Genomic DNA, 288,358 nt, shown 5'->3' on the forward strand with positions numbered 1-288,358 from the left:
ACAGCAGATCCCATCTTAAAGCAACATGGGAATGAAGAACTGGATGCTGCTTGTTTTACTCTTTGCTGTTGTCTTGGGCAGCTAAATTGCTTGAAAACTAAAAGGTCCTTTGAAAGTCACCAGGTATGTTAGCTGTTCTGTAAAACTTAAAATAATATTACACTCTGTAATATTTTTCAGTGCATAGCCTGTTACTCCCCTCCTCCCCAGATTGTACTTGCTGAAGGGGGGTATGGTGGCAGAGATGACCCTGTTCTGGCCCTGTTGAAGTCAATGTGAATCTTCCCCTGACTCCATGAGAGTCAGCATTTTTTCACATGGGGCAAAAGAAGTTGTACTCCTCTGCCTCCTTAAATTCAGCCAAGTTCAGTGTGGATTTGGTGGGCCCTAAGTGTTACAGAAAGCTGTTTCCTTGAGCCTGCAGATACTGTCCCTGTTTTAGGTAAACCAAATTGTGTTTTAAATTCCAATTTCAGAAGCAAACACAGATGTGATAATTACCACCTATGAGCAGGAAACTATGATTGTGTAAATGGGTCAACATGCTGCCTGGGCTTGAGCCAGAGAAGTGTTTTATTTACGTTACAGAAACCATAGTTTGTTTGGAAGGGGAGTTTTAGATTAAATCTCAGTGTTCTAGGAACAGGCAGAGTCAGTGAAGCTTGTGCTATCACTAGTTCTCAATCATTCTGCAGAGATATAATCTGCTGTGTATTTTATTTGCTTTGTACATTATTTGCAATAGTGTTAATAACATTGTTTGCAATATTAATAATTTAGGATTGCTGTGAACTTGTGCTTAACTGTGTGTGGGAAAATGATTTCGGATTTCTCTTATACAGCCAGTCACATACCATCTGTGAATTTGCAGATATTATTTATTACCAAGTTTGTTTAGAAAGCCCCGCCATGTAAATATAATTGCCATTGCCCTCGATTTGAGCTTTTCCCCGGCAGCAGCATCCCACCCCGACAGGCGGGCGGTGCAGCAGGAGGGATGCTCGAGGAGCGGTGCTGGCTCTGCGGGGTCTGGAGTTGGTCTGACAACATGGAAATGGTGTGCGGGTGTCTCTGGCCTGCTTGGTAGCGGAAGAAGGAGTGAGGATGAGCTTCCAGAGAAAAGAGGACACTTTCACTGGAAAGACATTTTTGCGCTGATAAAGACTTTCCGCTGAGTACCTTCACAGCAATGAAAAGCACTTAATGAGATGCAGAGCTCCTCTTTGCCCAAGCACTCACACTGCGCTCCTTGCCAGAATCTAGCCCTTGCTAGCTGTGCTGGTGTTCATCATACAGGCTCAACCCAGACTTTCTTCGGGCTGAAAAAAAGCCATTTTGGTAAGCAAGCCCTGTGCCCCGCAGCTCAGAGGAGGAAGGCAGGAGAGGGACCGTATCCCGTGGAAACTGCAGGGGGCACAGTGTCATTACTAGAGGGCCAGGATAATTAGATGCTGTGAACTTGCCTTCCCTACTGACAAACTAAGATGGGATGTGTAGTGGCAGAAAATCAAGTCCTGGCTTTGATGACTCACCTGTATAAAGGTGCTGTGGTCTGATGCCGGGCTGGTGCTTTAGCTCATTGCCAAGCAAGAAGTGATACCTACAGGAATCTCTTCTTTGCTTGCTGTGGCAGTGAGACGCTCAAGGAGCTCGGCAGCCCAGGCAATCCTTTGGCCTCACGGTGTGTAGGTGGTGGTGTGTAGGTGGTACAACCGCAGGTGTGCCGGCAGCTCCAGCGCTGCCGTGGGCCTGGAAGCACGGGCCAGCTGGAGCAGCCAGCCGGCAGGGCTAAGTCAGCACATGCCCTCCTGTCAGCAGCCGACGCCGGTGATGAACCGAGAGGCAGCTCCATGGGCACCGATGCAAAGTGACAGGGAGGCCTGTTACGAAGCCCCATGTCACGTCAGGAACACAGCCCCTGTCAGCCTGTAACACAGCATTTGCTCCCGTCCTCATCAAAAGGGACACGCGATGCAGGGGGGTTTGCTAAACACCTAGCACTGCGTATTTGAGGGAATAGGTTCGCTTCACCTTTTCAAAACATTAAAAAGCACTGAATATAAAAGAATTATTGTTAATAGAATACTTGCTGCTGGTACCTACTTTGAAATATATTAGTTTGGAAGCTGAATATATTCAATGTTACTTTTGGAGTATTTTTCTTACTTGCAGCTGTGAGGAGCAGATCCCTCTCACCTGTTCCGGGCCAGCAGGATGAGGCATTTGCTTTCAATGTGGGGACATAGATATGACCATTTGAATGGTATCTGTTTTTTTTTTTTTTCTCTGCAGAAATGCTTTGTACAGCTGACATCACCAGTTCAGCAATCTACAGTGCTGAATAATCGTAAACATGTTTGTCCTACTTACTCCCCTGGAGGATTTTTCCACTTAAAATATTTAAAGGGATATGTACTTGCTGTGACATAGGTCTATTTTAGAAATACTGTCAGATTATAGTAATGCTAAAGTTCATAGATTTAGCAATAATTTTCCCACAATTAAAACCCAAAAGTTTGCTTGTAGATAAAGAACTCTTTAGCAGTTGAAAATGTTATAATTGTCCAAGCAAAAACATTTGTTTTATTTATAGAAAATCATCCTGTGATATTAAATGCGTATGTGTTAAGGTCTTAGAACTGATAAATTAAACCTAGAAATATTTGTTTCTCAGGTGTGTCATCTCTGTGATGCACAGCTAGGTAAATAAGGAGTTTGATACTGCTTGAGCACTTGCTTTTTCTACACAAATCTTTCACCTCTAATTAATATTTGTCTGAAGGGATCAGAACAGAAAATACAGATTTTTTTCCAAATTATTTCAATGAAAAGGAAAGTTAACAAGAGAAAATCACTAGCAATATTAAATAATAGTATAATATAAGGATTGCTTACCCTTGTGTAAGCTTAATGTTTATCCTTGGGAATAAAGAAGAAATGGTGTTTCCAGAGCTGCGGGGAAGCACTGTTAATAGTTTAATAGAATTTATTGTAGTATTTGTTAGAGTTTCAACAAAAATAATAAGACGGTGTTAATTTCCTAGTTTTGTTTTTATTTGGTACCTATGTTGTTTGTAGATTATCAGTCAAATAAAGTGTCATGATTTATTCAGATACTTTACTACAAAGGTAGTTCATTAAGGAAGTTTATTAAATATTATCTGAAAAATATTGTTTGTAACAGTACAGTGATTTGGATCATATATCCTCCTAGTAAAAAAAATGGATTTTTCCATGTATCTACACTAACAGAAGGATACATTTCATTTGGTAGAGATTTCACCTATATTTACGTGACTGCATTTTTAGGTAGTAAACGAGTCAAATGGAGAGGAATCTGCTAAGTACTTTCCTAGACAGAGTTACTTATAATCTGTTTTTCAGCTCGGCAGTTTCCTGTGACGACAGGGAGCTGATTAGAGAAGACAGAGGGTGGCGATTCCTGCAGGTGAAGTGTAGCTCAGCGTGTAGGGGAAGATGAACCCTCCCCAAGGCCCCTACCCCCTGACTTGGCAGCAACACCTCGCCCCGACCTGGCCAACCCTGTCCCCGCGAGCCCACGAGCAGCCGTGCCAGGCAGAGCCCTGAGGGGCGGCTTTCTTCTCCTCCCTCCAGTTCTGGTCTGTCAGCACCTTTCCGCAGCTGGGGCTAAGCTCTGCTGTTTCTGAGGAAAACCAAACCAAATAATTTTGTTAATCTGCCTTCACCCTTTCCAGCACTTCCTACAGAACTGTGTTTTGTGGTCGATTCTGAGCTCTGGGTGAAGCTTTGCTGTGCGTAGGATGTTCATGTGGTGTCTTGTTTAGTGCCTAGTGTCTCGAGGGCTGGCACTACCACTTTCCCTTGCTCAGGGTGCGTATGAAGTCCCCCTTTTCTACCTGAACTCCCGTACCTGTGAAAATGTGTAGGAACTTTGTAGCTCAAACCAATCTGTACTCCCCCGTCAAATTTGGTTAAAGCTGGCCAGAGGGTTTGTACGATTACTGGGTCATACATGTACAGAGACACATGGTGCCTGAGCATCTCAGTTTCCTCAGGAAACTAAGTTAGAAAATGACATCTATATCTTTTCCTAAGATCAGAAGCCAAATTATTAAATCTGCATGGGGAAATCCTTCCTTTATGACTCCCATACTTAGTGGCAAAAAGCTTAAATGCAAAACTTGAAAAAAATAATAGTTGTCTTCATGGGAAGCTACAAAACTTATGGGCCTGGCCAGTGTCTGTAAAGGAACTGGGTTGAAAACCAGTTCCAGGGTCAGAAAGGACAACGGCTGTCCAGCCCAAGCGAGCCATGCAGTCGTTCATTGGCTCACACTTTTACGACTTGTTTTCCAAATTTTTATCACTTTTGTGCAACTGTCTGTAAGGAAGATGAGAGATTTGGAGTAGTGGGCATCAGGACTGCACATAGTAGTGGTCTCAGGAGTGAATTGTACTGTAGCAAAATCGATTCCTTTCACTCAATATTTCCATTTGCACCTTATGCCACAAGCTCGTGTTCTGGTGCTTATTTGAACGGCCTCTTCGGCTTCCCTCTGAGAAACTGATTTGCAAAGTAGTCTTCTGTCCTTCAAGCATCACCTGCATTTCTGATTACCATTTGGCTGTTCTGAAACATCCTCTGGGGCTGTGACCATTTACCGGAGCTCATAAGAATAACATGTTCCCTTCATTACTTTCTGCAGCCCTCGCTTTTAGTGCCATGCATAAGCTCTACTGACAAAGACCTTATGGCATTATGTAGATCATCGATAAATAGATAAATTGATAAATAGACTGAGAACTAGTCCCAGAAGGTTCACCCAGGAAAGAGTTCCTTTCAGATACTTGCTTATCAAACTACTTCTTCTGTTTTGATATTCTTCAGTAAGGTGGTTTTTAATCTATGCATGCCTTATTATCTTCATGTAAAGCAAGTTTCGCCTGTTGTGTGGTACTGAGTCAGATGCCTGGGAGAGATCCAACTGTACTGTACCAGCGCGGCTGTCTTCTGCTTTCTACTCAGCTGTCTTCTGCTTTCTACTCAGCTGTCTACTGATGTCAGGCCAAATAGTCCACACCTTCCGAGCAATTTTTCTGTGTTTTAAATTAAGGAGTCACAACTTGGCATTTTCTGGTGTTGCCCAGGGAACTGGGGCTGTCCAGGCAGAGGTTAGGGTGAGATGCTTGAGGTGGGACCAAGGGCTGTGGGTGGGCCTGAAACACACTGTGGAGGATGGGGCAGAAAGGAGGCAAGCTTGAGGAGAAAGAGTGGACACCTGTGCTCATTAGATCACTCTCCCACTCAAAGCAGGGGTGGGATCTAGGGTTCCTAAATCTCACCTTACTTTTGCAATCACCAAATAGGTGTGAAGTTTTCTGGCGAGTCGTGCCCTGTGTTCCCTTTCAGTGCTGGTCCACGCAGGTTTAACAACCTACTCCTGCTGTCAGTTGGTTTCCTACCTCAAGTGGCAGGTGTGTTGATGGTGGATCTAAGGATGTCAGCCCCAGTGGTGAGCCTTGTAGTTCAGCATCAGTCCATGTGATACAGTTTCTGGGTTTTTTTTGTGTTTGCCTTTGGTAAAGTTTCTTCATTTGTTGTAGAGGTGGTATAACCATTGCTTAACGATTAAGGCAGCTGAATGATGCTCTGGAGAACTGGAGCCTACCCTTGCCATTGCTAAAGGGCTCTACATTTTCCTGGGCAGATTATTTAAGCCAAAGCTTCCATAGGCAATCACTGTTTTCATGTTTGTGAAATAAGACCTGTGGGAATGCTAGACACTCAAAGGTGAAGTTGATGTAATGAGAGCTGTGCTTTGACTCTATGAAGTCCTATATAATGTCAAATACTTTGAAAAAGCAGACTGTTGGCATCTGACATTACTACTTCCCCCCCCCCCCCCCCCAATTCTGTCTCCAGTTCATGGTCTGTAAAATGGGAGTAATGATGGGGTCTGCCGTCTAATCTAGGAGCAAAATAAAAAAACATTTGTGAAGTGTTCTGATACAGCGATGAATGTCCATAAGGAAATTAGCAATTCCTTTTGGATAGTAGAGTTTAAATAGCATGTAAAAATAAAGGATTATACAATGAATAACAGGAAGAAAACAAAATGCTAGGCTTCTGTTCATTAAATAAACTCTGTCTTCTCTGCATCGAATAATGTAGAGATCTTGTGGAAGAACAGTGTGCGATCATGTCATCAGAGATGATGTGTTAAAATCTGATAAACAGGTATGCATCTGGAGGCAAAGCAAAGTCACACAGATATTTAGTTCTATTCTTTTCCCAAATCCCATATCAGTAATCCACTAATGTGTTAAATATTTTGTTTCAAGAAACAGCATGAAAGATTATTTATCAGAAAAACAATATAAAGAACATGAGGAGCTGTTTCGCATGTCCATCTCCCCATACTCCCCTCCCTGCCCGTTGCCATATACATGTCGTAAATCCTCTACATTGTTGCTCTCTAAGGAACTGTGCAACTGGTTCATTGTTCCTATGTCAGTTTGCATATGCAAATGGCACGACGCCATACATTTCAGCAGCCGAAAAAGCTGTTTCTATAATCAGGAAAACTAGCAATTAATGAGGTGGGAGTAGGAGCAGATCTTGCTATAGGCAGGAACAGCAGGCTTTTGTGCTGTTTCTCCATGACTTTTTGTGTCTCTGCTTGGGTTTTAAAACTGTTATGTAGCTGAGGCGGCCCCGGGTTGTTGTCTTTCTGGTTAATTCTGCCTTCCAAGGGCTCAGCACTATGTAAACATGCAATTGAAAACTCATTGACTCTGAAAATGAATTTAAAGGTGGGGAGACTTGATTTGAAAAAAAACCTATGTAACTGAATAGCAAGCTTTCAGAAATCTCGTTTCCTCAGCAGATGTGTTGCTCTCCAGGCTGTCTTACAGCTGAAGGAGGGAAAATAGAAAACAGCAACAACCGAGGAAAACTTTCAACAGAGGTGAGCATGTGTAGGGGCTGAGGGATGCTGCCTGGAGGGACCATGAACAGGAGATGCTGCCTTTGGACATTTGCTCTGCCATGCTTTCTGTATATACTTTCACATAACCCCTGTATTCTACCACTTTTATCTAATAGCACTCTACCCTGGTATAACTAACATTTTGCAAACGCTTTTGGATCATAGCATGGTATTTAAAAGGAAACACAGATGTTAGAGAGCAATTCAGAGAGGAAATGAAAGGAGGAAGAGCATCTGGAGACTTGAATCTAGGCTGGAGCTCTGGTTATTGGTTTATTTAGTACTCCTGGGTCTTTGCAATCAGATCTGGCCTTTCTGCTTTTGAGTAGGTGCCCCAAAGTATTCCCCAGCATACCTGACTTTGCTCTGGGCACGGGATTATGCGCCGTGCGAATTCGAGGCTTTGGAGGAAGGACAGACAGCTGAATTGCTTTGACGCCAACTCCAATTGCAACATTCACAGCCACGTGTTTTAGATCCCTTTCAGTTTTTATCAACCTTCTGGTAACGTTGTTTGTCCAGAAACAGTTGTCTGTGTTTCGAAAAGTTTGGCAAAAGACAATCACCCAAAGAAAAGGGCGTCTGGGGACTCTACCTAAGGGTTTTGTGTTTCAGTCACTGCTCCGCGTTCAGGTAAAGCTGGTAAACTTGCTCCTTTTACAGATTTAATAGACAGGCTTGTAAGCATCTGCACAACAAACTGTTGCACCACCTGTGGTGATGGTAAATATTTTATACCCTGCAGAATTTGTGTCTTAACAAAACTCCTGGTTACAGTTACCTGCATGCTTCTGTTGTGCTGGTGTCTGTTTGCTGAGTTCGTGCGGATTGTATCTGTGCGTCTGAACAGGCTTGACAGAAAAATCTTGTGTTATTCAGCTTCTCTCAGGCTGAGGAATACAGAGTTTGGGAGCAGTTTTGTGTTAGAAATACAGAAGTGCAACGTTATCGTAATTCCCTGGTATTTGTTGTGGGTGTTGTTTCCTTAACACCCCCACAGCCCTATACTTGCTCTCCCTCAGCGTCTCTTTGTCCTCAGTGAAACATGAGATTTAATCAACGCTAAGGCTTACATACATAGTCAGTCTCTCTTCTGAGCTACATTTTATTATTTAAATAAACATTTTTATATTTTGCACCCTTCCGTTGACTTTGTCAATGCATAGTCCTGGAAATACCGAGTGAGTTATCTTTTACTAGCGGGGATGTAGCTTATGTCTCCTAGTAAGTAATATAGACATTATCTGTGTTTAATGTAGGTATTTCTTCCTTTCTTTGAGCTTTGATGCTGTATGTTATATACTGTCTAGATCTAGTCCAACTTAAAAGCAACATAGAAGACATTTGATGGGGATCAGCCTTAAAGCCAGTTCTTTGTTGTCTTTGGAGTTTGCTGCGAATAGTTTGAAGGAAAGGGTAGAATCAGTGAGAGGGGAAGGTGCAGAGATTTTTTTTCCAGACTATTTTTATATTTATAATTTATATTTAAAGTGATCAAAAAGCCTTATTAATGTAAATTGTAAAGACAGACATTCTTTTTTTCTTTTTTTTTTTTCTTTTTTTTTGGGGGGTAGTGCTTTCTTCCATTTTTTTCTGTTACAGGGACATTTTATTCTGCTCTGGCATATTGACTGTTTTAATCCTCCAAACACACTACTCAAACCTCCTGGAAGTTTCTGCCAATGCAGTTAATTCAGGCTCCTAGGACTGCAGTGAGAGAAAAGTATGTGAATACATGCAACACTTGTGGAGGCCAAAGGTATTAAAGGGTTCAGGGAGGGGTAGGTCCACTGAGGGCCATTAAACATAATGGTCCAGATGCAACTGTGGTGTTAGTGGAGATGTGGACTCTAAATGCAAACTGTTTGGTTAGATCAAGAGATTTTGAAGTATTATATATGTGGGTTTGGAGATGTTTTCAGTTAGTATGTGGCTGTTTTCTAGATAACAAAATCATATATGAGTGTTGCAAATGTATAGTTTTTTTTCTTTCTCGAAAGATAGAAAATAAAATGTACCCAGCTATTTATGCCCTTTATGAAGCTTCCTTTAAATAATACAACATATAGGAGAGTATTGAGGTTTAGGCAAGCAAGACAATGCTCTTTTTTTAGTGACTTGTTGTGTTCTTTTTGGAAATCCAGTAGGGTTTTACCAACATGAATAGGATTGAGCCTTAAATGCTGAAAAATTAGCAATGCTAAACACAGGCAATTTAGATAGCCACAAATTACATACAGTAACAAAAGTGAACTGAGTACCACTAGCAGAACACATAAGGGAGTGTACATATGGGTTATGGTGAGCTTCAGTATTTACAGGAAAAGTGATGAAAAGAAAGAAGAAAAGCAAGCTGCTTATGGAAATCATTTTCCAGCTATCCTGGGTCATAAATAATTTGTGCCAAAGCACGAAGCACTAAAAATATTTCTTCAGTGCAGGTTTGACTGTTCTAGTATTGGCCCAAGCAGCTAAGTTTGAATAACTGCTGTGTGCCTAGGTTGCATAATTTTTTAAAATTTTTATCCCTTCAGGTATAATGGAATATCTATCAGCTAGGGCAAAGGGACAAGTTTGCAGCCTTTAACATTTTACAGAAGAAAAAAGAAACTGCACGCATACAAAAAAAAAATCTTAATTTCTTTATAAAACCAAATGACACCATTGTTGACTCCATGTCAACAAGAACATGTGGGTTTTTTTTTACCCTGCATTCATTGTCCTTTAAAGATAATGCAAGTTTTGATGGTGCCTTTATGTGCCATCGTTCTTTTCATAATGTGAAAAATGCTTTCATGTTTCTGATAGGGAAATGATAATTTGCAGTCTTGAAGAGATTGTCACATAAAGGAGATTGCATGTACTGAACTGCATATGCTGCACAGATGAGGTAATGTCTGTGGTGCACACTTGAGATTAACCTGGTTGAAGCACAGAATACCATTTTAATGATGAATTAAAAAACAAAGGGGGGTGTGTGTGTGAACATATTACTTTGGGCAAAAAGGTGAAATCCTTCTCTAAGAAGGTTAAATGTGAGAGAAAACCGCTATGCTGCAGAAATGAGCTGGAGAATTAATGCATTGTCAGAGGGAGTTTGGAGAAAAAGAGTATCTTCCCAAGTTGACATATGACTTAATGAGGGGCTGAAGAAATGTAGTGGAGGTGTAGAGGGGAAATAGATAAAAATAATTCCAGTTTCCTCTTACCATAAGACTTCCAGGTGTTACGTGTTTTCTTTGCCTCTTGAGTCTAATAAAAGACTTGTGGGAGTCAATGAAAATATTTTTGTCTCTGTGTTCTATTTTTCCCCAATAATAGAAATTTTGAGAAAAAATGAAACACCATGGTAGTCCAAAAGGCATTTCTTTAGATAATGTAGATTGCAAATTATTTCCTTACAGGACAAGCAGCATAATCCTAGCTCATAGTTCAGCTTTTAAACCAGTTTTGATCTATTTTCACAAAACTAAGGCTTGAAGAAATTTAATTGCTAGATGGTTTCAAAATGTACTTACTATTGCATGTGATAAGCTGTGTTGAAACACACCCTTTTGAAAATAATTTAGGTATGATCAGTGCATATGCTACCTGAAATAAATTGCTTTATGTACAAAGTGGGGGAAGAACATGTTTCATAGATTACTGCACTGAAGCTTTTGAAATGTGGCACAGTATTGAATATCTATATAATTTTTAGCAATTGCTGAGACTTTGTAGCCTAATGATTGAGAGTTTTTACACTTTCCAGATGTTAGAAATTTCAGTCTCTGTTGTGCCAAGAAACTTTTTGCTTTAATTATATATATTTCTTTTAAACTGAAATCGTAAGCTGCCTCACTAGCATGCTCCATTTATCACGACGATCTTAAATGCGCACCTTCAAAAATAGATTTTGTGTAACTGCAGAAGTGGAAAGGAAAGCTGAGAGGTGGTTTTATTAACTGAAGAAGGTTAATCTTGTATGGTGAACTTCTTGCGCAGATAATCACAAGTCTGAGCAAAACCTCGATTGTCTGCTGATGTTCCATTTCCACTAGTTATGATGAAATACATTATATTAACAGGATGAAGGATTATATTAATATAAAGGTTCTTAGATAAATGTTTATAATGATAGACTATAATTCTTGATAAGCAAGTGGAAAAAACCAGCTGTAATTAAACAACTGTATACAATGTCAATAGTTTTACGCCAGCCAGTGAGAATCCTTTCCCGAGGAAGGTAGCCAGAAATACCGACAGAAGCACGATTCAGGTTGGTGGACTCCAACTCAAGGATTTCTGCTTGAAGTCAAGCTGTAACCGCCAGTGAAAAGTGATTTCAGTGAATGCACCTTCCTGCATGGCATCTAGAGAAGTAAGTGGAGGGAGGTATTATTCCTGATTTTGCTTCATATTACATTTCAGAGTATAGGTGAGTCTCCTTGTGTCTCCCAGGCCCACCACCACCAGCAGCGCAGCTGCCGTGCCGTGTTTCATTTTACCCGCCGAGGGAAGGCTACCACACCGTTTGTTGTGTGCAGGGGATTTCCCAGACAGAAATCACTCTGCTTGTATGGTGCATAGCATGTGCAATGAGCCTGAAGCTTCTGGGAAGTGTTGGATTTACTGTAAATGTGCAATAAATTTGACACTTGGGGAGTGTTTTGGGCTTACTGTGAATGTGTGAATCAGCCATGCAGTCTATTAATGGCAAATCTGAAGCTTCCAGGCAGTGTCTGATTTATGGTGTATAAATGTACAGTTAGAATCACAGGCTGGTTTGGGTTGGAAGAGACCTTTGAAGACCATCTAGTCCAAGCCCCCTGCCATGGGCAGGGACATCTTTCACTAGACCAGGTTGCTCAAAGCCCCATCTAACCTGACCTTGAACACTTCCAGGGATGGGGCATTCACAACTTCTCTGGGCAACCTGTTCCAGTGTCTCACCACCTTCATTGTAAAAAATTTCTTCCTTATATCTAATCTAAATGTACCCTTTTTTAGTTTAAAGCCATTGCCCCTTGTCCTATCACAGTTGATCTGGACAAGAACTTCAGAAATGCATTGCATTTCCAAATGACAAGTAGCTGGAAAAGGGGACATGTTTGGGGAGACCTGGGCTAGGGCAGCTCCGTGCAGATCGTTGCAGAGCAGGTCAGTGCCTTCTGGCAATCAGGGAGACTTCAGGCTTTGTCTTAGGTTTGCTGTTCCTTAAAGTGAAAATTGCAGAGTACTAAACTCCTGTAGAGAGATTAGAGGGCTGTATAAGGTCAGAAAAAAATAGGTTTTTTTCAATATGACTTTGCATTATCTTCCCATAAACTGTGTATAAGACAGGGATGGAGTGGAGAATGTGGAGCTCCTGGAGAGGCAGCATTTGGGGGGGACAGCTACGGGCGTGAGTCCAGACTGGTTCTCCTCATGAAAGCAAAGTGTGCTGCTGTCTCACTGTGCGTGTGCTTTGCCTGTTTTAATGAATCAGCTGGAGAATGTTTTTTTTCCTTTTTTATCTCATTGGGAATAATTTTGCTGCCTAGTCTCGAACCTGGAGGCTATTTTTATTTTCAAGAGGATCTCTCTCTTGATGAGGTGATAACCTAAAATGGCACAGGAGGACCTGATGCAGCATGTTTTCATTCAGGGGCTCTGTTTTACAGTCAAGCCTAGTGACAGAAAAAGGAAGCTTGAAAAGAAATTGTTAACTTTACAGATCTAAAGATGTTCACTTTTCTGCACATGTGTATTTATGGTTTTGAACATTACACTACAACTTATACACCAAAGAAATGCTTGGATCCCATGCAGTCCTCCAGTGGGTTATACATTTCCAGAATCTCATTGTCTATGTAGAAATACACATATTGCATAAAGAACATCTCAGAGAAGAAGCTAGGGAAAGCTGCCCGGCAGAGGACAGGAGCGGATTTGAGGATGGGCTCCTAACAAAACACTGAAGAAGATTGGCACTACTTACAAGGTTAAAGCCCAAACAAAAGCAAGAGGGCAGAAGGAATGTCACCACGTTAGGAAATATGCACTGACAGCTAATTCTGTTGCTGCGGATGGACGTGTCGGGCACAATAGCTGGTAGCTGTCCCAGGACCAGCACAATTGGTGCTTCTGCCCTGCAAACAGCTGGTCGTGGGTGGTGAAATTGCTGCCTATTTCTTTCTGTTTGCAGCCCCCACCTTCACCCCAAGGACATGATAGCAGGCTGTGAGCTTCTGAGTCAAGAATCTGTCCCTTAACTGCCATAAAAAGTAAAAAAAAAAATCAATCTCAGTGAACTTTGGCATATTTTTCTAATTGCTGTGAATGAGATGAAAGGGATAGCTGACTTCTGTGGCCTCTGCAGGATAATTGTGTATCATGTGTTGCGTGAATAAAGGGGTGTGCCGTAGCTGCAAAAATGGGAATTGACACCATTCTGCCCTTTAATGACATCCGTCGGTGTATGTCGTCCAAGTACATTAACAGCTGTCACCCTTCATTTCTCTTCTGCTCACCTCCCACATACTTCATTCATTTGCATGATGCAACTTGGTGAGTTAAAAAGTTTGATGCTTAGAATTGTTGAGACTCTTGTTCCAACTTATTTTCATAAATGCAAGTGTAATTATTAGTCTGCTGATACTCCTTCCATCTCTACCAGAGCAAGACAGCAGAACAGAGTCAGCAGAACACCTGGGCAGGTTCTTCCTTGTGTTCCCGTATTGGAATCTGTAGGAGGAACACATTGACATAGGTCTACATTACAGATAAAATATTTGTCAAAGGAACAGGTTCTTCAGTGGTGCAAACTGTCATGTACATTGTTAGGACCGAGGTCTGCTCTCCAATGTTTTTTTTCAATAAAAATCTTTTGAGTTGATTTTGTGGTATTTCTTTCTCAATCAAAAATGACTAGTATTGAAAAGGCTTTGAGGAAGTTTGATTTTATATTATACATTTGTGAAAGAAGTATTATTCCCATGTTTTCATTTCATTAAAGCTTTTGTGTCTGGCTGTAAACCAAGCTTCTGCCATGTCTTAATCTTCATGGAAGGTTTCAGAGCAATTCAAGCTGAAGTGCATCATCTTATTACATCGCTTCAGTCAATTCAAAGTTGAAATGATCATGCTTGTGTTTTAAATTACGTATTTAAGCCTCTTTCTTCTGGAGTGGAGAAGGTCTAACACAGACAGCAGGAGCTTGCTTTCTCTTCCCTTGGTTAGGACAGAGAGTTATCCTGTTGCATAGAGAAGCTGTTTGGTGCTAATTACGCTGTAGGAAAGCTAGCACATACTGTGTGTCTGTTCTGGAGCTCGATTTGTTCTGCTCTCACCTGGTCTGTGGGAATTTATTTGACAGTTGAAAGGATGTTTGAGCTGGCTGTGAAGTACTATGGGAGCACTGGACGAATGGGACTGAACTTGCTGTTCAGGAGAAGGTCTGTCCAAACATCTGTCTTGCTGACTAATTATACTTAATATAGTTATACTCAGTAAACCTTTTGGTGAGAAACTTGACTTTCCTTTTACAGCTGCAGTTATGCTGTAAAGCTTTTAGTACGGGTACAGTCATACTTCTTATGCTGGTACAAAGGAGAATGTACTTCAATAAGCATCCTAAATAAATACTGGAATATGGGCTATGCTTTTACCATGCTATATCCAGATCCATGGTAAGAAAGACAGGAAACAGAGGTTTATGCTGGCACTGTTAAAACAGCAACAACTTTTAGTTTCACAGGGACTAATTTCTGTGAGTCACCGATGATGAAAAGGTTATGCTTGAAGAACCTGGTTCAATAACTATTGTATTTAGATGAAGCCTTTCCTGGGCTTTGGATGAAATTTTAATTTCTAACTTAAGGTATTTGTAAGTTAGAAGATGTTTCAAATGCCTCTGGATTTCTTTTGATGTGTTGAATGTGTTCCAAAGTGAATGATGGTTCGAAGGAATGTCTTGTGCTTGACAGAGTGGACTTTAGAAATAGTAGAACTTTTACTTTTTACCACTGTAAATTTTTGCTGTAGGAAAGTCATAGTTAAAGCCAAACCTGATTGTGACTGTAGGGAGGGCGATGCAAGGGAAGTAGGTGCGACCATTTTCCACTACAGCGATTAAAAAACAGAGCAGTGCACTCTGGGCTGTGAATTAGTCTGGAAAGGTAACTTCTCAAGTTGTGGAATAACCAAGAACAGGCTAAAGTACTTATTGTGAGCAGCTTGCTTAAACACAACATTAAGCCACGTGGGAGGTCTGTTTAAAATCACTTTGTTTAGTAAAAAAGCAACAATTAGGATTCGAAAGTTTCCCTGATAACTTCTAAAACTGATTTCCTGGCTGTGACTTCATGGCAATACCCGTATCATATGAAAGACCTAAAATCAAACATTGGTCAAAAGAATCCAGAAAAAGTATGTTTGTATGTGATCCCTGGCTGGTTTCTTTGAACTATCTGAACTTTTCCACCTTTCATTTTCAGGATAAGCTGTGAAATGTAGCCCTCCAGTTATGCCTGGCTGTGAAATTATGTTTTCTAGGAGCTGACAAGTCCTGGAACTGGGCAGACTCTCTTCTTTAGTTGCCACATATAATGAGAGAACATATGGAAACATCATAACAGGTTAAGTACATGGGCTTTCCTTTCAACCACTCCTTCCTCCCAGATGTCTTAGACGCTGCTTGTAGGGTTTTGCTCTAGAGCACAGCCCCGTCTTTATTTGGGCTGTGGCTGCTTTGCAAGAGCTATGCCTGCCCTGGTGCAAGCAAGTGCAATTCTCTGTGAGCTGGGTTTCAGCGGGGTTTCTGTTTTGCTCACAGCTTGTGCGGAGTGCAGCAACTCATTTACTCCCTGACTTGAGTTACTATGATCCTATTATGCCCCAGCTGCATTCTTTACATTGGCCACTTATAAAGCACGGATTAATTTAAATTGGTAGTTTTGATTTTTAAAGTGCTTAATAGCATAAAGCTTGGCTATGTTTGAAGATCATCTTCAGCCTTCACCTTCTGGGCATCTGTGGTTGGCCACGGTTCACTGAGTGATGTTTCCTACCCTCTTGCTCTAAACTGGGATGTATACTCATCTTCACTAGGGTGCAACCTGCTTTGCTTCTCATCTTTTTGAAAAAGCTTCTTTTTATTTTTAGTGTGTAATGACATTTGATTATTAACAACAGCTCTGTACCTTCTTGCCCTCCTTCTTTGAAGCCATGTTTGACAGGAATCCAACAAATCCTGTTTTAGTAGTCTTGCAAATAAATGTACAGTTGCTCAGTGGTAATGCAGGGCACTGTGACTTTGGAGAGGATCTGGAGAGTAAGCCCTCCTCACCAGCACAGGAATGTACAGGACAGCAGCTCTTCCCTGGAGGTTTGTGAGTACAGAAACTCATTTTGGGAGAGCATTTTGTGTTTAAAACATTTGTATTCTAATCTTTCAGAATAGCCACACGCTCAAAGCATGAGCCTGCAACTGCAATATATACGTCAGACTGGGTGACTTCTAGGACATCAGCTGTGATCTGCTCTTTCACTGTGTCCTGGTTTTGGCTGGGATAGAGTTAATTTTCTTCCTAGTAGCTGATAGAGTGCTGTGTTTTGGATTTAGGATGAGAATAATGTGATGACACACTGATGTTTTAGTTGTTGCTAAGCAGTGTTTATAGTAAGTCAAGGACTTTTCAGCTTCCCATGCCTTGCCAGCGAGGAGGTGCACAAGAATCTGGGAGGGGGCACAGCCAGGACAGCTGACCCCGACTGGCCAAAGGGCTATGCCGTACCATATGGCATCATGCTTGGTATATAAACGGGGGGAGTTAGCCGGGAGGCAGCGATCGCTGTTCGGCGGCGGGCTGGGCAGCAGTTGGTGGGTGGTGAGCGGTTGCATCCCTTGTTTTTCCTGGGGTTTGTTCTCCTCCCTCTCTCTCGTTGTTTTCCTTTTCATTACAATTATTATTATTATTATTTTATTTTAATTATTAAACTGTTCTTACTTCAACCCACAAGTTTTCTTTAGCTGTTCAGATTCTCTCCCCCATCCCACTGGGGGGGTGGTGAGCGAGCGGCTGCGTGGGGCTTGGTTGCCAACTGGGGTTAAAGCACAACACACTGCAGCAGTGGTTGGATCTAATGGACTGGTGAGACAGCTGATGCACCTTCCCCAAGAAGGGCAGTTAGAGCTCTGTTTAATAACCTAAAGGTTGGACTGAGGGTCCTAACCTAACCTCCCATGCTTGAGAAGGAAGAGGCTGCTTCACAGTGGACCTTAAGAGAATGACAGTCTTTTCACATCCATCTTCTCATCTGAAAAGCTTGTTTCTTTATGGATTAGCCCTCCCTCCCCCTTGCCCAAATGTACCTGTGAAAACAATTACCTGTTTTAGGCCAGACAACTTAGTACTCTGAATGAAGCCCAAAGGTGTCTTTGTGGGGAGTGTGTCTGATGAAGAGACTGGGTTAAGAAGGTGGGAGATCAGCAGGCTACACAATGCATGGGAAATGCTTCTGGGTCTGTCAGAAGAAAACCCCGTCCAAATAAACAGTATTGCCACAGACTGCTTTGGGTCACAGAAACAGCTTATTTTTATGATGAAAATCTTCCACGTGGCCATCCTCCTACTGAGTCTTTTCTGTATTAACATACTACCATATGATGTGAGCCCAGCAGTTTAATTATATTTTGCATGGGTATCTCCTTGAAGCTTTTATTGCATTGCTTTTAAAGATTTTTTTTTTTTAATGGGGTGCTATCATTCTGCTCTCTAGGCTCATCAGTCCTCCCCTCTGCTTTGCTCTACTTCTAATCTTACACCATAGCACCTTTCACATTATTTCAGGTAAGAAGGGGACTATTATAAAATGCTTTTAAGGTGTTGTCAACATAGTATTTTATGCTTTTCCTTCTGCATCATGATCTTTATGGTCTGAGATTTTTCTCTGCTCCTTAAGAGAGATCCACATGGGATTGTCCTCCCTGACCCTAGAGCAGCTGCAGTTAATGCCAAACCCAGGAACATGCAGCAGACGCCCCTTGCTCAGGGATCTTGCAGAGTACGTTTTCAGTAGCTTATCTGTATTTTGTTTCTCATTCTCAGCTTTATTCCTCTACTGGCCTCAGTACCGTCCCTTCCTTGCTGCTTCAGAAAAGCTTAAGTTTTTTGGTTGATGCCCTCCCCTTACCCTGAACCCTTGTTACTGCTATCTGTGGTGTTTCTTTTTCTCCCTAGAAGTAAATGAATCACTTCTCTTATCAGATGAGTCCTGCTTGATTAAGTCCTCTATCAAGGAAGCTAGGTGCTCAGCACTGGTCCTCCTGGGAAGGTGAGAACTTGGAGCACAGTGGTGGGACACTGCTCAGTGGCTTGTTACGCGTCTGTCAGACGCCATCGTTTGCGGAGGGCTTGTGCAGGCAGGCAGTCGTGTAACAGTGCTGGAGCAGTCTTCTGCCTGCCCCGTGTTTGTCCCTAGCTGCCAAGTTTTGGGTGGAGCAGGCAGCATCTGTGTGTCCGCCCCCACTCAATCTTCCCTTGTGTCTTTTTTTTTCCCCCTCCTCTTTACAAATTGAGTCACTGAAGGACTAAACCAGGTGGCTTTATCCACTTTGTCCTGCAATTTGGTGGCAAACAAGCCAGCTGTATGTCCACCTGTCAAGGAAGGGGGCAGGAACAGAGGGATACGAACACAGACAATAAGCCACATGTGCATTTCCCTAAAGCATGGTTGTGGGGAGTGTGTCTGATGAGGAGACTGGTGTGGGCGATCAGCAGGCTATATAATGTATGAGAAGATGTTTAGAAAACACTAGAATAACAGAGGGAGACCATGTATTTTCTCCCACTTGCTAATGCTCTGGGAGCTGCACTTGCCAGCAGCCCCAGGAGCCTTCTCAGCCCCGTAACACGCTTCAGTTGCCTCAGAGCAAAACAGTAAGAGGGTAAGCAGGGAGCTGCATTTCAGTTTCGTCAGGCAGTGGCTGACAGGGGAAGTGCCACAAAGAGCGACACAGGATTTTTTAAGGACATTACTTAAATCCAGGATGCAATTTCAAACACTACAATTCCTCAAGTAACACTAGGTTGTACAGAAAGCATGTTTTTCTCCCTCCAGACTGGGACCTCCAAAAGCACAGCTGCGTCCAGTTTCAGGCTACAAACATACGCTCAGTTTTTCCCCTTCCAACAGACCCAGAGCCTCCTCACTCTCCTGCACCCTGGGGTGAAAGCGCAGCCCAGCGCAGAGACGCTGCAGCTTGCGGCATGTGAAACACAACTTGGGAACTTCTGCTCTAGAGCACTTTACAGCGTAACCAGATCAAACGCTACCATTTTTCCTTCCACACAGAGCTTTGCTATGACTAAAGCAGCAGAGCAGTATTAACTGCTAGCATGCTCATCATCGTGCTTAACTAAAAGCAGATTCTTTCCATTGTACCCTATAAAGAGATGATCGTAATTGCACAATACAATTTGATATTTTAACAGCCTCCCACCCCAAATACAAAGTCTTTGGTGCAGCTGATACAAATAAACTTCAGTCTAAGACTGACTACCGAACTAAGTGGAAATACTGAAGAGTAAAGCCCTCCAAGGCAGAAAATATTTCGGTTTTGTTATGCAATTACACAGCGCGAAGGGAGATAGGGCCCGGACCCAGAGTGTAAAGTTCAATTTAGCATTATGTGCCTGGTTAAAGCAGGCGCGAATTAATCAGACCTACTTGCATGGAAAGGATTCTTATGCATCACTTGAATCCGAGCTGCTGGGATAAGCAGGCACATCGCGGGAACAAGGGACTTTCTCTTAACCAGAATCAAACACGACCCTGTTATCCTCAGGTGGTGGAAGGCAAACTAGAATTGTTGTCAGCCCAGGAACTGCAGCTAGCCCTTGTTATCTGCCTTGGTATGCCAAATATGCCGTCAACATTAGAGTGATTGAGATATTCTTATAACAAAATATTTTTATGCATGCACTTGAAAATACATAAAACAGAAAAGAAAGTAGAATGTTCTGGCCTTGGGCTTCCTACACAGAAGCAAGCTGAAACAGCAGAAATGGAGAAATGTAATGAGTTAAACCACCTTCCAGGCTTGTATGCAAGTGCCAAACCTGTTCAAAACACAAGGTTCTCACAAATACCATTTATTCCAATAGGATACACATCGCTAAATAAAATGAGTCACTATGAATGAATCAGATTGAGTGGGAACAAAGCAGGAGCTCTTTATAAACTCAAAGCATATTGGACAATAACTAAAATGCCTGCAAATATTCAGAGCACTAGGTAAGAATGAATTTATGCCAGCTTGCAAAGAAGTATTTTTTGTATTTTAATACTTAAGATCAAATAAGTATTTTATGTCATATCACTGACAGAGATGAGACTAGAAGCTGTGAAAAGGGAATATCATCAGGAAAGCTAAGATCATGATATTGTTTACTTTGGGAAAAGAGAAAAGCAGTTTGTGTCTTATTGCAGTTATAGCAACAACTACAGCTAAGCAGTAGCTGCATGCTCATTTTGAAACTGCATTCTGTTCAAACAGCAATTATTACAATTTTTTTTATTAGATGGTAAATGGATGGCTAGGAAATTCTTAAAATAGAAATCTGTAAATCCATTTATAAAATGTGACTGACAATTAAGAAGCACTATTTTAACAGATTTTTTTTTTTAAATTAGGCATTACAAAGAATGCAATAGGTCATTCTGTCTGGCTTAAACCATTTTGATTATTTTGTTAAATAAGGAAAGGGAATATTCAATTTAATATGTGCAAAAGCTAATATTTACATTGTTCAGTACATAGAGGCAGAATCACATTAAGAGACACTGAAAGAAGAAGAGAATAAACTGTTCTCAGGGCCCACTGTAGATAGAACAAATACTAATGGGCTTAAATTGTAGTAATGTAGAGGCAGGTAAGGTATTAGAAAAAATCTTTCTGATGATATAGCTAGCAAGGCATGGGAAGGGATAGGACAGGGAAGCCATGGAATTACCCTCCCTGGAAAAGTTTAACCCAATTTTCGCCAGTGTTTATCTACAGTTGAACTGCTCTGGGATGGACTATAACTGTCTCTTCAAGTCCTTTCCAGCCCTGTTTTCTAACAGTTCTAACAAGGCTATTGGTAGTGATTTTAATCTCACACAATCACCTCTGCCACGTGAAGCTGCTGCTCTCAAGCTCTTCCTCAACCACTTGTTCACGTGCATTCCCTTGTTGTGGCATGAAAGTAGGTCTCTGGTCAGTCTCACGCGGGAGTAAACCAGCATCATTTTCCAGATTAAATTAGACAGCGCACTGCTCTGTCTATGCGGCCTCTGCTCTTTGCTACCACATTGCATTGTAAAGGATATGCTTATTTCCAGAAACAATACCTGCCATAGAGAAATCAGGACAGAAAGGAAGAGATGAAACAGATTTCTCTGTTAAATGCTCTCTGTTTTTATTTTTTTTTCCCGTTGAATATATGAGAGTTTGAAAGAAACCAAGTGGACAGCAGACATGGAGCAGACACTGGATAAAGGTGGGGTATGAGAGCATCAGAATGTAACGATCCTACTCGATGCAGGAACTTGCTAACTAGGATTACATTGGAAAAGAAGAGGTAAGCACAAGGGAGATGGAAATTCAGGTTATACATTTAGGTTATCTAGTTGACATAGAAAATATTGTTTCCAATAATTTTTAATTTAAACATTTCTTTTGCCACAGTCCTTGCATTAACAAGCCAGTTGGATCTCCTACCTTGAATATCATTGCTGCCTTCAGGTTTTCTTCAGGTGACAGGGAGAGAAAACATTTTATCAGAAAAGATATTATTTTCCTATGCATTGTCATATACACACTTCTACTAAAGACAAGGTCCTTCAGCTGCTTGCTGAAGTCAGCAATGCCTGTCAAACACAGCGTGCCCTGCAGCAAACTCCACAAAGAGAAATGGCAATCACCCTTATCAACGCAGAAGAGGCAGGAGGGAAACACCACCAGCTAGGCGGCTTGGGGATGCTGCGTTAAGAGACTGGGGTGAGCGGGATGGCCACAGGTAGCAGCAGGGCCTTGTAAATCTTAGCTATGCAGCTGTATGAAAACCACTCAGAGTGTCAGCTAGAGAATAGTGCAGTAGGGGACCACAGGAGTAATTCCACTAAACCACCGCTTCGAAAGACAGGGCTGGCTTAAAACTTAAATGTAGTATACTTACTGGAAAGTTAAATTTGACCATGTCCAGAAGTCTTAGGAAAAAAGAGTGGAAAGCCTAACTAACACTTCAGCTGTTGAATAGTTTGTTGGAGCAGGAGAACTGGAGCAGATTTTTAGATCTAGCACATTGTGCTGGTTTTGTATACTGGAAGTTTTCATTTTATGTTGTGAGGGATGTGGCACTGAGAAATTACCTACCAACAACCCATGTGCATCTGTATTACAAAAGCAGTGCAAGAGTTTGGCAGCCTGTTTAGAGGGCATGGTAGATGGTCTGAGCAGCGTGCACAGAGAACCAGCCAGGGAGCTTGCTGTCCACCGTGGCCACATAACTTGAGCAGCATTCCTTGAGCACCACGTTCACACTAAACCCTAAGCAGCTGGGGCAGCTGTGTGAAGTGCAGGCTTAGATTAATACTAAAAACATCATTAAATGAGTAATTGAGAAGCTGAATCTATCCCTTCCCTATCACTTCACCTACTTTTAATAGAATAGCTCCTCAACCGCCTTCCCTGTGGGGAATGTCTACTTTATCATTAATTCTGTCATGTGTATTTTACAGGTGAAAATATTGCTGAAAATATTGTCTTGCTACATCTGTGCAATAAACTGAAAGGGACTGAAAAGTGACAAATGTATTAAGAGAATTAAAAGCTAATCAGAATAAACACAAAAGACTCTTTTCTGCCATTTGCCTATGATGTGCAGCACAGGCTGTATCACGCGCTGAAAGCCCTGACAATCAAAGCCTTGAAATTCTAGAACACAAAGCCCTCCCTCCTCCCTGTGAATTATTTGGGTTTATTCCCAAGTACTTTTTAAATAACTCATTCCCAAGTACTTTTTAAATAACTCGTTTAGCATAAGATCTTACACATGTTAGCAAAGTTCTACCAATCCTTCTATCAATTAATTATTGTGGATGATCTTCCTGGTTTTGTAGTAATATTAGGATTTAGTCCATAGAATTGTTAATTACAAACCTCAGAATCTGCTCTCAGAGCACAGCCTAAGCCCAAAACCCCAACGGCTAAATGTTTCAAGCCACTGAAAGTAAGCATGGAAGAAGCAGGGTAAAATCTAATGAAAAAGTTTTAAGTTTCTTCTTATTTTTTTCCTTTGCAATATAGGCTACACGTTCATTTTAACATCCAAAATTCATCTGTAAGCATCAAAACCGTAGTTGAAACACAAGAACAAAGGATTTACCTAGTGAGTCATCAAAGTGCTTTATTTTATAAAGCCTTGCTCATGTTTGGAGCGTAATCTAAGCACTAACATATACAATAATGAGTCTTCCTTGCCCTGTCCAAATAAAACAGTTTATCAACAAGAATGAGTGACAAAACTGCTACACAGACAAAAAGAATGCTTTGCTGTAAATGTCTAAAATTGTCTAAAAACGTACAGTCGTTGGCCGCAATTAAATATGTACTCCAAGTATGTGTACCTCATTTTTACTTCAGGGTCTCTCTGTGGCCTCGTGCTTTAAGAAGCCACAGCATGCTTCAGAAAATGAACCTTGGGTGAGAATGTAGACAACTGGGGTACACAGGGAGAGGACAAAAAAAATACCAAGCCACAGTACCAACTTACTTAAATACATACAATACAAAATTTTACACATACATTACAGTGCTGCGGACATCACTAAGTCAAAGGTAACAAAAAATCCTGTAGGAAAGGTCGGGGAAAGGAGAAAAAAAATTAGTACACAGCAACAGGGATAGTATTGCCTTTGGCCGCTGAAGAGAGTGTAATGGGTTGCTATTGTATAGGCTCCTCTGAAGTAAACCACTACATACATTATGCACAGTTGCAGGCTTAACAGCACTGACATTAGTTATGGAGAAGGCATGCTGGCACTCCTGATTTGAGTTATAAACGATGATGGGGAGGGTTTGACTTCTCTTACGTTGCCTACAAAATCTAACAATTTCAATAAAGAAATTTTAAAGGCACAGCTTTAGCACAGTGTATAAGTAGATAAACTTTTAAGCATATGTAAATTTGTCTCTTTCAAGCATGGAGTCTTTCAGGGAAAAATACAAGAAGAGAACAAATACAATGTTGTTGTTTAAAAATTTTAAACACGTTAAACATGATCAGCACAGTTTTAGGCAATGTACTATACAATCAAACTTGAGTAAATGGTAGGACAGGTCATTTTGATGCTAAAAGACAACCTTGGGAAAAATCCTTCTGAAATATCCTTTCTCATTTTATTGCAAAAGAGTCTATCACGGAGGTGAGCGAGACATTCACTTTAGTACACTACTGCACATTACACCTTGGAAGATGACAAACATTACTTCATCTGTACTGCAAAATAACTTTACATGTAAACTCAAAAGTCATATATTATACACGGCTCTGAAATTCAGAAATATCCCTGCTTTCCTAATAATGTAAACAGTAAAATTCAGGGTTCATTTTTCGAGGGATAATCTATAATAAAATACCGCTGTTTCAACAGTACAACATAAGCATTTAAACTTCAAATTCCCAGTAAATTACAAGGGAATGGAATTTCTATCAGTGTGCACATCTTTCACAATGGGTGAAAGATGGAGCTACTATTGCCCAAAACTATGCGCTTCTTCAGATAAGCTTTTATTCCACTTGTAACATTATTAGTTCCTATATTGCAAGAATATAAAACAAATGAAAACTTCAGGTAACAAAGTGAAATAAGCAAAGTTTTCTCTTAACAAAAGTTTACTGCAGCAAAAATGTACACATAGCATGAATTACGTTAGCTCTGTAAGATAAGAGATGCCGGCTCTCAGACATCCGAGAGGCTGAACTTCCTGATGCAATGTGCTGAAAAGAAGACAGATATGGGAGAGGGAGGAAAAAAAGGAAAAAAACCAACTGCTAGGAACCAAATGGGAAAAGCCTCCAGCACCAAGGGCTGTTGCAGCTGCTTTTTTAAGGAGTGCCAGTGTGCAGGGTGTAAGTGTAACATTCGCAGTGATGTTTTTATTATCATCGTCATCATCATCATCATGAAGAATACTGTCATGTATCTTTTTAGTTCAAAAAATAAACTGATCCACAGTTTACAATTTGATAACAATATTGTAGATTTAACATGCATTTACTCTTCCCCAGCCCCTCCCCACACTTCTTTGCTCATTTATTCTGTTTCAGCTGGTAGCATCAGAGTATTACTGTCACAGTGCACTCTGAGTAAGCTGTTCTATTTATTTAATTTATTTTAAATTTTTTTTTTTTTTTTTGCACACACAAAAGAGTCAGAAATAGCTAGGACTATGCTGGGAATATCAGGCAGCTGTTAAAGCGAGTACTCCACCCCACTTCAGTCATCTTTGCCAGCAGATGTAAACAAAGGGGTTGCTTTCTGCAAGATGAGCGCTTCTCTGAGTTCCTTTTTTACCCTACACTTGTAGCCACTGCTGCTGTCCCCAGGTCTTGTGTCTGTCCTATGTAACATGATAGGTTACGTCAAGATGTTGGCAATAAAGTCCAAGAAGCGCTTTGAATACTGTTCAGGATTAACAGTTGAAATTTCTGCACCAGCCTATACAGAGAATTGGGAGGGGAGAGGAAAGAAGGAAGAACCAGTGTTTTAGTCAATGCTTTGTCACCGAGAGTGTTACTTACTCAATGAATTTCATGTGCAGTCTCAGAATCAGACACTAGAAACACAAACTGTAATGGCCCTCAAGCAGAATCTTACTGATGCCTTTTTAGGCTTCACACGCGTACAGTGATACTCGGTACCCACCACCGTAACTGTAGGACACCCATCTTCCATTTCTGAAACACATGCTCTTTACTTTCCTTACTTCTGTTTACTTTCATTGTACTTCTGTGTCCTATATAAATTCTACTGCATACTTAACCATGCTACCCACTGATTCGCCAACAGAGTCTGGCCTGTTGAGCAGCAGTGTCTTCATATAGAGAAGACTATCATGCTCAGATCTGGCATGTCAATACTTGTGTAATGTATATTGCTATCTGAATGCTAAATAATCTGTTTTGGAATATATAGTAACAATCAGCAACATTTTTTCAACATTAAAATGGTGACTATTTAAATCTGGACTCACTGAATAAGCTGTACACTTGCTATTTCAATGAAGTCACAATTCCATTCATATTTTTATTCAAGGTTTTCAGAGCCTTAGGCCACATTTGTATTTATGTTTTTCCCGTTTCACAAAAGGGGAAAATTGCATGTATGCAATTAATGAACAAACTTCAGTGTCAGGTGGCTCGGGATGGAGACACCAAAATAAACAAAATGGTTGTACAAAAGTAATGTTCTGGAGTAAGTTCGAATCACAGTCAGATTTAATAATCGTATTTGTTATTTACAACATGTTTCTATCCCTTATTTAAGCCAGGAGTGTGAGTTTTTAAAGTCTGCTACATTCAAAGTTCATTAATAATCGCCAGATAATGGCTGCATATGGTCTGCATCAACTTTCAGCTGCTCTGAGAGCAGAGAGGGTAATGAGAGCATTGCTTTGGAGAGACAAAAAATACCTTCTACAGGCCTGTGCAGGGCTTATTGCAGAGCATTCCACATCACTCTCTACTGTAAATTAAAAAGCCCTGAGTCCTTTGCTTAAAACCCTCCACAATGCCCTGATCCTTTAGATACTTAAACAGAGGAGGGATTTTAGCCTCATGAATGATTATGCCAAAAAAAAAAAAAGTTTATGAAATTTGAACCTTAAATCACAATAGGAGTGATAACAGTAGGTATACATCATAATTCTGGAATACTGGGCTGCTTCACCATGGTTCTTTGGTGTCTGCTGCTAAGCAGCAATTTCAGTCAAAATAAAGAAATTCAAGGCAGTCAAACAGAAGCCTTCACTTAATGGTCTCCAAGTAGTTCATATGTACATTTTATGCTTAATTTTGCAAATCATACTTTTTTTTTAAGAAGTCTTGTAAAGTGAGCCGCATTATATGCTGAAGAATTAACTTTCCACAGGCTGTACCAAATAATGAAACCATCACTAGGGCCCTGCACCTGAAGTAAGATTCACAACAGCTTTCACAGAGCTGTGTACTACTACAGGTGTCTGGTGAACAGCTTTGTTTGCAAGGGTAAGGTGCATCTCGCAAATTTATGACAAGGTCCTAAAAAGGCATATCACTAGCGTTCTTTATGGGTAAAAAAGCTATGTGTACAGCTGAAAAGGAGTTCCAGTCCCAGTATGCAATGTGTAGCAGTTACTCTGTACTTTTGTATTACCTATTAAACTAGAAAAAAACCTGAAAAAAAGCTGATCTATTTCCCCTTTCCCTAGATTTCCTGAACTGTGCTATATCAGTGCACTACAGAGCAAAAATGCAGAAGTATAAACAGAATCAGAGGAAAAAAACAACCCAGATACTTACCCCATGCTTTACTGTTTTTGCAGCATGGGCAGCTTTCTTTTTTGCATCATAATGAGTAAGAATGTCAATAATGGCCATAAAGTATATTTCCTTCCTAGGTGCATCTGCAAATGGCAAACACATGGCAGTTAAGAATGACTTTTGAAACATCTTAATCATGAGTCCTCCTTCTAACAAAGGAGATTTTATAAGGCTAAATCAGCAGCTAAGACAGGTTAATGTCAGTCAGAATCACAGATCTGTAAAGACCACAGGCTCAAGCTGTCCTTAATTGAGAGTTTAACTGCACTCATATATAATGCAAAACCCCCTAAATGAGTGTAAAATAAAACACCAGCATACAGAAATAGGAATTATTGCTTACTTAAAGTAATGTGGATTTCATCTTCCTTTGTGGAAAAACTATGAAGTTTTATATGAAAGGTAACGCTTCTGTGTCAACAAACAAGATAATATTTTCTTTATGAATAAAAACATGTATTTATCCATGTAAATGCTTATTAAAAAAAAAGATAACTTTTCTGTCTTGAACAGCCACAGATAACTAGTTATACTTAGTTTTATACACTACCATCAAACCCAGTTTCAGGCTTCTTAGACACTCCTTAAGACAACTTTCTTAGCTGGAACACAGAAATTGGGTACGAGTGCACAAATTTTCAAAAAGCAACCAAAAAAGTGAAATATAGGAATGCTGCTTTTCTCATTCTTTCTAGACTGTTTTTAACAGTGTTATCTTATCTGCCAGGAAAAGAACAATTACAGATACTAGATTTCCTGAAATGGATGAAAAAAACCCATCAATTAACTGAGAACTGCTGTATCTGAATAGCTAAGGCAGTATACAATTTAATTGTGTAGTAGGTGAATTATTTGACTCTATCACCACACATCACAATATTTAAGAAATATGTTCGTAACAATGCTGAGCATTATAGGCATCTTCTCCTTTCTGCTGCACCAAAGAGCAACTCATTTCCTCTTCTGCAGAGTGAATTCATATTTTGCAGTTTAACTTTGCCTTTACGTGGTTGTGAAGGCTTTAGGATTCTGGTATAAGAATCAAAACACCTTAACGAAAAATATTTATTACTGCTTACTTTCATGGGATTTTATTCCATAAACATCAATAGCTGGATCAAATTCCCCTGGAGCCAAAGGCAGCGAGCTGTTCAGCGTGTTTCCTGGACTGTCTGGAGGGGTTCCAATGGGATGGGTCCCATCACTTTCACCTTCCTCTTCTCCATCATTCTCTTCACACTCTACTTCTTCCTGTTCAGCTCTTTCAACATCATGAATTCCAACCAGCAAGCTGTAGTCCATGAGTTTTAACTGAGCAAGGAACTAGAAAGTGATAATAAGCAATTTATCAATATCACTGAAAAATGTAAGCTCCGCTCATAAACAGGAGAAGTTACACAAAGATATCATCAGCTGAGAAAAAACGGCACTTCTAAGAGAGAGCAAAAGGAAGGATTAAGTGATAAAGCTAGCAGAGAGATACTTGAATTTATTAAGATGTAGTAATAGCACACAGGTCACTTGCAACTTGTATTATAAAAGAGCTGTAGCCCACTCTCCCAAAATCCTCAGGAAAAATCACCTTTCCTGTAGCAAAGACCAGTGCCTGTGTGAGCCGCTGACTGTCACTCCTGGCTCGTGTTTCAATTAGGGCCATCCTGTCACCGCTCAAGGGCCAGACCAGCCTCTGTGCCATCAGGCGTGCTACGATCTGGTGCTAAATCCGCCCCCTCACTCCCGTTTAAGCCTTATTAAAGAATCATGGAAAGGTGTTTAAATATTCTTGCCGTAGAAAGTAGTGAAGTTCTACACCATGAAGACATGAAATGATGCTATATTCTCTTCACTGTGACAGGCTCACAATTTAAATCAGGTAGGCAAAATATGAATGTGAATGAAAGGGTTGTTTTGAATAAACACTGAGGATGGGAATTTTTAGAAAATTGAGAGATGAATACACTTTATGTATAGACAAAGCGTTATTTTAGTTGAGGGGAACAGGATAAGGCAGAAAGCTAAGAGCGGAGGATGGAAATAAGGAAGGTATAAAAGCAGGAAGATGGGATAAACAGTTCAAGGGGGTGAGGGGTAGGCAGGGCAGAGCTGTTCTGCAGCCTAAAAGCAATACTGCGATTTTGAACTTGTGGAGCCCTTGCTTATGGTATGCAGAGAAAGAGGCTGAAAATACGAACTGTTTAAGTTTTTAGAAACTCTAAATGGTTATAAAAAGGACATTAGAGCAGACCAGAGGAGAAAGGATTTAAGCCAGACTTTGGAATAGTGATAGTGATGAAAGAGATGAGTATAGAATACTAGGAAATTAGAAACTACAGTTTGTCAAAATCCTGACTCTGAGAAAAGAGAGGAATCGGAGATAACAAAGTGACTGTAAATTCAAGTGCTAGAAGAAATATTGTGAGATTGAGAAGAGGTTTTAAGAAGAAAGAAGAAACTGGTTTCTAATCATTTCAATATAATAAAACAAAGGCTCTTCACAAGACTAGAAGAGCTTTACGTTTGAAGAGATGATGTGCAATAATATAGAAGAAGAACAGATGAGACTGGCCAAAGGCGATGGAGTAGAAGGACTCCAGGCATATCATTAGGTACTTGATAAATACCGAGAGACAGGAGAAAAATCTACCAATAATCATACAAAAAAGCACAAAAGAGAACAGATTCTTGGGAAAAAGGGTGAACTGCAAACTACAAGAGAACGGCTCTTGGGAAAAACGGGTGCTGCTGCTGACAGCAAAAAGACTTTGGGAGACCAGCACAAGGAAAAGATCATCTGATTTAAAATGGAAAAAATACCCTTATGTGCTTTTTCTCAGGACATTTTCAATAGAATGAGGAGGCAGGAAAATAGACAAGAGGACATCAAAACGGAAGTAACAGATATTTGTCTGTTTGAACACAGGAAGGGGACATAAGATTCAATTATAAGAGAAACATAGAAACAGAACTTACTTAATGACAAACAAGAATGGATACCAAGTCATACAGTTTAGAATACTACTCCATAATATGTTTAACTATAAATACTGTGTGATAAGATAATCACATGCTAAGTGTTGTTGCATTTCTTTTCATTGTAGTGAAATGTGTTTACACATTGGGTCCAAAGGGTATACTATCAGTTACCTCATAAGGGCAGAAGAACCAATAAAAGAAAAACAAGGTTAGAGAACCGCTTGCTGTTTTTAAAATCAGGTGCCAGATCACTTCACACTAGTAGTTTACACGGATATTTAACAATGCCCTGTACAAATTTCAAAACCATAAAAAATAGCCTCTCAAAACATGATCTGGAATCTGCCATTACATTCACAATCCAGTAAATGATGTAGAAGATCGCACACAATTCACTTCCTGGGGTAATAAAGGATCTTCCACATTCCTTGCACATACTTAAGATATTGTCTGCAACCTACTTACTCTAAAATCATTAGTCAGCAACAGCAGTACATGTTAAAAGAGCACAAAACTTAAACCCAAATAAACTTATCTCTATAGCTGTGACATCAGTAGAGCACTTTTCCAGCACAATATTTTAAATATAAAATAAACACACATTGATATTTCACAAAATATTTATGTTTTCATAATTATCATCACCATAAATTTCTCATCGTTACTATGATGGGAAATTAGATTTCCTCAAAAGCAAATTATTGGCTAAATTCTAAAGTTACAGTATTTTTTCCTGTGCAACTAATAAGATACAGATCTGAAGAACTAGACAAGTCATTTCACAGACCCATTTTGATATAAATAGCTGAAAGTCTTATTAAGTCACAGACACATTTTGCTATCAGGTCTCTTCCAACAAGGAAAACAGATTTTAGGCTTTGAGTATAAGGGCTGCAAAATATTGTGTTTAGTGACAATATTTTCAATTATGGAAACGAAAGTCAAGCTGTGTGAACTAGTTAGCCCAATATTTATTTTCTTTTATTTGCTGAACTAAATCAGCTACAATAAAATATTACATTAAATTCGCACATTAACATTTTTCTGGTAAGTATTGACTATGTTCAGCCAATTACAAATTTATATGAAAGACTACATGAAGATAATGAGTCCAACTGCTGTATACAAATCACAGAAGCACTCTACTGTTGCAATACTAAGGATGATTTACAACTGGATTACTAATATGAAACAAATAGAACGTGCATGGCTGTGGGTGGGGATGCTACATCCTCTGTTATGGACTACAGTCCATGTAGCCTCAACTATGGTGTACCTCCACCTGTAAAATACAACTAACGATACTCACCTCTCTCTTGGGGGCATTTGGAAGTACTAGGATTGTAAAGAGCTTAAATACTCAGCAGTACCATCATTTTAACATCACATCATCAAGGCAGGGACAACGTATGCCAACCAGCTATAGCAGCAAGCCATTTATCACATCAGCAAAAGCAGTGATCAACTCCTGAAATTTTAAATTGTGTTTCACTTAAAACAGTCAGTGCTTACCGTCCTACAAACAAGAGTTTTCATTAATGAATTACAGGTACAGTTTCCTGGGATATCTGTAATTTGCCACACATTTTAATCACATATAACTGAACAGGCACATTCTTACCTCAACATCCTTTTTGAGTTTCTCAAGGAACATCTTTTTGTTATTCTCATCAATATGAATCTTTTGGCCATCGTTAATAAAATCATTGTCTTTGAATGTCGGCAGCTCTTTGGCCTGAAATAAACCAAAACTCCGGTAAGAGGGGGGGTCACAAAGAGGAGTGTGGTGAAGCTGCTAGCCTGGCACGGCCCCCCTGCTGGCAGCGGCACCTCTGGAGCTCCCCTGCGCCCAAGAGGGCACCGCCGAGCCACCACTCCAGGGGAAGCAGAGGCACCTCCATCGCACGCAGCTCTCCGTTACTGCACCCATGGAGCCGTTGGCTTAGTTTATCCCTCCTGTAAATGGCCTAGAAGGTATAAGTTTACTGGGCATGCAGCAAATGTAGCTAAGACAAAATCTCCGACTCAACACTTGATTTGCATTGAACCTTGATTTGCATCGAGCTTCTTCCAAGATGTCATTTGTCAAAGTGACTGGCAATAAGTGAAGTCAAAACACAATCTATAGCTCGTAACAAAGCACTTGCATCACATCTTATAGATGAAGTCAGATTGGATTGCATTTTACATAGCTACTCTGAATGTTTATAAGTGCCTAATACCAAATCATTATTTAAAAAGCACCAAGTGAACATGAATTATGTAATGCTGCTTAGAAGTGGTAAATGCCAAAGACCACTGCCTTTTAAGTAAAGTAATTAAACGTTCTTGATGTTGGAGCATTAGTTGATTATCTTCATCTTTAACTCTCCCATGAAGTGATTTACAACAGCATTAAGGAAAGTCAAAAACTTTCACATGACCAGCGCTGAGTAACCATTGGTTTCAGCACTAAGACCCCTCAAACAGATTCTGTTTTCAGAGGCCAGTAACTGGAAGTTTACTTAAAAAAACCCAGCAAGCCAACAAACAAAAAAGCAGTTGCTTCAGGGTATTTGGTCAAGCAAACTAGAAGTAACAGTAGCTTCTGCAATTAAAGCCTTTAAAAAACTGGCCCATTAAGAGCAATGAACAGCCTTTCTCCCTGCCCCCCGCCTTTAATAAATAATAGTGAAGAACAGGTTTTCTTTACAAAGAAAATGTTGCAGAACAACCGAATGCTGCAGCCCTCAATTCCCATGAACTAATGGGTACTTTGAATAAAATAATTCCCCCTTAATCTGAAAGTCCTCCCACTAGGAATAAAATGCAGCTAACATCACCCTACTGGAATGTCCTCCATAAGTTTAATTAGTCAGATATTGCTTATAACCTTACGGCAGATGGTATTTTTCATAAAGTTTATTTTCTTCCAACACAGTAAGGAAAAGAATCTCAGAGGTTCTTTTCTCTTTTCCAAAATGTACATATTGGAAAGCACAGCATTAAAATGTGAGCATCATAGCAGACCCTGAAATGCCCTTATAGATCTTCACAACGGCCAAAAGCTCTTTTTGCTGTTCGCCTGTGCACAGAAGTGACCGAAATACTCAGTTCCCCAACTGTCCAAATTTATTTTTTGGACCTGGAATTTGTGAATTACTCAAGATCCCACAATGCTGCTTTTGTTTAGAAAAGTGACTCTTCTCTTCCAATAACTGCCCAAAACCACTTAAGCAATTACTAACATTTTAATAGTTATGAATCCACATTAAATCCACTGCATCCTGACACCTATGAACTCTGGAAAAAACCAAGGTCCTAGTCCAGCTGCTCTGAATTATTACTGTAACATCTAGAACATTCTGATGTATTAAAATACTCGCTAATAGAGACCCTCTCTTTTATTTTAAAATAAAAGGAAAAAACCCCACACAGCTGAGATGGAGCTATAACCATTCATCCATCCCAGACTCCTGCCACGGAGGAGTCACCCTGCAGTGCTCTGCTGCTTTACTTAAAGATGATGTTAGACACTTCTTGAAGCTCACGACGAATTGTTTACTACAATACAACAGCACAGTGTGCATTGATTTTCTTTCTGGCCTACTCAGTAAGTGGTTTAGGATGAAAATGAGTAGGGGAAACATGAGATAAGCATTCCAGAGTAACAGCTGTAGAGATTATCATACACAATCAAGCAAACTGTCCCATGGACGAGGGCTAATTCTGCAGAGGCAGGACTGCAGATCCAGGGATGTTGCCAACACCAGAGGATGGAATTCAGTGTGTGGGATGCTTAAGAATGGAGAGGAGATTTGGATGAATTAATTTAAGATGAAACAATAATGAAAAGAATGCAGGAAACCAAGCTCCCTTCATTTCTAGCCCAAAGTTCCTAAAAAAAAAATCCTCAGATTATCTTTACACCTAGTATATGCAAGTTATTTATTAAACTAGGCAGAGGTTAAAGTGAAACAAACCCATTAACTCTGCAAAAAACCCTATTAATGCTGTTTAAAGCTGGGGGGGGGCGGTAAAGAGGAAGGATGTGCTTGTGGTTAAGACGCTGAGATGCAGGTTCATCTCTAGGTTCTGCCACAGATTTCCTGCACAGCATGGCATCAGCCAGTCAGACCTGGCGGGCAGTGGGAGGGGGAAGCGCACTTCTCCACTGAAGACAGCCCTATCTTCAGTAAAAATAAACTTACATTACAAGCGACGTCTTTTTGGAAGATGCTAGAGCTGGTAAGCCAGTCGTGCAGGTGCCATACTCCACTTTAACCTTGTCTCTAATCTATTTTTAATAAAATGAGCTAGCAAAACTGACACAGCTGCGTTTCTTGCCTGCCATCACAAGACCCAAGGGGTACTCCCAAGGACATTCACGGCATTGAATCAGCTCTCCCAAAAAGCCAGACTCTTCACTGCCTCGTGTGCAGGCTCCCCCAGTCCTCAATAATCCCTCTGAGGATTTTTATCTGACGACATTTTTCTTCACCCAAACGCCCATAGCTGTGAAGACCTGGCAAGCACAGAACTACATAAATTACAAGCCAATACCGAGGCATGCGAAGAAAAAGGAAGAAGAAAGAAAAGCAGTGGGTCCCATATAAGAAACTGATGCTAAAAAGCAATGTGCCAGTGGTTGTCCTCACCTCATTATTTATATGATATGATGCCTCCCAGCCTATTCTTTTCCCTTTTTCCAGGTGTTATTAGACAAAGCTTTTTTTTGGTGTGCTAGGCAATATCATTCTCCCTATTTATTCAAAGCTGAATAGCCCTAGGATACTGTTGCAGTCCCAAATATTACTAATGACAGCCAGCACTAGTAGTGATTCTCATAGCACTTTAACTGAAATTCATGTCTTAAAATTGATTTGTGAATTTAGAAATGAAAACCTATGAAATATGTGACTAGGAGGAGCTCTCATAGTTATTTAAAATTCATAATATATGCATTCATGTTGAAAAATCCTAATATGTACACATTTTCTTCTTACCCACTGAAATAAATAAATACAAAGAAAACCTCATTGTGGCAGTTTAAAACACTATCTGAATGAAAACACTGAGACTTTGCTTTAATGAAATAATTGATACAGTTAATTTTTAATGAAGTCTCAAATATTTCCAATGAAGCAAAATCCTTGTAGGAAAAAGATTCTCCTAGAATGTAATTCATTATAATGAACATATTACTATCATTAAAGAACTAAATATTTTAAGAGCTGCACAGGAGATGAACATCTAACTACTTCCACTAAATTAATAATAGATTTTCTTTCTGAACCATCTCCATCGTTTTTAATCCCCTACTTAAAGATGCAAGAAAGGCACAATAGATTTTACAAATATGAAGTATTTATTTATCAAAAAAGCATGCTATTTGCACACTTCAGGTTTGCATTCCAAAGTTTGCCATGGTCACAAAGAATTTTAATGGCAGGAAGATTTCACTGCCTTTGAAATGGCTGAAAAGCAATAAAGCTTTCTTTGACTAAGATGACAGAATAATCAAGCCTGATTAAAAAACTAAAATTATGGTGAAACAGCCCACTAACATTGTTTTTGAAAAAAAAAAAAATTCTTTAAAGGTAAGAACCAGGTGAAGTTTTATTTCTACATGAACATGGAAATAGTTTTGCAGATTTCTTAACACATCTCAATTCAGCATCCTATCCTAATGTGTTGAAAGGAAGATTAGCAATTTTTTTTTCCAAAGGGATTTTTGTGCATCATCACCAAAAATAATGATCATGGCTAACATTAATGCCAACATTTTGGAAGAAGCTTACTAAAACAGCTGTAGGACAGTTATGTTTCAGAATAAGTCTTGGACTGAAAAAGGAAAAATACTAATTGTCTTCACAGCCTGGCAGCATTTTCTCACCTAACAAAGCCAAAGATTAGGTTGTAGAAGAAATGTTGCATAGCAGTCTTATTGTTTGTTTGGAACTAGCCACAAGTCACATTATTCACACAGTTAATCATGGCAAAATTGGGCTTACAGTTTATAACTTTTGAAAATGGTATATAACATCTGCCAAGAGTGAAGTTCCACACCCTAGGCTTCTTTCCACAGTGAATGGCTCACATAGTTAATTAAAAAAAAAAAAAAAAAAAAGTGTAAGTTAGATTAACTGTAGACTGACTGGGCTCACCAGCATATATGGAAGGCAGTATTTTTAAAAAAGCATATTATGCTAAATATCGTTTGCAATAATCTGGCACAGGTGGTTTTGAACTGAATCAAAAGTCTGGAGTCACTAGATCTGCAAGATGGAAAAATAAGTAGAGCTTTCTTTGGAAGTCTGAAGATTGCAGCTTCTTCCCTTGAGTAGTTATGGGAGCTGGGTACAAACTTGTTGTACAATTTGCCTTGTCCTAGACAGGGGTTTCTAACCAAACAAGGGTCTGCAGCTCCACTTGCCATCACAGGACTGTAAATGGCAATGGAAATAGAGCTGTAACGCCAAAATGAGGCTTGAGAGGGATCACTGGAATGGTTTTAGCTAGTATAACAGGCATTTTTGTAAGACAAAAAATTGTGCAGAACGTCGTAGATGGATTAGGAATTCGAGCATGTACCAACATAGTAGCTATATGTCTTTTCAATGCTCAGGGAAATGCAACCAGAATTATCCTTAGGGTTAATGTCTTCCTGCTGCAAAATGAACATGCAACATATAAAATGCAAGACAAAGTTCCCCTTTTATTTTTTTCAATTCTTTTAACATATGGAAAACAGACTTTTAAACAAAAAAACCAAACAAACAAAGGCAAGCTAGTGATTTGTTTTGAAAAACAATAATGGGGTTGGTGTCATATGAAGGCTAAATACTGAAATAGGAATCTGAACTCTGAATGTCTATTCCTATCTGTGATGTATTGCAGCGTGATGTTTTGAAAGTTATAATCTCTGCATATGCAACCTTGAGATTAATTTCACAGAGAAATCTAAGACATGCTTCACATGTCTGTTGTGTGAGACTGGCATATGAAGCAGACTGAAATCACTAAAAGAAGTAAAAAAAAAGTTCTGAAATTAGTAATTTTAAAATAGCCAGGAAAATATAGCTCAAATTTTGGGTGATTTACCTTAAATGAAGTTTAACCTATTGACATCAAAAGAAAAAAAGTAATTCAAGACTGAGTAATCTTGTTGCTATGCTCCTGGACTAAAATCCTCCTTCCTTTAGGTGTAATTGTCCTCTCAGAAATCAGTTAATTACTATATGTTGTAACATATAATGTAAAAAGTAAAGCTAAGAAATGATTTGTTACATCTAGCAGCATCTTCCAATCTAATTATCAGTGCTACGTATTCTGCAGACAATTTAACTAAAATGTTACATAGCTGTCAACTATGGCAATTTTTTTCCGAAAAGGAACTTGAATAGCAAATCCTTTGTTCAAATGTACTTACTGTAATTTTTCTGCAGTTATGCTTATTTATGAAACAACACATACCACCAAGGTGGCAATGCAACCAGTTTCAGATTAATTAAAAAGCATAATAATCTATGAAATTGCTCAAGAAAGGTGAAATATGGTGAGTTTCAGTTCAGTTAGGTTTTATTTTTCTTCAAATTGCCTTCCAAGTTGCTCACTCCCAAGCAACATGCTTAAGTTCTTTACAAGTACAAGTAGACTCAGCTGTGACTGCTAATTTGAAGTCGTACTGCAAGCACAGCATAATTGTGAGCAGACAGACCACCAGGGGAGTTCTGCATTATCCTGGTTTCACTTAAGAGGGCAAAATCGTCCAAGAAATGAATAGAAAATGCCCACTATTAAACTAATAAAAAAAAATAGAGAGAACTAAAGCCTAAAAAAAAAAAAAAAGGAGCAGCTGTCAGATTTTGACAACTGTTGAAACATACTGTTCTCTTAAAAGTCAAGACATCTGTAAGTGCATGTTATGATACTTGTTGCCAAGAAGGTGATGCATTTATTATTAAAAATATCACTTATAATGCAAATGAGAGGAATTGTGTGTTAAGGTGATACCTAAGGGATGGAGCTTGTCTCTGCACTGATTATCACAAAATATTGAAATGGCAGTTTCAGAGCTTCTTGTCAATATGTTAGGATATTAAACAGTTGAATGCAGTCAAACAGGAGATAAACTGAAAACAGGACAGAAAAGTAACATTCTCAAAGTCATTCCAGCCACAGCTTTTCTTCCTAAAAACTGATTTAAATTTTTTTTTTAATACTAACACCTATTTTACACTACAAAACTAAAGTAGAAAAATACTTTTTTCGTGATTTCTTATTTTATAGTCCATTAAATCTTTCTGCATAATTGCCTCTTCTTTATTAACTGAGTAAATAACAAAAGAGTAGTTTGAAAGGAAAAAGATTCAAGAACATCATCATTTTAGCCAAGTTTGCCATTTCAAAGTAATTTATCTGAAATTTGCAGTCTACATTAGAATGTGACTGAAATACTTGCTCTTCTGTTTTCTGGCTTCTGCAGCTTTAAAAGAAGCGAACATATTATGCTCGATATTCTGAAAATCATTTGAGTACTTGAATACTGGCATTTGAAATTAAATATGAATTACTTAAAAGCCCATTTAAAAACTCCAGCATTGCCAGACATTTTAGCCATACATTTTAGCACCAAAAGCTTCCTGTCTTTTATTACTTTTCTGTTTTTCAGATGTGAATAGCTGTGGATACCTTGATAATAAGTAATTAAATAATGCTGCCATTAATTGAAACTCTATTATTATTCATGTCATTTCAGGACGATATTAATAAATTGGTGATTTAATTTGCCTCTAAAAAAATTAGCTAAAAATTAGCTAATAAGTTACTACACCAGCCAAGTACTTGAGGTTGTCTGGTATGGTTTAATCATTCAGAGCAATTTCTTCTAACATAGGAGATGCCAAAAATCTCTTCAGAGCATTTGCTACAATGCCTTTTTTTTTTTTTCTCCTTTTCAAGCTAAAATTTTCCAGGTGTTTTAACATCTTTAAGATTTGCTTGAGATTCCCACAGAAGACAGCAAACAAAAAGCTTGAAATAGTGACATCTGCTTAAGAGAAAATGGAAGTGAAAAAACATGCTACAGGGCTCTCGCTTGCCAGTTACAGACAATGGACCATTTACATACTTCTGTCAACAGAGTCCTCAAGGTCCTGAAATTAGTGCCACACATGCACTCATGATAGCAGGTCTCTAGCACTGCTCAGAGTTTCAAAAACAAACTTTCCTTGTCTCTTCTTATAAATACACAACCCCCTTTTTATTTAAGCAGAAAACCTGTGCGTTAGAAACACTTGAGTAGTTTAGACGAGTAAACCACTGCAGTTGTAGATCCTACTGCAGGAGATTCAGACCGCAGTGATGATAAATGTTCTGAACATCTACAATACAGAGACGTGGTAGTGTATTCTTCTGACTCTTTCAAATCAAGCAGCAGACTCCAAAACTTAGACAAAAAACATATAGTAAGCAAAATATTACTTTTCCCTTGCTTGAATCCCTAAGAGTGTTTCTTAAAGTGTTCGTAAAATGTTGTTCCCTCTATGAACTTAGAAGTCTACCCAATTAATTCCTTTTCTTAGAAATGTTTGTTCTGAGTGTTAGTTTGTGGCTTCCCTGCTGCACTGCATTGGCGTTTGAGGGAAACGATGAGTAACAGAAGGCTGTTCTAACAGCCTCAGACCGTCTGCTTGCAACATCAATAAGCTTAGTGTAGTTCTGTCTCCAAGAAATCACATTCCTTTGAAAAGAAAATAATGTGTGAGATCTAAAATAGCAGAAGAATAATTTGGGCGACCAGATTTTTTTGTATTTCTTTCATAGAAGTACTCAAAATAAAAGGGGAGGTTCTAGATGTGTTGAAGTTGATAGGAATTTTTGTTATTGGCCTTACTGAAGTTAGAGAATAACTGTTGTATACAGATACACAAAACTACATAACTGTTTCAACTTAGCTATAATCAAGTTCAATAGTAATTTTGCCATGGACTTACATGGGAACAAAATTAAGGCACTGGTTCTTTGAGGTTCTCACTCAACGTATTAACTACAGCATGTGTGTACTATTACTGATCTATTTATTATTATGAGACATATTCCTAAAACTGCTCAAAACCACTGCACCAAATATCGGTATAGTATCAGCTCCTGTATAGCTGAATATATGGAATTATTGTTAAATTTTACATTACTATTCCAAGCATTAATATTACAATCTGAAGTAGCCCCATCCAAATACAATTTGCCCTCCTTATTTCTATCAGATTATTTTTGTACTACCAGCAGAGGTTTTCAATGACACTAGGTATCATTTGTAAGACACTGAAGGGTTAATCCCTCTGCTTTATAAACAGAAGAGTTGTGCTACTAAACGAGAACAAAAATAGACCACAAGAAAAGAACAGAGACCATTCAAGACATGATCTTGAGGGCCTGGTACAGCAAAAGAGAGCTAATGCTGTCTATTCTAACTGCAGTCGGCATTTGGGACATAGTAGTTGCCTAATGCTGGAAGAAGAATTGTAAGTGTTCAGTCATACCTTAGGACAAAGTGGAAAAACTTTGCACAGTTTTTCATGCAGCGAGAACTGCAGGACTGACAGCTACTGCGTGTCTCTTACTCCTTAGTGCAGTTGCGTGATCTGTAGAAGACTCAGAGAGGCAGGTATGGTACAACTAATGCTTAGGAGAAAAACAAATGATCTGAATGGAATTTGGGGACAACATAAAATGAAGTCTTTTAAGTGAACTGCTGAATGATCTTATGCTAATTCAGAAGGAATGTGCTTGGAAAAATTAAGAAAATAAGGGTCATGGGTTCTTAGACTTCACCCAAATTTGGAAATCTAAGAAATCTTAGATGATGGAGACTATGTTCCACCTTCAACTATCTGTAGAATCTCTAGACAAACCTCTCCTGAAGTGCCATCAGGCTATTTCACTGAAACCTCAGAGAAACGTTGATTTTGAGAACATAAAATTTTCCAAATGAACTGAAGTTGGAGATGGAGAAAAACAAAGTGATCAATTTCCTTTTAGAGCAAAGTTTCAGCCCAGAATTTGAGGGAGACTGTCTCTCATTACAGCTACATGTACATGATCTAAGTCTGTCAGCTGTTTGCTCGCTTGTATGAGCTTTACATACCCAAAGGTTCTCACAATTCAAGGTTTGGTTCACCTTTGCATTCACTTTAGAAGTGGTGCCACGTCACATTATTCCATTAACTGACATGGAGTATCCATAAATCTCAATATTAAAGAGCAAGAGAAAGAAGATGAAGAAGCAGGAGGGAAGAGAACAAAGTCCTGATGTTTTCCTACCACAGGGCAGGCCCTGAAGAAACTGAGAAGAGAAGAGAAGAGAAGAGAAGAGAAGAGAAGAGAAGAGAAGAGAAGAGAAGAGAAGAGAAGAGAAGAGAAGAGAAGAGAAGAGAAGAGAAGAGAAGAAGAGAAGAGAAAAAAGGAAAAGGAGGAGGTAGAGGACTGGCTCACTTACCTCTGAAATCTCAACACCATTGCAAACCAATATTCAAAGGTCTGCAGAAAATAGAGGAAAGATAAAGGAGGGAATAAGGTAGAACTCAAGAGGGGAGAATATGACAGAAAACAAAGAAAAGGGGCAGAACAGCACTGGTTATGTTTGTCCTGGGACTAGCTAGCAGGTTAGATAACTGAAAAAGAAACAGAAATGCACCATACCTTTTCTTTGTCACTGGCTTCTCGAGCCACAGTAGAGCCCTGAAACAGAAAAAATGGATCTAAAAATGTGCATATGTCAGAAACTAATTTGAAAATGTTACGATAACAGGTCAAAAAGCGGATGAACTGCATCCTTCTGAACTTGAGAGCTGTTTTAAAGAAAGGTGATACAGTAGGTAGAATGCCCAGGGCCGCTGAACTGCTGCAATCACTTGAAGAAGATGTATCATGAGAGAAGAAAGATGGATTAAATCCTCAATTGCTCTACATCTATTGTCCTCCTGACTCTGCTGGAGCTTCTTCCTCATGTCTCATCCTCATTTTGAGACTATCATCCTGGAAGTTCAGTTTGCTTGGCAGACTTCTCATCTTTTTGTGCCAGTTTAGCTGTATGGTTATGGAATAGCCTACTCTATATAACTATTTGGACATATGTAATACACATTTGAAAAGGATGTCACACAATATAAACACATAAAAATATTTAAAAGATCACAAAGTACAAACAAGAACAAAGCACCTCACAGCAACATGAAGTCAAAAGAAGAGATGAGACCAACTGTGGATTTACAAGACTTATGGTGCTTGCCAAAGACATTTTGGATATTTTAATTTTTTTTAAGTTTTATTTTTTAGCTTAAAACTAGTAGGCAACATGGTGCTTTCTGAATAAGGTGGAGGTGACAAAAAAATGGCTGTATATATTTCCTTGCAAATTTCTTGGAGAAGGACCACATCTTTAAGTACTCAGCGTTTGTTTATCACACAATAGCACTGCAAGCAATAATAACTACAAACATGATAACTGGACATTGAGAGGTGGGTGAATTAACTCTATCGTTTGTTGGAAGGCATGCATTGTGTAAAGAAGTGCTGGAGTGGCATCATACTAGTCTAAAGAATGCGAGGATTCCCAACCACATCTTTTTATACCATGTTTTATTCTGTTTGCAGAGAGAAACTTAGAAAACTTAGAAAGGATGGATAAAAAAGATAAATGGGACAGCACATCTTAGTTATTATGTATGGCCCAGCAAGCAGGGATTCCATTGCATTATATCATTAACTGATAATAAAGCCTAGTAAAAGCCTGACATTTTAGTTTACTGATGATACACCTTTTATGTTGTATTCTGTGCTCCAAGAGACTATTGGGCCTGAAAAAAGATCAGCTGGAAACAAAACTGGAGGGAAAAAAGTGGATTTACAATAGTAAAAATTAGGGAGATTGCCAAATTTCACAGTGAAGTAATTTTAATAAAATGCCTCAGTGGCCAGGAAAATACCTTTGAAATCCTATGCTGATCTGTGGTCTCTTTTTCTTGGTATCTACACAGGTAGAGACTTGTAGCACAAGTGAGCTCTAGGCTGGTGTCAAAAATATTCATGTACAAAAAAGGACTCTGAACCTACAACTGCAGATGCTGTAGCATGAAAAATCAAGAAAAAGTTATTTAAAATATATGCAGTGTCACTATAAATCTGCTCAGCGAACGAGTTTGTTTTGAAAAATAACATGATATTGATGTTAAATTTAAATTGCAAGAGGAGTTTATCTTTTAAAACAATTCTGCTCAGTCGGACAAACTGAATAGAGTACCGAAGCATTCACAGAAGTAAATAATAGCAAGAGCTATGGACACTGATGCTAAGAACATACTGTATATCATTTATGTTTGTTTCTGTTGTGCTTTTGTCCCCTTTTAATGCATCTGGACATTATGATACTCCGAAACACATACAGTTCTCTCAAATGAAAAAAATATCTTTCTCCGGTAAGCTCTGCTGCCAATAACACTAAATACCAAAAAGCCAATTGTTGACAATCTGGAAATCAGTTCTTACAAATCATGTTCAGGCGACTATCTAACCAATTGCTAGGTAGATACTTGACAGTAGGAAGGGATAGTGCAGTACATAGCATTACAAATCTCTTAATACAGAATGCTAAACAAATATCTTAAAAAAAGTTTGCAGATGCACTTAGTGGTTCAACACATAAAAATTAAATGTATTAGAAAGTGGTAGGTTTCCAAGGGGAAACTTTATGGAGGAAATTAAAATACAGTCCCTTAGGTATAAAGACTAAGACTATATTTTGGGCATTTGTTGTAAGCACTGTATATTAACTATTGGCAAAATTATAATGAGCAGATAAACCTTCTGAAACAAAACTAAAACACATCTTATGATAAAAGCAACAGAAGTTTTGTTTTTCAAGTACCTTCTCTTGAATTATTTTTAAAATATAGAATGAAATATGAAGCTTTTGTAGTAGTGGTGTACTTTGTTAGCATTTTATTAGTTTAAATGATGATGATATTTAGTTATTTTATAAAAGACCTCTGCAGAATCAGCTGTGGCTTTCCATAATGTTGATAAAAACCTATAGGAAGCAGAATTATTATTGTACTTGTGTGAAGAGTTTTACCTTTAACCGTTAGTTACATTTAACAAACATAGCCAGTTCAATTGCTCCATTTAAAAAAGCACAATACAAATAAATTTGTACAATTTCTATAAAACCATCCTTCAGTTTTGCTAAACCTAGATGCAGAAGTAAACCAGTTAATGCTGACTCTTACATAACACAATTTTAAATTAATTAAAATTCTGAGCAATATTCAAGCACCAGCATAATCTAACATTTATAGTAAAGATTTTCAGCTACTTTGTCAGTTATTTAATCAGCAGTTATTTCTCACCTTTAAATCGTATTTTCTATAAACAGATAAACGATGGCTGAACACATTTCTTGTAACAATCATATATACTTCAACTCCATCAACAGTAAGCCGGTACATGCCCAAAAACTGGGGAAGAAGTGTATTCCCGTGACACTCCACAATAAACTGCAGAAGCAAAAGAAAAAAACAGAAATGAGGACGGATACATATTATAAAAATATACATTTATACATTTTTAAAGATAAAACACCTAGAAACAACATATTTATTTGTTAAATATATATTTGTGTGGAGACAAACCTTCAAAAAAATCATGCGAAAACAAACACCTTCATCAGGAGGTTATCCTGCTTTTAGGCCAGCGCGTAAAAATTAAAATCTTGAACTGCTTAACTTGTAACTCTTGACTTCTTACAGACAATCTCACAGAAAGAGCAGGTTCCATTTGACACACCTTTCCACTTTTATGGTCCAGAAAGCACACCTAGTGCAGATAACATATTCGGTACTGATGCCAAAAAACAGAAATATTTTTTCGAACATCACACTGCTGTATTTTGTACTCTGTTGTCCCAGATTATATTTAATTTGTATGTTTCTCCATTCTCAATATTTGTTTATGATGATGAACATTTATGGTGCTGTCACCAGCAAGGGGTATTATTTATTATCACCAACTTTCTGCTAGTTCCCATGTGACGGTTGCATTTCAGGGTCAATAGAGTTGAGCAGTGAAGTGCAAGATCCCTGTATTTTTTTATTTACGAATCATTGTATTTCCTTAAGGTCACCATATCCCTTTTCAAATGGGCTATTAATCTCGAAAAGAATTGCCACCCGCACCTGAAACATTTCTTTTTTTTTTTTTTTAATCACTTGCCTTACAACTAATAGTTTGAATTTCTATTGGAAATATTACTGGAGGAAGGAGAAAAAGTACAGACTATATTGACGACGAGAACTATTGAAGAATGAATATTTATTCCCAGAATAAAAATGCCCATACTGTATTAATCCTAAAGCCAACTCAAACACATCCACTGATATTTTGTGGAACCAAAGAAAAGTTAAGCCACAATGATGCAAACCAGAAAAGGACTCACCAGCTTTCCTCTTTCTGTTATTATGAAGTTTCAAACAGAGGAACTCGGAGAAAAGTTAAAAATTCAAGCCCCGAATAGGAAACGTGAAAACTAACCAACAGTCAACTTCTAAAGCAGATCAGCTTTTAACTATTCGTTGAATACTGAAGCTGCTGTTTCTTTTGTGCCAGAGCAACATGGTTATTAGAAACACATTATTCTAAAGTACAGGAGACTTCAGAACAACCTAACTGAATAAGCCATTTGAATTGTTTGACAAAGGTAGTTAACATTTGGTAACAAATAAGATAACAAGCTCTTGGAACCCTGGAGGTTTTGCAATTTTGGGCTCCTCTGCTAATTTTAAGGAATTTCTCTCACTAACTTTATACTGGAATTTGCACATATCACATACAGACTTTCCTTTTCTAAACAGCAAAATAAAAATAGGAAGATTTAAGAGTCCTAAAAACAATCCTGTCCAGCAAGAAACAAAGGGAATGAACAACAAAGATGGAAATTGTTGACTGTGAATTGAACATAATTTTGACTAACAACTCTGACACACGAGCTGTGTTGAATCTTGCTGGCACAGTTTGGGTTATAAGACTCCTTTCTGTCTGCCCTGTGGCTGTACTGGAGGTTACAATCCCCGAAGCAGAGAATACATAGTCATGATGCAGTTGTGCCACTTCACAGCGAAGCATTTTTAAACTCAAACTGCCTATGAATGGGCAAAACATCTTAAGCCACTGCAGAGGCTCAGTGAATGCAAATCAGAACCGTAGGAAGGAAATACCACTGTATGCCCCAAAATACAAAGGAGTTTGACAGTAAAAGGCCACAAGGGCAATGTCAGTCTTGAGCAGTGCACAAAGATTGATCAGTTTGCACGTGAGAAGACTTCTGTGTTTAACAGATGCAGAAGTTCTAAGTCGGAGTTCTTGAATTGGAGGATTTTCAATCATAGGGCTGTTATCAACCTCATAAAGCAGTTATAACCTGTCACAGGATACATAGCTCATTTTGACCATCAGTAGTTTCTCTTAAAGATCCGCTCATAAAGTGAAGTTAGAACTATTAACGTTGAGGGTACAGAAAACTTGTTTAAAGTACTAATCCCTATTAGTCAAACTACATTGATTATTTTGTTACAAACATCAAATACTTGGCATATATCCTAAAGATAAATACTTTTCTAATGCTTTATAGAAGGTGGGAAGGGTTGTTCTTATAAAAACATTTCCTGAGCGATTCCTTCTCTAAGGTTCTGCAAGGATGATAAAAATGAGTCTAGCTTCCAAGAAGAGTTTAGTGCCACAGAATTTCAGGCCACTCAACTCTTTAATGGATCCAGGCATTCCTAACCTTACGGCTCTTCACTACAGAACTTGAATTAAAATAAATACTATTATTCCAATTTTCCATATAGGGATCTGAGATGCAGAAACTTTACCTGAAATCATACAGAGTTTGTGCCATGTGAAGGAATGGCAGCTAGGCATCTCGAGTACCATATTAATTACACCCTGCCCTTCCTCTCAGCTGCTAGGGTCACAGTCTTGACACTTAAACCATCTTTTCAATCCTAGCTATTGCTAACTCTCCCATTTTAATCTTTCTGGTCCCGAGTGTCCCCATCTGTAAAACAGCAACGTCATTAACACAATATGTGCAACACACGCACTGTAATAACACAAAATAAATCCTTTGGTTAGCAGTATACAACCCCCTCCCAAACTGTTCTGTATTACGTAACAAGCAATTAATGAGTTGCTTAAGTCCTGTTTGTAAGTTAGGGTTAGCCATTTGCTAACACTGTTGTTTCATTTTAATATTTTGCAAACAAGCCTTCTGAAAGGGCAGTGTTACTAGCACGCAACACAGGACATGAAAAGCTCTGCTAGTACTGCTCTTTGCTTGATGAAAAGGGACTTGGCCTTGGTCTTGAAGACTTCCAAGAGACCTTCTCAAAGCAGACCGTGTACCACAACAATTGTTTCCTACTTGCTGCTAACTGTGGACACTTGTGCCATTGCAATTTAAAGAAATGGTTTCAGTGTTTCCCATGACAGCATTTCTTATCCTGATGGGGAGACAAAGGAAAGAGGGAGGAATGCCACTTGCTTTCAGCATCTACAAGGTTGCTCTAGAACTTCCTACCTTTGAAACTATCAATCCCCCATATCTGCATCACAGAGGAGGCAAAACGTGTCATCTGTTTGGGTGGGAGTCCAGCAGGACTTGCACTGGTGACTGTGGTTGGCAGATTTTCAATTTGTCCATCTTGATATAAATGAAGTAGCAATTTAGTCACCTCAAGGTGCTTTTTAGGAATGATTTCCTGAAGTTTCCCACTCACAGCTGGAATAAAAGTGAGCCTAGAAAATAAGCCGGTACATGCTTAACAGGACTGCTAAATTTCAGTGAAAGAAAAGACCTTCACTCCTTTATGTTAACTCTTTCTAAAAAGAACATTAAAACAATTTTATCAAGCAACCTTACTAAATAAAACTGTAATACTTAGCTAATACATTTACAAGTCCTTATATGCAGTAACAAAATCCATTTTTTTTTAAAGAGTGTTGTAATAAACACCCCATCATCTTTTGTTAATTCAGACAATTTTCATTTTTCTGCACAGCATGAGGACAATATTACCATTAACAAAATAAAGTATCATCAGCACGTTACACATTTCATCAGCTGTGCAGCATAAGTTTAAAATACATAATTTTCTGAGCTCTCTTGAATCCCATGCTTAGAGCTGAACATTAGCAAGAAATTCTTTATGACCCTATATTCTCATTAATTTTTGTATAAATACAGCTTCAAGATTCTTTAATAAGAACAGAACTTTTTTTATCTCATTTTAAATGAAAAAATAAGATTCTGAGCTTCTTGCTTCCCCATGGTAATGCTAGTAAGATATCAGGATGACTAAAAGATAACATAGTGCATATAATTTATTGGCAAAGAAGTTATGCCATTTTTGGCTCTTTTTGGAAAAATATGGGGTAAAATTCCCGGTTCTGCTGTTTCTCCTCCCCTTGGAGATAATGTGTGGAACAATTTGACATCAGTGAAGACTAAATCCTGAATTATATCTGTCTCGGTTCTATGTGAAAACTCAACATTCCTATTTCTCACAGGTAGCCCTATTTTGCAAACATTAATTCAGAAATACACAACATGCTCATTCTCTGCTACCCCTTTATATATTATTTTCACGATTTTCTACATCATGATTAAGGCAATCATGCTTGAATTATCAAACGCTTATGTGACAAGTCTATACATTCATTAGAATACTTTCATTAAAGAAATTGAATGGCAAGCGATGTAATTATTTAAAAACATTTTGGACATTGTGAAGGACAAGACGTTGATACTTCTTTTTTGGGCTCAACTTTCTCTTTCAAATCCTCTTGCCTGCAATCAGAAATATCCTCCACCAATGTGTTGTGTGCACATGCATTGACATGTGGAATCACTCCCCAAAAAGGAGGTTGGGAAGTTGTCCAGAGCTATGTCATGCTTCAGAATATTCTGATTATTGCCATTTTCTTGAACCCTAATAATTTCACAGAAAATTATCCATTGGATACTTATGTGACACATCAAAAGGACTAACTAGCTGAACTAGAGCACACAACAGAAATTATAGATTTTAAAGGCATATAAAGCTGTTTTCTTCTAGTAAGTCATGTAAGAAAGTAATTTCATTTAAAGAAGTGTTTGATATATATATACAGGTTTACAGATACAAGCCCTATGATTCACAGCCTTACATTTCATGGTTTCAGACTTGGGCCAGTGTTAATTTTACTTCAAAGTGCAAAGTAATCTAAACGTTATCACCACGTGCGATTATCTAGGCTGCAGATCTGCTACCAGGATCATTATACTTGGTACTGCTACAATCAAATGAGTCACTGGGCGTGCTGATTTCTTCTGAAGGTGCTGTGCACAGTATCAATAGCTTATATATATAAAATACAATAAGTATATGGAAAACATCTGCGGATGAAACCCAGGCCTCAACAAAGCCAGTGCAGCCAAGTCCATTCTGCCATTTTGTGTAGTTAAGATATTTACCTATGAAATTTCACATCTTTGAGTGAAGATTTTCAATGTGTTTTTTGGTAACAGTTCCAGCCCGTGGTTATATGGCCCTTTTGCGTACTGCCCTATCGCAATTCCACCTAAATGCCCATGCTAATGAGTTTCCTGTTTTCAGGGTCACCTCTCCTATAGGAAACAGCGGGCCCGTGGATGCAGGTGAAATGTAGACTGTTCGGATGAGAACACATATATTCTCACTTTTTCTGCTTCTCCTGGTTTTTCATATCAGAGCTGCTTTATAGGTGGATTATCTTAGCATAGAGCAGAGGCCATGTTCTGTGCAGCCTCTTGATTCGCACAAGGCACTGGCCAAAGAGCTTTTCTCAACTGCGTTTCTTTGCAAACCTCCCATAAATCTTCACCTCTTACTACATTAGGACATAGAGAGAGTCAGGGCCACCGTTACATGGTATGCATCCTTCTTCATGCACAGTTGTGTTTAAATAATAGTACATAATATTGCCTTGCTTTGCCTTTTTACCTACCCTTTCCCTTCTTTTTGTGATACATACAGATGCAACTCATGAAGAAATAGGGGAAAGCTGGGAGGAAGCAAGCCATTGATAACCTGTGCAAGTAACAACACGGAGGGAGGATGACACAAACTTAAATGTAGCTTTGCTTTAGCAACCTACCGGCTTGATGTCAGCCCATCTCAGTGCAAATTCCTAGACACCTATTTGCTATCTATTTATGATTTTAATGTTTTCCCCTACCTTCCACTCAATAACCCTGGTGCTATTCCTTGATTTCTGCGCAGCCTTGAACCCCGCCCTTAGTGCAATTATCCCTTTTTTCACCTTATTGCCTACAATTTTTTCCCTTTCATTTGCCTTTCTGTTTCTTTCATATTTTTTTCCTCTCCAGAAGCTAAGGTTATTTTTTTTTCTGCTTTTGTTTTCTCCTTTATGCTGTCGTCTCCCCTTTTTAGCTCATTCTATTCTTTCCTTTCTTCCCATTCACTTTCCCATCACTCAGCTGTTTGCTGCCTCCAGTAAATGGGCAGTCCCTCTCCTTTACCACTATTCACTATTTCTGCTGGTTGCCAGGGAGACACACAGGCAGTGCAATAGGTGTCAGTTCTGCATACAATTACCTGTGTAGGGAAGAGAACGTGCAGTCAACAGGGACAGCCACCTATTGAAAACCTAAGGGGTACCTACACTCATGAGTAGCTTTATACTGGAAGGCTTGTTTGTATGCTAACAATTCCCTCTTGTTCACCTGCTTTGAGATGGCTTCTCAATTTCTTTTCTTTACTAAAGTCAGCGCTGAGGAATAATAAATCCCTTTTGAAGTCCATTTTAATGAAAAAGAAAAAAAAAAGCTGTGCAAAAGGTGGTGTTTTTTTCTGAGACACTCAAGTTGCTTTCATTTTATTTTTAAAAATTTCCATCCTGCCTGTCGTTTATTCTTAAAGAGCAGAGGATTCCACTTCTACATCAATTTACACCCATTTAATCTTTAAAGGAAGTTTAGCTCACTAGGAAGGACAGGGTGTCTTGATTCAGACATTTCAGAAACTAGAATATCTTCCTACAGAATTTTACTTAACTATCACTGATTTCTGCCCTTGAAAAATCATATTTGTAGTTTATAAAATATCTACACATATACTAATATCTGCATTAGCATTTTCTGTATTTTACGTAAATTACTCAATAAATTTTTTGCCCAGGAAAATACATCCAAAAGAAACATATAAACATAGCTTGAATATATGCTGAAATGAAAAGTTTTCCTTTAGGAGGAAGCAGGGTATTACCTGTTCCTTAAACACAGGGTGAAATCCTGGCAACACACTTAGCACAGATGACTTTGCTGAGCTCTCCTTTAACAATGCCAAAGGGAGTGGTAGGTTTAACTCCAGTTTTCTGGTCCATGCTCTTGCGGTCAGGAGCATAGGTTTAAAACAAAACAGCACTAGATTTGGAGGTATTCCAAATGACTATCTGATTTTATCCTCAAATACTATTTAAGTATTTAACATGAACATGCTTGATTAACTTACACAATTTTAAATGGTCAAACTACATCTGAGAGTAGGTAAGCCCATACAGGAAAAACTTTTCTAATATTTCAAACTCTGGCCCATTTGAGCATAATGATGGTACTAGAGCATTTGACAAGTAAATGATGTTCAGCTGAAGTAATGCCTGAAGAATAGCGAGAAGAGTTCTACCATCTGATAGCATAATAAGTAGCTCAAACCAATTGCAAATTATCATTAAAATGTGACTAAAAAGCAGTATTTTACACTATGTATCAGAAAATATTACAGTAGTTAAAAACTGGTTAGTATGGAAATTCACAGCATAATAACCTAACACGCCATATATATTTGTATTTACCATAACATTCAGAAACCTAGCTGGTTCATGCTCTAGGCCATTTTGTCTTTAAATGTAAATAGGAAGGTGGTCCATACACGATGGACTCTATAATCTAGTCATAAGTAACAAGATGCTTTGCAACTTCAAGCATGGAGAAAGACATTATTCCTCCCTATTTGTATAGAAGTGGTGGGCTTAGTGGGTTTTTTTGGTTGTTTTTTTTTTTTGTGTTTTGGTTTTTTTTTTTTTTAAACTTTGCAAGAGAAAATAATGATCTCTAGTGTTCCTACTCAGTACTAAAAGCATCAGACTCATCTGATGAGTTGACAGAAAGCGTCAATGTTTAGACTGAAGCATTCACCATCTGTCTGAGGTTGTAGGCCTGACTGCCACTAAAAAAAAAAGGCATCACATAAGACAGGGTAAATGGATGAATGTAACTCATAATTTCGGACAGCAACTATAATTTACAATTGTCAGGACTATTATTTACAATTCAACAGTTTTAATTTGGAATTGCTATGTATACTTATATGCTGTTTCTATAGTAACTTCTCCTGACACTCCTTTGAGCCTGGTTCACTTTTAGTTATTTACACATTTCTAGTGTGTAGCCTTAGACTTGGAATTTGATCTTTTTGGTTTTACTCCTGATAATTTTTTAAATTTTAAATGGTGGTAATAATACTGTAAATTGGGATGCACCTAACTTGGTTACTTTTGCAAAATGCCACACGATGTTGCAATAGAACCCTACCCAGAAAGGAGAGAGCTAATAACTCAGCCAAACTAACTTTATTTTCACTCCTGACAAGTTACTAGCCATTCTGTTTCCTGAAAATAACCTGATTTCTCTAACGTGTACAGTCATGTCCATTGTAACTTCGGTTAATTAAAACCAGGCAATCTAGACTTGGTATTTTCAGACCTAAAAGTGTTTACAGGCTGTGCACAATTCCCGCTCCTTTTGTAAATACCTAAGTATACAGACTGTGTAGCTATAACCTCAGTTCCTCACAGCTCCAAAGAACAGACGGGCTATTGCACCTTCAGACAGATGGAGAGAGGAAGGATGGAAAGAACTGGATGAGTTTGTGGACTATACATCTCCATGATCTCCAGCTACTAGTAAAATAACCTTTATTTCTACTTTCCAGTGGCAGTTTACGTGTCTCTTTCTAACTTCTTGGTGACTTCACAAACAATCATTGGTACTTGGAGTTGGATTTTGGAGGTGTTCATGGGAAAACTGCCCTGCTACGTTTCTCTGCTGACCATACTAACTCCCAGATGCCACATCGGTAGCTTCGTAGTTCAAAAAGGTGCAAGGAGAATGACAGCGATTTTGCAAGTGCCAAGGACGAAGACTGTTTTGGTGAATGAAGAACATATCCAGTCTCTCACACTTCTGACTTGACATGGTCCCCTCCCCAGTATTCTTTAAATAAAGATAGCTATCCTCTTGTATTTATTGTTAAGCAGTTCAAGCAGTCTTGGGAAATGTTTCATAAGGCTTGTTAGGTCCCTAAGCAAGGACAGGTACTTCTGAGGTCCAGAATGATTCTATCAGCTTGGAGCTGTTAGCTCCAAGGAAGGAAACAGGTGCATAAATATTATGGTTTAAATGAAACTCATACAGAGTTTCAGCTGGTGGAAGAAACCTGGAATGAATTTGTAGAGGGGAAAAAAAAAAACAAACAAACTGAGAGAGGAAAGAGATGATCTGTCTTAAATGGCACGAATTTCACTCATCATCATGTCAGAAGTAACTGGAAGATAATTACTGCCTTCTTGGGCAGGTGAAAGAGGGTGCGTGATACCAAGGGTTCATGAGTTACTGTTCACAATGGATAGATGATCTAACTTCAGGTCCTTTGGGGGTACTAGATCTCTAACAAGGGAGAAACAGTCTTCTAAAATTCACATGAATCACCTCCCTAGTCTTCATGCACCTGAGAAAAGTTATTCTTCCCAGGATGATCCCTGCACTACATAACTGGATCTGAACGTGTCTGCATGCTCCCTTCCTTGGAAGGCTGAACCTTTCAAATACAGCTCTGCTCTACGAGCAGTCTGGCACAGGGTATGATGTAAGGGCATGCCACTAGAAGTCCCAAACTAGTCCCAAATTCAATCACACCTGGCCTGTGAAGCACACTTAGCTGAGCCAGAAATTTTCACATATGTGGTGAGTGGTGCTGGCAATCAGTGAACTGAAACTGGAGAAAAGCTAACAAGCAGACTTTTCCCTAAAAATCTCGTATTTTGTACTTTGTGTGTAATTACAATTAGCTTCTTTAACTGTAGCAATAATTACAATTAAGGAAGATACTGGGCAGTAAGGTAAGTATGTAAATCAGTACAAGGAACTTAACGTTTCCTCTATTGGCAGAAGAGAGTATGCAAAAAAAACCAAAACCCTGAACTCAAGAGAACTTGTTTTATTGACAAAGATTTCCACAGGAGTACCAGTGCAGTATCTGAAAAGCCTTATAGTACGGAAACTAATCCATCCCACAGAACCATAAAGTTACATCCATACCAGTGAATTAGATGGGTCTTGGACTGTCCTCTGGCATCAGTTCTAGTTAGAATGGAGTAACTCACATCCAAATTATTAAGTTCTCCTCTAAAACAGGATGCTCGTATTCAAACTCCTAAGTACGAATAGTAACTGGCTTGAGTTAATACCTTGAACCTTGCTCAGAATTATTTGGGAGAGCTAGCTGGCCCAACGTAAAACAACAGTAGGGACCATTAATGAGCTCAAGTGCCAGTGGATGTTATCTGGCATTGCATTGTTTGCTAGCAGAAATGTAGTCTAAGGCCAATCTGTGTGGGATTACTTGATCGAGGGAATTATTAAAACCTTTCCACCAGAACAATGGGTTCTCTAGATTTTGTCAAGCAGGCTATGATAAGCTTCACTTGTCTGAAAAATATCTAGAGAAGTGGGAGGACAAGCTGCTGTACCTAATGATTCCAAGCATTCAATTTCCAGGAGCAACACACAGGACATGGTATCAGCTGTCACCAGAGTTAGTGGGATTTAATTTAGATTTTCTTTAATTAATTCAAATGATTTTGTTCAGTACATTGCTGAAGATACTGAAATTAATTTACTTCATCAAAAAGTCCAATTATTAAACCATCTCTGTACTTGAATTCCTCTGCATTTACAACGCTTTGTAAATACGCATTCTCAAGTTCTGAGACAAAAAGAAATACAAGTCATATCTTTATGAATCTTTTGGAGGCACCAATGAGAGCCTTCTTATATGGATGTTTTTCCAGTATAAAGTGAAATTAGATGCCTGGTACAGATAACTTTCAGACCATTATTCGTTGTAACCTAGCCTATTATGAATCCTGATGTTTGAAAGCATTAATGAAAAAAGATTCCAAATGATTGAATTCATTCATGTTAGCACTGTCTTCATTGACGCTCTTGAAAGGAGATGACTGTTTTGAAAACCATTATGACTTTTCAGCCAGATTAAGTCTGAAAATCTGGATCATTAATACTAGCTTCCAACGCCAAATAAGAAACGGACTAAAACTTCAATTCTGCTGCACTGCTTCACAGATCAAAACCCTTTCAAAACAAAGCTAAAATTGTAAGTTTGAAAACTCTAATAAATAATAACCCTAAAATTACAATTAGATAATAGTTTAAACTTTCTCTTTGATAAAATTGTAATTAAAAGATAGTCTTATGAATATTCCTGATAGTGTCAATATTTACCTACATTAAAACAAACACATAGAATCATAGAATCGTTTAGATTGGAAAAAACCTTTAAGATCATCAAGTCCAACTGTTAGCCTAGCACTGCCAACTCCACCACTAAACCATGTCCCTAAGCACCATGTCTACCTCCAGGGATGGGGACTCAACCACCTCCCTGGGCAGCCTGTTCCAGTGCTGTTACGCTTTCAGTGAAGAAATTTTTCCTTATATCCAATCTAAACTTCCTCTGGCACAACTTGAGCCCATTTCCTCTTGTCCTATCACTTGTTACTTGGGAGAAGAGACCAACCCCCACCTCACTACAACCTCCTTTCAGGTAGTTGTAGAGAGCAATAAGGTCTCCCCTCAGCCTCCTCTTCTCCAGGCTAAACAACCCCAGCTCCCTCAGCCGCTCCTCATAAGACTTGTGCTCCAGACCCTTACCAGCCTCGTTGCCCTTCTTTGGACACGCTCCAGCATCTCAATGTCCTTCTTGTGGTGAGGGGCCCAAAACTGAACACAGTACTCGAGGTGCGGCCTCACCAGTGCTGAGCACAGGCGAACAATCACTTCCCTAGTCCTGCTGGCCACACTATTCCTCATGCAAGCTAGGATGCTATTGGCCCTCTTGGCCACCTGGGCACACTGCTGGCTTATATTTAGTCGACTATCGACCAACACCCCCAGGTCCTTTTCCACCAGGCAGCTCTCCAGCTGCTCTTACCCAAGCCTGTAGTGTTGCATGGGGTTGTTGTGACCCAAGTGCAAGACTTAGCCTTGCTGAACCTCATAAAATTGCCCTTGGCCCATCGATCCAGCCTTTCCAGATCCCTCTGTAGAGCCTTCCTACCCTCCAGCAGATCAACACTCCCGGCCAACTTGGTGTCCTATGTTTTATTTAAACAGATGAACAACATGCAGAGAGAGAAGAGAGTTTGTATCTAACTCACTGAAGGCTTCCCAAGCTACTCTGGACTTGAATGGCATTCAGAGATCTCCCTTCAACAGAGGAAGAGCAGAGAGACAGCCAAGCAGCACCACGAAGATGGCTGGCAATACCTTCAATCCCAAGCACCCTGAAATCACACTTTTGCCTCTCTTTCACCTCAAAATATGGCTTTAAAACTGGCTTTACAAAAGTATCAGTATTTAATAAAAAAAAAAAAAAAACAACAAGCCAGAGTACTTTATATTCACCCAGTGCTGCTTTCAAACTGAAATCTGAGATTCCTATTGTATATTGGTTGAAACTGTTAGAAAATTACTAAACATTGCAAGACAAAAAATAAATCACCAAAACCAACAAAAAAAACCCCAAACCCTGAATGTCCTGAAGATTTAACCTGAAATTCCAACCCACGGAAGTGAGCAGGAAGATGGAAGGAAGGATTAAAAACCCCCTTTTTTTGGGTATCATATTTTAGATGATTTTTAGAAAGTTTTGTGATTCATGCAGCTTTAGAGCTTATTCAAACCGATCTGAGGCTAAGAAAATTAGCACTGATTTTATTAAGGCTTCTCATATTTCCCAAGTTCTGCTGCCCCCCGTGCCATCCACACACATTATACACTGGCACAGTATGACAGATATCAAGGCTGATTTGAGGGATCTCCACTGTTCACTCTTGACTATAATGTTGTTCCTAGAAATTCACATGGCAAAAACTGTTTCTTTATTAGCAGAAATTTTACATTAATTACACCCAATTTTTTATTTCTCATACCATATAACTTCTGAATTTTTTGAAATCTGTTGTTAGTGGAACACATAAAACATTCAGCGATCGGGGCAGGAAGAAAGAGGTCACCTGCACCATTCACACACGCGTACACAGACATCACCAAGCTAGCCCAGAATAAGTGGTTTCAAGCCTGGGAGTCCACTAGCTGAAAGAAAGAGTACCTTCCTAGTAAGGCGAAGGAGCTTATGGCCTCCAAGTTAGCATGTCTGTATCATGTAGACATATCACTTTACTTAAAGCCAGCTTAGATATTTAGAAAAGTACAGGTTTGTGAATTGCAGACATACAATAAATTGCTCATGCAAAAGGGAAAAAGTCTGAAGTGACTCTTTTTCCATAATTATTCATTTAAAACTTTTAACACTCTAAAAAAGATTGGCATTATTATCTTTAAGGAGAGATCCCACACCCTGATAATATTTATTATATTACCTGATGGTATTTCTTCAGTATGTTGTGCATTTCTGCTACATCTTCACTTGTTATAGTTTTGATGATATATCTTTTGTCGTAAGATGTATGAAAGCGGGCACCACTGCGTGCTTGGGAATCATTGGCAAGGGGTGCACTTCTTGTCAACGAATTCTGTCAATTGATTTAAAACAAAAAAAAGCATCAAGTCAGACAAATATATGCAACTTTTCATTAGAAAAAATATAAACCATTTACATTTATTTTTTAATCTTTTTCAGTACATCTGCACCGAGCTGAATTCTGCAAAGCATGTAATCACAGACCACATTATCTTGACAAATCACTTCAAAAATATTCTGAGAACAAAAGAATGTTTGGGGGAAGGTTTTGCCCATGAGCGGTTCAAAAACCATTCTCAGCGCTGAATGAGAATTTATTGCACTTTGTTACATATACATTATCAGCTTTTGGGAAGAAAACATACAGTAATTAAAAATCCAAAAGGAACACTGTATTACACCACAATAACTATAAATAACGGATTCATCTGTAGTAACAGTATCACTTTAAAACTGAGAAGGATTTGCTCTTGAGCTAGTGTGATCTGGTACATAAACAAGATCATAGCTAGATTTCTGAGTTCTAGTACCAGAGCTATTCCAATGATTTCATACCTAGTGTTCAGCAAGTAATATTATCGTACGGTACCTCCTTTGGTAAAACAGACCTACCTTCCTACAGACGCAAGAGGGAAAGATTAGTTCATGACTGTATAGTAGTTAAAGAAAAACTTTCTAACATTCTAAAATGCTAGAGATTAGTGACCATTTTTAGACTGAAGCTTGAGACTACTTGTGCTTCAACAGTAGCAAAAGAAGCCTTCTGCTTTTTTCAGAAAGTAAGAAGTATCCAGATTAGTTTTCTTTATATTTAAAAACAATAAAAATAAATTAGACAAAGTATAACAACATGGTTGTTATATAGTATAACACCACGTTTAAGAAACATCTTTCTTTACCAGTAAGAGTTTATGTCAATTGTTACATACTTGAATTGCACCTTTTTTTTTTTAAATAGATAGTAACAGCAGTACCACAGCCATGAGAAAACACAATTATGTTCTTACACCCCATGTGTATTTCCATAAAAATGGACCATACTCTGAAAAGGTTAAACAATTTAATTACAGACGGCTGGAAGACTTCTATGTTTATGAAATAAGCTTGCAGTACCCATGTGGTATATCCCTACTGGTAGCAGAAAACCCCAGCTCTTGCTATCATTCCTCATTGCACCATAGTGCACAAACAGCTGTTGCTAAATTGAAATATACTTCCCCCTTTCCACACTCACACAGCACAACGTTTTCCCTGCTAGAAGAAACGCCACTTTCACAGAAAGTTTAAATAAAAATTTGTATATAAATGTAAACGTTGCAGATTCCTAAATAGCAGAAGTTCAGCTCCAGCAGCTACAGAATATGATGTGTTTGTGTGGTTTGATAAGGCACCGTGAACTAAGTCACAAAAGAGATTTACACTGGAAGAACAATGATGCTTTCAGCAAGTAATTACAAGTAGGCTCAGTCTACCACAACCAGGTACCAAACCCACAAAATTTTATTTTTATAGGAGCTATGTTTTATTTGGAAGTTTTACCGTTGTTAAATCTGTCCACAAGCTCTATGGACTTCAGCAGGAGCTGGACATGCAGATTCAACCCCAGTGACAGAAGGTCAGTAATTATTATAAAGCAATAACCTCAAGCAAGAGATGAGTGCAACCATAGCCCCAATTTAAGACGACAACTGAACACATACAATTATGTCTCCGTATTTTGGAGACCCATTGACTTCAACAGGCCTTCAGCATAGTTAAATCTTATCCCAAATGTGGGAATGTTTTCCGAAATCAGTTTAATATGAAATAAAAACATTTTCCCACAAGGTTACTTTGGTTCAACTGAAATACTCAGGAGTAGTGGGAATAACAGTAAATCACCTGAAAGCACACAGCTCTACAAGGTCTTATTAGAATGAAAACCTTAATTATGACATGTAGGAGAAATAAATCTTTGCACACTTCTCCCTGTATATTTCTAGGCTTGTGCAATGAACTAGAATCATTACTAATGTCTGTAATAAAAAATGATGTCTTTCTCCATTATCCTCTCTATTCCCTAAGGAAAGAAAGAAAGGATGTGGGTGCTTCCCTAATGTTTATAAAAACAATTTTTCCAGACTGGTCAGAACAGAGCTTTAGGGACAACCATTGCAGACTCAGTTCCTTCTCTGCACTGGCTTTTGGACAGCCAAATTTAACAGATACAAGTCCTGATACATCATGACTTCACATGGTATTGAAGATACTACAGAAGGGAATTTAAGTATTACTGTAGTTTTTTTACCTGTTTTCAGATGTTTCCTATTAAAATTCACTTCCTACCACTCCACCACTGAAATATTTTTATGTACTGGTGAAGTCTATTCAAGAGAACAGATATCATAAACACATCGAATTTTCTTAATGCTACACTTCATATCAGTACTCCATTAATTTTCAAATTGAATCATAAATAGAGTTAATCTTAGAAACCATCCTCTGAAGAAACCCTCTCTATTCTAGAGTCAGGACTTGGCTTTATTGCCAGGACGTATATTTAATAGTTTAAGATGAAGAACTGATAATAGAAGTTTTAAAAAAATTGTGCAAATTCAGTTACCTTCATCACAAACTAGAAAATATGATGTAACATAATAATTATTCTTAATTTGGAGAAAAGCTAAAGCATGGGTAATCATTAGTGTATGTAGTGAATTAAACTACTGCTAAGTTATTAGGCTGTAATTCAGTTAGCAATAATAAAGGCTACTGGGTAATTATTTGTTATTGTTCCCAGCAGAAAAAGGTGCATTATTCTGAGGCTAGCTATTGCAATAAAGCAGTAACCACAGTTTTCTGAATGTATTTTTCCCAGAGAACCCTAGTCTTCAAATTGTAAGCCATGTGGTGTAAACCTTGAAAGCAATTAACCTGGGGGGAGGCTTAAGTCGTTTTCCTACCAAAAGTTGCAAAGAAGTGTACTTGCTAGTCTGCCACTGAACCTTTGAAGGAGGAGGGAAAGACGGAAGATCGTAAGGAGGACTGAACTAGCATCGCTCTCCAAAATTTCAAATACTCTTGAGGTATATTTTACCATTTCTCACCAAAAAACTTGTCAGATTTGAGTGAAATTAAGACCTGGGAGTACTCGATATGAATGAAATATCTTGCCAGCAATGTCTTGACTGAGATACAACACATGGGAGATGATGCTTCTCTCGACTTCTGAGTTGCTGAACCTCAGTTACTAATTCTGTGGCCAGAAAGGGACAAAAATAACCACTTTTGACTTCAAACCTTCTGAATGCTATTCCTATAACAATTTGCTCTTTTGAAATCTGCCTCCTTTTGTCTTCATAAGCACTATTTGCACAGGAGAGCTCGTCTTAAGTGTTAGGCCTTAAAATAAAGTTCTTCCTGCTTCCCAGGAACCTCCTTTCATCCCATCATTAACCAGGAATATCTAGTATACAGGTATATTTATGTAACAACCCATCAAAACAAACAAATTTATTCAGATGATTTTTTTTCCCCCCATGATGGAACATTATACTTGATACATTTAAAAATATGGACAGCATAAGCAACAAGAAATTCTGACTTAAATGAAATAACAGCTGTTACACTAAAAGAATGAATAAACTAATACTCCTTTTATCATGCTTCTTTCATTATAGTTCAGGCTAGACAGAAAAAAAAAAATACCAGTCAGAAGAAACAAGTCAGATTCAAACAGAAATTAATAAATCTAGTCATATTTTAAATCAACTGAAGGAAACCTCATAAAGTCACTGACTTTTTACTGATTCTTGTTTTTTCCAGCAATAGCTTTTTTCCTAATGGAAATTAATTCTGCCTGATTGCTAACTATAATGACAAGTTAATTTGCAAATACAACTATCAAACAGAAAATGTTGCTAAGAAGAGAATATAATACATCTGTAGATAATTACTTAGTACACACTTTACTGTTTCTTAATGCTTTAATGGGCTGGAAATGGTGATGCATTTATTTTTTAGTAGATGGCTACTTTATTACTAGTTAACTATATCAAGCTTAATTAAGAATGCATATGGCTATCATTTTACCACATGCATATTAATTTGTTAGAATAAACCAACCAACTTTATGCTAAGCAGCACCTCTACATACATGCACAGGTAACCCAAATGCCCTCTCTACCATACTGACTCATTAATAAATTAGAGTTTAAGATCAGATGTTGAAACATTAAACATATTTAAGATAAAAACAACCTCTAATTAAACAACCTCTTTGACACTTTATTTTTACTAATTCTCTATTCCTGTGATAACTCTCTCAATATAATGCTGTCTTCCAATACAGAATGCAGTTTCTTTGAATTCTGAAAGAAGGTGGAACATGGAGGATATTGTTAATATTACTATTTGCTGTGCTTTATTTTGATACTTGTGTAAGTTTATTAAATAAGTACATTTTAAAAAGCTCAAAAAATCTAATTACATCATATTGTGCTGATTACTAGTAATTGCATTACCACTTTCTTGTGCTGATAAATGCATGGCTGAGTTTTGTCTGTGGACAGTTTTATTTGTAATGGTTAACTCTCACTTCTGTGAACAGAGAAAACTTCAAATTCCTTCTAAAGTAAAACTTCTAGGTATGATGCAAAGTATCTTACCTCTCAACTATACTAGTTATATTTGTTTATAGTTAGAAATCAGTCTTCAATAAAATACATATACTGTTGCCTTATCATGACAATGAATCTTGAAATAACAAGACGACAAGAACTGGCCTGCACTGGTAAGTCATCATTAGTAAGTAAGATCAAGGAACGGCTTCACTGAACGGATCAAACTAGAAGAATTTAGGGGCTTCAAAGGGGAAACAATATGGCTATTTAAAAATACTTTAAAAACTCTAAGATACTTCCCTTTTGATGTAGGTAAAGCTAACTTACCTGTTTGACCCAACACTGTTAAGTATAAATCAAAGCAATTTGCGCCTCATTCAACCCTGCCAAATACTAACAAATTAATAGTATATATATTAGAAGTGAAGAGATTCTTTGCTGGAAAATGTTTCACATAAGTTAACACACAAAATGGCCAAGCAGGTCCTGCACTTAAGCCTCTTTAAGCACAGCCACTAGTAAACCTATAACTAGTAAGAAATCTCACACAAAAATACAAGTAACGCCACATGTGATGTCCAATATGTGCCTTACGCCACAAAGACTGTAGAGTTTTCTCTTTTGAAATTAAATTTCAGACATATCTAAAAAAGTTTAACTTACTCTGGGGTTTTCTAACCCAAGTTTTTAGAGTCAATCACCTTTATCTTAATGCACACAATAGTAAGAAACATGTAGTAGTGCTCATCAGACAGACTGAAAATGTGCCTTTATTTGAATTGTATGGCTCTGTAGTTCAGACTGCTATTGGACGCACTGTACAGACTTGTCTCTTACTGCCAAATGCAGTTTTGTGAGACAGTACATGGTAAAACAGTCCTGTGATCCAGATGACTTTTGCCAGAACACAGATACAGTTCAGTGATGATTTGTACAAAAAGTGAGTAAAAAGAGTTGTACTACAGACATCCGTGTACAAGTGCCTGGGAAGAAAAGCTGATTGAACCTGGGTAAAGAGAGTAGCATAGGGCTCTTCTTCCGCTTCCTTGTTCCGTACTAAACTCAGCTAAGAGAGACCCATCACCGTCCCCAGCAACAATATCTCCTCCTTAGGTGAGGCTTCTGTAGCGTACTGGGAAGGAAATAGAGAATGAAACTCAAGCACCTCCCTTTTCCAAAAGGAAAATATAAGCGGGTTGAGGGAGGGGAAAAGGAGAGACAGAGAGAGATAGATCATGGCAAATACCAGATTGAATTCCCTCTGGCTCTGCTTCTTAATTAGGGAAAGACTAAGTGGAATATGAACAGATGGGAAACGAGCTACTCCTCACTTAACACAGATCTATGAGCCACAAAGCCAGAACACGGAGGATATCCTTCAGATATAGACAAAAAACTGCCCAACTCCCATCCTCCAAAAGATACAGGTTTGATGATCTAACAACCCTTTTACCATCACTTACTACTACTACATAGCACTTCCATATTGTGTCAGGAGGCAGTGGAGCATGTATCTAGCTGTACAACATTGGGGCATTAGTCATAAGAAGTTTAAAAATATCACCTGCGTATACTATAGCATTAGTGAGCACAAAACTCAAAGAAAAGAGGGTCACAGTCCCCTGTCCCCTTCAGGTTCTCCCAGCCTTCTCCAACTCCGCCACGGTGTGCCTCGGTCCTCTGGCACAATTAAAACATCTGTCAGCCACACATACCCTGTCCCACTTAACAGCTTCACTTAGCAACTCGCTGCAAGTCTCCTGCTCCGAGTGTGCGTGTTCTGCCAATTCCCCATTCACTTCTCATTTGTGAAGTTTTAATCTTGTGCCTGCTGGTTTTTTGGTCTCAGGAGAAAGAAAAGGTTTTGTACTTTTAAAGTGTGAATACTTTTATGAGGTCATTTAAAGACTATGCTAAATTACTTGTGTAATTACTTATATAACTGAAGACACATTTAACACGCCAAGCTCAGAGTTACCTCTACTAGATAAATTTCTCTTTCACATACCTCCCCCTCTCTCCCAAATAATTTCCCTTTGAGAAATCACTGGCTGGAAGTCTCACTGCCCTTACATAAATCAATATAAAAAATATCACCTATATTGCACTGAGTAGCAGGCAATCAGAAATACTCCTGTGGTCTTCAGTGCTGAGAGGCTACAAATCACAAAGAATTTGTCCCACATCACAGAATTAATTTCTGATAAAATAAGAAAAATATAGATTTAAACATAAATGAGTGAAAGCTACACCACTTAATAGTATTTCATTTCCCAAAGAGTTCTTGATACAAAAAGTTAATCGGCACACCTATACAACATGTCATCGTTTCACCCAAGAACAGCATATTCTTTAGCAAATTAACTGACAGGTTATTTAGTTTCACTATAGACCCACTCTCTTCCCTCAGCATCTCTTTCCCAAACTCTCAGCAATCTGCACAGAGTTTTATTTCCTACAGTAAAAATATATTAGGTAAGGAAAAAGTTTTTTTTTTTTCCACAGGTGCTCTTAGGACCTGATTCACAATTCTTTGTACGTGCCTTCAACAGAATTTCATAAACCAGAATCCAACACAACCGCTACCCATCAGAAGCCATTTTATTTCACCCAGCCATTCCTAAACTGAACTTCAGTCTCTGCTTTTGGTCAAGGTACAACTTCCAGAAAGGCATCTTGATTTTTCCAATTTCAAAAGACCAAGATTCACCACTGTAGTTTTTCTAGTATTTAATAATCTGTGTTGCTGAAAAGGGGAGTCTAATTTTGAATTTGAATTATTCCCTTTTCCATTCATTCCTATTTATTCTTTCTTAAAGTATCTAGTATTGTTTTTCTGCAAGGATACTCACATACTACTCGCATTCTAAATTTTGCAAGAGCAGCAGGTCAAACTCTGTCACTCCCACCACAACGCATTCTCTATGTCCTTAAATTCCTTTGATGCCATTCTTCTGTATTTTTTCTATATCCAGATTTTCAACATCCTTTTTTAAGATGACTAGCACCAAAACTATATATAGTATTAGCTTCAGGTATAAAATAAACAGATGTTAAAAAAATTTAGAGCTCTTTCTAGTCTTATTTTATACCTTCCAATTTATCCACCCAAGGGTGCAGTTACTCCTTCCAGTCAGAACAAGAACTTAGCACTAGTGTGAGCTCCTCTTTGACCTCTTGTTCCTTCTCAGAGCTACTACCTTCCTGAATGCAGCCTTCCCCTCTGTAGTTCTGCACTCCTTTTTATCCATATAACTATTCATCTGACTGTATTAAAAGGCATCTCATTTGGACAGGCTCAGAATGCCAGGCGATCAAAGTGGTTTTTGTACAAAATCCTTGTCTTTATCCCACTTTGCCATTTGGACAGAGTTTGCGCCTTCTGCAAGTTTTCACTACATGAAATGTCAATTGCTCATTGACAATTAGATTTTGATTGTTGTCATTTAATCATCCATTATTTACATAATTTTCATTTTTTATTATAAAGCCCCACAATAATTGGCATTTTAAAAATCAAAGTCACAAAATATCAAGCCAAATACTTTGTAAGAGGCATCCTCAAGAATCTGTAAAAGCTAGCTAAAACACCACCTAATGCTTTATCCTTTGGAAGTCTATTTTTGCCTTGCACATTGGTCAATAAAAATAACAGCCTCTTACAATTAAGTAGCACTAATGATATTATCCATAATGTGTTATACCAACACCAGATATCAAAAAAAGTAAACGGATTTCCAGAGAGACTTTGGTTGTTTCTAAGAGCAACAAGTTAAGCTGTTTGGAGCTATTTTTTCCAACTGAAACCATTTTTGTAAGAAAACACATGGAGCAGAGCCACTAAAGTACAGGAAAAGCTTGTGTGTCCGTGTCCCCCCGCCCCCTATAATTGCAAGCTATATTTATAACTGGCAAAGTATTGCCCTCCTCTTCAAAGGCGAACTGCTGGTGAGGCTCTTTCTCCTCTGCCTACTTTGCTTAAAATGTTCACAGCACAGATATTTATCTCCACAGTGGGAGGCCAAGGATTAACCACAGCCTCCAAGAGGGTGGAGAGATTTAAAGGTCAATTTAATTAGCTCATTCTAATCTCTTACACATCTAATGTAAATGTCATTGTTTTCTAACTGCTACTTTAGCAGACAAGATTATATTTTAGAAACTTTGAACATGTGAACAACGTGTTGGATGTAATACAAATACTTCATGTAACTAATCTAAAAAAGGAGCCTAATAAAAATTGTCATTGAGTCAGAGCTTTTCCTAAAAAAGAGAAAAAGGGCAATAGGAAAATTCTGGTGATAAAGCATGGAGAGCTTTAGCAGAACAGTAATCTTTCAAACTGACTGGCTTAACAGCTTCTCATTGATTTAAATCTTTCCCATTTTGTGATGTCTGGACAAAGGCAAACAACGGTTTCTGGTACTGTGATCTCATCCGAAAGTTGTGGAACGCTAAAACGAGCTTCACAAGCCTAACATACCCTAAAGACAAATTAGATCACATCCCAGGCTATTTGAGAGTGCCTCTGGGCAAACTCTGCATGAACGAATAGGCAAAAACAAGTGCACAGATGATGCTCTGTGATGACTGAAATCATAGGTCAGTAGAAAAGCCTGGCAGTGGTTCATCGCTGTTAGAGCATTACGTACACATGGTCTGGCTGTTCTTCTGTGACAGCAGTTACAGTCGTGCTGCCTGGCCCATGCACAGCTTCTCATGAAGACAAGCTTGCAGCTCCCCCCAACCTCTCTTTGTTTTTACAATACCCCAGGAATGATGGATATGGATGAATTAGACCTAGATTACTGATTAAGAAGCATATCAGAGAGACGCAGTGTCATACAACTGGTCATAGATGCTCCACGTTTTTTCGCTGTAATTTGAAACAAGCAGCCCACTTCTGGGATGGTGTTCAGGACAGTGTTTTGCCAGTGATTTCTAGAGAGAAGAAAGGCACAGTGCTAGTATTTTAATTTAACAACAGAAGCACCAAATCCAGAGATGTCTGGTTTTGTCATACGGGGAAAGGGCAGGGAAGACTTCGAGGTTTACTTTCTATGCTGGCACTGTGCACTCCACCACTGCCATTGAGCAGGTTCATGTCTGGAAAAACTGACAAGGGAACTTGATCAGGAAACACTGATCTCCAACACTGACACGCGTTTGTCTGGCTCGTAGCAAAGCATACCTGACCAGTAACATATGCTACAAGCACACTCGGTGGTATGACCTCCCCTTCCTTGCCTTTGGCAGCTGAATGGACAATACCGCATGATGATTTCTTGTCAGCTCAAAAGCAGGGCTCTCAAAAGACCTATGGTGAATGTCACGGGGTCTCCGAAAGACGAAAACAGACCACCACTGGTCCTGTGGTGCACCCGTGAGAAATATCAAGTCCCTTCTATGATCTGTTTAAGATGTGGATGTACACACTCTGAACACCTATGAACATTTATAAGCAAATTGTATTCAGGGAGTGATTACTGTGGTGAAAGACATTAAAAAAAGAAAGGCAAAAACACCAACTTTTTCTTTTTTGCACTGAGCTATCCTTCCAGGAGAAAGGCTATGGGTTCCTCAACTTGGTCAAATGAGAGTTTACCGAATAAAACACGTGATTCTTTCCTAAATCAAGTCATCCTATTGAGACTGTAGGCCTGGATTTGGAGCTGTCAGCTTAAGGCATGCACCTGCTTTGGAAATAGTTAGGGCTCTTTTTCTGGGAGCTTCCCTCCTTCAGCCCTGCAAAGCTTGGCTTGATGCCTCAATTTCAATGGCTACCTCCGTGAGAGCTCAGGGAGCACCTATCAGCTCATTGTTTTGATGTTGCCAGCACAGGATAAATTACTTCTTTTCTAGTTTGAATACTCAATTGTGAATGTCACTTAGTTTAGGCAAGGAACTGCTGAAAGCAGACTTTTTACATGCTGGAAAGACCACAAATGCCACAGTTTTTGTTACTACCGCTGGCTCAACACTTTACTACCACTACTGCCTATGCCCACATCAAACAAGACATCCGCAGCTCTGAACATCTTGGTGCCAACGTCCATTTGGAATCCACAAACTCTGTACTCTGCTACACGTACCTCATCTGACAGATGAGCTCAAGAACTTTTCATGCACTGACAGACTTACCATGCTAAAATGACTGGCACATAAATTTTCTTGCCAAGGCAGTTTTTGCTTCCAGGATTGTTTATGCATTTTATTAAACATTCAATGAAAAGATCATGTCTTAGGAAGAAGATCCAACTCCTAACATAGTTGTTGCTGAGATACTTATGGCTGACCTTGTTGTCTGTAGTTTGATGCTAGAGGTGGCTCGTTCCTTCCCAAACCAAGGGCCAACAAATGGAGACATGAATTTCAGTGCAGAAGAACCATCAGAGCGCTCTGACTAATATTTGCTTGTCTGATAAAACATACCGCCTTAGATTGTAAAATAGTTTTTAAGGTCTTAATATGATGTCTTAGGATTGGTTAAGTCACACAAAATGAGCAAAAATATTCATAGGTTGACAAGAATTTTGGTGATCTGAAGTTTAGATACTTAAAAAGAAAATTATATTAAAGGCTGACTTCTGAAAAATGAACCTAGAATTTGCATTATTTACCTGACGCTATATTAGAGTCTGGACTATAAATCCCTCTGTATGGAAAGCTGTGAGATATCGAAACAGGAGACAACCACCATATCAGGAGGTGTGAAAGATACTGAGTTCACATGGTTTGTGTATTAGGTTTGCGTGGCAAGGTTTTAGTAGGGGGGGGCTACAGGGGTGACTTCTGTGAGAAGCTGGCAGAAGCGTCCCCTATGTCCAGCAGAGCCAATGCCAGCTGGCTCCAAGACGGACCCACTGCTGGCCAAGGCCGAGCCCATCAGCGACAGTGGTAGCACCTATGGGATAACACATTTAAGAAGGGGAAAACCAGCAATTGCAGACGGAGACAGGAGTGAGAATATGTGAGAGGAACAACTCTGCAGACACCAAGGTCAGTGAAGAAGGAGGGGGAGGAGGTGCTCCAAGCATCCAAGCGGAGATTCCCCTGCAGCCCCTGGTGAAGACCGTGGTGAAGCAGGCTGTCCCCTGCAGCCCATGGAGGTCCGCAGTGGAGCAGATCTCCACCTGCAGCCCCTGCAGGACCCCACGCTGGAGCAGGTGGATGCCCAAAGGAGGTTGTGACCCTGTGGGAAGCCCATGCTGGAGCAGGCTCCTGGCAGGACTTGTGACCCCGTGGAAGGGATCCACGCTGGAGCAGTTCATGAAGAACTGCAGGCCGTGGGAAGGACTCACGTTGGAGAAGTTCATGGAGGACTGTCTCCCATGGGAAGGACCCCATGCTGGAGCAGGGGAAGAGTGTGAGGAGTCCTCCCCCTGAGGAGGAAGGAGCGGCAGAGACAACGTGTGATGAACTGACCGCAACCCCCATTCCCATCCCCCTGCGCCACCGGGGGGAAGGAGGTAGAGAAAATCGGGAGTAAAGTTAAGCCTGGGAAGAAGGGAGGGGTGGAGGGAAGGTGTTTTTAAAGATTTGATTTTATTTCTCATTATCCTGCTCTGATTTGATTGGTAATAAATTAAATTAATTTCCCCCCAAGTCTAGTCTGTTTTGCCTGTGATGGTAATTGGTGAATGATCTCTCCCTGTCCTTATCTCGACCCACGAGCCTTTCATTATATTTTCTCTCCCCTGTCCAGCTGAGGAGTGGAGTGATAGAGCAGCTTTGGTGGGCACCTGGTGTCCAGCCAGGGTCAACCCACCACATAGTTTGTTATTAGGGAAATTGCTTAAAAGCAGGAATTCTCCATTTTCATTTTAGATTTCAATCTTTTATATGGAAAAATGCACACAGAGAAATAATAAGCATCTCTAAATTAAAAAGAACTTATAGACCATCTGCTAAAATTTCTTTATGAATTCTTTGTCCTGTACAGAGAACGTCTACGAACTGCTCCCGCAGACAGGCAAAGTCAGAGTTGAGCATGTCTCCTATTGCACTAAGTACTAAAACTTTAAGGAAAATCAGTTGTGCTCTCCCCTGTCCCCAGTAGAAGGCTCATTAGGTACACTGGGACATTGGTGCCCTCTGGTAAGAGCAATTCTATTTTACTGGGCAAGAACACAGTCTCCCTTTTTTGCCTAGCAGAATCCAGATGCGGGATTCAGCAATAACTTTAAGCAAGAACAGATGTGTTGGAGCACAGTAAGTTTCCCTTTCCAGAGCAACAGCAGCATTTGTAACCATAGTAGATCCTATTTTTCTAGAGTTTGTTGGGGGGCGTTAAGTTAGCTGCTTGCCTGTTAATCTCTCAAAATTTTGCAGTTTACAGAAGCTATTCCTGTAATTCTTCTGACAGAATTGTACTCTTGGACTTTTTAAGATAAGAAATGCCAACCAAGTTGAAAAGAAACTCCAAAGTTACCAGAGCTACCCCATATCTTTTGGAAAAAAGAGGCCTTTCTGTAGAATAACCTTTGCAAAACCAGTATCTAAAGCTATGGGGGAACGCAGAAATTAAAAATTACTTTAGGACTGTAGTGAGGGATTTACTTTACTACATCTGTTTTCTAATACCTTTTTTTTTTTTTTCCCCTGCTACGAACTCTCAAGTATTTTTCTGTCAATGTTAGGAGGATCTTAAAGAGTTAGGATTCTTTTTCAATGAAATAGAATACACTAAAAAAATACAAGATCAAGATAATTTACCCTATCAAGGCAAAATTTGTCATTATTTAATGGTCTGGCTTGTGGAATTACTTTGACACTTTTAAAAATTATCTTCAATATGAGATCCATATGTACTTACTTGTAACATCCAACAGCACAAAACATAACAATAATCTCTTTCCCTTTGATAATTTCTAGTCTATATAAGTGGTTTTTCTATTATTCAAATGCAATTTTGATTCATACGGACTAATCATCACCTGTGTTCCCCTTTCTACGAAAAAACAGCCAGGCCATTTTTTAATTTGATGCAATAAATATCTTAGTAATACATGATCACCAAGAAGGAAGATCAGGGTCTAATAAAAGATTTTTTTGACATAAGAACAAAGTTTCTTAACCTAGATTGAAGACTTAAGTTGTCATAACAAGTTTCTATAGGCAACCTTTGAATAAAACTCAAAGTTTAACTAACTTCATACTATATTTTCTACACTGCTGTCCCTAATAAAGAATGAATCACTGAAAAAAACCCACTCAGTATTAGCAACCACACATATATCTCCATGAAACTTTAATCCTAGTTCGGTACTAATCAAAAAGTCTCTCAGAGATGCCCAACCAGCTATGAAAGACAGATAGATGTAGGACAGGTTACCACAGATACCTCAAAAAAAGGAGTTGGTTTTCATCATGTGAAGGGAGGGAGCCTATTATAGGAACTGTAATTGCCATTACTAGAAATGGTTTCCTGTAAGGCATGAACCATATACAGTTTAAGGAATTCCCCTGACCCTGAAGTAGGACTGCTTGTAGGAAAAAACCTGTACTTTATGAGATTTAAATCTCTCTTTAGGGATAAGAGGAGATCTCTGTAAGAGAAGATCCCCATATTAACCATTCCATATGTGAACTAAGCCTATGTGTTAAGCAGTCCACAAAATTACTGTACAAAGTGAATAACACGATGTCAAGAATTAAAATTAGTATAGCCCAGTAATTAGAGCACACACTAGCAAATTCTTTTCACAAGGTAGGGGTTTTTTAATCTTTACTTATGAGTAAGCACTATCTGCCCTCTGGAGCAACTCATCAAGGATATCTGCAGAACATTCTGAAAACAAAAACATTTAAAATGAATGTTCTTCCTGATTTAAACTGATGTGTCTCACTAATGAACAAGGTAATTGGGTTTATTTATCTAAACCAATCCTATCTTGCTCAATAATGGGAATGACATTGTTCGCAATTGATTAGGACTCCCTTCCTGAAAATCATTATATAAGAAAAGCTATCTAGAGAAAGTTATTCGCTATCTCTTCCATAAGCTTTCCTTCAGTTCAATACTGCACAGGCTTTTTCCAATTCATGTTTGCCTCCGAGTATAAGACAATAATTTTAACCAATATTCATTGGAGTAACTTCCTTGAAGACAAAGATTAGCTGGGGAAAAAGTATATACAGTGAGTCTCCCTTTGTCAAATTAGATTCCCTTTTTAAATCACAGAGAACGTAACATTAAAATGAAAGCAAGTTCTACTTTTAATAGGGATAATCCCTATCTTACACATGGGGTGACCTGAATTTTCATTTATGTGTATTTCTGTAAAAATATTTTAAAAGTGTGTTCAAAATACATTACAACTTTGAGCATTTTTTTAAAAAAAATTATCAGAACAGTCCAGAAGAAGAAGAATTCAGAGTGATAAACTGCTTGGATTGATGAAAAAAAAGAATGGTGAATGCAGACATTGCCTTCCCTTGGGTCAAAATTAATGTTAACTATCTTCTGTTTTTTGCTAAATATACCTGAAATACTAAATAGCATTGAAGAATTTTTTCTAACTACTACATAATTTTGTTCAATCAAAAACCATGATGTGGTTGCATTTTCTTCTTTTGGATTGTTGTTTGGTTACATTGTCCAAAACCCCAAAACACATAGCTACAAACAAGTATTTTTGCTTTTGATCTGAAAATACGGACATTTTATTTAGTGACAATCCTTTAGCATTGTTTTATCACCGTTCTCATTAACAAATCCAAACAGCAGTATAACGTAGTTACCACAGGAATTTCTGTTGTAGAACAATTGTGGAGATGGAAACATTTCACAATGCTGTGGAATGCAGCATTTTTGATTATGCTCAGTTTGCCAGTTTTAATTAATGACAGCATCTTGTCTTCTAATGTATTTACTGAAATATAACCTTGATTACCTAGTAATGTCATCACCCCATCTTCTAAAAGACATCAAGCATGAGCTGACACCATAATTTTAAGTTTAGGAGCAATCACATGTCCTTCCTCTTTGACACACCAATTCTTTTCCTTTGGCAAGAAAAAGGAAATCTTCATATAAAGGGATCAAATAACTTCCCAAACAATATGATCCTCTTTGGTCTATCAGGAAAATTGAACCAGGAATGCAATTTGATATAACTGTTTTAACTGTTGGCCCGAGTCTTGGAGTATTTCCTCTTCAACAGTTCTTCAGTAAACAGGATAATGAAAACATCATGCAACAGGATCATGACAGCTCTAGCAAAAGAAACCAACCCAACCCGCTCCACTTACTGGCAAAACATCTCACCAAAGTTACAGTGGCTGTATATCGAGACCCATAACCTAATCTCCATCTACACTCCTACAAGCATGTTTTAACCCATCTATGCATTTTTAACACATTGTTTGATGTTGAAAAGGGCAAAATTGGTAAAGGGGATAGTTGAAGGACTTAGATGTAGATCTCAGCTGCAGTCTTCAGTCTGCTCGACGTAGCAAGAATGGGAATGTTATGACAAACACATTTTCTACAATTTGCTTAGCTACTTGAAACCATTTATTAAACATCATCTCCTAATGTATCTTAATAACAGGTTACAAATACAATTGCAGCCCACATCAAAATAGTTTACAAGAGCAAGAGAGCGCGACAAGAAGCAGTGCTGGGTTACACAGCAAGTGCTCTTTTGGATAGGACATCCCACAGCATGAATGCAGAAGGAATTATCCCTGTGACTGAAATAGCGTGCATTAGGAACAGTTAATGGAAAAGGGAATGTCAGTGAGTATTGGCAAATCAGACTGAAGCAGAGTTCAAGAACTTTCTTTTGCAAAGACAGAAAGAAGCTTTGACTGCAAGGAACAACCCTGCCAAATCTAGAGCAATTTCTTGTTTTGCTGTATCTGCTCTACGCAAGTTATTTGTTTCCAGATCCTCTTAACAACGGGAAAAGCAGACATAATGAAGCAGTATGAAGTTGGCGGGCCAGAGGTCACTCTCTTCTAAACAAAAAGAGCATGAAGGGAAAAAAAAAAGGCTGTGGTTATTTCAGAAACCACATCTGACATAGACAGCACTGAAGCAACTGTTATCTAAGTGACCCAACTGAATATAGCATCTCTTGTCAGTAGTGTCCAGACATTATTTTTAATTCCTATTGCAAGAGGTATCACCCCTCAGTTTTAATAACATGGCTTATGACTGAGAGGTACTTTAACGGGAAACAAGGAGGACTAAAGACAGGAGAAGGTAGGAACCAGAAGACAGATAGGGCAGGCAAAGAGGTAAACCAGAAATGTTCTGCTCACAGGTGGGGGAAGGAGTAGAAAGAATGTAATCTTTTTCTCTTAGTTTTCCTCCAACTTACACAAAAATAAAAGAACTTTATTTCAGCACAGTGGCCTGTTTGTTCACAACTGCAGCACTACTAACATTTAAAATCTGTATACGTCACCAGTTTAGGTGTTTTGAAAGCGAACTTACCTGAAAGTCTTGATCATCAATTCCAAACCTCTCTCTTAGATTACGGAAAACCATTGGACAATATTCCTTAAATTTGAAATGACTTGGCATGTTTTCTCTGAAAGAATAGAAAACCAAGTCAACTTCATTCACCTCCACATGCAATAAGTAACTCTAGAGCATTCTGTCTCAATTCTGTTCGTACAAAGCAGAGGATAAGGAGATTTACAATCTCTCTTCTGATGCTTTCTTTTATTCAATGAGATTTGGTCTCTCTGTTTTCTTTTTCTTTATAATGTTTAGGAAATTTATACATATTTGTCTCTAACAAGCTACAACATAACTGGATGAAATAAACACAAACTATATTTTGATAGCTTTGGAACCTGGACTCAAAAGCAGAAACGGATGTTTTCTCACTGCCCTAAAATTACTTCAAAGGTGAAATCTTAGATCAGATTACACAAGAATTACCATACCATCTGTGACACCAGAGAGTACTGACAGTGCCAAAGCTTCAAGAAAATTGGACTCATTCAGTACAGGGCTAATTTTAATATCCTACTGTTAATTTCAGACTTGGACGTGAGAAGTTATTTTGACCCAAAGTAGCATAGTTCTTCCTAATTCTTTCCAAATCTATTCTTGAATAAAATTCAGGTTATACACAAAACAGCATTAACAGTTTTGTATGTTTGTGTGTAATCTTCATGAAACATTTTTAAGAGATGTAGATATTACATGAAATGATCTTCACTTTGGAGCTTCTAGATGATTGGTATTATTTCAAATTATGGATTATAAAAAGCTGAACATTATTCAGCTTTGATATATGCTTTAAACTCTCATTCTTGTTCAAATATTTCATTTAATAAAAAGTACATGCACATGAATTTATGTTTTTAAAAATACCCAAATAAATGCTTATTATCGGCCATAAATAATCACACCAAGAAAGGATCACCTTCAATATGTAGGATACTTACAAGGCCATAATAAACCATATGAAGGAAAAATACTACCCAGCAGCCCCTGCTGTTGTTTTTCAGAACAGCACAGATGGTTATGTTTATCGCAGGATTAACTTAATCATCAAAACTTCAGTCCCATCAACTGAAAAATAACAGAGTTCATAGTACTTCATAAAAATATCACTGCCACTATCCACTTCTACAAAGAATTGTTACTTCTACTTACTTGTTGAAAAGGTGATTGTCCACCTTTATCTTTGAGTATGCTTTGAAATCATCTGGCATCAACATAACAGGGATTTGAACATGGCTCAGTTCATTGATCTAGAAAAAACAGAATATATTTAGTTGCTGATGTCTTTGCAAAGACGCTGCAAGTATCTTAATTAGAAAAATGTTATTCAGTCTGCTATTTCTTGTATATTAAGTAAAAGAAGAATGCAAAAGCAGATTTATTCTTTCCAGATTAAATGCAATCACAAGATAGACACTTTGGAAAAGAAGAAACAGCATTCCACATTTATACTAGTTTCCGGAAAAAAAAAAGTGCTTCAAAGCACACCTGGAGTGTACTTTTTATGGAAGGTCAATGAGGATGCCAACAAAATGTGAACCATTCTGTGAAAATTATCTTTAATCTCAACACACTGTTCTTGTTTCATCAACTGAGCTACACTCTCCAAAGATAACTCAAATTCTGTATTTCAAACAACTATTTACCTTTACAGCTTATGAGCTTGTCTTATACGTCTGTGTCTTGAACTATACAGCAAAAATAAGAAATTTTGCTTACATGTGAATACACACACTTTGGGCTCAATAAGCAGAGGCTTGTTTCTTCCAATAGTGCAGACCTCAGCCGAGTTTTTGCAAGTCATAGCATTCAGGCATTTCTTTGATTGTTCAAGTCAGACAAACTACGGAAATAGCAAAATTTTTGCTTAGAAATAGGTGCAGGAGTAAGTTCTACAGTTGCCCTTATTTTTTTATATTTATGGGGACCATCTATTCTTTCTAGTTTTGAAATAAATATTGTCAGTCTTCTTAAGATTAGGATTTTTCATATATATTTGAAATCTACTTCTGGCCACATCTTTATGATAAAATGTAGACAGCTTTGCCGTTACCTAGTTTGTAGGCATGTTTTTATCATTGCATGTATTAATCTATTCTTATTTTAGTAAATTTTAGCTAAAACATCATGAACATGAGAGAGAGAATTGTGAGCTTGCAACGGTGCTTTTAAATCACGAACAAGACACCCATTACAACAACAGTCACCAAATACCCATGACATACATTTTACCTATGTTCTTATGGTGCTCTATACCTGGTCACGCATCTCAATTTACCCAGTCAAATATTTTTGCTCATGTGGAGCGCGTTTTGCTTCAGCAGTTTTCTACAGGGTTTAGGGGGAAAACCCACTCTATGCGAATACAAATGCACGCTAGGGGTGGATATAGCAATACTGCTCTTAGCACTGCTTATCCAACGTTGTTTTCCAACTAGGAAGCTGCTAGTTGCCTGTAAACGCTATCCTGCTTAAGAGAGGCTTTTGGAGAAACCTTCACTGAAGCAGCCATAGGTTGTAAATACTGGAGGAAAAAAATGCACTCTCTGCAAGTATGACCTTTTGCAGAACTGAAGTTAAACAAAATAAGAAAACAGTGAGGAGCCTTTTAGCTCTTAAACAGAGGAAAGCGACCAATGCAAGCAGGCAGGTCAGGCGGCCTCATCACCTTTCTTTTTTACTTTCAAGTCCCAGTAACGTTCCCTGCCATGTCTCATCTTTATTATTCAGATCCCTGCAGCCCACAAGAAAACTGATAAAATCTGTTGAATTTACTTTAGAGAATGCTTCTTCAGAAAGCCCTGAAAAGCTCTAGGTAGAGGCAGGGCAGTTAAATAGTAGAGCAGATATTCCAAACAAAGATGTTTGGGATGGGCTGAATGTGCTCTGCTCCTTGGAGTTGTAGGGAGAACGCTCTTTCCTCCCTCCTTCCAAAGGGAGAGAAAGGAGAAACTCCAGTAAATTTTTGAAAACACAGCTGTGCAAACCTAATAAATCATGCTGACACCTCATTAAATACGACATAAAATAACAAAACATTGATTGAAAATCACTACATCTAACATACATGCTCTTTACTACAGTTGATATCGCTGTGCATCAATCTCACCCTGAAACCAGGTTCGTGAGTCTGCAGAACTAGTCTAACTGTTGTAGAAATAAAACTAGAGACAAGCAGATATATTACGCAGAGACATGAAACTGTAGATTTGCTTATACGGAATTACCTACTCTCTTAGACTGCCAGATTCTACAACAAATTCCACGCTTGAAAGAGGGATAACAGAGACCTACATGCATTTCCATCCCAGCCAAAAGTGATCCCAAGAATATCTTCTATTGAATACTGTCAATAATGCTGAATTCACACATTTTCAAATGACCCATCTACAATTTGCAAGTTTGCTTGCAAATCTGGATTTTAGATTATCAAAATTGCATTAATCAAATTTTCACATGCATTCACTTTAAGTTACTGATGTAAAGTTTCCCTCAATAAATCTATAGATTTGCTTTCATGCTGTGGATATTTAAATTTGTGCTATATGGCACAGTTTTAATTGTGCCTGTAGGCCTTACAAATGTCATCTGCATAGCGGAATAACACAGCCAAATGTGCTTGTATTTGCATACTTTAGAGATTTTTTTATTCTAAACAACAATTCCAAAATAATTCTCCCAGGCAGTTCCCTACAAGATATGAATGCACACACACACATACACCCCCCTGCCCCATCAAATCAGGCAAAAAATGCAGGCTAACAGAAGGTTTGGGTTTGTTTTGGTTTGGTTTTTTTGTTTGTTATTTTGGGGGGGGTAGGTGTTTTTTGGGGGTGTAGATGTGGGTTTGAGATTCATTCAAGTCTGAGGTATGTAAAAGTAATTTCTCTAATATTTTAGGGAATTCCTCTCTAGCAGGAGATGGAAAAAAAAGCAGGTGATGAACACACAGCAGAAATGACCTTTGGTATAGCACACCAGCTGAGTAATGGCATGTCCCAGTGGCACAGGCCATTAATTAATTTAAACCTTTCAAGTATAAGGTCTGGCTCTTTGTGCAATAGTGCATTTTTTGGATAGATTTGATGAGGCCAGATTGGAAAGTGCACACAAGACAGAAAGGAATACCCATGTCATTAGATCTTGGTGGAAACTAGAACCACACTGCGGGGGGAAGGGAGAAGAAACAATATCTAAAACTCCCCCACAAACAGCTCTTGAAAAGTTAAAAGAAAAGGGAAAGGTCAGACGGATCAATTCTCCACTTTGCCATCACCGTGTAAAGAAACAGTCACATCTGAAAGACACTAAATATGAAACGAAGAGGATGTTTTCAGCCTTCCAACTCATCTCATGAAAATTTTGCTGCTTTTTCTCTGTGTTTGAAAGTCAAGCGTGACACAAAATTTTAAGTAAGATGCATGTGATACCTTTCCAAAATATTATGTGCATCTCTTCACATTTCCCATTAAATACAGCTAGCTTAGCAATAGCAAATGAAATGTGACTGTGAGGATGAAAGTTCAGTATTCCCAATTATAACAGAAACTGTGTTACAATAGCTGTAATAATTACGTAAGAAATAAGAAATATCCATTTTCCTCTAAGGAGTGCTTCTGAATGTAACAAAATCATAAGCAAGAAATAATTTCCCACAAGAGATAATCACGACGCATAAATGAAACAGAAAGAGCTCACTGGACAGAGGGCTGACTTGTTGCTGAGGTCTCAGGATCAAACATTCATTTAATCACAATTACTTCTAAGAGAACCCACATATATAGCATCTTTACAATAAACACCATACGCATCATATTGAGAAAGTTCTTTTAGTCCTGCAGCCTACATCCTTTAACTGCCCTGATTTGTTGTTGCCAATACAAAATTCTGCTGCAGTTTGTCTTGTTATTTGAAACAGACAATGCTTACTATATCTTTGAGGAATTTAAATCCCATATAACAGCCTTAGAGAATGGAATATTTTAAATATGAATGACTAAGATTTTAGTTGCACAGTAACTATGCATATTATGTATAAATAACTCATGTCTATTAATAACATTTGTAAACTCATGCACACAAGATTTTAATAGATGACCCAGAAACACCCCTTTAAGTAATTTTTTCAAATACCTTTCGAGATATTGGTATAAAACCAGGTGTTATGTGAGATGGAGACATCCCCCATGACTTATGAGCTTTAAGGAAGAACAATTTTAAATGCTTTAGACTGGCATCACCCCTTTAAACACATACTACAAAAAATTGTGGCTGTAGGCATCAGCTCGGAGCTGCGGCTCGGTCATGGCAGGTGGGAGGGGGCCAAAGCGAAAGGAGGCTTTCAGGCAAAAACCGACTGATTGCAACTCATTTTGCTCCTGCAGGTTTAGGATTGAATTCACACTGTCAGGAAAACAGAGGTTGTAATTAAACTGCAAATAAGGGAATAATAAAAGCCTACTGGACATTGAATAAATAGTAAGACTCAGCTGGTAATGATTCTGAAATTAGCACACAGAGAGGTGTTCCCACAAAGCCATCTTATATTGGTGACATTTCAAATAAGCTTCTCTAATTTATATGATTTGAAATCAAGCAATGAATATATCATAAATTGTTAGGCATTATTAATGGCCCTTATTTAATTCAGATACATTCACCCTAAACACCACATTACTAGGGCAATGCATAATTAAACATTAGTTTTCATTCTGTCAGAACATAAGCAGCAATAAATTGCTTGCATGCAAAGCAGACAATGAGATATTTAAGCAGCATATAATAAAGGCAATTTACAGCATATATTGCATGTTTAGCTGGAGGAGCCAGAACAATGGTCTTGTTCTCCAACAGATACAAGCCGATGCCTATCGCTACAATGCTGCAGCAAGAAAACCTGTGTAACACATTACAGCTGGTGTTATTCATTAAAAAAAACCACAACAAAACACAACAAAAAAACACGTATAAAATTGAAGAAGCCATGTACATCGATGACCAAAATTTCATCCCAAGCACATCATGAATCACATGCGGACTACTTAGCAATGCCTAGTGGTCCCTTTTGAAACTCTCCTCCTATTTAAAGCCTTCATTCTGTACATGGTTTCTTGTATTTAATATCTCTGCTTTAAGATACAGCATAGATACTATTTCCTTTTAAATTAACATATCAGCCAGCCAGACTTGCTGGCTGAACCTATAGAGGGACGAGGTGTTTTCACACTGAACAGCTTGATAAAACATCTCAGTCACAGTTATGGCTCTTGGCACTTTCACACACGGGAAAATCCCTGTTCCTGCATCCTGCGATGCTGGGATGTGGCTGAAGTTGTGGGAGTGCTACTTTCTCTTCAGTTCTGTTTATCTCCCAACTCTCTTTCTGAAGTGAAAGCCAATTCACAGCACTCTGATCTGCTGAGACAAACAAGCTACAACTGGTTTGTTACTCTGAGAGAAAGTCAAGTGCATTTTTCACAAATTTGTGTATTTTTAAACACGGATTTTGGAAGAAGTGGGAGTGGAAGAGACTTTGGAAGAAAGAAATTATTGAGATCTAAAAATAGAATTGAACTTTTAACACCACCAGCTGTTCTGACATTTTTATGTTCATGGTTTACTTTCTGCATCTCAGTTTCTTCTTTGGCAAGGAAACTTGCACAGAACTCTGAAGAAAAAAAAATATCAGACAGTACTTTTCATTCAGACATGGAGCCACCATTTTGACAGGGCCACAGACTTCTTCAAAGGCACAGTTAATTCATTTACTGGTAGGTTAATGCTTACAAAAGCAAGCCTATTGGCTTCTAATGGATTGCTCTTACAAAACAAGGCTGGAGAACAGGAATGCAACAGGAAAACTGTTTGGGGTATAAAATTTCACATTTAGGAAACCATTATCCTTCATTCTTCTAGCACCTTCTTGATAACTGAACACCCTGCAGGTCTTACCAGAGCATTTTCCTGATTGCTAGAGCACAATCATCTACGAGATAAAGTTTCTTAATCTTATTCTTTCTATTATCATGTAAAAAGCCATTTCCAACACTGTTCCTATTTTGCAAGGAGTAGCGGTTTAGGCCGAAGCACAACGGGCCGGGTGGTGACAGGCAGAGCTATAGGCAGGTGTTTACATCCTCTCCTTCCCAGATGTGGAACACGCCGCAGTATCGCTACCGGGACAGTAAACGCCTTGTGTTGAAGTATAAACTGAAAGTGAAGTGATTATTTTACAACTCTTTGAAATCTACCTTTAAGGGTCTGAAAAGGGTGGATGAGGTCAGCAGCTAATCAATTTTGTGGAAGACATTTGCCTGTTACAGGGCAAAACCATCATTTGATAAATGTCATTTGACAGTTTAAATTACACTCAAAGCCATTCTTGCAAGAGAAATAAAAGGTTAAGCTAAGTTCTGCTCTAGAGAAATAAATCAGTTCAGCAAAAAACTCCTTAATTTGTTTTAAATGAGGTTTTCATCATTTCAATCACACAAAAATTCATCTCTTCTCTTCCCCCCCCCCCCCCCCCAAAGCACAAGGTAAAGAATATCTACCCAGACTTTATTTTATTAACTACACAATGTGCTAGGAATTTAAATGGCACAGGAGACTTCTCCTATATAAGTAATTTCTGGTTACCTATTCAGAAACAAGTTCTGAAATTAAAGCAATTATATGCCTGAGAAAAACACAGGGTAAAGTATTTAATTTTCTCTGAGTCTTTAGGACCATTTTAATTTAAGGTATATGGAGAGAAAAAACCCCAAACCAACATGAAAGCCCACCTAGCTGCCAGAGTAATAGGCGTTGAAGTTTTACTAGTCTCAAAACATCTACCAGTAATTACCAGAGCAGCTTCATGTTTTTACAGTTGAGGTGATACCTGTCATTAGATTGTTGGCTTTCAATGAAATTCAATAATCTAATGCTAGAAAAGTAGGCCCAATTGAACCAAATGTTTTTCAAATTGCATTAATGCAGAAAGACATACTTTTCCCAAAGGACTAAACACAGAATATCTGAAATACTTTGCAAAAATATTACACTTCATGGATTTAGAAATTCTGAGAAATGAACACATCAATTACAGCTTATTTACTTTTTATCAAAAAAGTAGCAAGATTTTTCTGAAGTCTTATGGTCTGGCTTTGAATTAAAAAAAAAAAAATTCACAGCAAACCCCAGATGTTTTCATGAGACTTTTTAGTTGCTGTTTTCAACAGTACAAGGATATCTTTGGGGAGGGAAGGTCTGTAGTACATGCATCCATGTGGAAAACAGGATATTGTGACATACCCGAGAAAGCTCCGAACAGGATATTGTGACATACCAAATACAGTCCCAAAACAGAGGAAAAAAATGATTTTGAAGAGCATTTATTTCTTGGTGTTTATCTTTAAATTTGGAATATCAGGGCCCCTAATCCAAACGAAGGATTTCATAGCGTGGTTATCACTCCTGTTCAGAGAGTTTGGAGTGACAGTGTTTAAAGAACCTACAACAAAAACACCAAAATCACACTCCCTTTACAAATGTTTTAATGCAAGTTTTCAAGTCTTTCAAGTCTCTTGGACGTTTGCACAGTCTAGAAAATCCAGAACATCTGCTGTATACTGTCAGACAAGCATAAAGCCACGTTTCTACAGATCTGGTTAAACTTCCTGTGAATCTGCTTACACCTTTCAATGAGTGCAAAAATTAACACTTCATAATGTGCCAAATAATCAAAGACCAAATATAAATTAAGCAGCTCAGATATAATGCCTGTCATGATAATCTCTCATTCTCCTAAAAAGCTCGGACAAATGCAATAGTGTGTACAAAGATACTAGTGCACATTCATGAAATGGCAAAATAATAGAAATGTAACTTATTTGTAGCAGAGATTTTTGACATGCAAAAGAGTTTGAGTAGCAAATAGCATACAAAAATAAAGTGTAGTCTCAGTCAAAAAGGGAACTGTAAAGCAGTGAAAGTCCTTCAGATTTGCCTGAGTTGTGATGCACACAATACATATGAGCGCATCCTTGTTTGCTAATGTAATGGTTAAGAAGAAAACAAGACAAGGCATACAGCTCAGACAACTTAATAATTTGCAAGCTATTAGCTAGTGGGCTTGCCACAAAATTGATAAAAGAACATTTTATTTTTTGAGCAGAAATATCTCAAGTCATCTTTTTAAAGTTTCAATTTGTGTGCTTGGAAATTGATGCACTTTAATTCAATCTTTCATAGCAATAGGTATCTTCAGTTATTGCTTGAAATACTAATTTAAAATACACATATTTGTCACAAGGTCTGATAGCAATCTGGTCTATATTTTTCTAATTCAAGAACAAAATGCTTATCTGGCAACAGATAAACTTCAGTTCACTTGGCTTTGTCCCGAAAGTTTCACAAGAGAATACCTAAAAAGAGGAGGATGCTAGGAGGCACCAAGTATATATTTACGACATAGGGAAAGGTTTAAGGAAAATAAGTTCAATTCTATATACGAAGTAATACACAACTCATAGATAAATGTTCTGCTGATTTTCTAAATGATCTTTTGTGGATTCTGGAAGAAGAGTTCAACAAGCAGGAACAAAATGAAATAAAATTACACATATTTCATGAATCATGCTACTCAGATTTGGAAAACAACCACACTGACCAAACAACAAACAAAAAACAGACTTAAAGGAGTCTATTAAATAATGCTCATCTCTCATAACAGCTTTTAAGATCATATTTTTCAAGTATAACTTTTCTGAACAGGAAAATTGAGTCCATGTAGTTAAACATAAAACTCCAGTAAGCAGCTGAACACATATGGAGATGCTGTAGCCTTACCTGAATGCTATAACTGCAAAATGAAACTCAACAGAAAAAATTCTCTTCAACAAAGAAAGGCAAAATATAATGGGAAAAGAAACCTAAGGAACCCTTTCACATATAAGACATGCAACTCAGCTGCTTAAGAAAGAGGAAGGCTTTAAGAGCATCCTGCCTAAGAGCGACAAACTGGGATGGCCGCAGAATAAAAGCAACAATTGAAGACATCAGATGGGCTTCATTATTGTTCAGAAGCAATAACAAATGTAGAAAAGCCAAATGCTCTGGTTATTTTTACATTGACATAATGAAGGTAATGTATTTCACATTATTATTGTTAATTATTAAGAAGGAAGACCAACTTGTGAATAGGCTTTTCGGTAACACACTTTAATGTGCCGTCACACGTTCCAACCTCAAAAATATGTTATTATTTAGGAAATTGTTGACTTGTGAAAAGATGACATTAAAACATGATTCCTTCTGGCCATTTCTGACTATGGATTACGTGAAGGCTGAAGCCGTGAGGCAAATTTTCTGAAAACAGAAGCAATACCATTTGCATTATATAAATCTAATTTATGAAGTTAATTAACTGAACATGAGTGACACCAGGAGCAAGTACACGAAGGTCATACTGCAAGTATTTGACTGTTCTGGAAAGCAGTACAGCAGTTGTTCTCAGTAATATTTGGGAAAGAACGGGTGTGTTTACAATAAGCCAGGTTTTGCTTCTGCTCTGGATATCCTTTTTCCACTCAGTATCCCAATTTATTTTGGCAGTAATGCTATATACAGAATTCCTTAGATTTATTACCATTACTTATCAGATATTAACTGCCCAGATATAACAACTGCAATGTTCATTTTGTTGCAGGCCGACTAGTTAAATTACTGCCTGGTATTTCATGACCCCAGAAAGCCTTCCCGGCCTCGCAGAAGAAGAGGGGTTTGAGGGGAGAGCAGCTCATCGACTCTCAAGTCCCATCACCCTCCTAGTCTGATTAAATTGGAAGTTGAAATGATTAAACAACTCAAGGTAAACATATTTTGCATCCCTTGATGTGAAATAAAATATAATTTGTTAAAAGCAACGTAATATAATCGCACGACCTTTTTCCTCAGTTTACAGGTCAGACTTTTGTTACCAGAGGATTTCACGAGCTTAGGGGGACAATAGGACACGTTCAATAGGCAAGAGCACATAAATCCGCTTTCTATTTGTATTTGTCATAGCCCATAAATAAAAAGCAACTCCAGTGGTTTTAGTGCCGTTAATCTGAACATGCACTGGTGTCACGGTGCCTCTGAAGCGAGATCAAACAGAAATTACCAAACTTTGTCATTCAGTAAACACTGTGACAACAAAACATCAATTTTACTGTAAAGATAAACAAACTGTAAAGATAAGAAATTTTTGGTAGTAGTTTCTACTACACTATCCATGGCAACGTCATTTCAAATCCAGTCAAAAAGCGTTTTCCCGTGATTAGGTGGCTGATGCCAGTATTTGATCAGCTGCCACTCATTTCCTCTCCTGGACTCCAGAATCCCATTTCCAAGACTCAGAGAGCAGAACCAGCCCACAGAAACTCTCTCTCATCACTGACATTTGACTCGGGTTATGTATTGCTGATGAATAGTATGAGAAAGGAAAGCTATCTTTTTGATTATTTCCACATCTGAAAATCCAAATTAAAAACATTTAACAGATTTAATTTATCCCTTAAGCAAGAATTTCATATAGAGATATACCTATGTTACACATGCACACACATATAAATTAAAAATAATTTTAAAAAGCCCTGAGCTACCAATACACATTTTCAACCATTAATGCTAATATTAATACAGGAAATTCTCCAATGCAAATTAAAAAAAAAAAAAAAAAAGACATCAAGAGTTCTGAATAATGCATGCACAGTGAGCAGGACATTGCAGTTTTGAAGATCTGAAGCCACATTGTATCAAAGCAAGCAATGTTTTTGGGACCAGAGGCATGAGCAGGCTGCCTGAGCAGTACAAGGGCCAGTTAACTCCACTCGCAGCTGCTTTGCATCACCGCACCAGCACAGGCGATCTGGAATGTGCACCCTTATGCCCTCCACATTCCTCTGCACACACATACTCATTTTTCCATTTTGTCTTACTAAGAAATATTTTTTGAAAAACAATGTTAAAAAGGAAACACTGCCCTTAGTTTCAATTTGGATATAAACCTAAAGAACTGAAAAAAAAAAAAAAAAAATTTTTTTTTTTTTTTAAGAGAAACTCACAGTAAAAGCCATTGCTATTTTTCTCAAGGAGACTGAGACCAAAAGCTGTCATACCTTGTAAAATGCATCATAAAATGAGAAATAACAGTAGCCTGCACTAATGACTGGACTTCTTGCACACAAGACAGCCATTAATTTCTACTGTTAATTAATTTATACGGTGGCAGAAAGGTGGAGTGGCTGAAGGGTAAGGTGGTGGCCCTCCAAGCCACAAGAAGTCAGAGGGAAGCGCACACACAGCAAGTTAAGGAACGTGCTTGCCTTTTTTCTGCCATCGGGAAAGACACAAAACCTAGGATGGGTTAAAAGTATCATCTTCTTCGTGTTTATAAGCTCAGGCTTCTTCTCTTGCATTTGATTTTTTCCCCCAGTTACTTATGGAAGCATTTATGATTTTATACAACTTTTGACCGAAAATGCACAGTTAATACCAGAGTATTTTTCAGGAAATCTAGAAGAGACACCTCTACCTACTTATAAGAAAGGACTCAAGAGGAAAATAGGTTCAGTGAGCTACAGGTGTTTTCAGAAAAACATATAAATGCCAGTGCTTCGAACAAGTCAGCATTGCCAACATCACCTCCAGAAGTAGCACTTCTGATCTTCCCCATTTTTCCCTGCTTTAGCACTACCACTACTACTGTCAAAAAAAAAAAATCAAAGTTTTTTTTCTCCTATGTGGGTGTGTGGTTGGTTGTGTGATGAACCAAAGCTAAAACCCAACTCAAACCAGGATTTTTGTTTAATTGGATCATTTTGCCAATCCCACTCACTGTGAGGTCGCAGGAGAGCGAAGGCAGCAGAGAAATGCTTCTTTCTGCAATTCCTTAGCTTAAAAGGTTTGGACTACTACAGGTTTTTGAGCTAAAACCCCTCAATTTGGAAGCACTGCCTGCAGTCTTAAATTTGATTATTACAAGGTGAATAAAGATTAATCTGAAAATGTATTTTGAAATTTAAATGAAGTTTTAACTTCTATACCTTGTAAAACATATCATAAAATGAGAATTAACAGTAACCTGCACTAATGACTGGACATCCTACACACAAAACAATTTTGACATTTGTTTTTGCTGCCAACATTTAAGTACTTAAAAAAATCAGTTTGCTGAACTACAAATCAGCTTTGGGTAACTAAAACTTGTTTTTCAGGTGCAGGCAGAGTATTTTCTTCATTTCTGCTCATTCAGCTAACAGAATTGAACAGGTCATTCAGAGTTAAGAAACCAATTGGGAGTCAAAAAAGCAAAAGGACTTGTTTTCATTTTCTGGTCCCCTAATTAAAAAAACGTTACGGAAGATGAGATCTAGTTTTGAAATCTTAAGGCACATTCATGAGTTCAATTCATTATAGTCTTCAGATAATACTTCCTTTGTTTAAAAAAAATATTACGATGTCAAGTATAAAAATTGCTTTGATTAACTTATTTTCCACTTTGTGGATCCAGGATATTTAAGGATGTTTTATTTAACTTAGGAAAAAGAATGCCGGTTTAGTGCGTTGCTTCGCAATTTATCAGACGGAGCTTGACAAAAGTGATTTAAAAGAGAATCTCTTTGTTAAAAAACAAACTCTTGCCTGCCAGCCCACTGTCAAGAATCTCCAGAGGAGACGGGCATACAGTGTACCTTCCTACTTAGAAAGACAGCACTCATTGCATTAAATACAAATGCAAAACAGAATTAAAATTGGTTATACATTAACAAAAATCAGTTGCTCATCAATTTAAGCTTCATTCAAATTTAAACTTCTGCTTTAAACTTCTGCTTTAAAATTAAAGACTACAGTCTTCTGCCTCAGCTCTACAGGTTCACTTAAGGAGAGCCTTGTTTGACATGCTTTTGTCTCATGCTACCTTTTGGAATCTCAATGGATGAGATTTCTCTAATTCCCAAGTAAACAGAATTTTATCTATTCACAGCAAGAATACGTACAACTGCTAAGAAGTACTGAAGAAAACTAAATAATCCTGAATGCTTGGCTAAGAACTGCCATGACTAAGCCTCAGCAAGACTGAAAAAGTATACATCCTTGAAAAGAAAAGCAATTAGATTTCTTTTTAAGTCTTAAAATATTGTCATTCTCTAATTCAAGTCTGTACGACAAGTTTTCAATATTTACATATTTTTCCCAGGTAAATTTACTGTCTCAATATAAAAGACTCACACCAAGTTTTGCATTTTTTATCAAATGCAAAACAGAGGTATCCTACCTTGGACACCCAGGTATAAGAAAAAAAAATACATTTACTCCACTGACTCTTAAGTATAAAAAGAAAAACTTAAGGTTAGGTTTGTAGAACTTCAAAGTTTGAAGCAATTAATAAATTCTCGAGTGCAGTCTATCTCTGCCTAGGCTTACAGTTGTGGTTACGTATGATCTTCAGATCATCAATAAGCTCTTTATCAGCCAGCAAACTTTATATCACAAACTCTAAAATTTGAATTCAAACAGCAGTGAAACTAAAAGCTCTGCTGAACTTTCGGTTAGGAAGATTATCATTCCAATGCTCACCTCTGTTTTTCTTCCTTAGACTGAAGACTTCTTTGCAGGCTTCAAACACAGGAAGGCTGCCAGCAGTGTAATAATTTTTTCTTGTCTTCAGGCTTTCTATTGTCTCCCTCCCACTTCTACTGTCTAGTAGTAGATACGCCCAGAAGGCAAGACAGATCAACTAAAGCCAATTTTCAGAAGAGCTGCACTTGGCACAACATGAGGAATGTGTTGTTTTTCTAGGGTCATACTCCAGAGGGGAGGAAAAAAAAAAAAGAAAAAGAAAAAAAAGAGGTGAAAAGAAATCTTTTAGACCACAATGTGTAAACTCAATGGGATAAAGATGACTCATACGGCCCTGTCTGGTTCAAGTGACCTCAAATACTAACACAGATACCATCAAAGAAAACACTAAATATGTGTTCTAAAATAACATACAATCTATCTGCCAGTGCTAAGAATAGCCTCATATTAATCTCTGTTAAAATACTGAACGATGGATAAACAGATGCTGCTGTACTGTGATCATTCTAACCATAGCAGTGAATGTGCATACCAGACCCAGGACTGAAAGACCTAGAAGCAAGAACTAATATTTTATTCCATGTTTGTACACCACCTAGGAGAGGAAAGGTTCTGCATTTCCTCCAGGATAAGGGTCCCTGAGCACCACCTGCAGTGCAAATAGACTGTCATGGCATAAGCTCTAGGGGGACCAATGTACAGGTATTCACAAAGAATTCAAATAACTTAACCCCCTCTGTAGAAGTAAAGGTTTGTTCGTCAGTGACTCATTAATGAAATAACACACATCGAGAAGAATTGAATATGACTAGCTCAGATGAATCCCACATGGAAAGTAGCCAAGTTTCCTCAGCAGTAACATTAAGGACTAGTACCACCCAGAAAGACATTTCAGTTACTTCTTTTGAGGTTTTAGTACACATGAAAATTCTATACACAGAATGCAATATTCTCATAATATTTCACTTTGTTTTGCCATCTGGAAATTATTATTTTTATCCAGGTCATAATGAAGTTAGAGCTAGCTCTGCACTTGAAAAGTGTCACCAGTAAACCACCACGTAGGTCTCATTTATGCCAGCAAAAAATTGCACTTTTGCGATTTTAGCTTACTTCACCTCACATGAGCTGGAGACATTCCTACAAGCTGTTCTGGAAGGCGTATGGTTGTGCAAGCAAATTGAAAACACATAGCGGCTCCTGTCCACCAGCTATGCTTGTCAGAAACAGGTTCCCACTAGAAGGATAGCTGGTGCACCTGTGTCTTCAGCACCCAACCTTCCACTGATTTTGGGTGCCCAGTTTAGATTATTTCTGGTCTGATTTTTCAGATACGCCCAACAGAAACAGCTCCCATTGACTTTTGTTCAGTTTGGGGAAGTCTACACTCCCAAGAGCTAGCTAGATGCTGTTTCTGATTGAGGTTTGAATACAAAGGCAAACCTTACCTGTGGAGATGTATTTAGGTCAAAGTCTCCAAAATGAAGTAGCATTCATCACTACTGAGATCTCTTTCCTATGGAAACTCTGTCAGTTACAGCGAAACTAAAAATCCACAATGCACGTATTAGGCAAATAATTGTGTAAATAAGTTAGCATTAAGTGGTGACTTTACTGTTGACTAGTGGTACCCTGCAAGCCAATAATCTTGTTTATTACAGGTCAAAGAATTACAGCCTAAGGAAAGTACTAGAAAGCCAGTGACAGAAAACAGGAACAACTTGAGAAAGTATGAATTTTGACATTAAAAGAATCGCCTGATAGGACAAATGCTGAAAAGAGTGTGATAATTATATTAAAAACACTGTTGTCCAATCTCCTTTTCAGAACCTCTAACCCACAAACTGTCACCAGCTGTAAGGGTGGTTTTTGTTGGTGGTTTTTTTTTATTATTTTTCCCAAAGAAAGGAACAATTTGCTAAAACTAACATCATTGTAATAATCTCTCTTCCAGCTCCTGAGACCATCTCAGCACACCAGACATTTGAACTCTGGTTTAATGAGTGCTCTGGAGGAAGCGAAAGTCCAGACCATGAGAAGGAATTAATGCTCCACTCGGAGAGAGACAAAATGCATTTGCAGTAAAATTATTGAAATGCCTATGTGGCTTTTTAACAGCATCTATCCCATCTTTATACAATTGGTCATTTTAATTTTTTTTGTAGTAGATTCTTTGAAAGGAGAGTGCTTAAAGGAAAAATGTTTCTGCGTTCACAAATTACTGCATTTATTGTTTTATAGAAGCTAAGGAAAATTACAAGTGTAATTTATCCTTAAAACATCCACTTTGTTGTTAACACTTTAAAAGTATATTGAAAGCATTTCGTGAAATAAAGAGGCAAATAATATCTGAAACATTAAGTAAATTGTTTCAACAAAGAAATTTATATTACTTGCTTTTTACCTTACTATGACTTACAGATTGCCTTCTTTCTTTACGCTACTAATGTATCTGAATAGCAGGCTACGTTTGGCTTAAGTACCCTGCTTACATTAATGTCTCCTGGCAAGCAGTAGAACCAAAAGCAGGTCTGGCACTCAGTAGCTGAGGTGGGGGCACTTCCAAAGCAATTTACTTGTGTGTTCTTACTGAAAAAGAAACACCCCACCCCCGAAACAACCAGGAGACACTTCACTACCTTACGCTTAACTTTCAGACCGGTTGCTGTTCCAGTTCCCATTCATGAGTGTAAATAAAATCCAAGCTCCAAACTCCCAGTCTGTTACCAGGTCAGTTATACCTCGACCAAGAAGCACCTGAAGCGTTCATACCAAGTTGTCACTAGCCTCTTAACCTCCTCTCTTAGTCCACTCCAACCGAAATAACTCCCGATTTACAGGAAATATGGCAGACACCCAAGTAATTTCTCACTTGCTTCACCTTCCTTCCTCCATGCTCCTTCAGCAAACTTTGGTCTTCCCCAGACAGAAATTACATTGATTGAAGGATTTAACTTTAGGCTGCCTTAAGATTTAAGGCAATCATTAAAATTGTAAATAGTTTTTGCAACTGTTAATAAAGCATCAGAGCAGCAATAGTCACACAGAGCAGAAGTCAACTGACTATGGAAATAGCGTGAGCTGAGGCACAAGGCTCAGCTGCACTTACCATGATGGAGATCTAGTCAACAGCAAATTGAGTCCAGACTGATCTTGTCATGGTCAAGGGTTTAAAATAGGCCATAAGACAACACCCTTAAAGCACCTTTTTCTCTACATTAATTCCAAGCAGAGCCAAGGGCAACTGGTTTGGCTCTAGACACCTGCTACTGTAGAGCCAAGGTGGATTTCACTTATCATTCTTTTGCTACTCCGCTAATCAAATATTTGCAAAGCACCAATTTATTGAGAATTATTATGTACTATGAACAGTTTTTGGAGACTGAGGATAAAGATTGTTGACTCTTATGCAAAATACATTCTACCTCACAGAGAACATACAGACAGTCATGTAAGCAAATAGCAAAGAGCGCGTGCAAAGGTGGTAAGAGAAAAAACCCAAACCATCAATGCTGGAAAGACACACAACAAGCAGAAGACCTGTGAGCAGCTGCTCTTTTTGTGAGAATTAAACCTGTGCAAGCGCTTTCAACTAGCAGTAATGCTCACTGCAGGCTGAGGAGGGGGAAGAGAAGGAAGGAAGAAGAGAAAAAATACAAAGCCTCAGTTTTGGTTTCTTAAACTTAATTTGATGCAGCTTTTATATATAAGCACGTGTCTTGTCAACACACTTCAACATGAAAGATGCAGTGTTATTGACAGAAGATATTTTCCTGGCCCTAAGTCTTCATCTGAATTATCAGTCATTTACACTGTAAGTAGCTTGAGATTTGTTCTCTTTTTAAATCAGTATATTATGTTTCCAAAACATTTTCCTCATGTTTTAAAATTGTATTTTACAACCAGCCACAGACTGTTATCCAGTTTTTAATAAAAGGACAGGTAGGGAAAAGAAAAAAAAAAAAAAAGTAATTAGCCAAAATAATCCTAGACTGGAAAGAGCAACTAGGAAACACATTTATACCACCAAAAAGTATTTATTCATTTCTGAAGTCTTAAGCATCCCAGAAGACTTTTCACCTCATGTGGAGTGAGTCTAATTCTTTGATTAGTACACAATCATAACCATATATCATTTCCATGTGAAATCTTTTATATTTCATGCACTAATTCACCCCTACTTTCACTGTAATTTTAGAAAGGCTCCCAAATACTTTAAATATAAAATCCTGGGTGCACTACTTAACCTATAATCACATCAAGTTTGATTTAGTGAGTTTTTTCTGTTCGTTAGTTAGGAAACCTGAGTTACAAAAAATGAAGAATGCTGCCATTCAAGGAGAAGCCATGCTTTTCTTATCTGTCATTGTCTGAATGAAAATATTTATTCATAGCAGAGGCATTACCCATGAGAAATGGTTAATGAACTGAAGGAGCTTAACCATACCTTTAGGAAGGATTTGACAGGACTTAGATCAACTCTTACAAAAAGCAACACATGCATATCCTAAGAGCACAGAGGCAAAAACCTGCTGCCACATTTGTGAGGAGCCATTTAGCAACATGGTGATGAACAGCAACCTGGGAAGCAGGCTTGTGCTAAAAATAACCACTGTTGTCTTTTTCTGGAAAATTGAAAACACGCTCAGTTTCCACAAGCAGAAATTTATATTAACAGAAAAGAAAGTATGCAACAATGCTAAAGTCCTAAAGATAGTTTCTAAAGATAGAATGTAAACAATTTCTAAAGATAGAATATAAATAATTGATAATAGAATGTAAATAATTGATAATTCATTGATTACAGGCTGGATTTGCTCCTTGAGAAGATCAGAACAATCCCAGGAGAAGGTTCTGTTCACAATGCACGGTCACTCACCTCCCAGTGTTACAGCTCCAGTAAAGATCTCTGCCTTCGGGGAGAGCAGGATTTAAGTTCAAACACCTTGATCTCCTTCTCCCACTCCCTCCCAAACCATACTCTGCAGGAAGCCTTGGACTGGGTGTGATATCTAAATATGTGGTTGTGGACATAATCAAGATGAGTGAGCAGTATTGCGAAAAGTATGCAAAAGTCTACAGTCAGAAGACAGATTCCTCACAAATACTTTCTGGCATTCAAGAATAGGGACTTATCTTGATGGTGTCTTTTTTAAATGCATGTCAGGGTCTCCTCCAAAATAATCTCTTGGTTTTCTACCGAATCGCTAGTAATCAAGGAAAACAGAACAGATTAAACTAGTGTCACAGCAGTTTTTTCATGGGTAGCCTTGTCCTCTCTCTGAAATGCCACACCAAGACATTGGATTCAAGATAAAACAAGCCAGAGCCTTTAAAACAGAAAGAAAAGAACAAAGCAATGCTTTTATCTAGTAGGAAAAAAATGTTATTGTTTTTTGCACAGTAGAATTGATGCTGATTTCAATACTCAGTTTCAAGACAAACTAATATGGTATGAAACGTACAATGTAGGACAGATATTTTAAAGACAAGACGTTCAAGGTAAAGGTGTCTTTGACTGGAGTCTGAAGTCACGTGCTCAGGCAACCAGCAGCGATGAAGACACCCTTAGTGTTTCTGAGTTTGACAGAACTATACCCACAAGTGTCTCAACCAAAACATAGCAGACTGTGAGGTCTGCTGATACCAGACAGGACGCATAGTCATCATGTTATAAACTTCTGCTGAGGTTCACAGGCTTGACTGTCTTTTCATCCCAAACGCTGTGGATCAAAAATATCTGCACTGATGTCTGTGGAGTTGCCTCATAAACCCACTGAAATGAAAAGGTGAATCAGACTTTCAGTGTCTGTCCTCCCTACATCCAAGAGAATAAGGCCTAGGCTGCAGTATTTAAACTACAGAAACTTAATGGAAATTCCCACTGACATTGACAGGTTAACAGGAAGAAAAGCCAAGAACCGTAGAAAGAAACTAAATGAAGGAGAGAGAAACTCAGTGATAGGAAGCAAGCCAAAAAAATCCAGGCAAAACCCCAGGTAGCAGCATGACGCTCAACCTAAAACATCTATTTCTGGAGTTATGCGTTGTTCTGGGCACATCATCTACCCAACTATCTTTGTAGTTTTGCATGTTTATAAATAAATAAACCAACAGAAGAAGGTTACCTGGCCTTTCATACACCATGATTTGGAAAGGAAACGAAAGGAGACTGAGCAATAATACAGGTAAAACACCAATTCTGCATTGTAAGTAAAGCACTGCAAATTCAATAGGAGAGAGCATTATTCTTGTTCCAATCTTTTCTGACCCAAATCTCATTATTGCAAGGAAGAGCTAAGTCAGCTGCTTTCTGAATTAATTTTAACTGCTCTTCTATAAGCTGAACGACAAAAATCCTAAAGCCTCATTAAGAAGAAATGGCAAAGGGCCCTCAAAATGTCCTTTCGTTTTTCCTGAAAACCTCTTTCCATACAAGTCGTTTGTTGTACCTAACATCAAGACAATTTTTCGGTCCCGTGTTGACTAAGGGGGGGAGCTGCAACAGCCGCAGCCTACCTGGCACAGCCCCCATCTATGCCTCTCCCCAGCCAGGCCCCAGCAGGTGCTTGCCCCTGCTGAGCCACAGGAACAACTACTGTGTTTTTTCCTTCTTTGTTCAGGGAGTTAGCAGGCTGAAATGGCTCATCACCACCGTGCCACATCAGCGCTGAAGCCAGCACGAGAGCGCAGGACAGGTTGATACACGGAGTAACGGCAAGCAGTGAATGAAGCAGAGCATTACACTGTTGTACAGCACTTCATCCTAAGCAGTCCATAGCATAACCCTGCGGTAATCCTTCTGTCCATATCAAGGCTTTTCATCCATTTATTTCTGGTGCCAAGTCAACGACTGGATCTAAACAAGCAGTGTCTTGCCTCAAATTGAAGGGGACTTCCTCAGGAGACTAACGGGACAGGACTGTGACAGTCTAATTTGTTGGACCACAGTTATAAATAAGCAAATGATATAGCATATGCCACATAATTTTCTGAAGCCCCAGAAGCTTGCAGAGATCTACTTTTAGGTTTCAAACACTGAATTAATAAAACTAATTCTTCTTATACTATCCTGACAGTTTTAGTTGGGAAAGAATGCTAGCAATAGGTTCTAGTATCTGATCATTCTGGAGTATCTCTGGTTAAGCAGGAAACGCAGGGATGCTTTTCTTCTACATTAAAAAAACCCCAAACAAACAAACAAAAAACCCACACAAAACAACAAACCCAAACAAAACCAAATGTTTGTAGCAAATCACTCTATAACCTGCTTAACAGGGCATTTAGTGCTCTGTGTGGGGTATATTCAATTTTTTGGTTTACCTCTTTAGATAAGTTATGTTTATTTGAAAAGACATTAAGCTCATATAGTAAGTTCCATTATACTACCTACAGTATAACCATAATGCATGATTAGTACTAGCAAAATCACATTTTGTTAAACAGTTATGTCTCACGGCCTGATAGGGAGTTTGGTGTTTTAACACAGCATAATACCAAACAGTATGGAACTGCAGACCCTTGAATAGTAAGCTACCCCTATTTCCCTGAAAAATACAATGAAATCAGGGAGTCTCATGAAAAATCCCATGTTTAATTATAGCATTCATCTTTCTGAAAGTGTAAAAATGCATTTAAAAGTACCCCCCTCCTCTGCCAACTTGAAAATATAAAATGCTTTAAAAGCACCCCAGCTGGCTCAGATCCTATAAATCCATCCAAAGCAGCTCTTCAACAAGATACAGAAACACAAGACAAGTTTTTCAGGTTTACTCCAGCAGCACTTGAGAAGCAAGTTGCAAAGCTGAGAACATACATGGCAATAATTTCAACCTTATCAGACCTGAAATTTTACTTAGGTCTAGACACATCCAATAGGAGCTCACGCGGGCACATATTTAATTAGCCCATGCATGCACAGCAGTGAAATGCTGCCCACTTAGAGCCCCACCCAGGCTACAAATACCACCCCAGGAGCTATAAATCTTACACTTCTAGTAAGCACAGAAGTATGCGTTGCTCCTGCAGTTACACTATTAGCAGTAGCAACAGATGAGTCCAAGTTACTAACACACCATCAACTCAAATGCAGATGCACCACAGTCCGTAACTGTATTAGAAATCCCTATCCAAGTCTTTGGGCTGGATGTTATCTCCCACTGCTGGGGTAATCTCAAAGCAAAAAGAATTAGGACAAAAATAGAGTGATAGAGTCTGCCTTCAACTATTGATATTTCATTACTTTAGCACATTAAAAAAACAACAAAAAACCTCCACAACTCAAGAACTTGAAACTACACAACAGTTTTGTTCTCATAATAAATATTTATCACTGCATACAGATATAAGAAACTTCCAGTGGATTTTCCTGACAAGCAATTTTCTTCTCACTTAATTCAGTCTTTTTCTGTCTTTTCGATAGGGGTTTGTCTTGTATACAAATGATATACAATTTTTTTGAGATCAGTGAAAAAAATAGCGTAAATTAAAGACCAACATTTCATTTGTTGTCGTGCAAGCCTACAGGAGCATATTGGCACACACGTTGCCAACCCCTGACTTCCACGCATCCCTACTGTGGGATTCGAGAACTAAAGGGTGCAATCATCTGCAATGACTGAAGTAAAGACCTTTTCTTAAAAAGGAACAAATGCTAAGCATTACTAATTATCCCAAAGTTTTCAAAGCAACAAAGATAAGTCTAAAAATATGAATAGTAAAATCACATCAGAAAATATTCTGCCTGCGTCCCTGCCTGCAGATGGGGACCAGAGTAGATGTAGTGGAGGACTGTAAAGATTGACTATGTTTCACTCAATATACTCTTTCAAATCACTGCCTGATAAACAGGAAACAGAAGATCTAGAAAACCTGTATTTTACAGCTTTTAATACATTCATATTGAAGAACAGTTTATGAAATTCAGAGGAGGTAATATAACAAAATATTGCAGACCTGGTTTTTGTCCTGTCTTACCAAGCACCTGTTAAATAAAATTAATATAGCTTCTGAAACTCCTTCACACAATTTCTGTTTGATAAGGAAAACCAGGCACATCAAAAGTAAGAGGTTGACTGTTCATTACACATATCATTTCTTCCACATGGAGGAAATTCCTTTATTCCTTCCTGAAGCCCTGTCACCACTGCAGTTGGGTATCCCAGGCTTTTCAGAGCTCACCCCAGTCCCACTGCCCTTCGGGTGAGTTACCAGCGAGCACAACACAACACAGCAGCAGTTAGCACTGGTCTCACCATCAAAGGAAATCATGGGCTATTCAGAGTTTGATTGATCTTTTTTCTTTTAAGGGGAGAAAGCACCATTTTCCAAACCTCTAAGATTACTAGAGATGAGATTGCTATTCCTCCTACAGTATTGATGACAAGGAAAACGCAGTGGCTTGTGCAGCTCGTGTGAGGCTGCTGGATGATGGCAGTTTCAGGAGATTAACTCCCACGCCATTGAGCACTGTGAGCTGCTGGAATTTTTTTGGAACAGCCAGGACCACTGCCACTTGCTTTTCCACTCTCTTGCAGCTACTCCTGGTACAGCAAGAAAGTGAATCATGACAAGCACAATGACAATATTCAGAAATTACCTTAGAAAGATGCAGTGACTTTTTTTTTTTTAAAGCATCAGAGATGAGCGTAGGGTAACCAAAGCAGACTATGCTGCTCTGATCAGCTACTGCACGATGCCGGAATGATAAAGGGCATTTTTCTTCCCCTTGGTACGATCCTGATCTGTTGAGATCACACAATACCACAAGAATCCCTGTTCTGTTTCACACCAACTATCATCAGCTAACAGCATGGTAGAAATCAAAAAATCCATTTAATTGCTAACCACTTGTTGTCAGATCAGCCGTAGATGCTTCTCTGACAAGGATGCACATAATTTAAAAGAGAAAGATAACACAACAGGAATGACTTGATATTTCTTAGGAAGATGACTGTGCTTGTGTAGGATTTTTTCATTGGCACCACTGAATTTGCTAGTTTTGTTACATCCTTCAACCCGGAAAAACAGAGGTGTACTTTGTGTGCTCTGGTGCTTGATCAAACCAAGCACCACATTTTCCAAACACTTCTATGGAAAAAATGCAGAACACTACCATTTTAGGGAGTCTTGCCTGTTTTTCTTTAAAACTTTACAGCTCACTAGCAGGTAACAGCAGTAATCATATGCTCCAGCGTTCCACCTTTTGTGCTTGGACGCTCTGCTTAGGCTCTGCAACCAGATGACTTAAAAAATCATTTACCGGTTATTTGTATCATGTAAAGACACCAACTCTTACAGACTGTGATACAAGCGTATGGAAGTGTAGCAATGGGTGACAAGCAACCGAGAGGCTTGAAACCCCTGAGGTGTACGTGCACCGAATTATAACTCCATGTTACCACAAACTACCCCTACTCAGTGAGGTCCTTCCCAGGAAAGCAAATTCACCCCTAAAACATCTACTGCCGGTCATGGGAACGTTATCCTTTTTCATTTACATCCTCTTTCTCAGCACCCATTATTTTCTAGCAGAATGTGGACTAAATGGATCTTCGGGAGGCGGCAGTATTCACGCTGAAGTTCTGAACTGCCTTTGCTCCTTCAACACAGTTACTTCATTGCTGATAAATTCCAACTCATTTGGGCTCACAGAACTCTAAGGGTAATAAGTAACTTTTCAATATTTAAAGACAATATAAAGTAACATCTATTCCATACATATGGAAGAAAAACAACCAAAAAGCCCATTGTGTTAAGAAAATGAAAGGGGGGATGGAGGTATAAATAATGCAGGGAAGGAGAAAAAGGAGGGGAAGCACGGTCAACAAACTTGTCTCTCCCTCATTGCGTCCCATATGTTATAATCTAGCAGGAGACATATGGTGAGTAAGGAGGAAAAGGAGGAAGGGTAAGGTATTTACAGAAGGGACAAGACCCATCAGTTATGCTTTTTCTGGTACAAACTATTATATTAATACAGCAGCAAACTTCAGGCAAACAGATTAACAGATTTTTTTTTTCTGACTTCACATGAAAATAAAAACTTTTAAACCCTTCACTGATAAAGTTTCATAAGGAAGGAGAGAGCAGCACAGATAACATCATTACTGTGATATACCATTTGGTTACTTAGCATTTTTAACCTCTGAGGAAACAGTAAAAATGGGAATTGCATGCTGTTTCAAGCACAAAGAGGGAGCTACACAGAAAGCTTTTTCTCAGGTGTTCATTGCTAAGCAATCTCTATCTCCAAGATGCTTAAAAAAGGATGAGAAAACCTTATCATACATGTAATTCAGAAGTAGCCACAACCGGGTATCAGAACAATTATTAACATAATTTTTTTATTATAATAGATATTTAGGATAGAGAGCATAAATTCAATCCATTACCAGCATGAGCAAGGACTGCAAATTGACCTGCTCACTGGGGTATGTCACATGCGTAAAGACTATTTGGTTATGGAAGGTCTGGGCAGCAAGTTTCCCATCTGGCAACAGGTCGTTCTTTTCTTTCTGGAGGCGTTTAAAGGGACAGACTTAGACGGGGGGGAAGCGATGTGATGTGATCACCTGTTGCACAAATCTGAAATCTCTGACTGCATTCCCATGCATGCTGTCATAGCGGCATCAATTCCTGCTGCAAGAACCCGCGCTATTTACTACAGAAACATATTCTCTCGAAGGACAGCATCCATCAGCAGTAACTGATGTTCCATTCCAGTTCCATTAGACTTCAAGTCTCTACAAACTATTTCACTCTGAATTTAGTATTCCCTATGTTTTTAAGTTTCCACAGAAACTCATGAACAAATCACTATATTCTAAAAAACAATTAGAGTAAAGGTTATGCTACAGCTGGCTCACTGTTGTTTCCCCTGTGTCCTCAATATTTAGGGTTTAAAATGAGATTTCAATGGAAATTATTGTCAGTTTGAACTCTTTCATGAAAAGCTTCAATTGCCTCCTTACACAAGGATGTTTTTTTCATTGTAGCTGGATCCGTACTAGGCATTCCCATCTCGGGAGGAACATCATGTCATTAACTGTCACACACAGCGCTCTGAGGCTACATAAACACAGCCATACTCGTCCAGATTCTGCTTTTTCCATCACTACAGAAGCAACTGTAGGATCTAGACTAATTTACATGTTAAAATATTTAAGTGCTGTTCTGTAAACTAGGTTTTTTTTCCAGTTCTCCTGTCACAGAAGGATGTTTTTCTAAACATTCATCACTTGTACAAAGCATTTAAAAAAGAAGGCATGATAAAGTCGTTACCGCTGTTATTTATGATCCATTTAAAACTCTTGCAATATTATTTTAATCCAAATTGTCCACTGTAAGAAAAACGCGAAGATCAACTTCCTTTTAATGGCTCAAAAACATGCACTTTGAACAGTCAGTAACAAAATTAGATTAAAATGTTTTAAGGGCAACCATACAGAACTGTAATCCTCCAGTCCAAGATAGCAAATTCCAGTGTAAAGTGATTATAATCCTAAATAGAACCACGGTACAGTCTGACCCTTTTCTACTTACAGGGAAAAAAAAACCCACACTCCAAACGTTGAGTCAGATGCTGTCATAAGAACTACCCTGCCTGGACAAGAATTTTGCGGTAAAACTCAGCTGAGAAAATAAAATAGAATATGATGCTGACGTTAGGCTGTAAAATTGCTCTTCAGAAAAACCTGGTCAATGAGCACTGCCAAAATGACTTAAACCTTCTGCTTTTTAGGTTCTAGTCCATGTGGATTAAAATGTACAGCATATGGGAATTTAAGATATTAAACCCCATCACCACTAACCAGTCTCCACCAGTTCCTTCCCTCGCAATAAAGTGGCTAAACTTGGGCTTGCGCAGCAGCACACTGACCTGACCTGTGGTGGTTAGCATTAGTCCAACTTCACCTGTCGACCAAACATCTGTACTGGATAACCAATGCATGAGTGTGAATTCTCCTTCAACAGAGGTAGCAAGTCTTGAGCCTGTTGCAGGTAGTTTGATGAACCAGCCCTGTGGTCTTTCAGATTTTTCAATAAAAATGCTTTATTAATATGAGGAAATGGAAAGTAAAACTTTTCTGATCAACTTCCCCAGGGTTGTACAGAACAATGTCCAATGGTTTTGTTAGAGAATTTTGGATTTTTTTTTTCTTCTCCTTTCTCAGTCATGATGACAAACAAATAAGAATTAGCTATGTTCAACAATAGTTTTGAGTAACTGCAAATGCATAACACCTGGAGAAGATGCAAGAGCCCTCAAATGCTTTGCTGCAAACTGTTCTCAGAGTTCATAAACCATCTTTACATACTTATAATCCTGCTATAGTAATATGAGCATTTTTGGTTCCACAGAAGTATTAAATGTTGTTCAGTGCTTTAGTAGATTTGACTTAAGTCTTTGCTTTTAGCAAGGAAAAAAGGTTATTTCCTAGGAAGAGATACAGCTTACCTTTCTCCCTGTCCTTCTATTCAGCCATACAGTGTCTTGGAAATGCTAGTCCACAGTTAGTATTTACTCACTGGTCCATCAAGAACCACCCATCCTCTCCTCCCCTGCAAATTAGAGCATATATGTTTTTTGGAGGTTGAAGGTTTTGGAAGTTCCTGTACCCGCTTTAATTATTTTACAGTTTAATGTAGCAGCTTCACACGCCAGTACATCTGGCACGTCTTTATTATGCCACTTGGCGTTAATCATTGCTTTTAGTAGGCTCATGTAATGCTGCAACCACAAGGGCAGAAGTATACCACTTAGAGAAGATGCAAGAGCCCTCAAATGCTTTACTGACAATTGTTCTCTAGAGATCTTTCAGAACTAACATACTCAGGCAACGACTTAGATGCTCTTAACCTCAGTCTTATCCTCAGCTCATCATCGTAAGTGCTGCTATGACAAATTTTGAAAGTTCAACGAGATTCACCAGGAGCATTACAATAGCCTATCCCTAGATGAGGATGGCAGAGAAGGTACAACATGAAGGATGAGGATCATGAATACTTACAAGGTGGTATTGGTAGGAGTATCTTAACAAGTCCCAGAGGAAATCTTAGCTTCTCCCACAGGACACATGCTTCCTTGCAATAAGTACGATCAGCATGATAAAGAACCCAAAATGTAAGATAATAAAGCCCACAGAATTCTTAGATGTCCTCCTGTGTACCTACACCCCTGCTTGCAAGAAGTACAATTTTTAAGTAAAGATACTTGCTACTATTTGTCCCTTCACAAGGACAGAGGTCTCAACCTATTTTTAACAAACTTAAATTTCCCTGACAGCTTCAGCTGTCAACAATAAAATAGAAGCAAGTTATGTATTCTCCATCTTCCAGAAAGCTTCTGTAGGGAAATTAGTACCATACAGCTCCCTGCAAGATTTTACAGGATGGACAAGATGAAAAAAAAAAAAGGCAACTTGATTTTACACCTTCACACTCTCAGATTTCACTCACTCACTCCCACGTAATTCCAAGTACAGAGATGTTGCGTCCACCACATGCATTTGCCACAGAGGGAAACCAACTTGTCTTGTCCTCCTGAAATTTTTGGGGTCCCCGACTGGTGATAAAATGTGCATTTTAGACTGATTTTTTAATATCCTTTAGGCGTCGCTGATTGATACTGGGTGGTCCTTTGTCTCAAAATCCCTGTAACTGCAGTTTCCGTAAGCATTAGAGGTCAGGCTGCATGCCCATTATCTGGTTTTCCTCCCCACCTAAGAGGAACAGGGAAAGCACATGGGATGTGCTGCAGCTTCATTACTCGTTTTAGCCTTTTGGTCTTGACATAAACAACACATTCCTCACATTTTACAGCTAGGAATGGTGTCCTTGGTTATCAACACAGGCCATTTTTTTTAAGCCTTTATTCTCCATTTTTCCATGGTCCTCACCACACACATTTCTATTAATACTGCATTTGCATCAATCTTAATGTTTCTGTTACAAAACTATACCATTCCACAGCTTTTTCAAATAACCACAGAGTTCATGACTAGATGAGCTTAAAGGATTAAGCCTCTAAGAGATCTTCCAAGCTTTTCTGTGGTCTAGTTTTGCTACAGCAAGGAGACAGAAAACATGACACACCTTGGTTTTTTTTCCCTTTGCCTCTGCATCTAAATCCCCAATAGTACCTATATACTCTATTTCAATTTGAAACTCATACTTGGGATGTCACAACTAACCATCTAAAGTTTTGAAGCTTGTTATTCAGTAATAAAACAGTACAGATCAGAGGAGGAGCCTGTTTCAGAACAGAAGAATTCTGGTGGGTAAAACAAAATTGAAAAAAAAAAAAAAGCACCATAGGTATAACATGAAGGCATGCATTACCTACGTCAAAGATCCCTTGATTTATATAATACACATTAATCTTAATGGTTGAGCTTTAACTATTATTTTCATTTACCAGTGATTAAATTAACTCTCCACTAAATTAAATATTTTTTTATTTTTTGCTGTGTGATAGGCTGCATGCAGGCACACACATAAGCCTATGGAGCACAGAGAAATTAAAGACTTCCTTGGCTTTTTAGAATATTAGAAAATAATGGTTGACAATTATTTACAAAAAAGCAGCTTTTTAATTCAGAATTTGTATAACATACTGAAAATAGTTTAAAAATGGATACCAGCTAAAGATAACTGCTTAAACAGTCTTGCCTATACTTTAATGACTTTAGCACAGCTGCTTTTTTGAAGTTATCTGTGCTTTGCTATCCAACCTGATTACTTTTAATCACCATCTGTCAAGATTTTTGAGGTAGCACTCACTCTCTCATACCTCAGTTTTATTCACGTGCAGAGCAAGAAAGAAAAACTCTTGCAACTTTAAATTACCTAGCTGAATAAGCTTAAATAAAAAAAAAAAAAAAAAAAAAGTCCTCTCAACACCTACAAAATAGGCCTCTGCCAGGCAAAGTTAATTTTAACAGTCTGAAGTTTGGATCAAGGTAACTACTGTAAATGAGTGCTTATTCCAGTTTAGCACTCTGATCTTTAAAATCTGAAGAAATAAGCAGACAATGCTTTCAGATTTCAACTAGCGTAGCCACTGGCGCCAACACTTTCAACTTTAGAAAAAGACTGTGCTTGTGTTGCCTATTAAGACAACTAATAGCTAAAAAAACCCCCAAACACATTTTAAAATGGGTTTTTAACCATATTGTATAAGAGATGACTGCTTGCTTGAGTAACTGATTGGGGTGAAGGCATTAGGCGATGCCTTTATTGGCATCTCCTTCTAAAGAGGCATCTGTCTTCTCCAAAAAGTATTATTTTTAAAACTCTAGCAAAATCTGTTCTTTTTTTTATTCTTCAACCATACACTTCACCTCCTGAAGTACTACGAGAAATACCCATGCCTAGGTGAGGAGATCTGGTGAGCACTAGGTCTAAAGAGACTGGAGTAGAGAGCCCACCTTCCAAAGGCAAGTGGCAGCCAAGGGGGATGCGTAGCAGGGATGTACCTTCACATGTCTACTTTAGATAAAGCAAATGCACGTCCAAGGCATGCTTTGCTTTTGCAGTCCAAACTCTGGGACCAAACAAAGCTGCTAATTGTCCATTTGGCAGCAGAGTCAGATCTGGGACGAGAAGGTAGTGCCGGAAATCATTTTCACATTGAGATAGGGGAAAATCAAGTCCCTTGTGCTCCCAAACCCATCAGCAAATGGGCAGAGTAAGAATCAAAACTCCATTAGGATCAGTTAGTCTTATTGATTTAACTGGAAACTAGATAAAGCCTTAGACATCTGATTCTATAACAATGCTTTCTACCATGCTTTGATCAAACCATCGCTTGTTCTATACACCTTCTCATAGGAATCACTATTTTGCTATCCTTTCGGTTCTCATTGTATTTATATCCAGTAATGGTGAACACACCGTCACATGGGAGTATAAATTTATTAGAGAAAATAAGCCATATTTATGCTCTTACAACACTCTTCATTCTCCTACTCCAAAATGAAGTTACGTGACCATTTACATGTTGAAGAATGTTTCTTTAATAGTAAATGCTTAAACTCCACTGCCGCGCTTTTAAATTGACGGTGACTGTTGCTAGAAGGGCACAGACAGCACTGGCAACCAGGCGGATGCACACCTTCTGCCGACACAAATCCTAGGCAAATCCATGACAAACTGACAACCATTGCTTGCTGCATTTAATTTCCCCATTGTTTTACCATGAGTAGTTACCCCCACCATGTTTTGTGCAATCATCTCTTGATAGGTATCCAAAACGGTATGGCTACAAGAGGTTAAAAGAGTTGCTATCTTCAAAAAGTAAGAGTCTTTTTTTTTTTTTTTCCAAAACAATAAAATTGTTTCCACTATTACAGAGATCTAAAGAAAGAACCCACAACAGGTACATCTACTACATAAAATCCTTACTTGCTCCAACAACGTAGGAAAATCCATTACTATTAAATTTTAAAGCACAGCAACATTGGTCTGAAGTTACTAACTCCTGCCGATTTATAAGAAGTCTTATCATACAGGAAAATTCCAGTTTCTAGGATCACTGTTAGCATCTGTTTTTATATAAAAGCAAAGTTAAAATGTCTAGCCCGCATGCTTACAGAAAGAAGGCCACGTGTATAACCCACAGAGGCCTGAAGCTAAAAACAACCTCTGAAAGAGTTTTAATTTTTTCCGCAGGTCTTATTTTCATGTACCTGGGAACTGACAGTGATGCTGTTATTGATGTTTAGTCTTCACATTTTCCAGATAGAACTAGCCAGTTGATGCTGCTTTGTCGGCCATAGGAACCCAAAGGGAATTTAAACAGGATGATGATTTTATTCCAGGTTTTAAAGAAGCACATATTTAAAAACGGGTCCATTTTATTTTTCAAACAGTCTCTCATTTTTGCAACCCAGTCTTTCCCACTAGGAAAAGGCCTGAACTGCCCGTGTTTGCCTTGTGCATTCAAGTAATTACCTGGATACAGCAGGATTAACTCAGATCCTCAAAACAACAGAAGTAGGTGCTGATGTTTACTATTTTTGAGTTTTAGAGAAAAGGAAGTCTGCAAAAGGAATGTGAAATCACTCGGATTTCTTTAAATCACCCTTTAGGAATGTGGGGGGCTGTTTTTTGTAAGGGGGGGCGGGGGGGGGGGGAAGTGGCAGCAGTGGCTGGTTTGTTGCTTGTCTGTTTTTAAATCAGCAGCCAAACAGGTCTGCTGGGCAGCTGCTGGTGCAGCCACAAGTAGGACGGAACAGATGAGACCTTTTAATGTATTTTCTCATTCCATATGCTTAAAACCTCTATGCTATAAGCTGTACTGTTACCTGGATGTTTCATAAGTATATTTCATGTGACCTCCAAAACCATACAGCCTCCAAAGACTGAAACAAGCCATCTGGATGCTTCATCCACCTCGAAACCCAGATAGGCAGGTTCTGTCAAGGCAGGAGGCACAGCGGGCAGCAGCTGCTCTCTGAGGGGAGAAGCTCGCCTCTACAGCAGCTCCTCAGGGCACCAGCACCGAGCCCGCTTCTTACATCTGCCTCTCAGCTGCACAAGTAGCATGCTAAGAACTAAAGTTCCAAGGCATTACAAAGCTCTTAAATTTTCTTTTATTTTTGTAGGGGTTTGTTGTTGGTTTCTCTCTCTAAACAAGGCAGAGTTGTTTTTCATTTTGGGGGGCACTTACAGCTATTACTGCTGTAGTTGGGCTGCAGAACATTAAGGGGAAAATTCCTAACTCAACAAAATCTCAAAGTGAAAATATTTGTAGGCGCAGCATAAGACTTAAACATTATTTTTAATCGCACACGTGTTTGTACATTTGTCAAGGGGGAACAGAAGACAGTAACATAAATTGCTTTATTATCAGGAAATTAATTTTGAAGTTTTTTAAGGATTTGTTGGTACTGTTAATTTAAGACTAACTTGACCTTTCTCATTCACTTCCATGAATGTTTTCAACACAGGGCACTTTGAATCTGAGGCATATTTCTCCACACCCCCTCCAGACCCAGCACATAGTAATCAATAACTAATATGCAAGGACATATTCTGCTTAATTTTGCACAGGACATCTTGAAGAATGCAAGCACAGCCTTCTCTTTTCTTAGGCTCAAACACATTTATACTTCTTTTAAGCTTCTCAAAACGTTTCTGAAGTCCAAAAATACTTGCTCCTTATTGAGGTCAGTTCTGCTGGGGAGTCAGTCCCTTCCCTTGCCCTTTAGCCACCACCCAGCAAGTGTATTCTACCCAATCCAGTACTATTAAATGAAATTAAGCTCGTGCTCCTTCTAGAGAGAAGCCATCAGATAAGGCTGTACATACAAGTTAATTCCTTTCACCTTTTCTTGATTATGATAAATAAATCTGTACTAGAATATTTTTCCTTCAAATTATCAGAATTAAGTTGAACACAGGAGTTCAACACAGAGTTACCAAATGACTGGATCAACTTTGCCTGGATAGGAGACTCTAACCAAAGTACAGGATTCTCAACTTCTAAAACAGAGCTGGTATTCCTTCTACCACAGTGTCACAACAAGGCTTTATTTTATTCCCTATTTCCCTCTTCCAAACTCTTGCATTTACACATGGAAAAAGAAAAAGAAAGTAGAGACTTCTTTAAAGATAGGTACCTAGTTTCAAATTTTAGCAACAGTTTAAGTTCAGACTTCAGAAGGTGCTAAATTCTTGAAAATCCATGAGGATTTTAAGAGTACGGCTCATTGCATTTTATGGAGCCTATATAACAGCTCAAGCAGCGCCAAAAAGGGAAGCTCCTGCTGCCTGCTCCAGCCACAGGCTCCTGTGCCCCTGCCTTCTGCCCGCTTGGCCCTCAGCAGACCTCCCCACAAGATGTTTAAACTTGCAGATGGGGAGGAGGAATAGGATACTTTTCTGCTATTCTAAGGAGTTAACACAGCTTATGGGAGCCTATGTTTTTAAGCACCATCAAGTTGGTTAGCAATCCAGCTTGACATCACTTGTGAGCTCTCATGCAGCAAATATTACAGTACAGAAGTATTCTGCCCAACTAGTTTGCAGATTACTTCCATGACACCCAGACAAATATATTTTGACTTCAGATTTGTTGCATCTGGAAAGTCCTGACAAATTCCTCTCAGGTCCATAGAAGATGGATCTTAAGAGAAGCTTAAGAAAAATCCTAGGACATTTTATTTAAAGTCCCTTGTGTCTGAGGCATTTTACAATTTATTAAAATTTAAGTATTACAAAGCAATTTTAAGCACAAAATTCAGGACAGAAAACAAAGCTATATGTGTTCATATTTATTGGGATTGCCAGAGGAATGGGTAGGGAATTGTGGACAAGGAATGAACAGAGACAAACAATTAAAGCAAAGGGTAAGAGGTAGTGCATACTAAACTCAGACTTATAACTATGGGTAGGCAGGAAGGTTGAGGTATTAGGGCTTAGCAGTTTCAGTCTCCCCTCCCACATGTGCTGGCATTTGGGGGTGAAGAAAATCTAGCTTCCTTTCCTGCTGCTACTGTACAGCTACCTCGAGACAGCCATTTGTTTCACAGTGCATACTTAAAAGATGACAAGATTAACTATCCTATCTCCTGGGAAAGATGGTCCTCCTACAGACTTAGCGATATATAGATACCAATAATTTTTTTAAACTGACAGTTACAGTCTTAATTCAGGAATAACTGAACTAAGTTGTGCAACAAAAGCAATCAAAGGGTCTCTTCAAAATTGTTACAGATCTTTAACAATCTCTTAAAATGGAACAAGGTCACTTAGCATTCATTTCCCTGATTGCAAGTCAAAACAACAGTTTTCTGACCTGCTTCCAATGACCCTGGTCAACAAGTACTGCTCTTATTGATCCCCCCAAAACATTTTTTTTTTTTTTTTTAAACTTAGTGTGGAAACCTAGCCTAAATAATTATAAACACTTATGTTACTGGACCTAACAAGATACTTCAGCTTACGAGTGAGTAAACTACAGGTGTTAGAACTGCAGCCCAGGTTCCTTTATACACTTTGAAGCCTTAAAGCAATTTACAACAGAAAGCTGAAACATGATCTGACAACATAACACAGCAGCCCCCTGTGAGGCAAAGGTGGTGTACAACCATGAATTAAATGCTTCAGAGTAGGAAGCATGCCTTAAGGAGCAAGAGAAAGGGATGAGCCTATTATGCCCCTAAAACACACCTTAAATACCCTCAAATAAAACTACAGATTAAAAGTCTGTGCTGATGCAGATAGTACTTTTTCAGGGCCACTAAACAGAACAGTTTTGCACATTTCAATATGCTGGGATGCCGCCTCGTCAAGGATCAGAACCAACAATGTCCACATCGGTGAAGCCTGATGCTGATGAGCTCAAAGAAGCAACTGATGCCTTTGGTCGCCCTGATGTGCCAGGAACAACTCCCTTCACTTTCAGGTAGTCAAAGATGATACAAACTCAAGTTTTCCTTTTGTACATTTAGATGATTCAAGTTGACTAAAGAAAAGTAAAAGCACTGTGTCTCAAGTTCAGTTCATAGGAACATCAGTACAACTTTTGACATGGAATGCTTGCTCACAGAAACAGACCCTAAAAAGCAAAATTCCAGGGCAAACCAAAGATGACAGAATACGATAGGATTTATAGCACCTCAGTGTGTAGGCAACATGCTTAAATTTCAAATAAAATATTAACTAAGAAACACAGAAAAAGGAAGAATTTATCACAAAGGAAAATGAGGTACACTTCAATCCTCTCTCAGGCACAGCAGCTAGAGTGACGGACTGTAGAGAATAAATGGAAATTTGTTTATAACTGAGACCACATATGGTAATATCAGCGAGGTTTAAAAGGTTTTATATTGAGAAGTATGTCTGACTTCCAGTTAAATCAGTTACGAGTTTTTCAAGTCATCTTTTCCTATAAGAGCAACTTTAGTGATAGTCTTACAGAATACGTAAGATGTGCTTTATAAGAGGGCAACAGAATCTGATCAAACTATGCAGAGGCTTCAAGTCTACCATAAACATAATAAATGCAAGGCATGTAAACTTCATGCTGTCATATGAAACCCTCTTTTGTTTATTAAAATATTCATATCAATAATAAACTTTCACATAAATAACAAGACAAAGAGTACACTGAGTGGAAAGCCTTTAACTTTACACAAAACACAGTATAGAGAAGTAGGTAAATAATCATTAATTACTTTCCTTTAATACTTTGATGTCGTAAAAGTCAGATTAGTAACTCTGCTCAGATCCTGTTAAAGCCTAAATAAAAGCATCAAAGCAGTTTTATTGTTCTGTTAGATAGTGTAAAGAGATTACATAGTGTCCACCTCTGACCACTCATTGCAATTCCTTTATTTCACTTCAGCCTTACATTTTTTCATTAAGGCTCAAATGGAACAAGTAGCAGCTTTGGACTTTGATAAAAGGTCACTTCTCAATTTTGTACTTTATTCATCTCCTCAGCTAAAAACTGTAGGAAAAATTAAATTTTCAGCTCATTCTTACACATCTCTTAACACACAAAGTAAATGACAATGATATCATTCCACGCAAGACCAGATTTTAGTTACATTTTCAGAAAGGAGAATGAGATGAAGCTAACACAGCAGCAGAAATATATATATGCCAAAGGAAGCCAGTGGTCCATGTAAGCAAGCACCCAGTCACTGCTGGATGATGCAGCACTTGAGGTAAAGGTTTGAAACTCTCCGACTGTAAAAATCCTATGTTTGAGAAAAAGTTAACCTAGCTGCTGATTACATTACTTGAATCAAGGAAACAATTTTAATTTTAGCTGAGGTGGTGTGTTGAGGACAAAGGCAAGATTTACTTCTTACAATAAAGTCTTCAGCAGAGCTTTCCATCCAGCTGTCCTTTTACAAGGACAAGGAACTTTTGTTCATCATTTCAATTATCCAGGTGGACAACTGAGAGTACCAAGATTAGATGGTAAAGCCAAGACTAAACACAGGTCTTGATTATCAGTTGCCTCCCTTACAGTGATGAACCTTTTATACAGTGTCTAACAAAATTGATTGAAGTCTCACAGGTTGAGCTTTTGAAGGGGACATTAAGTTATATCAGCGTAGCATCCTGTGTGCAAACTCATACAAGTAACTACATACTCATACAAGTAACTACATATTGCAATATTTCTCAATCAGTAATATTTTTATTTAGACTATATAAATAATAAATGTAAAATACATAACCAGATTGCAAAGAATTAGCCAGGAAAACCTTTAAGGCAAGCAAAAGAAAAACAATAAAAACAAGGCAGAACTGTATTTGGATTGGTTTCAAATTCACTACAGCAAGGTCATTAGAATTCAATTTTCTACTGTGCTGTAAGAAGTTAATGAAATAACACAGAAAACATACATTAATTTTGAACTGGAATAGTAATAATTTGTCATTGACAAAGCAGATGTCTGTCACCTTGATAGTTTAAAATTCAGTGCTCTTCTTGCAGTGTAGACAGCAAGTTTATAGTATGTCACAATGACTTGTGATCAAAGATTAAAGATATAGATTATATCCTCTAAAAACTCAAATTTGCATCTCTCCTGAAACCACATTCAGAGTACCATATTTAATAAATTTTAGATAAACCTGAATTATGTGTAGTCCAAAAGCACAAAATTCTGTAAAAGTTCTTCTGTATCCACCTTTGAAAGTGAAGTGAAAACATTGAAGTAACAACCTTGAGTTACTGTACTTTCAAAGACATAATCTCCCAGTTCTCCTTAGCAGTTCTGTTTGAGGTACAACACAAGGTCACACTGCAACAGGAACACAAGAACAGATATTGTGGTTCAACTGAAAGCCCATCTAGCTCAGACTTTGCATGACAGTGACTGTAAATAAATACCCCACCAAGCAGTGTGAGAACTGAACACATGTGAAGTTTTCATCCATTTCCACATAGCACAGAATGTAGTTTCTATGCATTTAGTAACACTCCATGGGTCAGTATTACTAACACTCATCCATTATAACCTTGAGCTTATGTAAATATTTAGCATCCACAGTACCCTTTAGCAATGACTTTTGCTACTTGCTGCATGAAGAACCAACTTGGTTGTTTTGAACCTGGCTTCTACATCTTTCACGGAGAAAGGCAGAAACTATTTCCTACCCAGTCTTCAGTTTAACTCATGAATTTTCAGACTTCTCACATCTCCTTCAGTCATCTTTTTTCCAGCCTGAGAAATCTCAACTCTTGGTCAATTCTTTACATCAAAGCTGTTCCATATCTTTGGTCATCCTTGTTGCCCTCAACTGAGCTTTAAGCTCTACTATACTTCTTGGCAGGAAGAAGGGACTGCACATAGCTTCCAAAACATGGATGCAAACTGGATTTACACAGCATCATGACAATCTTTTCTGGGTTACTCTTTATTCCTCTTCTCATAACTCACAACAATTGCTTGTTTGGCTCCCATTGAATGCTGACATAACACTAAGACCTCACTCCTGAATGGCTATAGCCTGTTTAGCATCCATCACTTTATGTGCAGAACAGAGGCTGTCCTCCTCAATGTATCACTTTCAGGTAGCTACCCTGACAAATGACAAAATTGGAAATTCAGTCACCTGAGTTCTTCTGTGGCTCTTTGCAGTTGTACCTCACCCTTACTATCCCAAATAATTGAATATCAGCAAGCTTTCTTCCCCACTGCTCTCCACGGCTCTTCCAGGTAATTTAGCAAAACGTTGAGATTCCCACAGTAATTTCTGCAGCCTAGAAGTGACTCTCTTTACTGATACAGCCAAGCATTTACTTCTGCCCTGTGTTCTTTATCTTTTATAGAATTATTTATCCACACAAAGCCACAGCATAGGAAGGGACTAGCTTCCTTTAAAAAAGCAAGTGAGGGACCCTCTCAAAATCCCCTCAGAAACTGAGACACCAAAATTACTCTTATCCACATGGTTATTGGCCCTCCAACAGCCTCCACAAGGTTGCAAGACAGGTTTACTTACAAAAGTCAATTGACTTTTCCCAAGCAGTATTATAGAAGTGGTGGATACCTGCATAAATAATGCTACTAATTTGACTGTTTCAGACATTAGGACTACAGTCCTGGAATTGCTACGGTCTCTCTTATCCAAATTTTGGCATCACACCTGCCATTCTCTATACACCTAGTACCATGGTAGATTTAGACAAGAATTTACATATGACCATCAGCAATTCCACTATTTCATCTTTGAGTTCATAAAACTGGAGTGAATACCACCCAGTCCTGGTACTTTGCTGCTGACCACGTTGTCAGCTACTTCCACAAACTCTTCTCCTGTCTCTACTGTGTTGGACCCACCAGTTGAGGAATCCCTTGCAAAGAAGTGTTCAGAAATTGGAATACCCCCAGTTTCCTCCCCACTAAACAAAGACACAAATCATTTAAGTTCTCTGCAAATGCTGTATCTGCTACATGTGCTCTGTTTACATCCCGATCACCATCAGTTCCCACAGGCAGTCTGGAGACCTCCTGATCTGTAGAAAGAAAGCATTATCAGTTTTGATGCCTTTTGTTAACCAAAAACTTTTCAGTGTGTTTCTACATTTAGACTGCTAGACTCATGATTCTCACTTAACTCATTTGAACATTCCTTCTGCTCTTTTTTTTTGTTTTGAAGGCAGTTCTCTTGCTTCCAGTTGTCTCCTTCATCCTCTCCAGCTTTCTTCTGCACTTTCTCTTGTTAGATGGCGTGCACTGGCACTCTGCTTCAGATACAATCTCTATGTCCTATATCTTCATCTCCTTCACTACACTCCATGTCACCTTGAGAGATTTAGGTCTTAAGAGTTGTCTGGTTACTTACTTTAAGAAAATTTCTTTCTGTCCTTCTTTGAGCCATGCTGTGTGATGACGAGTATGTAATAAGCACAGCTGGTCCACACCACAGTACTCATGTTACACAAGCAGACAGTTCCATTGATTCTTAAATTATATGCCACAACCCCTTTAAAAAAAAGGAGGGATAAAAAATCCAAAGACAAAGAAGCATGGATTTGATAAAGTTAGATGTGTGGTGCTCTTAAATCACTGCCAGATTGGTTTATCTAGTTGGGTGGGGGTGGTATTTGTTGTTTTTTGGTTTTTTTTTTGTTTGTTTGTTTTTTTAAATATATAAAGTGGTAACTGAACTTTGTTTGCAAACTCCTTCTCTCACTGCAAGATACCAGCACTGGAATAAATTCAGTTTCCACATGAGTAATTTATATGTGAATTAAAAAAAAACAAACCAAACCCCATCAACTTAAAACCTCCCAACCCCCCACAACTTTATCATCCAGACTGTAGATTAGTTCATTGAAAGTCAATAAACTCAAACCAATTGACATATCCTTGTAGACAGGGTCCATGTGGATTACTGACAACCTACACATTCACGAATAAGAATACAAACACAGATTATTACAGGGAAAAAATAAAGTAAACAAATGCATGGCAGCAGTTTCTTACTTGTGAACCACTCCGAACAGAGAGACAGTGCCTTTACATCGATCATACATGGCAAACATAGTAAATCAAGATTAGGTTTAAAAGGCTTCGAAAGGGTTTATACAGAAACAAGACTGATCTGGGAAACACATGTTTTCAAAGAGATGACAGGACGGAACAGTGCATTTGTGGTCAAAGATATGATTAGTTACAAGCATTAGCATTATCTCGATGCTATCACATTTAGGCTAAAAAGTTCTTTGCAGATGCGCTAAATACATGTCTGCTTTCAAATACTGATGAATTTACAGTTGTGGGATAAGGTACAGAAGCACTAGCTTCTATTTTCATTTCAATTATTTGATGACTCTGAAATCTGGAGTCATACAGGAGTTTAGGGATAAGGGGAAGATGGAATCCCTTTGTAGGGGAATGGAAAAGATTCAGCTGGAAGAGAATATAGGTAAGTCAATAGTTCATAAACACACAGGTTGTTGCTGCACTGAAAGTCCGACCTGTTCCTCTTTTAATCAAATAGGTTATGCCTAGGCAAGTGATCAAGCTACCTATTTTTCTCTCTGTTCATTAAAGATGCAGCTTTGGAGGAAGCCAAAGTCAAGCTCCCCAGTAGAAGTACAGCAAAAGCAGAGCCTAGAGAGGGACAATGGTATTGAGGAATTATCCTTGTGTATGAAGTTTCATGTATGGAAAGTGTGTGGGAGGGGTGGGGGGGCAGCCATGCTCTTTTCTTGCTCTCTGACTTTTGGAGAAGTTCTGTCATAATCAGAAAAGCTTTAAAATAGAGGTAAAGATTTCCGAGTATACCAGTCAAAAGCAGACTAACAGAACTGTTCTTTTCAACCTCCTGAAATGCAGCCATGAAAAATACCTCCATCATCCTTTTTGGTATGTCTGAACACTAACAAAAAACCCCAACCAAACAACACACACCACAATACAAATAAAAGCCCCAGAAGCTGCAATGCAGCATGAAGATACCAGAGCTAGTGCTAAACTAACAGCTTCCACTAGAAGCAGTCAGTGCACAGCAGCTCAAGCTGAGGTGAACTTCTTGCATTAATTACTGGCCGATAATCAAGTACTTCTTGTCAAACCACTGGTGCCCAACACTCACAGCTGCCGAGACCCAGATCATCTCTCTGTCAGTCTGAGAATCTCATTTTCCTTCCAACATAAGGCCTTCTATCAGCATTCCTACTACTGACCAGGGTGCCACAGACCCTAGGAGGACAGCACTGCTCTTTGTTTTGCAGCCATACATCCATTAGCCAAGCCTCAAGCAGAGAAGACTCAGTCTCAGCACTGTACAACAGCAGGCAAGTGGTCAAAAAAAATTAATGAATCAAGGGACTCAGGGTCTTGATTTGAAGAGATAAGTCCAGGAGGGAGCAGACTTAAGACCATTTTCAGCACACATTCGCCATATTTAAGTCTGCAGATCAGATTTATACAGATTGTGAGCTGAAGCATTTCCTAAAGGAATTAGTAACTGCTTATCTTTAGCCTAATCCTTTCATATGTATTGTCCCAGATATACAATTTTGCAAGTGAGGCCCCCATGCACCTCAGGAATTTTTGCTAACACTTAAAATGGATTACTCTAACTGCTTCAAATTTATCAGTTGATATATTGCATAAATCAGTAATTTAAGTAAACAATACAAAGCTATTTTACAACTAAAACTGATATGTAAGTTACTTAATGTTTTTGTTTTGGTCAGATACATGCACCAAGTAACTGGATGTGAGCAGCACGCAGTAAGTGTCATGGATATAGGTGGTACTGCTACATACTAGCTGGGACAACTCATACAATGCAGAGAACTTTATAGCTATACTGGGGAGAAGAGCATAGCTCAGTATTTCATTTGTTTCAGTGTAGTCCTTGTAAAGAGAGTTCTGTGTTTATAAGAAGTCTTATTTAAGATGCCTTATCAAGCAAATATTACTTTTGACTGCATGTTCCACATACATCACAGCAAGGAAAAAGTATTTTCAGTAAGTCTTTTGGGGTCACAGTAGCTATTTCAACTCAAGCAGAAGTCTGACATGCATAAGAGTGTTTATTTCAATGCAACTCTATATGCTGGCATTCTCACAAGTGAAATGACTGCAAAGACCTACAGATCCCAGCACAGAGAAAAAACTACAACCCTTATAGAATATTCATAAGGTCAAGAATTACTTAGTGCATAAGGAAACCAACTGCAACAGCTAAGAGAGTTGTGGCTAAAGGGTTGGGTTGTTTTTCTTCAGCTTGTTTGCTTTTTAAAGGGTCCCCTTCCTATCTTCACAAACAGAAGGAAGCCACATACCCCAAACTTCAGTTTAAACTGGAGTACTTTATTTTTGATAAAACAGGTCTTCCCCAATAGTTGCTAAAAGGTGGGATGATGGAAGAGAATGGATTTTCAGAAATTACTAAAAACAGCTGAAGAACTCACTTCTGTAAGTCTAGGAAAACATACAGACACTTATTTGTTGCATTTATGCTGAAGTTTACACAATTTTGAATAAGAATAGCCAGATCCACATGAGCACACTACACACATTAAGCCACTTGCTACAGAATATCATCTTCCTTTCATGTATTTTCCGTGCTCAGCTTCACCGTGCTTTCATTTTGCATCAGTAAGGAAATAGTTGCAGTAAGCGTCCTTTAAAACGCGAAAGCTCTGATCAGACAAAAGGCAATTTAACCTTTCGAAATTGTAAGGCATGCTACACAGAGAAAGCTGGAAATACCCACACATTAGAGGTATTTCTCCGTCAAGCTTGCTTCCTCCAGCTACCACTAAATAAGTTGCTATTTCTCTCCCCTAGTAATTTATATTGTAAGGAAAAGAAGAAGCCAGACTGGGAGCTGGGCATGACACTGTTCTTTTCGGTGCTTTTTGTGAGAGGAAGGAGTGCAACAAGCCAAATGCCCTGCTTCATGCGAGCCAGTGGTTTTCCAAAAAGTACTGGACTATACATGCGTTGGAGAATATCCCTTCACAGCAAATTCTGAAGGCAGAACATGCAAGAACAGAAGATGCTCCACAAGCTGAAGCGATCACAATCTTGGAGAAGCAAACCCCTCTATTTTTAGGTTAGCACTCTAATAGGGGAAGACTCTGCAAGTTATGTTTGCAAAACAGGAGTTAAATCCAGGATTTAAAAACAAAGAAGAAGAAACACATCTTCAACTATTTTCAGATGCACATTAAGAAACTGTACTTAGTTAAGAAGCATTAAATGATCCTAAATAGACAATTGCTGCTCCTTCACAATGCTAGTACAACAGAGGAGTGCTTTATATTATTCACTCATGGACCTGTTAGATTTACCCGACACCTCATGACAGCTTTAAAAGGGTCAGTTCTGATTTAGGTAGGTGAAACTCTGCTCGAAAAAATTAACACAACTACAAGAACAACTGTTCTTTCCCCATTTCAAGTGTTAGTTCATGTATATCATGCACACACGCTGTAGTGACAAGTAACTATCATCTTATGTATAGAAGGCCTTTACATAAGAAAAACTATGAAGTTACATTCAAAGTATAAAACAAAACTTGTGCTGAACAACAGTTAAAGTCTACAGGAACTAGAGAGACTTGAACGGTGTCATGCAGTCTTAATTTTATTCATTTTCCTAACCACAGGCTGCAGACCGTGCATCACTTCTTATACAAAAGAGAGATGAATATCTAATTTACACCACAACATTAAGTTTGCATTAGCTATAGAAGTTTGCATTAGCTATAGAAGTACTTCTCATCAATTTCTAGAATAATGGTGCTTAGAATGCAGTTAATGCATTTCAGAACAGTTTACCTTGTAGTTCCAGAGTGTGAAGGCAGGACCTTGATTTACCTACAAGGCACAATGGAGGTTCAGAAATACTAAAATAAATCTGATTTTTATTTCTTTAGTCTTCCCCCAAAACCTCAGTGTTTAAAATAAGATTTTCGTACTTGGCATATTGAACATCCAACTAACATTCACACTTGACTTTGAAGTATTCAATATTTCTTCAGACTAGCACATTGGGTTTAAAAACACACTGAAATAAATATATCTAATGCTCACCACATCATGATAACTAACAAGTCACTTAACCTTAAGTTTTTTTCAGTGAGGGACAGAACATAGCTCCCTAGTTTTACCTCCCCTAGCTTTAGCCTTAGTTTTAATTGCCTTAGTCTCAAGATAATTTAATTTTCTACCTCCTCTGCACAATACACATTCCCATTTCTGTAAGAGTCAGGGTACTACAATGCACACAATAGCCTCCCCTCACTGTACGGTCTCGGTTCATCTCTTCAGCGTAAAAAAAACGCATAGTAGAGACACAGGAGTCTTGCTTAAAGATATAATGTGGTGAGTGTTGCTGGAGTCTCATCAGAAACATCATGAAGTTTAGCAGGAACTTAGAAGCCTGGCTACACATAAATAGGCTTCTGCCTGTTCACTTCCAACACTTACTTGCAAAGCTAACTGGAAACCGGTTAAGGACCAAAAGTAAGACTGGAGAGAGAAATGCAGCAATGTATCAGACCCATCATTTTTTCCATAAATAGTCATTATTTAAAATTCACAGACCTCTATAACAACACAGCATATGTAACAGCACACTAAAACACTGCAAATTTTATTGCAGAATTTAGTAATACTGAAGGAATGACAAGGGCAGTTCTAAGACACTAAACATATCTATATGACATCACCGCAGTTACATCACTGTATTGTAAAAAGTTATACTAATAGCTGAGAACAAAACACACCTAAGCAAGAACCAAGAACCTAAAGAGTTTCTCAAATCATTCAGATGGGTGACTTATTTCTTACAGATACAACCTTATTTGAAGGCTTCTCATCAACAATTCTTTCAAGAAGTTTAGAGGCACAGCCATTCATTTTCGTAGACACTTACGCCATTATGTTTTTGCATCAATTGTCTAAGATGCTTTCCAGAAAGTATTACCTCACCTTTTATTGCTCCTGAATTCAATTAATTGACCCCTTGACTTGACAAACCTACAATGCAAAAACAACCCCCAAACCCTAACGTACTTCTATGTAGTGAACTGAACTAATCCAATACACAGCCACCTACTCTGTAGGATCATACCAGCACTCATACAAATACTACAGTAATCTACTTTCTCCTTCTCCCAACCTAGCTGTGGTATCAAAGTAAAAAGCATTTGTAAGTATTTAAACAGGAATACACTTGCAGAACTAAAACTTGTCTTTGACATTAGCCTAGCAATTCTTATGTATTTATTCTTTGGGGTCTGATGTTTCAGAAATTCCCCATTTCTTCCAGCTTAAATTAAAAGAATAACCTCATCCTACCACCTTGCTTTAATATATTCTGCCCTACACTGACATATCTTGAAATATGAGGATCGCCCTATCATTCCTTTTCTTTGCAACCATTTCAGCTGTAGTAAAATGGATGAGCAGGCAACTGATCCAGCAGGCTTGTGTCCAAAGCACAAGTCTGAAGTCTTGTCAAAGGCCCCATCTACCACACCACAATTCTGCTATAGTCTATTTTTTTTTTAAACCAGTTAATTATGTTAACAATAGAAAAGACTTCGTATAACTAATGCAGCAGTGTTTCTTGGGAGGATTTGAGGCTGCCAACACAAAAATATTTTAAAGCTTTTATAACAACTAGTTTTCATAGTAGAGCCCTAGAAAATGTGATGCAGTGGACTGCACCCTCTCACTCACATAACACTGGTGTTTCAATCTTTAGTGTGCTTAACATACAGGAGAGATCCATGTCATGATGATACTGCAGAGCTGCCTTTAAGTATTAAAATACATTAAATGCAACAGTAATAGTTAGAAAAACATACATTTGAACACATACAGAAACATGCAGACCAAGACTCAGTGGCCACAGTTAAATTTAATCAGAATCCACAGTCCATTAGCAGCTGGAAGAGTTCCAGAAGCCGCCTGTGCCCTTGGCCATCTGCCAAGACCCCTGATTGTGTTTTAAGTCCCCTGAAATTACAAGGATGTATTCGAATATGCCATTCTCCACTTTTGGTACAGTATTTACAATTTTCTTTTGTTCCACATATAAAAAGTAGCTGTCTACCTCACCACCAATACATTTACATTTTACAGACATACACAGTCAGACATACTTTATGTCACCTAAATTTCAAATGTTTGGTACCTTTTGCAAAGCTGCTACTAACCCTTACATTTCCAGGCTTCTTGAACCATAGGAAAACAAGGCACTAGTGACACCTAACACAAACTATAGCTAGAATCCAAGATTTGAATTCAAGTACAAAATTTAACCTATGTAGAGAAAATGACAGTTCTCAAGCATTTAGCAGTGCTATCTACAAGTAAGCTAGAGCCAAGCATCAAAACTCTTGTCCAAAAACCTCATTCAAGTCTACTGCTCAAAGTCATGACATGCATTAATAGCTCTTACAATAGCATTGTGTAGAAAGTGCTGAAAGGAGGAAGCAGTGTTAAAACCAATCACAATAAAATTCTTTATGATATAACATCAAAATGAGATAAGCTAGTTCAGCTACAACCCAAGAAAGCTGGAGAGCGTTACATCTCCCAAGAACATTGCACATGCATATAGTCACAGGTCTCTCTGGAGATCTTCAGATGATGGTATTTTATTGATCTAAGGTATCAGAGAACATCCAGGTTTGGGGGGAAAAAAATTGAGGTAGATAGCCATGACTGAAACAACTCTTGCAGAAACAATGGTAGAAAGGGAAGCGGGGAAAAAAACAAACCAGAACACCCTGGTTCAGAAACAGGTCCAGAATACTCTGGAGGTATTTGATGCCCATGTCCTATGTGGAATTAACTCAACCCTGCAGACTCCTCAAGCCCACACTGAGACATGCCATCATTATAGAAAAGGAAGAGCTAGAATATTTGCACAAAAGTGGGTGCATCGAAACTCACGCATAGCCTGGAATCTGATCTTGAAAGCACATTAGTACATAAGTACTGCCAGGTATCAGGTTTGATGTATGGAAGTCTAACAGCATAAGAAAGTAAAAATAACCTTGTCAGAATAACTGCTTCAAATGCAAAAGACTTCACAACACAATGCAGCACTACAGTGTTAATTTTGCTCATCTTCTCTGGCTGTAGCTCTGTGGCTGTCTAAGCCAGCTTGACAGTCGGATCCAGCACTTCTACATCTCCATCATTTGACAGGCCTTTTGTTGAGCTCAGCTGGTGGAGACCAACCCAAACAGTAGCCAGCAGTTAGATCAGCTCAGGCTGTGGGTTTCCAGCCTTTTGCTTCACAGCTGAGCTGAATTATATGGTTTGTGGCAACAGTCTCACCTTCTCTTCCCCTCTCTACCAGCCACTTCGATCAGGAAGCAAGCCGGTTCAGCCTATGAACTCAGCAAAAATGAGAACAAAACAAAAGCCCAAAACAGACTTTTTGCCAGATTAGTCTTTGGTCTTTTAGCAAGCTGAATTGATTTACTGGATGATCAGACAAATACTAGAGCCAGCATAAACCAAGCAGTAGGAACTGGGCCTCCTTTTATTAAAACCACAGACACAGTTGAGAAGGGCTTGATAGGAGTTATTTATCCCTTTAGGTTATACCACAGGTAGTGCTGCTGATGTGCCACAATTTGTACTGATGGGACACCGTTTAGTAGAAAGACCACATAAGAAAAGACAAATAGGTTACTCCGGGAAGAAACCACTTGAATTTGAAGCACGTCTTTTGTTGGAGTGGCAGAGACAAGGGACTTATGTCAGTCTCTGAACAAAGACACAAATTAAAACGTTGTGTTGGACATCAGTAGATGCAGAAGTTTTTTTTTAGTAAGCCAGTTAACTACTAGATGTACCACATAAAATACACAGCAGTGAACTGTAGCTGCACAGAAAAATGTATGTCATTTCAAGTAGAGTGCTCTTACATTTTTTTGCCCATGTAAATATTATACCTGCTTGGTGAAGACAGCTATAGAGTAGCAATGCTGTGAGAGTTTGCAAGTGTACCCAATATGAGTGAAGTTAAAACTGAAAAGAATGAGGCTGAAAGGACACAAGACATTAAACCACTGCAAGGGGACAGACTCATTCCCTAGCTACTCCCTGCACCCTGCCACACAGTTCTGACTATCCCCTTTGTACTGGCTCAGATCCCACCAGAAACTAATTACTTAATTTCCTAAAAATATCTTTCTCCCTAAAAAGATATTTTTCCTGATGAATTGATAAATTAAACAGCTTGGCCAAAGGTACAATGCTGAGGACAGTGAAAAAAGGAAGGAAAGAATAGGACCAAGACCAACGACTGCTGCTAAAAGGAGGTAAGAGTGAAGGAACATATAAAACAGAACCACAAGATAAAGTTATCCCTTCCAAGACTCCTACTGAGACCATATAGTCAGATTCCCTAAAGACATGTAGATGCAGACAAGCTAATATAGCATTGCCTATCTGGCAAACTTATTCAGAGTAAGCATAAATTGTCCCTCAGGGGAAAGATTTACTAAGACACAACCCTAGACTGGAAAGGAACACAGCCACAGAGGTGTAAGTGATGCACATTCAAAAATAGATGGGAAGAGACTAAGCATGGAAAAAAGGATACTATTTCTTTTCTGTAAAGATGACTTTCCACAGTCTCACATAATGCCAGGAAGGAGTCTCATCAGAGGACTAATTGAAAAAAGTAGAATAATTTTTCAATTTCTTGACAAAGATGCAGGAGAACAGTTTGCTGAGGTTTAACACTTACTGCAAAACCCACAGCATTAAAGACATTAAGTCTAATACCTTCATTTTTAGGTTCCGCCATAGACTTAGACCTGGTGTCAGTGTCTCCCATTGGAACAACCAGAAGCATCTCCAAGATCATCTAAATCTACCATGGATATGGACTATCTGTATTCCAAAATGTTGTTGTTTTTTTTTTACAAAATCCCATACAGAGACTACACCTTCATCTCCTTTACACTTTAGTTGGCTAGCATTTGCTGCAAAAAAGTCTGAAAAACATTTTCCCTAAAAGACTGGTATTTAAACTGGCAATATCAGTCATCAGATTTTACCACTTCTTTTCATGACAGAAAATGCAATATTGATTAAGTGTTAAGAGGAGAGACTTGATGAGACAGAATTTGGTGTCTGTTGCTAGAGGACAACAAGCTCAAGAATGAACCAACTTACAAGTCTGTTGGTAAAGCCTATAGCAGCAGAAACTAAGCAGCAGCTGACTGACATTTCACTTCTTCTGTTGCTCCTCCCCTTGACCATCACCAGAACTAACACTTTCCAAGTTTCAAAGTCACTTGGCAGGGAGAGAAACCACTACAGCCCAGGATCTGGTTCACAGCTGGCTTAGACTGAGACTTAGCCTTTCCTTCGCAGCAAGGAATCACACAGCCCAACTCCCAGTATGCTGTCTTGCCCACTAACTGCTCCTTCCACTGCTTAAAAAGGCCAGGAGAACCAAGTCATTTTGTTATTTTAAACAAAAGCAGCTCACGACCCATCCCTGTCCTATCTCTGCTCTTCCCTCCCTGCCTCCAGACAGGATTAGTTTTCAGCAGGACATGCTGCCAGCAGAGGGGCTCTCCTGACCCTGCAGGAAGGCGAGGTTTTAGGCAGGACCACCCCTTTGCACTGCCATTCCATCACATTCGCTCACACTGAGGATGAAGCCATGCCTTTACTTAACAAATCAGCCAGAAACCAGAGAACCATGGCTCTGTCCCAAAACGATGTAAACCCCCAAAGGAAATTCCCCTCAGTCCTAGGATACACCCTCTTCCCCTTCCAGATGGAGAGAGGGAAGGTGCAGTGTCAGCTTTAGATCTCTGGAAATCTTTAGGAGCGAAGTCATTACACTGCAGCTTTACTGGCTTCAAGTTAGTTACTTCATGCTTCCTGACCTTAAGTGCCCCTTGGAGGGGAAAAAAAGAAAAAAGAGCTAATAAATAATTGAAATAGTTCATTAGTAGATCACTGTGGAAAGTTAACAAGATTAATTAAATGCCTTCAGTTTCATAGTGTTGGAGCTAAGTGACAAGGAAAATGTCACTTATGTAAAAGATGTTTATATTCACACAGGAAATATTTTATATTTCCAATAAGGCAATGCAACTATTCTGCAGTCATAGCCTGAATAATTAAAGGTGATTAATGATGTTGTGGACAGTTTCCATTGGTTGTTAGCTTAATTCAGCTTTGAAGCAATCTTACACTATCTTTTGTTTCATTCAAATTTTTGGTGACAATTATCTTCCGAAAGCTTTAGGCACCCACATGATAAGCACCTCTATTTGATCAGTCAGCTTGCAGGCTTTGAAGAACTGATTTCACTGTCCATAACCTGGGCCAGCATGACTGGCCTAGGAGCAGAGCTCTAGGCTGGATCTGTTTGACTGCATTTCTATCTCCATTTCATTTAACATGCCTTTCCAAGGTACCTGCAAAGCTGTCTGCTCACAGGGGGAGCTGTCAAAGTGGTAGCCAGTGCAACAGCAAATCCTGCCAACTCCACCAGAAGCCCCAGTCAGATTCTCCAGAGCACTTTCCTCCTTGCATTATTTAAGCAAATATATGTAAATGCACAGGATCTCAAGGATTTAGAAAATACTTCACAAAGCAATAGGTGAATCAGACAAAATCAGCTGTTCTGTTCTGGAAAACACAGTAAAATTTAAAAAAGCAATCTTTTGACTTGTCTATTTCTAAAACAACCATTAAAATATTAAAAAATTGCAAGCTCCCCTCAGTTACACAGTGGTAGTGCTGTGACTCACTGCACGCTGTTTATTTTATGTTCAAGGAGTCCAAAAGCTGAGCATTTTCATTCCTGGTTTGCCAGGCTTGTTGAAAAAAAGGTGGTCTCCGAAGCCTCAGTTTGGAAGAGCCATTATGGCAAAATAACCCCAAACAACAAATGCAGAAAGTGGGACTAGATACTTTTGTCCACTGTACCTCAAGCTCTAAGCCATTAGATATATCTGAAAGCTTGGCTAAAACTAACTGGAAGATAGTTTTGTCAGACACATGCATGTTTTTCAAAGAGTTTCTGCCATGTCAGAAATGAGTTAATCTCTCAAGTTAACTCTTTTCAAATACTTTGACCAGTAAGTCCAATGTTCACAAAACACTTCAAACCTCCCCCCCCTTTTTTAAGGAACAGGCTATATATATTTTAAGAGTCTATCAGCAAGACACAGACAATCCAGGTTCCTTTTGTTTTTCCTTATCAAGAGGCTAATATTGGTCAGAATACGAGTCTGACAGAAGAACAAGCAACCCTGAAATATTAGTTATGTGTTTATATGTGACACAAATCTCCTGGTTGATGTCTTCAGTCCAGAAAGGGGTCCCATGGCACCACACATAAAAGCAAGCAGCTTACTTCAGGTTAAGGTGTTACTTCCCACCAGCTGAGTACAAGGATGTCTATGCCCTTGGCCAACTCAACTACAAAAAGTAACACACTGATTTAAACCATCACATTTTAATTCCACTTTGTAAACAAAGTAACACAGGCTCCCTTAAATCCTGAGTTTTAGAAGAAGTATTTTTAAAATTACTTTTAGCCTGGCTTCTGAGGTAAGCATAGGCACATAGCAACAGCTACTTAAGGGACTGAATTACGTCTGCCAGCCAGCCATATTTCTATACCTGTCAACTCCCTCCACTCTTAATAAAATTAATTTCTGAAGTTTCGTTCAGCATTATGCTGCCACAACAACAGTACAGTATCCTGTGACAACGCCAAACAAGAATGTTTTTCTGCCCCTAATGCCTCTTAAGACAAGTAGATAAATGAGCATTTCTACATGCCAAACAACATAAGGATGGCTAGCTGCTTCAGCAGGACAAAGATACCCTCTAAACTACCAGACATTACATATGTTCTATTTCAGAATGGTTAGAAATGTGGCTTATCAGGAAAGAAGAGTCACTGCATTTTGAAGGGCATTTATAATGGTGTGGACAAGACCTCAGGCACATCACTCCAGATTAGTTACCAAGAACAAGCCCATTGTAAAAGAGCCACCACTGTTCACATCCCAATGGACCTTCTTCATCTGTTAGATGATCAACACATCATGCAGGAGGAACCACTGCTTTCAGGCTCTTCCAGTAAATCCTTAGGTGCTCAGCCTATAAGTGTGAAGCAAGTCATGTTCAACCATAAAACCTTAGGAAATCATTCACAGGAAAATGAAAAAGTTGATGACTTAAATATGAAAGCCTTGGAGATTTCCTCAACAAGAGAGGAATATTAAAAAATATCCTACCAAATGACACCTTCCAAGGACAAACTTGCAATATGCCTTCTCTGAAAGATTCAGTAAGTACAAAAATAATGTCTGACGAGTAATTAGTTTGAAAAGTGAACTAAAAACACTGCTACCAACCACAAATAATCGCTGTACATGGGAGGGGAAAAAAAACCCTGACAAGTGGTACGGGGAGATGTGGTGGAAAAGGAAAAAATCCACCCCACTCCCACCAAGAAAAAGGTGTAGAGCACTAGCAAGATTCAAGATGCTCAAGATTTCAATACTATTTTGCTTTGATGTACTGCAACAGAACAAGCTGAGGAGGGATGAGGAGTGCAGGATTCTGTGAGCCCAGAGACATCTGAACCCTATTAACATCCCTGAGCCAACATAGCCCAAAGGGCATTGCTCACTCAAATGAAATAACCAGCTACAACTGCCTGCAGGTGTAGGTAGGAAAGAGAAAGCAGCATTGTTGAATCAGCTGAACCCAAAATAACAGCTGGAGAAACTGCTCTGCTAGGAACTCCCTGCATCCATAGAAATGGGCAAGAGGTTCTGAAAACAGTGGTTGCAGTGCTTTTTGGCTGCAAGCAGGTACATGTGTTTGTTAAAAAGCACTAAGATTTTGTTTCTGTAAGTTAGTTTTACCACTTGTCTTCTGTGGGCTGGGGGAATATCCAGAAAGATTTTCTTGTTTGTTTGGTCCTGTCCGCTGTGCAAGCACAGAAGCGGCTTGGTTTACATATCACATATTGCAAGTGAAGCATGAGTCAGACTGAAAACTCATTAATCTGACAATTCTGCTTAAGACCCAAAAGAATAATTATGCCAGAAAATTTCTCTTCAATCCTCCTCTGCTACCCTTATTATCACCAGGGGGGAGGAAAGCGTCAAGAGCAGCAGGGAAACCCTCGTTTGCATCAGCCTCAAGCTGCTGCACAAGAGGGTGGTGCTGAGCTGCAGCATCTCACCGAGCATCTGACACTGCATTTCACTTTGAGTGAGTCATTTCTGAGTCCTCCAACTGCAAGTTTGCGGTGACTGAGGAGGAGGAGGTTGGGTCTGGGCTTTCCAGTGAAGTCAGCTTGTTTGAGACTGCTATCTTTCCCAGAAAGACAACCAGCTCTTTTGAAGAGCCAACTGAGACAGAATGTGTTGATAAGTATTTCCTCTTCAAGGACTTACTGTGAAAATTTTTTTTTCAAGTATAAGCCTTTAAATATTACCACTACTTGGACCAAGCAGTTTCAGGTACGTACTTTATGAATCAAGAACTGATTTGCATACCATCTTTAAAACTGGAGTTACATATCTTTATATAGACTGTTTGAGTAAGTCTGGAAGAGATGATGTTATTTTTCTTTCGGATTGGAAAAGGTACAGAAAACCCCTAGAAACAGAATAGTACATAAGTATAAACTCCAGCGAAGAGATCTACCCAATCAGCATCTTTAATTGTTTTATTTGCAAAAGAAAATCATGCAATACTTGAGTATCCCTTTTTCATGAAAGAGGCACAAATTTTAGAACAGTTAGCCTGAATGCAAGCGTTTGTGCCACTGTTCTCAGAATTACATAGAAGCCAAAAGTAACCTTGTCTACCATTAGGCCTTTATTAAAAAAAAAAAGCAAGAAACAGTATTAGGATCATAACTTCAGAATCTAAAATAAAAATAGATATCCCATTCCTCAACTCAACTGCTTCAGTATTTTGCAATTTGGTCTCCCAAAACTGGCTCTAAATTCAGATCAAAATACTGAAAGTCAGAAAAACAAGCAGGAAGCTCAGAGATTAGCAACCTTGCTTTTGTTTTGTCAATCTTCCAATTGTTGCTCAGCTCCAGGCAACCATAATACATCAGATTTGCACACTGTGAAGGCCCTGACAATTACATAATTAAAGAGTATTTCTCTCTGAGCTCCTCTAGAAAGTTTTCTATTATCATCACTCAGGACCCAACACACAACAAGGGCCACACCATAACATCAATAAATACTCTTACTACAGACAACTTATATGGCTGAGAAAACAAGTACACTGAACAAACAGAAACACAGCCAGCAACATCACGACATCAGAATCTGCTGTACCAAAAATGGTTTTAGTACCTATGTGATCTAGCAAGGGTCTACAAAACACTGGGCAACACAGTCAAAGCAGAACTAAACTCTGCAAAACAGTTTTAAGCCTACTTTGCAACAGGACATGCCATAGATGCATTATATCAGAACTATTAGTTTAATAATTATTGAGGCTTGGCACCACAAGCTAATCAGATATTGTCCAGTTTCAGTTCACTATAACAAAATTGTTACTAAGCTGCTTTCTTTTGATTGGTAGCTTGATATCCTACAAGAGAACATTCAAGGTAGGATTCTCAAGAATTACTATTGTTTAGAGGTAGATGCCAATGTTTGGAAGACCTTCTAAAAGCAACTTCACAAATTTCAGCCCCTAGGAAGCCATTACAATTTTTCTGAAGACATTTACTCTCTACCTGGGTAGGCAAATTATGAGGTTAGGTGGTTCAGCATGTTCCAAAGACCAAGACTGAAAGATGACCAGAAACCAACAGGTACAATATAGACAGTTCCGTCTCTTACAAAATACATTACTATTTCAAAAGGTTAAAATAGCTGAGAAAGGTCTTCAGGTTGAAAGTGCAGGATCCACAGTGAGAGTTCTCTACTCAAGTGTTTTTTTACTATGGGCAACAGTGTAACTCCAGGCTACCAAATATGAAATTGAGCTGTAGAGAGGAGGTCCCTAGTCAGTCAAAGAGTACACACCAGAGGTATCCGAGTCCCTCCAACTGTCCTAAGCAACTATAAAAAAAGTCACCTTAAATTACACATACATTGGTCTCTTCCCTCCACTCTCCCTGCAGCATGTTTCCAGCTCTTCTTTTAAGCTGGGACTGACACTTGTGGATATGGCCTGTTGTGGTATAAAACCCCTACCCTATTCACTCTTCTGCATTCGTTTTTCCTCTAGCACATCTCCCCAAATGAACTCACCACAGGATCAGGTCAGTGCCAGAAAGAGTGGAAACAAGTCCAGCAGCACGAGCTTTTAGCTGGCTTAGGTATTACGGAGGCTGTGGTTTGACTAACCTTATGCTAGCATGAACTGGCACCTCCTTACAAAGAAGTTATTTTGCCCTATCTTTTCTGCTTTTGCACAAACTCCACATTCTTTGTGCTGGCACAGCTGCTCGCATGGTTGGATGATGCACTTCAGTGAATTATGGTCCATCTAAAAACTCCTCAAAATGTATTATTTTGAGGAGTTGGATTATTACTTTGGAGCAAGGTAATTACTGATAAGGAAAACATATATGGCTGAATTTGTTAACCAGGAAGACTGGAATGGCCGAGACTTGATTGATAAAATGCAAACACAGGAATAGCAGAGTTGCAAGAGGCGAGACAGCCTCATGACTGAGACACCAAGAGGGAGACTGGGAAAAGTGAAAGATTAAACCAGTTACCTCAGGCAGCTGCAAGGTGGTTCTGTAAGTCTCAGCCTCACCAAGGAGCTCCACAGGCTTTCTAATCATGTCACATAAGGGAATGTGATTTTTTTTCCAGTTTTGTCTTACAATCTAAAAGGATCACACATATGCTCACAGCTGTGTTAAGAATATTAAGGTTGCCTTGGGAACCTACAATGCACACAAAAGAGCTGGATTAGACTAATTACCTTGCCTCAGTACACAAGGTAGTTGTTCACCAAGTCTGATGAAAAATAAGTACTCTAAAAGGTGTATGGCCATAAGTATTTCTACTGCAAACTATTCAACCCCACTATGAAGATACAGCTAATGTTTTCTTTTCAGTTTGTGACATCCAGCACTACAGCATTCAGCTACTTCAAACAATTTTCATAACACCATTATTAAGCAATCTCAAGACAAAACTAATTAACTTATAGAACAGCCCAGGCTCTACAGGAGGATCTTAAGACAGATGTTCACATAGCAAACCGCATGCAAGAAGTTACCATCTCAATTCAAAGCTAACCCGTTTCACCATGTACTGGGATGCAAACCCTGAAAACTAACAAGGTTTGTCATTACCATCCCATAGATGAAGCAGCAGTTTCTTAGACTGCTTCAGCTATTTTGCTAAGTGCAAACATGTGCTTTATCAACAGTGAAAATGAGGAAGAGAAATCAGGACTTTTGTTAGACATCTAAATAGTAAGCATCAACTATAAAAAGTGGAAAAACATGGAAATAGGCCTTGGGAGTAAACATAAAATAATGAATTCATACTGGAGTCCATTACCCACAACAGCAGTCATAATCACTTAAAAGTCAGGAGAAAACAAAGATGAACATGTACTTCTTTCAAGCCTTTAAAACCTCATAGTCCAACAACAAAGATGACTAACCTTTCAACAAGTTAAGATATCTGTAAGCCAACATGACTACAACTCTGAACGCTTAGCTCTGGCAAGATTACACTGAAGATCTGTAAATAATAGGTAGTTTCACCTTGCTCTAAAGTTGTCATGAAGTTACATAATGTACAGCTAGCCTATGGAACCCTATGGCACAAGATGTTTTCAAGGAAGAGCAGAAAACAGGACTGTACAATGGGGTGAGTCAGTTATATTAAACAGTTTGTCACCCTGAAACTACAGGAGGAAAATAAACATCTACCAGGCTCTGGCCAATGGGCATAATGCAAGTGTCTGCTTTAATGAGCAAGGAGTTTGAAAATAATCCCCTAGACACTCTTTAAGGTACTGGTGCAGGATACTCAAATAAGATGACTAAGTTGAGTCAGCAAAACAAATTTGTGCCACCTGTTTGCTTCACTGAACATTGTCCAGCCCTCCCCGCTGTGGGAAATTCAGTTTCAAAAACCTATAGGCAAAAAAAACCCCTAGCCTTTGCAGCACCTTAACTTGTACAGGAGAATAAACTACAGAAAGTAGCTTTGAAACTGCTGTCAGAGCTCTTTTCATAGCCCTTCCCATCTCATCCCTAATAGAAGCTATTGTACATGTCCCTTTCAATAGTTCAGAGAAGGACATGAAATATCACTCCCATTTGTATTTCATGCAGGAATGTTTACTACCTTTAACCCAACCATAATGAATATTTACAATTTTTATTTTTACTAGTCCATCCACTCAGTTGCAAAAGCAGTATCAGATTAATTTCTGCAGTACACAGAGCTTGACACCCAAAAAAGAACCAAGTTTTCAATAAACAGCTCTTCCTGTTCTCCTTCCTTCTATATACAAACATCTGGGCTGAGTGCCCAGCTGACTTTATTTCAAAATAGTTTTAATTGCTTTATTATCTGCTCTGCTGTAATCAATGCTTTTTAATACGTTGTTTCTTCCTGCTTCTTAGAAAGAGGCTTCTCACATGTAGTCTACCACCACCTTCATTAAACAATTAATAAGGTTTGTTGGTTTTTCCAAGCTCATTGTTATGAATCTCAAGTTAACTCTAAGATCAGTAACTTTAGTCTTACTTTGCCTCAGTCATTTCAAAAAGCCACTTAGAGCACAATTACAGTAGTGATGCTCTGCATTAAATACAAATACTAGCAACACAGTTGACAAACACAACTGATGAGTAGCCCTTCCCATCTCAAGACAGTTTCCAACCAATCTGTTGTGCTGACAGCCAATGCCATGAGTCAATATTATAGTTCCATATCCTCAGGGTTTCACTAGTCTCATCATCATTTAAGAATATATTAAAAATAGACCCAGAAGTTATCAACTCCTGTAACTATGAGGATATATTGCTAGTAGTAAGTGCTGCGGGTTTGTTTTCATGGATTTTTCCCCTCCCCCTCTTTAAAGGAAACTGATCATAAATGTAAGTCAGTAGTTTTTATTCCAGAGGGCATAACCTAGCTTTTAATTATTTTCAGCTTCATCTTTCTAATGATTTACTGAATAAGCTCTTTTCAGTGTCCTTTTCCTAAATGCACAGTGCTTCAGGATAGGAAGTTCTTAGGAGAGAGGCTAGGTAAGTCAGTACTAAGAAACTTGATTTATGCCACAAACTGAGAGGGTACACATTCACCTAACAAGCTCTCCAGTGCCATGTTAAAACATAAGGACAGGCATGAATAAGTGAGCTATTTGTGTGTTTGTCTGGATAAAAGTTTATAACGGGAAAGAAAAGTATGCTAGCCAAGAAAAAAAAACCAAACTGAAAACCGACAAGAACACAGACATTTTATAGCTTTCTGTAGAGATACAGAAGCTTTCCTAATGTGATCAAATATATCCTAGTATGTACAAGGGGGAAAGATGCATCTACTTGTCATGCATGTTTTTCCTCCCCACATCTGTAACAGTGAAGGAATCCAGGAGTTACACTGGTGGACAGAGGAGTCCCACAGCTCTCGCTCCTTTTATTTATTCTCTCCTGGTGGTGTTCCATTTTTGCTAAAAATATCAGGCCATATCGCAGGCAAGAGTGCACCGGTAGCATCAGGCTCACAGTGCCTCATGTGAGCAGCTGAAGGAGGTCGTGGGTCATTGAATTCTTCACCCACGGGAAGTACACCCTTTCTGATGTACTCTGCAATGTGCTGGGAGGGGGGTGCGTGGTGTGTGTAAGTCATTTGATCCATGCACTCTTATTGTTCCTCTTGCTTATTAGGCAGCAAGTGCCACCAAGAAGTCAGGCACTGCTAAGTTTTTAGATCAGCTTGTAATCATCCAAGAAACAGATGGCAATTACAGATTCCAGGGGCTGGGGGGGGGGGTTGTTTGGTTTTGGTTGCATTCTTTTTTAAACTTGTACAGTATGCTCAGAAACTTCATTAGGTATTCATTCTCTTCTCCTAAATCTATTTAATTCAGTGGTTGACGCAGTAGGTGAGGTCCCCAGCAGTCCATTCTTTACCTGAAAATTAGTTACAAAAAGCCCCACTTCTATTAATTTTCTTCCATCTTTGTGGGTGATACATTTTTAAGGACCTAAGCGTAGTTCCCTACAAATTCCCAGCTTTTCTAACAAGCTTCTAACAGAAGCAGGCAACCAACACAAGCAAGAGCAGACTCACCATGATTGTGCCTGGGACAATCATCATCACCTGCAGAAAACACAGAATGCCTGGCTTTCATTTTTGGCACAGAAAACAAGGAGGGAAGAATTACTTCCAAAAGCATTAGGCAAAAAGTTACATGCTGCCTTCCTTCCCTCTCCTCCTTCCCATAGTTATTGGAAAGCCACCAGCAGTGACAATATAGAGGTAAGAATAAGTATGTTATTTACCACATCAGTCGTAAATGAAATATGATTACAATTATGTTAACTAGCTAAACATATAGCTTTAAGTCATACTAACCACTCAGTTTAAGTATTTGTTTCAGTAGCACAGCCAGATTATCTTTGACACAGGGTAAAAGACCAAGATAAGATCAACTCTTAATGATGCAGATGCCTGCAAGATCCAAGCATGCCAACAATTAGTCTTTGCTGGTACAAGTCATCAGTATTACAATCTCATCTGCAAAGTGCGACACAGTTGATTTCCCTTTCACTTAGCAGAAAGTTTCATTCAACAGTGTATTTCAGCATACCAGGAAATGAATTTACAGCTCTGAATGTGACCGCATATTTTCTTGCTTCTTAAGATATTTGGGTCATGTTTACATATTTTCCCCTCACATGCCCTTCTAAGTTATTACTGAATTTGACTGCATTACCAAGCAGGATTTTGCATTAGGTATCTCTGTATTTCTACCTAAACAACAGAGACCACCAAAGCAATTTGCTTACAGTTTCTTAGATTGTGAGGTAATTTAGAAGAACCTTGGGTAACAGACACCTCCCTGCAGATTTTTTTCCCATTAAGAATTCACAACTCTGCTGTAAGCCCTCTGCTTTGACTCCAATGCTGAAGATCTCCCTTTATAGAATCATGTTTACTCCTAGGACAGGAGAGTTAAGAGAACAGTTCTTTTAACTTTTTCCTTAGATGGAGCTTCTTCACACATTCAATTTAGAATCCGCAAATCCTCCAAAACTCAATCAGGTGCAGCAGTATTTTGGCCCCAAGATCAAAAAGTTAAAAAGCCTGCAGAAAAATCTGCTTTCCCCTTTTTATCTTCACCAAGTGCTTCCTGCCAATATATGCTGCATCCTGTCAGAAATGTGGGAACTGCATCTCAGCTTCACCATTTCAATACATACTTATCCCCCAAGACAGTTCGTAAGACTCAGAGACTGCTATTGTCTCCTTAATTGATATGCACTGCACTGGAAGTGGTCTTAAATATGATTTTTCAGATGACTACTATGTTCTAAGTTTATTTAATTACTATCATCATGAGCTATGATCCAGGCTCATTTCCTAGTCTAGTCTTTGCTTATGGATTTCTGTTTATTCTGCTAAGAAACTTAAGGATCCTTAATTCCTCTTCTTAATGAATCCACACACATAATTTGTATTTCTCCCATGAGATACTCTTACTTGTGATAACAGAGTCCAGCCACACTGAACACTTATTTTCATTTGCTGGACAGTGCCACATCACGTATTACAAACTGACAGGGTAAGCACCTAACAGAAGAGCTTGCAACACTTCAATGCTGCTTTCTTGGCTAAGAGATGTTTAGCTTTAGACACATCAAAATAGCATTTTTTTCATGCTCTCTCATTCAGAGGGATTTTTACTTCCATGGGGCCCAAAGCATTATTCATGATTACACCTTGCAGCAGGGTAAAGAAATGAAACAGTATCTGCAGAACACACAGCAGATACTCACACCTACAGCCATCGTCTTCATGTGAACATTAAGCTGCGTTTCTCCGAGCCTGTTATATTGCTGTGCTTGCTCTTTGAGCCCCCCCAAATGAAAGAATTTTAGTTTACAATTTTTCATTTTACATGCATGAACCATATGTTTCCTCATTACATTCTTTAATGGGAACAGCTATCTATGCCACAGTACATGATCGTAGGAGTCACGTACAGCATTGTGTTTGTCACTATTTACTTTGTTATTACTTGTACTGGGGAGGTCTTTCCTCCAAAAGTAGTGGTATTTCCAGTAGGGACACATGGAGTGAGGAGCTGTTGCAACGGGAGGACCTCTGTGCTCCTCAGAGATCTTCTCCCTCCTTCCCCAGGGAGATCGCCGATAGCTAGTGTGCTGCCATTCAGTAGAAGGCTCGCACCCTGTAATTATCAGCTTGCTTTCTTTCATTAAAGAGGCCTGTTTGGGAATTTTTCTACGAATAGCATGAGCCACTAAAGAAGGAGCAAAAGAAATGTGTATTTAAGCCCAATTCTGGCAAGTAGCATACCATGCACTTCCACAATTAGAGATCTCTTTGCTTTGTAGATAAATATCTAGTTTCTTATCGGTTTACGACATAGGATGTCACTGCTTACAACTGACCTACAGAAAACCTGAACTCCTTTGTCACCATTTCCTACTGATGACTCACGGGGCTATCTTGAGTAGACCACTGAACCTCACTAGAGCTTCTCCTCTGTCATCCATACCATACTGGTACATACGGTTAAAGCGTTTCCCCCCTAGACCATCACTTCAGGCACTGCGCTGCTGAACACGGATCTAACAGTGCTTTGCCTTGATGCTCAGCCTCCAGGCTTTAGGCAAAAACTGCCAAAATGTACACAAAGGAAAAAACCTCACAGGATTTGGATGTGTAGAAAACAAAAGGAACGCCAAGTTAATACTACAGACTGCTTTGCCTGCTTCATGAAGCCGTCGCAAAATTTGTAGCCTAATCTCAAATTGCACATTGATAGTTACTCTTACAAGCTCTTAAGCAGCAACAAGAAATAACCCGTATAAATCCAACACCTGGACGTACAGACTTTGCACCAGCGAGAGAAGAGAAGTTTTTGGCTTAACTGCCCTGATACCTGATTTTAGGTGATCTTTGGGCTCTACACTTTTAACCTGCCACGGTAGCTATTTAAAGATGTAAAGCTGCGACTTGAGCCTCATAATGCCCAACCCATGTGACATCTTTACCCGGCTCCTAATTGTAACGCCGAACAGCAGCAGTCCAACGCTACCGCACCCGCTACAGGGACTCTTTCGCAGGCAGAGCAGCCCATCATCCGCAGGGTGATATAGCACTCCGCAAATGTTGCAATTCTGCTGCTTTACCACATCAAAAACCGGCCCTCCTCCCCTCCCCCAAGCGCACAAAACCGTCAAGAGGCACTTGCTTAAGCGAACTGCACGGAAGACGGTAAAAACTTCGCCAGTTCAAGGCTAATAACCGGGTGTTTTTCCCCTAACCGCAGCCCGTGTACGCAGGGCCGGCCCGCGGGCGGCGGCAGGAGCGGGGCTCGGGCTGCGCTCGCAGCCCCGTCCCCTCACGGGCACCCCCCGGGCGCCGTTCAACGAGCCGAACCGCCGACCGGCGGGACACGGGCCACCGCGGCCGCCCGTCGCCCCCGCCCCGGCAGCGGACCGCCGCTTCCCCCGGCGCCCGCCGCCCGCGCTCGGGGAGGCGCTCCCAGCCCCCGCCGGGGCGGAGGACGACCACCGGCCACGCGTGCCTCCCGCTCCCGTCCGCCCCCCGCCGCCGCCCCGCATCGCCCCCCGCTCCTCCCCGCAGCCCCCGGGGCGGGGGGGGGGGGGGGGGGGGCGATGCCCCGGCGGGGCGAGTCGCAGCGCTTACCGAGTGGTTGACCCCCCACATGAGGACGCTGAGCAGCGGGTCGCTAGCCCGGAACAACTTCACTTTTTGCGCCACGAAGTGTTTTTTCTTGGTCTTGGTTTTACTCGCCATGACGGGCACGATGCTGCTGGGGGCCGCCATGGCGCTGCCGGCGGCGGACGGGGGGGTGAAGCGGCGGGAGGGCGGGCGGGCGGAGAGAGGAAGGCGGGGGCGATCAGCGCCGCAGGCCCGGCGGCAGGCGGCCGGCGGCGGGCTGGCAGCCGCGGGACGCCGCGCACATCCCGGCCTGCCCGCCGGTGCCGCGCGCTGAAATGGCCCCGCTCGCGCGCCGCGGCCCCGCCCCCTCCTCTTCCTCCTCCTCCTCCCCCCCCCCCCCCCGCCACGCACAGCGCCCCGCCCCCGCGGCCGGCGCGGGAACGGCCACCGGGTTTCGGTTCCTGCCACCCCACTGCGCATGCCCCGTCCCCAGCTCGCGCCTGCGCCGCCGCGGCGGGGGGGGCCGGCGGCCTCGGGGCGGGCTCCGGCGGCGGGGAGGCGGCGGCCCTCGCTCCCCTCACGTAGCGGGGAGGACTCCGGAGACCGACCCAGCTCAGCGGCTGCCCGGGGAAGGAGGTGGTGCTCGTCCCCTGCCCAGCGCCCCGCTTCCCGCCCTTCGCGCCCATCTCCAAGCCCTCTGGGAAACACAACCTACCGGCACGCTCACCTCCGGCGAACTAACCGCGCACGTCCTTGCGTGGTGCCGGGTTTGCGGTGCCCACTCACGCTCCCAGTCCCCCTCCCCATCAGGAGACCCCCGGGCGCGGGAAGGAGGCTCCGAGGCAGAGCTTTGCCAGCCGCTCCCGGCCTAGCTCCAGCCCGCCGCCAGAGCGCTTCGCTTCCGCCAGCGCGCAGCCAGCACTGAGCGCCCGCAGAAGTGTCGCACCCCGATAAACTACACCCCTCTATTCGTACCCACAGAAAAAAAAATGCTTCTTGACTGCCTCTATGGCCACAGAGGATGCAGTCAGTGATAGACAACAAGCTGCAAAGGTGCATCTGCCCGGCTCAGAAAACATCGTACACGGCATACGTTTTCCTCTGCTGTATGAGGAGGAACCTCAATGACAATTGCAGTCACTGCTCCGGGTCAATACACAGTGATAACGTGGAACATACATCTCCTGTGCATGTACAATAAGTCATCCGCCAACTTCTGAACCATGCAAACTAACCTGCCTGCTGTAGACCTTGCTTTGTTCGTCAGCTGATCATTCAGCAAGGTGACCAGATCCTTAGGGAGAAGCACGAGCAGGGCTGCTCCACGAGGGTGGACAAACCAGCAGCTGAGGGTCATCCCAGTCCAAGCGGTGCCCTCAGTGACGGGGCACAGTCCCACAGGGTCCACACACAGCGGGCAGGGCTGGGAGCTGGCAAGGGCACACACCAGCAGTCCCAGAGCAGCTGAGGTGATGAATCAGGCCCATCCAGGAAGGCACAGAGTAGGCACGGGGTCCATCCAGGAGACAGGGCCAGAAACAGGACTGCAGGCAAGCACAGGACCAAGGTATAGCCAGAGTACAGTGCTGGAGACAGGCACACCTACAACATGGCTTAGGCAAGGACCCAAACTGAGCCTTCCTTGAGCTTAAATGGAGGTGCTGGGCAGAGGGTGCTCCCAGGTGAGGCTGTTCACAGCAACTACGGTCAACAGGTGAGCTCAGGGCCCTGACGCAGACTCACACAGCTGCTCATAAATTTCAGAACTTGTTGCACCAAACACGGTTGTTCGTGTCTCATTCTCTCCATTTCTCTTTTGGCTTTGTGATCTCAATAGTAAGGTTATCTATCACACTGGAATCCAAACCAGTAGTGTTTAATCTCCCTCCTGCACAGAAGCAGTTACTGGGATTTATTATATGGTCTCTTTTCTGCATCTTAGGGAGAATAAGAGAGAACAGTGATGCTGTATTTCATTTTCTGTCATTATTTTTTTTAGAGCAAGGAGTTACTTTGGAGTTACAGAGGGACTAAACTGTAATTTTTGTTCTTGAAAATAGATTCAACAACAAAAAAAATCCCCTATATTTCTACTGCAGTCAATGGAAGCAGCTGAATAGTCAGCACCTTTGAATAAAAGCAGGTCACTTAGATGCCTAAATATAGATTTGAAGTCAGACTTTCAGAAGAGTTCAGTACCCATTTTGTTCCTTACCTTATGCTTAGAACATGACATCTGAGTATCGTACAATGCTGCAAACATCAACATGACTAACATCTGTCACATACGTGTCTTTTATCTTCTTTCCGGAGTAAACCTACATAGTGAAGCGTTTTGGCTTATAAATGTGTAATAAACAACAAACATTTTGGTAGGTTTGTTATAGGGAAGGGAAGGCTGAGGAAGGAAGTTGCTCTTTTTTTCCAGGAGACTTTCTAGTCGTCTTGGCCTACATTCTAAAGAGCTCTTCCCTGCAAATATGCATCCTTACCAAGGGAGGTTGTTTTATCAGAGGAACAAAAGATGTTGGCCATAACCTTTACAGCAGAATTAAAATAAATCAAGGGCCTGGGCTATCTTCATGACAAGGTCTGGGGCAAAGATCTGTCCTCTCCAATTTTAAGCACCAATAACAGGATGGTTGCCTGTACCTGTCTATCCTGTAGGGACCACTCTGGGCACAGGTTTTCCAGTGAATCCATGATATATATGCAGCTGGACACAGGGGTCGCTTGAAGAGACAAAACTTGATTACACTTGCAGCCTACACTCCTCTTGGGAAGTCTCTTTCTGGCTGTGCTTTAACTGGAGCTCCAGGCTCGCTCTTTCCCTCAACTGTAACCTAGTTCTTAAAATAAAACTAACCAGAGGCTGAGTCTGGGACCAGGCCCCCCAGCCAGTGCCCACAGCAAAAATTTCCCCAGCCAAGTTCTTGCAGTCTAGACTTCCCTTTCAAACCCCTTTCTAGCTCCCCTCCCACTGGAGCTCTAGGGCTCGCTCTCCTAGTTCTAACACTAACCCTGAGAGCAAACCTAATCTTATGCTAAGCCACAGCCCAGGGTCCCCAGCCAGTGCCCACAGCAAAATATTCTCATGGCCTCGTTCTCTTCACAGTCCACCGTTTCCTTTGGCATGTTTCCTTTCTAGCTCCCCGCCAGCTGCAGCTCTAGGCCGTCTCTGCCCAAACGCCCACCTTAACACTAACACAGATCCTTAGACCAGGACCCCCAGCCAGTGCACTTAATAAAACGTTCTCTCTGCCATGGTTTCTCTACCCCACGCCCTTCCTGTCCAAAGCTCCTTTCTAGCTCCACTCCAGCTGCAGCTCCAGGGCCTCTCTTTCTCTCAGCCATAACCTTAACCCTCACCCGAATGCATGCTGGGCTTTGGACACGGCCTCCAGCCAGCACCCACACCAGGAAGTTCTTGCAGCCAAGTTCTCCTTGCAGCCTACTCTTCCCCGGGACAGTCACTTTCTAGCCCCAAGCCAGCTGCAGCTCTTGTCTCTTTCTTTCTCTCAACCATAACCTCAAACCTCACCCTAAGCCTGACGGTTATGTGGAGCCTTAGACCAGGCCCCTCAGCCAGTGCCTCCACCTAAAAGTTTTTGCAGCCAAGTTATCTCTGTGGCCCAGCCTTTTCACCAGCAGCTGCTTTCAAGCCTCCCTCCAACTGGAGCTCTAGGCTCTCTTTCTCCCAACGCTAACCCTAACCCTCACACTAGCCGTACACTGAGCCTCAGACCAGGACTGCCAAGCAGCATCCATAACAAAAAGTTCTTGCAAGCAAGTTCTTCTTGCACCCCACGCTTTCTAGGCCCATTCTAATTGCAGCACTAGGCTGTCTCCTGTCAAATTTAACCCCAGCTGTAACTCCAACTATAATGGTAGACTGAGCCTCAGACCAGGCAGCCTTGCCAAGTTCTCCGTGAGCTTAGACTTCCCCTTCAAAGCTCCTTTCTAACTCCCCTCCAGCTGGAATGCTAGGCTCTCTCTTTCTCCCAGCCCTAACTCTAACCTTGACGTAAACCTAACCATCTGCTGTGGCCCTCCTTTTAATGCCCACACCAAAAGATTCTCCCAGCCAAGTTCCCCTTACAGCCCACCTCCTTTCTAGCCCCTCTCTCACTGCAGCTCTAGGTTCTCTCTTTCTCTCAACCCTAATCCTAACCCTAGCCTATATTGGGTTTGCGTGGCAAGGTTTTGGTAGTGGGGGGCTACAGGGGTGGCATCTGTGAGAAGCTGCCAGAAGCTTTCCCTATGTCTGATAGAGCCAACGCCAGCTGACTCCAAGATGGACCTGCCGCTGGCCAAGGCCAAGCCCGTCAGCGACAGTGGTAGCACCTATGGGATAACACATTTAAGAAGAGGAAAAAAACTGCTGCAAAACAACAGCAGCTGGAAGAGGGGAGTGAATATGTGAGAGGAACAACTCTGCAGACAGCAAGGTCAGTGAAGAAGGAGGGGAGGAGGTGCTCCAGGCACTGGAGCAGAGATTCCCCTGCAGCCCTTGGTGAAGACTGTGGTGAGGCAGGCTGTCCCCCTGCAGCCCCTGGAGGTTAACAGTGGAGCAGATATCCACCTGCAGCCCCTGGAGGACCCCACACCAGAGTGGGTGGATGCCCGAAGGAGGCTGTGACCCCATGGGAAGCCCGCGCTGGAGCAGGCTCCAGGCAGGACCTGTGGACCCATGGAGAGAGGAGCCCAGGCTGGAGCGGGTTTGCTGGCAGGACCTGTGACCCTGCGGGGGACCCAGGCTGGAGCAGTGTTCCTGAAGGACTGCACCCTGTGGAAGGGACCCACGCTGGAGCAGTTTGTGAAGAACTGCAGCCCCTGGGAAGGACTCATGTTGGAGAAGTTCATGGAGGACTGTCTCCCGTGGGAGGGACCCCACGCTGGAGCAGGGGAAGAGTGTGAGGAGTCCTCCCCCTGAGGAGGAAGGAGCAGCAGAGACAACGTGTGATAAACTGACCGCAACCCCCATTCCCATCCCCCTGCGCCACCGGGGGGAAGGAGGTAGAGAAACCGGGAGTGAAGCTGAGCCCAGAAAGAAGGAAAGGGTGGGGGTGAGGTGTTTCTAGATTTGTTCTTATATCTCATTATCCTGCTCTGATTTGATTGGTAATAAATTAATTTCCTTGAGTCAAGTCTGTTATGCCTGCGATGGTAACTGTTCAGTGATCTCCCTGTCCTTATCTCGACTGAGGAGCCTTTTATCATGTTTTTCTCCCCGTCCAGCTGAGGAGGGTGAGTGCTAGAGCGGCTTTGATGGGCACCTGGCAGCCAGCCAAGGTCAACCCACCACACAGCCGTATCAATAAATAATTTAAATTTAAATTTAAATAGGTGTGATATCTCCAGTGGACTAAGCTGATCTTCTTGTAAGCACAGAATGTGCTCTGACGCCGACGAAGTGGTTTACTGTCCTTCATGGAACGGAGTGTATGTGGAAGCTCCAGTGGGGACTAAAAGGAAGATCCTCCGGGCTTGTAACAAGTTGCAGGATAGGCTTGGGGAAAACCATTTATTTTGGTTTGTCCTGTCTGCTTCAGGTTTTTTTCTGCCATTGGTACTAAAGTTTCTGCTTTGTCCCACTTCTGGTGCAAAATGCTCTTAGTTGGAAGCTGGTGGACACAGGAGAGGGAAGAAGAGAGAATGATCTCGCAAGATTGTGCTAACGAAAGGCTGTCCTCACTTGACTTCATCAATAGCTAGAATAAATTAAAACAAGGGTGCGAGCTCCCTTGAATTTCCCGGGATTAACCATGACTAGCAAGCTCATTTTGAAAATGTTTGCTCTTTGTGGTGCTTGCGGCAAAGCTTTGTATAGCTTTAGTGTTTAAACGTAGCACTTTCTAATTTGTTACTTTATTCCAGTATGTATGTGAATGACTTGCTTTTTGTTTCACTGGCCATCAAGAGCAATTCTACTGGTGTATTAGGGTCTCTAATTTTACAGAAAGGGATATCACATAGTTTGTAAGTGAGGCTTTGCCTAGCTACTGGAAGGTAATATTTCCCTTTACAATTATTTTCTGCAGCTGCAAAGAACAGAAGGCCCACAGAGTTTCCCTGGGCCAACTGCCATAGAAACTAATTTCAGCTAAGGCAGACTCATAAATTGTTCCATTACTCTATAAATTGGTCTGGGCACATGTCACTTCAAGCCAAGCTGGGTTACTTTAAATCTAGCCTGTAGTTCTAAAACACTGCCACCTTTTTAAAGAACACGTCTTAAAGGCATGATGACAATAAATAATATCTGAAGTGAGTTAATCGTCTACAAGAGCATGAAGCCTACAAGGACATCAAATTCTTAACCGTTTTATTGGAAATACATAACGACCAGACGAAATATTTTGAAGACAAAGCATTTCCTTCATTTGTGACACAGAAAAGGAGAAATAGAAAACCAGTATCTATAAACTATTTCAAATGCAGACTCCTTAATTGCTCTGTATTCAGAAGAACAAATACAATCTGTATGTGGGAATGATTACTGGCTACATATGTTTACAGGCAGAAAGCATCGCCTGCCAGTTTTCAGATGTGCCATCAAGAGCTACAGGATTCACAGAATTTCGCTTTATTACAAAAGATTCCAAACAGTCTATGAAAGAAAATTTGAAATACAAAATCAAAGTAATTAAAAGTAAATTGATTTACAAAGATCGGTGTAATAATTTCCTAAGCAGAAAAGATTCTGACATTTCATTCTAGGCACTACCAATTCCCGTTTGTTCCTCAGCAGGAAGCACAGTCCATAACCAAAGGCCTGCAAAGAGACTATCGGCCCCCATTAGAGATCAGGCATCCAACCTAAGTCATGCTTTCCTTTTTTGTTTGGTTGTTTTTTTTAAAGGTGAAAAAATAGACAGCCCACTCCAGTCTAGGCTTGGGAAGTTAGTACCGCCAGGCATAGCTCCTTTAGTCACAATCCTAAAGGCAGTGGAAGCCAGGACAGCTTTTCACCTTGTTCAACTCTCCATAAACAAGCCACCCAGAAGTCTCCTGGCGATCAGCATCCAGCAGCAGCAGTGTCCATTTCAGTCCAAACGAAGCCGATTCTCCCTAGGCAGAGAGACGCCGAAGCCACCTCTCCCGCTCCCTCTGGGCCCTCCGCTTCCCGTCCGTGACTTCCCCCGCTTAGGCAGCAGAGCTGTCAGTTCCACCTCCCAGCAGTTTAACAAGCCACAACTGCCAGGTTTTGCAGCTTATATAGTCTTTAAGGGCTAACCTCTTCCTTTTTCTTTAGTGAAGGCTTTTAACCCTTTCGAGGTGCGTAGTGACTACAGCTCAAACTTCTGAGTTGTTTGTGTGCAGCTTTCTCGAGTAACTGGGATTTTGTAACGTCTCTCTGTTGATCCAAACTCCTGTTTTATCAGCTGTAGTAACTAGGAAACTGCAGAACTGTTCCTGTACAACTGTTGCTCCAGCTGGGGGCTTAGAGGCCATTATATAAAATGATATATAAACCTTTTTTTTTTTTTTTTCAGCAAATAGATCAAAATGAATAGATTTCACTATTGTGATATTTTATGAATGGTACCAAATACATGTAAGCTTAATAAGGGCATTCTGTATATACATCTTCTTGTTTATTCTTCAACTTGAAAGGTATTTTGCTCAACATCAGGTAATAAATGTCACTTTGAATAATCTATTAATTGCACTTGTGCCTGTCTAAAAGCTGATCTTTTTTTAAAAGATGCTCTTTCTCTTATAGAAAAGATTTTAAGCTTCCTGTATTTGGTTTTAATAACCTTTAAAACATAAAAGGACACACATTTTAATAACAGAATAAGAAACAAAAGGTAGTATTTCATGTCTTTAATTGCACATCCTTTAATAAAAAATCCTTAGTGCAGAGCTTATCTTGTTTGGTAAAAAACACCGTAAGTTCCATTTTCCTCTAGCTCTTATTTTTATTATTTGTAAAATTTCAGAAGAATTTTACTTCCTGCTGCAGCACTTCAGCAGCCTCTTCAAGCTGTGGCCCAGAAATACAGCTTCCTTAGCATACGCCGTTTTAGCGTTTCTCGCTTGCTGTGGTTAGTCACAGGAACTACAATAGCTGAAGAGCTGTTAGAGAGCGACAGTCGTTCCCACGTGTTCTAGTTTAGACGTTTGCCGCTGTTACTGAGGGTTTTGTTTTAAGAGAAGGTTATGTTTGTGCACTCTTTCAGTGTTGCTATAGGACTTTCTAGCATTTTTCTTGTGGAGACATTGAAGAGCCACACCAATGCCAATTAGGTTAGCCCTGGAAAAGTCTCATGAAAGTCATGGAAAAGTCTCATGAAAGTCATGGAAAAGTAAGATACAGAGTTTTCAAAGGTCAATTTACAAAAATCCTTTTATTTTGGATGCCTCCATTTTGGACAGAAAACACGCGATACCAAGACCCTGAGCACTGACAACAATAACTGAATCTTGACGCTCTAGCGGCACAGTCCTTGTGAAAACCAGGTCTCACGTGTATCCATATGGTATCTAAATGAAGTAACATTTAAAACATCTGGCCCTATGTACATTTCAACAATTCACATGGTCAGCATTTCACCACACGTCCGTTTGCTCCAGACTTCATCTATTCCAGTTCTGAAATCTCCAAAGAAGGAAATCCTGCAACTTTCCCCTTTTTGGGGCTGTTCAGCCTGGAGAAGAGAAGGCTGCGGGGAGACCTTATTGCGGCCCTTCAGTACTTGAAGGGCGGTTATAAGAAAGATGGGGACAGACTTTTTAGCAGGGCCTGTTGCGATAGGACAAGGGGTAATGGCTTTAAACTAAAAGAGGGCAGATTCAGACTAGATATAAGGAAGAAATTTTTCATGATGACGGTGGTGAGCCACTGGAACGGGTTGCCCAGAGAGGTGGTAGATGCCCCATCCCTGGCAACATTCAAGGCCAGGCTGGGCAGGGCTCTGAGCAACCTGATCGAGTTGTAGATGTCCCTGCCCATTGCAGGGGGGATGGACTAGATGACCTTTAAAGGTCCCTTCTGACCCAAAATATTCTGTGATTCCAGTATTTGGCCACCTGCACAGGGGAAACATTTTTCCATGTGTCTAATAAGAATTCCCCGTGCTCCGACTTGTGTCTGTTGCTGCTCGTCCTGTCACTGGGCACCTCTGAGAAGAGCCTGGTTCTGTCTTCTCTATGCTTCTCTCCTGTTAGGTATCTGGAGGCAGCAGTAAGACCTTCCCTTTGCCTTCATTTCTCACTGCTGAACAAAGCCAGACCTCTCAGCCTGTTCTCACACAGCATGTCATGCAGCCCCATAACCATCCTGGTGGCCCTCCACTGGGCTCACTCCAGTCTGTCAGTGCCTTTCTTGTCTCGGGTACCCCCAAACCGGACACAGCACTTGAGATACAGCCTCACAGAGGGGAATAAACACTTTCCCCAAACAGGTGGCTACACTTTCGCTAATACAACCCATTTATTCTGGCCCAGATGCGAGATCCCAGATCCCATTTGCCCTTGTTCAACTTCATGAGTTTCTGTCAGATCATTCTCCAGTCTGTCCAGATCCCCTTGAACAGCAGCACTGTCCTCCCAGCATAACAGCCGCTCCCTCCCATGTCATACTGCCTACAAACTCGCTGAGACTGCACTCCGTCCCACCACCCGGGTCACAAATAAAGATATTAAACAGTATTATCCCCACTATGAATCCTTGAGGGATGCCGCTTGTACAACCAGTCACCAGTTCTGCTTTGTATTGTTGATTACAACTCTTCGAGCACAGTGGTCCAGCTGATTTTCTACCCATGTTATCATCCGCTCACTGAGTCCGTACCTCACTAATTTGGCTGCACGGAGATAATGGAAGACCATATCAAAGGCCTTGCTAGAATCAAAGTAAACAATATTCAGTGCTCCTCCCTTCACCCCAGAGCAAGTCATCTCATCACACAATCAGGTCGTTCAGGCATAATTTGCCCTTGATAATTCTGCGCTGGCTGTTCCCAATCACCTTCTTATCTTTCCTGTGCTTGGAAACAGCTTGTAGGAGAATTCAGTCCGTAACATTCCCGGGGAGCGCAGTTCAGCTGAGTGGCCTCTGCTGCCCCAGATTTTCCTTCTTGTCCTTCTCCAAGATGGATGTGAGCTCGCATTCTTTCTTCTTTATGGCTTGTTTGTGATATATTATTATTTCAATCAATAAAAAAATGACAATGGGACCCTAATATGCTATTAGAGGGTTAGAATCGACCAGGTCTCTCCTTTTAAGGAAATTTTATATTCTAATGTAAAAAACTTGCAATATTTAGGTTGCAGTAAATTATGATATGGTTCTGCTAGAGAAATTTTTACCCTAGGTAACAATCTTGTCTCAAATTCTTTTGATTTGCATAACAAATACGTGTTTTCCAAGAAATATTCTGTAAGAAAATGGAAATTAGACAAAGTCACTTCCTTAAATCTATTTTAATTAGTAAAAACTTTCCTGATGCCAATAGACATTTAAAATATTATTTTATGTAAAATAAATGCAAATAATCAGCTTGCTAAACACCAGAATAAGAAAGGAGAAAAAACAAATGATATGAAGAAAACTTGTCCATCTTAATGACTTTGTAATTACTATGTAAAACTCAAAGGACTGCAAAGAAAATGCAACTCATTTCTCATGCGAGCAGAAGGAAGAACGGTGTAAGAGCTGCTTAGGCACAAGGCTGAAAGAGATTCTACCGATGTCTCCAAGAAACTGCATAAAATGCTCTCAACCTGGATAAAGAGAAAGGTTTTTCAGTGTGTGGTAACGTGTATGCAAACCTGAGATTGGACTGCTCTTTGATATGGGTAAGCAGCTGCAAGCCACAAGAGCACCACTGTTTTATGTGAGGCAGGGGTAATGGTTGAGTTCAGTTCACTAAAACTCTTTCCTCTTGTACGTCTTTGAAAATACATGCGCATCAGGCCTGATCTACACAATTCTTTTTTGTTAATGGTTTGTAATTAAATGAGCAGTGTCACTTTTAATGTAAACGGTTATACAAGTGGAGAGGTGACGGCAGCTGCTTGTACCAAACAATTTTACTAGCAGCGGCAGGTTATTTCCTGTTCTTAGGAGAAGCTGCTACACCATAAGAGCACCGTTTTACACGTATGACATCCTCTACCCTAAGAGATTGTAGTGCTTTGCCTATTCTGGTTTTAAAAAGTAGGTTAAACAAAATAACTGCAGCTATTCTGGTGCCGTGGAGGCACCTCTTTGCCCAAGGTTTCTTCCTTGGTAAGGTTTAGCAATGGAGGTGGCACTTCTGGCGGTGATGGGGATGATAAGGTGCCGCTCAGTGTGCACATGTGGCTTGGTGTCAGTAACCAGCGTCCTGGTACGAGATTAATTAGCAGGGATTATTACTGTCATTCAAACAACATCACCTGGGTGCAGACAAAGCTTTGATCATTATACAGTGTCGTAGGAAACTTCATAGCAGTCTTCAGCAGCACATCTCCCAGGTTTCTTATCAGAGCTAACAGGCTTTAGGTTCTCTCAGTTTCACTAGGGAAGCATGGTAATTACTAGGAATTCAGCTTTGGAGAAAGCCAGCGGTCCCATAGTGAAAAAAGAGCCATTCTAGGCAGGAGCCTGCCAAGTTGTTTGCTCCAAACTGATTGTGTTACATCACTACCAAAAATTATTCAACCTGTAGTGGAGGACTTGGGCAGGCAGATATGGCCAGGGCTAGGGCCAGCACCATTTACATTGCAGGTATTGTTTTGACAAGTAAATGAAGGTAGACTTCCATTTTTTGTTGGTGGTAAAAATATGGTCAAATAACATGAGCCATGCTTTATTTTAAACGTAAAGTGACACAATATAGGTATGCAATTTATAATAGCTTGTAATTGGTTATTAGTGTATTCTACATTGTTTTTCACTACTTTTCTTACCTGTTTTCTTTTTTTCTTTTTTCAAATGGAGCAAAATCCAGCAGAGAGCGGACATACAATTGACATAACACGGATGAAGGCAGGGTATAGAGTTATTCCTGCTAGTTACTGCAGGCAAAAAGGAATGCCTTTTCCAAGCACAGAACACATCTCAACCCCAGCTAGTTCCTTTGTTCACATAAAAAGGCATAGTTCTTTTAAAATCAAAGAAGCTACAATGATTAATACCAGGATAACATCTTGTTTGTGATTACATATAAAGTAGGCTTGGTGATTTATTCAACTGATATATGCCCAAAGCTCTCTCTAAAGTATACAGTTTTACATGTGCAAGGTGGGTAGGATTAGAGTGGCAGAAAATGGAAGCAAAAGAAGACATAGCACAAACCACAGCTAATTTGGCTCTCGACTTTCTTACGCTGTCACTATTTCTACATTTGCAGATGAAGTTGCAGCCACATTTCCTCTGCAAGGCAGGCAGAAAGGGCAGCTGAGAAGCTTGCAAACTGCAGACTAAGGGCAGTGCTGCAGGAGTTTTCATATTGATAAAAATGGCAGCTCTTTGATGTTAGGTACTGCACAGTCCTGCAGAAATTAAGGCAGAGTTCCCATCCTACATTGAAGAACACAATGAGGAAGCCAAGAGGCTTTGTTTTGTTTTGAAGCAAGGACCAATAAAGACTGTCTACGAATGAAATATTCGTGCGTTCCAGTGTGTTTTTTCAGTTCCTCGAACAACTCTATTTTGATTTGAGCTCAGGCTTAAGAAATGTCTTAAACTTCTGCCCCATGGTAGGGAAGGGCTCCGAGGCCTAAAGGCTGTGCTGGATACAAGAAGCAGAGTATTGGTGACACTGGACCAACACCACGCTTACTGTTGCAGACCCTACTTTTCATTAAAACCAATATTTACTGACAGAAAACTGTCAAAACAAAAATAAAAGTCAGACATTCTTAAATATTTGTGATGGGGAAGGAAACCATTTCCCTGCTGCTCCCAGTTTGCAGACCACATGGTTTCTGTTCAGGTTCCTGCTGGGAAAGCAGGGGAGGGAAGAAAACCTGTGGCAGATTGTGAGGTCTCTTCTATTTCCAAAGCAGAGAAAACTCCAGTAAACGTAGCCATGTAACCTGATATTTGTGTGTCCTCTTCCCTATTATTTTGGCTGCTGCATATTGCAAAGGAGAGGCTTTAGCCATTCTTCCACATGGGAAACACGTCAGCTCTTTTTGCTAACTGGCAGGCAGAATCTACTTTTCAGGATTGTTATCTGACTACCAAAGAATAGTGTGAAGATACCATTAAAAAAAAATTCCAAGTAAATATTATTCCTTGTCATTTATTGCTTGCACAACTATGCAGACACACATACACAAATACACCAGCCAGAAAGAAGGACTGTTGCAGGGAAGAGCTGACAAAAAGGGAAATGAAGGAGAGACAAGTAAATAATACAATGAAAAGGGAGGGAAGGAAGCAGTAGGTGTTTTCTTTCCTCTTCTGCATGCTCTTTGTGACAAGAAAATTACTTTGGAGGTGTAGGCATTAAATTAGATATTTAAAAAGGAATAGCAGAGAAAGCATGAATGACACAGATCTGAAACAAGCATTACCTTATAAATGAAATCAAAGAGCTTCTGCTGGGACAGCAGGTCTCATGAAGTATGTCATCAAAGTGACCTACTCTGTCAGACAGCGAGTCATGTCTCCCCTTTCGCTCAGAGCAAAGAAACAATTTGTATGACTTATCATGTCAGTATTTTATTAATTTGCTTTCTCATCCATTACTGGGATATTTTCTATCAGTTACCAGATTCCTCTTGGCTCTGTCCTTCGTCACGTTCACTGGCAGAAAGTAGTATTAGCTTGAAACAAATCTCTCAAGGAGAAAGATATATTTCTCTAGGCATTTCAATAAGTCTGAAATATTGTTGCTTCTAACAGTCTCTAAGGAAAAGCAGGAAAAAAGCCAAGTCTGAATATGTTTTGCATGAGGAACTACTTAAAAATACATGTAATTTTTTGTATATTAATTTGGTTTCTATGAAGCAAATAGTATTTGCACGTCAGAGAGCATAGGGTATGATAAAGGAATGGTCCGTGCTGTGGTTAGCCCTAACGAGCTGGAGAGGGAAATGCAACCCCCTCTTTTCCATACGCGGAGAGCCACACTGCTCAGCTCTTCATTACATTTTAGGAGCATCACAGACACCGTCCCCAAGGCACCGTTCCCTGACAGTACCTGCTGTCCAGCTTTAGAGCATCCCAGCTGGTACACAAGGAAATTATATACGAAATTCTTAATGTTCTTCCAACTACCGCACCACTTGTTAGTTAATAATAGTAGTGATACTTAAATAGTAATTACTAATATAATAATACTAAAAACTGAAAAGAGAAAAAAATCATTACAATAGCAGTTAGCAATTTATAGGAGAAAGTAATTTCTCTGTACTGCAGCTCTGAGATTATTCCCATGTTTAAGTGTTTTAAGAAATATGCTTTAACAATTTTAGGCAACAGTCTAACAAAGTGGATAGATACATTAAATATAAGGTGAATATAGGATCTAGGTGAAAATTTACAGCCATGTAAATAACATGAACATAAGGGGATTAAGTCTGATGGCTGAACCAGTTAAAACTCCGGTTTCTAAAAGCTCTACCACTGTCCTGGAGAGTTTCATAACTGATTTCCACAGGAGTGGAAAATTTTGTTTTTGAAAATCTCATCCTGAAAATTGTCCATAAATATGCAGATATATTTTCCATGATTTCCAGGTAAAATTTCTCAAGTTTACAAGTAACGATCAATCTCAGAACTCAGCCTCCAATTTGTGGATTTTTTTGTTTTGTTTTGTTTTGTTTTTTTGTTATCATCTCCGGTACTAAAAGTTCAGCAGCATGAATGATACCCTCATTGACTTAACCTGGTCAACTGACTGGGTTGGACCACAGTAAAGAGTTCTGGTCCTTTCAGAAAGATTAGCTCTGCGCTGCATGTAGTAGTGAAGCACTGTAACAATATTTTAACCACTTCAGTAGAGAGTCATCACACCAAATGTACACAAAGGAGGGAACTGAGGAGAAGGAAAGTGTCATTGATGATATATTTACCACCAGACTAGAAGTGCACTTGAAAAACATTCAGATAAAAAGAACTACCTGAAAAATAGCTATTCTATGGTAAAACTACTTCAAGCTGGTACCTAGAGAGAAGAAAATGTGAATAATGGCACCTGAGGACTGGTTCTTTTGATTTTCACTCAGGAGAACAACTCTAATTGAGGAGAATTTTGCCCAAAGAACACGAGACTGCTTGGATGACTTGGGATCTACTTACACTGGCCTTGGTAAAAACATCTTTGCCTTGGAAATGAAAATGAATGATTTAAATGAAAGGCCATAGCCCAAAAGGAAGGGAGCACTGGGAACGTATGGAGCCAGGCGCAGGCAGACCTCAGTGCACAGCAGACGACCACACCATGGGAAACTGCTGCAATGGGAAGAGGGAAAAGAGGGAGCAAGCCCCAGGCAGCCCTAATGTCTGAATGAAATGAAACCCTGCTCCTCCCACCTCTAAGGCTAGAAACGACTATTTTGGGCATTCTCAGCTTCCTGATAGGGAGACATGTCCAACATTTTGGCCCTTTCCAAAATGGACATTTAGCCTGCTGGGCCTTGTTTTGCTGAGAGAAACTCGAAGTTTTAGCTATTGGGACATGTGTCCTTTCCTAGGCAGAACCTGTTATTTTAGGAAAAGTTTTATAAAGTATCCCAAAGGAAGTTACTAGTATTATTTGACATTTATAGATCATATTAGCTTTTTAAAGCATGGAACAAATTATAGCTGACTTGTTAATTAACTGATTTTCAGCAGATGGGGAAAACAGACATTGAGAGGTTAGAATAAATTGGCCGTACAAGTTAATGGCAGTCAGGAACATGAATCAGTATCTTCTGGCAAACAAGGCACAAGCCTTTGCCAACTGTGCCACGGTGACAATATGGGCTTATCTGGTATCACGTGCTCGCTCTCTCCATGTTTGCCTCCTGCCAAGAGGCGCTGCGTTATGCCTGCCAGGAGGGTCCTCATCCTGGCACGTGGTGCGGTCTGGCCATAGTCACTGCCCTACCCTGGTCCTCTTTGCTTAGTGAAGGACTCCATTTTTCATGTACAGAAAAGCCTTAACTGTTGACTTTTGTGAGCTTAACTTCAAACTGCTTCTTCCTATCATTGTCAAAAGCCTTGCAGACCTGATCCACACCAATTAGGTTTACTAATGCATTTTAATCCTCAACCCTTTTAGTCACTTTCTAAAAAGTCATCTAGTTTATGAGATGATTTACATTATTCAAATTATTAATTTTTTGAGTTCTCTGAATTTCAGACAAGGCATTTCAGGTATGATGGATGACTGTTCAATAGAACCATCTTAAACAGTTTATAATCTATGACTTGGTCTGCTATCACCTTGTTAAAAACTGTCAAGTCTTCCCGTTTCAGGCTGGAATCAGACAATCCATTTTGCATGCCTCTCTGGATGACACACAACCTTTAAAGACAGTTTAAATAAAAACCTCCCTGATGCACTCCCCTTCTCTGTAGAGGAGGCTCACTTCATCGACCTCTGTGGATGCCAACACCAACACTTACCCTACCTACTCGGAGGGATGTTGTTTTGCAAGGTCAGCCCCTTGGGCTCAATTTCTGCTCAACCCGCAGCAGGGCTAATTGTACCTACAGGGACAATTGCTGGTGGTAGAGAAGGACTTGATTTAGGGTTCCTGAGCATCGATGTCTGGATTAAAATGTAGATCCTTGGGAACAGTTTTCCTGAAGAGAAATTGGAGTACTCTGTTGTCAGTACTTTTCCATGTGAGGGGAAATCCAGCTTCTGTGAGTCCCAAATCTGCACTGTTTTTGAAGGCATTCAAAGCATTTCTTTTAAGACCACTTGGCCATACTCCTTCCTTTCAGGGAAGCAACATACTATCTATCTGTCAACTTCACATGAGTTGACTTTACCCCTAGAAAGCTTAATATGAAAATAACAATTTTATTCTTGACATAATTACAGAAGAAAAGCCTCCTTGGAAATATTCAGCAGCCTTCTGGACATGTTCCCAGGCAACTGGCTCTAGGTGGCCCTGCTCGAGCAGAGGGGTTGGACCAGATGACCTCCAGAGATCCCTTCCAACCGCAACCATTCTGTGATTCTGTAATTGCAAGTATAAAATATGTCACCACCAATCTTTTGTCTTAACTTTCACTTATGCTGCAGTTTCATCACAATTTAGCAACTCTGCACTCTTCACCCCTACCTGCCTGTTCCCCTTTCCCTCCCTTGTGCTACCACTGCTGCCTGTCTCAACCTGGGGTGATCCAGTTCAAGAAAACAACGATTTTTCTGCTTGTTTAAGTCCATGAAGTCGTATGCTGTGGATCAGATGAGCACCAACACCAGCATAAGAGAGAGGAGAGGAGGCAGGCAGGGTTAGTTTATCTGGGAATCACAGCCTCAGGCATGCTCTGAGGTGTCTTCTGGCTACAGTAGCCAGGAGCCAACTCATCAGCACTATGCCTCTAAAATGCCGTCTTTAGGAGTGGGTTCCCTTTCAGTAAACCTGTATTCAATGTGGAGGTTTTCTGATTGCCACTGGATACACAGAGAGCATCAACAAATGTTTTAAGAACCCTCTGTTTCTCCAGGAACACTGTATCCCCTACTATCTCCTGATCTCTCTCATTATATTATGATTAAAGGTATGGATTAATTGCTCAGCATCTGTGAGAATGAAATGGAATAACCTGAAATTTGCCTGAGACTGCCCCTCCTGTGAAGTGCAGAGTTCTGTTTCTTCCCCTCTTTTGTCTTAGGAATTGAAATTTAGACATATTTCACTGTAATTTCACTGATTTTGAGAATCACATATCATAAAAATGTTCTTACTGTGTGGAAATTTCAGCTGCCTTTTGGGATTACTGGCATCTTGCATATATCACGCATGGCACGATAATACCGCAGTTTTAGTTTCAGAGGCCAGAGTGTCACGTTGCCTTCATGTCCTGTTTGTACTCTTTGAAACATTGCTGCTTTTTTTGCACTTTCAGAGGCTTGAATGCACCCCTTCCTTGCAAAGGGCCAAACTGGGATGCCTCATTCTCCACATATTGCTATTAAATTCAAAAAGTGCTAATGGCTAAATAAGGTACAACTCAATATTACTAAATGAATTAGAATATATCCTCCACCTCTTGCAATATAGGAACCTGCTACAGTGCTGGCTACAAAGATGTCAAAAGATACTCAAAAAACCCAAGAACCGTACTGGTACGCAACTAATTGGAATCCCCCTTAGCCACAACAAAACAAAGTAGCTTTTTCATATCTTATTTTAAAGAAATGGTAAAGAGAACCACAAAGACCCCCTCCCCCACCACACACACAATAATACTGTGCTTTGCCCTTTCTGAAAGTTTTACAAAAAAACAGGGAATGATTCAGTGTTACCTGCCATACCAGCAATGTATACATTGCTATTGAAACAGCAGCTTATGGAGCAGGTATTCAGACACGCAATGGCACTGAGGAGTTATTCGTATGCTAACTGTGGTTTTCACTTCATATTATCCTGTATGCCAGCGTCTAGCACTTAAATCATACTTCATCCTTTTGTTCTGTTCAAGTCTGACCCCAGTTTTTAAACCAAAAAATATATTAAGAGAGTCATAATCATAATGCTCCCTCTGGTTCCATTAGCTTCGGAAGAACTGCGTTTCATACATTATACGTGACCAAATTAAAAGGCCCAAGTTTTTTGTGTGCGATTCCTGGCTTACAGAGGCTGGGTATAATTATTTCTTCTAGAGAGTATTGCATTATACTATAATTTGCACAATGGTCCAAAAGCCTTCCAATGTGCCAGCAGAATCAAAAACTCCAGCACTTTACAGTCAAGTGCAGCACTGCTGCTCTGCTTGTTTCAGTGTGGGGAGACAATTAGGTAATTAGGGTGGAATTAACCCCTTCATCCCTAAATTAGGGGTTGTACAAATATATAAAAAGAAGCACTGAGTTTGGAACATAAACATATTGATCTCATTTCATCAAAAGTCACAAACATAATATTAAGTTACATATGAAGTAATTATTTTTAAGTGTTCGACTTCAAATGTTGAAGAGGTTCTACATAAGATCTTCATACTGAGATTCATAAAACTGTTTCCTCTGCAGCCTTTGAAAGCAGAAGCCATCCTTCCTCTTCTTCTGTACATGTAAAATTAGGTACCATTGAGTCACAGCCATCTCAGTGGACAGAAAACATTTTTATTGTGACAAAAAGTACCCTCAGATGAAGCGTTTTAGTAATGTCACCATTTCAGCTGTCAGCTGACATTCAGCTTGACATTTATAAGGTAACTTCAGTGATATTTCTGTAATTTTACTAACTAATGAACTTGAATAATCAGCTGATGATAGCTGAGATCAAATTCAAACATCTGAAGCACTTACAGTTATGTTACAAATTGCTATGGAAGTTCAAAGATTCTAAATAATTTTGTGTTCTGTTTAAATCTTGACTGGGTAATTGATATCACAAAAGCAAAAATTATAAAGGAAAATTCCTATCAAATCATTGTAGAATTTGTGCACCTGGGCTCACCATTCACTTCTTACAGAATGGGGGTATCTTGTTCTTCACACCACGGGCATTTTTTAATAGCTTACAATAAAACTCAATGGTTTCTCTGCTCCCAGATTAAATTGTGCTTTCTTGAGATTGGATGAATTAAGTGAATTGCCATTTCCAAGAGATTGGTTGAAATGGAAAAGACAACTATTACAAAATAGTACCAAAGAAAAATACCAAAAAAGGTTTAACTTTTTTCTTTGAATTGTCAAACCAATTACTGAAGCTATCATTTCAGGAACTTTTGATGCAATTTCAGAATTTCCCATTATATTCAGAAAATGATGCCAATTATTCTGCATTATTACCTTTTGTTGGATATAGAAAATAAATGCTCAGGGAAGCACATCATACTTCATATTTCATATGCTGAAATATACAATTTCAATTATATTTTCTATTAATGTTATGAGTTCATATAGTACTTACTCTGCAAGTATCATTTTAAGGATGTCTTCATCTGCAAAATTAAAACATGTCACTGCAATGAATTGCTGTCACTTATTCTTTCTCTTGTTATAGCATGGCTAACATTGGCATTACAAGTTGTTACATCTGTGCTTTTGACTATGTTTATTCAGATATACCTATTTTCTTTTTTTCCTTGGGAAGTGTTGGAAGCTAAATATATCACTATTATAATCTTTTAAAGAAATCCAGTTACTTTTAATAATTCAAAGAAATGATATCTCTTCAGCACTTGCCTCAAGCTCTTCTTTCTTTCTGTCTTTGTCTCTCTTTTTTTCTTTTTAATTTGGGAGATCGTAATTCTGTAAAAGCTTCACTTTTGTGCTTAGAAGCACATTGTTCCTAAAATCTGTAGGATAGCAAAGAACAGGGAGACTTTCATCCCAGAAGAGGTTTTTTTTCAACTCAGAATAGTTGTCATCTTCATCTGAACTAGTCATCTGGACTCCTTTCTAAGCACTGAAGATCCAGTCATCACGTCCTAGAGCAGGAGAGGTGGACCATGCCCTGCGAGTGTCTGTTTCCTCTCAGCCAACTATCAGGGGAGGTTAAGATGACTTGCTCTGACAGAGACCTCTTGCTGTTGCCCTCCAGGGTTAGGGGAGATGAAGCCCTCCCAAAGCCCCTATCTGTACATAAGCTATAACAGAGCCACTGGAAACTGTCAGCTCGGGCTATGAAGCAATGATCAGCCTGCTTAAAAAAAACACAGGGGGAAAGATTTGTTTCTGATGAGGCAACCTAGAAACAGCAATGCTATCAGGCATCTGGCATTCGGTTCCTATTACAGGGAACAATAAGGACAGGTCAATGCTACAACCAAGCAAAATTAATTTCCTTACAGGAAGTGTACTGGCTGTCTTTTTAATTACTTCTGTTTCCAATGCTTTCATTTTATCACTTTGAAAATATGCACTTCATTTTTATACTTCAGTGGATGATCATGCACCTATCTAGACTGGCAACTAGAGTTGTTATCTAGAGTGTTTTTTTCAAGGGGGAAAAACCCCCAAAACTCACAGTATTTTGGTAAACTTAAAGTTTACTTGGTATTTTGTTTCATATTGTCAATCTATAGAATAGTCTGTATCAGGACAGAATTTTTAGGGGATCACTCCCAACCCAATTTGCATGATTATGCTGAAATGCAGCTGCTTGTATGTAACCACCATCATTCTTTTGTACCTAAGTTTTCGTACCTCAACCTACCAGATAGGCCCAGAAAGAAAGTCGTCCTTGAGTAAAGAGAAGAGGCTCAGAAGTCCTCATGACTTGGAGTGTTATTTATAGGGCTGAGTGGGGATTTTCTGAAGCTACTGTTTTGCCATGAAATATTTATTAGTCAAAAAAAGGAAAATTTCCGTGCAGGAATATTTGTACCACTTTGGACAAGAATGAAATGTCTGACCAAAACCACCTGGCCTTCTCCCAAGAAGCCAAAAGCCTAGTAGTCACAGCTCTGTGACGTAGGAAACTAAAGTCCAAATCTGCACTTTGCCCACTGCTGACCGACACCTGTGTTGGAGTCACACCTCTCTTGTGACTGCCCCGTCATCTGATCTAATGGCTACTGAGGGAAGGGTCTCTTGTTCTCTCCTGTTGTAGTCATTCCATTTTATATAAATAGTTAATTAGTAATTGAAATAGAGACTTGAGCCTTGGCTCCTACATCTCAGGTGAACACTGTAGCAATTGGGCTACAGAGCCACTCTGACCTGATGAATATTTCACTTATACAAGGTAGAACTGCTCCAACAGAAGAAGAGGAGAACAAAAGAACAAGAGAAAGACTGAAAGGCTGGTCATTAGTTGAATACTATCCATCCTGGACCAGAAATATGAAGTCTTTTTATGAAAAATATAATATGTAATAATGAAATTAAAGACTGACCACAAGGTATATATACAGAGGAGGAAAAGGGCAGGGTAAATTCAATTTAATCCTAGCTTTGAAAGATTGGCAATATAAATTAAAGAGAATTTCGATTGTAAATTTTTAATGACATAGTTTAGAAAAGTAATCTGAAAAGACAGAAAACTCACCACTTTCTTACTGAGACCCACAACAGACCAGTAGAAGGTGATTAAATTTAGATCTACTCCAAAGACACCTGCCATTTAAGTTAGTGGAGTAATTTGCAGTCATAAGTTGTTTGTCTGTGCATGGACTGACAGCAGAGTGGAACAGGATGGGACATACACCTTTCTATGGATGTTGTTGATTTTTGTTGGCAGTGACAAAAGAAGACTTAAATATCTTATATTCTTTTCCAGTGTCTGAAAAGGAAGTGTCATTTAATTGGAATGGCTGCTTCTTCCTATTGCTCCCAGGCCTGAACTCTTCTCTGCTGTCCCTTCAGCCTGTTCTTACCCCAGTCCTCTTCTCCGCTTCTCATTGCCCATCGCTATCTCAGACTCCTCTACAAGTCACAGCTCTACAGGCTTCTGAGACTCTTACCCCAGTAAATCCCCATGTCATTGGTTTAGGCTACCAGTCTCCCATTTGCCTGGTGGGGTTTTCTTTTGTCCATGCTTTCCTATTCCACTATGCTTTTCTGGCTCATTATCTTTGTCCACTGATGGCCAGGCAAGCGCAGAGCCCCAGTGTTTGTGGGGCTGTGAAAGGGCTGCCAAGGGAAGGTGAGGACTAGCAATAGCTTTCAGTCCTGGCACCTTTGGTGTGGGAGAAATCGCTGGACATTTTCAATTTTGGAGCTGGGCTCCGGCGAGAGCGAGATGCCTGGGAAACCATATAAGCACAGGGCAAGCTTGCAGTCAGCCTATAAGTTTCCCAGTAAAATACTCTCAGCTCTCAGTATTTCTCAGCCTAGAATTCCATGTGTCTTGTTATTTATTGGATATCAATGAATTTCACATAGGACAGGATCAGCTTCAAGCTCAGCCTCACCTCTTCCAAAGTGTAGATCATCATAAAGAAAGTTCAGCTTTGTCTATGTGTCCTCAGGTTGGAAAGAAGATGCTCACTTATTTTGTGGAGGTAGCTCTTAGCAATCCTGGGAGCTGTCAGACACTTGAGCATGCTAGGGAAAGTAGAATCTTCACATTTTTTAGTTTCAAAATGCAAATTTCTCTACTGAGCATGAGCAATCTGTGATTTTATAAGAATTTACAAGTCTTACAAGAAGGAAAAATTGACTGGCTGAATCTTTTTATCCACGCAAGATGGACAATTTCAACCCAAATTGCTGGAGATGTGCAAAGCTACAAGTAACTGGGGGAAAAAAAATCTATAATGGAAAGCATCAGCTGACCCTGATAACTGTGCTGCTCTCTGCTCTGCCTCACAACCATCTCCTGACCTATAGACACAACACTTGTAGCACAATGAATGAGATATGTCTATGTTCTCATCAAACTAGGTATTTGAAATGTTGTATACCTGTTTGCTATAGACAAAACCAGCATTGTCCCACTGTACTAGGAACGCAGATTACTCTGCTTCCTTCTCTTGACATGATAAGTGTTGGATGTGCACAACAGCTTGACTTTCTCCTGCCACCCCCTGTGATCTCCTTTCTGCTCTAGTCACCCAAAGCTCAGGAATGATGCAAGTCCCTTTCACTGGGGACTTAAGGCTCTTGCACCAAGCCCCATTCTTCAGCTTGTGATGTAGGAGGCATCCTACACTAGTCTTAGATCTGGTCATAGCTTTGCATCCTGGCCACTTCAGTTGATGTTTCATGGATGGGAGGCTACACCTAACTCTGTCTTCCTACAGAGCATCATCTCCTGAGGCTGGGGCTAACATGGAATCAGCCTTGAAACCAAGGAGCTTCAGCAGATCCAGCAACCCTCAGTGTTATTATCCTGCTCTGCATCAGGAGACACTTCGTGTATTGACAGTCTACACCATTAGGGCCTTCTAGACCATTTATGGGAAATGTAGACATAGACAGGGTATGCTGGTGTTTGTGCTGGTGTCATGAAGCAGCATAATATATTCATCCTGAAAAAAAAATCACAGCTAATAACTGATACATTTGCTGGGGGGAAAAAGTTTCAATAATGGCTTCCATCACAAATTTTGCAACTCTATTTTCCCAGCTTTCTGAAGAGTTTTTTCTAACTTGTTCTTATCCCTCACATCCCTGCAATAGCTCAATTAAGCTTTTTGTGAAGCCTTATAATTTCAAGGAAAGTCTGTTTCCACGAGTATACCCTGTATTATGGTTTATTACAACCTGCATATTAAAGCCATGCAGCTAATAGAATACTGTACTTGCTTTTAGCCCTCCTCCCATACACACAATTGCATGTGGAGAAGCAGTAATTTAAGGACACAATGGATTTTTGTCTACTTCTACAGAGGCCTGTACAGCTAGCTAGTAAACTGAAAGCTTTGAACTGTGTATGACTTGTTTAAATTAATCACTCTGGCAGTCTTTAGGATGTATGTTTATTACAATGGAAAACCATAATATATTAAATTACTACCAGTATGAAACACTGTTTGCAGTCCATGGTCTGATAATATTGTATTTGGTTTAAAAAAATAAAACCACACCAAAGACTAAGCCAAATTCACCCAATAGCTCAGAGGGTCTCAAATTCAGACTTGCAATCAGTGGTGTTCTACCAAGGGAGAATATGGCCCACACCTTTAATTTTGTTTGATATTAGCATTTAGCTAATACAAAATTCCATATGAAAGGATATCACTTACATTAATGCAAATAGGTTGGGTAAAAAGAAAGAGAAATGGTGATGCAAGTAAGTTAACAGAAGTTAGGAAAAAGATGAAGCAGAACATTTGTTCTTCAGATTTGGACAGTGATGGCTTATCACATTTATGAATAATTCCTTACAGTTTTTTATCACTTTCTGCCCCAGAAGCTAAATTAGTTTTACAACTATTAATTGAATTGTCTAACTGCACTACACACTGGGAAATAGAAAGGATTATTAACTCCACTTTACAGATAAGGAAACTGAGACAGGGAGAGGAAACGATTAGCTGGAAGTCACACGGGGAATCAGAGACAGATACATCCCAGATCTCTCCATCCAATGCATTAAGCACTCAACATTGTTCCTTCTCCACAGAAACAGCCATCAGAAATGAGATGCATTTCAAAGAGAAACAATTAAAGCTCCATTTAATCAAAGATAAAATCTTCTGAAATTCATCCTGTGCTGGTGATCCCACCTGTTGTTCTCTTTTGTCTCTGTCACATTGTTTTAAGTGGAGATTATCCCTCCTTCCTTGCTTCCTGCACCATTAGGCCAGCATGTGCAGCACGTGCATTCGCATCACTCAGTACAGCCATGCAGCCCTCTTGCAAATATCTGCCCTGCCTACGTACTGTACACTACTTTGTATGCACATAATCAGGGTTTCCCTTGTAATAAGGACAAAGCTGATCGTTCCTTAGCACTCACGGTACGTGAAGGATATGTCTATCTCTCCAAAGAGACCAACCTTTACATCATACAAATGTAGGATGTTTCTTTCTTTTAAGAAGTTAATAGGCAGGTTCCTAAATAAATTGTGCAAGGTTTAAGTCTCCGAGAGGATGGGGGGATTAACAATAAAGCAAATACCTCATACTTCTGAGATCTGTTTGGCCTGACCACACTCACACTCTGGGTGTCTAGGAAAGCTCTAGCATACTCACCTTGCACAGCACATGTACAATTTCAGCTATCACCACTCTGAATAAGGTATTTGATTAAACTAAAGTGGTGTTTATTAGCTGACAGCCATTAATAAGTGAGCTGGTTAAACACTTGCCACAGTGTATCAATCAACAGATTAGAATGTTCTTTGTTTTACTTTAAGCCTACATGTCTTTGTTATAATTACCTTAATACTTAGATCTAATCCTGAATTTCTGTAAAGCAACAGACACGTTGCCATTAATTTCCACAGGAAAAACATCAGGATCTCTATGAAAAACAGTTTATAAAGCACCATATGTGAGCAAATCAGGTCTCTATAAGATCTACGGTTTTAAAGCGACTTTAGTGTCTGGCTTTAGCATTTCTCTGCTTACTTTTGTCTCCACTTAATACTTGTACAGAAATCATCATTTTCTCCATTTCTGACAGAGTGAATGAGGTCTCATGACTAGTTTAATGGGACAGATCTGCACTACTAAAGAAGAAAACAGAATTACTACATAGCAAACTTCAGGGCAGAAGCACAGATTCATATAAAACAAAAAAAAATGCTTCAAAAGGTAGCATTAACTATTCCAAAAATCTTGTTTGAGCTACATTTTCACTGTTGAAAACCTTTCTTAAGTTTTCTTGAACAAATTTGTAAAATGAAGAGTTTCTAAATAGCAGCATGGATCAAAATCAATGTATTTTTAAAATAGTTCTTAATGACTGCTAATTCAGTATAGAAGTATTCTTCAGAATTTTTCCAAGCTAAAGAAACAATATGTTTTTTCTGGATTGGTTTCAGTGGAATCACTGGGAATGTGATCTGAGGAAGCAATTTATTAACAGTACTTGAAGTCTAGAGCTTCAACAAACAACCTGGAATTCAAGAAAATACCATTAGATAAAATTAAAAAGACTTACTAATCATTACTGACACTACTACGGTTGTCTCTGCCCATTATTTTCTATAATTATACATAGTTTTCTACCAGATAGTCTTGATGTCTCTTACAAGGCCTAGAACATGAATGCATTCCAATTTACTGATGCCTTTCCTTAGCTAAAAGATATAATGTGTTAAATTTTAATATTTGATCTAGATACAGAAAAAGTATTTATTTTGCTTGTGAGGTGAATACTCCTCATATTTACTTATAATTGTTCTTGGGGCCACTTATATTTTGTTGAATAAACCTATAATGTGTAAAGAATGGTAGACGAATATTTGAAAAATAGCCAAAGCGAGTCTAGTTCATAATAGGACTTTTTAAGAGTACCTAAGAAACAGAATTTGTAATGAAAGTCTTTTGTCTTCTCAATGACAGCTATAATAGCCTTCCTTAAACTCAAAACCACATGTTTAGACTACAGCTGTAGGCCATTAGACACCTGTGACCTTCTCCCATGAGATGCTGAAGATCTTTGAAAATGACTCTTTACCTAATGGCAACTGTGTAGTCAAAAAAAAAACCAAACCCAAACCAGAAACCAACAACAATAAACCAACCAAACAACCAAGAAACAAAAAACCCCCCCAAACCAATCCCAAAACTCTGGAATGAAGCACTGCCCCCCTTCCAGGGGCACTGCCCCTGATCTTCCAGGCTGGAAGGCGGAACACTGGCTCAGCAGCCCAGGGAAGGGTCTGTACCAGTGCTATTCTACAGAGGGCAAATTTGCTTGGTGTGTGATCTCATTAAATGCCTAGGGCTGTGCAAGGGTACTGGATTTTCACATCTGCACACAGATTAATTTTCAGACCCATCTCCAGAAATTCTTCTAATTCTCATCTTCGCCTCCTGAGTCCCAGCACAGAGGCTTGGTCTGCTTCGGCTCCATTTTAGATGCCAAGAAGAACTGAATGTTCTGCCACAAAATCAAGGCTACAACTGCATCTATATTAGTGTTGTGTCTTGAGGCAATGCAAATCCCAACAGTCCTCATTTACTGAACATTGGTGCAGTCTGCAGAACAGTGTTTATCCTAACTGGGTTTCCTTTCAGAGAAATCTAACCTGATGGCTGTGCTCCATATGGCCACCAATTGCACTTCAGTCCCTAATGGGGACACATGAGCCTGTAACAGCGCTTGCTGCTTCAGGGTACGTCTACATTACTGCTAGTCAGTTCAGATCACAAACGTGCACCGGAAGCAGATCTCCTGGCTGTCCCACTTACTCTTCGATTCATACTGCAGAGGGGTTTCAGAGAGCCCGAACTGGATTCCTTGTAGGTGAAACTAAACTGGAAAATGTACTCCAAGAGTTTCTCCTAATGCACTGCAGCTACTGATGGACATTCAATACGTAAGACCAGATGGGATCTAATTTGAAGTAAACCTTCTGAAACACATATAATGTGGTCCTCAGCACCAGCGATTCACTCTGCAGGCCTGCTTTTCTCATGGCACATTTAACAGCTAACTTAAACGCAGCCTCAGATAGCTTCAGACCACATACGTGATGATGATGATTGTGGTGGTCCAGGGGACGAAACTAAAACTCCTCCAAAGTAAAACCCCTGAACTGTGCATAATGTAGATGTACAGGCCTCAGTACTGGTTACTTCATTAACTGTTCATTTTATTGCACCAAATTACTTGCTAACGTGGACATAGCAGAGTGCTCTTTGCCATTACACAGTGGCCTCTGATGCTTAGTCATGCTAACCAAGGGACAGATATTTTAGCCCTTTTAAAAAAATATATGCAGTTTTATCACATTTTTACACCTGAACACTTAGGTTCATCTCTCTGTTGCTTTAACTCTGTGGCATTACTGACGGTGAGGCTGCAAGCAGGGAGAGGTGGGAGACGTGCCACCATGGAGACCCTGAAATGGACTGGGGAGGGCTGCCAGTTTGCATAGCTCTGCTCAGTTAAGGCTTAAATTCCATCATACGGCTTTTACTGATGGTTTATTTAAATCCTGCAAATGCAGTTTTATTTTATTAATGTGCTCTCTATCCGATTCAATTTTGTGAATTTTTTTTATCTCTGTACATCACCTAGCATTAAAAGTGGAGTCACTGGAATATAAATAAATACATAAGTGAACTCAAATCCACTATAATTCTGCTGGTCTGATTTTGATTTCATGCTAGCATTAATCAGAACTAAAACAACTGAAAAAAATCAGAGCCATATACTTCTAGAGTTTGTACTAGTGCACTTGATAGATAGTATCAGAAGGTCATCCTCTAACAGCATAGCAACTTCTGCTATTGCAGATTTTAAATACTAAAGTAAAAAGGAAATCACAATAGAGCCCAAAATTAATCTGATGCAAAGCCCAAGACATATCCTCCATTGTCCTTGTCAAAAGGGAACACGAAAGACTTGACCAAGTGTTACTGGTCAGAATTTAAAAAGTGGAAATGAAGGTTTCCACATATCTCTGACTTCTGCCTTGTGATTTCAGTCTGCAATAGCACTAACCTACAAAAGAAAATAAATTGTGGCAGGACTACAGACACAGATCAAGGCTGCTTTAGATTAAGTTCTATGTATACATCATGGATCTGTACCATCTGTTTTGTATTAAAAAAGAATAATATTTTAAGGCACGTTTATTACAATATATTAAGAATCTTAAGAGCTCACATACTCCTTTAAAATACATATTGAAATTAAAGACAAAGTTCTACAGTGGAAACTGAAGGTCCTCAGCAGCTTTCAAGAGACATTCAACAATTTCATGATAGCACTGTAAATGAAAGACAAGCCTAATATACATGATTCTGGCCTGCCTCCTGTAAAAACAATCACAATTACTTATACTATTCACATATTTTACATGCATACCCTGTAAGTTACAAAAAATAAACCTCAGTCATAATATTTGCTGATAAATTTCTGTTATACAACTATATGGAGAACTTTATAAAAACAAAGTATTTGTTTCTTTCTAGTCATGGATGGATCTACAGAATTTTCATCTACTGGACTTCAGATAAACTGGATTGAAAATACGTACAGCTTTTTGTTTATGCATTGTATATGAAATTCATGCACTTTTTTTTGTTGGGGTTGTATAACTTTTCTCTTATTATTCAGATTTCACAATGTCCTTGCATTGTATGCCTCAGTGACTTCATTATTTTTGGGTTTTGTTAGCAAAAAAATAATTGATGAGCAACCACACACTGTCCTTAAGCACTGCAGTTACACTTTCTTTTATACAATTCAGGCTACTCACCCATGCTAGGAGAACTCTCAGTTGTGTGTTTAAATGAGTTATCCAACATCATACATCCAACATCAGTTGCTGCTTTGAACTGCCTAACTGGGCTTACAAAAAGGATGAAGCCAGGCTCCTCTCAGAGCTATATAGGGAAAGGACTGGAGACAAGTCAGGTTGCAAAAAAGGGAATTCTGAGCGGACACAGAAAAAAAAATTCCTCTGTGAGGACACTTAAGGACAGGAACAGGTTGCCCAGAAAGAGTAGGAATCCATCCTTGAAGATACTCAGAATTCAGCTGGACTGCCCACTGCAACTTGGAAGCTGGTCCTGCTTTGAGCAAGGGGCTGGATTTTATGACCCCCAGAAGTCCTTTCCAAATAGATTTTAAGCCTATGTGTATGGGTTGTTACTCCTACCACTGTAATACTTCTCATATCTAGCTTTTCTGCATCTATACACTAAATCTGTCATCTAGATCTTCATAATCTTGCATCCTGATTAATTCAAAACTGCTGTTTTCAGGCCATCTGTTACACATATCCCCCCTCAATTGAGTATATACGAAATACAGTGGCTATGGTATTCCCTGACCACAATTCTGCCGTTAATGCCTTTTTGTGTCTCATCGCAGCATTGCTTATCTCCCCTCACAGCACAGTGGATTTGCTTGCCATTTGTCAGATTCTGCCACCAGGATCTGCCTGTGCTGGCAGATCTGCGTGGCAAATCATACGCTGTGACCAGTCCTCCTGAGCTGGTGTATAAACACCTTCCAACCTCCCACATTCTCCCACGCAGAGTTCAATTATTGTGATTTGTTGAAGAAGCTGCCAGATGATGCATAACTAGAAGGGCCATGGTGTTTGTCAGTCTCTTTCTTTAAAATTATTATATATTCTACATATTCCCCTATACTTCTAATCTGGTATGTCTTAAATTTCTGAACAGAGCTCAGAAATTACTTACATTCAATTAAATAATTACAGCAGTTTTTCAAAGTACATAAGTTCCCAAAGATACTACAGGACATGCTCTTTTCTAAATGCCTAAAAGAGTAAATGTCTCTTTTCCAGAAATATTAGTGAGAGTTAGGTGTGCCCTCTTGCAGCATATTTATCCTGCCTAGGTATTTTTCAAAGTCCCACCAGGCAGAAATCTACACGTTTAGCTAAGCAAGTCTTGAAAATTTGGTTGTTAACATGACATGAGAACAGTAGCAACAATAAAAATAATGCACAGGATCATAATTAATCTTTAAGTTGTTTTTCAGTCCAGTATTCTTTAGGGTTTTTGCTGATTGTGTTTTTGGAGAGGACTGTAGGATGTTGTGCTCTATGTAGATACATAAATCTGCAAACTAAATTCCATTGCAAAGGTTTGATTCACATACTTGTACATAGGCACCTGGTGATGCCATTTGAGATGTCCTAGCTTCCTGCATACCCCCCGTGGCCTCTAGCTGAGCACTATAAAAAGAGAACCAATCATACACTGCATTTGGCAGCTACCTGAGGATGTCTGAGATCCTCTAGGACATCTGAACAGATATGGAGTACCTTTATGTGCAGGCAACTAAATTGGAGTCCCTAGTCCCTAGTTAGTACATAACTTGTAAAATAATACAATAACAAATGAGCTAATCTTACAAAATACACTGAAATGATTAAAGGGAAGTTGTAAGAAATCCAGAGGAACAACAACAAAAAAAATCATCATCAGGTATTCAGTTTCAAATGTTAGGTGAATCAGTACTTGGCACACCAGAGTGGAAAGGGCTTCCAGTGTTAGTGAGTCCAGTCCCTGCCATCATTGGCACAACAACCTATAATCCTCTCCAAAACCACAAGTTTTGTCCTTGAGCACACATCACCTACTGCTCTTCCAACTAACAGCCAAATGTGTTAATCAGTTATAACCCACAGATATGTGTTAGACATATGGGGTATATTTCACTGGAAAGATCTACATCTTGATTGCTTCTCATGCTCTTTCCGTTCTTTTGGAGCGTGTTTAGACTATGATTTTAAAGAATTCTATCGGTCAAGCTGGATATCAAGCTGCAAGTTATGGGATACTTGTCTTCAACTATCTGTCTACAACTTTGTTAGAGAAAGTGGAAGCACTTACTAGACAACAACTCTGTTTTTCATGTTTCAGAATAAAAACTACAAATAACGACACCTCCTTTTGCACTGCCTCTGTTCATTTTGGACTGGCAGTCAGCTGTCTAAAACCTGACATTTGGTTTATTTTATCCCAAATAAAAAGAGAAGAAATAAATTCAGGACTGATACATCAACAGAAAAAAATACCCTCATTTTCAAAGCAGTCTGACAAACAATAGCTCCAGTAAGGGAAGGTTAGTAATATAACTAATAACTTAGCTTTGTACTGGCATCTCTGCATAATGGGAAGTCAGAAATGTTTGTGGCTGGACCTTAAACTACACAGTCAACAGAACTCAAACCCACTGACAGGAACTGAGATGTGGATTTGATTCTCATTTCAAAGGAAGTGAGCACTGGTTACTTCCTATATCTTTGGTCATTTTTTGCTTGAGACTCTTTACTGGAAAGTTCAAATTAAGGTAGAGGAGGAGGAATATGAATAAGGTAGAGGAGGAGGAATATGAAACAAACTCGGTGTTTGGAAAAAATGAATGTAGTGTTCATCAAAATCATAGAAAGTCTTGCCCACCAGACAACTATGAGGTGCTAGACCATAAGTAACTCTGTAACTCCATGTGAATATAACCACTGGCAAAATCTTAAAGAATACTGTCTATATCGGTCAAAACATTTGCATACTGAACTCACCAGAATATCCCCAATTGCATCCACATAATAATTATTCAGCACAATATATTAATTACAGATTGGACTTGACAGCTATGACCACCTTCATAAAAGCACTCTGACATCAAGTTTAACCCATGATTGTACTTACAGTAAAGGATTATTTTCTGGTTTTAGATCACTTTTGTAACAGTCTCTATCTTTTTTGGAATATTATTACTATGTTCTCTCCTTTCTCAGTAGAGAATTTGAAAATATCCAATGGTGTTCAACTCGTTTTCTTGCTGTATGTTGCTTCTGGCATAGTAAGCACAATGTGGTTATAGCCTTCTATCTTTTTCATCCGAAAGATGTGAGTGATTGTACAAGATGCTAGTCTGTGGCAATCACATCCACTGCATCACTGAATTTAGACTTCAGACCTGCCAACTATTTCACACTGCTCGCAGGGTTCATGCAGTTGGCTCCCGCCTGGCATTCTCTTGCAGCTGTGGATCCAACACGCACATTTATTCAGCTTTTACACAGATCCTTTGATTTGGTGCATGAGATCATGGAGCAGGAATAAAGCCGTCGCAAGTCCACGCCATCCTAACGGAGCCTCCCACTCACAGAGGTCCTGCTAGGGGATATACTCTCTGGATGCAGCCCAGTCCCCCAGCTCCATGTTAGCCCATCACTCAGTGCTCCCTCTGTCCCCTGGCCTAGCGGAGCATTCTCACAGGTACTGAAATAAATGGGACCTGAAAGCACCGATATCTGATACCATACAATGCACAGAACTTGCAGTTTATTATGAAGCAGACAGTGCAATAAATCCCTCTGTATTATATTTAGTAATGGTATCATTTGTGTCATTCAGGAAAGTGATCTTGATAGTTTTGTAAAACCCCACGGCTTTGAATAAATCACTTCCATAGTGAAGTATTTGACTGATGAGACACTAACTGTCCTACAGCGAGAAAATTATTCAGGCTGGGAAGATGACAGGTTCAGAGCACAAAAAACAATAAGCCATAGAGAAGCTGGAAAGAACAGCATGTACAAAAGACCAAAGGGCAATTGTCACTATCCCTGAGTAATGACCATAACAACAGGTGCTAAAATATCCAATACAACTATATAGTACCAGCCAATTTCTAAACTGGCAGAAAGCTCAATAGCCAAGTGAAACCCTTTATAAGCAAGAGAGTCTCATTAGCACAATGAAAGGGACAAATAAAAATGGCTATGTTTTGTTTGCAATACCCATTACAGTCGCCTGCAATGTGAAAGAGCTTCTTGTTTTCTATTTCTGTTTGATCTCCCTATGCTATAGCTAATATAATAGTTGCCAAGTGGAAAAATAAGTAGAATCTTTAGTTAAAATTGTCTATGGCCTTGAAATTGTTATAATTTCTTTCCTCATCTTTCTTTCCAACAAGATCCCTGTCTTACCAAGTACAATATATAATTATTTCAATTTTTCCTCATGAAGATGTTTATCCTTTCTTATCTAGCCTGCCTGTCATATCTTGTTATAATTTATAGAAATCTGAAATACTCTGGTCTGATAAACCTGTCAGAATAATAACAGAAATACATATAGTTAATCACTGTGATAGGGTTTCCATATTATTCTGAGAAAGATAGAACTGAATATTATGAATAACATTCTAAATGTAATTTATATGAATATATAAATCCTTACCAGTGGTTTCCATTTTCTAATAATCTTGAAATCTTATCAGATATTAATTACTAATAAGCATAATTTCTTATGACTTAGTGTGCACAGATTTACTGTTTGTGACAGTGAAGTAAGCAGACAGACACCGGCATGGAGTATGCCTGAAAAAAAAAAAAAAGTTTTCATTATCTGTAGGCCTGCCAAATATTAAATAATACTTGTTCTAAAGAATGTTAGTATGTCTGTGCTGGTCTTCAGTCCCTACGTTACTCTGAGTCTTTTTTTTAAGTATATATTTACCAACACTTTACAGAAAAAAATAGAGGAACTCCATTGTAACACTATGCAGCAGAGCTGAGCTAGCTGGAGATAAGCAGTGGTATCAAGCTGTCAGTTGGGGAAATGTTGCATCCAGATTCTTTAGGTCCAGTCAGGGAGACCTGAAGGGAGATTTATCTTCTCCTGTATAATTGCTAATGACTTCAGTGTTGAATTCAAGAGTTCTGAGAACAGAAAACATAAACCCCAGAGAATGATTTTTTGTTTGGAAGGCACATTAGCTTTAATCCTAAGCATATGTCCCTGCCTCCTGCACAAATATAGGAAAATCCAACAGAATAAGCAATATCATTCTTGATTTATTTCTCTGACTGCTCATGCTTCAGCTTTGTCATCAAGCCATCCATTTCAGCCTCCTCTGTGCACCTCGCATCTCTTTTCTTTATGCTGTTTCTCATTGCAGCTCTTCTTGCTGCTATTGCCTCCCGAGTCACACGCAAAGAGATTTAGGCATGAACATTTAATGGCAAAGGCCTTTGAAAATTACAGAAGTAATTTTTTAAAAATTGTTTTTGTCTAGTTGATAGCTTGCAGCAGCAAACCAAACAGAATCATTAAATGGTTCAGTGGAGTAAGATCAAAGACAGACACCTGTGAGCAAAATCCTCTATTATCCTTTCACTGTCAAAAGTAATTGTTGCTAATTGAACAAGTTTGTTTAATTCTAATATAGCTCAAGAGACCATATCCTGAGCTGCTGGAAATAGATCTGGTTCTGCTGAAGTCAGCTCTGCTAATCTATAGCAACTGAGGAACTGTCACAAGGAGAGAAACAGTTAACCCATTGCTTAACTGCATGGGCTGCGTGACCAGCTATTGCAACCAAAATACATGTCTCAAAACTTGGGCCGATCAAGAAAAAAAAATGACCACAGTCGTCTTTGCCTAATTTTACGTGAGAAGCTATTAAATACACACTTTGATACCAGTAGATTGGAAGACATCCACTAGAATTTGATGAAGGTAAAAATTAAAATATGCTGCAAGGTCTGCAAGCAGACACCAGCCATCATTTTCTAAATGCTTTTAAAATCTGATTTCCCTTTGCAAGAAAGAAAGCTTCTCTCCTCCCTACTCAGGTTTAACACACAACCACAATCAATAAGAAAGCAACAAAAAGCAGTGCTAGTGTATGGATTTAAATGTTTAGAAAGTAATCACAAATCCAGCACATCTTCAAATCAGGCACCTTTATAAAAAGAGCTCAGAATAAAGTGTGGGTCTACCTGCCACATCTTAAATCCTGGCACAGTGAATGGAAAAAAAAAAAAACAAGCAATCACCAAAATGACTTCCTGTAAGGGCAAATTAGATAGAGCTGTAAGCTATAGATCTGTTACACACATCACACCAGCCTGATTATCAACAGTAAAATTATATACAAGCAAGGCTTTCGGAGGTAGCAGTGCACATTAAAAATGAAAGAATGCAATTTAAGGAGAGATTGAAAATAATTGCAATCATAAATACAAATATTATTTATTTCAGAATCAGTGCTAGCTTCTTCACTCAGCTAAGTTAGAAGAGCCTACAAATAACTCCTGTAAAACCCCAGCTTATCCTGTTTCTCTGTCTGGTGCTTCATGTGCTCCTGTGTTACTAGGGCTTGCAGCAGTTCACAGCTACAACGGAATGCCAGTGCAACACTGAACTGCTGTGCAGATCATCAAGTAAATCCCAGCATTTAAAAGACTCCATATTATCAAGGCTGATGCAGATGCAGTCTGGAGAGAGAGACTGGTGCAACTACACAGATGTATCATGAACAGGACAGGATGCTGCATCATGGGTGCTAAGGATGGCCAAATTCCACTTAGTCCTCTTGCTAATTCCAATGCTATTTACTTACACTGCTTATTTTACTATTATTATTGTTGTCACTTATCACATTTTCTATCCTTTTGCTTGAGCTATTCTAAGTCTCCAACCATTACCTTTAGCTCTTATTACCTTGCAGAGACGCAATGCCCTGATATTGTGTCATGTGCCACAACACATTTTCTGCAAAAGTTGATCTGTTAAGAGTAGGTCATGTAAAGAAATTATTTTAAATGATCACCAAAACATAGAGACATGCAGTTAGTAAGTAACTTTTCAGATCTTGCTCTATGTTGCAGTAAGAGAATGCTACACAACACCAGACTCCCAAGAACAAAAGTCCTGGGAATCGATACAGAACCAAACCTTATTAGCTTAAACCACGGGCCCAGGAGTGCTTCTGAGCTCCCTGGTTTGAGTGTGCTCAGCTGCACGTGTCCTGTGTCAGGGACTAAAACCCATGAACTCTCCAGCTTGCATCCTTCCCTGTCTCACCCCTGCTTTGCTTTCTGCTAGGTGGTCCCTGAATCCAAACGGTGAGAAGAACAAGATCCTGAGGTACCACAAAGCCAGCCCTCGTTCTGTCTAGGTACAGTCATTTCCGTGTCTACCTAATTATAAGGAAGGTAATCAAAACACAATTATATAATCTAAAAGCCTTATTCAATACCCTTTGCATTGGAAACCACACCCTCAGGTCACGGACTTTCCAAACTCTTCGGAAAATTTTTGCTGTATTCATATTAGCTATCAATGAACCATGTAAGGCAACTGAACTCTAATTATTGCTGCTCTGGACAACAGTGATTTTGCAAAACCACACAACATTTAGTCCTATTCTGATTTAAGCATAGCAAAAGGTGCATTAGTATTTATCTACTCAGAAATCAGGACTGGGCACGTACAAAAAGTGTACTTCTCAAAGGGAGAGTGCAAGTCAAAGGGAGTGCAAGATCCAACAACCTCTAACTGAACATAGGAAAAGCAGAAGACAAAGGAGGGCTGTATTGCAGAACATGTGAGTTAGTGTCTTGTTCAGCATCCTAAACTAAACACAGCTCTGAAACAATTCTGTGCAGATGCCCTACCAAACGCTCCTGAATGCACTCTGCCAAATACCTAAAACGACTGGGCTGATGACCAATTTTTTAATATCCAGAAATAGGTAACATTTTGGTAGGCTGACAACATGCCAAGGTAATTTTCAACACAAATAATGCCAAAACAAGAATTGAATACTAATCAAGCTAGGAAACGTGTGAAATTCAAAATAATTTCAAGTTAAATAAGAGCCTCATTCGTTGCCATGCAGTTTCAAGGTCACTGACCTAAAGCACAGCTTGTCTCGCTTTTTGTGCTCCTCTTCCACTTTGTCTGGCTTTTATAGGAGCAAAAATATAAGAAGAGCTTGGCTGATAGGTCTAGATGTATATCTAGATCTAATACAAGCTGTGAATTACACTATTCTAACAATAAGGCCTGGCACCACAAACAGGCTTCGGAGACAGCAGTGCTGGCATCTTTCAAGTTACCCGTGGGCTCATTAAGCGGTTGGCCAGCAAGATGCTGGGTTCTCATATTTGGTCCGAGTCTGGCAAAAGCACTCCACAACAAGTGTTTCCTTAAAAATTAGCAAGGTGGGGGAACAAATGGATGGTCTGATTTTTACAAAAATTCCCCTAACTGACTATGGGGGGGAAAAGAGGAAAACAGTTTGAAGATACTTAGGTATCCCTAAATACATGTATCTGACTTAAAAATATTTCAGTAATAACAGGCTATTTACATACTCTCACAGCTAAGCATCAGAAAGCACAACAGAGAGATATCCCAGCTAAGATTAAGGAATGTCATAAATAATATTTAAAAGCAATATATAGACTGATAGTTTAAATAACTTCTAAATACAATTTCTCATCTCTGATCCCATTTTCTAGATGTAAAGGGCATTTTCAGTTAAAAAAAAAATCACAGCAATAAATGGGCTTTCATCCAAACTAGTATATTTCTCAGGAAAATTTATTTGCATGACTTGTGTGCATAACTTCAAACTTTAAAATGTTTGTTTCTTTTCTAATTTCCAAACTAAAAAAAATCCCTACATGGAGGATTTCTTCTCTCTCTCTCAGCTGCGGACCTATTTTGCCTCAAGGTTTTAAAAGTTACACAGTAAGCAAAAGGAAAATGAAACTGTAATTCTGTAGTCTGTACTGTTTTTGGAGTTGAGAGTGTTATGTAAATTACAGAGTAGATTAATGAAGAGGAACTGAAGAAAAGTGAAAAAATTGCTCAATTTCCCCTCCAAACTAGAAAGAAACATAGGGAGGGAAAAAAAAGGGACCAAAACCTCAAATTCTGAGAATTCCAAATCTATAATTAAAAGAGTGAAGACTTTGACCAAGAAAAATTTCCAATTTGAATGCTACAGTATTGAAACAACTTAAAAACATTCATTAAACTACCTTCTATATTTTGTGACTCTAGGCTTCGAATCCAAGATAAGACCAGAGTTGTCATTCCTTGTTGAAACACAGCCTTTGGCAAGGCTTCAGAGGATCGGTGCTGTTATAAGAATGGAAACAATACAGCGCAATTTGTCCTGAGGACACTACAGAATGTTTCATCTTTGAAGAATGAAGCTGTAAATTGAAATTTGGGCAAGAAAAATCTTGCATTTTTTAAACACAATCTGTGTATTCCTTCATCAGCACACGAGATTATGGCCTCTGAGAACACCTGATATCAAACTTAGCATGTCCAGGATGACACTTAATAGTACCCCAGAGAATTGATTTAGTTTAGCCTTAAAAAGGATCTATGTCTTGAGAAAACAAGTGATGTTTTAAAATATATTTGCTAAGAGACTGGGAAAATATTTAAGCAGAATTATCTGATCTGTGTTAGATGTAAGGTCAAAAAGGTGATTTCTTCAGTTATCCCTTCCTTCAGTCATTCCTTACAGCCATCCCTTAACACCTCTGATAACATCTATGGTTTCCAAATACCGCTTTAGATGAAAACCACACTTGTATATGTTCATTTATGTTAGCTGACTGTGGTCACTCCTAAGCTACTGTTTTTTAAAAACAAAAAATGTGATAGTCATGGTGACTTAAAACACAATCTCATGTTCTTAGGATCCATATGCCCTAAGAAACAAGTGTGCCACCTATTGATTTACCAGATACCACTTAGGCATACCCTTCCTAATTTTGTACTGCTTATATGCTCCAGCGAGAATATTTGAGGACCTTAATGAGCTTCAGCTCAAAACACTGTGTATGATGAGGACTTCAGAAAAGTCTGGTTTCATAGGCAGAAATTCAAGTATAGAAATCCTGAGGTCATTGCAGTTAACCAAATTGGTTTCATTTTACACAGCTTATTCAGGATTATATAGGAAGTCTATGGTCTCAACTCCCGGCTTAAAACTTTCACTGCTGAACCACCTGTCCTCTTCTGAGTGTCTCTGAAGATATCGAATACATACGCACACAGGTACTGATGTTATACACCACTACCAGCAGTCAGACATCTAGGCTGTAGACCTAGTTACAAGCTATGGCTGCAAGTCATCAGTTTCTAAATGATAATGCTATGCAATTTGCCATTTACAAACTATGATTAATACATTCATTAAAAATAATCATCCATTAATTTAGTTTTAATGTCATATAGAAGAAAAACCGACTAGAGAATACAGCTACACGGGGAAGGCATTTTTCAATACTCCCACACGATACACTTGGTGAAGGCAGGGTGCCTGCGAAAAATGAAGACTTACAAATCTCACTTGCAAGCCAAAAGAATGAAAGGCTTGTTCTTTGTTTTTATTTCTATTTTTTTTCCTAGAGAAAGAGGTCCATTTACATTGATATTGAGTATTTTAATGTGTGAAGTAATACAGCAAACTGAAATGCCAAGATGGTATGTTGTAAATTCATCACTCCCTAAGCCAGCTGCTTCTTGTCAGGAAAGGAAAGTTCCTTTTAAGTGTCTTTTGAGACTGATATAAAACAAGTTATATGACAAGACTGTTTGTACTGTATGTCATCAGGTATTTCTTAAAACATAAATTATGACTGATTTTTTTTTTAAATGGAAAAAAGAATTATTTCAGACAAGCAATCCAGCAAATAGTAATTCCACTTCTGATGTTTCAGGAAATGAGAAATGACTCCCCCAGTGGTGCTTTCAGTAACACTAAAAAGATAATTTCAAACACCTCAACATGCAAATTTCCAAGACTTAAATTCAACAAATACTTTGATTTAGCAGTAGCTTATGCATTTAAATCCCTATTGAAATTAAATATTTAAAATGATGTTCCACAATATTCTTTCAAATATGTTTTTAATCCATACTTGATTTATTTTTGCAGAAGCCTTAATTTAATCAAATTGATAGGATATTTGGCCCTGTTCCTTCATAGGAAAGCACATAAATTCTATAGTGGCTTTATCAAAAGCTAAGTCATGAAATTTCATTAAAATGTGCAGTTAATAAAGTCCTTATTCCCTTTATTAGGTATTTAGTCTCTAGAAAGCTCTTTAATTTCATAATCTCCTATCTTAATACAACTTGTATTATTCTGGTTTGTTTATTTTTTTGTGTTAGAACAAATTATATTTCAGTAAAATATTTCTGTCATTTGTGACTATTTGTCAGTTGTGAATTCTCATGACATTTTGTAACTGTTCTCCTCATTAGTCCTCTTCCTTTGCTTCCTTATTAGTATGTTGTTACTTAATGACACCCTCAGAAATTTTCACAAAATTAAATTAAAAAATATTTTTCTTGATATATTTGCATGATTGTGCCAAAACATAATAAAAATACTGCAATTATATGGCTGTCACACAGTGCTTGATTGCCTCTACCCATGGCAAACACAGATAAAAATAAAGACTGAAAGAATAATCTCTGCAGAATTAATTTCCACGGAATGATAATACTATATTTATTTAGTCTATGGAGTAGGCAGTTGCCCACAATGTGCTCATGGTCCTTAACTCCCAGGCACACAACTGAATAGAAAATAACGCTGGACTGCAGAACACAGAAGGGATGTGCTCCAATCTCACCTGCTGTGGAGTGAAAATGCCACAAAAGCACAACTGCTGTTGTCCTTCTTCCTTTCTGTCTGTCTGTCTGCTTCACAATACAGATACATAGTCTCCACAAAATTTGTGAGAAGGTGCTGGTTATGAGTTTGAGACTACCCACTTGTATCCTGTCTGCATGAGACACCTTAGTCTTCAAGGGTAACTGAGCCCATTGTTCCAGGAGTGTATTGAAACACACAGTGACCATGCACCTAATTACCATGTAATTACCATTACTTCTTTCACATGGATTCTGCATCATCATATGTCTTTTATGTGGCCATTAATATGAAATAAAGAAAAGACCTAACCAACTAACGTTTGGCCAGAATTACATTTGAAATAGCCATAAGAACTACCATCATTGAAGACAAGGGAAAAAAAAGCTTTCCCAGTCATGGAAATCATTGGGTTCGTGGTGAGTAGATCCCAACCAGCAACTACGCACCTGCCTGCCGCTCGGTCACTGCCCCCCGCCCCCCAGCAGGATGGGGGGAAGAATTAGAAATGCAAAAGTGAGAAAAAACAAGTTGGTCAAGCTAAAGGCTGCTTAATAACTGAAGGAAGAAAAAGTTTAAAAAAACTCAGGTGATGCAAAGGCAATCAGTCACCACCTCCCACAAGCAGACTAATGCCTAGCCAGTCCCCAAGCAACAGCTACCTTGGAAAGACCACCCCCCAGCTTTATTACTGAGCCTGATGTTAGATGGCATAAAATAACCCTTTGGGCAGTTGGGGTCAGCTCTCCCAGCTGTGCCCCCTCCCAGCCTCTTGCCCTCCCCCAGACTACTCACTGGTGCAGCAGCATGAGAAATGGAGAAGGCCTTGACATTGTGCAAGCACTGCTTAGCAATAGCTAAAACACTGCTGTGTTATCAACACTATTTTGGTCACAAATCTACAACACAGCAACATACAAGCTGCTACGAAGAAAACACTCCATCCCAGCCAGACCCAGCACAGAGTTAAAACCAAATCTTTGTCTTCACTATTTACATTCATGTCTTCTTACATTTGTATCACCTGCCCACCACTGCAGTGCCCGAGTCTGTTTAGAGAAATAAAAATCCACAAAGAAGTTTGTGAAGCAGATGACTTGCCTCTACCAAGCTGCTGCAAAATTTTTCCCTTTCTTCCCCGCCAGTGAGAGCCTCTGCTAACTGTTGTAAGCATGAGAAACTTCCAGTGAAGGTGATTATAAATCTCTATCCATTTTCTATGGGAGTGGTGATGTTAAAAGTGGAATGAGACACCTTCATGCATGTGGCTTGCTTACACCTAAAAATGACCCACCAACCCTTCTGTTATGATAGTACACATTTATCATAGTGTAAGGCCAGGATCTGCTTGTGCTATGATACAAATTGACATGGCTTATAAAAATAGAACTAAATTTATGCTTGCAGTACAACATTATAAGAAATCTGGAAGGAAAGCCATGAGATTTGTGATAAAAAGGAATCACAGGAGAGAGTTGATAGCAGCTGTAATTTCTTTACCTATTATTACCCGACTTTTTGAGGCCCAAAAATGATTGTATTTGCCTGTTTCCTGTTACTTCTGCAGTTACTGATAGCAATTAAGCTCCATTTCAAGCTAGAAAATGTTATTTGATTTCAGAATTTGCCTTAGTACTCCTTCCAAAATAGCCCTGGCTGGCAAAAGAGAACACTGCAAAGAATTATTATTCTGAGAATAGCACAATTATCCGTACAGCATGCCTTTCTCCATCATCAACCCAGAGCTGATAATAGAAAGGAGATGGCTCTTTGGGCCCTCTGACAATGCTCTGTGCCAGTGTCTTACCAGCGGGGCCATAGCAGGAGATGCTCTGGCAGAGGGTTGCCCGCGCCTTGCTCTCGGTCGCCTGTTTTGTCCGTTTGCTCCCAAGAACGGGTGGCTTTTTCAACTTTTTTTTTTCCCATGAATGCACTGAAAATAGATAGAGAAACAGAAACAAGGGAAAAAAACATAAGGAAGATGTTAGTGCCATAGGCTTGGATTGTAAACCATATTTCGTGAGATTGTAAACTGATATTTCGTGACAGAGAAAGTAGGAAGATCAATTAGGTATTTTCATGGCAACTTTTAAGTTTTAGACAGACTGCACATGTTTATTGATTTTCAGACATACTCAGTGTTCTTTGGGTGAGAAAGCAGACAGAAGAAATCACACTGACCTTTTAAGGCCAGTTTCTGACTGACTGGCACTCCATGAAGTCTGTCCAGTCTCTCCTTTAGTTTTGAGAAACAGCTGATTTATTTTTTCATCACTACCTCAGCCCATCAGTATTAGTGACTTAATGCTTCCCTCAAAGATGCGTTACCAGCACTTTGGAGTTGGGATAAAATGCGAAGAAATGGATTAATGCACGTGTCATGGTGAAACCACTCTCCGAGGACTCTGGAAATTTATATTAAACGGACAGGCTCGAAGTCACTACCCAGGGACAAGTGGGGAAGGGGAGAGGACGGCAGGAGCGGCGGCGGGGGGATCGGCTCCTCTCAGGCTGCCCTCAGGCGGGACCGGCCCCCTTCCCGCCCGCTCCCCCGCGCATGCGCCGCAGGCGTCTCCTAGCAACTAGAGAAACAACGGCGCGGGCCGCTGCGGCGTGATCGCCCCCGGGCGGCGCGGCGTGCCCGGCCGCGGTGGGTGAGTGGCGGCGGCGCCCGGCCCGCCTGCCTCGGGTGGCCGGCGGCAGGCCCGGAGCGGGCGACGGGAAGGGGCGGTGTCCTCCGCGGCGAGCCTGTGGCGCAGAGCAGCAGCGGCGCCTGAGGGGAGGCGGGTGAAGCGGGGAGGTACGGCGAGGGCGGAGGGCTTGGGCGCCGTCGGCTCCAAGTCAGCAGAAATAACCCGTTTGGTGTAGCTGGCGAGGCACCGGTTGGAGCCCTGACGCTACGAATGCGGCGGGGGCGGCGGCGGGGCGGTGTGAGGCGGCCGTTAGCGTCCGCTGCCTTCGCCGCGCCTCCTGAGAGGTTCGGTTCCTCAGCGCTGCGTCAGCGGTCTGAGGTCCGCCGGTCTGCAGACTTTCAAAAGTCATCAGTCGAAGTTAAAAAAGATTCCCTTATTAGTAGTGTTAGTATTATGAGTATTTTTAAAAAGGTTCCTCCAACCACAACCAAAAAACCCTAAAAACTTAGCGTCTGCTTCATAATGGCATCTACACCTTTAAGAAAAGCAGTGACAATTTCAAGACTTATAATAAAATTGTAAGATTTTATAACAGCTGAAGTATATCAGAATGAACATAAATAAAATTTGAAACCAAGCAGAGCAAATCCTGCACTTAGGGGCTCCTGACACTATTTCCTACTAGAAACTGGGAGCTTAGGAATTGGTGTTAGCAAAGGTAGGGAGAGGCATGGGTGGACTGGTTCAGCTGAGGACAGCTGTCACCAGTAGTTTTTGATGTGAACTGGGAAGCAAGAAACTGCAGCGGACCTGCCCTAAGGAAACTTATATGGTAGAGAAAAAGAATTTTATTTAAAAATTTGCATAAGTAATATGAACAAAGACAGAACAATGCACTACAGGTAAGATATGTCGAATTTATGTGTGACAGTAACATGAAAGGTATGAGACCTAAAATTAAACAAAATTTTAAAATTTTAGATGAAGTTTTATCCTAAAGAACACTAACAGGTCATTAGGCTATTAGGGAGGAAATCTCAATTTATTGATGTTTTGAAGGTTTTGGGGCATCTGCAGACAGGAATTTCAAAGCAAAGCATGGATTTGCTGGCAGAGGAGCATCATCTGTAGAACAGAACTCTACTTCTATAATCTTATTGCTAATCTGAAATTATCATCTATATAAGGTAGTCTGATATTGTATTATCTTAACCTATGCAAGACAGACAGATCTACTTTCTGCTGTTCATTGACTGTGAGCAAGCTCACTTTCTCACTTTTGTTGTATTTTTGTCCTAAACTGTAACAAATGTTTTTTTTTTCTTTTTCTTTTTAACTGTTAACATGTTAAAGCCTGGTAAATGAGCAGTTAAAATTAAATGATAGGGCTAGCCTTGCAGTTTGACATAACCATAAAAGTCATTAATGTGATAGTAACACAGCTGAGGTATTTCCAGTGTTGACAAACAAGTACGAGTACAATTTTGTACAACATAGGAGAGGCTTCATCTGGGATGCTGTGTTCAGCTGTGATCATCCATGTTTTCAGGAGGTTGACTTAAAAAAGGCTTATGAGGGTGATGTGGGGAATGAAGAACAATTTTTTGGAGGAAATTAGACATGTTCTTTAACCTAACAAAATGAGAACTGAGTGTGCGTATGTTTGTTATCTTCAAATATATTCTGAGTCTATATATGTAAATATATATAGTGTATATATAAGATAATACATAGTATGTATAGAATATAGTAAATATATATCATATGGTATAAATATTTAGTATAAATAATATATTTTGATACATTCCAGCAAAGAAAGCAATTGACAAAGGTTCAAACATAACATGAATACAGTAAACTGGCCATGAATAAATGTAGACTAAAAATTAAAAAAGGTCCCTGGCTTTCTGAGCAGTGGGCTTGTGGAACAGCTTTTTAACGAGAGAAGTGGGAACGAAATACGTAACGGTTTTTAAGATACAGTGTGATAGGTGTCTGGTGGGATTAACATGATGTGGTGGCTGGGGTAGGAGAGAGGAATGAATCTGATCATTCAGAATGTCCCTTTCAGCCCAATGTCCCTGTGAAACTGGCAGGAGGCATTCATTTTAAGACATGTAGATTGGCACAGCTGGCTAAAAACTTAGGAATGTCTTTAATCTTTTACTAGTCTTTAAAATGTTTTTCTTCCTAAAGCAGACCATCTTTGACGTCTGTATGAAAAGTGCCCTGCTATTATTGCTCAGACAGTGGTTGGGTAACTACTCTCTCTCATTTGTTTTAGATTAAGTCAATTTTTCTTTAGTCTCCTTCTCATGGGATGAGGGATTTCACTATGCGTCTCAGCGAGACATTTAAAATCACACACATAATTTCTAAAAATCTCCTTCATTCAGGTTGTCACAGCTTGGATTCTCCAAGGATGGATCCTAGGTCCGATGTTATTCAATATGTTCGTTATCATTTGGAAATGAGCAATAACATGGAGAAATCAAAATTTTCTAGTAAGATAAAATTATTTATGTTAAGACTAAAGAAGACTGCTAGAAACTTCTGAGAGCTCTTCTGCAGTTAGGTGAACTGGTAACACTGTGACAGGTAAAATTAATTGTTGATGGAAGCAATGTAATTTACACTGTCAGGAATATTTGGAACAATATACTCTTCAGTAGTGAACCTAAATTGTGATCAGCTGGGGAAATGACCTGTTTACCATATGTGGATAGCTTTGTGAAAATCTTCAGTAAAGAAATTGGGTAAAATTTAATACCCAAGAAGTTATAATGTCGCTGGAATAAATCACTAGTGTTCTAGAATTGATTATAGTATTTCACGTTAGGTTCATCATATCTGAGAAAGATTTAACAGTCACAGAGGGACTCTGAGACAAGAAACATATATGTCTGGAGAAGCTATATGGAAAAAAAATAATTAAAGCAGCTTAGAAAGGTGATAAATCAGAATGTACAGGGAGTTATAAAAGAAAGTAGAAAAGATCAAGTCAGGGCATCTTTTAACTAAAGTTGTAATAAAAGAACAAGGGGATGTTGTGCTGAATTGAATAACACATTTAAACAGTTTACATATTTTTTAAATCTAAGGAGTAGTTCCTTATACAGTACACTTGACAATTGGACCTGTGCCATAGCATGTCAGGCTAAGAATGAAGAGTAAAAGGATTAAACATTTATGTGGACAGTAAAAATAGCTACTATTGTTAGGAAGAACATAAAAACTTCAGGACATCTAAACCTTTGTACTTTAGGGAAATAAAAAACGTGTAACAGATGGAGGAAATTTGACTTTTGGGGTTGGTTTCATGCATTTATCGGAAGCATTTGGCTCTTACCACTCTGGAGTCAGGATACTGATCTGCCATGGAAGACTGTTATTCGTTGAAGGAGATTTTTTGTGCTGAGGCTTCTTAGTTTTCTGTGATTTGGGAAGAATGCTATCATGTTCTTTAATTCCCATTACTTCATTTTGTTAACATTCATACGCCATCTTTTACACTGTACAAATTGGAAAATGCACTCTGCCTCAACAGCTTAGGATCTTAGCACAACTGAAACACTCTTGACTGAGTACACCTCTTACTAGGTGCACCAAACTGTTCAGCTTCAGAAAACAGTGAAGTATGGTCCTTGGGCAGTATGAAAAAAGGCACTGCTATCAATCAGAGGCTGTACGTGAGTCAAAATTTTATTGCAAATCTGCATATTTTCACAGCATCAGGCTGTGGAGTCAAATACCTGAGAATCTTGGCTTTTGTTAAAAATCTAAGCATCTACACTTGGGCTTTTCAAAGTAACACTCAGCTGAATGTTAATGTAATACCAGAATGCAAATAAAAAGTATCAATGTATCTTAAAAGTTCTGGGATTTTAAATAAATAATTGTATTAGTTTTTAGCTCACATAAAATACCCACCTTTTTTCTCTCATAGCTATTTCCTCAACCTGGCATCTAACTACAAACTCATTTTGGTTTTAAGGGTATGTCTGCAGAGTACTTCACTCTGCATCTCTCAGTATTTTTTTTATTGTGATTCTTTTGCTTTATGCATGTATAATTTATAAACACATAGATCATTTGAAAAAATTGATTCTTTAAATGAACTCTCAGAATGATCAGAGTATATTTAGTCTTGTTCGTTTGTTTGTTTGTTTGTGTCAGTGGGATTAACTTTGTCCAGCTGAGTCAAAATAGAAAATATTATCTTGTATCTAGGAACAGATTCTAGTTAAGTTTGGTTAGTTAACATCTGTTGCATGGTAGCTAATTCTTGACTTAATCCTGATCATTTTTTGCATAATATATACATGGGCACAGATAAAACAGTGAACAGATTCAAAGGCCTTGACTTAATTGGTCTCTCATATAATGTATGATTTTCATACAGCATACATCTTCAGGAACTGAATATTAAATTGGACCTGGTATCTTTATTTAACTCTCTTCTTCTATGAAGCCAAGTTTTTTATAATGTGTTAATGTTTGCACTGGCATTACAACACTGGGCAAGGGGAGTCTGTTGATCCATATTTAGGGAGTAGGACAGAAGAAAGCCAGAAGAATAATTTGGGAGAAAGAAAGAAGGGAGTTTCAAGATTATTACACATTGTTCTCTTAATTATGACAAAACTATCTGAGAATTATGAGGAGGATATTTGAGATGGCATGCAAAGGACATACTAGCTTATGGACTCAACAAAAGAGTGAGATTGTCTGCTAATGCTATGATTATAATTTTAGTATCTTCCTTTTGATTGCATTGGAAGGCAGCAGAACTAGACTGTCCAAACAGAAATCATTGAACTAATCAATGAAGATGACCAATTTATAGGCAGTTTTCACTGTTATCACAGAAAAAAGATATTCATTTCTGTGACACAAAAAGAAACAGCAAGGCTTCACTTAAACTAGCTAGACTAAATTGAGATTATGTAATTATCACTTGGAAGACAAAGGGAATCTCACTTGTGTGTTATTTTTGGGAAGAACGTGAAAATCATGGCCAGGTTGAAGTAACACAGCTTCAGACTGTCTTAAAGCATGGCACAGTTAATTTGCAAAGTGCATCATGTAATACATAACTGGTTAGAAGCTATTCTTAAATCCTTCTCTTTGCACTGCTTTTCTACAGGAGTAATTGCTCTTGGAAGAGACCTTTGATTCCTTGACTAAGAGGTAAGTTCCACAGCTGGCTGTGTCTTTGAATTATTCCTGTTCTTTGTCTCATGTCTTGCTAACATTCAGTATGTGCAGGGTCTTAGGTTGTTGTGTCAGTTATTTAAGGTTTTAGAAATCAGAAGCTGCAAATGGAACAGCTAATGTTGTCTAAATGCATTGTCTGACTTAATACCACAAAATATTATGGTCTTTAAGTGTATGCAACAGGACTCTGATAGTATAGATATACACTCCATACTGTAAAGGAAGTGTTTATAAGATTTCAGTATTTTGAACAGAAAACCTACCATAAGACTGTCCTCATATTTGCAAGTATGATTTATGGACTCCTTTTTTGTTAAAGCTCACTTGCTCTCCATCATCTTGCATTTAAAAAAAAAAAAAAGAAAAAGTATAGTGACTAGAAATAAGTGGATATCTCAGATTTGCAATCTAAGAAACTATTCACACTGAGCAGAGAGGTTCCTAGAACAAGCCAATAAAATGAAGTAAGTACAGGGATCATGGCCATCATTATCTTACGATCTAGTACTTGGAATCTGTTCCTCTGGGCAGGCATCTGCAACAAATGTCTAAAAAACTAAATACATTTTCCTTATTTTATTTGGTGTGGCAGAGATGCCAGTCTATGATATAATAGCCAAGAGGTTAGAAGGTTCCACTTTTGAACTAAACAGTCCACATTTGTGACCTTCCTCAAATTCATTTTCCACTTATGGGCAAAATGTTCTAGTCAGAGATGTTATTGGAGATGGACTTATTCCTTCAGCTACTTTTAAAAAGACAAGGTGGCTGTGTTTTGTCATATGCCTAGTTCTGTTGGTGTTCAGTCTACTGTGATAGTATCTGCCAGACCTAGCCTGGCATGTGGATTCACGTGGAGAAACAGGGTAATAAGTTTATCTCACTAACTTTAGATGTCAGTGTAAATGTCAGTACTTGAGCTAGCAACTTGAGGCTCTGGTTTTGGTCCGAGGAAAAAGTAGTTATTTTAAGGTGCAGTTCAATTTTAGATACCTACTTTAGGATGAATCTGCCTTAAGAGCTATTGAATATATCGACTAGATCTCCATCAATTATCAAGGAGAGCGACTAACTTAAGTACTGATGCCTAATTTAGTTTAGTGGACACTGCTCATAGTTTCTGGATACTGGTTCAACTTATGATACTCACACTGGGGTAGTTCTGGTCCTATAGGAAAACTGGAGGCCCTAATGAAATTCAGAGTGAAACAGGGAAGTGCCTGCTGAGCTTAGGCAGAGCTGAGGGAGGATGTTTGGGATTGTAGTTTTGGAGTGAGGATTTAGTTAGACGTAATGGCTGTCCTGCTGGCTGAGAGACAACACCAGGTTAGAGCACTGCATTGAAACTGGGTAGGAGCAAAGTAAAGCAGGCTAATTTGTCTACCACTGAAGGCAACAAATTCCAGGTGGACAGGAAGTAGCATAGAATGATAACTTCATAGATTGCTTGACTATGCGTTGGCTATGTCTGTTATGTCAAAGTCCTTTATTACCTCTAGCTCTGCATGATTTAAAACAATCAACCTTTTAATCTCAAAAAAACATGTGGAAAACGTATGCTCCTATGATTCTAGAAACATACAGAACATGAAGTAGAGAATATCACTGAAATGAGATTATTCTTTATTTTGTCTCTAAGATGTAATTAATTACACTTAATAACTAGTGAATTGTGTTTTAGTTTTTAAAAGAAGTTTTTCAGGTAGCATAAACCTAGCATTTAATCACATTTAAAAATTTAAATCCTGCTACAAATTTGTTCTGAATTTAAATATTTAGAATAGTAAACTGAGAATCAAAGATACTGTAAACCTGCTGAGAAAAAGACAACATGCAGTTATCATGGAAAGAAAGGGATTTGAATAAGAAGTTCTTCTATGGGTCAGTAGCCTTTCAATACCTGTTGACATTGATTGTCTACGATAATTAAAATTCAATGCAGAAGACACATTTTCGATTATCAGTAAGCCAAAGAATTCCACGTACATCATTGCCTCAAGTCAGAGAATGACCACTGAATACAGAGAGCTTTATGGGAACAACGCTAACACCAACATTTGATGGCAGAATGCATTGAAATCCAGAATAGCAACTGCAGCAAAGAAACAGACTAAGGGGCATAATCCACAATAAAGTAATTGTCCTGTTGTCTGTGCTTGTTGCTGCAGATCATACTACTTTTTTAATATTACCGAGGAACCAAGTATTTCTGAACATGTAGAAGAATGTATAAGTTTCTTGAAAAGATTCTCAGAAGTTGGATGTATTTATACAGTGTGAAGAAATATTTACTTTAGAGGCTTTAGTTATTCACTGTCTTGAAATATGTATAATTATTTGAATCTGTGAACATTAATTGTACATTATAAATACTTTTACATGAATTAACTGTTAAAATTGTTTGGTTTAAATCTAATTAAACTCATTCAGATTTAAAATTGCTTTTTATGACGTTAATTTATATCTGAAATTAATTGAGCTGAACTGAATAATTCTAAATAAGTGTCCATCTCTCCATACCAGGATTTAACACAATTTAAATAACCCAGATTTCCTGAATGTCCTTGTAAATCTGATTCTTGTATATGTGCATGATGCTTACTTTTTACAGTGACTGCATAAATTAGAAGGTAGTATGTCCATCATTTTTGTTGAATATACTGTCGGTAATTTGTCCTTATGCTTTCTGTTATAGCCAAAGCTGCACTTTCTGAAACACTGAATTCTAGTGTATGTGTGTGTGTTCATATGTGTGTATGTATATATGCACAAGGGTAAAGCAGGTTGGAGCTGAAGAATCTTTGATTGTATGGGTCTTCCTCTCAAAACTATAATTAGTGACCTGCCTATGAAGTTTACGTTTCAGATCCATTTTTAGGATGTGCTTATCAACTGATTTCACTGCTGCTGTGTTACCATTTATTTGAGAGGCCTGTAGAGGAACAATACCTGAAAAAATTCAGAGGATTCATGAAGAGTTCCAAATTTTTGTCGAACACAACAAACAATAGCTGTGACTTCTGTAACCAGCCAGGCTACACCTCATATTGCACTAGAAAATAATCTCTTATACCACTGGGAGGCTGTCAGATTAATCCTGGCTGACGGTGAAGGTGTGGTTCCCCTTTGAGAACTAATCAAGGACTTACTAAGGGGTACTAGCAGTGCACATTTCACTTTTACACAGTGTTAAAACAAACCTGAGTTTGGCGTAACTTGGGTTATGTTCTATGCATAGCTAGTGCTAGTGGGTCATGTTGCTCTTTACTTTTGCCTGTAGCTTAACTGGAAGGCTCTGCTGAAGTTTTGGAAGCCACATGAAATTAGGGCCACATGAAGTATTACATCCATATGCTTCAGAAGGTACTATTAGATACAGCTGAGAGGACCTTCCTGGTTTACATGCACATGTGCTAATACAAAAAAAGCAGAAGACAGAAGCTGGACTTGGTGTTAATAGATGTAACTTTTTTAAATCAGTGAAATTTGTACTGTGGGGAACTGTTCCTTAATACCTGCAGACCTGATTTTTGTCTTCTGTGAAATATGAACAGAGAATTCAAATTGAATTTGAACCACATTTTCAAGGTAGAACTTATTTGTACATACTGCAGTTGTATAGAATGTTTGCCAGCATAGAATGTATAGACAAACATGGGGAAGTACCCTAATAGGACCTTCAAGTTCATGTATAGAATCATAGAATCATTTAGGTTGGAAAAGACCTTTAAGATCATCAAGTCCAACCATTAATGTAGCATTGCCAAGTCCACCACTAAACCATGTCCCTAAGCACCACATCTGCACAATTTATGGATGCAGATAAAACTAACTTACAGAAAAGCATGTCCTATGTATTTGTACCACATTACAGCTTGAGCCTGTGTCTCAGATCTTTGGTTTTAGTTATGTATTTTGTTGACAGATGTATTTTACCAAATAGGTTCAAGTGTTAGAAAGTTTGTTTTGTTTATAAGGGACAACTTTCTGTGTAGAAATTACTGTGTCAAAGAAATCTTCAAACTGATTAGGTGGGTCAAATGAATGAGAAAGTCTGTCTTACAAGCTTTCCTAAATCACTGGTAAGCTGATTGCTAAAACACAGAAGGGAGTTTGTTTGTCTGCTTTTATTTTTTTGTTTTTGTATTTGTTTTTAGAATGGGGAAAAAAGTAAAGAAGGAAATAGAGCCTCCACCCAAGGATGTGGTAAGTTTATAAACTGCTATGTGCTATAAAATAAACATTACACAATTATAGGCCCAGCTCTACCATCCTTATATAGTTCCTTACTCTCCTAGCTTACCCACATTATTCTAAAAATGTCTTTAAAGATGATTCTGTTTCTGCTTTTCTTGGACAGCGTACAAACCAGAGTGACTGGGAATGTGTAGTTCTTTGTGGAGATTGTTGTCTTTGGCAGGCTTTGCAAATAGTAATGTATGAAACAATCCAGGCTTCTTTTTATTTGCAGAACAGTATTAGCTTTCCATTTGTAAAAATCAAAGAAGAAAGGAGAAGAGCAACCTGAAATCTGCCTGTCTTTTCAACTGTGGAGACATTCCCTTTCTTTAAGGATGAAAGAGTTAAGAGCCTAGATGAATCTGCAGAGTTTTTTACTAAATACAAAATTTTACAGATACTTGGAATGACAGTACTACATATTCTGGATCTTTTGCAAGGATATACAGTCTTTAGCAGCAGTTCAGGTTTTTCTGGTATCATTGGAAGTGCTACAGTGAGAAGTACAAGAGCTGAAGCCGAATATGGAATAATGGTGGTAATGTGACTTTTTTTCAAAAGGTGGAGATTAAGGATCTGACACTAGCACACTTTTCAAGAGTTTCTATAAATTCATGACGTACAAAGAGACCCCCAAAAAGACAGAGGTTCAAAATATAGGTATTTTCAAAGTTTAGTTGGTTTATTCAGAAAGAAGTAGAGGAAATAAGACAGAAACATTGGAAAGAGTATAATACAAATTCTGTGCCAGATAATAACTAAGTTAATGAGAATCAGGACCTCAAAGAGTCCCACAGAGGAGCATGAAACTAAATGCAAAGTTCAGTACACTGTTTTAAAAAAACAATGGGTTTGTCTGTAAAGAGTGATGGTACTGCAAGAGCTTTTTCAAAGGTCATAGAAAAGTTGATCAGCAAAAACTACGTCACAATTTCAATATTAAATAAGCATAAATAATTTTTACTAAGACAGGAATATCCAATAGCCATGATGTCACTGAGGCATAAGAATTGATACCAGGTTTTGCCCAACTGTTCTGTGGAAAGATGAATATTACAAACATAATTCATAAGCTCCAATCAATAATAAATCCTTATGAAAGGAGGCTTGACATAAAACTTCATCATGAGAGGATAAATTGATGTAAAGCCATTTCTGTATGGAAAAACCTAGAAAACCAGGAGGAGACACAAAGAAGGTGTATGTGGATAGGACTAATTAAAAAGAATTAAAACTAGGTATCTTTGCAGTCTAAGAAAAAAAAATTGAAAGGCATGGCAGTAGATTAAAGGCATACAGATGAGCTAACCCCCTCCAAAGTAAAAAAAGTTGACTTTTTCAGTAAATATCTAGAAAGTCAATAGAAGCAGCACCACAATTTCTAGATCCGAAAGACACTATTAGAGTTCCTGGAGAAAAGTATGGTACAGCCTACTAACTACTACAATAAACTCTGAATAATGTTAGAAAAGGTATTCAACAATTGAAAAAATTAAACTTACAGAAAAGGTCAATCAAACTATTAAAAAGGAAAGAATTGGGAAGAGTGAAGTCCAGATGGCATCTGCAGTTTTTGGGTTAGTTTTTACCCTTACTGTACTTCAGGCTAGCATATCTCTTCTAGCAATACTATCAGGAGAAAAAAACCTGAATGTTGCATAGCAAAACAGTATTAAATATGAAAATAGATCATTGGTTAGTTGTAACTATCAACAAAGAAAATCTTATAGCTATGAGAACATTGTTAATAGTGATCATGTAAAATCAAATCTCAAAACTTTAAATTTCACCTGAATATTTCAGATGGCAGGAAATGAGATGCAGACAAAATAAGAGATGTATTAGCTATTATCTTCTGATGGATAATCTGCTTATGAAAATGTCAAGTCCAAGAAAAGAAGCCTTGAGATAATGTGGGCAGGCTTATAAAAGAGGGCCTTTGTGCATGTGGAATGCTCTGAGAATATATGGTACTGCAGACGACCACTAATTTTTATAGATTTCTAGGAACAGGTGGAAAACACATCTCTTAGCCTAGCCACTGCTTATATGGTTCAGAAAGTATTCCTCAGGACTCTGTTTTCCCTGCCTTTCATAATTTGTCTTTTACTATTATGTGTTCTGAGAATTGGGCTTCTCCAGGAAAAATATTGCTTCGAGTCTCTGTCTCTATATGGATGACCTTAGACAGTAATTCAGGCAGATAAAATATGCTAGCTTTGACATAGAGCGATAGGAACTTTTCATATGATATCTTCATTAAGTTTGATTTAGACAGTATCACTATTTGATCATGAGCTAGAGCATAGGTGCTAAAAGGGAAGCCTGAGATTATCACTAGAGAAAATACTGAGGCATTATCACTGAAAGCAAGCTGTAGATACCTGAGTAATTTTGACAATGGCTTCATTCACAACACTGATGTTAAAAAGGTGGAATATATGAAGTGGCACTGTCAACTCCTGAAATTCAGTCTCCACAGAAACTCCTTCTTTTGAGCAATTAATGCCTAAATATTAATTTGACTTGACTTCAGTAAGGCTTTCAACACTGTCTCTCGTAACATACTCATAGACAAACTGATGAAGTACAGACAAGATAAATAGAAAGTATAAATAAATTGAAAACTAGCTGAACTGCCAGACTCAAAGGGTTGTGATCAGCAGCATGAGATCCAGCCGGAGGTCAGGCACTTGTGTTGTGCCCCAGGGGTTCATCCCGGGACCAGTACTGTTTAACCTCTTCATTAGTGACCTGAATGATGGGACAGAGTGCACCCTCAGCAAGTTTGCATAAGATAGGAAATTGAGAGGAGTGATTGATAGAGCATATAATTGTGCAGCCATTCTGAGGAACCTCAACAAACTAGAGAAATGGGAAAATGGGAATTTCATTAACTTCAGTAAAGGGAAATGCGAAGTCCTGCACCTGGGGGAGAAATAACCGGTACAGATTGGGTGATGACCAGCTGGAAAGCAGCTTTACAGGAAAGGACCTGGTGATTCTGGTGGACATGTACCAGCAATGTATGCTAGAGGCAAAGAGAGCTAACAAAATCCCAGGGTGCATTAGGCAAAGTTTTGCCAGCAACTTGAGGGAGGGGACTGGTGTCTTCTAGTCAACGTTGGTGAGTGAGACCGCACCTGGAGTGCTGTGTCCAGTTCTGGGTTCCTCAGTACAAGAGAGAGAGGGACTTACTCGAACAAGTCTGCAAAGGCTTGGAGCATTTGTCATATGAGGAGAGATTGAGAGCTGGGACTGTTCAATCTTGAGAGAAGGCTTGAAGGGGTCTTGTCAATGTGTATAAATACCTGATAGGAGCGAGTAAAAAAGTCAGGCCAGGCTCTTCTCAGTGGTGCCCACTGAAAGGATGAGAGGCAGTGGGCACAAACTGAAACCCAGGAGGTTCCATTTAAACACAAGGAAAAAAAATCCTCTTTTACTGTAAGAATGATGGAACATGGCACAGGTTGTCCAGAGATGTTATAGAGTCTCCATCCTTGGAGACAGATACTCAAAATCAGACTGTGCACTGGCCCTGAGCTCTAGGTGACCCTGCTCTGAACAGGGCAGTTGGACCAGATCATCTCCAGAGGTGCCTTCCAACATCAACTGTTTGTGGTTCAGTGGAATATCTTGGTTTTATATTGTTCGTATAGGAGATCAAACAATGACAGAACTGAAGCAATTAACATGACCAGGTATATATTAATTCTGTTTTTCTAGGTAAAGGAAAAGGGGTTAAGAATATCAAAGATATTGGTAATGCTTCTAAAGAGTCTATGAAAGGTGCAAGGATAAAGCAGACCTGTAGTCAGTTAATTCAAATTTAAAGGATTTTTTTTTAAATGACAGCATGATTAAACAATAGAATAATAGCAGATAAATACATCCTTCAAAATGTAGGATTTGCATCTAAATGGGAAAACAAAAAAACCCTTACACTCAGAAATGAAAAGTAAAATCACCATGTCACAGTGCGCCAAAATATTTTGGGAGAGAACTAGTAAGGGTACAAAAACTGGCAATAAAGCTTTTCCAAATTGACTAGAAGCAAGAAGCTTCTTAGGGGGACACTACTGGGTGATTAAAGTCATAAAAGAAAAGGCAAGTGACTTATTTTTGTGTCAGAAGAAAAAAGCTATGTAGCAAATCACTAAAAAAATGTGAAGAAATTGCCCAAACATGAATGAATAGTATTTGCCCAGGTCTTGTTCTAAGTGAAAAATAACTAAAATCTGAAATTGTGATACTGTTACGTATGGTATTTAATGTGTACCCTTTGTATTAGAGGAATGGAGGTAGAAAATTTCATTTTCAAAAAGAAATACATCAGTAATTACAGGCCAGAAAGTTTGTCTTCCATGCTGTGTTAATTGTAGAAGTAGTTTAAAAAAAAAAAAAAAAGAAAAGATGCATGGATAAATATGATAGTAACGGGGGAGAATCAATGTTGTTTGTGTAGAGGAAAGTTCAATCTCTGAAATCTGTTTGAATTCTTTAGAGGAGCCAGTGAGCAAGTGGATAATGGTGATCTGGTTGATACAGTTATTTAGCTTTTCTGAAAGTTTTTAGACCAGGCTCTTCACTCACATAAGCACTAACAGGTAAAAGAAATTCCTCTTCTGGCAATAATGTCTGTTATAAAATAGAAAGCAAAAGTAAGAAAACAAATTACTGTTCAGGTTTCATAATGGAGAGAGGTTGCCAGTGGAATGTCGTGGGGTTCTATTCTGCAACCTGTGTCATCCAGTCTATCAGAATTCATGTAGATACTTTCATGAAAGTGGCAGCCAGTTACTAAGTAGGCAGGAGTGAATAAATACAACATTTCAAATTCCAGAAATAAAAGGCAGAACACCAAGTCACTAGCAAATGCATTATACATGCACATGTTGAATGTCATTAACAATTCTGGTGTTTCCATCTCAAAAACGGTACAGTTGAACTATAGAAAAGTACTAAGAAAACAAGACAAGACAGAGTGGCTTCTGTATTAGGAAAGATCAAAGAGAGTAGGCTTCTTCATCCCCGAAAGAAATGCCTCTGAAGAAGAATATCATAAAAACTTAGAAAATGATAAATATACAGAGAAGGTCAATGGGTGTCATTTATTTCGCTGTTTCTTATGGCGAATGAACTGTGGAGGACAAATAAAATTATCAGGTGGTAGTTTTAAAACAAAGAAAACGCACTATTTATATGACTGTTAAACTGTGATACTTGTGTCTCAGAATATTAAGAGCTGCTAAAATACAGATGGCTGCAAAAATTTACCAAATTAACTGGTGGAAAATTTTTCTTGGACTTTTTGAACACAGATAAAATCACTAGCTCACCAGTTCTCTAGGTTGCAGAGTGCTGGAGTCTGGGAGGGAATATAAGCAAAGTTTAATTGTCTGCTTGCGCACACCTGTTACTGGCCTTTGTTGGAGACAGGATGCTGGGCTAGATGGGTCTTTGGTCTGGCTGGAAACATATTTTGTATTACCGTCAATTTCAACTAAGTTAAATTGATGGAAGCCAAAAAAAAAAAAAACCAAATACTTTGCAGTTTCTAATGGCTTTGAAGTCACATGTACACAAAAATCATGATCAAAGACATATAGGAGTTTTTTAATTATATCTTTCTTTTTCATTTAACTTGCTTTTTTCTTAATACAAACTGAATGTTGGAAATGTTGTTGCTTATAAACCAGTTAAATTTCTGTGTTTAATTCAAGGTTGTTTGTAACTTCAGGCACATTATTCTAGCACATAATCTGTCCTGTATGTGCCATTAAGGGAAGAGTCTCCAATAATGTATGAAGATTTAGGAGCTGGCCTTGATTTAAAAAAAAAAAAAAAAATAAAGAAGGGGGAACTCTAGCTATGCTGGCATTACAATAAGCAAAAGTTGCATCCAGTTCTCTGATAGTTTTGACAAACAATGTTACTTCCCAGCAAATCACTGATCTGCTCAGGCCTCTGACTTCTTAAACATACGTTGATTTCAGTGACTCTTCTTGTGTTTTCAGCACAAAAATTGCTTCTAATAGGAAAGTGCCTATTGAATATTTCAGACAGTAGTAGCAAATCTAATGTCTATACAAACGGGTAGAGATTACACCAATTTCACTCTGCTCATGTATCAACCTGTCATTAAATTCTAGGAATTATCATTGAATTGAGAGGCAACGAAAATGGAGCAACATAATAGCATCTTTGGTATTAGATCAATGTAAATAAATAACTGAGATTTAAAACTCTTATTTCATATTTCATTTCTTATTAAACTTCATCTGAGATCAATCTTTGTGTTTATTTTTCTCTGGAAGACTAACAGCCTTTACTAAAAATTACAGTTTTATCCCATCACCAAGTATTTGGCCAGAGTCAGGAGATATGTCTGTGCTTAAATCATAGCACTTACCTGGAGAATCATGTTCTGTCCATGCAAGGACACAAATGTGCAGAAGTAAAGAAGTATGAAGGTGGCTAAAGGGACTTTCAGTCCTCTTAATTCTCCTATATGCCTCTCATATGGGTAGAATGAATGAACTGTGTAGAATGGATAGAATGAATGTTGCTGTGAGAAGCTGAACTTTCTACCTCCTTGCAATCTAAAAAGAAAATTCCCATAAAGAATTCTATCATTTTAGGCCCATCATTAAGATGTAACTTGGACCACTCTGCCACTATTTGGTTTAATTCTTGTTGCGGAGTCATTAAGCAAAATGACTTATGGTACAGTAAGCTGATTATATTTTCTTTAAAAAGGAGGTTTGTTCCATGCCTTGTCCCATGCCTCCAGCTTGTCACAGCAAGCATGAAGCTGGACAGTGTCTTCAGGTTTTCAGACCTGCTTGAACCTGGGGAGACCAGTTAAGCCCATGAGCCAGGCAACCTCTTAACTGTTAATGAAACTTGGATCTTGATCTTGCAGACTGTTAAACTGTGTGATATGCCTCATGGAAGATGATGAAATTACTTAGATTTAAAAACCTACCAAAAATATGAATTTAGAAGTCTGGGTACTAGTATCATATTTTGCCTTATTTTTTAACAAGTCAGAGGAAGGAGAAGAAAAAAAGCCTCCTCTTTCTTCATTTTCCTTCTAGCACACTCATAAGTTTTTTGAAGATTTGCTCCAAGTAATTCCTTGCTTGACAACTGACTTGTGCGTATCTTCATGCCCTTGTTGTTCAGCAACATGTGCCTCTGATGTAGCTATTAGAGGATTTTTAAATGAAGTAAAACAAATAATATAAATTTAAAAATATATATGGTATAAATATATGTTGTAATATTTTTAAGTAATTTGTATTGCTATCTTAAATGATTAATCTGCTGTATTTTAAAGATAAATACATCGATATTGAGAGACTGCATGACTCCAGTATCTAGTAGTTTCTGTATGTAATACACATACTCTATAGGCCTAAAGTGTGTGGACAAAAGACAGGTTTTCCATATTAAAAAATTATTTAAAATCCAAATAACTTAAAACTTTTTAAGGGATAGAATTTTCAGAAATCCTTGAGCCTTGTTAAAGAGCGAAAGGCTTTTTTAGAAGATTCCCTTTCTCAAGTGATGTTAGTCCTAAAGAGTCTATTAAGAGGGTGAAAACTGCCAGATTTGTTGGAAGATTTCTTCCTGTATGAGAGAGGTCAGAAATAGAAATGCACACTTTGTATCATTTCTAGCTGGCTGAGCAGGGATTATATCATGGAAGTACTTCAGCTACTGCAAGATCATGGTAAGCTAGTGAACTGAGTTGACGAAGGCACTGGAAGAGTGCTTTTTTTTTTTTGTAAAGCAACCACAAAGTGTTAACGGCACAGGGTAACCAAATCCTCTTCTTCGTACAACACCTAAGTTCATAGGCTCTGTGCACATCTGCTCAAAAGAAACTTCTCATGTTTGGTTCCAAAGCCACAGGGTGCTCTTCCACGTGTAACACAATTACATAGTCTGTTGCCTTCAAGACTTCCTAGATGTACAGGGAAGCGTCAAGGTTTTCCCAAAATCTTCATACGGGATGAAATCATTATTATATTTGGAAGTCAATTATTCTGTCTTATTTTTCAACAATGTCTCAAATTGTTATTAAAAAATTGAATTTCTCCAAGTAAATAGCAACTCATGTCAATATTTCTAGCTCAGAGTAGATGTCAAACTAGATTTTTTTTTTTTTTTATGAAGTGTGGGACTCTACTGCAGCACATGGGAAGGCTTAGTATAAATCAAACTGTTCTTTCCTTTTTTTTGTTTGTAGTTTGATCCTTTATTGATTGAAAGCAAAACAGCAGCAACGGTTGTGCTAATGCTTGGTTCTCCTGAAGAGGAAGTTTTGGCCAAAGCATGTGATGCTCTATATAAATTTGCATCAAAAGGTTGGTCTTTTTGCAATGAGCTTTCCTTTGTGTTGCTTAGATTTTGATAGTAGATCACAATTTGTTAGTTTCCTAGCACTGAAATCTTCATTTAATCTCAAAGGTCTCTGTCAAGGTTTTGAGGGTTTTCTGAAATATCTGTCAAACCTGTATTTGCAGTTGTAAAGAAGTCCTATGGTTTGTGTGACGGAAATCTTTATCATTTTGTTGTAGAATTTTATATTCTCTGTTTAACAGAGCTTGGTTTAGACATAACCTAGATCTGTTTTGTTATGATCAACAGACCTGCATCTGGGAAAGAATTCTCTTTTTTATGTTACAGTTTGAAACTTCTGTACTAGTGTAGTTATTTTAAGGTTCAGTTTTCAATGAAAATTACTTTTTAGCCTGTTTCTGTTATTGTTGCATATATCTCTTGTGTCAGTACTTCTGTGACAGATGATTTATTGGAGACCGCTCAGCCTCCTTTATCAAGCTTATTTCTGTATGTGTTGGGAATCTAACAAGTCTCCAAGATTCCAAATCTTCCAAAGGTCCCTGTATTATCTATAGCTAAGAGTCATGTTCTGGGTACCCAGAAGACAACTGTATAACAAAGGCTCAAAGTTACGTAGCACATAATTTCCTAAGTTGCTACCTGTTCATTCCATGCCAGCCACCCAAATTGGTATACGCTGGTAACATTCGTGGTATAATTAATCTGTTTTAATATTAATTTCCATTTAATTTATATATTCTTTAAAAATGATATTTTTATATGCTGATTGTTGTACTGATGGCAATTATCAACACTGCTGAAGTTGTGAGAGAAGAGCTGAAGGCTTTGACAGTTGGCATGGGATCACTGGGTTCTGAAAGATGTTTATGTTCAGCTTAATATGGCAAGCTTGGCTGGGGGCATGCAACCAGATTTTGAATATGTGAAAAAAGAATTTGGACTGTTGGGAGACAGCTATGAACTGCACACCATAAACTCTTGTTGGCTCCTTCCCTGTGTCCACAGTAACATGGCACACTGCAAGAGTGTGCCATTTCATATTTCATTTTTCTGTTTCTACTAAATGAATAATCCTTTAAATTGTTAATGTAGATATTCCTGCAATCTTCCAGAAGATGTAACTTTGCAGTGTGGCACAAGAGAAGGAGCTGTTTTCACTCCGCACTTATTTCTTGAATGTTGCTAGTAAATTAAGTCCCATGCCTCAATAAAAAATAGTTCTTCTATTTTAATTGTGTTTTGGCCTGAGAATGAGCGTAGTTCTCCAGTTTCTTCTCACATTGCTCACTTGTAGCCAGAATGGACAGGCGTGGTTCATTAGAAAATGAATTATAAGGCTGTTGTGGGAACTGAGAATAGGAGTAGCTTTTGGACTTTGTTTCTTAGGTTTTGGGTGTTTTTTGAGTGAGCAGGAACAGAAGGCTGTAATCATACAAAAAGCTTCTGTTCTTTGCATGGCCAGAGCCTATTCAGCCTACAAATTGCTCCATTCTCAGGTGGCAGAAATCTCAGGTGGGATTTAATGATCGAAATCTTGGTAGTTACTTCAGTTGAAGGGTAGTGCAGATCCACAGAATGAATTAACTGTTATTTTGAGGAAAATAAAATTGGGAGGCAAAAAGAGGAAAATAAAAGGAGGTTCTTAATGATATCATTCACCTGTACTTTGCTAAATAGAAAGCTGTCCTTTGTACTACCACTGCAGTCTCCAGCAAATGAGTTGGGTGTCCAATAGACAGAAGCATCCTTTGCTTTACAAATGTGAATTAATCCTAGAGATGATTAATCCTTGATACTATGTGACACATGTTTATTTGGGGTATAACTAGACAGTCTCCCAAGGTCCTGTCCAGGCCTTTGTTCTTTGATTCTATAGTCCAATAAAAGATTGGTAGCTGTTTTACATTGTTACATTAGAACTGTGAGCTTCCTGCATTTTTACAGAACTTTTAACCTAATTACTCTTCAGGTGATGAAAACAAACTGACACTTCTTGGTCTTGGAGCAGTGGAGCATTTGTATAAACTCATCTCACATGAAGATCCAATTGTACGCAGAAATGCCATCATGGTATTTGGCATCATGGCTTCTAATAGTAAGAGTCTCCATTTTTTAGTGTTTTTCAATGTGTATGAGTGTGGTCATCAAAGCAATAGGTGGCCCATGTGAAAAAATCCTATATTAATGGCCCAGAATAAAGGAACAAATTCAGCTAGAGTGAACTCCACTGATTTTGAAAAAAAATTACAAGAGAAGTTAATTTTCCTCCAACCCTTATTTTTGTATTGACAGGGCCAAATTGCAACAGTTTACTACTGGAATTATGTCTATCAGGGAAAGCCTGACTACGTAAGATGCCCACCAATGTGGACATGACACACTCTTCTCTCTTACAAAAGTTGGAAGAAAAGGATGAAGTAGTATTTATCATCTACAGAAAATGCTATGGTTAGATATCAGTTGTTACTTGAGGCACTAGTGTAACTACAGTGATAAGGGAGAAAATGTGTTAAATAAGTAGCTAACTCAAGTATTGATGGCAAAAAAGGACCTGAACTATCAAGCATTGACATGCATTTTTACTCAGCTTCTTTGGCTGTAAATGTTTTGTTATCTGTATCTGAGCTAGTGAAATTCAAGCAGTCTTGAGTATCTCTCAGAGACGTTGCATTCACGGCAAGGTAGTGTATCTGCTGTAGCCATACCATTATTAAATGATGTAACCACAGCACATGCAGATTTTCTTGTACCTTTTTATAAGGTGAGAATGAATGTATTACATCCGTGCTGGGTGGCTGAGTGCCAAATGGTCAAGCTGCCGTGAGTGGTATGTAGACATACCTGAAGATGAAAGAGTAAGTGATGTAAGGTTGAGTTTCATTGGCTGTTATTTTTACGTTGCTTTATAAACCTACATCTAATTAATATAATTAATCAGGTCTTATTTTGGTAGATGTTCTACCCAGTTGTCTTCCATGGTGATATCCTAACCACCATTTAAGTCTTTTCATCAACTGCTACCTGCTTTTCATGTTGCGTTGGACCTTATGCTCTTTACCTTACTTTCAACTCAGCGTTAGCATATAGTCATTCCCTTCAGACCTTGGCTTCCAACGCTGCTGCACAAAAGTGGATTTGAATGACTGCAGATCTTCCATTTATATTCATATCTTAATTGTTTTTTTTCTTTAGAAGTATATGCAGCTCATATCTTTTTTCTTACATTTCAATACTGTTAAGGGTTGATAGTAACAACACAGCCCTGTAAGATCACATGAAGTCTGTCCCAAAGAATGCTTTTTGGTTATTCTATCCAGTGGTTGTGGTTTTGCTAGTTTGCCATTGACAACAATAAAAATGCATTCTGAAAGTCTTTACTGTGATTTTAATAAGACCTATATAATTCATGTTTTCAATTTGCAATGTGGGCTGTGTTAGCATAAAATTAGAAAGTGATGGCTTGAAAATTAAATAAAGGATTTATTTAAATAAAGGATTGCTTTTAGTTTGCTAATTTTAACCACAAATAAGTTTAACTATTGGGGTATGACTTCTTTCCCAGCTAAAACTGTGAAATATTTAATCAGAACCTGCTAGATGCAAGTATTTTGAATAAAGTTTCAATGAAGTATTGAGGAACTTCGTATATATCAAATGTCAAAGAATATCGTCTGGTACTTGAAAATCTCCTGTATGTTTTCTGGGCCTGTTACAATCTTGGTATAATTTCAGTTGTGTGTGATTCTCAGTCAGATCTTTTTGTCACTCAGGGAGTAACCATAAGTACATTTCCCTTGGAGCAGAATATGTTTCTTTACTCAGCCAAGACTGCCAAATGAAAGACTTCATATTTGTATTTATTTCATTGTAGATGATGTCAAGAAGTTACTGAGGGAACTGGATGTCACAAATTCACTTATATCACAGCTGGCGCCAGAAGGTAGCTTGCAGTATTCATTCCTTGTGCAAAAATACGCTCAGAAATAATTTATGATTGCCATTTGATCAGACAATTTAATAAAATCTTCCTTGTAACTTATGATTTGTCATACTACATGTTAAATAGGTAATTGCTTTTATAAGAGTAGCTCTGTTACTCACTGAGTAGTGTTTTATGTTGTACAGATGGAGCAACATGTTTATGGAGATATCAGGTATGATTAACGGCTATTGTTTATTGGCTTCAAATAATATTTTAAACCACTGGATTAATGAACATATACTGTGCTGAATAAAACTTGATCAAAATATTTTTTTTTTCCCATAGAAGATGTAGTTATCCATGAATTTACTACTCTGTGTCTAGCACATATGGCAGTTGAATATACTACTAAAGTACAAATATTTGAGCAAGGTGGATTAGAACCACTTATCAGACTACTAGGTAGCCCTGATCCTGATGTTAAGAAGAATTCAGTTGAATGTATCTACCTCCTTGTGCAGGTAAAGTTTCTTGTTGTTGTTGTTTTAAATTACAGAGGCAGATAAACACTCTCCCCTGACACCCGTCATCTTCTGTGCAGTTAATAATTTTAAAATATTTGGTTCCTTTACTCTCCAGTGTTCATCAATGTATTAGAAAACATTACACCTGAGTCCTTCATTGTTGCATTAGTTATGAATATAGCTGATTTAACTCTAATTCTGTTGAACTTAATGCAATTATCCATGCTGTACAGCAATGCAAGTGAGATCAGAATCAGATTCAAATATTTTTAATTAAATACGAATTTGTTTTCTTAGTTGGAAAATGTTAATCTCGGTAATGAGAGTTATAACCTGTCTATCCAAAAGATTGGAATAATCCAGTAAATTAAAGAACTAGCAATTGCATTGTGCCTTGTTTTGGCCAGCAAGTCCATAGTCACAATTTTGAACATCTTTTTAATGATAGGTGAATGCTGTCAACAGCTACTTTCCATACGGGGAGGAATAGATTTGTTATTGGCTACTTTCACACTCGGCACTAATGTCATCCATATGCTGCTTAGCAAAAGAATGGTGCATTTGTATGGCAGTTCTCTTCCATGGCTTAAGCGAATCAATTCAATAATGAATTCAGTTTATAACTCTATCTCTTTTGGGGCATCAGAGCATGTCTATTCAGAATCGCATTTTACTCTTTCTCCTTTTTTACTATCTCGCTGTCTTTGTTGCAGGGTATATCTGGATAACTGCACCTGGTGCTTGCTTATATTGATAAGGATAATTGCATGCTGCACATGTGCAATAAGCTATTTAAAAGCAAATTGTAATTTATTTATTCTTTTTCTATTTTAATATAATCTACTACTGTCTTTTTATTAAGCTGCATATACACTGTTTAAAGTTGAAATTTTTAATTGTCATTTTATAATTACTAAAACAAAAGAAGATATAACCAGGCAACCACAGTAGAGTGCGAAAACTATTTTCCCCTCACTGAAGTAAATAAGAATGATGAAACTAAATTTAAAAAACTTTCTCAAAGAAACATGTATGTTGAAACAAACATGGCAAAACCAAGAATAAATAGGCTTCCTTAGACAGGACTAGATTCTGTAGTGTGTACTTCAGTCATGCAAAAAAAAATGGAATTTAAGGTTGCTGGGGCTTGATTATATTCAGTTTGATTCTTAGCAGAAAAGAAAGACATCTTCAGAACTGGAAGTTCTAGAATATTGACTCATTTTTGTATGTTTGAAATCAGATTTTTGGTGTTCTTTCTGTAAAGTCAGGAATTGATGTACCGTTCTATTCTCTATCACTAACATTCTTTGTTGAATATTTTACTGCAGGATTTTCAAAGCCGTGCTGCAGTTCGTGCACTGAATGTAATTCCACCCTTGCTGGAACTACTGAAATCTGAATACCCAGTTATTCAGTTGTTAGCCCTTAAAACCTTAGAAGTAATTACCAAAGACAGAGAAACCAGGATAATACTGGGAGAAAATAAAGGATTAGATTGTCTTCTGAAGATACTGGAAACCGATGTACAGTTTACTTGCCTTAAAAGTTTTTTGTTCTTGCTGCTAATGTTTGTATGACTAACGGCAAATATTATTCGTGTTATGGAAGAGTGATAAAAGAAGAAAGAGCTCTTTAGTTGGAGCTAACTATGATAGAAATAGGATAAGCTAGGATACCTAGCTTGATAAGAAAGGGAGCAAAGGGATTCACCAGAATGTTTATATTTATTTTATTGCTTTATTGCTATTAGTAATACTGTTTTGCATTTACTGTCCATTTCTCAAACTGTTGTAAATATCAGAAAAATTCACCATATAGCTTTTCATGCGATGTTTTCCCAAAATTTCTGATTATATGCTGAACTCTGGTGCTGGCTCCTAGTTCAAATACTGATCTTTTTTTCTGAATTTACTTTGATATCAATGGCCTTAAATATAATTTCCTACCTTGGAAATTTCATTGTCTATGTTATTATGAGACTCATTTTAGTACTTCTTGAGTTCAGATGTTACCATGGGAAATACAATGCATAGAGAAATTCGTGAAGTTTTTTAAATTTTAAGATGACAGGTGCTTTCTGAATACCTGCCTAGCCCACTTTGATATCAATGAGAGGCTTTCAGGTTTTTTACTGTTTTTGATAAATTGTGTTGCATTCTAAGGCACATCAAAGAATATACAAAAAATATGAGTATGAAAATATGTACTTTGCAGTATAAATAAACTGTCCAAAAGAAATTCATTACAATTACCCTACAAAGTTAAAAGCCAAAAATATTTTAATCCTGATTTGAAGGTTATTTGTTTGGGGTTTTTTCCTTATTAGGAATTCAGCGATCTACACGTGGAAGCTCTTGCTGTGTTGGGAAATTGTCTGGAAGATGTGCATACTCTGCAACTGATTCAGCAGACAGGAGGCCTTAAAAAGCTACTTTCATTTGTAGGAGTCTCTATTGTTCCTGATATTCAGAAGAATGCAGCAAAGGCAATTGCCAAAGCAGCTTATGACTGTATGTGACTTTTTAAAAATCCATGCACGTGCATTTGATTATGAAGTAAATTTTCATCCAGAATGAAGCCGTCTTATCTGGTTGAGGGTAGTACTTGTGCTGAGGAAAACACTGGCAAGAATGAATTACAGTGATGAATCTTGGCAATCAGAGCAGCAATTGGATGCTAGGCTATATATATATAGGAAAATGTTAAGATTTTGCCTCAATTTGTTTTTAAATGTAATATATTCTTGCAAAATTCCATCCTCAAAAGGGAAAACGGGAGTTCTGAGACTATGATCTTTATCTTTTGTGTAGTGATGCCAGGTAACTGCCATCTTAAACCACGTCTGCTGGCACTATTTCTCATCGGTATCAGTTAAGACTTAATCACAAGCTTACTTCCTTTTGCGTACAACTGCTCGTCTAAATGTCAGGCAATTTCAAATACAAATTCCTTTAACAGGGACATGAAAAAAAGCCTTTCAAATGGCTTGCAGATTAATATTCCCAGTGGAGTTAAATAGTTTCATTGTCATCTTTTTATAATTATTCATCCTATAGTTCTTTTTCATATGCTTTTCTTTAATTCACCAAGGAATTCTGAATTAGGCAGAACACGCTCATCACTTTTGCCCACAAGGATGCTCTTCAAATAAATCTACATTTGAAATTCCTTCCATACATTGGTTTCTGAGTTGCAACATATGCCTAGTAGTGCTATATAACAAAATGCAATGTAAAAAATAACATGCTTCTGTCTATAGAAGATTTCAATTCTGTCAAGGGATTTTGATGACAGTAGAGCTTAAATATTTCATTCATATTTCTATCGTCTCGTGGTTGAATCATGGCTTTAATTTATGTGTATTTTACAAATACATTATCTAATTTAATACATGGCTAAAATTAATCTCTCTACAGTATTTCAGACCTCCTTTCTTCTCTCCCCATCTTATCTTTCCAATTCTTTTCTCACTTCCCTTAGTTTGACATCCTGAATATTTGTAATTATTTGGATTGCAAATGATACATGAAAAGAGTAGAATCTACCTTTCCTAGTTTTCTGTGGGTTTCTGTATGTTTTTATCATAATCTGTTGGAAGCTTTGCAAGTCACTGAAAATTATTTTCATTAATGTTTAGGTATCAAAGATAGGAAGGCACTTTCTTATGCCAGTATTTTCCTTGTATATTTTCCTGTATTGTTATTTTATTATGCTACTTAGGACTGTCAGTATCATTTTTATAGTCCTGTGACAGGCTTGTAAGTAGTATGCTAAGCAGATTTATATTTGCTCCTACTACTTTCTACTGCGTCTTACTCCTTTTTTATATTTATTTTCAAATAAGCATAGCCTTCTTTTCCTCTTTCACACCTTTTTCAGTTTTTGTGGCCTAATATTTTAGCAGCTGTTAGTAGAAGCATGTCTGAACACAACATTTTTAAAACACAGTGGCAAGAGCTACACAAAATATATTACAGTACTGCCTATGATCTTATATCATGGGATGTTACCGTCAGTGAAGATGCATCTTCTTGTCATACTTCTTTACAAATGGCGTCAATGTGGTTTCATTATAAAGGTTTGCTCTCTTCTTCAGCCTATGACAGCTGGTATGGATGCAGCAAGCTGGGAAAATAGATCAAAAGAAGATTTAAAATATTTGCTTTCAAGCTTTAGAATTTTGGTGACAACCAGTTAGACAAAGGGCAACATGTTGTACTGGTGCAGTGGAAAACACAGGCCAGTAAACTTGCTGCTCAACATGGCCCCCAGAGGTATTGATTTTAGATTTTATTTCAGATACATAGAGCTACTGGTCTAAAGTCAGCCTTCCAATGGAAAGAAAAGTGACATTGGGGCCATTATAAAAAATAGTCCAAGCACAAAAAGAAAACAGAAATTTTTGCAGTTCTTGTTTGTTTGTTTGGATCCTGGTTGTAAATATACTAAACAGCCTATCCAAACTGCAACACTAATATACAGTAATATACAGTATATATACAGTAATGTACTAATATACAGTATACTGTACTAATACTTGCCTTGATGTAAATCCAATATAATACAACACAGCTCTAAGTTCTTTTATGACTTTTTCATTAAACTTGCAATAGCCATACAGTAGCCCACATTCTTCAGGTTTAATAATCGTGGTTGCGTTTTACGAACATTTCCTGCATACTTGAGAAAAGAAACTACAGCTTTTCATTGAAATGAAAAACTTACTTCTGCTATTATAGAACATGTATCTATCTGTTTTTTAATCCTGGCAGCTGAGTATACAGCAGTGTCTGGTTTTGAAATTATTATTGTTGGCAGATGGAATTTAGTTTTGTTTTTTTCCTGGTAGATGTGATCATAGCAAACAGTTTTGGCTTATGCCCCTTTCAGCTCTCTGGAAAGGGACTCCTGTACCTTTTCGTTGTTGTTGTTATAACGCAGATTTATCACTTAAGAGCTATTCTCAATCTCAGAATAAATTACATGGTACAAACACTATATTCAATTTTAAATAGCATCTTTAGGATGCTGCTCTGTTTAAGCAAATTAAAATCGATCATGTTTCTATACATAATCATTATCCTTTTGCCCCTGAAAATTTGTCTTGTTCTGTGGCATAATTTTGAACTTAATGTATTAATTTATCAATAGTTTTATTTTGTATGCTCAGAATTACAGTGTTGAATTTTACTGTGATTCCCTCCTTGCCCAGAAAATAATGCAGTCATTTCAGAACGCAAAATATAATTTAATGCTCTGAATTATTGAATATCTGTGAGTGAATTATCTGGACTGTTGATTAAGGAGGGCCTGACTTTCCCCTGACAATGCCAGACACACCAGCAACAACAATATGCTGTGGAGTGTGTATGGAGAAAGTGATGATCATGCTCACCTGAATTTGGCCTCACTCTGCCAAACTTCTTGTTTGAAGCTCTCCCCGTTCTTTACATGTATTTAAATGCAAACCTTTTCTAAAGGGAGCATACTAAACATCCTCTGTAGCCTGATTAACCTATGCTTTTTCATAATACAGGGTTTTATTTATGTGAGTTATCTCAACTCAAGATCAGTGAGAGGTCATGATATCATTTAACATTAACTTTTTTTCATTTGAAATTGGTATAAATAATTCCATAAGGTGATGACAGTGAGCTGAATAGGTAATCAGTAAAACTGTGACCATGATTTTGGGGTAAGAAGGGGAAATAGGAAAATATATTGGAAAACAAAGATTGGCTGATGATGGGGTCAATAAATGAAAAACTGGGCAGAAGTGTTAGTACTCCAGACTCTTTTAGTTGGATGTGCCTGAGTGTTTTACTTCATGTTAAATCAATGTATTCAAATTATTTAGGGGTCGAGAACTTTATCACTGTAAATATGGTGTTGGCACTGACATGAAAAGTGCTTAAGTACAAAGGATGCTTTTCAATTGTACATTCTTTTCTATAGGAAAAGCTGAAGGAAACAACTCATACAAACAGAGAGGATCAGCAGAAAATAATCATCCCTTAAATAGAATTGGCACCTGCATCTTAAAATATTAATAATTTTCATCTATGTGTCTAGCTAGCTGAATATAGGTGCATACTGTTTACAGTAAATTCAAATCCAAAATCTGTTTTCCACATTACTGAAAAAGTCTTTATCGTGTTTAAAATATTTTAAGTCACAATTTTCACTCATTCAAATTATTATTATTATTATTATTATTATTATTATTATTATTATTTATTTCCCATAGGCATAAATTATCTTTAAAACTAAACGCTTACCCATCATCACAACTGCCTTTAAAAGCAAGAATAATTTTTAAGAAAATCTGTATAGTAATAAGGAACTTGCTGTACAAGAATCAAATCACCAAATCACCAAATCACTGAGGCATGAAGAACCTCTAGAGATCATTGTTAGGGATTATGGACTACTCTGGCAAGCAACAGGCCAGCGGCATACTTGATTACTTGTAAAAACGGTCTGTAATCCCAATTAAGGCCTTCTCTTGAGAGCTGGCTGATATGCATCAAGGTTGTGGCCAAGGTTCTGCTGATGCTTAAAATCCTCCCTGTTTTATTTGTTGCATCTTTTGCTTTGTGATTTCAATTGTGTATCTCTGATGCTAAAAATATTTAAAATTGAGCTAGAAAGGAGAAAATGGGTAGCCGTCTCATGTATGTGCATTGAGTCATTTCTGCCATAACTAGATTTTCAATCAAACTTTCTTTTCATTGGCTTTGTGGACTTCTATTTGTTTACATTTATTCACTACAGATTCAGTTTTATTTAAAAGAATACTTCCCATATTTTTCTTTCCTTTTTAAATTTTTATTCGTAAGACAACAGTCCAAGTAAGGGAATGATCCTTCAAAGCATTAGTAAGCACTGGTAAAATTTCCAAATGTGTTGAAGTCCTACTGACTTCTCAGTTCCTGAATTTCTTTGATATGTTCAAAAATTTTACCATGTAGATATAACTTCAAGCATGCAATTAATCCGCTTTAAATTATGCATATGGTTAAATCTTTATTGACCTTCATAACTGTAGAGCTTCTATGCTGTCCAGTGCCTTTCTGGCTGAGAAAGTTTCACTCGGGGCTTTTCCTAACAAACACCTGCACTTCTGATCTCATCCATTTCGGGATGAGTTTATTAGTATAATTGTCAGATGTCTGTAGGTAATTTGTAGATGATCTATGTTGTTACTTGTATAGAGGTCTTATCTAGATCTATGTCCTTCCTTAGCTGCTGCACATCATTGCAGTGTAGGTCAGCAGTGAACCCTGTGTTACCAGGCTGAAATATGAAATTGAAATTCTCTGCAAAGTGTGCGCTAATGAAGAACTGCAAGCTGTGCAGAATTTAAAATTCAATTTTTAACACCTCTTGCCTTTTTTTGGCTATTGTAGTATGTTAACTGGTACTCCACCAAGTTCAATTGTACATTTACTAGTGTGTTTTTCAATTTTATGCATTTGGACTTTGTTAGCATAAACCAAAGTGAGCATGATCCTGAGTAAGTATGATCTGTTGAATTGGAAAAGCTGTTTTCATCAAGCCTGTATGCGTTCTGCCATTTTAAGTCTTGTAGAGAACAAACTTTGCATTCTGTTGGGCTATGTATGTTTAAACCTGTATTTAATAGTCACCTTTGGGGCTTGACTAGGAGTTTAGTGAAGTCTAATGGGTTTTGGATGGGGTCCTTTGTGCACATTTCTTTATTGCTGGTGCCTCTGTTACCAAAATATTTCCATTTCCCTGGTATCAAAAGCAAGTGTTATGTTGGAAATAACTATATGAAATCAAATTTGTGTCCTTTCACTGATTTGGAAAACGAATGCAGATTAATGCTATTGTTCTTTTTTGTTTAAAGCTGAAAACAGAAAAATCTTAAATGAGGAAGAGGTTGAGAAGTGTCTTATAAACCTTTTGGAAACTGATAATGATGGAGTTAAAGTTGCCGCTTCCCAAGCAATTTCTGCCATGTGTGAGAATTTAGCTAGCAAACGTGCATTTGGACTCCAGGGTAAGTAAGGTGGGAAGGGATGAACTGAGAATCTGCTTTTCCTTTTACAAGGAACATAGTATAATTTTTCAGATTGCCACAGTTATTTAAAGGTTCATGTATACAATTATTTCTTTCAAAGGGATTCCCCAGCTAGTACAGTTGCTAAGCAGTTACAATGAAGAGGTAAAAGAAGCTGCAGTGACAGCATTAGCTAATTTGACAGCAGCCAGTCCTAGTAATGCAAGGTGAGTCTGCAATAATTAAATTATTATTTAAAACACTAATCTGAACACAAGTGGTAATATTTTGATTTTTAAAGAATGCTTCATCTTGTCCTTATCCTACAAGGCAGGTCTGTTTGAATTTGACTGTAAGGCACTTTTGGGTGCTTATGAGTCATCTGGAATAGGTTGGTTCTCATCAGTGTTACAAGAGTTACACTATCTCTACTAATGTTTGCTTTATCATGGAAAGGTATGAGCAGATGTAATGAAAGCAGAGATATAAATCATGTTTTGAAGAGAACATATGAAGAAAATATGCCTTGTAATCTAAGACATTCAATGTGGGGTATTTTTTGAAAATTCAAAATCGGTAAGGTATCCTTTAAAATTTGATGGTTCATGCAACTTTTTTGACTGATTTAAACCCAGTCTTTGAGGGAGATAGCACTCAGATATTCTGAATATTGTCATTGTCTCTCTCCTTTTTTTTTTTTTTAATTGTTTCCCAAGTAACAGAGAATGCTCATAGTGCATTCTCTAAAAGAAAAGAAGTGTAACTTCAGTATCCAAAATAACTAACAAAGGATGGTTAGCTGACTATAAGTTCCAAAATAATTGTATCAACTAAATTCTAGTGTCAGTTGCAGAGTTCTGTTATCCCAACTCTATTAAAAATTCTGTTCAGGGAAAAGAAACAGAACGGTCTGACGTATATGAGCAATCACATGTAGCTAACAAACCATAAAATAAAATTCCTTAAAAGTTTCCTGGAATATACTCAAGGAAGTTGTAATCCATTCACAGGCATTCTTTGAAGTGAAAAAGTAAAATAACTCACCAAATAAATTATTTGTTTCAATTTATTGATTCAGCTCTAATAGTCACCAGTATTCACTTAATGTTACCAGATGGAGCCATAATTTGACACAAGAGAATAATATTCTGTTCTCAGATTCACATAGTAGATTTTTTTGTCTGCTATTCTGCTCTCCTCATGTGCAGGACTCTTCAGCTGGTGTCAGTGGGAGTCATACAGACATAAAAAGAGCACAGTACTGGAGTCTATGGGTCAAACTTTCAGCTCTGCTACAGCTGGTTTTTGTAGCGCAGCCCTTTGAGGTTTCACATTGTGAAAAGGGAATCTCTGGAGACTTTTGAGTTGGTATGGCAGCTTATGCCAACTCATTCAGGTTTTTTTGCCAAGGAGATAGTCAGGACATTGTTTAGCTCAACTGCTAGAACAATTCTCCGAGACCTCAGGCAGGGAAATAGCTGTCTCTGTTTCTCTGCATTATAATGGAGTCCGTATTTGTTTCTTGCTGGGCAGAGTCAGGAAGTTGTAAAGGTGGCTTATATATACTTCTCTCTCTTTGCAATCCAGCTCCAAGTACAATATGCAAGCACCAGATAATCTAATCACAGGTCTTCTGTGAAAATCAGGAAGCAATAATTTACATTAAATATGTATATTGGATGAATGCCATGTGACTATATAATTACTTCAAAGCTTCATTTCTAAATCAAAACCATTAATAAGTCATAGAAGGGTCCAAGTGTGACTAGGATCTATAAATGAATATATAGAGCTGAACCCTCAGCTGATACAAATTGGTATAGTTCCAGCTCACTGACTATCTGGCCCATATTTATTTTACATTCACATAATAGGAAAAAAAAATAGTTTGGAGATAAATGCATTCCAGATTGACTTACCATAATCATATTTCATTCTGGAATATTTTGTGTGTGTGTCTTGTAAGCCACTGAAAATAAGTGTATATATAATGAAGATGCTGATGTACTTTTATAGTGATGTGACTTTGCTGTATAATTATGTTGACAGTATTCTGGTCCCAAATGAGACTAATGAGACTAGTGCCCTTTTATTGGTTATATATTAGATTCTTGTTATAAACCCTCCAAGAATATTAAATCATAAAGCTAGTAGTAGCAGATAGACCTTATGTGGCGAGAACAAAATGGCTACAGTAAAGGGGAAGACTGTTTACTTGAAATGTTTTCACTTTTTACCGGCCAGCCAAAAATTCAATCTTGTTGAACTCATATACATGTGTTCTGCCATATTTCATGTCATGAGCATTTTTGCAGGTATTATATTGATTGAAGGATGTGTACCTTGCCCTTTCATTTTGTACAGTATATATTACAGAATGTAAACAGAGTACAAGACTGCTGTTTTAGCTGGAGATTTGTTGTTCTTGTTAGGAATATTTGGTCAAGAAATGTTGTCTGCTTTTCATATAATATGGAAAAAAATACAAGTTAAAACAAATTAAGGCTCCCACAATAGCTAGCTCATAAGGAGAAAGTCTTCCATTGATTAATAACACAAGAACAGCATAGGCAATGGGCAATACTACCCCCCACTAATGTATATTAACCTTGACCTTTAGGTGCTTCCCCACAGCAATGAAAGGCTAGTTCTATACCCCTACCCAATCAATCCTTTGTTACTCAACTGAGACAGCTAATAAAGGTGTCAAATATGGTGGAGGTTTTGTAATTAGAACACCTGTTCACGATGAACGGGACAGAGACCAGCTTGTCATTTCATACAAGTCCCCAAACAACCACGATTTGGCAAAAATAAATAAATTAATTAATGACTCTGGCCCCCATAGTATTTTAAGCAAAGATCTAGAGCAGAAGAGAACGAGTCCCATACCAACGGTTTGAGTTTTCAGGTTTACTGGAAAACATGGATTTTCAATATGATCTCTACCAGAACACGTAAAAATTACTGTAAATAACTTTTAAAATATTTCAGCATTTAGGCTTTTGCTGCAGAGCTGTTGTTGTGTCACGCTCCAGTAGCATATAGAAAAAAGTACAGTGGTCAAATGCCTCGTTAGTTTACAGATTGACAGCCCCAGATGATGCTTTTATCAGAATTTTATAATAAAGTAATGACAGAATTTTAATGCTGCTGTATATTGATGATAAATTCTTTGTAAATTTGTTAATAATTAGGCTAAATAAAAATGAAATTGCAAAGTATAGTTAAGTTTAAAATGCCATGTGCTTATTCTAACACACGATAAAGAAATTATTTTGGGATGTTACCATGTGTATAGCTCTGAGGCCATCCTTGATATATGTGTCAGAATTTGTTTCTGTGGGTTTGCTGCTGGGAAGAAGAGAATTATGTTCAGCTGGGTGTTTGCATCCACTTCACATTTTTTAATCCAGAACACTAACTTGCTTTATTGAGAATTGTATACAGTTATTTGGACAGCATAATGCCATTTTAAAGAATCTGTGAAATCTGTCTATTTTTGATGTGTCCGAGCATCGAGAAATGTAGGCACAGTCACCTCAATAATGTACATTACGCACAAATTGAAAAATTACACCCAAACAAAGAAACAGCAGTGCCATCTATTGGACAGAAAAATAAATCATTCTGTGCTATCCAACTATCTACAGAACAAATGTTTTCCTTCAGCCTCTGCCTATTTTTTCCCATCTAAAGTATAATCAATTATTTTCGCTTTTCATGTATTTAGGATAAGCCGATTGTGTTAAATATAAATATGATATTAGTTGGAAGTAACACATAGAAATAAGATCTCAAGTGTACCAGTTAGTCAGACATTAATTTGACCAGCTCTTTTCTTCAGTATTGTCGTAGCACAAATGCCATTTCTAATAGCTGTCTTCATAAATCTGGCAACGTCTGAATTCTGGGCACCTAACGGAGTTACCACTAAAGAAAAACATATGCTCTGAAATTTAGAGCTTTGTACTGGACATGAAAACTAATTAACAGCCTCAATAATATTTGTCTTAAATTGTTTATTTTAAGTGTAAAATTTATAGCATTCAGTTAGAGTTTGGTCTGGGGGAAGAAGGAAAGGGATGTTTTTTGTTCAGCTGTACTAAGGGCTGCAGGAAATTGTGGTATACGACAGACTTATGGTCTGGCAGAATATTTCTCCTGGGGTTTATAATTAGTGTCATGTTACATATTTCGAAGTATTATATCTGGAGTCAAGATAGTAAAATGTCATCCCAAAAATTGCAGTGTCAGCAAGCTTGATGTTATTTAGTTTTCTAAATCTTGAATTCTTCACAGGAATCAGTGGACCTATTTACATTAGCAAAATTATGTCCATATAGGTAGTTACAGGCATTATCACAGCATCCAAATGTGTGCTTTCTCATATGTATCAAGGTTTTCAAGATTTGGGAGTACGTTGGGGATAGGAAGGGAGTTTGGGAACTCATTGGTTATGGGCAGTGCCCAGTGAAGAGAAAGTGAGTTGTTCCCTTGACTTCAGTGGGTGTTGCATCTATTCCAAACTGAAATTAATGTACTGATCTAATGACCCAAAATACATCCTCAGTCTATTCTGTATGGATAATGCTCACCTGTAGTGAGAGTCTCTCACCTTCTTAAATGGAGATTTTCAGTATCCGCAACAGATTTTTATTGTTTTTGAGATGGATATGGCTGTCAAGGAATACACTTGAAGAATGTCCATTTTTCTTACATTTCAAATTTTGTTATTATCATTTAGGAAGTAATGATCATTACTATTAGGTAGTAATATCACTAGGTAGTAATCTTCCCCATTAAAAAATGGGAAACTTCATAGCTTTGCTCTTTCAAGACTGTAGATGGAACCTAATTCACATAAACGGATCAATATTGAAGCGTTGGTATTATGTAAGATAATACATTTGCATGAATATATATGTTAATTTAAGAATGGGAACAAAAATTTTTAGTAGACGAGAGCTACATTTAAAAACAGAAATAGGTAATAATCCATTTTATAGGTTTTGTCTTTTTTATGGTTAATAGTTCTTCTTTATAACGTAAGTTTGTGTTTCTGAAGGAGGAAATCAACAATAGAACGCCACTAGCTGTATTGTGTAAAGGTAATATGTTTTAATACTGACCCCTAGTGACAGAATTATATTTTTGAGCTAGTGTGCTGCAAGGTAAAGAGATTTTGTTGGGTTTTGTGGTTTGTGTTGTTATTTTTTGCATTAGCGCCCATTCTGCTGAGCCCTATACAAATACAAACAGTTAACTCATGCCATGAACAGATTCCTGTTTTGACTTTTACTGTATATCCATAGTGTAAAGGGTGCTTTCTAAAGAAAAAAGACAACACGGTTGCTACTCAAGACCTCACAAACTTTTCCTTGCAAGTTACATGTTGACTTCCATTGAAAACTGGAAAATGTTTAATGCTAAATTTCTCCGTGGCAGAAAAGCTGAATCAAGGCCTAATGCTGGGATGTCATTCAGAAATGGGTTTGCACTGACTTTAACATCATGTCAGATGACTGATATGCAACCCGTGGACAGTACCCTAAATCAACCCCCACTGGCAGGTGCAAAATATTTCACTCAGCCAGCTGTAGGTTTTGTCTCTTAGCTTTGTGAAGATGTGGCTATGGAAAAGTCCCTCTATAGATTCAGACACTGTAACTGCATTTTGTTCCCAGTACAGCTCTTCTTTCACAAAAAATGTCAAGTATTTCCCTGTTTGTTTGTTTTTTTAAACTCTGTTGCCTATCAGGGGTTATATTGAAGACAGAGACCAATATAGAGCATTCATCTCTATCTAACACAAATCTCAAGTCACAGCATCCTAAAGTGCATGAGAACCTAAGTGTATTCAAAATAGTTTCAGACAGAAAACAGAACACTTCTAAATTGGGATAACGGTAACTATATAGAAGTTCTACCCCTCAGAGGTATAGCAAAATCTTTTGGGCTGTTTGTACTCACCTACCTTTAAAGCCTTGTGGTATGATCACTATTGATCTTACCTGTAGGAAGGCTGGAATTTCACTCAGAGCATGTGTGTTGTCACCTGTAACTCCCCTGTGGGATCAGGAGAGACTTTTTTCCTCCTGGATGGAGACTCCTAAGCCTGGGAAAGAAAACTGTGGTTTATACAGTGGCCCAGGTTCAATGATTTCTCTGGAGTGTGTATCCCTATAATGACATTCAGTGATACGCACTGAGATGAATTATACTTTTTATGAATTAAAAGTGGCAAGGGTTATTTTCCATTTCTAAATTAAATGCAAATTACTTAAGTATATGTTTTAATTTACTTTAGTATAGTGTGAAGTTATTTATTTTAAGTCTATAAGGGAATTGTAGGTTTATGGCTGATGACACAAACTTAATTCTGTCCTGCTGTGAATTTAACCTGTGCACTGACTGTTGCATGTTGTCTAATTGGACTGTCATACACACAAAGGGGTAAAATCAGCTTTCACATGTTACTTTAAACCTTTTGACTTGCAACCTCAGTAATTTTATCTTAACGTAGTCGTATATGTGTACTTTCTTAGAGATTTAATTTTACGAGAGAAAAATAAAAGCATAAGTTTCTACACTCTGAATCATGATAAGAGATTGAACCTTTAGCAAGTCAAAACAGATCGCTGCCATTTCAGATAAGTTCACAGTTGTCCAGCAAAGACTTACCCAGAAGTGAAAGATGGGGTCAGGTTTCACAGTCAGAGTGCTGTTTGTAGAGAGGCTGACTTGGCATAGCTTTTTTGTTCTTCCTCAGTTGGTGCTTCCAAAGATGAAGAGGAGCCACTCTCTCCTCGGTCCCTGTGTTCAGATGAGTTGTTGTGGGAACCCTGCTTTGGCTCTTTCTTTCCTTCCCTCACACCTCCATGAAGGCCGCTCTGACAACTCCTGAACATTCCCTGTTATTTGGCTTTTGTAACAATGTGGATTCCAGACTCTCAACATTTGTGCTGAGTTATTGATTTTTGCATGCACTGCTTCTGGGATCAGAAAAAAGAGAGAGGGGAATGGTGTCTTTCTCTTCTCATGAGCTTATCCTGACTGCAGCTACATGGGATCTTTAAGGGGCAAAAATGTTTTCTGTTGCTGAATTTCAAGCCTTTCTCCTAACGGTGAAGGTGTCAGAAATTCTTTATAAAGGTTGCAAATAATATTGTAATCGAAAGGATCAGATATCATGGATAGATTGTTCATTACCAATGCCCCTGTAATATTTTAAATTAGGCATACTACAGTTTTAGAACTGAGAGCTTTGTAACTCTGTCAAATGAATTCAATGACAGACATTAGAAAATCTCTATGTATCTCTAAATGAGAGTCAAGTATTACAGTCTCTGCTGACCTAGACAGTTTAAGGTTTTATTGCTTCCAGACTGTGAGGTTTATTGAGTTTGGGGTTTGTTGATGTTTTAACAAGGTACTTGTCATTAAAAAATAGGAATAGAGGGTTCAGTTCCTGAAATGAAAAATGAATATGATTTGTTGATATCATCAGTATTTTTATTGTAGCACAAAGGGGCCCCAAATTGTAGATCGGAGTCTCTTGTGCTAGATTCCCTTACTCAGAATAAAAATACTGACATTAATTTCCCTTGTATAGTGAAGAAAACGGAACTAATATTAGTCTTTAAATAAAATAAGATTGACTATATACAACAGTCGATTGCTTTTGAAAATAATTAAATCGCGAAGTGAAATTTTTGGTAAATGCAGAAGACGTTTATTGGATGTGATTATTCTGATGGCATAACAAGGCAAATGAAGAATGCTAATACGTTTAAGGGATAAAAAAGAATATATTTCCTGAGGTTTTTTGAACTTCTGGTTATGATATTCTTTCTCAGTCAGAAATTACATAATAGCTGGGTCAAAAATGCCTTGTGTGAAAAAGAAGTCATGCGATTTAAGACAGATAGAGTTGATTTTAAAAAATGTGTGTGTAATTAGATGCATAATTCTTATGCATAATTTACATGCAATTATGTATGAAAATGAGATATGCACAGGCATAAATGGCTAGCTAAGCACCTCACACACAATCACAGTAATTTTGCACTGAAATTAAACATGCAGTTGCAATACATTTGGAAAATGAAGTCCATAAGGAGTCCAATGGCCTTTGTGAGGAGGAAAAATTTGAAATTGTGTTAAATCCTCAGTCAGAAGGGGGGGAGTAAACAGCATAGATGTGAATAAAAATATAATTTAATATAAATCAGTCGATGTTCAGTTGTGGTAGAAGAAGCAAAACCAAACATACTTTACCGTTTTTATGCAGTGTCAATCTCACTAGTGTAAATTAAGCACAATCCAGAGTAAACAGTGGTGTGAAGCTGCACCGCTGCTCTTCCCCTCTATCTCCCCTCCATGGGCGGTTGCTTAGGTTAGGGGTTTGGGGGCCAGTCTCGGTGGTTTCTGTCAGCTCTTTGAACACTGATAGTTGCTTTTTCCATTCTGCTGAACCTTCTCTTCAGGAGGAAAGCTGGCTGGACCATTCCCTACGCACTAAGGAAGTAAATAATCCGTTACCTTTCTTGCCATGGCTGGGAGGCTTGGTCAGGGACCAGAGCTATTAAGCTTGATGTGATGCCAACAAAGAGGTGGTTCTTGCCCCAGAGAGCTTACAGTCCTACAAATAAAAAAAAATCCACAGAGTTTTGGTCCAGTTTTTACTGATGACTGTTTTCACAACACTCATCCAAGATCTGAGCTTTCCTGTTGCACCCCAGACAGCTAAAGCAACTAAATATTCAGTTCAGTGAAATTCATATGGATCTCCAAAATAACTGTTTAAAAAAAGTTTGTATTGTGAAACTTTCAGTAATGATTTTATTGTCAACTTTTAATTTATTTTTGCATTAAAAACAGTACAGAAAACATTTGTTTTTCTCAAACTCTCAGCATTTATTCTTTGAGTCCTGAGTGACCTTTTAGAGAATTTTCAAGAAATCTCTTAATAAGTTGTTACAATGTATATTTAAAATTAATAATTTAAATTATATATTTATTATCTGACCTTTTAATATTTGCCTTTCCAATGTCAGTTGAGAAAAATATTTTAGCTATTCTTGAATGCAGTAATTTGAATTCAATTGTAATCAGAATTTTACTGCTTCACTTCAGGGCATGGTTAAGGTCATTAGGACACCTGAACCATGTATACCTGGTTAAGGTAAATGCCTAACCATGTTAGGTTAGGCGCTCTAATGATCATAACCATGTGCTTATAAATCATAACATTTGAATTATTTTAACTTTAATTTGAGCTCTGTAATTTCTACACCTATCTTGTCTGGTTTTTCTTGTTTGTTTGTGATTCAGATAGTCAGCTTCCACTTTTCAAAAAAACATGATGATGTTGCAAATGCAACATCATTTTTTTCCCCCTTTGTCATTGTCTTCTTTCCTTTTCCCTAATCTTTTCTCTCCATGATTAGGGAAGTTGATTTTGAATCTTTACACAACACGGAGGAAAAAGAGCTGTGGATTTATATAATTTACTCAATTTCCACATCAAAAACTGTATACTTTTTTTCAGTTAAACCAAGGCCCCCTTGTTCCTTGAGGATGTAGCCCTATAGTGGGAGCACTGATAAAGTGCACCATTTCAGTAGGATGTGTCTGGATGGAAGGGAACGAGGATGTCCGTACTTAAATCTTAATGTTGTAGTATTTCAGCACCTTAAAAACTTAAGCATATTCATTCTTTCAGCTCCCTTCTGAGGTCAGGCACTGCTGCCTCTTTAGCGGCTGGGTCTCCGTGGCCCAGGGTGACAGCGCTATTTCTGTGTTCTCCAGAGGGCTGTGGGGTAGGAGTGAGCTGAACTATGGATTCCTCATTCTTCTTTCTTGCCTCATAAGCTCTTCTGTACGCATCTGTTATCAGGACACAGCATTGCCCTCAGGTGTTTGTGCCCTCTTAAAATGTTATTCTCAAAGGTACTGGTTACCTTCAACTCTCATTACCTGCTGTTGTTACTTCTAACATGAATTCTTTTTGCCTTGTGATCCATTGTGCTACTTGATTAAACTATACTCGTGAAACTGTGATTCAAAATGAATCTGTGCAGAAGTAGAACGCAGGATTGAAATAAATATGTATGATCTTCTAAATCAGTGGTTCTCAACCTTTTTGAAGTTGAGTGGCACTTGAGAAAATTGGCTGTGCTCTGTACCTCGCTGAGGTCAGCTCTGAACACACAAGGAGCTGTCACCTTGCGCTTTTGTAAAGTACTTGTGTACTTGCTGGCTTTATGGAAATTATAGTAAATCTGCTTATAATGTGATTGGCTACGTCATTCGGTTCTGTGTATCATCCTGGAATCAGTCTGTTAGGGACTATTAGGATTATGTTTATTAGGATTTCCTACAGGAGAATACATGTGTTATGGGGTATACTATAGGAATAGTAAGTCCTATACTTACTGCAGAAGTATTGGATATACTACACCTGTGAGATGCAGTGGTGCCTTTCATGAGCAGTGGATCTGTCCCATGAATCCTGGAATTTCTGTGTATCCATTGTACAGGAAAACCCGTTTGATTTTTTTTTTTTTCCCTGAATGAGGTATGTGTGTATATACTGTGTAATGCTGTAAATCTGATAGCTTATGGATGTGCCTTACTGTGCATGGCTGCGTGCATGTATGGTGAGTCTCTCCCACACTTTGCCAGCAGGTACGTCATGTTGCTGTTACACATGCTATGAATGTGATGTTTTCCGGAAAACTTGTACATGTGGTGTGTAGCTGATCCTTACATGTGCAATCAACATGTCCAGGATTTCTTCATATACAGCAGCCTGGATAGAGCTACAGCACTCCTGAAGCTGGAAATCTGGATAAAATTTTCGTGGGGAAGAAAAGACAATATTAACCAGAGAACCTAGAAATACAGTGGCCTTACCTAAATAAAAAAACCAACAGCAACAACAACAAAAAACCCAAACAAGACAAACCGACACCCCCCCCCAAAAAAAACCAACAAAACACAACCAAACAAAACATTTTCACCTCTTCTTTATCTGGTCAAGGAGGGAAGGGGAGGGAGGATACCCAGATAAGGGGAAATCCAGCTAATTGAAGACACACTGAGGAGTGCAGTGCAGAGCATCTGAAAACATGGGATTCACTGCTGAACAGAGACTGAAGTGCTTGCATTAAAGTTACTGGTGCTCCAGGAGGGTTAATTAGCCAACACCAAACTGGCCCTATACCTTTGTGCTGCACCCAACCTAATAACCTTGCCTTGATTGCTGCCTTTTCCCTGTTTTTCCAAACTGGAGGCTACTGCCTGCCTGCCAGCCTTCCTTACACCCATGTTCCAGCAGTACCTGCGAGCTGCCATCACCTTGTAGCTGAGGCAGAGATCAGACTAACAAGTCCTGTTGGCCTCTGCTGATTCATGCCAGGTATGCTCAGGAGCATCTGCATCCCCCTCTCTGAAAACGTGGTTTGGAGATACTTGCACTAAGACCAGTTCACAGTAAGATTTATGTCGTGTTGCCCATGTAATGAGATTATATAGCACAGGTTGGCATGTATTCTGCTTTCTGTCCTGTTTGCATAAGAGCGTGACCATCGGCATTCCTGAGGTTTTTTTGTTTTTATCAATGCCTTGACAGTCTTTGATAGCATAACTGTTTCTTGTATATGTAATACTTCTAAGCTTCTGTTTATTTTGTAACTGTGAAAGTTACCAAAAGGTTAGTTAGATTTTTGGTAAGACACTGTTACAGTAAAAGTAAGATTTTCATATCCAGATTTCTCTTATTAATGTGTTGACAGAAATTTAGCAAAACTTATAAAAAATATACTCTTCTGTTGAAGTGCTTAGATATGCTCGTATAGAGGTGGGAGAGTTTGTTATGTTTCTGATATAGACAAAATGTACTAAAAGGAGGTATAAAAAGCAGTTGCAATGAAAATTCAAATTGCCATCTGCGCATTTCCATTGCGAACAATATTGCCAACTTTTGTTTAACAAACAGATGAGCCCAATGTAAAATTACTAAGAGCAGATAGTAAATTGGACATATGCCTCAAATCATTTGATCAAATTTTATATACAAACTCAGAAGGAAGACAATTCAATTTTTATAGTGTGCTCATTTATAAAGACATTGGAAAAAATACCACTGAAACAAACATAACATGATATAGACAAAAAAATAAGTTCCTGTCATTTAGTAGAAGGCAAAGTTTTGGCAAGAAGGTCAACAAAAATCTTAAGTAATGGAATATGTTATGCCATTTGAAGGATGTAAACTACATTTGTATCAGTAGTCTCTTTTGCCTATGGCAAAGAGGCCAAGGAATACATAATGCGGTGGTAACCCAGAAACATATGCCTTTTCAGATTTGTTAGAGCATGGTAGTTTCCCCTCAGCCAGGCCAGGTTCTCTCTTCAGGGTCTGCATCAGTTGTAGTCAAGAGTTTACTATCATTAGAAGCCATGTTACCAGCTGCTTTCAAATATATTCTTTATCCCAGATATTAAATATTATTAAATATGAAGTTAACTTTTTTTTTTCTTTTAAAGGCACTGTCCCAGTGAGTGCAGGAAGCAGAATAGCAGTATTAAGACAAAGTGCTCGTAGGCCAGTTCCTTCTGCTGTGACTGAGATGTAGGCCCACGTGACTATCAGTTTTGCAGCACATCAGATTTAAGCTATTTGCAAATGTGTCCTCTAATAGTGCAGCTCCCTGCACCTTCTGCTGTCTCCTGCTTGAAGTTACTATTGCCTTAGTAGTGCTTCTTCAATGTTTTTTTTCTTGGCTGTTCTCTAACATAATTCTATGAAATGATCCTTAAAAAAATCCCAACAATCTTCTCAATTTTATTTGCAAACAGGTTGTTTTGCAGGTCTAGCTCAGAACTGCTGAGGGGCAGCACCCTTTAGCCATGGCTGCAATGACCATCTGGGAGCAGAGGGAATATTTAAACTGGATCTGCTGCTGATAGGCTAATTGATGTGGAACCACAGTCATAGCTAGCCCTGAACTTGATGCTGATGCGTCTGTTGTACTCCTGCTGTCTAAAGCAGCTTGTACAAAGCCAGCACAATAATTTCTACATTGCACTGAACTGCACCATGTATACCTACTCTGTAAGAACAGCAGAGGCTTGCTGTGCAATGTTTATGTCACCTAAGTATCCTATCACAGAAATTTACGGAGACAGCACAAAGAACAACAATGTGATATTCCGTGCACTATAATCATAATTAGAAATAGTGCTAGAATAATCATGGGGAGAGGTGATAAAACTCTGCAGAGGCATTTGCCTGGAACTAAAGATACAGAAATTCTGCATCTTTGAAAAGATGCAAGATTTCATTCACTTGTTCAAAACCTCAGAAAGAATCCATGTCCTAGTTAGTTAAAGAATCCAGAAGTTTGTGACTTGGTTTGTCTGCTTAGGTTGTGCCTCTTGAGCTTCACACTGTGAATCAAATACAGTTAAGGCATCAGAAAGAGGGGTGTTCAATTTTTAATTTCAATTTCATACTATCATTTAGAATATAAACATCAGTCTTGCAATTTATTGCAGGTAAGCAGTATTTTATATTCTTGATATGTAATGCTAATTTAGTTGGTAAATATAACACACTAAGAAGAAAAAATTGTCCTAAAATAACAAAGATTTCTTTTTTTCTCCTTTATTTTGCTAGTGCTGTTGCTGAGGCTGAAGGAATTGAGCCATTAGTAAAAGCCTTGCATGCTCAGAGAGATGGAGCCATTGCTAATGCTGCCACGGTGCTAACAAATCTGGCCATGCAAGAGCCATTCCGTGTAAATATCCAGAGCCGTGGGATTATGAGTGCACTTGCAGAACCCTTGCGCTCGACCAACAGCCAAGTGCAAAGCAAAGCAGCATTTGCTGTGGCTGTGTTTGGTTGTGATGCTGATGCAAGAACTGAGGTAAAACTCTTCTTCGAGGCTGTGGTTATTGTAACATTTCTAGATCCTGAGGTTGGTGTTATACTTACCTAGGATCTTCGTATTTTGGATGTCTGTCCTAAAAGTCCCAGGGTTTCTACATAGTAACTAATTTTTCACTTTCATCATAGGCTTGTTCAGCTGCATTTAGCTCCGTTTGTCATGAGAACTTGGAAGGGGTTTTCTTTAATTTATATTTTTACTGATGTATTTGCTCGCACCAAATTAATGTTTTACAGCTTTCCAGTGGCTTCAATGAGCTTTAACCAGGGCTATATCTTAATCCTCGTGTTTATGAGCATTAAACATTAAGGTTTCTCTCAGCTGCAACTGCCGGCTGTATTTTGAAGATGAGAAGATCTGTCTTCTTTACTCTCCCTCAGTGTTGTTCTATTGCCCACTTTCAAGGCCTGAACAGCTATATCTGATCTTGATTTACAAGATACTGGATGTACATGGAGTAAATGTAATTCAAATAAAACTCAAAATATAATTAGTCCCTTGATCAGTGGCATCCAGCAAGTTGAACTTTTTGCTATTTGTCAATGGTCATATTATTTTCTTTTCATAAATAAGGATGATCCCATGTGCATTCATAGATCATAAGCTGGGGATTTCTCATGGGTCAAGGCTGTTAATTAGGACATGAATAAGGGGCATAGATAATTAATCTACCTCTTTCAGTGTCCTTAAAATGTCTTTCTCTTCAAAAATCCAAATGAGCAATATTTCCTCCAGCGTGTATAGGAAAGATACTGTAGCACACAAGAGAATAGGATGTTAATAAGATTGTCATACATACAATACAATACAAATTCAAATATATTGTGATGTAAATTAGTTGCTAGGAGGCAACAGAACACAGAAAAAGCTGTGTAACTCTCCATGGCAGTGTTGGGTTGCACAGTCTCTTCAGTTTCCACACCGCAATCTAATAACTGAAAAGCAAGCCAGAGCCAGAAGGGATGTGTGCCTTGAACCACTCTGAAGCTCGCTTCAGCTCCAGCCTATGCAGGGTTCACAGAAGCAGAGAACCCCCATAAATGGCCTTTCTACCAGCCCAGCATAGCTTGTCTACAACGCTTGAATGTTTCAGAAGGTGAATTTCATAGGCTGTTCTTGCTGGGACTGATGAAATATGTAAGTGTCAATGTCTTCATTTTTTTTATAGTTAAGAAATGCAGGTGGACTGGGACCACTCGTTGAATTGCTGCATTCTAAGAATGAAGAAGTCAGAAGAAATGTCTGTTGGGCTGTTATGGTCTGTGCAAGTGATGAACTAACTGCTGTTGAACTATGCAGGCTAGGGTGAGTAGAAATAGTATCAATGGGCAGAGGGAAGATTTTGATAAGAGAACTCTGTTAAGTTGATCTTTACATATTTATAGCAGAATAACAAAGTTAAGCTGTACTGTCTGGTCAGCAGAAACTATTTTTGCACCACAGATGTTACAGATGAAATGATTTTAAGTAACAGAAGTCTTAAGAAAAAAATGCAAGCCTGAAGAGAGAACTGTCTGGAATTACAAAAATGTTTATTGTTTCTGTGACTGAATTAGGCTTTATATTGAAGATGTGCTTATATCAGTCAAAATTAGGGACTACAGTGCCCCATACATATGAAACTGAAATTAAGGTTTCAGGCTAAGTTCAATATACAGTAAATTGTACTTATTACACAGAGGCTAAATTTGGTTCACAGACTCTGGTTAACTGCAGGTGTGCTGAAGTGTCATGTAAAAGCGACTCTATTTTATTCCTTCTTAGAAACTCCAAGTTCTGTATATTAATATCTGAATTACGAAAGCTGGTTTAGGTTATAAGAATTATGGCACAGGGCTCCTTATACGGGGTGACTCTTTTAGTTATTGTTAAATTAAAATATATGTAATTGCCCTGCTCCCTCTGCTGGACACTTCTCTGGTTACGGCACAGATACTTAAAATCCATCTGAGGGGATTCTGCAGAGTAAGAATCTCAGAAATTTAGGTCTGGAGGGTGATGTTATCCATCTGCCCACTGTAAGACTGAATCAGGTACACTGACGTATTTTTGCTTGTAAAGTGTAAATACCAATTCTGAGGGAGTTTCACAACTTCCCGAGGTAACCCGTTCCAGTGCTGAGGTATCCTTACAATTAGAAGGGGTTTCTTAGTTCTAAATATCCCTTACAGCAAATCAGTTCAACTACATGGTGTCCTACTTTCAGTGGGATTGATTAACCACCTTTTTATAGCAATTTGAGTTTAACTTACTGAATTTTCTCGTGTTCCATGTCCCTCCCTCAGTTTCCTTTTCATGACAAAGTAAAAATGTTAAACTTCTTTTTGTTTTGACATCTTGTATCGTTTTGTCACACATCTCTGAATTTCTCTCATTTATTTATGCCCTTTTGAAGTGCCGTCTCCCAGCCTGGATGAGGTACTTCAGCTGAGGTCATACCACCATCAAATAAAGCTCAGTAATTATTTTCTATATCTTGCATACAGCACTGCTCTTATTTAATCCCTTCTTTGTGACAGTATCGGAGTAGGACTCTAATTTATGTGTCCTTCCAGTTTGACAGCATATTATTGATAATAATACATTAAGCATAGTTTTTCAACCAGGCAGGCACCACTCCATGTTATTTTCATGCAGATCATATTTCCCTGACTTGCTCATGAGTATTCAAGTAGGAATACGTGAAAAGACTTATTAAAGTCAAAACATGTCTCAAAGTCAACTCATATCTCACATCTACTACTTCTGCCTCTACATTAAGTCAGTTACCCTATCACAGAAAGGATTAGATTGGCTTTACACAATTTTTACTTGACAAATACTTAATGGCTATTTCTTACTGTCTTATCTCTTGTTGCTTGCAAACTGATTGTTTAATAATTTGATATGGTGTCCTTTGGACACTGAAATTTGGCTAAATGATCTTTATTATTTCCTTGTTCTTCCTTTTTCAAATCTAGATACTATCTTTGCCTTTCTCCACTCTCCTGGCACCTAGCCTGTCCTCCCTGAATTTTCAAATATAATTATAAATAGTTCAGAGGTTGCTTTTGCCAATTCATAGAGTAGTATGAAGTAAGTCTCCTCAGGCACTGATAACTTTGTCTCTTCAAACTTATTCTAGACATGTTAAGCCTACTGTTTCCACCTCCTTGTTAATATTACTGCCAGGCATCTGCTTGCAACCTTTTTATGAAAACTGAAGCAAAAAAGGCATCAGACACTTCAGTCTTTTCTGTGCCATCTGCTATGAGTTTTCTTCCCACATTGAGTAATAGGCCTACATTTTCCTCTCTGACTTGCAGCATATGAAACATTTATTTTTGTTTCAGTCCCGGAATAGTTGTATCTCACTTTGCCTGTGGGTCTTTTGTTTTTTTCCCTTACTTTTTCTTCCCCATTGGAAGTGTCAGTGTTTCCATTTCTGTATGAGTCCTTTTTTTGCTTTTGGGTCTTCACAGAATTTTTGGTGCAGCCGTATTTGTTCCCTTTTGGCTTGTCTTTCCTCCACATGAGGATAACATGCCGTTGTGCCTGTAATGTCACTGTTGTACTCATTAGGTTTTTCTTACTCATTTTCCCCTTTAAAATTCTTCCCTGCATTACTTGCTGGTTACCTGACTTTGTTGCAGTGTGCTATGTGACAAATAGCCTGTACTGCCGTTCCACTATTTTCTCCCATTGCTCTCTTCTAAAAGAGAAGGTTGTCATTTGCCTTGCCTGAAAAACTTGTTCTCTGGAATCCATCTGATGTACCTTCAGAAGTCTACATTGTAAATGTCCACAGCTGAGGCTCCCTGTGTAGTTCACAGAGAGAAATGGAAAGCCTAAACATGGAGTTCATTATATATATATATAAAAAATTGGTTCCTTAGGATGCGAAGAATGTCTGCATGTGTGTATAGACACACACAGATATAAATTTGAATATACACATACACACACACACATATGAATATATCTCCCTCTTTTTTCCTGTTGTTTTCATTCCTAAACAGTTCCAAAACTGAACTATGTTATGTTCTCCCGATTCAGCTTCCTTTTTCTTCTTAGTGACCTTTTCCTAAGTTTCTCAGCTTGGAAGTTATCAGTATGTGGGTTTTCGCACCAAAACCAGGATGAATGAATTCCTGTCCTCCCGTGTCCCCGCATGATTATTTGTTTCTATCTCCGTGCTGCAAAAATCCTGCACCTGGTGATGCTGACACAACTGCTTGCGTTTCCATGCTCATCCGTGTTTTGCAAATCTCTGCCAACTATCCCGCCCCAAACGCAGTAACAGTCCTAAACCAGAAGGATTCACATATTGCGTAATGGAATCTGCAAATTGCATTGCAAGTTGGAGAGAGAGAGAGAGAGAGATTCCTCAAACTGTATCACATGGTCAGCTCTGAACATTATTCCTTTTACTCTGCCTTTACATCCTTCTTTTTCTCAAGTTCCCTTTGGTACCTAACATCCTTCTGGTAGAAGGTTGTGGCATCCTGTCAGCATTTCTTTATGTAACTGTTTAACTGCCTAAAGGAATTGATTTTTGCTTTTAAGCACTGCAAGGCATTTTCCTCCCCTAGAGAAAGAATTGTGTGCAGCACAGCTAGCTCCTTGCTGGCCCAGGGGGCACCAGGCTAGCACTTGGAAATGAATCTGTCTTGGCCTTGGCAATGCTGAAAACTAACTCTGAATTGTATAATAACAATTAATTGGTATTTAATGATGAATTAGCCTTTGTATTGTGTTTAACAGTGCTTTAGACATCCTAGAAGAAATTAATCTATCGACAGGGCGCAAAAATAACTTTAGTGAAGCTGCTCTGGAAAAGCTACTTGATAACAATCTTTCCCAAAAGTACAGCCAGATGGGATATTTATCATCAAGTAACATCATTACTGATGGATTCTATGATTGCGGTCAGGTAAGCTACTTTAAATAAATTACTCTACTTAGAAAGAGTAAAATTTTCTTCTTGATTTAGAAAAAGTAAGAGTACTATAGCAAAAGCCAGAATTTGGCTATGTAAAATACTTGTTTACTTGTCCTGAAGTTTCCCAGCTTTTATAGTAATTTCTTTTTATTATCTTTCTTCATGGATGAAATCTCGTCATCTTCATGCTATCCCCCAGTTGCAATCTTCTTCCCAATCCTGTGTAAGTTGTGCAACTCCTGGTTCCTTTCCAGATCCTTTCTCAGACCTTAATTCTTCTGGTCTCTTTCCCTGCAGTATACTTAATGCTAACCTGACACTGAATGACCTATGAACTTTTTGTTTGTTTAGTTTTACATAAAGAAGGAGAGAGTTCGTGTTTTCACCTTGGTCATGACCCTTTCTCTTACAAAGCACTGTTTGTATATAAAGAATGACTCCACTATGTATCACTTGTTAGTGCTGTGTTCAGTTTAAATCTGACAAGGACTTTTCAAAATGCCCAAATGAATTAGAAATACCAGTCTTTCTTACTGAAAATCAGTGAAATACCTGCTCCTAAAGCACTTGGTTGCTTTTGAAAATTCTATCCTATATTGTAAAGCCTTCAGAGGCAGGAACATTTCCTTATTTTAGAACTGTTTGGAATGACATAGTAACAATAATTACAAGTTAAATTATTTATAAATAATCTTTTCTAAGAAAATTGATGAAGAAAATGCAAATGAAGAAGAAATCAATTTCACATATTTTGAACGGCTTTGTAAGTTCTTATGTAAGTCTTCTGTTAAAGATTAGAAATTTTAAATTACTCTTTAGGTATCTCTTAAATATTTTTTTCTCTTCATCTTTAACTGAACAGAACACCTTATCTTTTATTCTAATTTCCTTGTAGATAAAACCAGGAGTGAAATTTTTATCTTTGGAGGAACTGAGTATGCAAGAGCTTACTGACCGTCGGGCCATAATCTTCATTAATGCTAAACCACGAGAAGAGTGAGTCATGTTTGATCTACCAACAGTTATTGCAATAGCTCATCTTTTCCATCGTTTCCACTGTTTCCAGTACCAACTGCATAGTGTGTGTATATATATATACACAAATATAATATAAAGAGATCTCAGCATAGTGCTTCATGTCCTAGAAGGCAAGAAATTTGTATTTTATAAGAGAAGAATTTGCAAAATAACTTTTTTTTCCCTCTAGACAGAAAAGATTTATTCAGTTGAGTTGCTTTTTTTTAACTTAGCCATTAAGACTCATTCATTTAACACCCTTCCTGATGGTGGGACACCCAGTGTTTTCTTAGTTATAACAAAGCTTGTCATCTGCTGTAATAATTATGTCATCTAAGCTGAATGTCAACATGCAACAATGAAGTCTATGATTTTATGATCTTCTTGTACAGACAAATGCATGCAATTTTAAGCACAACATCCCCAGAGGCAGGACAAAGCCAAGCATCGAGCCTTCAGGCTTGATAAAGAACCTGTGTCCATTTCTTCTCTGTTTAAGTTGAAGCCAGCCTAACAAATCTTCTTAGATTTGAATGCAGGAAGTTGGTATTGGGCTTGTTTAACTGGGAGTCATTTCCTGTAAACAGTCTCACAGATCAAAGAATGCTCTACCAGTATTTTGCAAGTCCAAAACCTTCTTCTCTGTCAACACATCACATATTTGGTTTACAGTATCATTAGCTTCCCTTTTAAGCTTGTATATGACGCCATAAAGATGTCTGAGAATATCTATAACAAATTAAACTTCCATGCTTTTTGTTGATCCGTAGAGTTGTCTTTAACTATCAGGTTTTCTTTCTTTGACTTTGACACAGCTTCTTGCCTTTGCACCTTGGCAGCAATCTTACTCCCCAGTTACTCTTGTGTCCATCATTTGGTATTTCGTACTTCATTTTTGATCCCTGAATCAGTATCTGTTTTATTAGTGGTTATGTTATTTCTTCCACTTATGTATTCTGCAAATAATATGCAAAAATATCTTGTTCCATTTCAGTGTCCTTGCAGTAGAAGAAAAGGCACAAGATTCATCTTATGAACAGACTACCTTGTCACCTTCTATTTCAAGAAAAGGCAGTAGAGAAAAAGCAAGGTATGTTCTTAAGATGTACTTGTCAATGTTCTGTTATTGCTCTCTAATGTTAAAAATAGAATTCTGATTGAAAATAATTATAGACAGTCTCCTAACAGAGTACAAATGCTCAAATACAATGTTAAATATGTTTTCAGTCTTTCTTTCACCTCCTAATTGCAGTAATCTTCCTTTGTCTATCTTAGTAATCATTTGTCCTCCCTCCTCATGCTGTATTTGAACATCTCCCATTTATTTGGCTTTTTTTCCATTCAATATCCCTAGGAGGCAGTGAAATGCTGTTATTTTACAGCTTGACAACCAAGACACAGGGAAATTAGGGCGGAAGTTCTTTCTCCGTTTAGAACCTAGACCCACGAAAAGTTCCTACACTGCCTACATGCATCCTTATTTCTAGATTAAATTTCTTCCAGTGAAATTCCATAGATGACTAAAAGCTGAGAAGGGTGTGCTCAGAACTGTTCCAGTTTTGACAGCAACAAACCTAAAAATGCCTCGCTCTTGCAGGACTCCCTCTGATCCATACCATACACTAGGTACGGTCCTGCAGTCCTTTCTGTGGAATGGATCTGGTGGGCATGTCTACTCGTACCAAATAGGTCAGAGTCTCTAACCTTGTCGTGGGAAATTAATTTCCTTCTTTTACAGAAAGAGGACCCGAGCCTGCCCCGCCCCCCTGCCCACAGCTGATGGCATGATATTTGGGGTTTAGCAGTCTCTTTCTGGTTCATTGTAGCTGTTCACTAACAAAGAGGCATAATGAATAGAGCTTTCTACTTTAGCTCTTAGGGCACTTATCTGAGAGAGTCAAGATCAAAGTTCTAGTCCTTGTCTTGATGACTTTTAATATAAAATGCTTAACCCTTAGTTTGTTCCTGTGGAAGAAAACTGAACCATGGTCTTCCAACTGAACTGGTAACTCTTTATGTAAAACAGCAGCACAATCACAACGACAACAATGCCTTTCAGAGAGGCAGGTGTACATGCCTGATTCCAGAGGAATGCTCAGGATTCCAAAACCAGTCCAAATAGAGCGTTCTTGCCATCAATGGGATGGTGTCTAGTCCTTGATAGGAACGTGATGTAACCTACAACTCTCCTCAGCTTTTCTGTTAGCTAACTTAGTGAGCTAACCATTTATTTTGCTGATTTCTGTGGGTCTCAGTCCTGACTTTCTCATTTTCCTTATTTTATAGGGGGCCTTGGTCATGCCTCAGGGCTGTTAATTCTAGTCAGTGGTGGGTATTACAAAATGCTAAGCACTGCAGGGTTTGTAAAAAAGAGAGAGATGGAGTGTCTGTTGTGGGAACTGAGGAACTGTGTTTGCAATTTTTAGCTTGGAGCTCATCCATGAGCTATGATATGCTACTGTCTGTACAGGCATTTTCTTGATAGAGATAATGGTTGATTTCTTAGACTGCTTATATATTTCTCTGTGTGTATATATCTATGTGCTTGAGAGATGAAATCAATAGAAAATTGGAACCTGCTTTGTGATCTCAATAGTTCAATGGTATCTCCAATGGACGAAAAGCAGGAGTTACCTGGACAATGGTCTTCACCAAGCAAAAGAAGCACTAGAGAAAAAGGCTTAAGGTATTATACTTTGAATTATATGTGTATAAGTTTGTTTAGAACTGACATGCAAATTGTTGACAGATAATAGCTACTGACTGTGAAGGGTTGAAGTTCTGAGATAAGTCTATCCAAAGGTTATTGACTTACAAGGCAGACATTTGACTAGTTATTTGGACTGGAAGCATTTCTGGAATTCAGTTTAAATAATTTTGTAGCAGATACCTGAAATGGATCATATGAATCGCATTGTGGAAGGTTCCTGTTTCAGGATGCAAAAGAGCAGATACTGCATCTTGAATGTCTTACCAGGCCTATTCTAGCTTCTCCTCATTTACAGGGTCCTCCCAAGGCCCAGCATGCTCTCGCCATGACCCACCATGCATATGCCAGTTTACTCAAAGGGAGCAGGAGGAAAGGGGAGATATGGAGCCCCAGTTATGTTTGCTCTGCACCAGTGGGGGATTCCTTCGTCTGAGAAGATGCTCTAGAGTCATAGACCATGTTGCATAGTCTCAAGCAGCTGTGCAGAGCTTAGAGACCCCTTCTGACAAGATAGTATGTTTGTTTATTACGGTGTGAGATGAGGATACCCTTGGATAGTTGCTTTTTAATGTAATCTATGTCAGTTACACAGTAAATGACTGTTCTGTTAGCAAGCATAACACTTTTGGAAGGCAAAAAATCTTATTTAGGAGAAAAAAATACCTGGCTCAATTTCCCATAGTAAACTTACTTGCAGGGATACAAAGCTTTCTTTCTTCAAGTATGAAATAATTGCTTTTGAATGTCATGACCAAGTTGTATGATTTATAACCCCATTGTCATTCATTTTGAATCCATAATTCATACATCATTATTATTATTAATTTGTGAGATATATGGGAGTTACTTGAAGGTCAGTATCTGACTCCAAGTCTCAGACATGCTTAGACTTTTTCGTACATACTTCTTTCCTTTGATCATATGTTTCTGTTCATCATTATTTTGCAAAGTACTACCGAACACAGTTTAAAGCCATTGTTTTGAAAAAGTGATACTACTTCATATAAACCATAGGTGAAAGCTAAGAGAAAGAGCAGTTGTAATTGTCTGCTGGAAGCATTTGAATTAGATGTAGAGGAAGTGCCTAGTTGATAGTTTGACATATATTTGCATAGACAGATAGCAACATTTTTGATCAAACAGTTGCATATCTGATACATTGACTGGGCTAAAAGATAATATTTAATGTAGACTGATAAATGTGCATTTATTCCATGCTACGTTCCAGTACAGCATGTAAGGAAATACTTTCCAATGCTCATTTACTCCTATTCTAAAGACAGCCAAGGCATTAAGCTATGCAAAAAAGGAAAGAAAATAGATGTCATGGTGGTCTTTTAGTGGTAGGATATTGTATTGGCTGCCTTCTTCCTCACACTGACTCTCCAGTGACCCGTTGGACTTTTGTACTGAAGATGCAACAGGAATCAGAAATGGCTTGGAGACTACTAACTGCCATGCATTCTCCTTTGCAATGTTCCACTGCATTTGCAGCAAGTATGTCTCACGAGTAGTAAGACAGCTTTGGGACTTGTATCGGCCATTCCACCAAGGAACCGAACATAGTCATACCTCAGAGAAATAAGAAGCAGCAAAAAACAAACAAACCATTGTTCAAACCCATCCTTCTCGGGGCTTTTCTTCCTGAAAACTGGAAAGAAGGAGAATAGGAGTGATTCAAGAGTCATTTGAGTAGATAGGAAAAGGGAACAAATTCTCCTGCTATAGCACTATAATTTAGCAGTGCACTTTTCATAGGGAAAGGAAAGTACTGGAAGAATACAAGGGAAGAGCAGGGGACAAAGAGAGAAAATGGTCAAGGAACAAAAATTATACCATTTGTAGAAATTGTTGTTTTGAAAACCTGCTAAGTCAGACACCACAGAGGTGGGAATAATTCAAGGGTTTTTTAAACGGAGTATTCTTAACCATAATCATAAGTGTATAAATGGACAAGTAGGTAGCTGTTTAATCTAGCATTGTAAGGTCCCCTGGCTATAGTTAGAGTCACATTAGATAAAAAAAACTGTTTGTCTGCTTTTTTCAAGTATAAGTGTAATTAATAACCAGAACAGTTTATTTAAGAGGGTGGTGAATTTTCTATAATTTGAAGATTAAATCTTAATTGGTTATCCTTCTAAAAAAATGTGCTTTATGAAATCTATGAAAAGGGCTTTTTGTGAATATGATAAATCTCAATAGGTAAAAGAAAAGTTTGCAAAGTATTCTGAAGACAAATTGCTTGAATTAGATTACTGATAATGGTATATGCCCTTCTGCTTTGTCTAATGCCTTCCGTCTTAAGAATGCTGTTCATTGTAAAAATTTTAAGAGTAATTTGAAAAGCATACAATAATGATAGTGTGCCCTGGAGCCACATACTCTAGGGGTCCTTTATTTCTTTTTTTTTCTTTCAAGAACGCCAGAAGTATTATGGATTTTAAAAAATAAGCCAAAACTGTTAAACAAAGGAAAGAAATTTTGTCATATTTCACATTAGAATTATTCATGACCTATGCTGAAAAAAGACATAATGCTTACAAAGTACAACTTCCCTGTGTTCCCACAAATGAAAAATCGTAAACTGTCTGATTGTATAGATCTTAATGATACCTCTGGTAAGATACTGATTTTATAGTTACTGCATAACTTGTGAAATGTGCCGTATTCTAGCTAAGAACAACAAGCATTTCATTTATACGTCTGCTAGGTGCTTATGATACCTGTTCAGTATCACAGTCATTTTTCAGATTCTGAACATTAGTAAAAAATGTAGCGTGTACAATGAAAAAAAGTCAGCAAAACCAGGTCTCTTATAAAATCTTAATCTGACAAACCATGTTGTAGTTTGTATAATGCTTGAAGTACATGGATTTGCAACTACAGAGATTACGGCTTGGCATGTCCTCTCAAGATTTCAGCCATGCGCCTGATACCATTTGTTACTTTATGTGAAGTACAGCTTTCTATTGAGTAAAAGCTCATGGGAGTTCATGATTTTTAATTCATGACCATATGCATCTAAACTGTAACTGTCTAAAAATGTTTCCTGTATACTCTCTAAAAACTTGTTGTTATTATTATGTAGCTGTACATAGGTGTCTTCTCCCCTAGATAATCCATATATGAGAAAAGTGTATCAGAGCCACAGACAAACATAAAATGAGAGTTTACTGGAATATTAATATGGAGCTAGTATCATTTGGTTCCTAACCATCTCCTGAGGGCATGTTCCACAAATATTCTCTACAGCTTTGTAGATTTTGGACTATTCATTATCAAGAGCAAAGATTTCCCCTACCTTTCCCCCAAAATCAGTTTGTCTAAAATGTCCTGTTGGAGAACTACTGTATTAGAATTTGGACTTTAGACATTACAGTATTCTAAATAAGTGTATATTGTTTTCTGTGTAAGAAAAGGGAAGGGGAAAAAAGAAGAGGAAAAAATGAAAGAAGTTACTCAGATTATATCTAAAGTCCAGGATGAAATAAATCTAGAAAATTCACATTGGTTACCACCACCTGACTTCATTTTACTGGATTACATTAATGATGCTTCCAAAACAATTCTACCACTAACTACTACCCGGCAACAGGTTGTGGCTCTTGCACAGTGAGTACCAAACTGTATTTCCATAAATAATGCAAATGAGTTGAGTTGGTAAAATAACAGTTTTCTCATCCAAGGACAACTTTTCCACATTTGTTATTTTTCCTATCCTTAATTGAAAGAATTTTGACATAATTTTAGATTTTAAGCTTCTTGTTTCTAATTTTGTTGTAGTTAGTTTATTTTTTTTAAATAAAATATCACTTCCAACAAAAGGGGACAAACTTCTCATTTTGAAAATACTCATATGGACAATTTCATTTTTTTTCACATTTATAAATCTGTACTGATCCTTTCCAAGGAACGCATCAGCTGCATGTAGCATCTATATCATCAAGGAACAGGAGAGACCCAGGTGCTGCAGAGCCTAAATGCACAGGCTAAAACCCTAGCCTAATACTGAGATGGTTGCAACTTGTCTGTATCATGTCTGTTCTTTCTCTTACAATCTCTCTTGCCTAGTTGGTTTGGAAATCTTGTGAGACAGAAATTCTCTTGTATTTTGTTTTCCTAAAGAGCCAAAAGCACAAGACTTTTTTTCTAGTGTAGTTTTTAGGAGCTACTGTAATTAACATCCTGATGATTTAATAGTGCCAGAATATTGCAATGGTGCATGTACAGACTGTTGTCATCAATGTGTGATTCATTAGTTACACTGACTACTCAGCCTGGGCACCAATCACTGTCATCTCCAAGCAGTGTGTCTGCTTTCATCTTCTCCTTAGTTTAACCTTTACTATCTTAGCAGTTTCCTGGCTACCTCCTGAATCTGGAGAGTTTGGCGTCAGATCCCGCTGAGTCTCACAAAATTTGTTTCTTCTACTAACTCTCATTTTTAATGAAGTGGTCTAATGTGGCATGAGGAATGACTTTTCTGTTGATTGCAAAATTTGACAGGACAGATATTCATCCTTAACTATCCAGCTGTGTATAAATCATGCTGCCTTCCTCAAGGTGGAATCCATAAAATGCTCTTTCAAATCCACTCTTCAAACACACCAATGAAATACTTGCAGACACACAACCCAGCAAAACAATCATGGGAAAATTAAGTAGAATGTTTTCTGTGGGGATTTTTATGTGTATGCTCCATTTTAAGCGGCTGCATCAATAGCGTGTGTTGAATAGGAAGGGGAGGAGGAGGCAGCTGCAGCAGCCCTCGGCAGCCTGGCAGCTCGAGCAGAGTTCCTGCTGTGCTCACCAGGGAGGGAGCCAGGGTAGATGAGGGAACATGCGATAGTGCTGGCTCTCTCCTTTTAAACAAACGCAGTACATCTTTGTGTGCATGCGAGAGCGGTGTGCACGTAGGCTCAAGAAGCTTTACTCTCTTTACGGAGGGCTGGCTGTAGGCACAAGCAGCACAAGTGACTGCTTGGAGCCCTCCACTTCTTCAGGCTCATCCAGTAATTCCCCACTCCAAGACACCACGTCTAGCCTGCTCAGTGATAACTCCCTGTACCCATGCTGTTGCAACCAGTACCTCTTCAGGGCCTAGGTTTTGAGAAATACGGCCTTTGAGGTTGCCTTGCATGTCCTGCGAGGACAGAACCTGTTCACAGTTACTGCAGAGGAGGTGATGCAGATTTTAGCTCCCTGTCTGAAGTTGTGGCTTGTGATTCCCGTGTCAGCTCTGCAACACCGTGTCCAGAGTGAGAACTCTCAATAACACTTGTGCCTGTGGCTGAGGACACTTTGAGGAACAAAGGTCTTTACGTACAGGGGCCATGCATAGGGGAGGCGAAGGTGTGTGTATAAGGAGGTAGGGGCTTGATCCTGTGGGTGCACAATCACCCCAAAGACATGTTTTTGGCAGCGGTTGTACAGATTGTGAATTCTGATCTTCTGTTTCTTTGACTGAGCCATTCTTTTTAATGGATATATACATACCCCTCACCCCCCAAATATTGGCTTCAATAGAATCATAGAATCATAGAATCATTTAGGTTGGAAAAAACCTTTAAGATTATCAAGTCCAACAGTAAACCTAACACTGAATAAGAAAGCATATGTAGAAGCTGAAGTACCCTTTCTGGATATAGTTGCTTTCCTATGTTGGGATCATTACCTATGGCTTTATTTTTTCATATATATTCTCATGCCTTTATTACTATTTGAAACAAATGGAAGGGCTAGGGATTGTAATACATAGCTCATGTAATCTGTTAGCTGTAAAGATGAACACTAGCTTCTGAACTACTTCCTCAGGAATGACACTGTTATTGGTGATTTTCTCTGAGGACTTTGTGTCTGTACTAGACCACTCCAGAATCTGCTGACAGTGGTTGCGCCTTGGTTTAGGTCTGTGACAAATGTGAATGACCTGAGTTATGGTTACCTGTATTTAACAGTGAGCATATTTAAAATACAAGTTACTAAATAAAATAATTAAAGCAAACAGAGCAAAAGTATTGAAGTCTTATATGTCATTCACTTATTGCTTGTATACCTTTCATTTTGCTATATTTTTGTGATAAATACAAGAGGAATTATAGATTTAATTGGTCCTGGTATAAATTGGAACAGGTTTGTTGCAGACAAGATGGGTGGCCCGATAGAAAGAGACAAACTACATGACTTCAGCTGGGAACTTCACATAAGTGAAATAGAATTTGAACTGAAATGCAACGTTGTGCCTATTGGGAAAGTCAAAAAAGGGACGTTCTATCACAGGGCTTTACTTTTCAAGGTACATTAACACTTATGTTACAACATAACATCATTGATGTTAAATGGATATTATAAACTAAAGTATACTTGCATCAGTATAATATAATATTTATATTCATGTAGAATCTTCTGTATATACTCAAGTCATTTTTCACTGGCAAAGTTGATTTCCCAGTGAATGAAAGCCAGCATCGCTTCTTCCTGTAAACATTCTTGTTGTCATTAAATTGTCTTAAGTGATATCAGCAGAATACTTGATAAATGGCAAAAAGCCAAAATATTTGATTGGGAGTCAAAACATTTTACATTTTCTGTAAACTGTAAAATACTGAATTATGCAGCTTCCTTTTTTTGCCATGCTGCAAACATAAACTTGTTGGGACAATTTTTGTTTGGTATCTATCCAGTATTCTATGACAGGATATAACAGCTTTTATATTCTAGTTTCTTAGACTGGGAAGATTCTTTTTTTCTGTCTTCATGTGAAGATGTAGTGGTGCAGCCTGCTTATCTGTCCCATACTTTTTCCTTGGCTGTTGGGTAGCTGGACTTTTCTCCTTGGATGGAAAGAAAAAGAGAAGCAAGGGCCTAGCACGTTAAGCGGGAAGGACCTAGGAAACAGTACACAGGAGAAAGACCACAATCCTAAATTTATAGTATCCATGGGGAAAGAAAGCTCCTGATGCATTTTGTGGAGGTCTGAGGGCATGAATTAATTGTGCTGAAGCAGCACTGATGTTCTCTTACCCTCCGCTGTCCTAAGAAACCTTTGTAGGGATGGAGCATCTCTTTTAAAGCCACAGCAGTCTAAGCAATGGATATGCTTGTCCATTTGTAACAAGTTAGAAATCTTTCAGGATTTCATTTCTTCACAGCAGACGCATTCTGAGAAAGCAGTTTTGTAGCTGGAAACCATTATAGGTCTGTCAGTGATAGCGCAGCACAGAAGAAAGGCAGGTGTTTCATCTAGCAGACGCTTGCCTTGTATTTCATTGCTTTCCACATTTGCAGGGCTGAAAAGCGAGGAATGTGCTTTGCAGTAAAGCAGCAGTCCTCAACTTACACTGATAAAAATGTTACATTTTTACACTAAATATTTCATACTAGCTATATGTGTGCAATGTACCTACACCCCATTGCTTGTACAGACAGTTCTTCAAAATGTTATTGAGAAATAAGTCTTCCAACTAGAAAAAAACATTGCTGGGTACTGTGGGTGTTGCACTTCATTTGAGATCTGAAGGACTGGCTGATCAACAAATGTATCAGTGTCTGAAAAGAGTTAAAATTAATATTTCATGTTGTGCATAGAATATGGTAGAAATAACATTTAAAGGCCTACACTTTCTAAGCAGAACGAACAATAAAGATTTGCAGTTTGGAAGACTTTAGAGATTTACAAAGTCTGTTTCAAGAAAGCTCTTGGCCTTTCAGGTATTTGTTTTCTTTTTAAGCATCTCTTGGCCTTGCTGTATATCGCACAACCTACATGTATTAATTGTGATTAACTAATTTTTCTTTCCTTTTTAGGTGGTAGGAGACAGAATTGGCATTGGCTGTAGTTTAGTTCGTGGCGAGTATAACAGAGCTTGGAATGAAGTTAAATTGGTTGATGACTCTCCTCAAGGAATAGCTGGGCTTCTGCTTCCTCCTCAAGAGTATATTGTAGATCTAATGTTTGAGCCAGGTTTTTTGATAAAACAGGGAAGTGCAGAGGCAGATCAGTACAAACGTATTTAATCATCTTGACAAATTTTGCCAAAATAACTATTTTAAAGATGTTTGCAGTGCTAATATTTATGAAACAGAAGGGGTTTCAGGTCCAGCTATCAAAAAGAAGCCTATCCGGTATGTTGTCCTAAACATTTAATTAAACATATTTTAGGTATTCAACTTCAATGCTTAGAAATGTTGTTAATTTTTGGTACTATTTTAAGACTAAACTGTAAAACTACAGATTAAAATCTCGTAGATGAAGAATATTTGGTATGTGTTAACATTATAATGCTTATTAAATAGGTTTAAATTATTTCCAAAATACAGTATATTCTTTTTTCTTATGTTTCTTCAACTCCTATGCACATTTATAGGAATTATGTGTCCATGAAGCAAGAGAATATGACATCTGGTGAAATAACAAGTCACCTGAAAACAACTGGACAATTTCTTGTGTGAAATAACCCAAGAACTGAGAGTTAGAAGAACTAAGATAACAGTATACTTTCAGCCTCTGTAGAAAACATCCCATTTATATTTCTTGGAACTTGGCAGAGTTAATAATTATGGATAATAACATACTCTGGATGAACGTAAATACTGTTTGTCCTGGCACAGAGAAGACAGATGATTGATAAGTTACTGCTTACAATCTCCCTTTATATTCTTCATTTTTCACTTGAAGATAAAATAGACTCTGAGAAGGGAGCAATTTTGGACAGGGAATTTGTATTTCTTGCAGCCTTTGGTAATGTGGTGCTGCCGAAGCGTGGTGGTGCATCTACGAGAGGTAAAACACTGGCTAGAACACTCTATAATAAACACTTTCAGGTGAAGTTGTCAGGAATGTACTGAAGTAGAGTATTTCAGGGAGCACCACTGTCAAGTAAGTTTACTTTATTGTAGAAAACTGATAAAAAGTCCTGTACAGAAGTTAGGCCAATGCAGACAACATTGTGCAAAACTGAATTTCAGAAGACCAGAATGCCAACAAGGCATTTACTTCCTGCCCGCTAAAATGTGATAAAGAAATCTGGGGTCTGTGTTCTTCTAGTTTTTTAATGTTTGTATAAGCACAGTCACTTGTAGAGTCTGCTTTGGTTTGAGGAGGTTTAAATCTTTTGTATTCATTACTGCTTATGAGCATGATCCCACCACTCCCCTTCCTTCCTCCTCTGACATGCAGCATGATTTTCTGGTAGCCCTTTGGGGAACATTTTATCTTTCTGTTGTAAATTCACTTATATGGCCTCATGTTCATTTTTTTTACCTTATGTTCAGCAGTACTCTAGGCATCAGAATGAAAAAGAACTCTGGAAACAAAATACACGATATATTAGCAGAACTGAGTGGAAGGTGAGGATGTGTTTCTTATCATTGCTATGTAGCAGGTAGGGGACTCATGAAAAGTGATATGCTGCCACTGACAGGAATGACTGGATATAGAAACCCGCATCTTTGAAAGTGCGGTAAATGGAAGTAAAATAAGAATTAATTTCCTACTAGCTATCATTTCGTATAGTTTTCCTACATTAGAATTTCATTATTTTGTATTGGAACTATAATGTTAAAGTGTGACTTACTATGTTTGAGAACGTCTTGAAAAACAAAGCCATTTCTGTTGTTTCTAATAAAAGTCAATATTTTTAAAAAAAGACAAAATATAAGCTTTTCTAAATAAAAATTGGAAAACTTCTATTGTAGACATACAAGCTTACTTTACACAAAATGATTAGCTAAAAGAATGAAAAAAATACTACACAGCCTTGTATAATGCAGACTTCGATGATCCAAAAATGTTGGATGGAGATTGTTTTGTCTTTCACGATTTTTAGCTTTGTATTAGCTGAATTCTGTCACTTCAAAATTGTAATGCACTTGGGTGTCAGAAATGAGATCTAAGTAGAATATAAACAGTGAAATCCCAAATCGTTATTTTGAAAACTACAGTTCAGTTGTCAAGTACGTCAAGAGATGCCACACTTTTTTATTTGGTGCTTCCCAGGGACCTGTAGCTGGCCCGTGTCCTGGTTACGAATTCCCGCGGCCTTGACAAGAGCAGCCCGGCTCACATTCATTCCAGATCTGAATCAGAAAACAAAATGTTCAAAAGTTTCTGCAGGGCTCAGTTGTCTAAATATTCCCAGGACATGCCCAGCATGCACCATTTGGCCTACCTTCTTTTAAGGAGCAGATGGGGAAGGACCTCATATTTCCTTTTACATAGTAGTTCAGCGGGCAGATCAGTCACTCAGGACATAGAAGGAGTCAGGCCTGATGGCTTCCTAAGTAGGAGCAAAACAGTCTGCAGCTGCCCAATTGCCAGGATATATTCTAGGCACTAAGCGCTCTTCATGCCTCTTTTGGAAGCTCTGCTATCATAGAAAAGAACACAGGATTAATAGGCTATAGAAACTGAAAAGTTGAGCAACCTCTTCAGCCTAATATTAAGGGTAACAATTGGGTTTTTTCTTTGGGAAAAGAGTCTGGGTCTCCAGTGCCCGCTGCCAGAAATGTTCTTATCGTTTACTGAGTGTCTACTGTAAAAGGTAGAAACTGTACCCTACCTAGAACAACACCCTGCTGGTTAGGCGCTCTCCTGCAAGGTGAAACGCTGTCTTAAGCAAAGACAGGAACTGAAATGAGGTTCATTCCTCCACAGCTGTAACCACTGGGCGATTACACAAAAGTAGGCATCACGGCCAGCAGCTGTGCAGAATGAAAACCAAATGAGACAGGCTCAGCTTCTTGAAAGAGAGGGTATGTAGATGGTTATCCCAGGACAGTGATGAGGACTGTAGGTCCTGATTTGAAAGAGGCACCTCTAAGTCATCCTTGCTGTGATGTCTGTGCTTCCGAGAGAAGCTTGCATGAAGACACCGTAGTCTTGGTTCCTCTGGTTCACTGGAACTACCTAGCTTCGTACTGACTGTGCTGAACTTAGGTAGTGCCCTGCTCAGCTTGCTGCTTACTGCAGGGTCTGTTCCGAGGCATCTGGAACTGACACACCACACATGCACACACACACCCCCCCATGCGTTTTCATAAAAATGAATTTTGTTTTTTATTTGGCATTGAAAAACATGATGTTTAATATTAAGCACATCTGCATATCAAGAAATACAAAACAGGACTGTGTTGATGAAAGGTCAGACATGATTTCTAACTTTCTAATGAACATGAACCAGCAAAGCAGCAGACCGAAATTGGTGGCACTGTCAATGTGATTTCAAGTTGCATTAGAGCTTTTGGCATGAGTCAGTCTAATGCTTTGACCCTGCACACTTCTCTGCCTTTGCTTTTTCTGTGTGTGCCAGAACCACTGTGGCTAAGGGGATTCTAAGTGGATAATTCCAGGCTTTTCAGACCAGTTTTTGGCTGACACCTGTTTCTGAGGGGTGCTTCTGGTAAACACCTTGCTGCAGAAATGGATTCTTCTGTTTTTCCCCAAGCAGGTGCAGAGGCAGTACAGATTGCTGGCAGCAGCAGTACCAGCACTTTCATCCTTCCCTTCCGTTGCCCTTGATCCCTGAGCAGTAGGAGCACTGAGGTTAACTTACATTTCTTTTATCTTTATGCTAGCAGGGAACAACTGCTGTGTAATTTATAGAGTTAACACATTTCAAATAGTTTCTGATTACCCACTGCTCAACTACAGCAATGGCAGAACATCACCCCCTCAAACTGTGTACTCCCTTGCATAGTAGAAATTGAAATGAACTCTTCCTCCAGTAAATCTCTGTTGCTGATTAACTCTGGATCCTGAGAAGAATCCAAAGCACTTACAGCAAAACAGGTGTTCTTTTCAGATCCAAGAGGAACTTCTATTCTCTTATTTTTGACATCAAACTTGGCTTTAGGGAAAATCAAACAAATAAAAAGGTATTTTTTTAGTAAATATGGGTTTTGAATGGTGACATATTATTTCATCCGTAGCTTCTTTGCATGAATCTGCACCTCCTCTACTACATGATTAATTTCTCCATAAATCCAGCTCATTATCAACAGAGTGTCAAAATGGAGACTGTGCAGAGGCAGTAGACATTTATTGGTTAACGTGCCAATTTAGTTAAGATAGGAAAGTGCATTAATACATTTATTATATTCATAGCTCTCTTGCTGGTTCATACAAGAGTCTTCTCTCCAACAACTCACTGGCAGTACCTGTTTTCCTTCAGAAGACTGAAAATAAGCAAAAAAATCCCCATATTATTCAAAGCCTGAAGACAGCATATGCCATCGCAGCAAAACAGAAGAAGAAAGCATAGGAACGGACGTCCAGGCTCAAGCAAAGAGTCCGTCCAACCAAGTAGCCCATCTCCAGCAATGGTCAATATAGAAAAGGTTATGAACATGGCACAAATACATTCATCCATTTCCAGAGTACTTTGGTAGTGTTCAGCAGTTTGCAGTTCAGGAACTTGCTACGTGCCTATGTATTTTATAGCTCTTACAGTTGTCCAAAGCAGCATCTCTTTTCATTTATTCTGAACTTGTCATCTGCTGCTTTCATTTAATATCTCCTAGTTTTTGTAGTAGAGGAGACAGTGGACATTCATTTCCTACTTAGCTTCACCATAAGGCTTGTGTTCTTATGGGTCTCCATCCTATCTTCCCTCAGTATACTTTTCCCTAAGTATACTTACATGCAGGGTATATTTAATCACTTCTTGTGTGGCCTCCCACCTATACCTTTGGTCATTGTGCTGTTCCTTACTTGTCTCTCTTTTAGTTATACTGTATTTTTAGAGATGAGACTAGACCCCCATACTTTGTGATGTATTCTCTTTTTTTTTTCCCCTAATAGCTCCTAATAATCCATTTACAATTGACAGTTACTGAACATTTAGCTACATGATTTCCTAGAATGAAGGGATATGGAGGAGCAAGCGCAGCTCATTTCGAGAATCTTACTATGCAAAGTCTAATAAGGTGTCTTTGAAGTTCTCCGGATTAGCTGCAAAGTCAGTGGTTACAGTGGGAAGCCTAACCTGTGTCAATATGATAGCTCTCAGGATGCTCTGTATAGGTCCGTGGTCCTCCTGAACCCTAACATGAGTCAAGGTTTCCTTATGATTCCATGGCAGAGAACTCCATTGCCGTGCGATAGCTGAACAAGCAGGAGATACCAAATTGACTCATCACCATGCAAAAACAAAAAAAGGTTGTCTCTGGAAATTCTATGCTCGACATGACATCGCGGTTCATCCTTCGGGCCTTCAAAATACACAATTTCTTTATACAATAAAGGATTTGGCCATTGCTTTTGTGCCATCCTGAGTTGCTAAACGCAACAGTAAATGACAGCTCCTATGCTTCGCTAGGTAGAAGGTCTAAATTTCCAGGAGATGCCTTTTTGACTCCACAGACTTAGCCCATTTCATGTATACGCTCTGTTAGTTCTGATCTTAGAGGAAGATAAAAGAAGGCACACTGAAGAATAGAATGTATCCAGTAAAGACAAGTCCAGAGTTCAAGACTTTTAGGAAATAATAATAAATACACAGCTCTTATACCTCTAGTATCTTCCTTGATTAACTAGAAGAACACATCCTCCAAGCTTCATTCCTTCATTCCCATGTTTTCATTCCCATGGTGTGAGGACTAACTAGCTAGCCAAAATGGGAAAAAAAGGGTCTTTCAGAGTAATCTTGACTATTTTGGTTTATAGGGTTCCACAAGCTCCCAAAGGTGTTCTCCAGTTACTATTCCTTCCCTGCCCTCAGAGGCTGGTTGTGAAAAGGGGCTTTCAAATCCTGTGCCAGAGTTCTTGCTGCTACAGAGCTTCGAGCGGCAGAATAGAGGTTTAGTGGCAGCTCCATTTAAAAACTCAAGGGTTTCACTGATGTATGAAAATGAGCAATCAGCAGAGTCACGTTTATTGATTTAGTCATTCAGATCAATTCATTTTATACCACAAAGGTTTTCATTCTTCATAAGCCTTTTTTTTTCCATAACAAGGTACCACCACATGACAGCCACAGCCAGCAGGGAGGTGACAGTTCAGGCAGCAATCGCAGGGCCCCCGGGCTATTTGGTACTATCGCATGAGACACTGGCTAAAAATTCCTGTGATCAAAGGTCAATTTTCAGGGCCCCGAGTGAAGCAACACACCTTAATGGCCCTGACCCGTCTTACCTGGGACCACCACCTCCGCCCCTGCCCGCGGCCCAGGACCCCCTTTCAGCCCAGCCCCGGGGCTGCCAGCCCCCGCCCCGGTGATGCGAGTTACAAACAAGTAACCGGCGTGGCTTTGGTGACAGCTTTGCAGAGGAACAAGGCACAAACCAAAATGACAGCCTCTGCGGACGGTGAAATGTTACTTGGGTCAAGCCACAGGTAACGGGAAGAAGCATTCTCACTTCCAGTCTGTGTGCCCATTAGTATTTATCCTCATCATCTTAATAATGATCCCTCACGTCGTGGGGTGGGTTTTTTGACAATTGAGTTGAACTACTAAAAAGATTTGGTATCCTTCTTTATCCTTAAAAAACCCCACCCAAAACATTGCTCAGTGGTGAGAGCCAGGGTGTCCCGTCCCAAAACGCTGGGCAGTGCAGCCCCCCCCCCCCCTCCCGCGGGGTGCCCGTGCAGCCCGGCACGCACGCGCCTGCTGCAGCACGGTCCAGCCGCAGCGCCCAGATCAGCAGGGAACCAGGAAGGCACAACGCCTGCTGAAAACCGTAGTTCTGAGACAATCAAGATGTGTGCAGAAAGTTATTATTTATAGAATAAAAGCACCACCAAAGATGACCAGTAAGCTGTACATGATGCTGGCCTGCGTAACAGCATCGTCTTGCTGTCAACCTGCTCCGTCCGTGCTTTCCTTCACATTGCCTCCTTTTTGTTTTCACACTCTCTTTGCATCTTCTCTCAAGGACTTTTCCATACGCAGAAGCACCAGTATAGCAGCACACAGCAGCACGTGTGACCTGGAAGACCTGCGTTGGCTGGGTGTGTGTTCGCCCCGTGTTCCTGCATGTTTGTAGTCTGCATGTTAAGGCGTGCCTATCCAACAGGCCATACTGGGAGGGGGTGTCCAGGGATGCCAGGAGCTGCTCCAGGGTCATAACGTCCAGCAGAGTTTCCACAGCCGGCGGTGGGATCCCGGGGAGCCGGAGATTGCCTGGGCAGGCTGGATTCAAGCTCCCGGGGTCCTTCCTCCGAGAGCCCTGAACTCGCCTGCGTGCTGCTTTGCCCACTCACTTTTAAAACGACCCCAGGCCGGCACCCCTGCCCTGGAGGGGTTGCTTCTGCCCAACAGCGGGGTGATCAGCCAGGTGACCCGCTACGGGCGCTGGGATAGCGTGTGGGCACGCGGGCGCTGCTCAGGGCAGCGAGGGCGAGTTCAGCCCCACCTCCCGCTGCACGGGCCCGCTGCCGCGTGGGCAGGCGAGGGCGGGTGCTCGGACGGGTGCTCGGACTGCGGGCTGCTGGGCGGGGAAGGCACCCGCACCACCGCTGCTGGGATTTGGCTGCTCTGGAGCAGGACGAAGTCAGTTGCAAAGTGGTTTCATCTTTTCGCCACAGGGAAGAAAACACACTGATAAACATCAGTTTGGTCGTGGGCTGGGGTGGCTATGAACCACAGGCATTGCTCTGCAGGAAAAAATCCCTACATCTATGGCCGGTCTCTCCTCAACAAACTGCCAATAGTGCAGCAATGGCAAAACCCTTACCACACCTTGACAAAAGACCTCTTTTTCTCCTGTGTAAACTACTTCCCTGAACTACAGAAGCTAAAAAAGAGCTCTTTCAATGCCGTGCATTGGGTCTATGTGAGGCACTGGACGCTTGCAGCCCTGCAGGCCAGAGGGATGCCCGCCAAATGCTGAGAAGTGGGGCTGGCCATGCAGCAAGCTCGGGGAGGCAGGGCTGTGCCTGCGGACGGCAGGGGCGGGAACCTGCGGTCAGCTAAAAGGGGTTAACTCCCAAGTGCTGATCAGCACATCCAAAACACCCTGAAGCACCACGCAGAGATGAAAACGCATAATACAGCACAGCTACACACGGACAAACACCGACTGGCACATCCAGAAAGCAAACCCTCTGCCACCACTGCTGTGCCAAGGTGTCTCCTCCCCTCCCAGGCAGCTGCACCTCTCCCCAGATGCACAGGGGGAAATGACACAGGGCTCTGCTCCGGCATTTTGCCATGGGCTTTGCAATACAGCTACATGGACTTGGGGCATGATTTTTTCACACTCTTTACCAGTACAGCTATCACAGCAGAACTTTGCAGATAAATTAACAGCTCTTTTAGCCCTCTTAATGAGCTAATTATTTTTCTATTATACAAACACTGGCTCTGACACTGAAAGATATCAGAAATATCGGAATGACTTTATCTGGCCTTCCTCGTCCACTATCACCCAGGCAGAATTTACATTTCAGGTATAGGTAGAGTACGTGCAGAAATGACAGAAACACAGAGGGAGAGACATACGGACATACGTGTCTTCAACCTATAAAAATGTTATTTGTAGGACACGGGAGAAATTAGTGTATTGGAGACACAATGAGCTAGTCAAAGCTTTTCGCTCATTAAGGAGTGAGCTTATTTGCATGCTAATGAACCAGCTTGTTCTTCCAGCTCATTGATGTTTCACCGACATGCTGAGATGTCATCTACGGAAACCATGTGCAAAGCATAATTGAAGCCAGCTCTTGCTTGAAGTTGGATAAATGTTGGGGGAAATACGGCAAGATGAGAAAAGCAATCATATCAAAGTAGGCAGCAGCTCCTGTCGCTCACGCGGCCCTTTGCCCAGGCTATACCCACCTACTCAACCGCTGTTTACAACCCGCTCTCTTTGTTCTAGTCCTACCGTGCAAGTGAGCACGGCAGAGGGTTTCTTTGACCCTGTCTTCCAGCAGTCTTAATGCTTGGTCTATGCAAGACTGCCTTGCCTATTTTAGAATAAGAGACAAAAAAGGCTCTTCAGCGAAAGACTCTTCCAGAAAGTGCAGCCCTGTTAGGATTCATGTGGAGGTCTACCTGTAAGCAAACCTTTTCCCGTCTACATAAGCCTTTAGAGCTGTCCACTGCTGTGTTGCACTCCCTCATCTGTGCTGCATAACACTGCCCAAAATAACCAGCTCCTCTGTGGAGTCCCTTTTGTGGTGCCAGCATTGTGCAAGTTGGCTTTAAAACGTGGTGCTAACTTCTTGTGGACCAGAAACTGCTCCAAAACCAGTTCACCCTTCTGCTGCAAGAAAGGTTGAGCTAACTGCCCAACCAGACACCTTAGCACACGCTGGTCCCACACCTAAATCACAGCTCGTAGACTCAGGGTTCCCCATTTCTTTGTTACTGCTCTCTCTTGCTGCTTCCAGGAGATGTCCCTAGATTGTCACTCTTTCTGATATTCGTCTCTTGTGTTTTCTAACTTACATTCTTCTACAGATCGGCAGTGCTCCCTAATTACAAGATGGATTTGAAAGAAAAAACACACCATAGCATGTTTTTAATTCCTTTTTAATATAAATTTCTCTAAACAAGATGCTTTTAGTGACAGAGTTTGAAAGAAGATTCTTTAAAGGCCAGGTGTCAAAAAGATATTAAAGAGTCAAAAGGCTTTTCAAAATGTCAAGTCATTAGTTTTAATTGGCATTAGGGACCAAATTATGAAAGGACGGAGGTCTGCTCAGTGTCCCAAGATGTAAGAGATTTTGGTAATTATATCTAATTTCCAAAGTTGGAAAGTATTCTCTGACAAATGGGCACTCTTAAGACACAGTTTATCTATGGCAGATCGTACAGAAGAATCACGTGCTGTGAGTGCCAATTTCTTTTCATTACACTAATTTTGCTGTAGACTTCCAATGTAAGTGAGTTTAATCCTAGATCCACCTGCTATTAACGGGACCTGCAGTACCAAAAAGAGAGCTAGGTGTCTAAAGCCTGGCCCTTAAGTGCAAATATATTTTTAAAAAGTCAGGGGCCATAAAACTAAACACTGGATGAGCTTAGAGCTATTCAGGTATTAAATTCCTTTAGGAATTCCCAATGACAAGAAAGCTAAATACCAGGAATTAACAGGGACCAGGGCTTTGCAGCACCGTGCCAAATGTTATGTTGGGTATGAGTATCTCATGGCAGTTTCCGCAGGCCAAGTGTCTGCGTAGCATGTGGTATGCTTCTAAAATAACATGAAATGCAGGCTGAGTTCAGGATGCACCGTCACGCGTGCCAAGCAGCATGCTGCTCTGTTGGTCAGGGTGCCTTCTTCAGAGCAACACCTCTGATCAGAAAGCTGCAATCATTCCCTCAGGGATTAGTCCGGAGCTTTGGTTACCATGGGATAGAGGAGGGATAAGAAAGGGGCCACCACCAATTTAGTGTGTTGCTGCCACTTGCTGTGTATTTGCTGACCAGAGGACTAAACAGCAAACGGGAGCACAGATTCCAGTCAGGTCTGTGCTCCTTCTTGGTACTGAAATGCCACTGAACATTAGGTATGCTGGGAGGGTGTCTTTGCCTGCCACTCAAAAATTAAAGCAATACATGCTAATGAATATGCTAGGAATACCTGATCTACCAGTATTTTTCCCTGCTAGATGAATGGCAGTGTGGTGTGGAAACAAGAGGTCTGTATAAAACCTAGAGCCTGCTCTGATCCTTTCTTTCTACCCGCTTCCTACATAGCAAATACGGACCGAAACGTTGACAGCAGCAGCGACTCAGTACACTCTGTCTTTTAAAAGGCTCCTAACCTAAAGTTCCCATAGGGGTAGTTGTCCCTGCAGATCTGGCCAGTCCTGATAGCACGTGAGGCTGGAGCAGAAGTTTTTGCTCAGCCCAGAGTTGCTCAGATGGGATCTGGAAAGGAAACCTCAACTCCCGTTCCTGTGGGAGCGGGGCGTGCTGGGCCAGACTGCCCCCGGGCACTCCGTTGTCATGAAACGGAAAACCAGCTCATGCCTTGAGGACAGAATGCTAGTTTGCAACTGGTAAGCATGCTGGAGACCAAGGATTATAACCCAGTCCTGAAGAATGAGTTTAAGGCAGGCAAATCACACTAGGCAAAGCAGAACTGCACGCTGTACGCCTGCGAATCCCCCAGGCAATTTTTTTGAATTAGAGTGATCTCTTGCACTGCTTCCACCCTACTGCATGTTTCTTATTTTTCAAATACCACATGCATTTCAGAAAAATCACAATCTGGTTTTAAATAACTGGGAGAAAAAGAACTAAAAAGCCTCCAAAAACCCAGATGCCAAATTCATTTTGAGATATTTCCCCCCCTCCACTATCCATCTACTTTGCCAACGGTCCTGTTCATGACTCCGTAACTCTTACCCAAGTGAAATCAAGAGGCGAGCCCAGCCTCCCTGTCCCGCCTTGAGAAAAGTGCCTCTTGCAGGGAGCCCGCAGCCTGTTCGGGTGCCCCATCAAACTCCCCCGGGAGCCGGGTCGCAGCCTTCAGGGCTGCTGAAGGCTCTGCCGAAGCCGCTGCAGACCCAAGGCACAACGCTTCACACTGGGAAGAGGTGCTGGCGGCAGGAGCATGTACCCCACAAAAACCAGAGAGGACCAAGGCATTACTTCTTGGCCCCGCAACTTAATTTGTTCAATTGCATCCACTTTTTTGTATAAGATTTCCAGAGGACAGAGGACAGACATTGCCTGTGTCCTTACCCACACAACACAAGAGAATCAGAACTTGAACTCCCAGCTAAGCCATTACAGCCGCTGGTGGCTCGGACAGTGGCAGTACAAAAGAATTTAAGGTCATTCATGAGAAGCAGGGCATGCACTCAGCCCCCCGTTTTCCGCCTATCTTCCAAACCAAGAGCATTGCAGTGAAGGTGAGCTATGAGCACAAAATGAGTGGGCGACTCTGCCTTCATCACAGCAAAAATGAGACGGAGGAAATGCAGAGTTTTAGGGGATTTTTAAGGAGCACGAGTTTGTGCTTTCCCTGATTAGAAAAGGCATTAAAAATACATCTTTTGGGGCTCATCTAAGACAGAAGGAAAGAAGGTTCATAACTGCACTTACGTGAATCCCAAATTTTAAAACACATATGAGTGAGCAGGAATAAAACCTGTTCTGGCGAGCCCTACTCCTCAGGAGTTCCCGTTTGCTGGGAAAGAGCTAAACTCTGTTATCAGGGAAATCGGTCTATTGAAGGGAGAGCGATTTCTCCCAATCGGAGTGTGAAGCATGACATACCCCACTCTTAAATCACTTATATTTCACTTTTTTATGATGCTATCATGAATCAGCTTTTTCTGCATTTGTAATTAGGATAGAACAGATGGTCAGGGCTTAGTTCAAGGTGATAAATCCATTAAGATAACCTACAGAAAGCTGCTGCTACAGCGGTTGCTGCCAAATAACAGTTCATTCAATGCTTTGTTCAGGCTTTGGGCACAGGGTGGAAGAAGAACCATCACAATTCTTCACTGCCTTGAAGTATGAGGGATAAGAAATCACACACAAGTTTGGGGAATGTATTATTACTGTCCAGGTGGCTCAAGGAACTTGTATGTTATGATACAGGGGATGCATGGGGCCATCCAGGAGTTGTTGCTTCCCAATAGCTGCCCCTGCAGATACACTCACTCCACCCCAGAGTGAGTGTCCGTGTTTCAAAGTGGATGAAATTTAGCTGGACAGGTGGCCCGAGTGCAGGGTAGATTTTTCTATCAAGGAGGGATTACAAAATATCCGTTTTAACTGAATTCATATCTTCACTCATTTTACCAGAAATTTCTCAAAGCATTTAGAATCCTAGAATAATTTATGCTGGACAGGACCTATGGAGGGCGTTTGGTCTAATCCAACTAAAGGCATTTGTCACAGTGGATCAAACCTGTGGGGCTCTTCCAACTGGAACTATTCTGTTCTGTTCTATTCTATTCTATTCTATTCTATTCTATTCTGTTCTGTTCTGTTCTGTTCTGTTCTGTTCAAATTCCACCCTTAGACTCCAGCAGAAGGCTCCTGCTTAAGCTAGTCCACAAATATGACTCATTTTTTTTCTAAAAACAGAGGTCAGAATAGTTACGTATCCTATAGCTTATGATTAGCAAAAAGATATATTAAACCATAAAGCAAACAAGGCAAGAAGTTGTGTGTTCATTATTTCTGATGATGTCTTTGACCCAAATCACATCAGGCTACTCCACAAATGAAGCTCAGCAGAATCTGTGGGTTAGCTTCAGGGAGGTTCAGATCTGCATTCAGTCTCTCTGTGCCTCTGGAAAGCAGCAATACCCTTTTCCTAGATGTTTCGGCACTTCTACTACTAATAATTTTTGCTGAAATCCCTTCCCATCGTTGGAATTCAGCACTGGAGCATTACCTCATATCTTTCAATAGCGTTTCTATGTGGAAACAGTATCTCCATATACCAGGAGCTGGGACTTTCATCACATCTGATCAGTTAGAAACTAGCTGTGGAGTTGTATCAAGTCTTTTAGAGGAGGGGGATGACTCTGCCAAGGAAAGATGTGGAGTTCCTGCGATCACCTCCTACAAAAGCAGTGAGGATTTCTGTGGGGAAAATGGAGCTCGCCGCAGATACAACCTACCCACCAAAGTGCTCACGCTGGTTCCCCTTTCTGCATTCTCTGGGGACCGGGGCACACAGTACCACTACATATGACAGGTCCAAGCCAAATTCTTGTATGCTGAGCTCCCATACTTTTCAACGGGAACATCCCATAGGAGGGGACATACATTAGGTATGACAAAATGAGCAGAGGAAAACTAATTGCATACAAATGCATATAAAATAAAAATCCCACTATTTCAGTGTTTTCTTCCGTATGTAGTAATGTCAAGGGGCTTTATTAACAAAAGCTGCTTAAGCAGAGGTTTGAATTTGAACAGGGTTCATTTGATTTCTGCACCTCACCGCTTCCTGGCTGACTGCTCAGTATCTGCCAGCGTAGGCATTATGTGATGCTCTGCTTGTCCCCAAAGCTGTCAGTCAAGACAGAGCCTGGGCTGGGAAATGGTTAGAGCCCGAATAAATATTAGCAGGATAGTCTGGACCGTGACCGCTTCCCTCCTACTCTCGCCTTCACCCGCCTACACACATGCTGCTGCTGCTGCCTTGGCGCAAAGTAACGCTACAGGAGGAGCTGAGGAGCTTCTCCCCCATCTACGCACATCTAATAAGACATTGTGCTTTCGACGAGTGACCCTTCCCTGGATGCAGCTTGTGTATGTGCTAGAGCCAGGCGACAGTTTTAACAACAAACCCGCTGAATTACATTTCAGGGAGAATTTACTTGACAATTTACATAATGTAGCTAGGGGAGACTTTTAACTGCTTCACCTTGTGCGAAAGGGAGGAAAAAAGCAGGAAAATTAAGTAACAGCCTAATTGGCTTTTATAACAGTCTGTGGGGAGAAATGCAGGCCCATTCTCTGCCTGGCTACGAAGCCTGGTATGTGCTGTAACCATGGGAGGCAATATTACAGGCATGACAGGACAATGATTTGGTTTTTCAGCACTGAAGATCTGAAAAATTAAATACCTCCAGCCAGGGGGGTTGTTTTCCGCTTGAGGAAGACTTGTCAGGCTGGTTCAGAGGACTGCAGGTCAGGCTTTTCTTGGAGGGAAGAATGGAGGATCCAATCTGCCGGCACACCACTTCAAACGTGGATCACGGGTGTTGCCATGAATGGGATCTGCCTCCTCCACCACCACGCTCATTTTAATCAAGGAGCGGCTTGCAATAAATTGGATAACAGAGAGAATGATGAGACTAGGGCGGACAAGCCTAATGCCTTCTGCTCCCGCTGCTCCCCTGGGTGCGTGGCCCAGGCGCCTGTTCCCCTCCTCCAGAGCCCAAGGAAGGTGGCACAGCAATGGACCTGTGTTGGTTCAGTTCCCACCGCCTCAAAACTGCTGCATTTTGGGATAGTAGCAATAACAGAGAGCTGCAAGGAAGATATTGCTAGTTCATTTTTCATTTAATTTTGTCTTTAAAAAAAGCACCAGTTAAATCAATGTCAATTACAGTAAAACATACAAGTTTCAGGACTAATCACTTTATCTCACCCTCCTTCCTTTCCCAGACACTTCAGGGAGAACTCCATTGATTGCCTGTCCTCCTCAGCAGCAAACACTGCCCGAGACCAAGGCCAGGAATGGGAGGGAAATGCCTCTCTGCCATGGTTGAACTGGAGACAGCGGTGGTGAGCCCTGGAGCAACCCCATCGCCTGCCGGTGCTTCCCAGCCCTAAGCCATTTGCCAGAACTGGGGGAATGCCAGATTGGGTCTCCCACCTCTAAAGGCTCCCTAACATGTTCCAGTTCCCTCCTAAACCACGGCTAAATGACTGGTATGAGATGCCATAGGGATAAGCTAGAAGGGGGTTGGAAAGATCTTTCTCTGATCTTCGCTTCCCAAAATGACTGAACATGGAAAGATGTTGTCCTTCTGCCAGCAGCATAGACGCTGCCCTCTGCCAGCACCAAGAGCCCCAGCGAAGCCCTCTCCTCCGTGCCCAGCAGTGCTGCTCCCCTACCATCCTGAATCATGGTCCTGAGGACTCGCAGGCATCACATCTCCAGGCTTTTTATCGAGGCACTCCGGCTTCGCTCCACCGTGTCTTATTATATAGGACAAAGCCATTAATCAACTGCATGCCCCGCTCTCCCCTGCTGCTGCAGACAGCGAATGCGATCATCTACGAGCCTTGCTGCTCTCCGTCTTTTGGTGCACGCATTCGTGGATCCGAGCAGAGGATTTGATTACAGACATGGTACCGATCATACGCTGTGTTGGATGTCCTCGGCTGCCATTGAACTCGCTGTCTTAGACGTGAGGATGGTTCAATAAAAAGAGTGTGTATACACAGGACTGATCACACAACACTATTTTTTAGCTTTGGTTTAAAAATTAGGCTAGCAGAATTAGACTAAAAAGGAAGTCATTTTGTATTAAACACCATTATCAGCTTTGTTATCCAATGCAATCAAAACAGTTCCTTCTACATCATTCAGTAATGATGAACTAATTCCAAATCAGAAATGGAGCTACTGGAAAAAAAAGCAGACAACAGCATTAAGGCTTAACCTGGCAAACTGACTTTGTTTAGGTCTACCTTTTAAGGACAGGAAGCCAAACAAAAATACGGGTCCTGTTACAGGTATATTTATAGGCCAAGTCAAAGCAGCTGTGACTGCAAATCATGCTGCATAAACAAGTAGCCACTTAGCACATCGCCTTCGCAATTACTCGATCAATACAACTAAGAGCAATGCCTACAACATGCATTTAGGAGAGCAGGAGCACTTTTGCATGCAAATACCAGACTTGTTCTCCTTAAAAACAATTTATAAACCTGCAAGCAAATGCCTCGACCTGCAAGCAAATGCCTTGTATTTATGGCTGCAGCGATCATTCAGTTTTTAAGCCGATCTCTTTGCTTCTTGGTAAGAAGTGATTGAAACCTTTACCTGCTGCATTGGTATTTAAGCGGGTGGTTTACTCATTGCTTTTATAAGGTGCAATTATTTAGGTTGAATGCACAGATTAGATATGCAATCCGGTGGGGCGGGACCGGGAGAGACGCTGGCCGCGGCCCGTTGGCCACGGCCGGCGTCTCTCCCGGTCCCGCCCCGCCGATATGGCGGCTCGTCCGCTGCGGAGGATGCTCGGGAGCCGACTCCTTCTCCTCCGGTCCCCACTGCGGAGCTCCTGCAGTGGCACAGGTACCCTCCGCCTGGAGCATGGGGGGGGGGAAAGGGCTGGAGCCACCCTGCAAGGGGAGGGCATCCCCGTCCCCGGTGTCCTCTAGCCGGTTGGAAAGGGCTAAGTCAGCCTGCTGTGCGTATTTCTCTTGAACTGGCAGGCTAAACTATAGTTTTTATAGTTAAACTGTAATTTTCAAACTCCTTCCCCCCCCCCCCCCCCCAATATCATCTCAGCATTGCAAGAGATAAGCCCAGGCAAACAGTCACCCTGGAGCTGATATTTTTTTCACGTATGCTATGCTGAGGGGAGATAAGCGTGGAGGTAGTTTCCCACCTCAGACTTTTTGATTAGGAAGGAATGAAACTATTTTACTCGTTGTTTTTTAGCCAATCTATTAATTCTTTGCCAATCCAATACCACCATAAATGTGCTGCACAGTGTGCACGGACTCATAGCAGGCGGTGCTGGAGGTTTGCACCATGGTGGGTGACTTCTGCTCTCCTGTCATGTGCCACCCACTCAACTGTAGCCCCGCTTCTCTTGGGCTGTAGGTGTTGCTTTCTTCCAGTGCTTTCTTCCTTCTTAGCACCACTTTTCACTGAGGCCTGTGGAAGCCGCTAGTCGTTGATAGCCCAGAAATGAGCATTAGTTCTGGTTTCTGAGGGTTTCCAAGAGGCAAACTATCAAACCTTTCAGCGATACCCAGGGATGGGGAAGGAGCACCAGCAGACTGGCAGTTATCCCATGGCAGAACAGGGGGCTGAGCTGCTCATAGGTGCCCATTTCCATTCAGAGCCTTCCCGAGTGATGCTGGAGCCACTTTCCTTACGGAGCATGCAGAATGGAAAGCAGATGCCAAGTCCTGCACTCGCCTCTGCTCTTATGTCCCTGACCTGCTCTCCTGTGCTCTGTCTGTACCCATAGAAACTCTGGGAGCATTGAGGTGATGATGGAAAGCATCAACAGAGTCTAAGTTAAAATGGTGTTAAAAATAATACAAATTATCTTTCTATATCTAATTGAAGACACGGGCTCTCTGACTAAACAAGCTGAGGCAACTGTTGCTACAGACTGGAAAAAAAAATTAACTCCAGAGCAATTCTATGTTACAAGAGGAAAAGGAACTGAACCGGTAAGCAAAAGCACTAATGCTGTCCAAGGTTAAGCCACCTCCTCTGCCTGCTGGGCAGAGAAAAACCTGCTTTGGGGAGCTGTCGCCACTCAGATGCTTTGCAGGTTTTCCCCTGCCTTCCTATGGATGAAAGTTAGACTCAACGTACTGAACCGGGTGGACTTTGTTCTGACCCAGGCTGGTTTGCAGATGAAAAAACATTCTGCATTCTTTTCATATTTTGGTTTTTTTCCTGGATACTTTACTGCCAGCTCAGCTGCCTGTGTGGCAGTAGTGGAGGCCTCTCCAGAGGGGAGGGAGAAGATCATATTTTTGTCTTGCAGTCTCCTTTTTCGGACCATATGTAGATTAGCCATGGACATGTTATACATAGCACTCTGTTCAGGAGCCTCCTGTGCCAGATCACCCACCCAACTTGTCCCTGCACTTTGCTTCCTCCTGGGATGGAGGCCACGTAGTGTTGTGGGTGGAGCGCCGGCGTCCTGAGCCCAGAGCCAGGGCTTCTGCGCGCGCGGAGCATGTACCGTGGGACTAAACCATGTGAACCGCGCCCAAATCCTTATCTGTAAAATAAAGATCCTAATTCCAGGCCATGCAAGGAGGAGGAGAGCCACTTTGAAGTTGTGGCACTCGATAGCAGAGCCCTGGTCTTTGGGATCCTGCACATTTCACAAGTTCCTCGGAGGTCATGACTCCGGCCCTGGTACCTGGATGATTTATGTATCTGACTGGTCTCGAAGTTTCTGGGGGCAGGGGGTAGTCTTCATTATTAATCCAAAGGCATCCTCCCCTTCATTTCTTTAGGCTGCTAATGTTTGTTCTTCAAAGCTCCCCTGTGAAGCCTTCTTTTTATGGTTTTTCTCCTGTTTTGAATCTGATTCCTACATGCTTGTTCCAGATGGTGAGCTTTTAAAGACCTACATTATTAACTTCTCTTTTTTTTTCTTCTTTTTTTGAAAGCCATTTAGTGGGCTCTATCTGAATAACACAGAATCAGGAATATACTACTGCGTGTGCTGCAACGCCCCACTGTTCAGGTAACATCCTTTAGATTTCACAGCATCCTTAAAATGCCCTAACTGTGGCAGGAGGGGCAGTGTCTTTTCATGAGAGGAATGGAAAGTGTACGTCAGGAGAACACTTCTTTGGTGCCAGAGTGCTATGTAGAAGATTCTCAGGATAGCTGTGGCGATAGAGGTACCTGGTATGCCCTTTTCTTGAGCATATGAGGGTCTCCAGTGGCCAGCAGACAATAATTGCTACATTAGGGTCTGCCTTTTTCTCCTGCCACGGGCACTGTCCTTTTTGGTTGACGGTAATTCTGTTTAAGAGGTCTTTAAGCCACAAGTTGCCACAAAATACCTGTGTTTATGTGTGAATATCACTGTATGTTTGCTCTGTTCTTGTGCTCTTCCATAGTCACCTTCTGCCACTCATGCTACTGGGCTAGAGGGACCTTTGGTCCGCCTCAGTCTAAGCTGTGGTTACGTCCTTACTGCAGTGTCCCTCGTACTGGAGCTGAGACCTCCTCTTCACCCCCACCCCCTTCTTGTTCCCTAAATTAAATTCCACTATTTTTGCCTTTTTGGATACATCTACTTTTTAAAACCTGGCTGCGAATGACCGCGCTATTAACCTCTGTGCTCTTTACAATACTATATATTTTGCAGCTTCATTAAAGTCTAAGTAAAAGGAAATAGAGTGCCTCAGAGTAGGATATGCAGAGGGTGTTCTGTTCTCTGTAACTGAATCAGAAAAGACAGTTCATCGTATTTTTGATCTAGAAAATAGACTTTATATATTCCCAACTCTGAGTTCAATGGAATACGGCTGATATGCCCATTTTTATGAACACTTGAAAGGATGCATCACAGATCAGAACTTCAAATGGGAAGCTGAGGAACAAGAGGTCTGGATAGTAAGAGGGGGAAAAATGTAATGGCTGTATTAAAAATAAACCTAAATTAAGCAATTAAATGGTAAAATTGGAGGCTGATCATTGTGAACAGTTAGTTTTCCTTTGGCCAAGTTGTTATGCAAATGAATATTTGATTAAATGTATGCTTTTCTGTAAAGGTTTGCTAATAGACACTTTTAAATAAAATTATTTCAGAAGCTAGTGCAGCATTGCAGAATATTCTGAAGACAAATACAAATACCTCTGGAAAATTCAGATAAATTAGAGAAATTTTAAATTACTAAGCTGTGGAAGAGTTCCTTCAATTCCTTCAAATGTTCCTTCAGTTTAGACATCTTCTATATTAGACAATAGATATTGACAGGCCAACATGAAGAGAGAAGAGCACTGAAGGGAATTGCTTCTGCTGCTAAACTAATAACAAAATAACAATATAACCAAATAGTCATGCTGCTTTTTGCAGTATCCAGCTCTCAGAGAATATAGGTACTTTTGTTTAAAGCATAAAATAATGCTAAGCTTTACAGACTGATACAGAGAAATAAAAAAACCCAAACTTACAGAAAAAAAACCTTTTAAGAAAATTGAAAATTATTAAATGTGCAGAATGGTCTGAAAATACTTTTTCCATTAATGCATTATATTGTGGAGGACACTAACAATGAGGAAAAAAAATGATATTTGATAAAAGATTCATTCATCATGTTTATTTCCTAGTGCATTAAAAATGTCCTTTCTTTTTCAAATGCATTAGGTCATTAGCTACAGGTAAACATGAAGCATTTCCTCCTTCCTTTCAAAGTACTCGTGTGTGTATACATTTATACCAGAATTTATTACCCTCTGCTACCAAATATTCATTTGAAAGAGTTGGAAATACATGGAACAAACCCCTAACCTTTATGGATAGCAAATTGTGGTGCTTTAATGAAATCTTAAACCTGCAGTGAACCATAAACCTACAGCTGAGATTCATACAGCAAAAAGCACTTTTTAGAATTATCTGGATTCCATCCAGGACGACTGAAATAGGGATCAAAGTAAATGACGTGCTGGAGGAATGGTGTGTCGAAGGCTAATCTAATGCATATGTTTAGGGAAAGTCCATTTATCCATAAATTAAGCGGTGAAATACTTCAAAGGACAAATATGATCTTGAACAGCAATATTTTTGGGTACTAAAATGTTTCTATTAGGGAATCTAAGTGATATTACTGTTAGTAAAACCACACAGAGACCGTTTCTGTTGAGAGCTAGCTTAACAGCTCAAAAGATTGATCCGTTAGCAGTGGAAAACATCTACAATAAACTTAAGTATTGTGAGTGGCATGTAAGGGACGGAGTCAGTCAGGGTCAGATGGAAAACCCACGTAGCACTGAAGACCTTCCTTGACTCTACAGCGTTTCAGAGAGGATCCTCATATCTATGTATGAATAAGCAGAAGGATCCCTGTGTCAGAGAGTGAAGGGTTCTGACTGAAATCTTTTGAAAATAAAAGAAGAAACAGCACAGGTATGTCAGGGAAACTCAGAAGTGGTGTACGGACATGTGTGCTCCCCCAGGTTTTCCTTTGGGAAGCTGTGGCCGGTGGGCACAGTGTTTGGGTGGCTGCGAAGCAGGGATGGCAGAGGACCCTCTTAGGCTGGAACGAAACAAGCTTGGAGCCCTACATACCTTCTCATGCAGACGCAGAGCTGCAAACTGCATTTGCTTTGGTGCAGCCCGCCTCTGTACTGTCTCCTATTTCCCCTCGGTTTTATGGAGGGGAGGAGGCAGGAGAGCATTTCTCATGGGTCTGCGTGGATTGATGTAATGGACTGAGCAACAGCCCGCACAAAAACTAGCCTTTGGTCATTCTGTGTTTGCAAATCTTCTTTTATTTCCACGGCTGCATTGCTCAAAAACAGCCCTGTACAGTTAATTTTAAAATGCATGCTAAAGCATGCGCTGTTCTTTGGGCTGGATTTTTTTTAAGCTTTTTGCCCTGCTTGTTTGTTTTTCCTTTCTAAAGGGCACTGCAGTTAAGATTTTCAGATTTTTCTTCACTGTATTAATATCTCAGCCAAATATACATGATATATACTAGATATGTTGCTTTAAATTCTGTGTTGACTACTGGACTAATCCCCTTGATCAGGGAAAAGCTGCTGCTGGTGTTGGTGTCCCCATTCACCACTAGGTGCCAGTAAGAGCATTGGGTTTGTGAAACTGGGCGAAATCGGGGGGAAACGGTTGTGGTGGGTCTCCAGACCACTCATCCTAGTAGTATGTAGTCTGTCTTCATTTCTCGCTCTAACTCACACTAGGTCACTCTTCGCTAGAAGAAAGTACTTACTGCTATCAAAACTTGCACAACTTTAAATAGGAGGGATTATTTCATTTCTGTATGCTCAATCCCAAAAACATTCTCTGATCATATTTTCCAATATGCTTTAGGTTTTAATATGCAGCTAAGCAGGGCTGGTAATCCTGGATGTTAACAGGAGGCACCTACCGGCTGACGGCCTGTAGCGCTCTTTCTGATGGCTGCGATTATCACTTGGGAAAAGTAGATCTTTGTGCCGTGAGGACTTGTCATCAGTTGATTGATGGTTTGAGCAAGGCTCTGTTTGCTTTACCAAACCGTTTTGATGGCTGGGTGCAAGCTGAAGCCATCATCAGATGTGAGCCTGGTCCAGTGGGCCAACCCAGCCTTTTTCCATACTCATTTTCCATACTTCATTTCTTCTTGTAAACGCTGTTCTCTGAGGTTGTGCTGTATGGGGCCAGGCTTTGAACTGCAAGTTTGCAGGTGTAATTCAGCTAAGTAATGATGTGCTCAGTTGTTGGAAAAACCTTTTTTCAAGCTTTATAAAATGCCAATCTATCAGTGAAATAGAAACAGTGAGGCAAAAGCTCCTGTTGTGGGCTGATGGAGAATTCCCTTTGGTAAAGGGCTTCCAGCATAGTTTGACGCCAGTGAGAAAGCTTCTACTGTGCCAAATACTATTAATAGTATTACAAGACAAGGATGAGGAAAAAAGCCAATGTTCTTATTAAAAACAGACCTTTCTGGTAACATCTCTGTTATTAATTAACAAGAAGATCTGGTTTCCACTATAGCTCAGAAAAGAAGTACAATTCTGGGACTGGATGGCCGTCATTTTCTGAGGCTTATGGTACTTGTGGCAGAGATGAAAGTAATACCAATATCATGAGACGACCAGATAACTCATTGGGATCAACTAGAACTGAAGTCGTCTGCAAACAGGTATGTTTATTTGGGAGGTGATATCCGAAGACTCAAATCTTAACAAATAAGTTTTCTTTGTGCCCACCTAAATCCAGCAGTGAGAATTACGGTATCACTGGAACTATTCTGTCTCACTTCTTGGTATGAAACATATGAGTAGATTTTTAAATATCTAATATCGACAGTTGGTTTGGATGAAGAAAATGACGTCACTGGGGAGAGTAGTTGTGTAAGTATAGCCAAGGGCTGGAGTTTAGACAGAAAATGTATTCAGAGGACCTCAGATGAACTGCAGTATGTGACAACAGACAGTGGAAGGGACTCTGAGATTTAGTCCACCCATTTGCCCCATCACAGGGTCAGTGCTTCCTAATTCAGTCCTGCTAAATGTTTGCTTAAGCTGTTCTTAAAATACGCAGTGATGGAGACTCCACAGCCTCAGTAGGTAATGAGTTGTAATGTGCATGTCCTCCTACTATTGGTTAGACGCAGGGGAAAACACTAAGTTTGCTTTGCAGCAGTTGAAGATGATTACTGTTTGCCCTGGACGGTGGTGGTGGTGCCCTGCATCCTCACAGCTGTCTTCTATGGGTTCTCTCATTTCACAGAAGCCACCCTTCCATGGTAGCTGTTCCTGTCCTGGTAGTGTTCCTGTCCTTACACCTTTACCTTTCCCCAACCCATGACCCATACTTGTATTGGGACCTGCTGTAATACCCAGGTCCTTTTCTAAAGAACTGCCACCCCTAACCATTTCTTTCCAACCCTGAGTCTGTTCTGTTTATTACGTCTGTTAAGACATAAAAGTATGCAATCGAGTTTAATGAATTGCAGCCCCTTCTAGCAGGATTAGGCATTACCTGCAAATGTAACAAGCATTCGTTGCAGTCCATTATCATGGTGTAGTTCATGTTTGCAGTAATATCCAGCAATCACCTCTCAAGAACCCCGGCTGAAGACAACCTTCCAATTTTACAATGAACCACTGACAGCTATTCTGAGTCTTTTTCCCATCAGTAATTTTTTATTTGGGGGGGGAGGGAGGAATCCTCAGTTGACCTGTAAGAAGGACCTACAGTGACTCGATTAACTTGAAATTTTCACTGAGAACTCTAGATCCTCCCATTTATTTCCTATACTTTCCGGCACTAGTACCTTCTGACTCCCTCTTCTGGGATCTGCTTGTTTGGGGGCAGATATTCACCCACTGGCCAGAGGTGATTACTCCAGGATGTATTTCCAGTCTCTCCCCGAGACTCCCCCACCCACACAACTCAACCATGAATTCATCGTACAAGTTTCTTCATTTAAAATAGCACAGTAAGTACCAGCATAATTGTAATGGTAATAATGGTTCATAATTTCTGTTGCAGTGTGACGCCCATCTAGGCCATGTGTTTGATGATGGTCCCACACCTTCTGGGCAGAGGTTCTGTATCAACAGTGTTTCATTAAAGTTCAAACCAGGCTCTGGCCAGTGAGAAGTGGATCTCTGTGGCTGACAGAACATCCTTTCACTGCCCGTACAACACACTTGTGAAAAACTCTCACGCTTTTAATATAGAACTCAAATTTCAGTACTTATGCCATTGCAGCTTTGCTTTCCAGCTATTATCAGTGTTGATAAAATACATATTTTTGTGGGAACTCTCTGAGATTCTGCCTTTTCATAGGTAGTGTGATGTAAGTGTTGATCTGTTTATTGTATTTTTTAATTTAAAAAAAAATCTATGCAATAGTTTACATTCATAACTATCGTCATTAACTGTATCGAGGCTGCTGAAATGAAGTGCTCTCCTGAACCTGACTTTGCCTATGCTGAACAGTAGTTGTGGCACCCAGGAGTACAGATGTACATGGCTGCTCATGACAGAGCTTTTACTTCCATAAAATCATCGGATCTTTCTAAAGGGGAGCAAAAATGACATAAATCTCCAAATAAGGTTTGAGAGGTTTTTTTCTCCCTGATGTGGGAGACCTTTAGCCAAGTGACTTTTCCATGAACCCATAAAAGCAAAGTCCTGAAGGAGGGCCTAACTAAAACTATTCCAGGCAATGGAACCAGTGGAGACACGGCGTCTTTCTTCTTTTGAATTAATTACTTTGATTCTGTGTCCAATAGCAGAGCTGAAGTAGGGTTTGCTCCAGGAACTTCCTCTTACAGAAATAATATGATAATAATGTAACGATCTGTGTAATATTTCCAGACTTCTGTTATCACTTGTGTATTTCAGAATCTGAAAACAAAAATGAATGTGAAGTTTACTGTATTTGGGGGAAAAAAATCAGCATCAAAAAACATGTTCAGTAAAGTGATGCTTTTGTTGAAAACATGCCTTGTCTGTTCTTCCTTCTACAAGTTTTTAAATACTTCTGTATTCCCCCAAGCATTGTCACCATGGTTTGCTGTAGCAGAAAAATAAATCGTATGTTTGCTAAATTGAGCTTTCTTGCTTTCAGATTTTTTTTCCAGAGAAAATAATCTGTGAGTCAGAACATCAGCTTCACTAAACTGGCCGGGTTTAAAAGCTTCCCTGCTGAGAGTTACTAGGCAACATCTCATTTGGCTTTACCTATAACAGGCTGTTTCCATTCTCCCCACTTCGGTTGCCTCAGCAATAAAAAGGGTGTGTTCATTTACTTAGACTAGTGTAGTCTTAAAACTGTTTAATGTCTTCAGAAAGCAGACCTCTCTTGCACTGAATTTACTTTTGCTCCTTCTGTCTTGGAGCTCTGCAGTTTTTCATTCTTCTGTACTTTCCACAGGAGAACTCCACAATTTCACAACTTTTAAAATCATACAAGGACAGTGATCGCTACAGCCAACCTAAACCAGAACGGCACAAAGGCCACCAGAGGTGTGAAGCAGCATGGATGAAGCAGACACTTGCCGCTACTGGTTTTATGTGGTGTCATAGATGGTGACGGTCACGTTGTCATCAGAGGTGTCTGTTAGCAGCAGCATGCTGCTTGCTGTGTCTGTGCTGCATCGTGCTCTGCCATGCAGCGATGCCCTTGCATCACCTATCGCTATCCCCTGCCTGCTCTCACCAGGATGTACGTGCCCAGCCTGCTCAGGTCTCTGCTCCCAAGAGCCTTCGCAGGTTGTACAGGAATCACCATCCTTGCACGCTCTGAATTCATGTACCCCCCCCCCCCCCATCCTGATATACTTTCATTCTCTGGTTGGTTGTTTTTTTTTGCCTTAAAATCTATTGCACAGCCACTGGAAAGGGGGTTTGGCCCTCACAGGCATTCTTTAGCCAGGCAGCCCACTCACCTCTCCTCACCTTTCATATCAGGAGCCGGTCATCTCAGAAAGGAGTGTGACTAGAACGTGTCCCCAGCTGGACTCCTGTCTTCAGCCAGGTGCTGGTGGAGAAGCCAGCACCTGCCTGAGTACAGTGACAAGAGTCACTGGGATATCAAATTGAAATGTCCAAAAGGCTGGGATATCAAATTGAAATGCTCCTCTTTTCTGCAAATGGCAGAAAGTAGGAAGAGAACTGGCCAAATACCTGTTTCTTACCTATCCCCACAGATACCAGGTCTCACTAACACCTTCTGCAGGTGAGACGGAATGCCGTACGAACAAAACAGACCATGGAGCTGACAAAACAAGTACCCACGTGCAAACTTGTGTGCAAACAGCGCTCAGTTTAGTACCTTGGATGTACACGGTGGGTAGAGACCAACTCAGTGAACTGGCAAGTTAGTAACTATTACTGACAGAGGAAGCTTGCCTGAGTAGAGAGGAGGTTTATTTCACACCTCTAAAGATCATTGTATGCAACTGGACATTTGGGCTAAGAAGCAGCTGGTGCCTCCTCACTCATACAGCAGGATGACCTGAGGAAAGAGTCCTGTAAGGCTCCACTTTAGCTTGTGCAGTGTGAATTACAGACACGTAATCATATGAACAGACCCATACCTTCAAGGACATCACCTGACCTGCACTACACTGATATGGCACCAAGCAAAGAGCATAGAGCACAACTCCACTGCCCCAGAGAAACCAGACACTGAGCTAAGCAACCTTGTTCTGCTTATCCAAATGAAAACAAGAGGAAAAGCTTTCACCACGTGTGTAAAATCAGAGTAATGGTCCATCACCTTTCAGCGTGGCTATGTATCCCACAGTTTGGAGTAGCTATACTGAGACATACCTGAATATCCCACCCCTTACACTTCACTGTAACACTAAAAGTGTTTAGATGTCTGTATGTACCTGTGTGTATATATCAGCAGAGGAACAGGGGAAATAACTTTGCTTTGTAAGCATGGCCATTAATCAATTCGGAATAAAAACCAAAATTAACAGAAGCCCTCTTATCACTCCCAGCCCTCCCCATGGCAGGCAGTATGCACCTCTTCTAATAAAACACAGCCAATGATGCAGGACTGAGCAGAGGAAAAGGGAGGCAGTAGATAATCATAGAATCATAGAATCATAGAATCATAGAATCATAGAATCATAGAATCGTTAAGGTTGGAAAGGACCTCTGAGATCATCAAGTCCAGCCTGTTCACCTAACTGCCAGGTCCACCTCTAAACCGTGTCCCTAAGCACCACATCCACACATTTTTTTAATACTTCCAGGGAGGAATGAGTGGAGGAAATGGGTATGAACTTCTTGAATTAGCTCTTCTGATGCTTTTTTGGCAATGTCTGACTCTCTCTCTTACCTTCTCTGCTGTATCAGAGAGTGGCTGGAACTGGTTGCGCAGCAATCTCAAGTAGTGTGGTGGGGATAAGGCAGGGGTTTCTTAACTGATCCATCTTTTTATTACATTATCACTTGTGAAAAATGACATGGATCAAATGGGTTGCTCCTCAGTAGTCCTTTATAGAAGGGCAAATTTGATAGCCTTGTTTTCTATTATTTGTCTTACAGTACAAAATGGGGGAGAAGGACAATGTGCATTTGGGTACAAGATTATTATCTCTTGAGCAGAGCATTATTATTATTAGGTTAACAATTCATTTTGAGGGTATGCCGAGATCTGCATGTATAAAACTGCAAGCTGTCTGTGTCTTTGGGTTTACCGTTCCCTCTGCTGCCTTTTTGTTCCCTATATATCAGCTCAAACTTCTGTTTTTCACTTTTAAGATCTATTGCAGCATGGTCCTACCTTGTGTTTTGTCTCATACATGCTGATGGTACTGGCCTGTGCTCTGCCAGTAATGTCTGCCTTTGTAAATTTAAGGTCAAGTTTTCTTCAAATACATTTGTGCTTTATCTTGGGCTGTCAAAACCAGAGGAGATCCATCTAAGACTCTGCAAGGCCACTTAGTTACCCTGCTTCTTCCTGGCCTCCTCCCTGAAATTCGCATCTCTCAGTCTGCACATAGAGCATACCTAAGCAACTGGTGTGCCCTGACAGCTGGGATTACACCAGCCATAGTGATGCCACTGTTACCTTGTGCTTCCTGCATCTGCCAGGGGAATCCACATGACATTTCTCATGACGTAGTTGAGTTTATCTCCCATGACGATGCATTTACAAGAGCTAATTTTATGTCTATAAACAGAGCTGTTGACATTTATGGCCTCATCCCTGTGTGACGTAAACTGCTGGACAATCAGGACCTCTGGCCGTAAGCTCTTTGGGGCAGGGAACTTCATTGTCTTCTGTGTCTGTGGTACCAACCACACCAGGACAGATCCCAGCTAAAGGCCCAAAGTGTTATAAGATCACGAATAATAAAGACCGATAATGATAGAAGACACTATTAAAGAGTATCATAAGCTACAAGAATTTCCTCATGTATCTGCAGTGACTCTGTTCCACCATAGCGAATACAGAGCAGTTGCTTCTCTGAGCTGAATATACTCTGCCAGGCAACTGCAGATTTATGTTCCATCTTTCACATCTGAGAAGTCTTTCAACATTGTTATTTCATTAATTAGTTTCAATGATGATACTTTTTATCCCATTGTGTTTTCAAATAACCTTTTTATAAATCCTAATTGAGGTTTGTACATAATTCTTAAGAGACTTTAACATCTTAAACAAACTATTTCAAGGCTTTCTTAGTCTTTGCAGCATCTCTACAAGGCAAGCAATTATTCTCAATTTTACTGAGGAAAGACTTGATGAGAAGAATTTAATTGGCTTACTCAAGACTACAAATTAAATTTGCAGCCAAGCCAGAATTAGACTCTGCATGGCTCCTAACAGCTTCCAGATCTTCAGACCCTGCTTTTTCTAAGACTTGTTTTGGTACTTAATTGTTTGGGGGGGTTGAATTATTGAAAGAGAGGAGGTACAATTAGTATATGTTTTTCCAGCTATGGTATTAAAACCAAAGCTAAGCTAACTAGGGCAACTTTGGCACATAAAAGCAATACTTGACCTCTTTCTCAGAGCAAAAGTGGTACAGGCTTGGTTAGGAATTAGGCAGCTGTATTCTCTGACTGTGCTGCGTATTGCCACACGGTCTAAAATGAACCAGTGCTCTTTGTTCCGTGACAGCTTTAGGTAGAAATGAGGGAAGGCAGCTCACTAACAGCAACTTCTTTGCTTGGGAGGCAGCATGGCTTTTTTGTGAGCGCAGAGAGAAGACAGGAAAGAAGGAGCAGGTTGCTCGTGTGTTACTAGCAGCTCCACTCGCCTTTCACCAGAAATCATAATGCCCGTTATTTTAGCCATGTATCCACAGAACTGTAGCAATGCTCTTTTCTGTTGCACCATGCTGCAAATCATTTGCATTCTCTTTTAGGCTTGTTGACAACCTAGTCTGATTCTGGTCAGAAGAAGACAGCCTTTTCTCCAAGCAAAAGTAGGTTTCTGCCACCCCAGAACATCTCCAGTATGAAGTGCCTCAGGAGGCAGCCTGCATGAGAAGGAACTGAAAAAGTCTCCGTTTGGGGTTTGCTTTTTTTCTGGTTTTGAACAAGATGGTGAGGGCTTAGCTAGTAGTCATTAGCGTTTGTATTTTCTGGTCTTCAATCATGGCCATAGTGGGTAGAAGAAATGAGTCCGGTTATCGCACAACTGAACAGCCTCCTCTTCCGTTCACTTAATGACTTTTCACACTGAGAGCGAAGTGTTTTAAACCATACTCCTGTGCCTGTCCCACCTCCCGCTATACCCAAGCGATGCGCTGTGGTAACGCTGCCCTCACAGCATGTCGTGTAACGCTCAGCACCCCATCAACCTCATGGATTTCACAGCTCTTTACACATCAATGATGCCCAGCCCCAGCCCTTTGAGGCAGTGGTGAGCCACATGTCACAGAATAGGAAGCTGAGGGACAGCTGTGGGAAGTGACTCGCCCACAGTCCCCCGGGGCAGGGCAGGGAAATCTGGTTACAGAAAGGGTTCTCAAAAGCTCTCCAAGTGTGAGCTGCTGCCAAAATTCACAAAGGCAAAGTAGTTTAAAAGCAAAGCTCTTTATTGAAGAAGTGCCCAGATTTTTTCAAGACTAAAAGAATTTGTCTCAAGGCAGGTGTGTCCATGGGGACTGGTTTTAGTAGCGCTGAGGAATGTGTGTGGAAGGGATTGGCAGCTTGCCATGGGGCAGAAGAAAGAGAAATTCATGCCCATTATTGCGCTCCCTTTTATTGTCTTCTCTTTTGTTGTTTTTTTTTTTTTTTCTTTGCTCTGTGGTATCCTTCCTCTCCTCCTCAGAAATCCCTTTGTAATATCCCCCAGGCTCTGGCTTTCTGGACCGCACTCACCCTCACCTTGTGCCTGAACCCTCCTAGGTCCATCCACTCAGCCCGCTTCCCTTGGTGCCAGAGAGACGATCCAACACGCAGTCCTGCGTCCGCATCTGAGTCAGCAGCGACCTGCAGGTGCTGGAGGCGACTGCGGGGCTCTGGCCTGCAGGCTCCGGGGAGGCTGGCAGAGCGGGCGTCAGCTGTGCTCATCCAGCTCGCCTCCTTTGCGCACGCAGTTGGACGGCATTTACAAAGTGACTTCCAGAAAAACTTGTCAGGGGCAGAGGAGCTGCCACAGAAATCAGGAAAAAGACAAAAAAAAAAAAGAAAAAGGGAATGCTCGAGTAGCCTGCTTAGTTCTGGAAACAAAGACTGTGCTGCCCTGCCACATTACTGATGTATGGGGTGTAGAAATGTGGCCCACAGCCAGGACATCTTTGCTCAGGTGTCATTTTTGGAAGACCAGAAGATGGATCCAGACATTTTATGACAGGAGGAAGAAACGGGAAAGGATAGCAAGGTATTTTGCACAACCGTTAGGGAAGAGACAAAGGCAACACAAAAGAAGGTGCTGGAGTCAAAGAGAGACATCAAGAATTCGTGTTTTCCTTTCCAGAAGGAGTCAGCACTGGAGGACGAGGACACAGCTGTGGACTGAAAGCATGGAGGGGATGGCAGCTAAAGAGCTGACTGTGAGCTCTCAGGAATGGGGGAGCTGAGATCAACCCCCCCTGCTGTGACGGTCCCTTGGGGACAGTTCTGACAGAGGCATGGGATGCCCATGCATTTTCTTGGATTACTGAAGGAGAAAGCCTTGTGAAGGGCTAGGATCTGAGCAGAGCTAGAAGCAGGTGTTCATGCTTGGGAAGTTCAGGAGACTGACCGCACTGTTAATCAGAATACCAGGTGCAAAATGAACCCTCACACATTCAGTGCCCCAGGAATGACCCTATTCCCAATCCAGAAAATGTTCCCTCCCTATTTCAGGCTTTGCATTACCTCTCAGTCCTGGGCCTCTCCTGAATGCACTTGGGTATTCACGCTTGGGTCCATTATGAACAAAGGTCATTAAACCTTGTCATGTACAATATGTCTAGCTGGAGTTTCCTTAGGCCCCCAGAGAAGGAAAAAAAGGGGCTCCATGGCACTTCTCCTTGGCAATAGCCCAAATAGCCTCTGGCTCTGGGCTCGGCCTGTAAGAGGGGCATTTTCCAAAACCGGATCACATGTAACTTTCTATGACCTTCGCTTTACTTTTATGAATGAATCTCTATTAAAAGCAGGGGGTAAATGTTTTTTCTTTGTTCCTCTTTCAGTTTACAAATTTGTCTTCTCCTATAGCCAGCTGTTAAAAGATTGGTTCTGCCCCTGCTTTCACCTTTCCTGTTTTATCAGCTGAGACGTCAAACTGAGGGCCTGACCACTTGGTGTTAAAGATCCATGGCTCTTTTTGTAAGGCAGTGGCCTGGCCAACTCTAGACTCTAAATGCTGCCTTGTCTTACAGTTTGAGTTAGCCTCTCACACCCTAAATCGCAAGGCGTCGTTGCCTTGAGCAATGAACAGCTTCTCTGTCCTAATTCAGCGGTGACGGCAGTTAAGCAATAGGTGAAAGAAACTGCATGTTTCTGACGTATGAGCACTGCTGAGAGGCTTAATTTTTTTAGCTCTTGCAAATTGTTTGACATCCACAGATGAAAAGGGCTGTAGAAATGCTTATGATGGCCTATTATTTTGGCCCTGTTGCTATTCTTATTTCTATTACCCCTGTGCAAATTTATCTTCTTTTCTGCAAGATTTCATCTTCTTGCTCTACACCTGCTTCAAGAATAGGCAGAAATTGCCAATAAAAAAACATTGCCTAAAACGGAGATAGCAGATGAACTGCTCCAAAGAGACACAGTAAAACCCCTCCACTCTGCCCATGCCGTAGTATTTAACTAAGCCCATTAAGCACTTCTCCACAGATCAGAGGCGTTCAGCTGTGCTTGTGATGACCTCCCAGCCTGCAGCAACCACAGCAGCGTCTGCAGGGACCTATCTGCTATCAGAACTGGCTGGAAAAGGACAAACGAGACTATTTGTGGGGACCGTGGGGGGGGGCAGGCAGCCTGTGGGTGCTGGGGAGATGTGATGCAGAGAGGGTGATGAGGTTGGGCTACTCCACAGCAGGCAGACCTCACGGGGTGAGGTGTGGTATAGGAGTAGGTGGCAATATGAGGTGGAGGGTGTAGCAAGAAGGAGGTGACATTCTGTCTGAGAAAGGTAATGGTGTACAGTTTTGGGGTCTTGCTCTGTGGAGGTATGGCATATGGTTGGGTGACTTTGGAGAGGGATGGACAGTGACTACTCAGAGTCACCTCAAAATACATTTAAAAAAAAATCTACTTAATATTCCAGAATACTCTGACAATTTTCCCTCAGAAGAGAGTAGCTCAAATGGCTGCTCTGCAGTGACCTCTAGGGTACGTTTGCTTTCATATCTGCTGCAACCTTCGGTCACCTAGAAAAAACAGCTTCTCCCAAATAGATTATACGAACCTACTTTGTCTTCTAAGACTGGCTTGTGCCATTGCCAGTCTCAGAGTCTTTCTCCACATAATGCCCGAGGTAGGGCATGTGCGGAGAAGAGAGGCTTGTTATCTACAGCTTGCTGGTGCATCAAAGGAAGTTGCAGATGCTCCGCATGGATCTGATCCAATGCTCTTTGAAGTCAATGAAAACCCTTCCCTCGACCTCTCATTCAGTTCTCCTCTCTCAGTAGCTCCTTATGCAAATCATAGTCCATTTTGTGTGTCTCTCCAACAAAATCAACATGTTTCTCCCAAGCATATCCCTTTGTGGCACCTGATAGCAAACCTTTCAAAATTCTTGACGGTCTCTGTTTCTGATGAAGCGTGACTTGAAAGCAGATCGGAGCTATCCAAAGCAGGGGAGGAAGCAAGCCCTGACCTTGCAAACCTGTGGAAGTACCAATTACTGACAGCTATTATCACTCTGACTGCAGTAAGACTGCTCACCTGGGTAACAGCCAGGAGGAACAGGCCTCAGAGAGGGACCTGCTGAAAATCAGACACAATGCAAATGAATGCAGACCACTTGACAGCAGAAGGTTGTCAGGAAGCCAAACTGGAAAGAGCTGGCCAAGCCTAAAATGAAATCATCCGCATTCGCTAAAATAAATAAATAAATAAAATGATGGATGGAAGTATAGAGTACAGAAGTCCCAGAAAGCTCAGGACGAAACTGTTCAAAAATGAGACCAAAATTCACAGTAGAGGCTAAAACTACAAAATGGGGCAGCCCTACTTGTGATGACTGGGATGCAATCCTAACGCTTTGTGCCTTTTAAGATAGTCCTTATGTATTCATGTGCCAACAGCCCCCCCCCCCAACAATTAAAAATCCGGGATATGGATTAAAGCGATAGCAGGTGGCAATGTAATTGCTATCAATCTTGCATCTGAACCTCTCATTTGTCACATAAACTCAACAACAGCTGGCTCTCAACCCTGGTTATCCTCACGGCTGTAACGATAGGTTCAAAGAAGGTACGGATGGAGGGTCCTCATCTGCATGCCGCCAAGGAGCAAGGAGAGGAGAGTTATTAGCAAGAATTAGCAAAACAGCAAATTTCAACCGTTTTCAGGGCTGTTTGAGTCATATCGCGATGTTTCGGGCATCGCTGTGCCTTGCCGAGCCTGGGTTTTTTGCAGGGGGGTTTAACGCGTTTCAGTGTGCTGCGCTGTGGAAAGGCAGGGGGTGGCCACGGCAGGTCGCACCACCTGTGGGGGATCACGGAGAGGCCCGGCTGCCGCCCGCCGAGCGCCGGGGGGAGCTGGGCGGCCTGGCGAGCACGAAGGCTCCGAGCCCCCGGTCGAGCCCCCGGAGCCTTCGTGCCCGCCACGCCGCCAAACCCCACCTCAGGCCTGGGCGGGCAGCGGGAGCGCCATCACAGGGCTGTTCCCGGTCAGCGCCGTTCCTCACGGCGTCACAAGATGGCGGCAGAGCCCCGAGGCCGGGCCCTCACGTCTTCCACCAGCCAGCCGCTTTTTCCCGTGAGGAATCACCAAAACTGGCTGAAGCTGGGGAGCTGGCGTGGAAAAAGGGTGGAATAAACTGTTGCGTTCTGCGTTTGGGGGATGTCTGTGTTCACGCTCAGCAGAAGTTTGGTCGATTTTGGCGGGCAGGTACACCATAGTTTCCTTATGAACAGGTCATGCTTCAGCCCGGGAGTGCAAGGTCTACGCACAAATGTATTTGTCGGCTCGAGGGGTCTCTGTGGCATTGGCCTCTCGAGTTCAAAGGTAGAGGCTGGCCGTGCTACCTGTGTCTTCTCTGCTGGCGTTTTGGTGGCAGAGAGTGACATTTGGCTTGAAATGCAGAGAGGCAAAGCCTGGGTAGGGAAGGAGAAGAAGGAGCAAAAGATGGTGACTCCAGGCACCAGGGGATTAGGTGTCAAGGGCAGAGGGGGGTCTAGGGCAGGGGAGGGAGGGCACGAGGCGCTCACTGAAGTGAGGCGGCATGGACAGGGGCTTCAGCAGGTAGCTGGGATTAGTGAGGGAAGAGATCGGGGTCACACCATCTCTGAGGATTCAGTAGAGCGTATAACCTGGGTGTCTTCGTGGCTCAAGCTATCGTTGCTAACGTGACACTTCAAAGCAATGGGGATGTGTTCACCAAGTAAACTCTGTTTGCATTTGATAACGGGAAAGAACTGGTGATACTATAGCCAAAAATACACCTTAAAGTGTATTATTGTCCCTCAACCGCTATTCCTAAACAATTGCAGACCTCAAGGATCCAAAATATAGGGAGGCAACATCCCTGCCCTCTAAAGAAAGGACAGTCCGGTGCGTGACATACCAGGCAGAAGGCCTGGGAATGCAGGAGCTGAGCCGTGAAGACCTGCGGAGGATTTGCAATGAATGTTGGCATGGCAAAAAGAGGGCACTGAATTCACACGCATTCCCCTGAGCCTTTGTGTGCCAGTGCGCAGGGCCAGCTCCCGCTGCCCAGCCCCGCAGCCGTAATTAAGGGATTCCCACTCGCCAGGAACAGGTGCAGCCCCACCCAAACAACAAGGCTGCAGACAAAAGATGACAAATAAGGGCTAAATCCCTCTACTGTACATTGCAGTGGTGAGCGGGGACAGGTGGCCTAGGGTAATTCAGGTTCAGCCCTCATGCTGGGGCGGGAAACTGCAGCAGCTTATTTGGATCTGAGCTATTATATGATAACTCCTTGTGGGCTCTCTTGATGGGGAAGCTGATGCAGGCATGGATTAAATCAAACAGCCTGTAAGCTACTGGCGGTGGAATTATTCCTACAAATTTCTGACAGCTTGCAAATAAAGGCACAGATGAAGGAAATGCTGCTTTCTTCAGCTTCCCCTTCCTCACCAGTACTGTATGTCATTCATTCATTCATTCAGCTATAATTGATCATAAAGATCTTGCACAGCAGAAGAGCATGAGTGTACGCGTGCAGCTCAACGTGTGGATTTACAGTGCTCATGTACCTTTGGGACTCGCTATGTCCAGAAGAGGTCTTGAGTGTTTTGGTAACAAAAAGAAGCAATTGTCACCTCATGTGATCTTTGATGTTTTCTTAATTTTCTACATTTGAAGTTGCGTTAGACATGCCCTGCCATCAGTGTCCTGTCTGTAGGTCTGGAGGAAGGTCTTAACACAGCTCAGGGCTGCAGGCAGCTCAGGTGAGTTTGCAACATTGCGATCTGTACTGCATGGTGCATCCAAACCTTCTGCCCTGGGTGCGTGTGGCTCTGTTACCACAGATCAGAGTGACCTGCAAGCTTTCATGTGGTTATCCTCACAACGCCTGCGTGAAAGGCTGTTTTCTGCACTTGATAGATAGGGCTGAGTTATAAAACCCTGGATTCCTCTCAATCAACAAAAACACCCAAGCTAAGGTTTAGTCAGTGCAGGTTCTCTTGGCAATTGTTAGAGAGCTATAAGCATGTAAAGAGGGCACTCCAGATTTTGGGAAGCTTTGGAGTAATTACCTACCATACACTTAGGTACTTCAAAGCTCTTGCTAGGCATTTGAAACGTTTAAATGTCAGAATGCCTTGAAAAACATATAGCTGCCTAAATATTCGTCCTGTAACTTGAAGCTAAAATTTTTTGGTTCCTTCTGTTGCCAGTGAAACGGGAGTGGCATCTTCAAAGGCCAGCAGACTCCATCTTAAGAAAGTTCCCTCCTGAGGGTGGTTTGTTCCACCCACCTTTCCCCTTGACTATTAATGAACACCTTATACTTAGGGATGCAGTTACTTCAACATAGATACAGGCGCCCTGTCCCATTCTAGATGCTCTCAGGTATCCCACGTGGGTTGCCTGCATGGAAGCTCCGGCTGAGCTTCCAGAAAGTTGCAGGTCTCCTGCGGGTCCTGTGTCATATCCGTGAGCCTCAAGAAATGTCTTCAGTGCTATACAGTACTTAACATGATACTAGACCATGCATGTCATACTGCTGTGTGTAAGGAACTGAATCCCTCTGCTAATTATTGTCCAGCTTTTGACTGGCTGAAGTTAGAGGCAATGATGACTCGCACCCTAAGTGACTTGCCTGGGGACATGGATGCCAGAGGCATGTGTTTACAAGCCCAAAAAAGAGCAAAGAAGAGGATCCTGGGAAGTATAAATCCATCAGCGTAACCATGATAATGAGAGTCAATTATTAATCAATTTGTAAGCACGTAAGCGATAAGAAGGCAGTAGAACGTATCAACATGGATTAATCAAGAACATATCACTTCACATTAATTCGGTGTCCTTATTTGAAGGACTAACTAGCCAAGTGTATAAAGAGATAGATGTGATGTATGTTGACTTTGTTAGTGTCACAAGCCTTACTCTTCTTATAAATAAAACCATGTAATGAGGTCTAAATGGAATCGGGACTGGAATGAGCACATAATGTTTGAATCATACCAAAGCACACATCCGTGGTTCACTGTCAAAGCTGGACGTGCCAAGTGGGGTCCTGCAGGTGTCTGTTGTGGCCCCAATGTTTTCAACAATAAATCGACTGCTGGAAAAGAGAGTGCTTAATTCAACTCCCGAGAGCACTGGCTGGGAGAGGTTGATTTGGAGAACAGGATCAGGACTCACATTGATCTTCACAGATTGGAGAGCTTGCCTGAAATCAATAAGCTGCACTACACTAAAGACAAGTACAAAATGCAGTCTTGGGACAAAAGACAGATCAACTGCACCGTTTGTGAAATGAGGAATAACTGATAAGGCAGCAATAGTGCAGGAATGGATCGACTCGCTGTTGTGAACCATGTAAACCAGGTAAAGCGGGGTAAAACCTATGCAGAAAACCAAATGTCATTTGGGGATATATTAGCAGCAGTGTTTTGGGTGAAACACTGAGGTAATTATTCTGCTCTACTTGGCACTGGTGAGGCTTAGCCTAAGTACAGTGTCTGGTTTTGGACATTACACTTGAAGAAAAGCTACAGGGAAACTAGCGGAGAACAGCAAAAAATGTTGAGATGTTTAAAAAGCACGCGCTGAAGGGAAATGGATTTGCTTAGAGGTTGTTGAGAGGAGACATGGTAACAATCCTCATTACGAGAAATTTCTCAGAGAGTGGAATGAACAGTGCCCATGGCTACTGGAAGGTGAGCATAGGAGAACAGCTACCAGGCTAGGTAAAACAGTACTATTCATGCATGGGCAACTTCCAAAGAAAATGCAGCATCTCCTTGTGTAGATGTTTTTCATGTCCCTGACTGGGTTAATAATTTGCCACAAAGATAAAAGCCTCAGGGCTAAATGGATGCAGAGGTGTGGTTTTGCAATGCCTAAATTGTAGGTGCTGGGCACCCAGCCCCAAGGCTCCTGGTATGGTGAGAGGCGGGTGATCAACAAAGAATGCAAGAGCAAGCCAACAAATGTTGTGAGACATCTACCTCTGGGCTGGAGAAAAACCGAACGGCACTTAAAAGTGGGGATTGAGGGATCTCCACTGGAAATCCTTTCCTGGAACTGACCAACCATGGCAGGTCAGCTCTTCCTAGCTAAAAATCATCAGGATAGTTTTCACATCATATTACAGCCAACACCATTCAACAAAACACCCACTGTGTAGGATGTCTCCTCAAGAGAGAAACCTGTAGGGTTAGACAGTAGCTGAGGAGAGATCCTTGAGGAATGTGGATGCCTAGGATGCTCTTAGGCTTCTGGTTTTACCTGCATCTCTAAGTCTTGCATCTGTTTCCGAGACAGGAATCTTTCATTTAAAACTCAGCTCTACTAAATAGTATCTGATAATTTTAATAAAACAACTTGCTGCTTGAGTTCTAAAAGCCATTAGACAAATTCACAGAAGAGAGAAATATGTCAAGAGCTCTTAGACACACAGAAACAATCTCTGGCAAAAGAAGTCCCCGGGTTCTTACCGCTGGCACAAGCAGGTGAGGGAACTGGATAGACTTTTGCCATGGCCCAGAACAGTCATCTCTTTGCTCTTCTGGACTCAACCGAAAATTTTCATGAACAGTTTTAGAACAAAAGAAGGACTCTGTTAACAACATCTGACAAAGCCACAGAGCAGGAAGGGCATCCCAGTGCCGCATAGGCTTGAAAAATCATCAGGGGGAAGCCTAGGACTGTGAGTACCAGAGCGGCAAAGAAGGAATGAAATCCGGTGTTAAGAGGTCACGCATTTGGGACGTATGGTAAGAACGTGCGCTGTGGCTGTGGTCTCGGTAGCCCTGGCCAGATAGAGGAGGAAAAAGACCTTGGGGCACTAGTTAAGGACAAAGTGGTCATGAGCCACTGGAGAAACATGGCCATGAAAAGGGTAAATATAACCCTCACAGTACAAACTGAGGGTTTTTGGCAGAAAGGCAAATGCTGACGGCATTCTCCAAGGAGCTGTGAGGACTCTCCTGGATGACTGCATACGGTTACGGTTCTGGTTGTCCCAGCAGATTAACTCATATGGAGAAAAGGGCTGGGAAAGGTGATTTGGGTGATAAAGAAACAGGGAGTGTAATCCTGAGCTAGCTTTGCTCGCCCTGGCAAAATGAGAGCTGGGAAGGAACGTAGCAACTGTATATAAACCTAAGGGAAAATCCCGTGGAGGCAGAGATCTTTCATGGGAACCCACACTCACGCAAGAGCAAATGGGCATAAACCAGGGAGGAAGGAATCAAGGGAGGAGGTTAGAAAGCAGAAGGAATCTCTGGCCCACAAAAAGGAGCGATGACAGGAAAAGCTTATTTCTATTTAATCTAAAGCTGGATATATTTATGGAAGAGATGATGTAACACGGTTGTTTCCCAGAATGGAGAAGTGCCCTGTTATCCATGGGGACAGGGCTCTTAGTTGTCGGAAGCTGTCAGGAATAAGAAAATTGAAACCAAGTCGCAGCGCCTCCTGCCAGCTGGTGTTGGGGAGCCTTGTTACCCCTTTGAGAACTGTACAGCCTGTCACTAGCATTTCCAGCAATTGTCACCTGCTTTGCGTTGTCGCCCGCTAACCCTTCTGCAGTTATGGGGACAGTCCGGTGTCACTTTTCAAATGAGCAATCCTCTGGATCAGAGCGGAGTGCTGTCAGGACCGGGTCTCAAGGAACCGTTCCCCTTCCCTACCAGTGGTTTTGTCTACTGGAAAATAAGGGGCTCCTTATCAGACGTGCTTTTTACGTACTGCGGCCCCGCTGACAGGTCCCCCACGGGGGAGCCAGGAGGGACAGCCCGCCGCCGGCACGGGAGGGACGCGGCCGGGGCTGCGGGCAGCCGGGGCGGCCGGCCCCCGCTCCCTGGGGCCTGGGGACCGGCTCTCCGGGGGGCGGCTGGCTTTGTCCCCGTTTCGCTCCGCTGCGGTGCCCCGCGTCCTCCCCGTCCAGCAAAGCCAGCACCCGCCCGGCAGCCCGCACCCCGCACGGCGGCTGCCTCGTCTCCGGCCTGCCCTCGGCCCGGGCCCGGCGGGGCGGCCCCGCAGCAGGGCTCGGGCGGCCCCGCAAGCAGGGCTCAGGCGGTCCCGCAGCAGGGCTCGGCCCGCCCCGCTCGCACCTGAACGGCTCCGCAGCGGGAGGCGGACGGCAGCCGCGGCCCCGCCGCCTCCGTAGCCGCGGGAGCCCCCAACTCGGCCATCTCCGTTGATTTAAATGATATTAGCTTTGAGCCCTTCTGTTGTCGGGTCAGTTTAGAAACTGATGAAAACAGTAAATTGTTGGTGGAAACGTAGGCAGCTTTGTGCTCTGCCAAGCAGGTGCCTGGCGGTTTTAGTCAAGGATTGGTAAATTTACAAGAGCGCAGTGGACGTGCCCTCCCCGGGCTATTGTGAAATTCAGGGGCGAACAAAGGAGAACGTGAATATTCACACAGCCGCCTTTCAGCGTGTGGCATTGCTCCGCAATGTTTAAAGCGCTGCGCTTTTTTTTTTTTGTTTAGGAAAAAAAAACACCAACAACCAAAAAAAAAACCAAAATCAGAAAGTACCTGTTTGCTTTTTAAAGCACATGGAAATCATCTGTGAGCAACCATATAATTTGATTTGCTAAGCAATCTGCGAGGCGATTGCACATCATTTATAATGTTCATTGAGCATTTTGCTTAATTGTGTCTCTTTTTGTAAAGGAAGCACAGCCCCCTCCCGGCTGCGGCCGGCACAAGTGGCCAGATTCCCATGGACCGCCGACAACCGCCGGCCTTGCGCGGGGTGTTTCCCAAGCGGAGCCCTCCCCGCACGCACGTCTGCGGGGCGAGAAAAGGGCTCAGGTACGACCTCGCCGTCTGAACCCCCCCTGCTCGCAACCCGCCGCTGCGGCAGGTGCTGCCCGTCCCGGCCGGCCGGTGCCCCGGGCTCCGCGGGTGCGGGGCAGGCCCGGCGGCACCGGTACCGGGACGGGGCTGCTTCCCCTTGCCGGCCCCGGGCCCGGGGAGGGGACCTGCAAGCGGCACCGGACGGGGAGGCCCGACCTTGCCGGGGTCCCCCCACCGCGCCCCCCGTCCAGGTGCTTTGCCGCGGCTGGTGGCACCTCCGCACGCCGCGCAACCCCGCCTTCAGCGGGGGTGAGCCCCTCGCAGCCGGCGGCCGCCCGCCTCGGCACGGCCGGAGCCGTGCAGGCCCCTCCAGGGAGCGGGAGCCGGAGCCGAGCGGGCCGGGGCCGCCGGCGGAGAGCGCTGCGGCGGCGCGGAGCCGGCAGCCCGCCCGCACCTTTTGCCGGCCGCGGCCGCCCAGCCGCACCATATAATTTGATTTTCCCCCGTGCCCGCAGATCGATTGCAGCTCATTTGTTACATTCAGCGGCTCCTCGGGGCGGGGGAGCGGGGGAGAAGGGCGGGCCGGGGGAGCCGGCGGCACAAGTGTTGGGATTCCCATGGGCTGTGCCTGCTCTCCAGCTTGCCGCGCTGGCACCCCGGCCCGAGCGGCCGACAGAGGGGGGTTTGTAGACACGGTGACCTCCGCGATCTCGGCTTGAAAGAGCCTGAAAGGAGGCTCTTTATGGTGCATTACCAGCCCAGCGCCCAGGTACCAGCTCGGAGGGGAGGGCGCGCAGCCGGGCCGACCCCGGCTGCAGGTGCCGCCTCCTCCGCCGGGCGTGCGAGGGCCCGGGGCCGCCCCGCCGCCTTTGTGGGGCCGCCGCCCCGCCGCGCTCGCCCCGGGAGCGGCGCCGAGGGGGGGCCGCTGCTCCCCGCCTTATTTACCGGCCCCACGCCGCGGCGGGGAAGGGGCGGGCTCGCCCCGGCCGGGTCCGCTCCCTCCGCACCCCCTCGGGCCGGTCCCTGCTCCGGGGGAGCCGCCCTCGGGGGTCCCGGGCACCCGCCTCCGGGGGCCGGGGGGTGGCTGTGGGGAGCACCCCGGAGGCGGTGAGGGGTGCTGGGGCTTTGCTGGCCCGCGGGAAGCAAAAGAGCTCCGGCGGACGCCTCTGCAAAGCGGTTTTCGTCCTGCGGTGTCCGGCAGCGCGCAGACCTGCCCGGTGTCGGGCGTGCGGTGGGCCACCCCCGCGGGGCGTGCGGGTCTCCGCCCCTCGCCTGCGGAGCAGCAAAGCTGCATCAAAGTTTATTACCAGGCAACAACACCATCCCCCAAGGCTGCACTGAGCAAGGCGTAATTTAAATTATGCTTTCAATTGTAAAAAGAACCGAGAAGATTCTATCTTTTTCAATTAAATAAAGTGCCATTTGAAATCAGGAACTGCAATAGGGCTTGCGGGTTTTTTAATCCTTTCCTGGTAAAATACCACTTGCATAGATATTGGGCCAGCTCTGGTTCAGTCTTTCAAAAGCCTCCTGCTTCCTTTCTGCATCAAACGTTGCACCTCTGAAAGGGTGCAGCACGCCAAGGAATCCCAATAGGTGAGCTGCTGAGTTTTATATCCTTGAGGAAAAACCGGCCATGCTCGGTATTTGCCCCACTGTGGCTTTATGGACCCGAGACCTCTTGTTTAACCGAACACCGACAGGGTGGAGTTGAAGATTTGAGGAGAACATTGGGTAGTGCCTGCACGGGGGAAGGGAGAACTCTCCCGGATTGTCTCTCCATGCCTGTGGTTTCATGGCATTGGATCAGGAATAGGAGTTGGGAAAAATATGCAGGGACCATAAGAGCTAAGAGCTGGATTTTAGGCCTGGATGGGAAACCCAGCAGACCTGGGGACCTTAGCGGGGCTGGGGTTTTACCCTAGCTAACAGGTTTCGCTGTTCTGGGGTATCACACGAGTTTGGAGCTACTTCAGAAGGGAATGACTGGGGAAGGCAGTGTGCCCCGGGGGTCCCCCCCCACTGGTGCCTGCCCTCGGGGAACTGAAATAACGAAGTGTCAGGCGCTGGTCATGTATTTTCTTTGCTGGAGAGTGGTGCGGGAGCGGTCGTTCCCGTGAGCGCGCCGCTGCCCCGCAGGGCGCGCAAGGGGGCGGCGGGCGAGACCCCCGGGCTGGGCGAATATCGGAAGAAGGGCGCTTGCGACGCGGGCGGTGGTGGCCCCGCGGCGTTGCCGTGGCCCGGGCTGCGCTGGTACCGGCTCCCGGTTTTCGCAAGTTTCCTTTTCGTAGCGTCTGAGGCAACCCGGGAGGAGCCTTCCCGCGCCTCAGGCTGTTCCTTCGGGGGCGGTCCGTACTCATTTCTCAAAGG

The 288,358-nt window shown here is 39.9% G+C and overlaps 3 protein-coding genes across 6 annotated transcripts; 2 read left to right on the forward strand and 1 right to left on the reverse strand.

Moving 5' to 3' along the window:
* Positions 1–23,363: 23,363 nt before the first annotated feature.
* On the reverse strand, positions 23,364–140,331 carry PIP4K2A (phosphatidylinositol-5-phosphate 4-kinase type 2 alpha). 4 transcript variants are annotated; one of them, XM_087776663.1, is made up of 11 exons: positions 139,519–139,852; positions 135,910–135,939; positions 76,669–76,766; positions 75,493–75,589; positions 58,346–58,498; positions 44,920–45,066; positions 42,215–42,253; positions 32,154–32,267; positions 28,639–28,882; positions 27,539–27,642; positions 23,364–25,697 (listed from the first exon to the last, which is right to left on the reverse strand). In XM_087776663.1, exons 1-11 carry the CDS (start codon positions 139,657–139,659, stop codon positions 25,617–25,619), a joined length of 1,248 nt encoding a protein of 415 aa, XP_087632789.1. In that variant the 5' UTR covers positions 139,660–139,852; the 3' UTR covers positions 23,364–25,616. The 4 variants fall into 4 exon arrangements, with proteins under 4 accessions (XP_087632789.1, XP_087632781.1, XP_087632783.1 ...); XM_087776655.1 differs by lacking the exon at positions 135,910–135,939 and adding an exon at positions 77,236–77,359 and having other exon boundaries at positions 139,519–139,656; XM_087776657.1 differs by lacking the exons at positions 135,910–135,939; positions 139,519–139,852 and adding an exon at positions 140,210–140,331.
* Positions 140,332–188,885: 48,554 nt separating this feature from the next.
* Positions 188,886–259,792, forward strand: ARMC3 (armadillo repeat containing 3). The gene is made up of 21 exons (XM_009469033.2): positions 188,886–188,915; positions 193,100–193,148; positions 201,439–201,556; positions 203,524–203,649; positions 205,426–205,494; positions 205,822–205,997; positions 207,332–207,526; positions 208,330–208,513; positions 213,877–214,029; positions 214,151–214,256; positions 227,717–227,966; positions 229,156–229,292; positions 232,731–232,899; positions 233,804–233,904; positions 234,920–235,015; positions 236,522–236,611; positions 240,050–240,247; positions 242,768–242,930; positions 244,442–244,759; positions 245,909–245,983; positions 259,669–259,792. Exons 2-19 carry the CDS (start codon positions 193,101–193,103, stop codon positions 244,649–244,651), a joined length of 2,589 nt encoding a protein of 862 aa, XP_009467308.1. The 5' UTR covers positions 188,886–188,915; position 193,100; the 3' UTR covers positions 244,652–244,759; positions 245,909–245,983; positions 259,669–259,792.
* Positions 259,793–261,195: 1,403 nt separating this feature from the next.
* Positions 261,196–269,989, forward strand: MSRB2 (methionine sulfoxide reductase B2). Its single transcript, XM_087760423.1, has 5 exons — positions 261,196–261,310; positions 262,319–262,425; positions 263,386–263,462; positions 267,447–267,594; positions 268,950–269,989. The coding sequence occupies exons 1-5, from the start codon at positions 261,226–261,228 to the stop codon at positions 269,055–269,057; spliced, it is 525 nt and encodes a 174-aa protein (XP_087616549.1). The 5' UTR covers positions 261,196–261,225; the 3' UTR covers positions 269,058–269,989.
* Positions 269,990–288,358: the final 18,369 nt, after the last annotated feature.

The sequence above is a fragment of the Nipponia nippon genome, unplaced genomic scaffold, assembly GCF_047370975.1.
Source record: "Nipponia nippon isolate SJK-2023a ecotype South Korea unplaced genomic scaffold, ASM4737097v1 scaffold_1, whole genome shotgun sequence".
NCBI classification, from domain to species: Eukaryota; Metazoa; Chordata; class Aves; order Pelecaniformes; family Threskiornithidae; genus Nipponia; species Nipponia nippon.

Coding starts and splice junctions, on each gene's coding strand:
- PIP4K2A (XM_087776663.1), bottom strand. CDS start 139,659: ATGGCGGCCCCCAGCAGCATCGTGCCCGTCATGGCGAGTAAAACCAAG. Junction 75,590..76,668: donor GACAATCACCTTTTCAACAA/GTAAGTAGAAGT, acceptor CTATTCTTTCAG/AGAAAACATGCCAAGTCATT. Junction 27,643..28,638: donor TGGAATAAAATCCCATGAAA/GTAAGCAGTAAT, acceptor TGCCATTTGCAG/ATGCACCTAGGAAGGAAATA.
- ARMC3 (XM_009469033.2), top strand. CDS start 193,101: ATGGGGAAAAAAGTAAAGAAGGAAATAGAGCCTCCACCCAAGGATGTG. Junction 205,998..207,331: donor GTATCTACCTCCTTGTGCAG/GTAAAGTTTCTT, acceptor ATTTTACTGCAG/GATTTTCAAAGCCGTGCTGC. Junction 229,293..232,730: donor GTTGAACTATGCAGGCTAGG/GTGAGTAGAAAT, acceptor TGTGTTTAACAG/TGCTTTAGACATCCTAGAAG.
- MSRB2 (XM_087760423.1), top strand. CDS start 261,226: ATGGCGGCTCGTCCGCTGCGGAGGATGCTCGGGAGCCGACTCCTTCTC. Junction 262,426..263,385: donor GAGGAAAAGGAACTGAACCG/GTAAGCAAAAGC, acceptor TTTTTTTGAAAG/CCATTTAGTGGGCTCTATCT. Junction 263,463..267,446: donor TGCAACGCCCCACTGTTCAG/GTAACATCCTTT, acceptor TTTCCACTATAG/CTCAGAAAAGAAGTACAATT.